Raw genomic sequence first — 267,546 nt, forward strand, 5'->3', positions numbered from 1 at the left:
TTTCAGGGTTTAGGGCAGTGCAGTGGTGTGCGGGCGTTGTATAGGATCGTGCGGGGGTGGTGTTTCAGGGCTTAGGGCAGTGCAGTGTTGTTCGGGCAGTGTAGGGGTTCGTGCTGGGGCTGGTGTTTCAGGGTTTAGGGCAGTGCAGTGGTGTTTGGGCAGTGTAGAGGTACATGCTGGGGCTGGTGTTTCAGGGTTTAGGTCAGTGCAGTGGTTTTCGGGCAGTGTAGGGGGTCGTGATGGGGCTGGTGTTAAAGGGTTTAGTGCAGTTGTGTTCGAGCAGTGTAGGGGGTCTTCCTGGGGGTGGTGTTTCAGGGTTTAGGGCAGTGCAGTGGTGTTGGTGCAGTGTAGGAGTTCTTGCTGGCAATGGTGTTTCAGGGTTTAGGGCAGTGCAGTTGTGTTCGGGCAGTGTAGGGGGTCGTGCTGGGGTGGTGTTTTAGGGTAGTGCAGTGGTGTTCAGGCAGTGTAGAGGGTCGTGCTAGGGGTGGTGTTTCAGGGTTTAGGGCAGTGCAGTGGTGTTCGGGCAGTGTAGGGGTCATGCTGGGGCTGGTGTTTCAGGGTTTAGGGCAGTGCAGTGGTGTTCGGGCAGTGTAGGGGGTCGTGCTGGGACTGGTGTTTCAGAGTTTAGGGCAGTATAGTGGTGTTCGGGCAGTGTAGGGAGTCGTGCTGGGGGTGGTGTTTCAGGGTTTAGGCAAGGTGCAGAGGTGTTCGGGCAGTGTATGGGTCGTACTGGGGGTGGTGTTTCAGGGTTTAGGGCAGTGCAGTGCTGCTCGGGCAGTGTAGCGGGTTGTGCGGGGGTGGTGTTTCAGGGTTTAGGGCAGTGCAGTGGTGTTCGGGCAGTGTAGGGGTCGTGCGGGGTTGGTGTTTCAGGGTTTAGGGCAGTGCAGTGGTATGTGGGAAGTGTAGGGGGTCGTGCAGGGGGCTGATGTTTCAGGGTTTAGGGCAGTGCAGTGGTGTTCGGTCAGTGTAGGGGGTCATGCAGGGTGCTGGTGTTTCAGGGTTTAGGGCAGTTGTGTTCAGCAAGTAAAGGGGGTCTTGCTGGGGGTGGTGTTTCAGGGTTTAGGGCAGTGCAGTGGTGTTTGGGCAGTGTAGAGGGTCATGTGGGGGGTACTGTTTCAGGGTTTAGGGCAGTGCAGTGGTGTTCGGGCAGTGTAGGGGGTCGTACTGGGGGTGGTGTTTCAGGGTTTAGGGCAGTGCAGTGGTGTTCGGGCAGTGTAGGGGGTCTTGCTGGGGGTGGTGTATCAGGGTTTAAGGCACTGGTGTTCAGGTAGTGTAGGGGGTCTTGCTGGGGGGGTGTTTCAGGGTTTAGGGTAGTGGTGTTCGGGCAGTGTAGGGGTCTTGCTGGGGGTGTTGTTTCAAGGTTTAGGGCAGTGTAGTGGTGTTCCGGCAGTGTAGGGGGTCGTGCTGGGTCTGGTGTTTCAGGGTTTAGGGCAGTGCAGTGGTGTCCGGGCAGTGTAGGGGGTCGTGCTTGGGCTGGTGTTTGAGGGTTTAGGGCAATGCAGTGGTGTTTGTGTAGTTAGGGGGTCATGCTAGTGGTAGTGTTTTAGGGTTTAGGGTAGTGCAGTGATTTTTGTGTAGTGTAGGGGTTCGTGCTTGGGGTAGATTTAGGGTTTAGGGTAGTGCAGTGGTGTTCGTGTAATGTAGGGGGTCATGCTGGGGGTAGTGTTTTAGGATTTAGGGTAGTGCAGCGGTATATGTGTAGTGTAGGGGGTCGTGTTTTAGGGTTTAGGGCAGTGGTATTTGGTAGTGTAGGGGGTCGTGCTTGGGTAGTGTTTTAGGGTTTATGGTGGTGCAGTGGTCTTTGGGTAGTCTAGGGGGTCGTGCTGGGGGTAGTGTTTTAGGGTTTAGGGTAGTGCAGTGGTCTTTGGGTTGTGTAGGAGGTCGTACTGGGGTTAGTGTTTTAGGGTTTAGGGTAGTGCAGTGGTGTTTGGGTAGTGTAGGGGGCCGTGCTGGCGGTGGTGTTTCAGGGTTTAGGGCAGTGCAGTGGTGTTTGGGCAGTATAGGGGGCCGTGCTTTGGGTGGTGTTTCAGGGTTCAGGGCAGTGCAGTGGTGTGCGGGCGTTGTATGGGATCGTGCGGGGAGTGGTGTTTCAGGGATTAGGGCAGTGCAGTTTTGTTCGGGCATTGTAGGGGGTCGTGCTAGGGGTGGTGTTTCATGGTTTAGGGCAATGCAGTGGTGTTCGGGCAGTGTAGGGGGTCGTGCTTGGGCTGGAGTTTCAGGGTTTAGGGCAGTGCTGTGTTGTTCAGGCAGTGTAGGGGGTCATGGTGGGGCTAGTGTTTCAGGCTTTAGGGCAGTGCAGTGGTGTTCGGACAGGGTAAAGGGTTGTTTTGGGGCTAGTGTTTCAGGGTTTAGGGCAGTGGAGTAGTATTCGGGCAGTGTAGTGGGTCGGGCTGGGGCTAGTGTTTCAGGGTTTAGGGCAGTGCTGTGGTGTTCGGGCAAAGGAGGGGGACGTGCTGGGCATAGTGTTTCAGGGTTTAGGGCAGAGCAGTGGTGTTCGGGCAGTGTAGGGGTCATGCTGGGTTTAGTGTTTTAGGGTTTAGGGCAGTGCAGTGTTGTTCGGGCAGTGTAGGTGTTCGTGCTGGGGCTGGTGTTTCAGGGTTTAGGGCAGTGCAGTGGTGTTTGGGCAGTGTAGGGGTTCGTGCTGGGGCTGGTGTTTCAGGGTTTAGGGCTGGTGTTTCAGTGTTTAGGGCAGTGCAGTGGTGTTCGGGTAGTGTAGCGGTTTGTGCTGGGGCTGGTGTTTCGGGGTTTAGGTCAGTGCAGTGGTTATCGGGCAGTGTAGGGGGTCGTGCTTGGGCTGGTGTTAAAGGGTTTAGGGCAGTGGTGTTCGAGCAGTGTAGGGGGTCTTGCTGGGGGTGGTGTTTCAGGGTTTAGGGCAGTGCAGTGGTGTTCGTGCAGTGTAGGAGTTCTTGCTGGCAGTGGTGTTTCAGGGTTTAGGGCAGTGCAGTTGTGTTCGGGCAGTGTAGGGGGTCGTGCTGGGGTGGTGTTTTAGGGCAGTGCAGTGGTGTTCGGGCAGTGTAGAGGGTCGTGCTGGGGGTGGTGTTTCAGGGTTTAGGGCAGTGCAGTGGTGTTCGGGCAGTGTAGGGGGTCATGCTGGGGCTGGAGTTTCAGGGTTTAGGGCAGTGCAGTGGTGTTCGGGCAGTGTAGGGGGTCGTGCTGGGGCTGGTGTTAAAGGGTTTAGTGCAGTGGTGTTCGGGCAGTGTAGGGGGCCGTGCTGGGGCTGGTGTTTCAGGGTTTAGGCAAGGTGCAGTGGTGTTCGGGCAGTGTAGGGGGTCGTACTGGGGGTGGTGTTTCAGGGTTTAGGGCAGTGCAGTGGTGTTCGGGCAGTGTAGGAGGTCTTGCAGGGGGCTGGTGTTTCAGGGTTTATGGCGGTGCAGTGGTTTCGGGCAGTGTAGGGGTTCATGCAGGGGGCTGGTGTTTCAGGTTTAGAGCAGTGCAGTGGTGTTCGGGCAGTGTAGGGGGTGGTGCAGGGGGTGGTGTTTCAGGGTTTTGGGCAGTGCAGTGGTGTTTCGGCTGTGTAGGGGGTCATGCAGGGGGTGGTGTTCAGGGTTTAGGGCAGTGCAGTGGTGTTCGGGCAGTGTAGTGGGTCGGGCTGGGGCTAGTGTTTCAGGGTTTAGGGCAGTGCTGTGGTGTTCGGGCAAAGGAGGGGGACGTGCTGTGCATAGTGTTTCAGGGTTTAGGGCAGAGCAGTGGTGTTCGGGCAGTGTAGGTGTCATGCTGGGTTTAGTGTTTTAGGGTTTAGGGCAGTGCAGTGTTGTTCGGGCAGTGTAGGGGTTCGTGCTGGAGCTGGTGTTTCAGGGTTTAGGGCAGTGCAGTGGTGTTTGGGCAGTGTAGGGGTTCGTGCTGGGGCTGGTGTTTCAGGGTTTAGGGCTGGTGTTTCAGTGTTTAGGGCAGTGCAGTGGTGTTCGGGTAGTGTAGCGGTTTGTGCTGGGGCTGGTGTTTCAGGGTTTAGGTCAGTGCAGTGGTTATCGGGCAGTGTAGGGGGTCGTGCTGGGGCTGGTGTTAAAGGGTTTAGTGCAGTGGTGTTCGAGCAGTGTAGGGGGTCTTGCTGGGGGTGGTGTTTCAGGGTTTAGGGCAGTGCAGTGGTGTTGGTGCAGTGTAGGAGTTCTTGCTGGCAGTGGTGTGTCAGGGTTTAGGGCAGTGCAGTTGTGTTCGGGCAGTTTAGGGGGTCGTGCTGGGGTGGTGTTTTAGGGTAGTGCAGTGGTGTTCGGGCAGTGTAGAGGGTCATGCTGGGGGTGGTGTTTCAGGGTTTAGGGCAGTGCAGTGGTGTTCGGGCAGTGTAGGGGTCATGCTGGGGCTGGTGTTTCAGGGTTTAGGGCAGTGCAGTGGTGTTCGGGCAGTGTAGGGGGTCGTGCTGGGGCTGGTGTTTCAGAGTTTAGGGCAGTATAGTGGTGTTCGGGCAGTGTAGGGAGTCGTGCTGGGGGTGGTGTTTCAGGGTTTAGGCAAGGTGCAGAGGTGTTCGGGCAGTGTATGGGTCGTACTGGTGGTGGTGTTTCAGGGTTTAGGGCAGTGCAGTGCTGCTCGGGCAGTGTAGCGGGTTGTGCGGGGGTGGTGTTTCAGGGTTTAGGGCAGTGCAGTGGTGTTCGGGCAGTGTAGGGGTCGTGCGGGGTTGGTGTTTCAGGGTTTAGGGCAGTGCAGTGGTATTTGGGAAGTGTAGGGGGTCGTGCAGGGGGCTGATGTTTCAGGGTTTAGGGCAGTGCAGTGGTGTTCGGTCAGTGTAGGGGGTCATGCAGGGTGCTGGTGTTTCAGGGTTTAGGGCAGTTGTGTTCAGCAAGTAAAGGGGGTCTTGCTGGGGGTGGTGTTTCAGGGTTTAGGGCAGTGCAGTGGTGTTTGGGCAGTGTAGAGGGTCATGTGGGGGGTACTGTTTCAGGGTTTAGGGCAGTGCAGTGGTGTGCGGGCGTTGTATAGGATCGTGCGGGGGTGGTGTTTCAGGGCTTAGGGCAGTGCAGTGTTGTTCGGGCAGTGTAGGGGTTCGTGCTGGGGCTGGTGTTTCAGGGTTTAGGGCAGTGCAGTGGTGTTTGGGCAGTGTAGAGGTACATGCTGGGGCTGGTGTTTCAGGGTTTAGGTCAGTGCAGTGGTTTTCGGGCAGTGTAGGGGGTCGTGATGGGGCTGGTGTTAAAGGGTTTAGTGCAGTTGTGTTCGAGCAGTGTAGGGGGTCTTCCTGGGGGTGGTGTTTCAGGGTTTAGGGCAGTGCAGTGGTGTTGGTGCAGTGTAGGAGTTCTTGCTGGCAATGGTGTTTCAGGGTTTAGGGCAGTGCAGTTGTGTTCGGGCAGTGTAGGGGGTCGTGCTGGGGTGGTGTTTTAGGGTAGTGCAGTGGTGTTCAGGCAGTGTAGAGGGTCGTGCTAGGGGTGGTGTTTCAGGGTTTAGGGCAGTGCAGTGGTGTTCGGGCAGTGTAGGGGTCATGCTGGGGCTGGTGTTTCAGGGTTTAGGGCAGTGCAGTGGTGTTCGGGCAGTGTAGGGGGTCGTGCTGGGACTGGTGTTTCAGAGTTTAGGGCAGTATAGTGGTGTTCGGGCAGTGTAGGGAGTCGTGCTGGGGGTGGTGTTTCAGGGTTTAGGCAAGGTGCAGAGGTGTTCGGGCAGTGTATGGGTCGTACTGGGGGTGGTGTTTCAGGGTTTAGGGCAGTGCAGTGCTGCTCGGGCAGTGTAGCGGGTTGTGCGGGGGTGGTGTTTCAGGGTTTAGGGCAGTGCAGTGGTGTTCGGGCAGTGTAGGGGTCGTGCGGGGTTGGTGTTTCAGGGTTTAGGGCAGTGCAGTGGTATTTGGGAAGTGTAGGGGGTCGTGCAGGGGGCTGATGTTTCAGGGTTTAGGGCAGTGCAGTGGTGTTCGGTCAGTGTAGGGGGTCATGCAGGGTGCTGGTGTTTCAGGGTTTAGGGCAGTTGTGTTCAGCAAGTAAAGGGGGTCTTGCTGGGGGTGGTGTTTCAGGGTTTAGGGCAGTGCAGTGGTGTTTGGGCAGTGTAGAGGGTCATGTGGGGGGTACTGTTTCAGGGTTTAGGGCAGTGCAGTGGTGTTCGGGCAGTGTAGGGGGTCGTACTGGGGGTGGTGTTTCAGGGTTTAGGGCAGTGCAGTGGTGTTCGGGCAGTGTAGGGGGTCTTGCTGGGGGTGGTGTATCAGGGTTTAAGGCACTGGTGTTCAGGTAGTGTAGGGGGTCTTGCTGGGGGGGTGTTTCAGGGTTTAGGGTAGTGGTGTTCGGGCAGTGTAGGGGTCTTGCTGGGGGTGTTGTTTCAAGGTTTAGGGCAGTGTAGTGGTGTTCCGGCAGTGTAGGGGGTCGTGCTGGGTCTGGTGTTTCAGGGTTTAGGGCAGTGCAGTGGTGTCCGGGCAGTGTAGGGGGTCGTGCTTGGGCTGGTGTTTGAGGGTTTAGGGCAATGCAGTGGTGTTTGTGTAGTTAGGGGGTCATGCTAGTGGTAGTGTTTTAGGGTTTAGGGTAGTGCAGTGATTTTTGTGTAGTGTAGGGGTTCGTGCTTGGGGTAGATTTAGGGTTTAGGGTAGTGCAGTGGTGTTCGTGTAATGTAGGGGGTCATGCTGGGGGTAGTGTTTTAGGATTTAGGGTAGTGCAGCGGTATATGTGTAGTGTAGGGGGTCGTGTTTTAGGGTTTAGGGCAGTGGTATTTGGTAGTGTAGGGGGTCGTGCTTGGGTAGTGTTTTAGGGTTTATGGTGGTGCAGTGGTCTTTGGGTAGTCTAGGGGGTCGTGCTGGGGGTAGTGTTTTAGGGTTTAGGGTAGTGCAGTGGTCTTTGGGTTGTGTAGGAGGTCGTACTGGGGGTTAGTGTTTTAGGGTTTAGGGTAGTGCAGTGGTGTTTGGGTAGTGTAGGGGGCCGTGCTGGCGGTGGTGTTTCAGGGTTTAGGGCAGTGCAGTGGTGTTTGGGCAGTATAGGGGGCTGTGCTTTGGGTGGTGTTTCAGGGTTCAGGGCAGTGCAGTGGTGTGCGGGCGTTGTATGGGATCGTGCGGGGAGTGGTGTTTCAGGGATTAGGGCAGTGCAGTTTTGTTCGGGCATTGTAGGGGGTCGTGCTAGGGGTGGTGTTTCATGGTTTAGGGCAATGCAGTGGTGTTCGGGCAGTGTAGGGGGTCGTGCTTGGGCTGGAGTTTCAGGGTTGAGGGCAGTGCTGTGTTGTTCAGGCAGTGTAGGGGGTCATGGTGGGGCTAGTGTTTCAGGCTTTAGGGCAGTGCAGTGGTGTTCGGACAGGGTAAAGGGTTGTTTTGGGGCTAGTGTTTCAGGGTTTAGGGCAGTGGAGTAGTATTCGGGCAGTGTAGTGGGTCGGGCTGGGGCTAGTGTTTCAGGGTTTAGGGCAGTGCTGTGGTGTTCGGGCAAAGGAGGGGGACGTGCTGGGCATAGTGTTTCAGGGTTTAGGGCAGAGCAGTGGTGTTCGGGCAGTGTAGGGGTCATGCTGGGTTTAGTGTTTTAGGGTTTAGGGCAGTGCAGTGTTGTTCGGGCAGTGTAGGTGTTCGTGCTGGGGCTGGTGTTTCAGGGTTTAGGGCAGTGCAGTGGTGTTTGGGCAGTGTAGGGGTTCGTGCTGGGGCTGGTGTTTCAGGGTTTAGGGCTGGTGTTTCAGTGTTTAGGGCAGTGCAGTGGTGTTCGGGTAGTGTAGCGGTTTGTGCTGGGGCTGGTGTTTCGGGGTTTAGGTCAGTGCAGTGGTTATCGGGCAGTGTAGGGGGTCGTGCTTGGGCTGGTGTTAAAGGGTTTAGGGCAGTGGTGTTCGAGCAGTGTAGGGGGTCTTGCTGGGGGTGGTGTTTCAGGGTTTAGGGCAGTGCAGTGGTGTTCGTGCAGTGTAGGAGTTCTTGCTGGCAGTGGTGTTTCAGGGTTTAGGGCAGTGCAGTTGTGTTCGGGCAGTGTAGGGGGTCGTGCTGGGGTGGTGTTTTAGGGCAGTGCAGTGGTGTTCGGGCAGTGTAGAGGGTCGTGCTGGGGGTGGTGTTTCAGGGTTTAGGGCAGTGCAGTGGTGTTCGGGCAGTGTAGGGGGTCATGCTGGGGCTGGAGTTTCAGGGTTTAGGGCAGTGCAGTGGTGTTCGGGCAGTGTAGGGGGTCGTGCTGGGGCTGGTGTTAAAGGGTTTAGTGCAGTGGTGTTCGGGCAGTGTAGGGGGTCGTGCTGGGGCTGGTGTTTCAGGGTTTAGGCAAGGTGCAGTGGTGTTCGGGCAGTGTAGGGGGTCGTGCTGGGGGTGGTGTTTCAGGGTTTAGGGCAGTGCAGTGGTGTTCGGGCAGTGTAGGGGGTCTTGCAGGGGGCTGGTGTTTCAGGGTTTATGGCAGTGCAGTGGTTTTTGGGAAGTGTAGGGGGTCATGCAGGGGGCTGGTGTTTCAGGGTTTAGGGCAGTGCATTGGTGTTCGGGCAGTGTAGGGGGTGGTGCCGGGGGTGGTGTTTCAGGGCTTTGGGCAGTGCAGTGGCGTTCGGGCTGTGTAGGGGGTCATGCAGGGGGTGGTGTTCAGGGTTTAGGGCAGTGCAGTGGTGTTCGGGCAGTGTAGGGGGTCGTGCTGGGGGTGGTATTTCAGGGTTTAGGGCAGTGCAGTGGTGTTCGGGCAGTGTAGGGGTCTTGCTGTGGGTGGTGTTTCAGTTTTTAGGGCAGTGTCGGGGGTCTTGCTGGGATGGTGTTTCAGGGCTTAGGGCAGTGGTGTTCGGGCAGTGTAGGGGGTCTTGCTGAGGGTGGTGTTTCAGGGATTAGGGCAGTGCAGTGGTGTTCGGACAGTGTAGGGGGTCTTGCTGGGGGTGGTGTTTCAGGGTTTAGGGCAGTTTAGGGGTTCTTGCTGGGGATGGTGTTTCAGGGTTTAGGGCAGTGGTGTTCCGGCAGTGTAGGGGGTCGTGCTGGGGCTGATGTTTCAGGGTTTAGGGCAGTGCAGTGGTGTTCGGGCAGTGTAGGGGGTCATGCTGGGGCTGGTGCTTCAGGGTTTAGGGCAGTGCAGTTTTGTTTGTGTAGTGTAGGGCGACGTGCTGGTGCTGGTGTTTTAGGGTTTAGGGTAGTGCAGTGATGTTAGTGTAGTGTAGGGGGTCGTGCTGGGGTAGATTTAGGGTTTAGGGTAGTGCAGTGGTGTTCGTGTAATGTAGGGGGTCATGCTGGGGGTAGTGTTTTAGGATTTAGGGTAGTGCAGCGGTATTTGTGTAGTGTAGGGGGTCGTGTTTTAGGGTTTAGGGTAGTGCAGTGGTATTTGGGTAGTGTAGGGGGTCGTGCATGGGTAGTGTTTTAGGGTTTATGGTGGTGCAGTGGTCTTTGGGTAGTCTAGGGGGTCATGCTGGGGGTAGTGTTTTAGGGTAGTGCAGTGGTCTTTGGGTTGTGTAGGAGGTCGTACTGGGGGTTAGTGTTTTAGGGTTTAGGGTAGTGCAGTGGTGTTTGGGTAGTGTAGGGGGCCGTGCTGGCGGTGGTGTTTCAGGGTTTAGGGCAGTGGAGTGGTCTTTGGGCAGTATAGGGGGCCGTGCTTTGGGTGATGTTTCAGGGTTTAGGGCAGTGCAGTGGTGTGTGGGAATTGTATGGGATTGTGCGGGGGGTGTTGTTTCAGGGATTAGGGCAGTGCAGTTTTGTTCGGGCAGTGTAGGGGGTCGTGCTTGGGCTGGAGTTTCAGGGTTTAGGGCAGTGCTGTGTTGTTCAGGCAGTGTAGGGGGTCATGGTGGGGCTAGTGTTTCAGGCTTTAGGGCAGTGCAGTGGTGTTCGGACAGGGTAGAGGGTTGTTTTGGGGCTAGTGTTTCAGGGTTTAGGGCAGTGGAGTAGTATTCGGGCAGTGTAGTGGATCGGGCTGGGGCTAGTGTTTCAGGGTTTAGGGCAGTGCTGTGGTGTTCGGGCAAAGGAGGGGGACGTGCTGGGCATAGTGTTTCAGGGTTTAGGGCAGAGCAGTGGTGTTCGGGCAGTGTAGGGGTCATGCTGGGTTTAGTGTTTTAGGGTTTAGGGCAGTGCAGTGTTGTTCGGGCAGTGTAGGGGTTCGTGCTGGGGCTGGTGTTTCAGGGTTTAGGGCAGTGCAGTGGTGTTTGGGCAGTGTAGTGGTTTGTGCTGGGGCTGGTGTTTCAGGGTTTAGGTCAGTGCAGTTGTTATCGGGCAGTGTAGGGGGTCGTGCTGGGGCTGGTGTTAAAGGGTTTAGTGCAGTGGTGTTCGAGCAGTGTAGGGGGTCTTGCTGGGGGTGGTGTTTCAGGGTTTAGGGCAGTGAAGTGGTGTTCTTGCAGTGTAGGAGTTCTTGCTGGCAGTGGTGTTTCAGGGTTTAGGGCAGTGCAGTTGTGTTCGGGCAGTGTAGGGGGTTGTGCTGGGGTGGTGTTTTAGGGTAGTGCAGTGGTGTTCGGGCAGTGTACAGGGTAGTGCTGGGGGTGGTGTTTCAGGGTTTAGGGCAGTGCAGTGGTGGTTGGGCAGTGTAGGGGGTCATGCTGGGGCTGGAGTTTCAGGGTTTAGGGCAGTGCAGTGGTGTTTGGGCAGTGTAGGGGGTCGTGCTGGGGCTGGTGTTAAAGGGTTTAGTGCAGTGGTGTTCGGGCAGTGTAGGGGGTCGTGCTGGGGCTGGTGTTTCAGGGTTTAGGCAAGGTGCAGTGGTGTTCAGGCAGTGTAGGGGGTCATGCTGGGGGTGGTGTTTCAGGGTTTAGGGCAGTGCAGTGGTGTTCAGGCAGTGTAGGGGGTCTTGCAGGGGGCTGGTGTTTCAGGGTTTATGGCAGTGCAGTGGTTTTCGGGCAGTGTAGGGGGTCATGCAGGGGGCTGGTGTTTCAGGGTTTAGGGCAGTGCAGTGGTGTTTGGGCAGTGTAGGGGGTGGTGCAGGGGGTGGTGTTTCAGGGTTTTGGGCAGTGCAGTGGTGTTCGGGCTGTGTAGGCGGTCATGCAGGGGGTGGTGTTCAGGGTTTAGGGCAGTGCAGTGGTGTTCGGGCAGGGTAGAGGGTTGTTTTGGGGCTAGTGTTTCAGGGTTTAGGGCAGTGGAGTAGTATTCGGGCAGTGTAGTGTGTCGGGCTGGGGCTAGTGTTTCAGGGTTTAGGGCAGTGCTGTGGTGTTCGGGCAAAGGAGGGGGACGTGCTGGGCATAGTGTTTCAGGGTTTAGGGCAGAGCAGTGGTGTTCGGGCAGTGTAGGGGTCATGCTGGGTTTAGTGTTTTAGGGTTTAGGGCAGTGCAGTGTTGTTCGGGCAGTGTAGGGGTTCGTGCTGGGGCTGGTGTTTCAGGGTTTAGGGCTGGTGTTCCAGTGTTTAGGGCAGTGCAGTGGTGTTCGGGTAGTGTAGCGGTTTGTGCTGGGGCTGGTGTTTCAGGGTTTAGGTCAGTGCAGTGGTTATCGGGCAGTGTAGGGGGTCGTGCTGGGGCTTGTGTTAAAGGGTTTAGTGCAGTGGTGTTCGAGAAGTGTAGGGGGTCTTGCTGGGGGTGGTGTTTCAGGGTTTAGGGCAGTGCAGTGGTGTTCGTGCAGTGTAGGAGTTCTTGCTGGTGGTGGTGTTTCAGGGTTTAGGGCAGTGCAGTTGTGTTCGGGCAGTGTAGGGGGTCGTGCTGGGGTGGTGTTTTACGGTAGTGCAGTGGTGTTCGGGCAGTGTAGAGGGTCGTGCTGGGGGTGGTGTTTCAGGGTTTAGGGCAGTGCAGTGGTGTTCGGGCAGTGTAGGGGGTCATGCTGGGGCTGGAGTTTCAGGGTTTAGGGCAGTGCAGTGGTGTTCGGGCAGTGTAGGGGGTCGTGCTGGGGCTGGTGTTAAAGGGTTTAGTGCAGTGGTGTTCGGGCAGTGTAGGGGGTCGTGCTGGGGCTGGTGTTTCAGGGTTTAGGCAAGGTGCAGTGGTGTTCGGGCAGTGTAGGGGGTCGTGCTGGGGGTGGTGTTTCAGGGTTTAGGGCAGTGCAGTGGTGTTCGGGCAGTGTAGGGGGTCTTGCAGGGGGCTGGTGTTTTAGGGTTTATGGCAGTGCAGTGGTTTTCGGGCAGTGTAGGGGGTCATGCAGGGGGCTGGTGTTTCAGGGTTTAGGGCAGTGCATTGGTGTTCGGGCAGTGTAGGGGGTGGTGCAGGGGGTGGTGTTTCAGGGTTTTGGGCAGTGCAGTGGTGTTTCGGCTGTGTAGGGGGTCATGCAGGGGGTGGTGTTCAGGGTTTAGGGCAGTGCAGTGGTGTTCGGGCAGTGTAGAGGGTTGTTTTGGGGCTAGTGTTTCAGGGTTTAGGGCAGTGGAGTAGTATTCGGGCAGTGTAGTGGTTCAGGCTGGGGCTAGTGTTTCAGGGTTTAGGGCAGTGCTGTGGTGTTCGGGCAAAGGAGGGGGATGTGCTGGGCATAGTGTTTCAGGGTTCAGGGCAGAGCAGTGGTTTTCGGGCAGTGTAGGGGTCATGCTGGGTTTAGTGTTTTAGGGTTTAGGGCAGTCCAGTGTTGTTCGGGCAGTGTAGGGGTTCGTGCTGGGGCTGGTGTTTCAGGGTTTAGGGCTGGTGTTTCAGTGTTTAGGGCAGTGCAGTGGTGTTTGGGCAGTGTAGGGGTTCGTGCTGGGGCTGGTGTTTCAGGGTTTAGGGCTGGTGTTTCAGTGTTTAGGGCAGTGCAGTGGTGTTCGGGTAGTGTAGCGGTTTGTGCTGGGGCTGGTGTTTCAGGGTTTAGGTCAGTGCAGTGGTTATCGGGCAGTGTAGGGGGTCGTGCTGGGGCTGGTGTTAAAGGGTTTAGTGCAGTGGTGTTCGAGCAGTGTAGGGGGTCTTGCTGGGGGTGGTGTTTCAGGGTTTAGGGCAGTGCAGTGGTGTTCGTGCAGTGTAGGAGTTCTTGCTGTCAGTGGTGTTTCAGGGTTTAGGGCAGTGCAGTTGTGTTCGGGCAGTGTAGGGGGTCGTGCTTGGGTGGTGTTTTAGGGTAGTGCAGTGGTGTTCGGGCAGTGTAGAGGGTCGTGCTGGGGGTGGTGTTTCAGGGTTCAGGGCAGTGCATTGGTGTTCGGGCAGTGTAGGGGGTCATGCTGGGGCTGGAGTTTCAGGGTTTAGGGCAGTGCAGTGGTGTTCGGGCAGTGTAGGCGGTTGTGCTGGGGCTGGTGTTAAAGGGTTTAGTGCAGTGGTGTTCGGGCAGTGTAGGGGGTTGTGCTGGGGGTGGTGTTTCAGGGTTTAGGCAAGGTGCAGTGGTGTTCGGGCAGTGTAGGGGGTCGTGCTGGGGGTGGTGTTTCAGGGTTTAGGGCAGTGCAGTGGTGTTCGGGCAGTGTAGGGGGTCTTGCAGGGGGCTGGTGTTTCAGGGTTTATGGCAGTGCAGTGGTTTTTGGGCAGTGTAGGGGGTCATGCAGGGGGCTGGTGTTTCAGGGTTTAGGGCAGTGCAGTGGTGTTCGGGCAGTGTAGGGGGTGGTGCAGGGGGTGGTGTTTCAGGGTTTTGGGCAGTGCAGTGGTGTTCGGGCTGTGTAGGGGGTCATGCAGGGGGTGGTGTTCAGGGTTTAGGGCCGTGCAGTGGTGTTCGGGCAGTGTAGGGGGTCGTGCTGGGGGTGGTGTTTCAGGGTTTAGGGCAGTGCAGTGGTGTTCGGGCAGTGTAGGGGTCTTGCTGGGGGTGGTGTTTCAGTTTTTAGGGCAGTGTCGGGGGTCTTGCTGGGATGGTGTTTCAGGGCTTAGGGCAGTGGTGTTCGGGCAGTGTAGGGGGTCTTGCTGAGGGTGGTGTTTCAGGGTTTAGAGCAGTGCAGTGGTGTTCGGGCAGTGTAGGGGGTTGTGCTGGGGCTGGTGTTTCAGGGTTTAGGGCAGTGCAGTGGTGTTTGTGTAGTTAGGGGGTCATGCTAGTGGTAGTGTTTTAGGGTTTAGGGTAGTGCAGTGATTTTTGTGTAGTGTAGGGGTTCGTGCTTGGGGTAGATTTAGGGTTTAGGGTAGTGCAGTGGTGTTCGTGTAATGTAGGGGGTCATGCTGGGGGTAGTGTTTTAGGATTTAGGGTAGTGCAGTGGTATTTGTGTAGTGTAGGGGGTCGTGTTTTAGGGTTTAGGGTAGTGCAGTGGTATTTGGGTAGTGTAGGGGGTCGTGCGTGGGTAGTGTTTTAGGGTTTATGGTGGTGCAGTGGTCTTTGGGTAGTCTAGGGGGTCGTGCTGGGGGTAGTGTTTTAGGGTAGTGCAGTGTTCTTTGGGTTGTGTAGGAGGTCGAACTGGGGGTTAGTGTTTTAGGGTTTAGGGTAGTGCAGTGGTGTTTGAGTAGTGTAGGGGGCCGTGCTGGCGGTAGTGTTTCAGGGTTTAGGGCAGTGCAGTGGTGGTTGGGCAGTATAGGGGGCCGTGCTTTGGGTGGTGTTTCAGGGTTTAGGGCAGTGCAGTGGTGTGTGGGAATTGTATGGGATCGTGCGAGGGTGGTGTTTCAGGGATTAGGGCAGTGCAGTTTTGTTCGGGCAGTGTAGGGGGTCGTGCTTGGGCTGGAGTTTCAGGGTTTAGGGCTGTGCTGTGTTGTTCAGGCAGTGTAGGGGGTCATGGTGGGGCTAGTGTTTCAGGCTTTAGGGCAGTGCAGTGGTGTTCAGACAGGGTAGAGGGTTGTTTTGGGGCTAGTGTTTCAGGGTTTAGGGCAGTGGAGTAGTATTCGGGCAGTGTAGTGGGTCGGGCTGGGGCTAGTGTTTCAGGGTTTAGGGCAGTGCTGTGGTGTTCAGGCAAAGGAGGGGGACGTGCTGGGCATAGTGTTTCAGGGTTTAGGGCAGAGCAGTGGTGTTCGGGCAGTGTAGGGGTCATGCTGGGTTTAGTGTTTTAGGGTTTAGGGCAGTGCAGTGTTGTTCGGGCAGTGCAGGGGTTCGTGCTGGGGCTGGTGTTTCAGGGTTTAGGGCAGTGCAGTGGTGTTTGGGCAGTGTAGTGGTTTGTGCTGGGGCTGGTGTTTCAGGGTTTAGGTCAGTGCAGTTGTTATCGGGCAGTGTAGGGGGTCGTGCTGGGGCTGGTGTTAAAGGGTTTAGTGCAGTGGTGTTCGAGCAGTGTAGGGGGTCTTGCTGGGGGTGGTGTTTCAGGGTTTAGGGCAGTGAAGTGGTGTTCTTGCAGTGTAGGAGTTCTTGCTGGCAGTGGTGTTTCAGGGTTTAGGGCAGTGCAGTTGTGTTCGGGCAGTGTAGGGGGTCGTGCTGGGGTGGTGTTTTAGGGTAGTGCAGTGGTGTTCGGGCAGTGTAGAGGGTCGTGCTGGGGGTGGTGTTTCAGGGTTTAGGGCAGTGCAGTGGTGTTCGGGCAGTGTAGGGGATCATGCTGGGGCTGGAGTTTCAGGGTTTAGGGCAGTGCAGTGGTGTTCGGGCAGTGTAAGGGGTCGTGCTGGGGCTGGTGTTAAAGGGTTTAGTGCAGTGGTGTTCGGGCAGTGTAGGGGGTTGTGCTGGTGCTGGTGTTTCAGGGTTTAGGCAAGGTGCAGTGGTGTTCGGGCAGTGTAGAGGGTCGTGCTGGGGGTGGTGTTTCAGGGTTTAGGGCAGTGCAGTGGTGTTCAGGCAGTGTAGGGGGTCTTGCAGGGGGCTGGTTTTTCAGGGTTTATGGCAGTGCAGTGGTTTTCGGGCAGTGTAGGGGGTCATGCAGGGGGCTGGTGTTTCAGGGTTTAGGGCAGTGCAGTGGTGTTCGGGCAGTGTAGGGGGTGGTGCAGGGGGTGGTGTTTCAGGGTTTTGGCCAGTGCAGTGGTGTTCAGGCTGTGTAGGGGGTCATGCAGGGGGTGGTGTTCAGGGTTTAGGGCAGTGCAGTGGTGTTTGGGCAGGGTAGAGGGTTGTTTTGGGGCTAGTGTTTCAGGGTTTAGGGCAGTGGAGTAGTATTCGGGCAGTGTAGTGTGTCAGGCTGGGGCTAGTGTTTCAGGGTTTAGGGCAGTGCTGTGGTGTTCGGGCAAAGGAGGGGGACGTGCTGGGCATAGTGTTTCAGGGTTTAGGGCAGAGCTTTGGTGTTCGGGCAGTGTAGGGTTCATGCTGGGTTTAGTGTTTTAGGGTTTAGGGCAGTGCAGTGTTGTTCGGGCAGTGTAGGGGTTCGTGCTGGGGCTGGTGTTTCAGGGTTTAGGGCTGGTGTTTCAGTGTTTAGGGCAGTGCAGTGGTGTTCGGGTAGTGTAGCGGTTTGTGCTGGGGCTGGTGTTTCAGGGTTTAGGTCAGTGCAGTGGTTTTTGGGCAGTGTAGGGGGTCGTGCTGGGGCTTGTGTTAAAGGGTTTAGTGCAGTGTTGTTCGAGAAGTGTAGGGGGTCTTGCTGGGGGTGGTGTTTCAGGGTTTAGGGCAGTGCAGTGGTGTTCGTGCAGTGTAGGAGTTCTTGCTGGTGGTGGTGTTTCAGGGTTTAGGGCAGTGCAGTTGTGTTCGGGCAGTGTAGTGGGTCGTGCTGGGGTGGTGTTTTATGGTAGTGCAGTGGTGTTCGGGCAGTGTAGAGGGTCGTGCTGGGGGTGGTGTTTCAGGGTTTAGGGCAGTGCAATGGTGTTCGGGCAGTGTAGGGGGTCATGCTGGGGCTGGAGTTTCAGGGTTTAGGGCAGTGCAGTGGTGTTCGGGCAGTGTAGGCGGTCGTGCTGGGGCTGGTGTTAAAGGGTTTAGTGCAGTGGTGTTCGGGCAGTGTAGGGGGTCGTGCTGGGGCTGGTGTTTCAGGGTTTAGGCAAGGTGCAGTGGTGTTCGGGCAGTGTAGGGGGTCGTGCTGGGGGTGGTGTTTCAGGGTTTAGGGCAGTGCAGTGGTGTTCGGGCAGTGTAGGGGGTCTTGCAGGGGGCTGGTGTTTCAGGGTTTATGGCAGTGCAGTGGTTTTTGGGAAGTGTAGGGGGTCATGCAGGGGGCTGGTGTTTCAGGGTTTAGGGCAGTGCATTGGTGTTCGGGCAGTGTAGGGGGTGGTGCCGGGGGTGGTGTTTCAGGGCTTTGGGCAGTGCAGTGGCGTTCGGGCTGTGTAGGGGGTCATGCAGGGGGTGGTGTTCAGGGTTTAGGGCAGTGCAGTGGTGTTCGGGCAGTGTAGGGGGTCGTGCTGGGGGTGGTATTTCAGGGTTTAGGGCAGTGCAGTGGTGTTCGGGCAGTGTAGGGGTCTTGCTGGGGGTGGTGTTTCAGTTTTTAGGGCAGTGTCGGGGGTCTTGCTGGGATGGTGTTTCAGGGCTTAGGGCAGTGGTGTTCGGGCAGTGTAGGGGGTCTTGCTGAGGGTGGTGTTTCAGGGTTTAGAGCAGTGCAGTGGTGTTCGGGCAGTGTAGGGGGTTGTGCTGGGGCTGGTGTTTCAGGGTTTAGGGCAGAGCAGTGGTGTTTGTGTAGTTAGGGGGTCATGCTAGTGGTAGTGTTTTAGGGTTTAGGGTAGTGCAGTGATTTTTGTGTAGTGTAGGGGTTCGTGCTTGGGGTTGATTTAGGGTTTAGGGTAGTGCAGTGGTGTTCATGTAATGTAGGGGGTCATGCTGGGGGTAGTGTTTTAGGATTTAGGGTAGTGCAGCGGTATTTGTGTAGTGTAGGGGGTCGTGTTTTAGGGTTTAGGGTAGTGCAGTGGTATTTGGGTAGTGTAGGGGGTCGTGCGTGGGTAGTGTTTTAGGGTTTATGGTGGTGCAGTGGTCTTTGGGTAGTCTAGGGGGTCGTGCTGGGGGTAGTGTTTTAGGGTAGTGCAGTGGTCTTTGGGTTGTGTAGGAGGTCGTACTGGGGGTTAGTGTTTTAGGGTTTAGGGTAGTGCAGTGGTGTTTGGGTAGTGTAGGGGGCCGTGCTGGCGGTGGTGTTTCAGGGTTTAGGGCAGTGCAGTGGTGTTTGGGCAGTATAGGGGGCCGTGCTTTGGGTGGTGTTTCAGGGTTTAGGGCAGTGCAGTGGTGTACGGCAATTGTATGGGATCGTGTGGGGGGTGGTGTTTCAGGGATTAGGGCAGTGCAGTTTTGTTCGGGTATTGTAGGGGGTCGTGCTAGGGGTGGTGTTTCATGGTTTAGGGCAATGCAATGGTGTTCGGGCAGTGTAGGGGGTCGTGCTTGGGCTGGAGTTTCAGGGTTTAGGGCAGTGCTGTGTTGTTCAGGCAGTGTAGGGGGTCATGGTGGGGCTAGTGTTTCAGGCTTTAGGGCAGTGCAGTGGTGTTCGGACAGGGTAGAGGGTTGTTTTGGGGCTAGTGTTTCAGGGTTTAGGGCAGTGGAGTAGTATTCGGGCAGTGTAGTGGGTCGGGCTGGGGCTAGTGTTACAGGGTTTAGGGCAGTGCTGTGGTGTTCAGGCAAAGGAGGGGGACGTGCTGGGCATAGTGTTTCAGGGTTTAGGGCAGAGCAGTGGTGTTCGGGCAGTGTAGGGGTCATGCTGGGTTTAGTGTTTTAGGGTTTAGGGCAGTGCAGTGTTGTTCAGACAGTGTAGGGGTTCGTGCTGGGGCTGGTGTTTCAGGGTTTAGGGCAGAGCAGTGGTGTTTGGGCAGTGTAGGGGTGCGTGCTGGGGCTGGTGTTTCAGGGTTTAGGGCTGGTGTTTCAGTGTTTAGGGCAGTGCAGTGGTGTTCGGGTAGTGTAGCGGTTTGTGCTGGGGCTGGTGTTTCAGGGTTTAGGTCAGTGCAGTGGTTATAGGGCAGTGTAGGGGGTCGTGCTGGGGCTGGTGTTAAAGGGTTTAGTGCAGTGGTGTTCGAGCAGTGTAGGGGGTCTTGCTGGGGGTGGAGTTTCAGGGTTTAGGGCAGTGAAGTGGTGTTCGTGCAGTGTAGGAGTTCTTGCTGGCAGTGGTGTTTCAGGGTTTAGGGCAGTGCAGTTGTGTTCGGGCAGTGTAGGGGGTCGTGCTGGGGTGGTGTTTTAGGGTAGTGCAGTGGTGTTCGGGCAGTGTAGAGGGTCGTGCTGGGGGTGGTGTTTCAGGGTTTAGGGCAGTTCAGTGGTGTTCGGGCAGTGTAGGGGGTCATGCTGGGGCTGGAGTTTCATGGTTTATGGCAGTGCAGTGGTGTTCGGGCAGTGTAGGGGTTCGTGCTGGGGCTGGTGTTTCAGGGTTTAGGGCTGGTGTTTCAGTGTTTAGGGCAGTGCAGTGGTGTTCGGGTAGTGTAGCGGTTTGTGCTAGGGCTGGTGTTTCAGGGTTTAGGTCAGTGCAGTGGTTATCGGGCAGTGTAGGGGGTCGTGCTGGGGCTGGTGTTAAAGGGTTTAGTGCAGTGGTGTTCGAGCAGTGTAGGGGGTCTTGCTGGGGGTGGTGTTTCAGGGTTTAGGGCAGTGCAGTGGTGTTCGTGCAGTGTAGGAGTTCTTGCTGGCAGTGGTGTTTCAGGGTTTAGGGCAGTGCAGTTGTGTTCGGGCAGTGTAGGGGGTCGTGCTGGGGTGGTGTTTTAGGGTAGTGCAGTGGTGTTCGGGCAGTGTAGAGGGTCATGCTGGGGGTGGTGTTTCAGGGTTTAGGGCAGTGCAGTGGTGTTCGGGCAGTGCAGGGGGTCATGCGGGGGCTGGAGTTTCAGGGTTTAGGGCAGTGCAGTGGTGTTCGGGCAGTGTAGGGGGTCGTGCTGGGGCTGGTGTTAAAGGGTTTAGTGCAGTGGTGTTCGGGCAGTGTAGGGGGTCGTGCTGGGGGTGGTGTTTCAGGGTTTAGGCAAGGTGCAGTGGTGTTCGGGCAGTGTAGGGGGTCGTGCTGGGGGTGGTGTTTCAGGGTTTAGGGCAGTGCAGTGGTGTTCGGGCAGTGTAGGGGGTCTTGCATGGGGCTGGTGTTTCAGGGTTTATGGCAGTGCAGTGGTTTTCGGGCAGTGTAGGGGGTCATGCAGGGGGCTGGTGTTTCAGGGTTTAGGGCAGTGCAGTGGTGTTCGGGCAGTGTAGGGGGTGGTGCAGGGGGTGGTGTTTCAGGGTTTTGGGCAGTGCAGTGGTGTTCGGGCTGTGTAGGGGGTCATGCAGGGGGTGGTGTTCAGGGTTTAGGGCAGTGCAGTGGTGTTCGGGCAGTGTAGGGGGTCGTGCTGGGGGTGGTGTTTCAGGGTTTAGGGCAGTGCAGTGGTGTTCGGGCAGTGTAGGGGTCTTGCTGGGGGTGGTGTTTCAGTTTTTAGGGCAGTGTCGGGGGTCTTGCTGGGATGGTGTTTCAGGGCTTAGGGCAGTGGTGTTCGGGCAGTGTAGGGGGTCTTGCTGAGGGTGGTGTTACAGGGATTAGGGCAGTGCAGTGGTGTTCGGACAGTGTAGGGGGTCTTGCTGGGGGTGGTGTTTCAGGGTTTAGGGCAGTTTAGGGGTTCTTGCTGGGGATGGTGTTTCAGGGTTTAGGGCAGTGGTGTTCCGGCAGTGTAGGGGGTCGTGCTGGGGCTGATGTTTCAGGGTTTAGGGCAGTGCAGTGGTGTTCGGGCAGTGTAGGGGGTCATGCTGGGGCTGGTGCTTCAGGGTTTAGGGCAGTGCAGTTTTGTTTGTGTAGTGTAGGGCGACGTGCTGGTGCTGGTGTTTTAGGGTTTAGGGTAGTGCAGTGATGTTAGTGTAGTGTAGGGGGTCGTGCTGGGGTAGATTTAGGGTTTAGGGTAGTGCAGTGGTGTTCGTGTAATGTAGGGGGTCATGCTGGGGGTAGTGTTTTAGGATTTAGGGTAGTGCAGCGGTATTTGTGTAGTGTAGGGGGTCGTGTTTTAGGGTTTAGGGTAGTGCAGTGGTATTTGGGTAGTGTAGGGGGTCGTGCATGGGTAGTGTTTTAGGGTTTATGGTGGTGCAGTGGTCTTTGGGTAGTCTAGGGGGTCATGCTGGGGGTAGTGTTTTAGGGTAGTGCAGTGGTCTTTGGGTTGTGTAGGAGGTCGTACTGGGGGTTAGTGTTTTAGGGTTTAGGGTAGTGCAGTGGTGTTTGGGTAGTGTAGGGGGCCGTGCTGGCAGTGGTGTTTCAGGGTTTAGGGCAGTGGAGTGGTCTTTGGGCAGTATAGGGGGCCGTGCTTTGGGTGATGTTTCAGGGTTTAGGGCAGTGCAGTGGTGTGTGGGAATTGTATGGGATTGTGTGGGGGTGGTGTTTCAGGGATTAGGGCAGTGCAGTTTTGTTCCGGCAGTGTAGGGGGTCGTGCTTGGGCTGGAGTTTCAGGGTTTAGGGCAGTGCTGTGTTGTTCAGGCAGTGTAGGGGGTCATGGTGGGGCTAGTGTTTCAGGCTTTAGGGCAGTGCAGTGGTGTTCGGACAGGGTAGAGGGTTGTTTTGGGGCTAGTGTTTCAGGGTTTAGGGCAGTGGAGTAGTATTCGGGCAGTGTAGTGGATCGGGCTGGGGCTAGTGTTTCAGGGTTTAGGGCAGTGCTGTGGTGTTCGGGCAAAGGAGGGGGACGTGCTGGGCATAGTGTTTCAGGGTTTAGGGCAGAGCAGTGGTGTTCGGGCAGTGTAGGGGTCATGCTGGGTTTAGTGTTTTAGGGTTTAGGGCAGTGCAGTGTTGTTCGGGCAGTGTAGGGGTTCGTGCTGGGGCTGGTGTTTCAGGGTTTAGGGCAGTGCAGTGGTGTTTGGGCAGTGTAGTGGTTTGTGCTGGGGCTGGTGTTTCAGGGTTTAGGTCAGTGCAGTTGTTATCGGGCAGTGTAGGGGGTCGTGCTGGGGCTGGTGTTAAAGGGTTTAGTGCAGTGGTGTTCGAGCAGTGTAGGGGGTCTTGCTGGGGGTGGTGTTTCAGGGTTTAGGGCAGTGAAGTGGTGTTCTTGCAGTGTAGGAGTTCTTGCTGGCAGTGGTGTTTCAGGGTTTAGGGCAGTGCAGTTGTGTTCGGGCAGTGTAGGGGGTTGTGCTGGGGTGGTGTTTTAGGGTAGTGCAGTGGTGTTCGGGCAGTGTACAGGGTAGTGCTGGGGGTGGTGTTTCAGGGTTTAGGGCAGTGCAGTGGTGGTTGGGCAGTGTAGGGGGTCATGCTGGGGCTGGAGTTTCAGGGTTTAGGGCAGTGCAGTGGTGTTTGGGCAGTGTAGGGGGTCGTGCTGGGGCTGGTGTTAAAGGGTTTAGTGCAGTGGTGTTCGGGCAGTGTAGGGGGTCGTGCTGGGGCTGGTGTTTCAGGGTTTAGGCAAGGTGCAGTGGTGTTCAGGCAGTGTAGGGGGTCATGCTGGGGGTGGTGTTTCAGGGTTTAGGGCAGTGCAGTGGTGTTCAGGCAGTGTAGGGGGTCTTGCAGGGGGCTGGTGTTTCAGGGTTTATGGCAGTGCAGTGGTTTTCGGGCAGTGTAGGGGGTCATGCAGGGGGCTGGTGTTTCAGGGTTTAGGGCAGTGCAGTGGTGTTTGGGCAGTGTAGGGGGTGGTGCAGGGGGTGGTGTTTCAGGGTTTTGGGCAGTGCAGTGGTGTTCGGGCTGTGTAGGCGGTCATGCAGGGGGTGGTGTTCAGGGTTTAGGGCAGTGCAGTGGTGTTCGGGCAGGGTAGAGGGTTGTTTTGGGGCTAGTGTTTCAGGGTTTAGGGCAGTGGAGTAGTATTCGGGCAGTGTAGTGTGTCGGGCTGGGGCTAGTGTTTCAGGGTTTAGGGCAGTGCTGTGGTGTTCGGGCAAAGGAGGGGGACGTGCTGGGCATAGTGTTTCAGGGTTTAGGGCAGAGCAGTGGTGTTCGGGCAGTGTAGGGGTCATGCTGGGTTTAGTGTTTTAGGGTTTAGGGCAGTGCAGTGTTGTTCGGGCAGTGTAGGGGTTCGTGCTGGGGCTGGTGTTTCAGGGTTTAGGGCTGGTGTTCCAGTGTTTAGGGCAGTGCAGTGGTGTTCGGGTAGTGTAGCGGTTTGTGCTGGGGCTGGTGTTTCAGGGTTTAGGTCAGTGAAGTGGTTATCGGGCAGTGTAGGGGGTCGTGCTGGGGCTTGTGTTAAAGGGTTTAGTGCAGTGGTGTTCGAGAAGTGTAGGGGGTCTTGCTGGGGGTGGTGTTTCAGGGTTTAGGGCAGTGCAGTGGTGTTCGTGCAGTGTAGGAGTTCTTGCTGGTGGTGGTGTTTCAGGGTTTAGGGCAGTGCAGTTGTGTTCGGGCAGTGTAGGGGGTCGTGCTGGGGTGGTGTTTTACGGTAGTGCAGTGGTGTTCGGGCAGTGTAGAGGGTCGTGCTGGGGGTGGTGTTTCAGGGTTTAGGGCAGTGCAGTGGTGTTCGGGCAGTGTAGGGGGTCATGCTGGGGCTGGAGTTTCAGGGTTTAGGGCAGTGCAGTGGTGTTCGGGCAGTGTAGGGGATCGTGCTGGGGCTGGTGTTAAAGGGTTTAGTGCAGTGCTGTTCGGGCAGTGTAGGGGGTCGTGCTGGGGCTGGTGTTTCAGGGTTTAGGCAAGGTGCAGTGGTGTTCGGGCAGTGTAGGGGGTCGTGCTGGGGGTGGTGTTTCAGGGTTTAGGGCAGTGCAGTGGTGTTCGGGCAGTGTAGGGGGTCTTGCAGGGGGCTGGTGTTTTAGGGTTTATGGCAGTGCAGTGGTTTTCGGGCAGTGTAGGGGGTCATGCAGGGGGCTGGTGTTTCAGGGTTTAGGGCAGTGCATTGGTGTTCGGGCAGTGTAGGGGGTGGTGCAGGGGGTGGTGTTTCAGGGTTTTGGGCAGTGCAGTGGTGTTTCGGCTGTGTAGGGGGTCATGCAGGGGGTGGTGTTCAGGGTTTAGGGCAGTGCAGTGGTGTTCGGGCAGTGTAGAGGGTTGTTTTGGGGCTAGTGTTTCAGGGTTTAGGGCAGTGGAGTAGTATTCGGGCAGTGTAGTGGTTCAGGCTGGGGCTAGTGTTTCAGGGTTTAGGGCAGTGCTGTGGTGTTCGGGCAAAGGAGGGGGATGTGCTGGGCATAGTGTTTCAGGGTTCAGGGCAGAGCAGTGGTGTTCGGGCAGTGTAGGGGTCATGCTGGGTTTAGTGTTTTAGGGTTTAGGGCAGTCCAGTGTTGTTCGGGCAGTGTAGGGGTTCGTGCTGGGGCTGGTGTTTCAGGGTTTAGGGCAGTGCAGTGGTGTTTGGGCAGTGTAGGGGTTCGTGCTGGGGCTGGTGTTTCAGGGTTTAGGGCTGGTGTTTCAGTGTTTAGGGCAGTGCAGTGGTGTTCGGGTAGTGTAGCAGTTTGTGCTGGGGCTGGTGTTTCAGGGTTTAGGTCAGTGCAGTGGTTATCGGGCAGTGTAGGGGGTCGTGCTGGGGCTGGTGTTAAAGGGTTTAGTGCAGTGGTGTTCGAGCAGTGTAGGGGGTCTTGCTGGGGGTGGTGTTTCAGGGTTTAGGGCAGTGCAGTGGTGTTCGTGCAGTGTAGGAGTTCTTGCTGTCAGTGGTGTTTCAGGGTTTAGGGCAGTGCAGTTGTGTTCGGGCAGTGTAGGGGGTCGTGCTGGGGTGGTGTTTTAGGGTAGTGCAGTGGTGTTCGGGCAGTGTAGAGGGTCGTGCTGGGGGTGGTGTTTCAGGGTTCAGGGCAGTGCAGTGGTGTTCGGGCAGTGTAGGGGGTCATGCTGGGGCTGGAGTTTCAGGGTTTAGGGCAGTGCAGTGGTGTTCGGGCAGTGTAGGCGGTTGTGCTGGGGCTGGTGTTAAAGGGTTTAGTGCAGTGGTGTTTGGACAGTGTAGGGGGTTGTGCTGGGGGTGGTGTTTCAGGGTTTAGGCAAGGTGCAGTGGTGTTCGGGCAGTGTAGGGGGTCGTGCTGGGGGTGGTGTTTCAGGGTTTAGGGCAGTGCAGTGGTGTTCGGGCAGTGTAGGGGGTCTTGCAGGGGGCTGGTGTTTCAGCGTTTATGGCAGTGCAGTGGTTTTCGGGCAGTGTAGGGGGTCATGCAGGGGGCTGGTGTTTCAGGGTTTAGGGCAGTGCAGTGGTGTTCGGGCAGTGTAGGGGGTGGTGCAGGGGGTGGTGTTTCAGGGTTTTGGGCAGTGCAGTGGTGTTCGGGCTGTGTAGGGGGTCATGCAGGGGGTGGTGTTCAGGGTTTAGGGAAGTGCAGTGGTGTTCGGGCAGTGTAGGGGGTCGTGCTGGGGGTGGTATTTCAGGGTTTAGGGCAGTGCAGTGGTGTTCGGGCAGTGTAGGGGTCTTGCTGGGGCCGGTGTTTCAGTTTTTAGGGAAGTGTCGGGGGTCTTGCTGGGATGGTGTTTCAGGGCTTAGGGCAGTGGTGTTCGGGCAGTGTAGGGGGTCTTGCTGAGGGTGGTGTTTCAGGGTTTAGAGCAGTGCAGTGGTGTTCGGGCAGTGTAGGGGGTTGTGCTGGGGCTGGTGTTTCAGGGTTTAGGGCAGTGCAGTGGTGTTTGTGTAGTTACGGGGTCATGCTAGTGGTAGTGTTTTAGGGTTTAGGGTAGTGCAGTGATTTTTGTGTAGTGTAGGGGTTCGTGCTTGGGGTTGATTTAGGGTTTAGGGTAGTGCAGTGGTGTTCGTGTAATGTAGGGGGTCATGCTGGGGGTAGTGTTTTAGGATTTAGGGTAGTGCAGCGGTATTTGTGTAGTGTAGGGGGTCGTGTTTTAGGGTTTAGGGTAGTGCAGTGGTATTTAGGTAGTGTAGGGGGTCGTGCGTGGGTAGTGTTTTAGGGCTTATGGTGGTGCAGTGGTCTTTGGGTAGTCTAGGGGGTCGTGCTGGGGGTAGTGTTTTAGGGTAGTGCAGTGGTCTTTGGGTTGTGTAGGAGGTCGTACTGGGGGTTAGTGTTTTAGGGTTTAGGGTAGTGCAGTGGTGTTTGGGTAGTGTAGGGGGCCGTGCTGGCGGTGGTGTTTCAGGGTTTAGGGCAGTGCAGTGGTGTTTGGGCAGTATAGGGGGCCGTGCTTTGGGTGGTGTTTCAGGGTTTAGGGCAGTGCAGTGGTGTGCGGGAATTGTATGGGATCGTGCGGGGGGTGGTGTTTCAGGGATTAGGGCAGTGCAGTTTTGTTCGGGCATTGTAGGGGGTCATGCTAGGGGTGGTGTTTCATGGTTTAGGGCAATGCAATGGTGTTCGGGCAGTGTAGGGGGTCGTGCTTGGGCTGGAGTTTCAGGGTTTAGGGCAGTGCTGTGTTGTTCAGGCAGTGTAGGGGGTCATGGTGGGGCTAGTGTTTCAGGCTTTAGGGCAGTGCAGTGGTGTTCGGACAGGGTAGAGGGTTGTTTTGGGGCTAGTGTTTCAGGGTTTAGTGCAGTGGAGTAGTATTCGGGCAGTGTAGTGGGTCGGGCTGGGGCTAGTGTTACAGGGTTTAGGGCAGTGCTGTGGTGTTCGGGCAAAGGAGGGGGACGTGCTGGGCATAGTGTTTCAGGGTTTAGGGCAGAGCAGTGGTGTTCGGGCAGTGTAGGGGTCATGCTGGGTTTAGTGTTTTAGGGTTTAGGGCAGTGCAGTGTTGTTCGGGCAGTGAAGGGGTTCGTGCTGGGGCTGGTGTTTCAGGGTTTAGGGCAGTGCAGTGGTGTTTGGGCAGTGTAGGGGTGCGTGCTGGGGCTGGTGTTTCAGAGTTTAGGGCTGGTGTTTCAGTGTTTAGGGCAGTGCAGTGGTGTTCGGGTAGTGTAGCGGTTTGTGCTGGGGCTGGTGTTTCAGGGTTTAGGTCAGTGCAGTGGTTATAGGGCAGTGTAGGGGGTCGTGCTGGGGCTGGTGTTAAAGGGTTGAGTGCAGTGGTGTTCGAGCAGTGTAGGGGGTCTTGCTGGGGGTGGAGTTTCAGGGTTTAGGGCAGTGAAGTGGTGTTTGTGCAGTGTAGGAGTTCTTGCTGGCAGTGGTGTTTCAGGGATTAGGTCAGTGCAGTGGTTATCGGGCAGTGTAGGGGGTCGTGCTGGGGCTGGTGTTAAAGGGTTTAGTGCAGTGGTGTTCGAGCAGTGTAGGGGGTCTTGCTGGGGGTGGTGTTTCAGGGTTTAGGGCAGTGCAGTGGTGTTCGTGCAGTGTAGGAGGTCTTGCTGGCAGTGGTGTTTCAGGGTTTAGGGCAGTGCAGTTGTGTTCGGGCAGTGTAGGGGGTCGTGCTGGGGTGGTGTTTTAGGGTAGTGCAGTGGTGTTCGGGCAGTGTAGAGGGTCGTGCTGGGGGTGGTGTTTCAGGGTTCAGGGCAGTGCAGTGGTGTTCGGGCAGTGTAGGGGGTCATGCTGGGGCTGGAGTTTCAGGGTTTAGGGCAGTGCAGTGGTGTTCGGGCAGTGTAGGCGGTTGTGCTGGGGCTGGTGTTAAAGGGTTTAGTGCAGTGGTGTTCGGACAGTGTAGGGGGTTGTGCTGGGGGTGGTGTTTCAGGGTTTAGGCAAGGTGCAGTGGTGTTCGGGCAGTGTAGGGGGTCGTGCTGGGGGTGGTGTTTCAGGGTTTAGGGCAGTGCAGTGGTGTTCGGGCAGTGTAGGGGGTCTTGCAGGGGGCTGGTGTTTCAGCGTTTATGGCAGTGCAGTGGTTTTCGGGCAGTGTAGGGGGTCATGCAGGGGGCTGGTGTTTCAGGGTTTAGGGCAGTGCAGTGGTGTTCGGGCAGTGTAGGGGGTGGTGCAGGGGGTGGTGTTTCAGGGTTTTGGGCAGTGCAGTGGTGTTCGGGCTGTGTAGGGGGTCATGCAGGGGGTGGTGTTCAGGGTTTAGGGAAGTGCAGTGGTGTTCGGGCAGTGTAGGGGGTCGTGCTGGGGGTGGTATTTCAGGGTTTAGGGCAGTGCAGTGGTGTTCGGGCAGTGTAGGGGTCTTGCTGGGGCCGGTGTTTCAGTTTTTAGGGAAGTGTCGGGGGTCTTGCTGGGATGGTGTTTCAGGGCTTAGGGCAGTGGTGTTCGGGCAGTGTAGGGGGTCTTGCTGAGGGTGGTGTTTCAGGGTTTAGAGCAGTGCAGTGGTGTTCGGGCAGTGTAGGGGGTTGTGCTGGGGCTGGTGTTTCAGGGTTTAGGGCAGTGCAGTGGTGTTTGTGTAGTTACGGGGTCATGCTAGTGGTAGTGTTTTAGGGTTTAGGGTAGTGCAGTGATTTTTGTGTAGTGTAGGGGTTCGTGCTTGGGGTTGATTTAGGGTTTAGGGTAGTGCAGTGGTGTTCGTGTAATGTAGGGGGTCATGCTGGGGGTAGTGTTTTAGGATTTAGGGTAGTGCAGCGGTATTTGTGTAGTGTAGGGGGTCGTGTTTTAGGGTTTAGGGTAGTGCAGTGGTAGTTAGGTAGTGTAGGGGGTCGTGCGTGGGTAGTGTTTTAGGGCTTATGGTGGTGCAGTGGTCTTTGGGTAGTCTAGGGGGTCGTGCTGGGGGTAGTGTTTTAGGGTAGTGCAGTGGTCTTTGGGTTGTGTAGGAGGTCGTACTGGGGGTTAGTGTTTTAGGGTTTAGGGTAGTGCAGTGGTGTTTGGGTAGTGTAGGGGGCCGTGCTGGCGGTGGTGTTTCAGGGTTTAGGGCAGTGCAGTGGTGTTTGGGCAGTATAGGGGGCCGTGCTTTGGGTGGTGTTTCAGGGTTTAGGGCAGTGCAGTGGTGTGCGGGAATTGTATGGGATCGTGCGGGGGGTGGTGTTTCAGGGATTAGGGCAGTGCAGTTTTGTTCGGGCATTGTAGGGGGTCATGCTAGGGGTGGTGTTTCATGGTTTAGGGCAATGCAATGGTGTTCGGGCAGTGTAGGGGGTCGTGCTTGGGCTGGAGTTTCAGGGTTTAGGGCAGTGCTGTGTTGTTCAGGCAGTGTAGGGGGTCATGGTGGGGCTAGTGTTTCAGGCTTTAGGGCAGTGCAGTGGTGTTCGGACAGGGTAGAGGGTTGTTTTGGGGCTAGTGTTTCAGGGTTTAGTGCAGTGGAGTAGTATTCGGGCAGTGTAGTGGGTCGGGCTGGGGCTAGTGTTACAGGGTTTAGGGCAGTGCTGTGGTGTTCGGGCAAAGGAGGGGGACGTGCTGGGCATAGTGTTTCAGGGTTTAGGGCAGAGCAGTGGTGTTCGGGCAGTGTAGGGGTCATGCTGGGTTTAGTGTTTTAGGGTTTAGGGCAGTGCAGTGTTGTTCGGGCAGTGAAGGGGTTCGTGCTGGGGCTGGTGTTTCAGGGTTTAGGGCAGTGCAGTGGTGTTTGGGCAGTGTAGGGGTGCGTGCTGGGGCTGGTGTTTCAGAGTTTAGGGCTGGTGTTTCAGTGTTTAGGGCAGTGCAGTGGTGTTCGGGTAGTGTAGCGGTTTGTGCTGGGGCTGGTGTTTCAGGGTTTAGGTCAGTGCAGTGGTTATAGGGCAGTGTAGGGGGTCGTGCTGGGGCTGGTGTTAAAGGGTTGAGTGCAGTGGTGTTCGAGCAGTGTAGGGGGTCTTGCTGGGGGTGGAGTTTCAGGGTTTAGGGCAGTGAAGTGGTGTTTGTGCAGTGTAGGAGTTCTTGCTGGCAGTGGTGTTTCAGGGATTAGGTCAGTGCAGTGGTTATCGGGCAGTGTAGGGGGTCGTGCTGGGGCTGGTGTTAAAGGGTTTAGTGCAGTGGTGTTCGAGCAGTGTAGGGGGTCTTGCTGGGGGTGGTGTTTCAGGGTTTAGGGCAGTGCAGTGGTGTTCGTGCAGTGTAGGAGGTCTTGCTGGCAGTGGTGTTTCAGGGTTTAGGGCAGTGCAGTTGTGTTCGGGCAGTGTAGGGGGTCGTGCTGGGGTGGTGTTTTAGGGTAGTGCAGTGGTGTTCGGGCAGTGTAGAGGGTCGTGCTGGGGGTGGTGTTTCAGGGTTTAGGGCAGTGCAGTGGTGTTCGGGCAGTGTAGGGGTCATGCTGGGGCTGGAGTTTCAGGGTTTAGGGCAGTGCAGTGGTGTTCGGGCAGTGTAGGGGGTCGTGCTGGGGCTGGTGTTAAAGGGTTTAGTGCAGTGGTGTTCGGGCAGTGTAGGGGGTCGTGCTGGGGGTGGTGTTTCAGGGTTTAGGCAAGGTGCAGTGGTGTTCGAGCAGTGTAGGGGTCGTGCTGGGGGTGGTGTTTCAGGGTTTAGGGCAGTGCAGTGGTGTTCGGGCAGTGTAGGGGGTCTTGCAGGGGGCTGGTGTTTCAGGGTTTATGGCAGTGCAGTGGTTTTCGGGCAGTGTAGGGTGTCATGCAGGGGGCTGGTGTTTCAGGGTTTAGGGCAGTGCAGTGGTTTTCGGGCAGTGTAGGGGGTGGTGCAGGGGGTGGTGTTTCAGGATTTTGGGCAGTGCAGTGGTGTTCGGGCTGTGTAGGGGGTCATGCAGGGGGTGATGTTCAGGGTTTAGGGCAGTGCAGTGGTGTTCGGGCAGTGTAGGGGGTCGTGCTGGGGGTGGTATTTCAGGGTTTAGGGCAGTGCAGTGGTGTTCGGGCAGTGTAGGGGTCTTGCTGGGGGTGGTGTTTCAGTTTTTAGGGCAGTGTCGGGGGTCTTGCTGGGATGGTGTTTCAGGGTTTAGAGCAGTGCAGTGGGGTGCGGGCAGTGTAGGGGGTTGTGCTGGGGCTGGTGTTTCAGGGTTTAGGGCAGTGCAGTGGTGTTTGTGTAGTTAGGGGGTCATGCTACTTGTAGTGTTTTAGGGTTTAGGGTAGTGCAGTGATTTTTGTGTAGTGTAGGGGTTCGTGCTTGGGGTTGATTTAGGGTTTAGGGTAGTGCAGTGGTGTTCGTGTAATGTAGGGGGTCATGCTGGGGGTAGTGTTTTTGGATTTAGGGTAGTGCAGCGGTATTTGTGTAGTGTAGGGGGTCATGTTTTAGGGTTTAGGGTAGTGCAGTGGTATTTGGGTAGTGTAGGGGGTCGTGCTTGGATAGTGTTTTAGGGTTTATGGTGGTGCAGTGGTCTTTGGGTAGTCTAGGGGGTCGTGCTGGGGGTAGTGTTTTAGGGTAGTGCAGTGGTCTTTGGGTTGTGTAGGAGGTCGTACTGGGGGTTAGTGTTTTAGGGTTGAGGGTAGTGCAGTGGTGTTTGGGTAGTGTAGGGGGCTGTGCTGGCGGTGGTGTTTCAGGGTTTAGGGCAGTGCAGTGGTGTTTGGGCAGTATAGGGGGCCGTGCTTTGGGTGGTGTTTCAGGGTTTAGGGCAGTGCAGTGGTGTGCGGGAATTGTATGGGATCGTTCGGGGGGTGGTGTTTCAGGGATTAGGGCAGTGCAGTTTTGTTCGGGCATTGTAGGGGGTCGTGCTAGGGGTGGTGTTTCATGGTTTAGGGCAATGCAATGGTGTTCGGGCAGTGTAGGGGGTCGTGCTTGGGCTGGAGTTTCAGGGTTTAGGGCAGTGCTGTGTTGTTCAGGCAGTGTAGAGGGTCATGGTGGGGCTAGTGTTTCAGGCTTTAGGGCAGTGCAGTGGTGTTCGGACAGGGTAGAGGGTTGTTTTGGGGCTAGTGTTTCAGGGTTTAGGGCAGTGGAGTAGTATTCGGGCAGTGTAGTGGGTCGGGCTGGGGCTAGTGTTTCAGGGTTTAGGGCAGTGCTGTGGTGTTCGGGCAAAGGAGGGGGACGTGCTGGGCATAGTGTTTCAGGGTTTAGGGCAGAACAGTGGTGTTCGGGCAGTGTAGGGGTCATGCTGGGTTTAGTGTTTTAGGGTTTAGGGCAGTGCAGTGTTGTTCAGGCAGTGTAGGGGTTCGTGCTGGGGCTGGTATTTCAGGGTTTAGGGCAGTGCAGTGGTGTTTGGGCAGTGTAGGGGTGCGTGCTGGGGCTGGTGTTTCAGGGTTTAGGGCTGGTGTTTCAGTGTTTAGGGCAGTGCAGTGGTGTTCGGGTAGTGTAGCGGTTTGTGCTGGGGCTGGTGTTTCAGGGTTTAGGTCAGTGCAGTGGTTATAGGGCAGTGTAGGGGGTCGTGCTGGGGCTGGTGTTAAAGAGTTTAGTGCAGTGGTGTTCGAGCAGTGTAGGGGGTCTTGCTGGGGGTGGTGTTTCAGGGTTTAGGGCAGTGAAGTGGTGTTCGTGCAGTGTAGGAGTTCTTGCTGGCAGTGGTGTTTCAGGGTTTAGGGCAGTGCAGTTGTGTTCGGGCAGTGTAGGGGGTCGTGCTGGGGTGGTGTTTTAGGGTAGTGCAGTGGTGTTCGGGCAGTGTAGAGGTTCGTGCTGGGTGTGGTGTTTCAGGGTTTAGGGCAGTGCAGTGGTGTTCGGGCAGTGTAGGGGGTCTTGCTGGGGGTGGTGTTTAAGGGTTTAGGGCAGTGCAGTGGTGTTTGTGCAGTGTAGGAGTTCTTGCTGGCAGTTGTGTTTCAGGGTTTAGGGCAGTGCAGTTGTGTTCGGGCAGTGTAGGGGGTCGTGCTGGGGCTGGTGTTTCAGGGTTTAGGGCAGTAAAGTGGTGTTCGGGCAGTGTAGGGAGTCGTGCTGTGGTGGTGTTTCAGGGTTTAGGCAAGGTGCAGTGGTGTTCCGGCAGTGTAGGGGGTCATGTTAGGGGTGGTGTTTTAGGGTTTAGGGCAGTGCAGTCATGTTCGGGCAGTGTAGGTGGCCATGCATGGGATGGTGTTTTAGGGTTTAGGGCAGTGCAGTGGTGTTCGGGCAGTGTAGGGGGTCGTGCTGGAGGTGGTGTTTCAGGGTTTAGTGCAGTGGTGTTCGGGCAGTGTAGGGGGTCGTGCTGGGGCTGGTGTTTCAGGGTTTAGGCAAGGTGCAGTGGTGTTCGGGCAGGGTAGAGGGTTGTTTTGGGGTTAGTGTTTCAGGGTTTAGGGCAGTGCAGTGGTGTTCGGGCAGTGTAGGGGGTCGTGCTGGGGCTGGTGTTAAAGGGTTTAGTGCAGTGGTGTTCGGGCAGTGTAGGGGGTCGTGCTGGGGCTGGTGTTTCAGGGTTTAGGCAAGGTGCAGTGGTGTTCAGGCAGTGTAGGGGGTCGTGCTGGGGGTGGTGTTTCAGGGTTTAGGGCAGTGCAGTGGTGTTCGGGCAGTGTAGGGGGTCTTGCAGGGGGCTGGTGTTTCAGGGTTTATGGCAGTGCAGTGGTTTTCGGGCAGTGTAGGGGATCATGCAGGGGGCTGGTGTTTCAGGCTTTAGGGCAGTGCAGTGGTTTTCTGGCAGAGTAGGGGGTGGTGCAGGGGTGGTGTTTCAGGGTTTTGGGCAGTGCAGTGGTGTTTCAGCTGTGTAGGGGGTCATGCAGGGGGTGGTGTTCAGGGTTTAGGGCAGTGCAGTGGTGTTCGGGCAGGGTAGAGGGTTGTTTTGGGGCTAGTGTTTCAGGGTTTAGGGCAGTGGAGTGGTATTCGGGCAGTGTAGTGGGTCGGGCTGGGGCTAGTGTTTCAGAGTTTAGGGCAGTGCTGTGGTGTTCGGGCAAAGGAGGGGGACGTGCTGGGCATAGTGTTTCAGGGTTCAGGGCAGAGCAGTGGTGTTCGGGCAGTGTAGGGGTCATGCTGGGTTTAGTGTTTTAGGGTTTAGGGCAGTGCAGTGGTGTTTGGGCAGTGTAGGGGTTCGTGCTGGGGCTGGTGTTTCAGGGTTTAGGGCTGGTGTTTCAGTGTTTAGGGCAGTGCAGTGGTTTCGGGTAGTGTAGCAGTTTGTGCTGGGGCTGGTGTTTCAGGGTTTAGGTCAGTGCAGTGGTTAACGGGCAGTGTAGGGGGTCGTGCTGGGGATGGTGTTAAAGGGTTTAGTGCAGTGGTGTTCGAGCAGTGTTGGGGGTCTTGCTGGGGGTGGTGTTTCAGGGTTTAGGGCAGTGCAGTGGTGTTCGTGCAGTGTAGGAGTTCTTGCTGGCAGTGGTGTTTCAGGGTTTAGGGCAGTGCAGTTGTGTTCGGGCAGTGTAGGGGGTCGTGCTGGGGTGGTGTTTTAGGGTAGTGCAGTGGTGTTCGGGCAGTGTAGAGGGTCGTGCTGGGGGTGGTGTTTCAGGGTTTAGGGCAGTGCAGTGGTGTTCGGGCAGTGTAGGGGGTCATGCTGGGGCTGGAGTTTCAGGGTTTAGGGCAGTGCAGTGGTGTTCGGGCAGTGTAGGGGGTCGTGCTGGGGCTGGTGTTAAAGGGTTTAGTGCAGTGGTGTTCGGGCAGTGTAGGGGTCGTGCTGTGGGTGGTGTTTCAAGGTTTGGGCAAGGTGCAGTGGTGTTCGGGCAGTGTAGGGGGTCGTGCTGGGGGTGGAGTTTCAGGGTTTAGGGCAGTGCAGTAGTGTTCGGGCAGTGTAGGGGGTCTTGCAGGGGGCTGGTGTTTCAGGGTCTATGGCAGTGCAGTGGTTTTCGGGCAGTGTAGGGGGTCATGCAGGGGGCTGGTGTTTCAGGGTTTAGGGCAGTGCAGTGGTGTTCGGGCAGTGTAGGGGGTGGTGCAGGGGGTGGTGTTTCAGGGTTTTGGGCAGTGCAGTGGTGTTCGGGCTGTGTAGGGGGTCATGCAGGGGGTGGTGTTCAGGGTTTAGGGTAGTGCAGTGGTGTTTGGGCAGTGTAGGGGGTCGTGCTGGGGGTGGTATTTCATGGTTTAGGGCAGTGCAGTGGTGTTCGGGCAGTGTAGGGGTCTTGCTGGGGGTGCTGTTTCAGTTTTTAGGGCAGTGTCGGGGGTCTTGCTGGGATGGTGTTTCAGGGCTTAGGGCAGTGGTGTTCGGGCAGTGTAGGGGGTCTTGCTGAGGGTGGTGTTTCAGGGTTTAGAGCAGTGCAGTGGTGTTCGGGCAGTGTAGGGGGTTGTGCTGGGGCTGGTGTTTCAGGGTTTAGGGCAGTGCAGTGGTGTTTGTGTAGTTAGGGGGTCATGCTAGTGGTAGTGTTTTAGGGTTTAGGGTAGTGCAGTGATTTTTGTGTAGTGTAGGGGTTCGTGCTTGGGGTTGATTTAGGGTTTAGGGTAGTGCAGTGGTGTTCGTGTAATGTAGGGGGTCATGCTGGGGGTAGTGTTTTAGGATTTAGGGTAGTGCAGCGGTATTTGTGTAGTGTAGGGGGTCATGTTTTAGGGTTTAGGGTAGTGCAGTGGTATTTGGGTAGTGTAGGGGGTCGTGCGTGGGTAGTGTTTTAGGGTTTATGGTGGTGCAGTGGTCTTTGGGTAGTTTAGGGGGTTGAGCTGGGGGTAGTGTTTTAGGGTAGTGCAGTGGTCTTTGGGTTGTGTAGGAGGTCGTGCTGGCGGTGGTGTTTCAGGGTTTAGGGCAGTGCAGTGGTGTTTGGGCAGTATAGGGGGCCGTGCTTTGGGTGGTGTTTCAGGGTTTAGGGCAGTGCAGTGGTGTGCGGGAATTGTATGGGATCGTGCGGGGGGTGGTGTTTCAGGGATTAGGGCAGTGCAGTTTTGTTCGGGCATTGTAGGGGGTCGTGCTAGGGGTGGTGTTTCATGGTTTAGGGCAATGCAATGGTGTTCGGGCAGTGTAGGGGGTCGTGCTTGGGCTGGAGTTTCAGGGTTTAGGGCAGTGCTGTGTTGTTCAGGCAGTGTAGGGGGTCATGGTGGGGCTAGTGTTTCAGGCTTTAGGGCAGTGCAATGGTGTTCGGACAGGTTAGAGGGTTGTTTTGGGACTAGTGTTTCAGGGTTTAGGGCAGTGGAGTAGTATTCGGGCAGTGTAGTGAGTCGGGCTGGGGCTAGTGTTTCAGGGTTTAGGGCAGTGCTGTGGTGTTCGGGCAAAGGAGGGGGACGTGCTGGGCATAGTGTTTTAGGGTTTAGGGCAGAGCAGTGGTGTTCGGGCAGTGTAGGGGTCATGCTGGGTTTAGTGTTTTAGGGTTTAGGGCAGTGCAGTGTTGTTCGGGCAGTGTAGGGGTTCATGCTGGGGCTGGTGTTTCAGGGTTTAGGGCAGTGCAGTGGTGTTTGGGCAGTGTAGGGGTACGTGCTGGGGCTGGTGTTTCAGGGTTTAGGGCTGGTGTTTCAGTGTTTAGGGCAGTGCAGTGGTGTTCGGGTAGTGTAGCGGTTTGTGCTGGGGCTGGTGTTTCAGGGTATAGGTCAGTGCAGTGGTTATAGGGCAGTGTAGGAGGTCGTGCTGGGGCTGGTGTTAAAGGGTTTAGTGCAGTGGTGTTCGAGCAGTGTAGGGGGTCTTGCTGGGGGTGGTGTTTCAGGGTTTGGGGCAGTGAAGTGGTGTTCGTGCAGTGTAGGAGTTCTTGCTGGCAGTGGTGTTTCAGGGTTTAGGGCAGTGCAGTTGTGTTCGGGCAGTGTAGGGGGTCGTGCTGGGGTGGTGTTTTAGGGTAGTGCAGTGGTGTTCGGGCAGTGTAGAGGTTCGGGCTGGGTGTGGTGTTTCAGGGTTTAGGGCAGTGCAGTGGTGTTCGGGCAGTGTAGGGGGTCATGCTTTGGCTGGAGTTTCAGGGTTTAGGGCAGTGCAGTGGTGTTCGGGCAGTGTAGGGGTCGTGCTGGGGCTGGTGTTAAAGGGTTTAGTGTAGTGGTGTTCGGGCAGTGTAGGGGGTCGTGCTGGGGCTGGTGTTTCAGGGTTTAGGCAAGGTGCAGTGGTGTTCGGGCAGTGTAGGGGGTCGTGCTGGGGGTGGTGTTTCAGGGTTTAGGGCAGTGCAGTGGTGTTCAAGCAGTGTAGGGGGTCTTGCAGGGGGCTGGTGTTTCAGGTTTCATGGCAGTGCAGTGGTTTTCGGGCAGTGTAGGGGGTCATGCAGGGGGCTGGTGTTTCAGGGTTTAGGGCAGTACAGTGGTGTTCGGGCAGTGTAGGGGGTGGTGCAGGGGGTGGTGTTTCAGGGTTTTGGGCAGTGCAGTGGTGTTCGGGCTGTGTAGGGGGTCATGCAGGGGGTGGTGTTCAGGGTTTAGGGCAGTGCAGTGGTGTTCGGGCAGTGTAGGGGGTCGTGCTGGGGGTGGTATTTCAGGGTTTAGGGCAGTGCAGTGGTGTTCAGGCAGTGTAGGGGTCTTGCTGGGGGTGGTGTTTCAGTTTTTAGGGCAGTGTCGGGGGTCTTGCTGGGGGTGGTGTTTCAGGGTTTAGGGCAGTGCAGTGGTGTTCGTGCAGTGTAGGAGTTCTTGCTGGCAGTGGTGTTTCAGGGTTTAGGGCAGTGCAGTTGTGTTCGGGCAGTGTAGGGGGTCGTGCTGGGGTGGTGTTTTAGGGTAGTGCAGTGGTGTTCGGGCAGTGTAGAGGTTCGGGCTGGGTGTGGTGTTTCAGGGTTTAGGGCAGTGCAGTGGTGTTCGGGCAGTGTAGGGGGTCATGCTTTGGCTGGAGTTTCAGGGTTTAGGGCAGTGCAGTGGTGTTCGGGCAGTGTAGGGGTCGTGCTGGGGCTGGTGTTAAAGGGTTTAGTGTAGTGGTGTTCGGGCAGTGTAGGGGGTCGTGCTGGGGCTGGTGTTTCAGGGTTTAGGCAAGGTGCAGTGGTGTTCGGGCAGTGTAGGGGGTCGTGCTGGGGGTGGTGTTTCAGGGTTTAGGGCAGTGCAGTGGTGTTCAAGCAGTGTAGGGGGTCTTGCAGGGGGCTGGTGTTTCAGGTTTTGTGGCAGTGCAGTGGTTTTCGGGCAGTGTAGGGGGTCATGCAGGGGGCTGGTGTTTCAGGGTTTAGGGCAGTACAGTGGTGTTCGGGCAGTGTAGGGGGTGGTGCAGGGGGTGGTGTTTCAGGGTTTTGGGCAGTGCAGTGGTGTTCGGGCTGTGTAGGGGGTCATGCAGGGGGTGGTGTTCAGGGTTTAGGGCAGTGCAGTGGTGTTCGGGCAGTGTAGGGGGTCGTGCTGGGGGTGGTATTTCAGGGTTTAGGGCAGTGCAGTGGTGTTCAGGCAGTGTAGGGGTCTTGCTGGGGGTGGTGTTTCAGTTTTTAGGGCAGTGTCGGGGGTCTTGCTGGGATGGTGTTTCAGGGTTTAGAGCAGTGCAGTGGTGTTCGGGCAGTGTAGGGGGTTGTGCTGGGGCTGGTGTTTCAGGGTTTAGGGCAGTGCAGTCGTGTTCAGGCAGTGTAGGGGGTCATGCTGGGGCTGGTGTTTCATGGTTTAGGGCAGTATAGTGGTTTTCGGGCATTGTAGGGGATCGTGCTGGGGGTGGTGTTTCAGGGTTTTGGGCAGTGCAGTGGTGTTCGGGCAGTGTAGGGGGTCTTGCATGGGGCTGGTGTTTCAGGGTTTATGGCAGTGCAGTGGTTTTCGGGCAGTGTAGGGGGTCATGCAGGGGGCTGGTGTTTCAGGGTTTAGGGCAGTGCAGTGGTGTTCGGGCAGTGTAGGGGGTGGTGCAGGGGGTGGTGTTTCAGGGTTTTGGGCAGTGCAGTGGTGTTCGGGCTGTGTAGGGGGTCATGCAGGGGGTGGTGTTCAGGGTTTAGGGCAGTGCAGTGGTGTTCGGGCAGTGTAGGGGGTCGTGCTGGGGGTGGTGTTTCAGGGTTTAGGGCAGTGCAGTGGTGTTCGGGCAGTGTAGGGGTCTTGCTGGGGGTGGTGTTTCAGGTTTTATGGCAGTGCAGTGGTTTTCGGGCAGTGTAGGGGGTCATGCAGGGGGCTGGTGTTTCAGGGTTTAGGGCAGTACAGTGGTGTTCGGGCAGTGTAGGGGGTGGTGCAGGGGGTGGTGTTTCAGGGTTTTGGGCAGTGCAGTGGTGTTCGGGCTGTGTAGGGGGTCATGCAGGGGGTGGTGTTCAGGGTTTAGGGCAGTGCAGTGGTGTTCGGGCAGTGTAGGGGGTCGTGCTGGGGGTGGTATTTCAGGGTTTAGGGCAGTGCAGTGGTGTTCAGGCAGTGTAGGGGTCTTGCTGGGGGTGGTGTTTCAGTTTTTAGGGCAGTGTCGGGGGTCTTGCTGGGATGGTGTTTCAGGGTTTAGAGCAGTGCAGTGGTGTTCGGGCAGTGTAGGGGGTTGTGCTGGGGCTGGTGTTTCAGGGTTTAGGGCAGTGCAGTCGTGTTCGGGCAGTGTAGGGGGTCATGCTGGGGCTGGTGTTTCATGGTTTAGGGCAGTATAGTGGTTTTCGGGCATTGTAGGGGATCGTGCTGGGGGTGGTGTTTCAGGGTTTTGGGCAGTGCAGTGGTGTTTGGGCAGTGTAGGGGGTCATGCTGGGGGTGGTGTTTTAGGGTTTAGGGCAGTGCAGTGGTGTTTTGGCAGTGTAGGGGGTCGTGCTGGGGGTGGTGTTTAGGGTTTAGGGCAGTGCAGTGGTGTTCGGGCAGTGTAGTGGGTCATGCTGGGGGTGGTGTTTCAGGGTTTATGGCAGTGCAGTGGTTTTTGGGCAGTGTAGGGGGTCATGCTTGGGGTGGTGTTTCAGAGTTTAGGGCAGTGCAGTGGTGCTCGGGCAGTGTAGGGGGTCGTGCTGGTGCTGGTGTTTCAGGGTTTAGGGCAGTGCAGTGGTGTTCAGGCAGTGTAGGGGGCCGTGCTGGGGCTGGTGTTTCAGGGTTTAAGGTAGTGCAGTGGTGTTTATGTATTGTAGGGGGTCGTGCTGATGGTAGTGTTTTAGGGTTTAGGGTAGTGCAGTGATTGTGTAGTGTAGGGGGTCGTGCTGGGGGTAGATTTAGGGTTTAGGGTAGTGCAGTGGTGTTTGAGTAGTGTAGGGGGTCATGCTGGGGGTAGTGTTTTAGGGTTTATGGTAGTGCAGTGGTGTTTGGGTAGTGTAGGGGTCGTGCTGGGGGTAGTGTTTTAGGGTTTATGGTAGTGCAGTGGTGTTTGGGTAGTGTAGGGGTCGTGCTGGGGTAGTGTTTTAGGGTTTAGGGTAGTGCAGTGGTATTGGTGTAGTGTAGGGGGTCATGTTGGGGAAGTGTTTTAGGGTTTAAGGTAGTGCAGTGATGTTTGGGTAGTGTAGGGGTCGTGCTGAGGGTGGTGTTTCAGGGTTTAGGGCAGTGCAGTGGTGTTCGGGCAGTGTAGGGAGCCGTGCTGATGGTGGTGTTTCAGAGTTTAGAGCAGTGCAGTGGTTTTCAGGCAGTGTATGGGGTCGTGCTGGGGGTGGTGTTTCAGGGTTTAGGGCAGTGCAGTCACATTCAGGCAGTGTAGGGCACGTGCTGGGGGTGGTGTTTAGGGTTTAGGGCAGTGCAGTGGTGTTCGGGCAGTGTAGCGGGTCATGCTGGGGGTGGTGTTTCAGGGTTTAGGGCAGTGCAGTGGTGTTCGTGCAGTGTAGGAGGTCTTGCTGGCAGTGGTGTTTCAGGGTTTAGGGCAGTGCAGTTGTGTTCGGGCAGTGTAGGGGGTCGTGCTGGGGTGGTGTTTTAGGGTAGTGCAGTGGTGTTCGGGCAGTGTAGAGGGTCGTGCTGGGGGTGGTGTTTCAGGGTTTAGGGCAGTGCAGTGGTGTTCGGGCAGTGTAGGGGTCATGCTGGGGCTGGAGTTTCAGGGTTTAGGGCAGTGCAGTGGTGTTCGGGCAGTGTAGGGGGTCGTGCTGGGGCTGGTGTTAAAGGGTTTAGTGCAGTGGTGTTCGGGCAGTGTAGGGGGTCGTGCTGGGGGTGGTGTTTCAGGGTTTAGGCAAGGTGCAGTGGTGTTCGAGCAGTGTAGGGGTCGTGCTGGGGGTGGTGTTTCAGGGTTTAGGGCAGTGCAGTGGTGTTCGGGCAGTGTAGGGGGTCTTGCAGGGGGCTGGTGTTTCAGGGTTTATGGCAGTGCAGTGGTTTTCGGGCAGTGTAGGGTGTCATGCAGGGGGCTGGTGTTTCAGGGTTTAGAGCAGTGCAGTGGTGTTCGGGCAGTGTAGGGGGTGGTGCAGGGGGTGGTGTTTCAGGATTTTGGGCAGTGCAGTGGTGTTCGGGCTGTGTAGGGGGTCATGCAGGGGGTAATGTTCAGGGTTTAGGGCAGTGCAGTGGTGTTCGGGCAGTGTAGGGGGTCGTGCTGGGGGTGGTATTTCAGGGTTTAGGGCAGTGCAGTGGTGTTCGGGCAGTGTAGGGGTCTTGCTGGGGGTGGTGTTTCAGTTTTTAGGGCAGTGTCGGGGGTCTTGCTGGGATGGTGTTTCAGGGTTTAGAGCAGTGCAGTGGTGTGCGGGCAGTGTAGGGGGTTGTGCTGGGGCTGGTGTTTCAGGGTTTAGGGCAGTGCAGTGGTGTTTGTGTAGTTAGGGGGTCATGCTAGTTGTAGTGTTTTAGGGTTTAGGGTAGTGCAGTGATTTTTGTGTAGTGTAGGGGTTCGTGCTTGGGGTTGATTTAGGGTTTAGGGTAGTGCAGTGGTGTTCGTGTAATGTAGGGGGTCATGCTGGGGGTAGTGTTTTTGGATTTAGGGTAGTGCAGCGGTATTTGTGTAGTGTAGGGGGTCATGTTTTAGGGTTTAGGGTAGTGCAGTGGTATTTGGGTAGTGTAGGGGGTCGTGCTTGGATAGTGTTTTAGGGTTTATGGTGGTGCAGTGGTCTTTGGGTAGTCTAGGGGGTCGTGCTGGGGGTAGTGTTTTAGGGTAGTGCAGTGGTCTTTGGGTTGTGTAGGAGGTCGTACTGGGGGTTAGTGTTTTAGGGTTTAGGGTAGTGCAGTGGTGTTTGGGTAGTGTAGGGGGCTGTGCTGGCGGTGGTGTTTCAGGGTTTAGGGCAGTGCAGTGGTGTTTGGGCAGTATAGGGGGCCGTGCTTTGGGTGGTGTTTCAGGGTTTAGGGCAGTGCAGTGGTGTGCGGGAATTGTATGGGATCGTTCGGGGGGTGGTGTTTCAGGGATTAGGGCAGTGCAGTTTTGTTCGGGCATTGTAGGGGGTCGTGCTAGGGGTGGTGTTTCATGGTTTAGGGCAATGCAATGGTGTTCGGGCAGTGTAGGGGGTCGTGCTTGGGCTGGAGTTTCAGGGTTTAGGGCAGTGCTGTGTTGTTCAGGCAGTGTAGAGGGTCATGGTGGGGCTAGTGTTTCAGGCTTTAGGGCAGTGCAGTGGTGTTCGGACAGGGTAGAGGGTTGTTTTGGGGCTAGTGTTTCAGGGTTTAGGGCAGTGGAGTAGTATTCGGGCAGTGTAGTGGGTCGGGCTGGGGCTAGTGTTTCAGGGTTTAGGGCAGTGCTGTGGTGTTCGGGCAAAGGAGGGGGACGTGCTGGGCATAGTGTTTCAGGGTTTAGGGCAGAACAGTGGTGTTCGGGCAGTGTAGGGGTCATGCTGGGTTTAGTGTTTTAGGGTTTAGGGCAGTGCAGTGTTGTTCAGGCAGTGTAGGGGTTCGTGCTGGGGCTGGTATTTCAGGGTTTAGGGCAGTGCAGTGGTGTTTGGGCAGTGTAGGGGTGCGTGCTGGGGCTGGTGTTTCAGGGTTTAGGGCTGGTGTTTCAGTGTTTAGGGCAGTGCAGTGGTGTTCGGGTAGTGTAGCGGTTTGTGCTGGGGCTGGTGTTTCAGGGTTTAGGTCAGTGCAGTGGTTATAGGGCAGTGTAGGGGGTCGTGCTGGGGCTGGTGTTAAAGAGTTTAGTGCAGTGGTGTTCGAGCAGTGTAGGGGGTCTTGCTGGGGGTGGTGTTTCAGGGTTTAGGGCAGTGAAGTGGTGTTCGTGCAGTGTAGGAGTTCTTGCTGGCAGTGGTGTTTCAGGGTTTAGGGCAGTGCAGTTGTGTTCGGGCAGTGTAGGGGGTCGTGCTGGGGTGGTGTTTTAGGGTAGTGCAGTGGTGTTCGGGCAGTGTAGAGGTTCGTGCTGGGTGTGGTGTTTCAGGGTTTAGGGCAGTGCAGTGGTGTTCGGGCAGTGTAGGGGGTCTTGCTGGGGGTGGTGTTTAAGGGTTTAGGGCAGTGCAGTGGTGTTTGTGCAGTGTAGGAGTTCTTGCTGGCAGTTGTGTTTCAGGGTTTAGGGCAGTGCAGTTGTGTTCGGGCAGTGTAGGGGGTCGTGCTGGGGCTGGTGTTTCAGGGTTTAGGGCAGTAAAGTGGTGTTCGGGCAGTGTAGGGAGTCGTGCTGTGGTGGTGTTTCAGGGTTTAGGCAAGGTGCAGTGGTGTTCCGGCAGTGTAGGGGGTCATGTTAGGGGTGGTGTTTTAGGGTTTAGGGCAGTGCAGTCGTGTTCGGGCAGTGTAGGTGGCCATGCATGGGATGGTGTTTTAGGGTTTAGGGCAGTGCAGTGGTGTTCGGGCAGTGTAGGGGGTCGTGCTGGAGGTGGTGTTTCAGGGTTTAGTGCAGTGGTGTTCGGGCAGTGTAGGGGGTCGTGCTGGGGCTGGTGTTTCAGGGTTTAGGCAAGGTGCAGTGGTGTTCGGGCAGGGTAGAGGGTTGTTTTGGGGTTAGTGTTTCAGGGTTTAGGGCAGTGCAGTGGTGTTCGGGCAGTGTAGGGGGTCGTGCTGGGGCTGGTGTTAAAGGGTTTAGTGCAGTGGTGTTCGGGCAGTGTAGGGGGTCGTGCTGGGGCTGGTGTTTCAGGGTTTAGGCAAGGTGCAGTGGTGTTCAGGCAGTGTAGGGGGTCGTGCTGGGGGTGGTGTTTCAGGGTTTAGGGCAGTGCAGTGGTGTTCGGGCAGTGTAGGGGGTCTTGCAGGGGGCTGGTGTTTCAGGGTTTATGGCAGTGCAGTGGTTTTCGGGCAGTGTAGGGGATCATGCAGGGGGCTGGTGTTTCAGGCTTTAGGGCAGTGCAGTGGTGTTCTGGCAGAGTAGGGGGTGGTGCAGGGGGTGGTGTTTCAGGGTTTTGGGCAGTGCAGTGGTGTTTCAGCTGTGTAGGGGGTCATGCAGGGGGTGGTGTTCAGGGTTTAGGGCAGTGCAGTGGTGTTCGGGCAGGGTAGAGGGTTGTTTTGGGGCTAGTGTTTCAGGGTTTAGGGCAGTGGAGTGGTATTCGGGCAGTGTAGTGGGTCGGGCTGGGGCTAGTGTTTCAGAGTTTAGGGCAGTGCTGTGGTGTTCGGGCAAAGGAGGGGGACGTGCTGGGCATAGTGTTTCAGGGTTCAGGGCAGAGCAGTGGTGTTCGGGCAGTGTAGGGGTCATGCTGGGTTTAGTGTTTTAGGGTTTAGGGCAGTGCAGTGGTGTTTGGGCAGTGTAGGGGTTCGTGCTGGGGCTGGTGTTTCAGGGTTTAGGGCTGGTGTTTCAGTGTTTAGGGCAGTGCAGTGGTTTCGGGTAGTGTAGCAGTTTGTGCTGGGGCTGGTGTTTCAGGGTTTAGGTCAGTGCAGTGGTTAACGGGCAGTGTAGGGGGTCGTGCTGGGGATGGTGTTAAAGGGTTTAGTGCAGTGGTGTTCGAGCAGTGTTGGGGGTCTTGCTGGGGGTGGTGTTTCAGGGTTTAGGGCAGTGCAGTGGTGTTCGTGCAGTGTAGGAGTTCTTGCTGGCAGTGGTGTTTCAGGGTTTAGGGCAGTGCAGTTGTGTTCGGGCAGTGTAGGGGGTCGTGCTGGGGTGGTGTTTTAGGGTAGTGCAGTGGTGTTCGGGCAGTGTAGAGGGTCGTGCTGGGGGTGGTGTTTCAGGGTTTAGGGCAGTGCAGTGGTGTTCGGGCAGTGTAGGGGGTCATGCTGGGGCTGGAGTTTCAGGGTTTAGGGCAGTGCAGTGGTGTTCGGGCAGTGTAGGGGGTCGTGCTGGGGCTGGTGTTAAAGGGTTTAGTGCAGTGGTGTTCGGGCAGTGTAGGGGGTCGTGCTGGGGGTGGTGTTTCAGGGTTTAGGCAAGGTGCAGTGGTGTTCGGGCAGTGTAGGGGGTCGTGCTGGGGGTGGAGTTTCAGGGTTTAGGGCAGTGCAGTAGTGTTCGGGCAGTGTAGGGGGTCTTGCAGGGGGCTGGTGTTTCAGGGTCTATGGCAGTGCAGTGGTTTTCGGGCAGTGTAGGGGGTCATGCAGGGGGCTGGTGTTTCAGGGTTTAGGGCAGTGCAGTGGTGTTCGGGCAGTGTAGGGGGTGGTGCAGGGGGTGGTGTTTCAGGGTTTTGGGCAGTGCAGTGGTGTTCGGGCTGTGTAGGGGGTCATGCAGGGGGTGGTGTTCAGGGTTTAGGGCAGTGCAGTGGTGTTTGGGCAGTGTAGGGGGTCGTGCTGGGGGTGGTATTTCATGGTTTAGGGCAGTGCAGTGGTGTTCGGGCAGTGTAGGGGTCTTGCTGGGGGTGGTGTTTCAGTTTTTAGGGCAGTGTCGGGGGTCTTGCTGGGATGGTGTTTCAGGGCTTAGGGCAGTGGTGTTCGGGCAGTGTAGGGGGTCTTGCTGAGGGTGGTGTTTCAGGGTTTAGAGCAGTGCAGTGGTGTTCGGGCAGTGTAGGGGGTTGTGCTGGGGCTGGTGTTTCAGGGTTTAGGGCAGTGCAGTGGTGTTTGTGTAGTTAGGGGGTCATGCTAGTGGTAGTGTTTTAGGGTTTAGGGTAGTGCAGTGATTTTTGTGTAGTGTAGGGGTTCGTGCTTGGGGTTGATTTAGGGTTTAGGGTAGTGCAGTGGTGTTCGTGTAATGTAGGGGGTCATGCTGGGGGTAGTGTTTTAGGATTTAGGGTAGTGCAGCGGTATTTGTGTAGTGTAGGGGGTCATGTTTTAGGGTTTAGGGTAGTGCAGTGGTATTTGGGTAGTGTAGGGGGTCGTGCGTGGGTAGTGTTTTAGGGTTTATGGTGGTGCAGTGGTCTTTGGGTAGTTTAGGGGGTCGAGCTGGGGGTAGTGTTTTAGGGTAGTGCAGTGGTCTTTGGGTTGTGTAGGAGGTCGTGCTGGCGGTGGTGTTTCAGGGTTTAGGGCAGTGCAGTGGTGTTTGGGCAGTATAGGGGGCCGTGCTTTGGGTGGTGTTTCAGGGTTTAGGGCAGTGCAGTGGTGTGCGGGAATTGTATGGGATCGTGCGGGGGGTGGTGTTTCAGGGATTAGGGCAGTGCAGTTTTGTTCGGGCATTGTAGGGGGTCGTGCTAGGGGTGGTGTTTCATGGTTTAGGGCAATGCAATGGTGTTCGGGCAGTGTAGGGGGTCGTGCTTGGGCTGGAGTTTCAGGGTTTAGGGCAGTGCTGTGTTGTTCAGGCAGTGTAGGGGGTCATGGTGGGGCTAGTGTTTCAGGCTTTAGGGCAGTGCAGTGGTGTTCGGACAGGTTAGAGGGTTGTTTTGGGACTAGTGTTTCAGGGTTTAGGGCAGTGGAGTAGTATTCGGGCAGTGTAGTGAGTCGGGCTGGGGCTAGTGTTTCAGGGTTTAGGGCAGTGCTGTGGTGTTCGGGCAAAGGAGGGGGACGTGCTGGGCATAGTGTTTTAGGGTTTAGGGCAGAGCAGTGGTGTTCGGGCAGTGTAGGGGTCATGCTGGGTTTAGTGTTTTAGGGTTTAGGGCAGTGCAGTGTTGTTCGGGCAGTGTAGGGGTTCATGCTGGGGCTGGTGTTTCAGGGTTTAGGGCAGTGCAGTGGTGTTTGGGCAGTGTAGGGGTACGTGCTGGGGCTGGTGTTTCAGGGTTTAGGGCTGGTGTTTCAGTGTTTAGGGCAGTGCAGTGGTGTTCGGGTAGTGTAGCGGTTTGTGCTGGGGCTGGTGTTTCAGGGTATAGGTCAGTGCAGTGGTTATAGGGCAGTGTAGGAGGTCGTGCTGGGGCTGGTGTTAAAGGGTTTAGTGCAGTGGTGTTCGAGCAGTGTAGGGGGTCTTGCTGGGGGTGGTGTTTCAGGGTTTAGGGCAGTGAAGTGGTGTTCGTGCAGTGTAGGAGTTCTTGCTGGCAGTGGTGTTTCAGGGTTTAGGGCAGTGCAGTTGTGTTCGGGCAGTGTAGGGGGTCGTGCTGGGGTGGTGTTTTAGGGTAGTGCAGTGGTGTTCGGGCAGTGTAGAGGTTCGGGCTGGGTGTGGTGTTTCAGGGTTTAGGGCAGTGCAGTGGTGTTCGGGCAGTGTAGGGGGTCATGCTTTGGCTGGAGTTTCAGGGTTTAGGGCAGTGCAGTGGTGTTCGGGCAGTGTAGGGGTCGTGCTGGGGCTGGTGTTAAAGGGTTTAGTGTAGTGGTGTTCGGGCAGTGTAGGGGGTCGTGCTGGGGCTGGTGTTTCAGGGTTTAGGCAAGGTGCAGTGGTGTTCGGGCAGTGTAGGGGGTCGTGCTGGGGGTGGTGTTTCAGGGTTTAGGGCAGTGCAGTGGTGTTCAAGCAGTGTAGGGGGTCTTGCAGGGGGCTGGTGTTTCAGGTTTTATGGCAGTGCAGTGGTTTTCGGGCAGTGTAGGGGGTCATGCAGGGGGCTGGTGTTTCAGGGTTTAGGGCAGTACAGTGGTGTTCGGGCAGTGTAGGGGGTGGTGCAGGGGGTGGTGTTTCAGGGTTTTGGGCAGTGCAGTGATGTTCGGGCTGTGTAGGGGGTCATGCAGGGGGTGGTGTTCAGGGTTTAGGGCAGTGCAGTGGTGTTCGGGCAGTGTAGGGGGTCGTGCTGGGGGTGGTATTTCAGGGTTTAGGGCAGTGCAGTGGTGTTCAGGCAGTGTAGGGGTCTTGCTGGGGGTGGTGTTTCAGTTTTTAGGGCAGTGTCGGGGGTCTTGCTGGGATGGTGTTTCAGGGTTTAGAGCAGTGCAGTGGTGTTCGGGCAGTGTAGGGGGTTGTGCTGGGGCTGGTGTTTCAGGGTTTAGGGCAGTGCAGTCGTGTTCGGGCAGTGTAGGGGGTCATGCTGGGGCTGGTGTTTCATGGTTTAGGGCAGTATAGTGGTTTTCGGGCATTGTAGGGGATCGTGCTGGGGGTGGTGTTTCAGGGTTTTGGGCAGTGCAGTGGTGTTTGGGCAGTGTAGGGGGTCATGCTGGGGGTGGTGTTTTAGGGTTTAGGGCAGTGCAGTGGTGTTTTGGCAGTGTAGGGGGTCGTGCTGGGGGTGGTGTTTAGGGTTTAGGGCAGTGCAGTGGTGTTCGGGCAGTGTAGTGGGTCATGCTGGGGGTGGTGTTTCAGGGTTTATGGCAGTGCAGTGGTTTTTGGGCAGTGTAGGGGGTCATGCTTGGGGTGGTGTTTCAGAGTTTAGGGCAGTGCAGTGGTGCTCGGGCAGTGTAGGGGGTCGTGCTGGTGCTGGTGTTTCAGGGTTTAGGGCAGTGGTGTTCAGGCAGTGTAGGGGGTCGTGCTGGGGCTGGTGTTTCAGGGTTTAAGGTAGTGCAGTGGTGTTTATGTATTGTAGGGGGTCGTGCTGATGGTAGTGTTTTAGGGTTTAGGGTAGTGCAGTGATTGTGTAGTGTAGGGGGTCGTGCTGGGGGTAGATTTAGGGTTTAGGGTAGTGCAGTGGTGTTTGAGTAGTGTAGGGGGTCATGCTGGGGGTAGTGTTTTAGGGTTTATGGTAGTGCAGTGGTGTTTGGGTAGTGTAGGGGTCGTGCTGGGGGTAGTGTTTTAGGGTTTATGGTAGTGCAGTGGTGTTTGGGTAGTGTAGGGGTCGTGCTGGGGTAGTGTTTTAGGGTTTAGGGTAGTGCAGTGGTATTGGTGTAGTGTAGGGGGTCATGTTGGGGAAGTGTTTTAGGGTTTAAGGTAGTGCAGTGATGTTTGGGTAGTGTAGGGGTCGTGCTGAGGGTGGTGTTTCAGGGTTTAGGGCAGTGCAGTGGTGTTCGGGCAGTGTAGGGAGCCGTGCTGATGGTGGTGTTTCAGAGTTTAGAGCAGTGCAGTGGTTTTCAGGCAGTGTATGGGGTCGTGCTGGGGGTGGTATTTCAGGGTTTAGGGCAGTGCAGGCACGTTCAGGCAGTGTAGGGCACGTGCTGGGGGTGGTGTTTAGGGTTTAGGGCAGTGCAGTGGTGTTCGGGCAGTGTAGCGGGTCATGCTGGGGGTGGTGTTTCAGGGTTTAGAGTAGTGAAGTCGTGTTTGGGCAGTGTAGGGAGTCGCGCTTGGGGTGGTGTTTCAGGGTTTAGGGCAGTGCAGTGGTGCTCGGGCAGTGTAGGGGGTCATGCAGTGGGTGGTGTTTCAGGGATTAGGGCAGTGCAGTGGCGTTCGGGCATTGTAGGGGGTGTTGCTGGGGGTGGTGTTTCAGGGTTTAGGGCAGTGCAGTGGTGTTCAGGCAGTGTAGGGGGTCACGCTGGGGCTAGTGTTTCAGGCTTTAGGGCAGTGCAGTGGTGTTTGGGCAGTGTAGAGGGTCGTGCTGGGGCTAGTGTTTCAGGGTTTAGGGCAGTGTAGTGGTATTCGGGCAGTGTAGTGGGTCCGGCTGGGGCTAGTGTTTCAGGGTTTAGGCAGTGCTGTGGTGTTCGGGCAAGGGAGGGGGACGTGCTGGGCATAGTGTTTCATGGTTTAGGGCAGAGCAGTTTTGTGCGGGCAGTGTAGGGGTTCGTGCTGGGGCTGGTGTTTCAGGGTTTAGGGCAGTGCAGTGGTGTTCGGGTAGTGTAGCGGTTCGTGCTGGGGCTGGTGTTTCAGGGTTTAGGGCAGTGCAGTGGTTTTCGGGCAGTGTAGGGGGTCGTGCTGGGACTGGTGTTTCAGGGTTTAGGGCAGTGCAGTGGTTTTCGGGCAGTGTAGGGGTCTTGCTGGGGGTTTTGTTTCAGGGTTTAGGGCAGTGCAGTGGTGTTCGTGCAGTGTAGGAGGTCTTGCTGGCAGTGGTGTTTCAGGGTTTAGGGCAGTGCAGTTGTGTTCGGGCAGTGTAGGGGGTCGTGCTGGGGCTGGTGTTTCAGGGTTTAAGGCAGTATAGTTGTGTTCGGGGAGTATAGGGGGTCGTGCTGGGGGTGGTGTTTCAGGGTTTAGGCAAGGTGCAGTGGTGTTCGGGCAGTGTAGGGGCTCGTGCTGGGGTGGTGTTTCAGAGTTTAGGGCAGTGCAGTGGTGTTCGGGCAGTGTAGGGGGTTGTGCAGGGGTGGTGTTTCAGGGTTTAGGGCAGTGCAGTGGTGTTCGGGCAGTGTAGGGGGTCGTGCGGGGGTGGTGTTTCAGGGTTTAGGGCAGTGCAGTGGTGTTCGGGCAGTGTAGGGGGTCGTGCAGGGGGCTGATGTTTCAGGGTTTAGGGTAGTGCAGTGGTGTTTGTGCAGTGTAGGGGGTCGTGCCGGGGACTGGTGTTTCAGGGTTTGCAGTACAGTGGTGTTTGGGCATTGTAGGGGGTTGTGCAGGGGGCTGGTGTTTTGAGGGGTTAAGGCAGTGCAGTGGTGTTCGGGCAGTGTAGGGGGTCTTGCAGGAAGCTGGTGTTTCAGGGTTTAGGGCAGTGCAGTGGTGTTCGGGTAGTGTAGAGGGTCTTGCAGGGGGCTGGTGTTTCAGGGTTTACGGCAGTGCACTGGTGTTCGGGCAGTGTAGGGGGTCATGCAGGGGGCTGGTGTTTCAGGGTTTAGGGCAGTGCAGTGGTGTTCGGGCAGTGTAGGGGGTCGTGCAGGGGTAGTGTTTCAGGGTTTAGGACAGTGCAGTTGTGTTCGGGCTGTGTAGGGGGTCATGCAGGGGCTGGTGTTCAGGGTTTAGGGCAGTGCAGTGGTGTTTGGGCAGTGTAGGGGGCCATGCTGGGGGTGATGTTACAGAGTTTTGGGCAGTGCAGTGGCTTTTGGGCCTTGTAGGGGGTCGTGCTGGGGGTGGTGTTTCAGCGTTTAGGGCAGTGCAATGGTGTTCGGCCAGTGTAGGGGGTCGTGCTGGGGTGGTGTTTCAGGGTTTAGGGCAGTGCAGTGGTGTTCGGGCAGTGTCGGGTGTCTTGCTGGGGATGGTGTTTCAGGGTTTAGGGCAGTGGTGTTCGAGCAGTGTAGGGGGTCTTGCTGGGGGTTGTGTTTCAGGGTTTAGAGCAGCGCAGTGGTGCTCGGGCAGTGTAGGGGGTTGTGCTGGGGCTGGTGTTTCAGGGTTTAGGGTAGTGCAGTGGTGTTTGTGTAATGTAGGGGTTCATGTTGGGGTAGTGTTTTAGGCTTCAGCATAGTGCAGTGATGATTTGGTAGTGTAGGGGGTCGTGCTGAGGGTAGATTTAGGGTTTAGGTTAGTGCAATAGTGTTTGGGTAGTGTAGGGGGTCGTGCTGGGGGTGGTGTTTCAGGGTTTATGGCTTTGCAGTGGTTTTTGGGCAATGTAGGGTGTTGTGCGGGGGTGGTGTTTCATGGTTTAGGGTAGTGCAGTGTTGTTCGGGCAGTGTAGGGTATCGTGCAGGGGCCTGGTGTTTCAGGGTTTAGGGCAGTGCAGTGGTATTAGAGCAGTGTAGGGGGTCTTGCAGGAGGCTGGTGTTTCAGGTTTTAGGGCAGTGCAGTGGTGTTTGGGCAGTGTAGGGGGCTGGTGTTTCAGGGCTTAGGGCAGTGCAGTGGTGCTCGGGCAGTGTAGCGGGTCATGCAGGGTGCAGTGTTTCAGGGTTTAGGGGAGTGCAGTGGTGTTCGGGCAGTTTGGGGGGTCTTGCTGGGGGTGGTGTTTCAGGGTTTAGGGCAGTGTAGGAGGTCTTGCTGGGGATAGTGTTTCAGGGTTTAGGGCAGTGGTGTTCGGGCAGTGTAGGGGGTCTTGCTGGGGGTGGTGTTTCGGGGTTTAGAGCAGTGCAGTGGTGATCGGGCAGTGTAGGGGGTCGTGCTGGTGCTGGTGTTTCAGGGTTTAGGGCAGTGCAGTAGTGTTCTGGCAGTGTAGGGGGTCATGCTGGGACTGGTGTTTCAGTGTTTAGGGCAGCACAGTGGAATTCGGGCAGTGTAGGGGGTCGTGCTGGGGATGGTGTTTCATGGTTTAGGGTAGTGCAGTGTTGTTCGGGCAGTGTAGGGTGTCGTGCAGGGGGCTGGTGTTTCAGGGTTTAGGGCAGTGCAGTGTTGTTAGAGCAGTGTAGGGGGTCTTGCAGGAGGCTGGTGTTTCAGGGTTTAGGGCAGTGCAGTGGTGTTTGGGCAGTGTAGGGGGCTGGTGTTTCAGGGTTTAGGGCAGTTCAGTGGTGTTCGGGCAGTGCAGTGGGTCGTGCTGGGGTGGTGTTTAGGGTTTAGAGCAGTGCAGTGGTGTTCGGGCAGTGTAGCGGGTCATGCTGGGGGTGGTGTTTCAGGGTTTATGGCAGTGCAGTGGTGTTTGAGCAGTGTAGGGGGTCGTGCTTGGGGTGGTGTTTCAGGGTTTAGGGCAGTGCAGTGGTGCTCGGGCAGTGTAGCGGGTCATGCAGGGTACAGTGTTTCAGGGTTTAGGGGAGTGCAGCGGTGTTCGGGCAGTTTAGGGGGTCTTGCTGGGGGTGGTGTTTCAGGGTTTAGGGCAGTGTAGGAGGTCATGCTGGGGATAGTGTTTCAGGGTTTAGGGCAGTGGTGTTTGGGCAGTGTAGGGGGTCTTGCTGGGGGTGGTGTTTCGGGGTTTAGAGCAGTGCAGTGGTGTTCGGGCAGTGTAGGGGGTCGTACTGGTGCTGGTGTTTCAGGGTTTAGGGCAGTGCAGTCGTGTTCTGGCAGGGTAGGGGGTCATGCTTGGACTGGTGTTTCAGTGTTTAGGGCAGCGCAGTGGAATTCGGGCAGTGTAGGGGGTCGTGCTGGGGCTGGTGTTTCAGGGTTTAAGGTAGTGCAGTGGTGTTTATGTAGTGTAGGGGGTCGTGCTGATGGTAGTGTTTTAGGGTTTAGGGTAGTGCAGTGATTGTGTAGTGTAGGGGGTCATGCTGGGGGTAGATTTAGGGTTTAGGGTAGTGCAGTGGTGTTTGAGTAGTGTAAGGGGTCATGCTGGGGGTAGTGTTTTAGGGTTTATGGTAGTGCAGTGGTGTTTGGATAGTGTAGGGGTCGTGCTGGGGTAGTGTTTTAGGGTTTAGGGTAGTGCAGTGGTATTGGTGTAGTGTAGGGGGTCATGTTGGGGAAGTGTTTAGGGTTTAGGGTAGTGCAGTGATGTTTGGGTAGTGTATGGGTCGTGCTGAGGGTGGTGTTTCAGGGTTTAGGGCAGTGCAGTGGTGTTCGGGCAGTGTAGGGGGCCGTGCTGATGGTGGTGTTTCAGAGTTTAGGGCAGTGCAGTGGTTTTCAGGCAGTGTATGGGGTCGTGCTGGGGTGGTGTTTCAGGGTTTATGGCAGTGCAGTGATGTTCAGGCAGTGTAGGGGGTTGTGCTGGGGGTGGTGTTTAGGGTTTAGGGCAGTACAGTGGTGTTCGGGCAGTGTAGCGGGTCATGCTGGGGGTGGTGTTTCAGGGTTTAGAGTAGTGCAGTGGTGTTTGGGCAGTGTAGGGAGTCGCACTTGGGGTGGTGTTTCAGGGTTTAGGGCAGTGCAGTGGTGCTCGGGCAGTGTAGGGGGTCATGCAGTGGGTGGTGTTTCAGGGATTAGGGCAGTGCAGTGGCGTTCGGGCATTGTAGGGGGTCTTGCTGGGGGTGGTGTTTCAGGGTTTAGGGCAGTGCAGTGGTGTTCAGGCAGTGTAGGGGGTCACACTGGGGCTAGTGTTTCAGGCTTTAGGGCAGTGCAGTGGTGTTTGGGCAGTGTAGAGGGTCATGCTGGGGCTAGTGTTTCAGGGTTTAGGGCAGTGTAGTGGTATTCGGGCAGTGTAATGGGTCCGGCTGGGGCTAGTGTTTCAGGGTTTAGGCAGTGTTGTGGTGTTCGGGCAAGGGAGGGGGACGTGCTGGGCATAGTGTTTCATGCTTTAGGGCAGAGCAGTGGTGTGCGGGCAGTGTAGGGGTTCGTGCTGGGGCTGGTGTTTCAGGGTTTAGGGCAGTGCAGTGGTGTTCAGGTGGTGTAGCGGTTCGTGCTGGGGCTGGTGTTTCAGGGTTTAGGGCAGTGCAGTGGTTTTCGGGCAGTGTAGGGGGTCGTGCTGTGGGTGGTGTTTTAGGGATTAGGGCAGTGCAGTGGTGTTCGGGCAGTGTAGGGGGTCGTGCTGGGGGTGGTGTTTAGGGTTTAGGGCAGTGCAGTAGTGTTCGGGCAGTCTAGCGGTTCATGCTGGGTGTGGTGTTTCAGGGTTTATGGCAATACAGTGGTGTTTGGGCAGTGTAGGGGTCGTGCTTGGGCTGGTGTTTCAGGGTTTAGGGCAGTGCAATTGTGTTCTGTCAGTGTAGATGGTCGTGCTGGGGCTGGTGTTTCAGGGTTTAGGGCAGTGTAGTCGTGTTCGGGCAGTGTAGGTGGACGTGCTGGGGGTGGTGTCAGGGTTTAGGGCAGTGCAGTGGTGTTCGGGCAGTGTAGGGGGTCGTGCTGGGGGTGGTGTTTAGGGTTTAGGGCAGTGCAGTAGTGTTCGGTCGGTGTAGCGGGTTATGCTGGGGGTGGTGTTTCAGGGTTTGGTGCAGTGGTGTTCGGGCAGTGTAGGGGATCGTGCTGGGGGTGGTGTTTCAGGGTTCAGGGCAGTGTAGTGGTGTTCGGGCAGTGTAGGGGGTCGTGCTGGGAGTGGTGTTTCAGGGTTTAGGGCAGTGCAGTTGTGTTCGGGCAGTGTAGGGGGTCGTGCTGGGGCTGGTGTTTCAGGGTTTAGTTCAGGGCAGTGGTGTTTGGGCAGTGTAGGGGGTCGTGCTGGGGCTGGTGTTTCAGGGTTTAGGGCAGTGTAGTGGTGTTCGAGCAGTGTAGGTGGTCGTGCTGGAGCTGGTGTTTCAGGGTTTAGGGCAGTGCAGTGGTGTTCGGGCAGTGTAGGGGGTTGTGCTGGGGCTGGTGTTTCATGGTTTAGGGCAGTATAGTGGTGTTCAAGCAGTGTAGGGGTCGTGCTGGGGGTGGTGTTTCAGTGTTTAAGACAGTGCAGTGGTGTTCGGGCAGTGTAGAGGGTCGTGCTGGGGGTGGTGTTTTAGGGTTTAGGGCAGTTCAGTGGTGTTTGGACAGTGTAGTGGGTCATGCTGGGGTGGTGTTTAGGGCAGTGCAGTGGTGTTCGGGCAGTGTAGCGGGACATGCTGGGGTGTTGTTTCAGGGTTTATGGCAGTGCAGTGGTGTTTGGGCAGTGTAGGGGGTCGTGCTTGGGGTGGTGTTTCAGGGTTTAGGGCAGTGCAGTGGTGCTCGGACAGTGTAGGGAGTCATGCAGGGGGCAGTGTTTCAGGGTTTAGGGGAGTGCAGTGGTGTTCGGGCAGCTTAGGGGGTCTTGCTGGGGGTGGTGTTTCAGGGTTTAGGGTAGTGTAGGGGGTCTTGCTGGGGATAGTGTTTCAGGGTTTAGGGCAGTGGTGTTCGGGCACTGTAGGGGGTCTTGCTGGGGGTGGTGTTTCCGGGTTTAGAGCAGTGCAGTGGTGTTCGGGCAGTGTAGGGGGTCGTGCTGGTGCTGGTGTTTCAGGGTTTAGGGCAGTGCAGTGGTGTTCTGGCAGTGTAGGGGGTCATGCTGGGACTGGTGTTTCAGTGTTTAGGGCAGCGCAGTGGTATTCGGGCAGTGTAGGGGGTCGTGCTGGGGCTGGTGTTTCAGGGTTTAAGGTAGTGCAGTGGTGTTTGTGTAGTGTAGGGGGTAGTGCTAATGGTAGTGTTTTAGGGTTTAGGGTAGTGCAGTGATTGTGTAGTGTAGGGGGTCGTGCTGGGGATAGATTTAGGGTTTAGGGTAGTGCAGTTGTGTTTAAGTAGTGAAGGGGGTCATGCTGGTGGTAGTGTTTTAGGGTTTATGATAGTGCAGTGGTGTTTGGGTAGTGTAGGGGGTCGTGCTGGGGTAGTGTTTTAGGGTTTAGGGTAGTGCAGTGGTATTGGTGTAGTATAGGGGGTCGTGCTGGGACTGGTGTTTCAGGGTTTAGGGCAGCGCAGTGGTATTCGGGCAGTGTAGGGGGTCGTGCTGGGGCTGGTGTTTCAGGGTTTAAGGTAGTGCAGTGGTGTTTGTGTAGTATAGGGGGTCATGCTGATGGTAGTGTTTTAGGGTTTAGGGTAGTGCAGTGATTGTGTAGTGTAGGGGGTCGTGCTGGGGATAGATTTAGGGTTTAGGGTAGTGCAGTGTTTTTCAGGCAGTGTAGGGGGTCGTGCTGGGGGTGGTGTTTCATGGTTTAGGGCAGTGCAGTGGTATTCGGGCAGTGTAGGGGGTGATGCTGGGGGAGGTGTTTCAGGGTCTAGGTCAGTGCAGTGTTGTTCGGGCAGTATGGGGGTCGTGCTGGGGCTGGTGTTTCAGGGTTTAGGGCAGTGTAGTGGTCATCGGGCAGTGTAGGTGATCGTGCTGGGGCTGGTGTTTCAGGGTTTAGGGCAGTGCAGTCGTGTTCGGGCAGTGTAGGGGGTCATGCTGGGGCTGGTGTTTCATGGTTTAGGGCAGTATAGTGGTTTTCGGGCATTGTAGGGGGTCGTGCTGGGGGTGGTGTTTCAGGGTTTTGGGCAGTGCAGTGGTGTTTGGGCAGTGTAGGGGGTCATGCTGGGGGTGGTGTTTTAGGGTTTAGGGCAGTGCAGTGGTGTTCGGGCAGTGTAGGGGGTCGTGCTGGGGGTGGTGTTTAGGGTTTAGGGCAGTGCAGTGGTGTTCGGGCAGTGTAGTGGGTCATGCTGGGGGTGGTGTTTCAGGGTTTATGGCAGTGCAGTGGTTTTTGGGCAGTGTAGGGGGTCATGCTTGGGGTGGTGTTTCAGAGTTTAGGGCAGTGCAGTGGTGCTCGGGCAGTGTAGGGGGTCGTGCTGGTGCTGGTGTTTCAGGGTTTAGGGCAGTGCAGTGGTGTTCAGGCAGTGTAGTGGGTCGTGCTGGGGCTGGTGTTTCAGGGTTTAAGGTAGTGCAGTGGTGTTTATGTAGTGTAGGGGGTCGTGCTGATGGTAGTGTTTTAGGGTTTAGGGTAGTGCAGTGATTGTGTAGTGTAGGGGGTCGTGCTGGGGGTAGATTTAGGGTTTAGGGTAGTGCAGTGGTGTTTGAGTAGTGTAGGGGGTCATGCTGGGGTAGTGTTTTAGGGTTTATGGTAGTGCAGTGGTGTTTGGGTAGTGTAGGGGTCGTGCTGGGGTAGTGTTTTAGGGATTAGGGTAGTGCAGTGGTATTGGTGTAGTGTAGGGGGTCAAGTTGGGGAAGTGTTTTAGGGTTTAAGGTAGTGCAGTGATGTTTGGGTAGTGTAGGGGTCGTGCTGAGGGTGGTGTTTCAGGGTTTAGGGCAGTGCAGTGGTGTTCGGGCAGTGTAGGGGGCCGTGCTGATGGTGGTGTTTCAGAGTTTAGAGCAGTGCAGTGGTTTTCAGGCAGTGTATGGGGTCGTGCTGGGGGTGGTGTTTCAGGGTTTAGGGCAGTGCAGTGACGTTCAGGCAGTGTAGGGCACGTGCTGGGGGTGGTGTTTAGGGTTTAGGGCAGTGCAGTGGTGTTCGGGCAGTGTAGCGGGTCATGCTGGGGGTGGTGTTTCAGGGTTTAGAGTAGTGCAGTGGTGTTTGGGCAGTGTAGGGAGTCGCGCTTGGGGTGGTGTTTCAGGGTTTAGGGCAGTGCAGTGGTGCTCGGGCAGTGTAGGGGGTCATGCAGTGGGTGGTGTTTCAGGGATTAGGGCAGTGCAGTGGCATTCGGGCATTGTAGGGGGTGTTGCTGGGGGTGGTGTTTCAGGGTTTAGGGCAGTGCAGTGGTGTTCAGGCAGTGTAGGGGGTCACGCTGGGGCTAGTGTTTCAGGCTTTAGGGCAGTGCAGTGGTGTTTGGGCAGTGTAGAGGGTCGTGCTGGGGCTAGTGTTTCAGGGTTTAGGGCAGTGTAGTGGTATTCGGGCAGTGTAGTGGGTCCGGCTGGGGCTAGTGTTTCAGGGTTTAGGCAGTGCTGTGGTGTTCGGGCAAGGGAGGGGGACGTGCTGGGCATAGTGTTTCATAGTTTAGGGCAGTGCAGTGGTTTTCGGGAAGTGTAGGGGTCTGGCTGGGGGTTTTGTTTCAGGGTTTAGGGCAGTGCAGTGGTGTTTGTGCAGTGTAGGAGGTCTTGCTGGCAGTGGTGTTTCAGGGTTTAGGGCAGTGCAGTTGTGTTCGGGCAGTGTAGGGGGTCGTGCTGGGGCTGGTGTTTCAGGGTTTAAGGCAGTATAGTTGTGTTCGGGGAGTATAGGGGGTCGTGCTGGGGGTGGTGTTTCAGGGTTTAGGCAAGGTGCAGTGGTGTTCGGGCAGTGTAGGGGCTCGTGCTGGGGTGGTGTTTCAGAGTTTAGGGCAGTGCAGTGGTGTTCGGGCAGTGTAGGGGGTTGTGCAGGGGTGGTGTTTCAGGGTTTAGGGCAGTGCAGTGGTGTTCGGGCAGTGTAGGGGGTCGTGCGGGGGTGGTGTTTCAGGGTTTAGGGCAGTGCAGTGGTGTTCGGGCAGTGTAGGGGGTCGTGCAGGGGGCTGATGTTTCAGGGTTTAGGGTAGTGCAGTGGTGTTTGTGCAGTGTAGGGGGTCGTGCCGGGGACTGGTGTTTCAGGGTTTGCAGTACAGTGGTGTTTGGGCATTGTAGGGGGTTGTGCAGGGGGCTGGTGTTTTGAGGGGTTAAGGCAGTGCAGTGGTGTTCAGGCAGTGTAGGGGGTCTTGCAGGAAGCTGGTGTTTCAGGGTTTAGGGCAGTGCAGTGGTGTTCGGGCAGTGTAGAGGGTCTTGCAGGGGGCTGGTGTTTCAGGGTTTACGGCAGTGCAGTGGTGTTCGGGCAGTGTAGGGGGTCATGCAGGGGGCTGGTGTTTCAGGGTTCAGGGCAGTGCAGTGGTGTTCGGGCAGTGTAGGGGGTCGTGCAGGGGTAGTGTTTCAGGGTTTAGGACAGTGCAGTTGTGTTCGGGCTGTGTAGGGGGTCATGCAGGGGCTGGTGTTCAGGGTTTAGGGAAGTGCAGTGGTGTTTGGGCAGTGTAGGGGGCCATGCTGGGGGTGATGTTACAGAGTTTTGGGCAGTGCAGTGGTTTTTGGGCCGTGTAGGGGGTCGTGCTGGGGGTGGTGTTTCAGCGTTTAGGGCAGTGCAATGGTGTTCGGCCAGTGTAGGGGGTCGTGCTGGGGTGGTGTTTCAGGGTTTAGGGCAGTGCAGTGGTGTTCGGGCAGTGTCGGGGGTCTTGCTGGGGATGGTGTTTCAGGGTTTAGGGCAGTGGTGTTCGAGCAGTGTAGGGGGTCTTGCTGGGGGTTGTGTTTCAGGGTTTAGAGCAGCGCAGTGGTGCTCGGGCAGTGTAGGGGGTTGTGCTGGGGCTGGTGTTTCAGGGTTTAGGGTAGTGCAGTGGTGTTTGTGTAGTGTAGGGGGTCGTGCTGGTGGTAGTGTTTTACGGTTTAGGGTAGTGCAGTGGTATTGGTGTAATGTAGGGGTTCGTGTTGGGGTAGTGTTTTAGGGTTCAGCATAGTGCAGTGATGATTTGGTAGTGTAGGGGGTCGTGCTGAGGGTAGATTTAGGGTTTAGGTTAGTGCAATAGTGTTTGGGTAGTGTAGGGGGTCGTGCTGGGGGTGGTGTTTCAGGGTTTATGGCTTTGCAGTGGTTTTTGGGCAATGTAGGGTGTTGTGCGGGGGTGGTGTTTCATGGTTTAGGGTATTGCAGTGTTGTTCGGGCAGTGTAGGGTATCGTGCAGGGGCCTGGTGTTTCAGGGTTTAGGGCAGTGCAGTGGTGTTAGAGCAGTGTAGGGGGTCTTGCAGGAGGCTGGTGTTTCAGGGTTTAGGGCAGTGCAGTGGTGTTTGGGCAGTGTAGGGGGCTGGTGTTTCAGGGTTTAGGGCAGTGCAGTGGTGCTCGGGCAGTGTAGCGGGTCATGCAGGGTGCAGTGTTTCAGGGTTTAGGGGAGTGCAGTGGTGTTCGGGCAGTTTGGGGGGTCTTGCTGGGGGTGGTGTTTCAGGGTTTAGGGCAGTGTAGGAGGTCTTGCTGGGGATAGTGTTTCAGGGTTTAGGGCAGTGGTGTTCGGGCAGTGTAGGGGGTCTTGCTGGGGGTGGTGTTTCGGGGTTTAGAGCAGTGCAGTGGTGATCGGGCAGTGTAGGGGGTCGTGCTGGTGCTGGTGTTTCAGGGTTTAGGGCAGTGCAGTGGTGTTCTGGCAGTGTAGGGGGTCATGCTGGGACTGGTGTTTCAGTGTTTAGGGCAGCACAGTGGAATTCGGGCAGTGTAGGGGGTCGTGCTGGGGCTGGTGTTTCATGGTTTAGGGTAGTGCAGTGTTGTTCGGGCAGTGTAGGGTATCGTGCAGGGGGCTGGTGTTTCAGGGTTTAGGGCAGTGCAGTGTTGTTAGAGCAGTGTAGGGGGTCTTGCAGGAGGCTGGTGTTTCAGGGTTTAGGGCAGTGCAGTGGTGTTTGGGCAGTGTAGGGGGCTGGTGTTTCAGGGTTTAGGGCAGTTCAGTGGTGTTCGGGCAGTGCAGTGGGTCGTGCTGGGGTGGTGTTAGGGTTTAGAGCAGTGCAGTGGTGTTCGGGCAGTGTAGCGGGTCATGCTGGGGGTGGTGTTTCAGGGTTTATGGCAGTGCAGTGGTGTTTGAGCATTGTAGGGGGTCTTACTTGGGGTGATGTTTCAGGGTTTAGGGCAGTGCAGTGGTGCTCGGGCAGTGTAGCGGGTCATGCAGGGTGCAGTGTTTCAGGGTTTAGGGGAGTGCAGCGGTGTTCGGGCAGTTTAGGGGGTCTTGCTGGGGGTGGTGTTTCAGGGTTTAGGGTAGTGTAGGAGGTCTTGCTGGGGATAGTGTTTCAGGGTTTAGGGCAGTGGTGTTCGGGCAGTGTAGGGGGTCTTGCTGGGGGTGGTGTTTCGGGGTTTAGAGCAGTGCAGTGGTGTTCGGGCAGTGTAGGGGGTCGTGCTGGTGCTGGTGTTTCAGGGTTTAGGGCAGTGCAGTCGTGTTCTGGCAGGGTAGGGGGTCATGCTTGGACTGGTGTTTCAGTGTTTAGGGCAGCGCAGTGGAATTCGGGCAGTGTAGGGGGTCGTGCTGGGGCTGGTGTTTCAGGGTTTAAGGTAGTGCAGTGGTGTTTATGTAGTGTAGGGGGTCGTGCTGATGGTAGTGTTTTAGGGTTTAGGGTAGTGCAGTGATTGTGTAGTGTAGGGGGTCATGCTGGGGGTAGATTTAGGGTTTAGGGTAGTGCAGTGGTGTTTGAGTAGTGTAAGGGGTCATGCTGGGGGTAGTGTTTTAGGGTTTATGGTAGTGCAGTGGTGTTTGGATAGTGTAGGGGGTCGTGCTGGGGTAGTGTTTTAGGGTTTAGGGTAGTGCAGTGGTATTGGTGTAGTGTAGGGGGTCATGTTGGGGAAGTGTTTAGGGTTTAGGGTAGTGCAGTGATGTTTGGGTAGTGTATGGGTCGTGCTGAGGGTGGTGTTTCAGGGTTTAGGGCAGTGCAGTGGTGTTCGGGCAGTGTAGGGGGCCGTGCTGATGGTGGTGTTTCAGAGTTTAGGGCAGTGCAGTGGTTTTCAGGCAGTGTATGGGGTCGTGCTGGGGTGGTGTTTCAGGGTTTAGGGCAGTGCAGTGATGTTCAGGCAGTGTAGGGGGTCGTGCTGGGGGTGGTGTTTAGGGTTTAGGGCAGTACAGTGGTGTTCGGGCAGTGTAGCGGGTCATGCTGGGGGTGGTGTTTCAGGGTTTAGAGTAGTGCAGTGGTGTTTGGGCAGTGTAGGGAGTCGCACTTGGGGTGGTGTTTCAGGGTTTAGGGCAGTGTAGTGGTGCTCGGGCAGTGTAGGGGGTCATGCAGTGGGTGGTGTTTCAGGGATTTGGGCAGTGCAGTGGCGTTCGGGCATTGTAGGGGGTCTTGCTGGGGGTGGTGTTTCAGGGTTTAGGGCAGTGCAGTGGTGTTCAGGCAGTGTAGGGGGTCACACTGGGGCTAGTGTTTCAGGCTTTAGGGCAGTGCAGTGGTGTTTGGGCAGTGGAGAGGGTCATGCTGGGGCTAGTGTTTCAGGGTTTAGGGCAGTGTAGTGGTATTCGGGCAGTGTAATGGGTCCGGCTGGGGCTAGTGTTTCAGGGTTTAGGCAGTGTTGTGGTGTTCGGGCAAGGGAGGGGGACGTGCTGGGCATAGTGTTTCATGCTTTAGGGCAGAGCAGTGGTGTGCGGGCAGTGTAGGGGTTCGTGCTGGGGCTGGTGTTTCAGGGTTTAGGGCAGTGCAGTGGTGCTCGGGTAGTGTAGCGGTTCGTGCTGGGGCTGGTGTTTCAGGGTTTAGGGCAGTGCAGTGGTTTTCGGGCAGTGTAGGGGGTCGTGCTGGGACTGGTGTTTCAGGGTTCAGGGCAGTGCAGTGGTTTTCGGGCAGTGTAGGGGTCTTGCTGGGGGTTTTGTTTCAGGATTTAGGGCAGTGCAGTGGTGTTTGTGCAGTGTAGGAGGTCTTGCTGGCAGTGGTGTTTCAGGGTTTAGGGCAGTGCAGTTGTGTTCAGGCAGTGTAGGGGGTCGTGCTGTGGCTGGTGTTTCAGGGTTTAAGGCAGTATAGTTGTGTTCGGGCAGTATAGGGGGTCGTGCTGGGGGTGGTGTTTCAGGGTTTAGGCAAGGTGCAGTGGTGTTCGGGCAGTGTAGGGGCTCGTGCTGGGGGTGGGGTTTCAGAGTTTAGGGCAGTGCAGTGGTGTTCGGGCAGTGTAGGGGTTGTGCAGGGGTGGTGTTTCAGGGTTTAGGGCAGTGCAGTGGTGTTTGGGCAGTGTAGGGGGTCGTGCGGGGCTGGTGTTTCAGGGTTTAGGGCAGTGCAGTGGTGTTCGGGCAGTGTAGGGGGTCGTGCAGGGGGCTGATGTTTAAGGGTTTAGGGTAGTGCAGTGGTGTTCGTGCAGTGTAGGGGGTCATGCAGGGGACTGGTGTTTCAGGGTTTGCAGTACAGTGGTGTTCGGGCAATATAGGGGGTTGTGCAGGGGGCTGGTGTTTTGAGGGTTTAAGGCAGTGCAGTGGTGTTCGGGCAGTGTAGGGGGTCTTGCAGGAAGCTGGTGTTTCAGGGTTTAGGGCAATGCAGTTGTGTTCAGGCAGTGTAGGGGGTCGTGCTGTGGCTGGTGTTTCAGGGTTTAAGGCAGTATAGTTGTGTTCGGGCAGTATAGGGGGTCGTGCTGGGGGTGGTGTTTCAGGGTTTAGGCAAGGTGCAGTGGTGTTCGGGCAGTGTAGGGGCTCGTGCTGGGGGTGGGGTTTCAGAGTTTAGGGCAGTGCAGTGGTGTTCGGGCAGTGTAGGGGTTGTGCAGGGGTGGTGTTTCAGGGTTTAGGGCAGTGCAGTGGTGTTTGGGCAGTGTAGGGGGTCGTGCGGGGCTGGTGTTTCAGGGTTTAGGGCAGTGCAGTGGTGTTCGGGCAGTGTAGGGGGTCGTGCAGGGGGCTGATGTTTAAGGGTTTAGGGTAGTGCAGTGGTGTTCGTGCAGTGTAGGGGGTCATGCAGGGGACTGGTGTTTCAGGGTTTGCAGTACAGTGGTGTTCGGGCAATATAGGGGGTTGTGCAGGGGGCTGGTGTTTTGAGGGTTTAAGGCAGTGCAGTGGTGTTCGGGCAGTGTAGGGGGTCTTGCAGGAAGCTGGTGTTTCAGGGTTTAGGGCAATGCAGTGGTGTTCGGGCAGTGTAGAGGGTCTTGCAGGGGGCTGGTGTTTCAGGGTTTACGGCAGTGCAGTGGTGTTCGGGCAGTGTAGGGGTCATGCAGGGGGCTGGTGTTTCAGGGTTTACGGCAGTGCAGTGGTGTTCGGGCAGGGTAGGGGGTCGTGCAGGGGGTAGTTTTTCAGGGTTTACGACAGTGCAGTTGTGTTCGTGCTGTGTAGGGGGTCATGCAGGGGGTGGTGTTCAGGGTTTAGGGCAGTGCAGTAGTGTTTGGGCAGTGTAGGGGGCCATGCTGGGGGTGATGTTACAGAGTTTTGGGCTGTGCAGTGGTTTTCGGGCTGTGTAGGGGGTCGTGCTGGGGGTGGTGTTTCAGCGTTTAGGGCAGTGCAATGGTGTTCGGGCAGTGTAGGGGGTCGTGCTGGGGTGGTGTTTCAGGGTTTAGGGCAGTGCAGTGGTGTTCGGGCAGTGTCGGGGGTCTTGCTGGGGATGGTGTTTCAGGGTTCAGGGCAGTGGTGTTCGGGCAGTGTAGGGGGTCTTGCTGGGGGTTGTGTTTCAGGGTTTAGAGCAGTGCAGTGGTGCTCGGGCAGTGTAGGGGGTTGTGCTGGGGCTGGTTTTTCAGGGTTTAGGGCAGTGCAGTGGTGTTTGGGCAGTGTAGGGGTCGTGCTGTGACTGGTGTTTCAGCATTTAGGGCATTGCAGTGGTATTCGGGCATTGTAGTGGGTCGTGCTGGGGCTGGTGTTTAAGGGTTTAGGGTAGTGCAGTGGTGTTTGTGTAGTGTTGGGGGTCGTGCTGGTGGTAGTGTTTTACGGTTTAGGGTAGTGCAGTGGTATTGGTGTAATGTAGGGGGGTTCGTGTTGGGGTAGTGTTTTAGGGTTCAGGGTAGTGCAGTGATGATTTGGTAGTGTAGGGGGTCGTGCTGAGGGTAGATTTAGGGTTTAAGTGAGTGCAAAAGTGTTTGGGTAGTGTAGGGGTCGTGCTGGGGGTGGTGTTTCAGGGTTTATGGCTTTGCAGTGGTTTTTGGGCAATGTAGGGGGTCGTGCGGGGGTGGTGTTTCAGGTTTTAGGGTAGTGCAGTGTTGTTCGGGAAGTGTAGTGGGTCGAGCTGGGGTGGTGTTTAGGGTTTAGAGCAGTGCAGTGGTGTTCGGGCAGTGTAGCGGGTCATGCTGGGGGTTGTGTTTCAGGGTTTATGGCAGTGCAGTGGTGCTCGGGCAGTGTAGGGGGTCATGCAGGGTGCTGTGTTTCAGGGTTTAGGGGAGTGCAGTGGTGTTCGGGCAGTTTAGGGGGTCTTGCTGGGGGTGGTGTTTCAGGGTTTAGGGCAGTGTAGGAGGTCTTGCTGGGGATAGTGTTTCAGGGTTTAGGGCAGTGGTGTTCGGGCAGTGTAGGGGGTCATGCTGGGACTGGTGTTTCCGTGTTTAGGGCAGCACAGTGGAATTCGGGCAGTGTAGGGGGTCGTGCTGTGCCTGGTGTTTCAGGGTTTAAGGTAGTGCAGTGGTGTTTGTGTAGTGTAGGGGGTCGTGCTGATGGTAGTGTTTTAGGGTTTAGGGTAGTGCAGTGATTGTGTAGTGTAGGGGGTCGTGCTGGGGGTAGATTTAGGGTTTAGGGTAGTGCAGTGGTGTTTGAGTAGTGTAGGGGGAAATGCTGGGGGTAGTGTTTTAGGGTTTATGGTAGTGCAGTGGTGTTTGGGTAGTGTAGGGGGTCGTGCTGGGGTAGTGTTTTAGGGTTTAGGGTAGTGCAGTGGTATTGGTGTAGTATAGGGGGTCGTGCTGGGACTGGTGTTTCAGGGTTTAGGGCAGCACAGTGGTATTCAGGCAGTGTAGGGAGTCGTGCTGGGGCTGGTGTTTCAGGGTTGAAAGTAGTGCAGTGGTGTTTGTGTAGTGTAGGGGGTCATGCTGATGGTAGTGTTTTAGGGTTTAGGGTAGTGCAGTGATTGTGTAGTGTAGGGGGTCGTGCTGGGGGTAGATTTAGGGTTTAGGGTAGTGCATTGGTTTTCGGGCAGTGTAGGGGTCGTGATTGGGGTGGTGTTTCAGGGTTTTGGGCATGCAGTGGTGTTCGGGCAGTGTAGGGGGTCATGCTGGGGGTGGTGTTTCAGGGTTTAGGGCAGTGTAGTGGTGTTCGGGCAGTGTAGGTGGTCGTGCTGGGGCTGGGGTTTCAGGGTTTAGGGCAGTGCAGTCGTGTTCGGGCAGTGTAGGGGGTCATGCTGGGGCTGGTGTTTTATGGTTTAGGGCAGTATAGTGGTTTTCGGGCAGTGTAGGGGGTCGTGCTGGGGGTGGTGTTTCAGGGTTTAGGGCAGTGCAGTGGTGTTTGGGCAGTGTAGGTGGTCATGCTGGGGGTGGTATTTTAGGGTTTAGGGCAGTGCAGTGGTGTTCGGGCAGTGTAGGGGCGTAGGGGTGGGCGGAATTTGCGAAATTAACTTTCGCAAATTATCGCGAAAATGTTTAAAATTATTGCAAACAAGCGGAAATATCGCGAAGATGCGGAAGTTTTTTTCCGGCATGTTCGCCAGATTTTCTGCATGGTTGCGGGTCGCCAACTTACCCAAGTGGTTGCTTGCGGGCGCGGCCATCTTGTTTTGAGTTGTCTCGCGGTGCATGATCTCGAGAAGAAAGACGTGATCGCGCGACGCATGACGTCACTGCGGGCGCGAACTGTCACGAGACAGCGCAAATGGCTAAAAACAATACATCTCATGGAGAACGCGACCGGATCAAGAAAACTTGTCGGCGAACGCAGGGATTCAGGGAAGGCGATCGCTCGCGCGCGAGAATGTATTATTTTACAGCACGAGCAAGAAACAAATTATTGCCAAGCTGCGGAAACCGGAATTTTTGACATTTTCGCGCTCTCCGCGGAATGCGCAAATTTATAATATTATCGCAATTTCCGCGAACGGAACAAAATTTTCACCCAGACCTAGTAGGGGGTCGTGCTGGGGGTGGTGTTTAGGGTTTAGGGCAGTGCAGTGGTGTTCGGGCAGTGTAGTGGGTCATGCTGGGGGTGGTGTTTCAGGGTTTACGGCAGTGCAGTGGTTTTTGGGCAGTGTAGGGGGTCATGCTTGGGGTGGTGTTTCAGAGTTTAGGGCAGTGCAGTGGTGCTCGGGCAGTGTAGGGGGTCGTGCTGGTGCTGGTATTTCAGGGTTTAGGGCAGTGCAGTGGTGTTCTGGCAGTGTAGGGGGTTGTGCTGGGGCTGGTGTTTCAGGGTTTAAGGTAGTGCAGTGGTGTTTGTGTAGTGTAGGGGGTCGTGCTGATGGTAGTGTTTTACGGTTTAGGGTAGTGCAGTGATTGTGTAGTGTAGGGGGTCGTGTTGGGGGTAGATTTAGGGTTTAGGGTAGTGCAGTGGTGTTTGAGTAGTGTAGGGGTCATGCTGGGGGTAGTGTTTTAGGGTTTATGGTAGTGCAGTGGTGTTTGGGTAGTGTAGGGGGTCGTGCTGGGGTAGTGTTTTAGGGATAAGGGTAGTGCAGTGGTATTGGTGTAGTGTAGGGGGTCATGCTGGGGAAGTTTTTCAGGGTTTAGGGCAGTGCAGTGGTGTTCCGGCAGTGTAGGGGGTCATGCTGGGGGTGGTGTTTCAGAGTTTAGGGCAGTGCAGTGGTGCTCGGGCAGTGTAGGGGGTCGTGCTGGTGCTGGTATTTCAGGGTTTAGGGCAGTGCAGTGGTGTTCTGGCAGTGTAGGGGGTTGTGCTGGGGCTGGTGTTTCAGGGTTTAAGGTAGTGCAGTGGTGTTTGTGTAGTGTAGGGGGTCGTGCTGACGGTAGTGTTTTACGGTTTAGGGTAGTGCAGTGATTGTGTAGTGTAGGGGGTCGTGTTGGGGGTAGATTTAGGGTTTAGGGTAGTGCAGTGGTGTTTGAGTAGTGTAGGGGGTCATGCTGGGGGTAGTGTTTTAGGGTTTATGGTAGTGCAGTGGTGTTTGGGTAGTGTAGGGGGTCGTGCTGGGGTAGTGTTTTAGGGATAAGGGTAGTGCAGTGGTATTGGTGTAGTGTAGGGGGTCATGCTGGGGAAGTTTTTCAGGGTTTAGGGCAGTGCAGTGGTGTTCGGGCAGTGTAGGGGGCCGTGCTGATGGTGGTGTTTCAGAGTTTAGGGCAGTGCAGTGGTTTTCAGGCAGTGTATGGGGTCATGCTGGGGGTGGTGTTTCAAGGTTTAGAGTAGTGCTGTGGTGTTTGGGCAGTGTAGGGTGTCGCGCTTGGGGTGGTGTTTCAGGGTTTAGGGCAGTGCAGTGGTGCTCAGGTAGTGTAGGGGGTCATGCAGTGGGTGGTGTTTCAGGGATTAGGGCAGTGCAGTGGCGTTCGGGCATTGTAGGGGGTCTTGCTGGGGGTGGTGTTTCAGGGTTTAGGGCAGTGCAGTGGTGTTCAGGCAGTGTAGGGGGTCACGCTGGGGCTAGTGTTTCAGGCTTTAGGGCAGTGCAGTGGTGTTTGGGCAGTGTAGAGGGTCATGCTGGGGCTAGTGTTTCAGGGTTTAGGGCAGTGTAGTGGTATTCGGGCAGTGTAGTGGGTCCGGCTGGGGCTAGTGTTTCAGGGTTTAGGCAGTGCTGTGGTGTTCGGGCAAGCGAGGGGGACGTGCTGGGCATAGTGTTTCATGGTTTAGGGCAGAGCAATGGTGTGCGGGCAGTGTAGGGGTTCGTGCTGGGGCTGGTGTTTCAGGGTTTAGGGCAGTGCAGTGGTGTTCAGGTAGTGTAGCGGTTCGTGCTGGGGCTGGTGTTTCAGGGTTTAGGGCAGTGCAGTGGTGCTCGGGCAGTGTAGGGGGTCGTGCTGGTGCTGGTATTTCAGGGTTTAGGGCAGTGCAGTGGTGTTCGGGCAGTGTAGGGGGCCGTGCTGATGGTGGTGTTTCAGAGTTTAGGGCAGTGCAGTGGTTTTCAGGCAGTGTATGGGGTCATGCTGGGGGTGGTGTTTCAAGGTTTAGAGTAGTGCTGTGGTGTTTGGGCAGTGTAGGGTGTCGCGCTTGGGGTGGTGTTTCAGGGTTTAGGGCAGTGCAGTGGTGCTCAGGTAGTGTAGGGGGTCATGCAGTGGGTGGTGTTTCAGGGATTAGGGCAGTGCAGTGGCGTTCGGGCATTGTAGGGGGTCTTGCTGGGGGTGGTGTTTCAGGGTTTAGGGCAGTGCAGTGGTGTTCAGGCAGTGTAGGGGGTCACGCTGGGGCTAGTGTTTCAGGCTTTAGGGCAGTGCAGTGGTGTTTGGGCAGTGTAGAGGGTCATGCTGGGGCTAGTGTTTCAGGGTTTAGGGCAGTGTAGTGGTATTCGGGCAGTGTAGTGGGTCCGGCTGGGGCTAGTGTTTCAGGGTTTAGGCAGTGCTGTGGTGTTCGGGCAAGCGAGGGGGACGTGCTGGGCATAGTGTTTCATGGTTTAGGGCAGAGCAATGGTGTGCGGGCAGTGTAGGGGTTCGTGCTGGGGCTGGTGTTTCAGGGTTTAGGGCAGTGCAGTGGTGTTCAGGTAGTGTAGCGGTTCGTGCTGGGGCTGGTGTTTCAGGGTTTAGGGCAGTGCAGTGGTTTTCGGGCAGTGTAGGGGGTCGTGCTGGGACTGGTGTTTCAGGGTTCAGGGCAGTGCAGTGGTTTTCGGGCAGTGTAGGGGTCTTGCTGGGGGTTTTGTTTCAGGATTTAGGGCAGTGCAGTGGTGTTTGTGCAGTGTAGGAGGTCTTGCTGGCAGTGGTGTTTCAGGGTTTAGGGCAGTGCAGTTGTGTTCGGGCAGTGTAGGGGGTCGTGCTGTGGCTGGTGTTTCAGGGTTTAAGGCAGTATAGTTGTGTTCGGGCAGTATAGGGGGTCGTGCTGGGGGTGGTGTTTCAGGGTTTAGGCAAGGTGCAGTGGTGTTCGGGCAGTGTAGGGGCTCGTGCTGGGGGTGGGGTTTCAGAGTTTAGGGCAGTGCAGTGGTGTTCGGGTAGTGTAGGGGTTGTGCAGGGGTGGTGTTTCAGGGTTTAGGGCAGTGCAGTAGTGTTTGGGCAGTGTAGGGGGTCGTGCGGGGCTGGTGTTTCAGGGTTTAGGGCAGTGCAGTGGTGTTCGGGCAGTGTAGGGGGTCGTGCAGGGGGCTGATGTTTCAGGGTTTAGGGTAGTGCAGTGGTGTTCGTGCAGTGTAGGGGGTCATGCAGGGGACTGGTGTTTCAGGGTTTGCAGTACAGTGGTGTTCGGGCAATATAGGGGGTTGTGCAGGGGGCTGGTGTTTTGAGGGTTTAAGGCAGTGCAGTGGTGTTCGGGCAGTGTAGGGGGTCTTGCAGGAAGCTGGTGTTTCAGGGTTTAGGGCAATGCAGTGGTGTTCGGGCAGTGTAGAGGGTCTTGCAGGGGGCTGGTGTTTCAGGGTTTACGGCAGTGCAGTGGTGTTCGGGCAGTGTAGGGGTCATGCAGGGGGCTGGTGTTTCAGGGTTTAGGGCAGTGCAGTGGTGTTCGGGCAGGGTAGGGGGTCGTGCAGGGGGTAGTTTTTCAGGGTTTACGACAGTGCAGTTGTGTTCGTGCTGTGTAGGGGGTCATGCAGGGGGTGGTGTTCAGGGTTTAGGGCAGTGCAGTAGTGTTTGGGCAGTGTAGGGGGCCATGCTGGGGGTGGTGTTTCAGCGTTTAGGGCAGTGCAATGGTGTTCGGGCAGTGTAGGGGGTCGTGCTGGGGTGGTGTTTCAGGGTTTAGGGCAGTGCAGTGGTGTTCGGGCAGTGTCGGGGGTCTTGCTGGGGATGGTGTTTCAGGGTTCAGGGCAGTGGTGTTCGGGCAGTGTAGGGGGTCTTGCTGGGGGTTGTGTTTCAGGGTTTAGAGCAGTGCAGTGGTGCTCGGGCAGTGTAGGGGGTTGTGCTGGGGCTGGTTTTTCAGGGTTTAGGGCAGTGCAGTGGTGTTTGGGCAGTGTAGGGGTCGTGCTGTGACTGGTGTTTCAGCATTTAGGGCATTGCAGTGGTATTCGGGCATTGTAGTGGGTCGTGCTGGGGCTGGTGTTTCAGGGTTTAGGGTAGTGCAGTGGTGTTTGTGTAGTGTTGGGGGTCGTGCTGGTGGTAGTGTTTTACGGTTTAGGGTAGTGCAGTGGTATTGGTGTAATGTAGGGGTTCGTGTTGGGGTAGTGTTTTAGGGTTCAGGGTAGTGCAGTGATGATTTGGTAGTGTAGGAGGTCGTGCTGAGGGTAGATTTAGGGTTTAAGTGAGTGCAAAAGTGTTTGGGTAGTGTAGGGGGTCGTGCTGGGGGTGGTGTTTCAGGGTTTATGGCTTTGCAGTGGTTTTTGGGCAATGTAGGGGGTCGTGCGGGGGTGGTGTTTCAGGTTTTAGGGTAGTGCAGTGTTGTTCGGGAAGTGTAGTGGGTCGAGCTGGGGTGGTGTTTAGGGTTTAGAGCAGTGCAGTGGTGTTCGGGCAGTGTAGCGGGTCATGCTGGGGGTTGTGTTTCAGGGTTTATGGCAGTGCAGTGGTGCTCGGGCAGTGTGGGGGTCATGCAGGGTGCTGTGTTTCAGGGTTTAGGGGAGTGCAGTGGTGTTCGGGCAGTTCAGGGGGTCTTGCTGGGGGTGGTGTTTCAGGGTTTAGGGCAGTGTAGGAGGTCTTGCTGGGGATAGTGTTTCAGGGTTTAGGGCAGTGGTGTTCGGGCAGTGTAGGGGGTCGTCCTGTGCCTGGTGTTTCAGGGTTTAAGGTAGTGCAGTGGTGTTTGTGTAGTGTAGGGGGTCGTGCTGATGGTAGTGTTTTAGGGTTTAGGGTAGTGCAGTGATTGTGTAGTGTAGGGGGTCGTGCTGGGGGTAGATTTAGGGTTTAGGGTAGTGCAGTGGTGTTTGAGTAGTGTAGGGGGAAATGCTGGGGGTAGTGTTTTAGGGTTTATGGTAGTGCAGTGGTGTTTGGGTAGTGTAGGGGGTCATGCTGGGGTAGTGTTTTAGGGTTTAGGGTAGTGCAGTGGTATTGGTGTAGTATAGGGGGTCGTGCTGGGACTGGTGTTTCAGGGTTTAGGGCAGCGCAGTGGTATTCAGGCAGTGTAGGGAGTCGTGCTGGGGCTGGTGTTTCAGGGTTGAAAGTAGTGCAGTGGTGTTTCTGTAGTGTAGCGGTTCGTGCTGGGGCTGGTGTTTCAGGGTTTAGGGCAGTGCAGTGGTTTTCGGGCAGTGTAGGGGGTCGTGCTGGGACTGGTGTTTCAGGGTTCAGGGCAGTGCAGTGGTTTTCGGGCAGTGTAGGGGTCTTGCTGGGGGTTTTGTTTCAGGATTTAGGGCAGTGCAGTGGTGTTTGTGCAGTGTAGGAGGTCTTGCTGGCAGTGGTGTTTCAGGGTTTAGGGCAGTGCAGTTGTGTTCGGGCAGTGTAGGGGGTCGTGCTGTGGCTGGTGTTTCAGGGTTTAAGGCAGTATAGTTGTGTTCGGGCAGTATAGGGGGTCGTGCTGGGGGTGGTGTTTCAGGGTTTAGGCAAGGTGCAGTGGTGTTCGGGCAGTGTAGGGGCTCATGCTGGGGGTGGGGTTTCAGAGTTTAGGGCAGTGCAGTGGTGTTCGGGCAGTGTAGGGGTTGTGCAGGGGTGGTGTTTCAGGGTTTAGGGCAGTGCAGTGGTGTTTGGGCAGTGTAGGGGGTCGTGCGGGGCTGGTGTTTCAGGGTTTAGGGCAGTGCAGTGGTGTTCGGGCAGTGTAGGGGGTCGTGCAGGGGGCTGATGTTTCAGGGTTTAGGGTAGTGCAGTGGTGTTCGTGCAGTGTAGGGGGTCATGCAGGGGACTGGTGTTTCAGGGTTTGCAGTACAGTGGTGTTCGGGCAATATAGGGGGTTGTGCAGGGGGCTGGTGTTTTGAGGGTTTAAGGCAGTGCAGTGGTGTTCGGGCAGTGTAGGGGGTCTTGCAGGAAGCTGGTGTTTCAGGGTTTAGGGCAATGCAGTGGTGTTCGGGCAGTGTAGAGGGTCTTGCAGGGGGCTGGTGTTTCAGGGTTTACGGCAGTGCAGTGGTGTTCGGGCAGTGTAGGGGTCATGCAGGGGGCTGGTGTTTCAGGGTTTAGGGCAGTGCAGTGGTGTTCGGGCAGGGTAGGGGGTCGTGCAGGGGGTAGTTTTTCAGGGTTTACGACAGTGCAGTTGTGTTCGTGCTGTGTAGGGGGTCATGCAGGGGGTGGTGTTCAGGGTTTAGGGCAGTGCAGTAGTGTTTGGGCAGTGTAGGGGGCCATGCTGGGGGTGATGTTACAGAGTTTTGGGCTGTGCAGTGGTTTTCGGGCTGTGTAGGGGGTCGTGCTGGGGGTGGTGTTTCAGCGTTTAGGGCAGTGCAATGGTGTTCGGGCAGTGTAGGGGGTCGTGCTGGGGTGGTGTTTCAGGGTTTAGGGCAGTGCAGTGGTGTTCGGGCAGTGTCGGGGGTCTTGCTGGGGATGGTGTTTCAGGGTTCAGGGCAGTGGTGTTCGGGCAGAGTAGGGGGTCTTGCTGGGGGTTGTGTTTCAGGGTTTAGAGCAGTGCAGTGGTGCTCGGGCAGTGTAGGGGGTTGTGCTGGGGCTGGTTTTTCAGGGTTTAGGGCAGTGCAGTGGTGTTTGGGCAGTGTAGGGGTCGTGCTGTGACTGGTGTTTCAGCATTTAGGGCATTGCAGTGGTATTCGGGCATTGTAGTGGGTCGTGCTGGGGCTGGTGTTTCAGGGTTTAGGGTAGTGCAGTGGTGTTTGTGTAGTGTTGGGGGTCGTGCTGGTGGTAGTGTTTTACGGTTTAGGGTAGTGCAGTGGTATTGGTGTAATGTAGGGGTTCGTGTTGGGGTAGTGTTTTAGGGTTCAGGGTAGTGCAGTGATGATTTGGTAGTGTAGGGGGTCGTGCTGAGGGTAGATTTAGGGTTTAAGTGAGTGCAAAAGTGTTTGGGTAGTGTAGGGGTCGTGCTGGGGGTGGTGTTTCAGGGTTTATGGCTTTGCAGTGGTTTTTGGGCAATGTAGGGGGTCGTGCGGGGGTGGTGTTTCAGGTTTTAGGGTAGTGCAGTGTTGTTAGGGAAGTGTAGTGGGTCGAGCTGGGGTGGTGTTTAGTGTTTAGAGCAGTGCAGTGGTGTTCGGGCAGTGTAGCGGGTCATGCTGGGGGTTGTGTTTCAGGGTTTATGGCAGTGCAGTGGTGCTCGGGCAGTGTAGGGGGTCATGCAGGGTGCTGTGTTTCAGGGTTTAGGGGAGTGCAGTGGTGTTCGGGCAGTTTAGGGGGTCTTGCTGGGGGTGGTGTTTCAGGGTTTAGGGCAGTGTAGGAGGTCTTGCTGGGGATAGTGTTTCAGGGTTTAGGGCAGTGGTGTTCGGGCAGTGTAGGGGGTCATGCTGGGACTGGTGTTTCCGTGTTTAGGGCAGCACAGTGGAATTCGGGCAGTGTAGGGGGTCGTGCTGTGCCTGGTGTTTCAGGGTTTAAGGTAGTGCAGTGGTGTTTGTGTAGTGTAGGGGGTCGTGCTGATGGTAGTGTTTTAGGGTTTAGGGTAGTGCAGTGATTGTGTAGTGTAGGGGGTCGTGCTGGGGGTAGATTTAGGGTTTAGGGTAGTGCAGTGGTGTTTGAGTAGTGTAGGGGGAAATGCTGGGGGTAGTGTTTTAGGGTTTATGGTAGTGCAGTGGTGTTTGGGTAGTGTAGGGGGTCGTGCTGGGGTAGTGTTTTAGGGTTTAGGGTAGTGCAGTGGTATTGGTGTAGTATAGGGGGTCGTGCTGGGACTGGTGTTTCAGGGTTTAGGGCAGCGCAGTGGTATTCAGGCAGTGTAGGGAGTCGTGCTGGGGCTGGTGTTTCAGGGTTGAAAGTAGTGCAGTGGTGTTTGTGTAGTGTAGGGGGTCATGCTGATGGTAGTGTTTTAGGGTTTAGGGTAGTGCAGTGATTGTGTAGTGTAGGGGGTCGTGCTGGGGGTAGATTTAGGGTTTAGGGTAGTGCATTGGTTTTCGGGCAGTGTAGGGGTCGTGATTGGGGTGGTGTTTCAGGGTTTTGGGCATGCAGTGGTGTTCGGGCAGTGTAGGGGGAAATGCTGGGGGTGGTGTTTCAGGGTTTAGGGCAGTGTAGTGGTGTTCGGGCAGTGTAGGTGGTCGTGCTGGGGCTGGTGTTTCAGGGTTTAGGGCAGTGCAGTCGTGTTCGGGCAGTGTAGGGGGTCATGCTGGGGCTGGTGTTTTATGGTTTAGGGCAGTATAGTGGTTTTCGGGCAGTGTAGGGGGTCGTGCTGGGGGTGGTGTTTCAGGGTTTAGGGCAGTGCAGTGGTGTTTGGGCAGTGTAGGTGGTCATGCTGGGGGTGGTATTTTAGGGTTTAGGGCAGTGCAGTGGTGTTCGGGCAGTGTAGGGGCGTAGGGGTGGGCGGAATTTGCGAAATTAACTTTCGCAAATTATCGCGAAAATGTTTAAAATTATTGCAAACAAGCGGAAATATCGCGAAGATGCGGAAGTTTTTTTCCGGCATGTTCGCCAGATTTTCTGCATGGTTGCGGGTCGCCAACTTACCCAAGTGGTTGCTTGCGGGCGCGGCCATCTTGTTTTGAGTTGTCTCGCGGTGCATGATCGCGAGAAGAAAGACGTGATCGCGCGACGCATGACGTCACTGCGGGCGCGAACTGTCACGAAACAGCGCAAATGGCTAAAAACAATACATCTCATGGAGAACGCGACCGGATCAAGAAAACTTGTCGGCGAACGCAGGGATTCAGGGAAGGCGATCGCTCGCGCGCGAGAATGTATTATTTTACAGCACGAGCAAGAAACAAATTATCGCCAAGCTGCGGAAACCGGAATTTTTGACATTTTCGCGCTCTCCGCGGAATGCGCAAATTTATAATATTATCGCAATTTCCGCGAACGGAACAAAATTTTCGCCCAGACCTAGTAGGGGGTCGTGCTGGGGGTGGTGTTTAGGGTTTAGGGCAGTGCAGTGGTGTTCGGGCAGTGTAGTGGGTCATGCTGGGGGTGGTGTTTCAGGGTTTACGGCAGTGCAGTGGTTTTTGGGCAGTGTAGGGGGTCATGCTTGGGGTGGTGTTTCAGAGTTTAGGGCAGTGCAGTGGTGCTCGGGCAGTGTAGGGGGTCGTGCTGGTGCTGGTATTTCAGGGTTTAGGGCAGTGCAGTGGTGTTCTGGCAGTGTAGGGGGTTGTGCTGGGGCTGGTGTTTCAGGGTTTAAGGTAGTGCAGTGGTGTTTGTGTAGTGTAGGGGGTCGTGCTGATGGTAGTGTTTTACGGTTTAGGGTAGTGCAGTGATTGTGTAGTGTAGGGGGTCGTGTTGGGGGTAGATTTAGGGTTTAGGGTAGTGCAATGGTGTTTGAGTAGTGTAGGGGTCATGCTGGGGGTAGTGTTTTAGGGTTTATGGTAGTGCAGTGGTGTTTGGGTAGTGTAGGGGGTCGTGCTGGGGTAGTGTTTTAGGGATAAGGGTAGTGCAGTGGTATTGGTGTAGTGTAGGGGGTCATGCTGGGGAAGTTTTTCAGGGTTTAGGGCAGTGCAGTGGTGTTCCGGCAGTGTAGGGGGTCGAGCTGGGGGTGGTGTTTCAGAGTTTAGGGCAGTGCAGTGGTGCTCGGGCAGTGTAGGGGGTCGTGCTGGTGCTGGTATTTCAGGGTTTAGGGCAGTGCAGTGGTGTTCTGGCAGTGTAGGGGGTTGTGCTGGGGCTGGTGTTTCAGGGTTTAAGGTAGTGCAGTGGTGTTTGTGTAGTGTAGGGGGTCGTGCTGACGGTAGTGTTTTACGGTTTAGGGTAGTGCAGTGATTGTGTAGTGTAGGGGGTCGTGTTGGGGGTAGATTTAGGGTTTAGGGTAGTGCAGTGGTGTTTGAGTAGTGTAGGGGGTCATGCTGGGGGTAGTGTTTTAGGGTTTATGGTAGTGCAGTGGTGTTTGGGTAGTGTAGGGGGTCGTGCTGGGGTAGTGTTTTAGGGATAAGGGTAGTGCAGTGGTATTGGTGTAGTGTAGGGGGTCATGCTGGGGAAGTTTTTCAGGGTTTAGGGCAGTGCAGTGGTGTTCGGGCAGTGTAGGGGGCCGTGCTGATGGTGGTGTTTCAGAGTTTAGGGCAGTGCAGTGGTTTTCAGGCAGTGTATGGGGTCATGCTGGGGGTGGTGTTTCAGGGTTTAGAGTAGTGCTGTGGTGTTTGGGCAGTGTAGGGCGTCGCGCTTGGGGTGGTGTTTCAGGGTTTAGGGCAGTGCAGTGGTGCTCAGGCAGTGTAGGGGGTCATGCAGTGGGTGGTGTTTCAGGGATTAGGGCAGTGCAGTGGCGTTCGGGCATTGTAGGGGGTCTTGCTGGGGGTGGTGTTTCAGGGTTTAGGGCAGTGCAGTGGTGTTCAGGCAGTGTAGGGGGTCACGCTGGGGCTAGTGTTTCAGGCTTTAGGGCAGTGCAGTGGTGTTTGGGCAGTGTAGAGGGTCATGCTGGGGCTAGTGTTTCCGGGTTTAGGGCAGTGTAGTGGTATTCGGGCAGTGTAGTGGGTCCGGCTGGGGCTAGTGTTTCAGGGTTTAGGCAGTGCTGTGGTGTTCGGGCAAGCGAGGGGGACGTGCTGGGCATAGTGTTTCATGGTTTAGGGCAGAGCAATGGTGTGCGGGCAGTGTAGGGGTTCGTGCTGGGGCTGGTGTTTCAGGGTTTAGGGCAGTGCAGTGGTGTTCGGGTAGTGTAGCGGTTCGTGCTGGGGCTGGTGTTTCAGGGTTTAGGGCAGTGCAGTGGTTTTCGGGCAGTGTAGGGGGTCGTGCTGGGACTGGTGTTTCAGGGTTCAGGGCAGTGCAGTGGTTTTCGGGCAGTGTAGGGGTCTTGCTGGGGGTTTTGTTTCAGGATTTAGGGCAGTGCAGTGGTGTTTGTGCAGTGTAGGAGGTCTTGCTGGCAGTGGTGTTTCAGGGTTTAGGGCAGTGCAGTTGTGTTCGGGCAGTGTAGGGGGTCGTACTGTGGCTGGTGTTTCAGGGTTTAAGGCAGTATAGTTGTGTTCGGGCAGTATAGGGGGTCGTGCTGGGGGTGGTGTTTCAGGGTTTAGGCAAGGTGCAGTGGTGTTCGGGCAGTGTAGGGGCTCGTGCTGGGGGTGGGGTTTCAGAGTTTAGGGCAGTGCAGTGGTGTTCGGGCAGTGTAGGGGTTGTGCAGGGGTGGTGTTTCAGGGTTTAGGGCAGTGCAGTAGTGTTTGGGCAGTGTAGGGGGTCGTGCGGGGCTGGTGTTTCAGGGTTTAGGGCAGTGCAGTGGTGTTCGGGCAGTGTAGGGGGTCGTGCAGGGGGCTGATGTTTCAGGGTTTAGGGTAGTGCAGTGGTGTTCGTGCAGTGTAGGGGGTCATGCAGGGGACTGGTGTTTCAGGGTTTGCAGTACAGTGGTGTTCGGGCAATATAGGGGGTTGTGCAGGGGGCTGGTGTTTTGAGGGTTTAAGGCAGTGCAGTGGTGTTCGGGCAGTGTAGGGGGTCTTGCAGGAAGCTGGTGTTTCAGGGTTTAGGGCAATGCAGTGGTGTTCGGGCAGTGTAGAGGGTCTTGCAGGGGGCTGGTGTTTCAGGGTTTACGGCAGTGCAGTGGTGTTCGGGCAGTGTAGGGGTCATGCAGGGGGCTGGTGTTTCAGGGTTTAGGGCAGTGCAGTGGTGTTCGGGCAGGGTAGGGGGTCATGCAGGGGGTAGTTTTTCAGGGTTTACGACAGTGCAGTTGTGTTCGTGCTGTGTAGGGGGTCATGCAGGGGGTGGTGTTCAGGGTTTAGGGCAGTGCAGTAGTGTTTGGGCAGTGTAGGGGGCCATGCTGGGGGTGATGTTACAGAGTTTTGGGCTGTGCAGTGGTTTTCGGGCTGTGTAGGGGGTCGTGCTGGGGGTGGTGTTTCAGCGTTTAGGGCAGTGCAATGGTGTTCGGGCAGTGTAGGGGGTCGTGCTGGGGTGGTGTTTCAGGGTTTAGGGCAGTGCAGTGGTGTTCGGGCAGTGTCGGGGGTCTTGCTGGGGATGGTGTTTCAGGGTTCAGGGCAGTGGTGTTCGGGCAGTGTAGGGGGTCTTGCTGGGGGTTGTGTTTCAGGGTTTAGAGCAGTGCAGTGGTGCTCGGGCAGTGTAGGGGGTTGTGCTGGGGCTGGTTTTTCAGGGTTTAGGGCAGTGCAGTGGTGTTTGGGCAGTGTAGGGGTCGTGCTGTGACTGGTGTTTCAGCATTTAGGGCATTGCAGTGGTATTCGGGCATTGTAGTGGGTCGTGCTGGGGCTGGTGTTTCAGGGTTTAGGGTAGTGCAGTGGTGTTTGTGTAGTGTTGGGGGTCGTGCTGGTGGTAGTGTTTTACGGTTTAGGGTAGTGCAGTGGTATTGGTGTAATGTAGGGGTTCGTGTTGGGGTAGTGTTTTAGGGTTCAGGGTAGTGCAGTGATGATTTGGTAGTGTAGGGGGTCGTGCTGAGGGTAGATTTAGGGTTTAAGTGAGTGCAAAAGTGTTTGGGTAGTGTAGGGGGTCGTGCTGGGGGTGGTGTTTCAGGGTTTATGGCTTTGCAGTGGTTTTTGGGCAATGTAGGGGGTCGTGCGGGGGTGGTGTTTCAGGTTTTAGGGTAGTGCAGTGTTGTTCGGGAAGTGTAGTGGGTCGAGCTGGGGTGGTGTTTAGGGTTTAGAGCAGTGCAGTGGTGTTCGGGCAGTGTAGCGGGTCATGCTGGGGGTTGTGTTTCAGGGTTTATGGCAGTGCAGTGGTGCTCGGGCAGTGTAGGGGGTCATGCAGGGTGCTGTGTTTCAGGGTTTAGGGGAGTGCAGTGGTGTTCGGGCAGTTTAGGGGGTCTTGCTGGGGGTGGTGTTTCAGGGTTTAGGGCAGTGTAGGAGGTCTTGCTGGGGATAGTGTTTCAGGGTTTAGGGCAGTGGTGTTCGGGCAGTGTAGGGGGTCATGCTGGGACTGGTGTTTCCGTGTTTAGGGCAGCACAGTGGAATTCGGGCAGTGTAGGGGGTCGTCCTGTGCCTGGTGTTTCAGGGTTTAAGGTAGTGCAGTGGTGTTTGTGTAGTGTAGGGGGTCGTGCTGGGGGTAGATTTAGGGTTTAGGGTAGTGCAGTGGTGTTTGAGTAGTGTAGGGGGAAATGCTGGGGGTAGTGTTTTAGGGTTTATGGTAGTGCAGTGGTGTTTGGGTAGTGTAGGGGGTCGTGCTGGGGTAGTGTTTTAGGGTTTAGGGTAGTGCAGTGGTATTGGTGTAGTATAGGGGGTCGTGCTGGGACTGGTGTTTCAGGGTTTAGGGCAGCGCAGTGGTATTCAGGCAGTGTAGGGAGTCGTGCTGGGGCTGGTGTTTCAGGGTTGAAAGTAGTGCAGTGGTGTTTCTGTAGTGTAGGGGGTCATGCTGATGGTAGTGTTTTAGGGTTTAGGGTAGTGCAGTGATTGTGTAGTGTAGGGGGTCGTGCTGGGGGTAGATTTAGGGTTTAGGGTAGTGCATTGGTTTTCGGGCAGTGTAGGGGTCGTGATTGGGGTGGTGTTTCAGGGTTTTGGGCATGCAGTGGTGTTCGGGCAGTGTAGGGGGAAATGCTGGGGGTGGTGTTTCAGGGTTTAGGGCAGTGTAGTGGTGTTCGGGCAGTGTAGGTGGTCGTGCTGGGGCTGGTGTTTCAGGGTTTAGGGCAGTGCAGTCGTGTTCGGGCAGTGTAGGGGGTCATGCTGGGGCTGGTGTTTTATGGTTTAGGGCAGTATAGTGGTTTTCGGGCAGTGTAGGGGGTCGTGCTGGGGGTGGTGTTTCAGGGTTTAGGGCAGTGCAGTGGTGTTTGGGCAGTGTAGGTGGTCATGCTGGGGGTGGTATTTTAGGGTTTAGGGCAGTGCAGTGGTGTTCGGGCAGTGTAGGGGCGTAGGGGTGGGCGGAATTTGCGAAATTAACTTTCGCAAATTATCGCGAAAATGTTTAAAATTATTGCAAACAAGCGGAAATATCGCGAAGATGCGGAAGTTTTTTTCCGGCATGTTCGCCAGATTTTCTGCATGGTTGCGGGTCGCCAACTTACCCAAGTGGTTGCTTGCGGGCGCGGCCATCTTGTTTTGAGTTGTCTCGCGGTGCATGATCGCGAGAAGAAAGACGTGATCGCGCGACGCATGACGTCACTGCGGGCGCGAACTGTCACGAAACAGCGCAAATGGCTAAAAACAATACATCTCATGGAGAACGCGACCGGATCAAGAAAACTTGTCGGCGAACGCAGGGATTCAGGGAAGGCGATCGCTCGCGCGCGAGAATGTATTATTTTACAGCACGAGCAAGAAACAAATTATCGCCAAGCTGCGGAAACCGGAATTTTTGACATTTTCGCGCTCTCCGCGGAATGCGCAAATTTATAATATTATCGCAATTTCCGCGAACGGAACAAAATTTTCGCCCAGACCTAGTAGGGGGTCGTGCTGGGGGTGGTGTTTAGGGTTTAGGGCAGTGCAGTGGTGTTCGGGCAGTGTAGTGGGTCATGCTGGGGGTGGTGTTTCAGGGTTTTGGGCATGCAGTGGTGTTCGGGCAGTGTAGGGGGTCATGCTGGGGGTGGTGTTTCAGAGTTTAGGGCAGTGCAGTGGTGTTTGGGCAGTGTAGGGGGTCGTTCTGGGGCTGGTGTTTCAGGGTTTAGGGCAGTGCAGTGTTGTTCGGGCAGTGTGGGGGTCGTTCTGGGGCTGGTGTTTCAGGGTTTAGGGCAGTGTAGTGGTGTTCGGGCAGTGTAGGTGGTCGTGCTGGGGCTGGTGTTTCAGGGTTTAGGGCAGTGCAGTGGTGTTCGGGCAGTGTAGGGGGTCGTGCTGGGGGTATGTTTAGGGTTTAGGGCAGTGCAGTGGTGTTCGGGCAGTGTAGTGGGTCATGCTGGGGTGGTGTTTCAGGGTTTATGGCAGTGCAGTGGTTTTTGGGCAGTGTAGGGGGTCATGCTTGGGGTGGTGTTTCAGAGTTTAGGGCAGTGCAGTGGTGCTCGGGCAGTGTAGGGGGTCGTGCTGGTGCTGGTGTTTCAGGGTTTAGGGCAGTGCAGTGGTGTTCTGGCAGTGTAGGGGGTCGTGCTGGGGCTGGTGTTTCAGGGTTTAAGGTAGTGCAGTGGTCTTTGTGTAGTGTAGGGGGTCGTGCTGATGGTAGTGTTTTACGGTTTAGTGTAGTGCAGTGATTGTGTAGTGTAGGGGGTCGTGCTGGGGTAGATTTAGGGTTTAGGGTAGTGCAGTGGTGTTTGAGTAGTGTAGGGGGTCATTCTGGGGGTAGTGTTTTAGGGTTTATGGTAGTGCAGTGGTGTTTGGGTAGTGTAGGGGGTCGTGCTGGGGTAGTGTTTTAGGGTTTAGGGTAGTGCAGTGGTATTGGTGTAGTGTAGGGGGTCATGTTGGGGAAGGTTTTTAGGGTTTAGGGTAGTGCAGTGATGTTTGGGTAGTGTAGGGGTCGTGCTGAGGGTGGTGTTTCAGGGTTTAGGGCAGTGCAGTGGTGTTCGGGCAGTGTAGGGGGCCGTGCTGATGGTGGTGTTTCAGAGTTTAGGGCAGTGCAGTGGTTTTCAGGCAGTGCATGGGTTCGTGCTGGGTGGTGTTTCAGGGTTTAGGGCAGTGCAGTGATGTTCAGGCAGTGTAGGGGGTCGTGCTGGGGGTGGTGTTTAGGGTTTAGGGTAGTGCAGTGGTGTTCGGGCAGTGTAGCGGGTCATGCTGGGGGTGGTGTTTCAGGGTTTAGAGTAGTGCAGTGGTGTTTGGGCAGTGTAGGGAGTCGCGCTTGGGGTGGTGTTTCACGGTTTAGGGCAGTGCAGTGGTGATTTGGTTGTGTAGGGAGTCGTGCTGAGGGTAGATTTAGGGTTTAGGTTAGTACAATAGTGTTTGGGTAGTGTAAGGGGTCATGCTGGGGGTGGTGTTTCAGGGTTTATGGCTTTGCAGTGGTTTTGGGGCAATGTAGGGGGTCGTGCGGGGGTGGTGTTTCAGGGTTTAGGGTAGTGCAGTGTTGTTCGGGCAGTGTAGGGTATCGTGCAGGGGGCTGGTGTTTCAGGGTTTAGGGCAGTGCAGTGGTGTTAGAGCAGTGTAGGGGGTCTTGCCGGAGGCTGGTGTTTCAGGTTTTAGGGCAGTGCAGTGGTGTTCGGGCAGTGTAGGGGATCGTGCAGGGGGCTGGTGTTTCAGGGTTTAGGGCAGTTCAGTGGTGTTCAGGCAGTGTAGTGGGTCGTGCTGTGGTGGTGTTTAGGGTTTAGGGCAGTGTAGTGGTGTTCGGGCAGTGTAGCGGTTCATGCTGGTGGTGGTGTTTCAGGGTTTATGGCAGTGCAGTGGTGTTTGGGCAGTGTAGGGGGTCGTGCTTGGGGTGGTGTTTCAGGGTTTTGGGCAGTGCAGTGGTGCTCGGGCAGTGTAGGGTGTCATGCAGGGGGCAGTGTTTCAGGGTTAAGGGGAGTGCAGTGTTGTTCGGGCAGTTTATGGGGTCTTGCTGGGGGTGGTGTTTCAGGGTTTAGGGCAGTGTAGGGGGTCTTGCTGGGGATAGTGTTTCAGGGTTTAGGGCAGTGGTGTTCGGGCATTGTAGGGGGTCTTCCTGGGGGTGGTGTTTTGGGGTTTAGAGCAGTGCAGTGGTGTTCGGGCAGTGTAGGGGGTCGTGCTGGGGCTGGTGTTTCAGGGTTTAGGGCAGTGCAGTGGTGTTCTGGCAGTGTAGGGGTCATGCTGGGACTGGTGTTTCAGTGTTTAGGGCAGCGCAGTGGTATTCAGGCAGTGTAGGGGGACGTGCTGGGGCAGGTGTTTCAGGGTTGAAGGTAGTGCAGTGGTGTTTGTGTGGTGTAGGGGGTCGTGCTGATGGTAGTGTTTTAGGTTATAGGGTAGTGCAGTGATTGTGTAGTGGAGGGGGTCGTGCTGGGGGTAGATTTAGGGTTTAGGTAGTGCAGTGGTGTTTGAGTAGTGTAGGGGGTCATGCTGGGGGTAGTGTTTTAGGGTTTATGGTCGTGCAGTGGTGTTTGGGTAGTGTAGGGGGTCGTGCTGGGGTAGTGTTTTAGGGTTTAGGGTAGTGCAGTGGTATTGGTGTAGTATAGGGGGTCGTGCTGGGACTGGTGTTTCAGGGTTTAGGGCAGCACAGTGGTATTCGGGCAGTGTAGGTGGTCGTGCTGGGGCTGGTTTTTCAGGGTTTAAGGTAGTGCAGTGGTGTTTGTGTAGTGTAGGGGGTCATGCTGATGGTAGTGTTTTAGGGTTTAGGGTAGTGCAGTGTTTGTGTAGTGTAGGGGGTCATGCTGTGGGTAGATTTAGGGTTTAAGGTAGTGCAGTGGTTTTCGGGCAGTGTAGGGGGTCGTGCTGGGGGTGGTGATTCAGGGTTTAGGGCAGTGCAGTGGTGATCGGGCAGTGTAGGTGGTCATGCTGGGGGTGGTGTTTCAGGGTTTAGGGCAGTGCAGTGGTGTTTGGGAAGTGTAGGGGGTTGTGCTGGGGCTGGTGTTTCAGGGTTTAGGGCAGTGCAGTGTTGTTCGGGCAGTGTGGGGGTCATTCTGGGGCTGTTGTTTCAGGGTTTAGGGCTTGGGGTGGTGTTTCAGAGTTTAGGGCAGTGCAGTGGTGTTCGGGCAGTGTAGGTGGTCGTGCTGGGGCTGGTGTTTCAGGGTTTAGGGCAGTGCAGTCTTGTTCGGGCAGTGTAGGGGGTCATGCTGGGGCTGGTGTTTCATGGTTTAGGGCAGTATAGAGGTTTTCGGGCAGTGTAGGGGGTCGTGCTGGGGGTGGTGTTCCAGGGTTTAGGGCAGTGCAGTGGTGTTTGGGCAGTGTAGGGGGTCATGCTGGGGGTGGTGTTTTAGGGTTTAGGGCAGTGCAGTGGTGTTCGGGCAGTGTAGGGGGTCGTGCTGGGGGTGGTGTTCAGGGTTTAGGGCAGTGCAGTGGTGTTCGGGCAGTGTAGTGGGTCATGCTGGGGGTGGTGTTTCAGGGTTTATGGCAGTACAGTGGTTTTTGGGCAGTGTAGAGGGTCATGCTTGGGGTGGTGTTTCAGAGTTTAGGGCAGTGCAGTGGTGTTCGGGCAGTGTAGGGGGTCGTGCTGGGGGTGGTGATTCAGGGTTTAGGGCAGTGCAGTGGTGATCGGGCAGTGTAGGTGGTCATGCTGGGGGTGGTGTTTCAGGGTTTAGGGCAGTGCAGTGGTGTTTGGGAAGTGTAGGGGGTTGTGCTGGGGCTGGTGTTTCAGGGTTTAGGGCAGTGCAGTGTTGTTCGGGCAGTGTGGGGGTCATTCTGGGGCTGTTGTTTCAGGGTTTAGGGCTTGGGGTGGTGTTTCAGAGTTTAGGGCAGTGCAGTGGTGTTCGGGCAGTGTAGGTGGTCGTGCTGGGGCTGGTGTTTCAGGGTTTAGGGCAGTGCAGTCTTGTTCGGGCAGTGTAGGGGGTCATGCTGGGGCTGGTGTTTCATGGTTTAGGGCAGTATAGAGGTTTTCGGGCAGTGTAGGGGGTCGTGCTGGGGGTGGTGTTCCAGGGTTTAGGGCAGTGCAGTGGTGTTTGGGCAGTGTAGGGGGTCATGCTGGGGGTGGTGTTTTAGGGTTTAGGGCAGTGCAGTGGTGTTCGGGCAGTGTAGGGGGTCGTGCTGGGGGTGGTGTTTAGGGTTTAGGGCAGTGCAGTGGTGTTCGGGCAGTGTAGTGGGTCATGCTGGGGGTGGTGTTTCAGGGTTTATGGCAGTACAGTGGTTTTTGGGCAGTGTAGAGGGTCATGCTTGGGGTGGTGTTTCAGAGTTTAGGGCAGTGCAGTGGTGTTCTGGCAGTGTAGGGGGTCGTGCTGGGGCTGGTGTTTCAGGGTTTAAGGTAGTGCAGTGGTGTTTGTGTAGTGTAGGGGGTCGTGCTGATGGTAGTGTTTTAGGGTTTAGGGTAGTGCAGTGATTGTGTAGTGTAGGGGGTCGTGCTGGGGGTAGATTTAGGGTTTAGGGTAGTGCAGTGGTGTTTGAGTAGTGTAGGGGGTCATGCTGGGGGTAGTGTTTTAGGGTTTATGGTAGTGCAGTGGTGTTTGGGTTGTGTAGGGGGTCGTGCTGGGGTAGTGTTTTAGGGTTTAGGGTAGTGCAGTGGTATAGGTGTAGTGTAGGGGGTCATGTTGGGGAAGTGTTTTAGGGTTTAGGGTAGTGCAGTGATCTTTGAGTAGTGTAGGGGTCGTGCTGGGGGTGGTGTTTCAGGGTTTAGGGCAGTGCAGTGGTGTTCGGGCAGTGTAGGGGGTCATGCTGGGGGTGGTGTTTTAGGGTTTAGGGCAGTGCAGTGGTGTTCGGGCAGTGTAGGGGGTCGTGCTGGGGGTGGTGTTTAGGGTTTAGGGCAGTGCAGTGGTGTTCGGGCAGTGTAGTGGGTCATGCTGGGGGTGGTGTTTCAGGGTTTATGGCAGTGCAGTGGTTTTTGGGCAGTGTAGGGGGTCATGCTTGGGGTGGTGTTTCAGAGTTTAGGGCAGTGCAGTGGTGCTTGGGCAGTGTAGGGGGTTGTGCTGGTGTTTCAGGGTTTAGGGCAGTGCTGTGGTGTTCTGGCAGTGTAGGGGGTCGTGCTGGGGCTGGTGTTTCAGGGTTTAAGGTAGTGCAGTGGTGTTTGTGTAGTGTAGGGTGTCGTGCTGGTGGTAGTGTTTTAGGGTTTAGGGTAGTGCATTGATTGTGTAGTGTAGGGGGTCGTGCTGGGGGTAGATTTAGGGTTTAGGGTAGTGCAGTGGTGTTTGAGTAGTGTAGGGGATCATGCTGGGGGTAGTGTTTTAGGGTTTATAGTAGTGCAGTGGTGTCTGGGTAGTGTAGGGGGTCGTGCTGGGTTAGTGTTTTAGGGTTTAGGGTAGTGCAGTGGTATTGGTGTAGTGTAGGGGGTCATGTTGGGGAAGTGTTTTAGGGTTTAGGGTAGTGCAGTGATGTTTGGGTAGTGTAGGGGTCGTGCTGAGGGTGGTGTTTCAGGGTTTAGGGCAGTGCAGTGGTGTTCGGGCAGTGTTGGGGGCCGTGCTGATGGTGGTGTTTCAGAGTTTAGGGCAGTGCAGTGGTTTTCAGACAGTGTATGGGGTCGTGCTGGGGGTGGTGTTTCAGGGTTTAGTTCAGTGCAGTGATGTTCAGGCAGTGTAGGGGGTCGTGCTGGGGGTGGTGTTTAGGGTTTAGGGCAGTGCAGTGGTGTTCGGGCAGTGTAGCGGGTCATGCTGGGTGTGGTGTTTCAGGGTTTAGAGTAGTGCAGTGGTGTTTGGGCAGTGTAGGGGGTCATGCAGTGGGTGGTGTTTCAGGGATTAGGGCAGTGCAGTGGCGTTCGGGCATTGTAGGGGGTCTTGCTGGGGGTGGTGTTTCAGGGTTTAGGGCAGTGCAGTGGTGTTCAGGCAGTGTAGGGGGTCATGCTGGGGCTAGTGTTTCAGGCTTTAGGGCAGAGCAGTGGTGTTTGGGCAGTGTAGAGGGTCGTGCTGGGGCTAGTGTTTCAGGGTTTAGGGCAGTGTAGTGGTATTCGGGCAGTGTAGTGGGTCGGGCTGGGGCTAGTGTTTCAGGGTTTAGGCAGTGCTGTGGTATTCGGGCAGTGTAGTGGGTCGGGCTGGGGCTAGTGTTTCAGGGTTTAGGCAGTGCTGTGGTGTTCGGGCAAGGGAGGGGTATGTGCTGGGCATAGTGTTTCATGGTTTATGGCAGAGCAGTGGTGTTCGGGCAGTGTAGGGGTTCGTGCTGGGGCTGGTGTTTCAGGGTTTAGGGCAGTGCAGTGGTGTTCGGGCAGTGTAGGGGTTCGTGCTGGGGCTGGTGTTTCAGGGTTTAGGGCAGTGCAGTGGTGTTCGGGTAGTGTAGCGGTTCGTGCTGGGGCTGGTGTTTCAGGGTTTAGTGCAGTGCAGTGGTTTTCGGGCAGTGTAGGGGGTCGTGCTGGGACTGGTGTTTCAGGGTTGAGGGCAGTGCAGTGGTTTTCGGGCAGTGTAGGGGTTTTGCTGGGGGTGTTGTTTCAGGGTTTAGGGCAGTGCAGTGGTGTTCGTGCAGTGTAGGAGGTCTTGCTGGCAGTGGTGTTTCAGGGTTTAGGGCAGTGCAGTTGTGTTCGGGCAGTGTAGGGGTCGTGCTGGGGCTGGTGTTTCAGGGTTTAAGGCAGTATAGTTGTGTTCGGGCAGTATAGGGGGTCGTGCTGGGGGTAGTGTTTCAGGGTTTAGGCAAGGTGCAGTGGTGTTCGGGCAGTGTAGGGGCTCGTGCTGCGGGTGGTGTTTCAGAGTTTAGGGCAGTGCAGTGGTGTTCGGGCAGTGTAGGGGGTTGTGCAGGGGTGGTGTTTTATTTATTTATTTTATTTATTTCTGACATTTGTTAAGCGCGAACGAATACCCGTAGGCGTCTCGGCGCTAGACCTTAGCAGCTGTCTTTCCCCGAGGTAAGGGAAGCACGGGAGATCATGGGCACTATCACTGGTTAAACAGCCAGGTTTTCAGTTTCTTCCGAAACTGTAGAAATGAAGAGCAGGTTCTAATATGTTGAGGTAAAGTGTTCCATATCTTCGGGGCTGTGACTAAGAAACGGCGGTCACCCCAGGACACTGTTTTGGAGCGCGGAACCACTAGTTGGTGAAGAGTTGTAGATCTAAGCTGTCTAGCCGGTCTGTAAGGTATAAGTTGGTCCTTGAGGGGGCGTGGTCCTTGATCATGAAGTGCTTTGTAGACTATACAAAGTGATTTGAACTTAATCCTGTTTTGGATAGTTAACCAGTGGTATGTCCTTATAGTGTCAGCTATGGGTGCAAACTTAGGTGTTCTGGACAGCAGACGTGCTGCTGCATTTTGTATTGTCTGCAATTTTTTTGTTACCCTGGCTTGGGCATTTAGAAAAAGTGAGTTGCAATAATCTAGTGATGAGAGTACTAGAGAACTGACCAGTGTTTTAGCGGCAGTGTCTGGTAAAAAAGGAATAATTTTCCTTATCATTCTGAGTTTATGATGGGCTGTGGCTGCTACTTTGTTTGCGTGTGCCATGAAATTAAGGTGATCGTCAAAAATTACTCCCAGATTCCTGACCTTAGGGGTCGGGTTGGGGGGAGTACCAAAGGCTGGTGGCCACCAGGATACAGGCCAGATTGGGGAAAGAGATCCAAAGATGACCACCTCCGTTTTATCGGAGTTAAGTTTCAGACAGTTATCTGTCATCCACTCTCCGATTGCCACCATTCCATTTTTAAAGCGCTCTGCCACCTCCGGTCCGTCGCCTTTGATGGCCAACACCAGTTGCGTGTCATCAGCATATGAGGTTAGGCTCATCCCATATGCTTTGATCACACATGCAAGGTCCGACGCATAGATAATAAATAGTGTCGGACTGAGGGAGGAGCCTTGAGGAACACCACGCGGAAGGGTTTAGGGCAGTGCAGTGGTGTTCGAGCAGTGTAGGGGGTCGTGCGGGGGTGGTGTTTCAGGGTTTAGGGCAGTGCAGTGGTGTTCGGGCAGTGTAGGGGGTCGTGCAGGGGGCTGATGTTTCAGGGTTTAGGGTAGTGCAGTGGTGTTCGGGCAGTGTAGGGGGTCGTGCAGGGGACTGGTGTTTCAGGGTTTAGGGCAGTACAGTGGTGTTCGGGCAATGTAGGGGGTTGTGCAGGAGGCTGGTGTTTTGAGGGTTTAAGGCAGTGCAGTGGTGTTCGGGCAGTGTAGGGGGTCGTGCTGGGGTGGTGTTTCAGGGTTTAGGGCAGCGGTGTTTGGGCAGTGTTGGGGGTCTTGCTGGGGGTGGCGTTTCAGGGTTTAGAGCAGTGCAGTGGTGCTCGGGCAGTGTAGGGGGTTGTGCTGGGGCTGGTTTTTCAGGGTTTAGGGCAGTGCAGTGGTGTTTGGGCAGTGTAGGGGGTCGTGCTGTGACTGGTGTTTCAGCATTTAGGGCAGTGCAGTGATGTTCGGGCATTGTAGTGGGTCGTGCTGGGGCTGGTGTTTCAGGGTTTAGGGTAGTGCAGTGGTGTTTGTGTAGTGTAGGGGGTCGTGCTGGTGGTAGTGCTTTACGGTTTAGGGCAGTGCAGTGGTATTGGTGTAATGTAGGGGTTCGTGTTGGGGTAGTGTTTTAGGGTTCAGGGTAGTGCAGTGATGTTTTGGTAGTGTAGGGGGTCGTGCTGAGGGTAGATTTAGGGTTTAGGTTAGTGCAATAGTGTTTGGGTAGTGTAGGGGGTCGTGCTGGGGGTGGTGTTTCAGGGTTTATGGCTTTGCAGTGGTTTTTTGGCAATGTAGGGGGTCGTGAGGGGATGGTGTTTCAGGGTTTAGGGTAGTGCAGTGTCGTTCGGGCAGTGTAGGGTATTATGCAGGGGGCTGGTGTTTCAGGGTTTAGGGCAGTGCAGTGGTGTTAGAGCAGTGTAGGGGGTCTTGCAGGAGGCTGGTGTTTCAGGGTTTAGGGCAGTGCAGTGATGTTCGGGCAGTGTAGGGGGCCGTGCAGGGGGCTGGTGTTTCAGGGTTTAGGGCAGTACAGTGGTGTTTGGGCAGTGTAGGGGGTCATACTGGGGTTGGTGTTTCAGGGTTTAGGGCAGTGCAGTGGTGTTTGGGCAGTGTAGGGGGCCGTGCTGATGGTGGTGTTTCAGAGTTTAGGGCAGTGCAGTGGTTTTCAGGCAGTGTAGGAGGTTGTGCTGGGGGTGGTGTTTCAGGGTTTAGGGCAGTGCAGTGGTGTTCGGGCAGTGTAGGGGGTTGTGCTGGGGCTTGTGTTTCATGGTTTAGGGAGTATAGTGGTGTTCTGGCAGTGTAGGGGGTCGTGCTGGTGGTGGTGTTTTAGGGTTTAGGGCAGTGCAGTGGTGTTTGGGCAGTGCAGGGGGTCGTGCTTGGGATGGTGGTTCAAGGTTTAGGGCAGTGCCGTGGTGCTCGGGCAGTGTAGGGGGTCATGCAGGGGGCGGTGTTTCAGGGTTTAGGGCAGTGCAGTGGTGTTCGGGCAGTGTAGGGAGTCTTGCTGGGGGTGGTGTTTCAGGATTTAGGGCAGTGTAGGGGGTCTTGCTGGGGATAGTGTTTCAGGGTTTAGGGCAGTGGTGTTCGGGCAGTGTAGGGGGTCTTGCTGGCAGTGGTGTTCTGGGATTTAGAGAGTTGCAGTGGTGTTCTTGCAGTGTAGGGGGTCGTGCTGGTGCTGGTGTTTCCGGGGTTAGGGCAGTGCAGTGGTGTTCTGGCAGTGTAGGGGGTCGTGCTGGGACTGGTGTTTCAGCGTTTAGGGCAGCGCAGTGGTATTCGGGCAGTGTGGGGTGTCGTGCTGGGGCAGGTGTTTCAGGGTTTAAGGTAGTGCAGTGGTGTTTGTGTAGTGTAGGGGTCGTGCTGATGGTAGTGTGTTAGGGTTTAGGGTAGTGCAGTGATTGTGTAGTGTAGGGGGTCGTGCTGGGGGTAGATTTATGGTTTAGGGTAGTGCAGTGGTGTTTGAGTAGTGTAGGGGGTCATGCTGGGGGTAGTGTTTTAGGGTTTATGGTAGTGCAGTGGTGTTTGGGTAGTATAGGGGGTTGTGCTGGGGTAGTGTTTTAGGGTTTAGGGTAGTGCAGTGGTATTGGTGTACTGTAGGGGGTCATGTTGGGGTAGTGTTTTATGGTTTATGGTAGTGCAGTGATGTTTGGGTAGTGTAGGGGTCATGCTGAGGGTAGATTTAGGGTTTAGGGTAGTGCAGTGGTGTTCAGGCAGTGTAGGGGGTCGTGCTGGGGGCTGTGTTTCAGGGTTTAGGGTAGTGCAGTGATGTTTGGGTAACGTAGGGGTCATGCTGAGGATAGATTTAGAGTTTAGGGCAGTGCAGTGGTTTTCAGGCATTGTACGGGGTCGTGCTGGGGATGGTGTTTCAGGGTTTAGGGTAGTGCAGTGTCGTTCGGGCAGTGTAGGGTATTATGCAGGGGGCTGGTGTTTCAGGGTTTAGGGCAGTGCAGTGGTGTTAGAGCAGTGTAGGGGGTCTTGCAGGAGGCTGGTGTTTCAGGGTTTAGGGCAGTGCAGTGATGTTCGGGCAGTGTAGGGGGCCGTGCAGGGGGCTGGTGTTTCAGGGTTTAGGGCAGTACAGTGGTGTTTGGGCAGTGTAGGGGGTCATACTGGGGGTGGTGTTTCAGGGTTTAGGGCAGTGCAGTGGTGTTTGGGCAGTGTAGGGGGCCGTGCTGATGGTGGTGTTTCAGAGTTTAGGGCAGTGCAGTGGTTTTCAGGCAGTGTAGGAGGTTGTGCTGGGGGTGGTGTTTCAGGGTTTAGGGCAGTACAGTGGTGTTCGGGCAGTGTAGGGGGTTGTGCTGGGGCTTGTGTTTCATGGTTTAGGGAGTATAGTGGTGTTCTGGCAGTGTAGGGGGTCGTGCTGGTGGTGGTGTTTTAGGGTTTAGGGTAGTGCAGTGGTGTTCGGGCAGTGTAGGGGATCATGCTGGGAGAGGTGTTTAGGGTTTAGGGCAGTGCAGTGGTGTTCGGGCAGTATAGCGGGTCATGCTGGGGGTGGTGTTTCAGGGTTTAGGGCAGTGCAGTGGTGTTTGGGCAGTGCAGGGGGTCGTGCTTGGGATGGTGGTTCAAGGTTTAGGGCAGTGCCGTGGTGCTCGGGCAGTGTAGGGGGTCATGCAGGGGGCGGTGTTTCAGGGTTTAGGGCAGTGCAGTGGTGTTCGGGCAGTGTAGGGAGTCTTGCTGGGGGTGGTGTTTCAGGATTTAGGGCAGTGTAGGGGGTCTTGCTGGGGATAGTGTTTCAGGGTTTAGGGCAGTGGTGTTCGGGCAGTGTAGGGGGTCTTGCTGGCAGTGGTGTTCTGGGATTTAGAGAGTTGCAGTGGTGTTCTTGCAGTGTAGGGGGTCGTGCTGGTGCTGGTGTTTCCGGGGTTAGGGCAGTGCAGTGGTGTTCTGGCAGTGTAGGGGGTCGTGCTGGGACTGGTGTTTCAGCGTTTAGGGCAGCGCAGTGGTATTCGGGCAGTGTGGGGTGTCGTGCTGGGGCAGGTGTTTCAGGGTTTAAGGTAGTGCAGTGGTGTTTGTGTAGTGTAGGGGTCGTGCTGATGGTAGTGTGTTAGGGTTTAGGGTAGTGCAGTGATTGTGTAGTGTAGGGGGTCGTGCTGGGGGTAGATTTATGGTTTAGGGTAGTGTAGTGGTGTTTGAGTAGTGTAGGGGGTCATGCTGGGGGTAGTGTTTTAGGGTTTATGGTAGTGCAGTGGTGTTTGGGTAGTATAGGGGGTTGTGCTGGGGTAGTGTTTTAGGGTTTAGGGTAGTGCAGTGGTATTGGTGTACTGTAGGGGGTCATGTTGGGGTAGTGTTTTATGGTTTATGGTAGTGCAGTGATGTTTGGGTAGTGTAGGGGTCGTGCTGAGGGTAGATTTAGGGTTTAGGGTAGTGCAGTGGTGTTCGGGCAGTGTAGGGGGTCGTGCTGGGGGCTGTGTTTCAGGGTTTAGGGTAGTGCAGTGATGTTTGGGTAACGTAGGGGTCATGCTGAGGATAGATTTAGAGTTTAGGGCAGTGCAGTGGTTTTCAGGCATTGTACGGGGTCGTGCTGGGGGTGGTGTTTCAGGGTTTAGGGCAGTGCAGTGGTTTTTGGGCAGTGTAGGGGGTCATGCTTGGGGTGGTGTTTCAGAGTTTAGGGCAGTGCAGTGGTGCTCGGGCAGTGTAGGGGGTTGTGCTGGTGCTGGTGTTTCAGGGTTTAGGGCAGTGCAGTGGTGTTCTGGCAGTGTGGGGGGTCATGCTGGGGCTGGTGTTTCAGGGTTTAAGGTAGTGCAGTGGTGTTTGTGTAGTGTAGGGGGTCGTGCTGATGGTAGTGTTTTAGGGTTTAGGGTAGTGCAGTGATTGTGTAGTGTAGGTGGTCGTGCTGGGGTAGATTTAGGGTTTAGGGTAGTGCAGTGGTGTTTGAGTAGTGTAGGGGGTCATGCTGGGGGTAGTGTTTTAGGGCTTATGGTAGTGCAGTGGTGTTTGGGTAGTGTAGGGGGTCGTGCTGGGGTAGTGTTTTAGGGTTTAGGGTAGTGCAGTGGTATTGGTGTAGTATAGGGGGTCGTGCTGGGACTGGTGTTTCAGGGTTTAGGGCAGCGCAGTGGTATTCGGGCAGTATAGGGAGTCGTGCTGGGGCTGGTGTTTCAGGGTTTAAGGTAGTGCAGTGGTGTTTGTGTAGTGTAGGGGGTCATGCTGATGGTAGTGATTTAGGGTTTAGGGTAGTGCAGTGATTGTGTAGTGTAGGGGGTCGTGCTGGGGGTAGATTTAGGGTTTAGGGTAGTGCATTGGTTTTCGGGCACTGTAGGGGGTCGTGCTTGGGGTGGTGTTTCAGGGTTTAGGGCATGCAGTGGTGTTTGGGCAGTGTAGGGGGTCATGCTGGGGGTGGTGTTTCAGGGTTTAGGGCAGTGCAGTGGTGTTTGGGCAGTGTAGGGGGTCGTGCTGGGGCTTTTGTTTCAGGGTTTAGGGCAGTGCAGTGTTGTTCGGGCTGTGTGGGGGTCGTTCTGGGGCTGGTGTTTCAGGGTTTAGGGCAGTGTAGTGGTGTTCGGGCAGTGTAGGTGGTCGTGCTGGGGCTGGTGTTTCAGGGTTTAGGGCAGTGCAGTCGTGTTCGGGCAGTGTAAGGGGTCATGCTGGGGCTGGTGTTTCATGGTTTAGGGCAGTATAGTGGTTTTCGGGCAGTGTAGGGGGTCATGCTGGGGGTGGTGTTTCAGGGTTTAGGGCAGTGCAGTGGTGTTTGGGCAGTGTAGGGGGTCATGCTGGGGCTGGTGTTTTAGGGTTTAGGGCAGTGCAGTGGTGTTCGGGCAGTGTAGGGGCGTAGGGGTGGGCGGAATTTGCGAAATTAACTTTCGCAAATTATCGCGAAAATGTTTAAAATTATTGCAAACAAGCGGAAATATCGCGAAGATGCGGAAGTTTTTTTCCGGCATGTTCGCCAGATTTTCTGCATGGTTGCGGGTCGCCAATTTACCCAAGTAGTTGCTTGCGGGCGCCGCCATCTTGTTTTGAGTTGTCTCGCGGTGCATGATCGCGAGAAGAAAGACGTGATCGCGCGACGCATGACGTCACTGCGGGCGCGAACTGTCGCGAGACAGCGCAAATGGCTAAAAACAATACAACATCTCATGGAGAACGCAACCGGATCAAGAAAACTTGTCGGCGAACGCAGGGATTCAGGGAAGGCAATCGCACGCGCGCGAGAATGTATTATTTTACAGCACGAGCAAGAAACAAATTATCGCCAAGCTCCGGAAACCGGAATTTTTGACATTTTCGCGCTCTCCGCGGAACGCGAAAATGTAAAATTATCGCAACTTCCGCGAACGGAACGAAATTTTCGCCCAGACCTAGTAGGGGGTCGTGCTGGGGGTGGTGTTTAGGGTTTAGGGCAGTGCAGTGGTGTTCGGGCAGTGTAGTGGGTCATGCTGGGGGTGGTGTTTCAGGGTTTACGGCAGTGCAGTGGTTTTTGGGCAGTGTAGGGGGTCATGCTTGGGGTGGTGTTTCAGAGTTTAGGGCAGTGCAGTGGTGCTCGGGCAGTGTAGGGGGTCGTGCTGGTGCTGGTATTTCAGGGTTTAGGGCAGTGCAGTGGTGTTCTGGCAGTGTAGGGGGTTGTGCTGGGGCTGGTGTTTCAGGGTTTAAGGTAGTGCAGTGGTGTTTGTGTAGTGTAGGAGGTCGTGCTGATGGTAGTGTTTTACGGTTTAGGGTAGTGCAGTGATTGTGTAGTGTAGGGGGTCGTGTTGGGGGTAGATTTAGGGTTTAGGGTAGTGCAGTGGTGTTTGAGTAGTGTAGGGGGTCATGCTGGGGGTAGTGTTTTAGGGTTTATGGTAGTGCAGTGGTGTTTGGGTAGTGTAGGGGGTCGTGCTGGGGTAGTGTTTTAGGGTTTAGGGTAGTGCAGTGGTATTGGTGTAGTGTAGGGGGTCATGCTGGGGAAGTTTTTCAGGGTTTAGGGCAGTGCAGTGGTGTTCGGGCAGTGTAGGGGGCCGTGCTGATGGTGATGTTTCAGAGTTTAGGGCAGTGCAGTGGTTTTCAGGCAGTGTATGGGGTCGTGCTGGGGGTGGTGTTTCAGGGTTTAGGCCAGTGCAGTGATGTTCAGGCAGTGTAGGGGGTCGTGCTGGGGGTGGTGTTTAGGGTTTAGGGCAGTGCAGTGGTGTTCGGGCAGTGACGGGTCATGCTGGGGGTGGTGTTTCAGGGTTTAGAGTAGTGCAGTGGTGTTTGGGCAGTGTAGGGCGTCGCGCTTGGGGTGGTGTTTCAGGGTTTAGGGCAGTGCAGTGGTGCTCGGGCAGTTTAGGGGGTCATGCAGTGGGTGGTGTTTCAGGGATTAGGGCAGTGCAGTGGCGTTCGGGCATTGTAGGGGGTCTTGCTGGGGGTGGTGTTTCAGGGTTTAGGGCAGTGCAGTGGTGTTCAGGCAGTGTAGGGGGTCACGCTGGGGCTAGTGTTTCAGGCTTTAGGGCAGTGCAGTGGTGTTTGGGCAGTGTAGAGGGTCATGCTGGGGCTAGTGTTTCAGGGTTTAGGGCAGTGTAGTGGTATTCGGGCAGTGTAGTGGGTCCGGCTGGGGCTAGTGTTTCAGGGTTTAGGCAGTGCTGTGGTGTTCGGGCAAGCGAGGGGGACGTGCTGGGCATAGTGTTTCATGTTTTAGGGCAGAGCAGTGGTGTGCGGGCAGTGTAGGGGTTCGTGCTGGGGCTGGTGTTTCAGGGTTTAGGGCAGTGCAGTGGTGTTCAGGTAGTGTAGCGGTTCATGCTGGGGCTGGTGATTCAGGGTTTAGGGCAGTGCAGTGGTTTTCGGGCAGTGTAGGGGGTCGTGCTGGGACTGGTGTTTCAGGGTTCAGGGCAGTGCAGTGGTTTTCGGGCAGTGTAGGGGTCTTGCTGGGGGTTTTGTTTCAGGGTTTAGGCAAGGTGCAGTGGTGTTCGGGCAGTGTAGGGGCTCGTGCTGGGGGTGGGGTTTCAGAGTTTAGGGCAGTGCAGTGGTGTTTGGGCAGTGTAGGGATTGTGCAGGGGTGGTGTTTCAGGGTTTAGGGCAGTGCAGTGGTGTTCGGGCAGTGTAGGGGGTCGTGCGGGGGTGGTGTTTCAGGGTTTAGGGCAGTGCAGTGGTGTTCGGGCAGTGTAGGGGGTCGTGCAGGGGGCTGATGTTTCAGGGTTTAGGGTAGTGCAGTGGTGTTCCTGCAGTGTAGGGGGTCATGCAGGGGACTGGTGTTTCAGGGTTTGCAGTACATGGGTGTTCGGGCAATATAGGGGGTTGTGCAGGGGGCTGGTGTTTTGAGGGTTTAAGGCAGTGCAGTGGTGTTCGGGCAGTGTAGGGGGTCTTGCAGGAAGCTGGTGTTTCAGGGTTTAGGGCAATGCAGTGGTGTTTGGGCAGTGTAGAGGGTCTTGCAGGGGGCTGGTGTTTCAGGGTTTACGGCAGTGCAGTGGTGTTCGGGCAGTGTAGGGGGTCGTGCAGGGGGCTGGTGTTTCAGGGTTTAGGGCAGTGCAGTGGTGTTCGGGCAGGGTAGGGGGTCGTGCAGGGGGTAGTTTTTCAGGGTTTAGGACAGTGCAGTTGTGTTCGGGCTGTGTAGGGGGTCATGCAGGGGGTGGTGTTCAGGGTTTAGGGCAGTGCAGTAGTGTTTGGGCAGTGTAGGGGGCCATGCTGGGGGTGATGTTACAGAGTTTTGGGCAGTGCAGTGGTTTTCGGGCCGTGTAGGGGGTCGTGCTGGGGGTGGTGTTTCAGCGTTTAGGGCAGTGCAATGGTGTTCGGGCAGTTGAGGGGGTCGTGCTGGGGTGGTGTTTCAGGGTTTAGGACAGTGCAGTGGTGTTCGGGCAGTGTCGGGGGTCTTGCTGGGGATGGTGTTTCAGGGTTCAGGGCAGTGGTGTTCGGGCAGTGTAGGGGGTCTTGCTGGGGGTTGTGTTTCAGGGTTTAGAGCAGTGCAGTGGTGCTCGGGCAGTGTAGGGGGTTGTGCTGGGGCTGGTTTTTCAGGGTTTAGGGCAGTGCAGTGGTGTTTGGGCAGTGTAGGGGTCGTGCTGTGACTGGTGTTTCGGCATTTAGGGCATTGCAGTGGTATTCGGGCATTGTAGTGGGTCGTGCTGGGGCTGGTGTTTCAGGGTTTAGGGTAGTGCAGTGGTGTTTGTGTAGTGTTGGGGGTCGTGCTGGTGGTAGTGTTTTACGGTTTAGGGTAGTGCAGTGGTATTGGTGTAATGTAGGGGTTCGTGTTGGGGTAGTGTTTTAGGGTTCAGGGTAGTGCAGTGATGATTTGGTAGTGTAGGGGGTCGTGCTGAGGGTAGATTTAGGGTTTAGGTGAGTGCAAAAGTGTTTGGGTAGTGTAGGGGGTCGTGCTGGGGGTGGTGTTTCAGGGTTTATGGCTTTGCAGTGGTTTTTGGGCAATGTAGGGGGTCGTGCGGGGGTGGTGTTTCAGGGTTTAGGGTAGTGCAGTGTTGTTCGGGAAGTGTAGTGGGTCGAGCTGGGGTGGTGTTTAGGGTTTAGAGCAGTGCAGTGGTGTTCGTGCAGTGTAGCCGGTCATGCTGGGGGTTGTGTTTCAGGGTTTATGGCAGTGCAGTGGTCCTCGGGCAGTGTAGGGGGTCATGCAGGGTGCTGTGTTTCAGGGTTTAGGGGAGTGCAGTGGTGTTCATGCAGTTTAGGGGGTCTTGCTGGGGGTGGTGTTTCCGTGTTTAGGGCAGCGCAGTGGAATTCGGGCAGTGTAGGGGGTCGTCCTGTGCCTGGTGTTTCAGGGTTTAAGGTAGTGCAGTGGTGTTTGTGTAGTGTAGGGGGTCGTGCTGATGGTAGTGTTTTAGGGTTTAGGGTAGTGCAGTGATTGTGTAGTGTAGGGGGTCGTGCTGGGGGTAGATTTAGGGTTTAGGGTAGTGCAGTGGTGTTTGAGTAGTGTAGGGGGTCATGCTGGGGGTAGTGTTTTAGGGTTTATGGTAGTGCAGTGGTGTTTGGGTAGTGTAGGGGGTTGTGCTGGGGTAGTGTTTTAGGGTTTAGGGTAGTGCAGTGGTATTGGTGTAGTATAGGGGGTCGTGCTGGGACTGGTGTTTCAGGGTTTAGGGCAGCGCAGTGGTATTCAGGCAGTGTAGGGAGTCGTGCTGGGGCTGGTGTTTCAGGATTTAAAGTAGTGCAGTGGTGTTTGTGTAGTGTAGGGGGTCATGCTGATGGTAGTGTTTTAGGGTTTAGGGTAGTGCAGTGATTGTGTAGTGTAGGGGGTCGTGCTGGGGGTAGATTTAGGGTTTAGGGTAGTGCATTGGTTTTCGGGCAGTGTAGGGGGTCGTGCTTGGGGTGGTGTTTCAGGGTTTAGGGCATGCAGTGGTGTTCGGGCAGTGTAGGGGGTCATGCTGGGGGTGGTGTTTCAGAGTTTAGGGCATGCAGTGGTGTTTGGGCAGTGTAGGGGGTCATGCTGGGGGTGGTGTTTCAGGGTTTAGGGCAGTGCAGTCGTGTTCGGGCAGTGTAGGGGGTCATGCTGGGGCTGGTGTTTCATGGTTTAGGGCAGTATATTGGTTTTCGGGCAGTGTAGGGGGTCGTGCTGGGGGTGGTGTTTCAGGGTTTAGGGCAGTGCAGTGGTGTTTGGGCAGTGTAGGGGGTCATGCTGGGGCTGGTGTTTTAGGGTTTAGGGCAGTGCAGTGGTGTTCGGGCAGTGTAGGGGCGTAGGGGTGGGCGGAATTTGCAAAATTAACTTTCGTAAATTATCGCAAAAATGTTTAAAATTATTGCAAACAAGCGGAAATATCGCGAAGATGCGGAAGTTTTTTTCCGGCATGTTCGCCAGATTTTCTGCATGGTTGCGGGTCGCCAATTTACCCAAGTGGTTGCTTGCGGGTGCGGCCATCTTGTTTTGACTTGTCTCGCGGTGCATGATCGCGAGAAGAAAGACGTGATCGTGCGACGCATGACGTCACTGCGGGCGCGAACTGTCGCGAGACAGCGCAAATGGCTAAAAACAATACAACATCTCATGGAGAACGCGACCGGATCAGGAAAACTTGTCGGCGAACGCAGGGATTCAGGGAAGGCGATCGCGCGCGCGCGAGAATGTATTATTTTACAGCACGAGCAAGAAACAAATTATCGCCAAGCCGCAAAACCGGAATTTTTGACATTTTCGCGCTCTCCGCGGAACGCGAAAATGTACAATTATCGCAATTTCCGCGAACGGAACGAAATTTTCGCCCAGACCTAGTAGGGGGTCGTGCTGGGGGTGGTGTTTAGGGTTTAGGGCAGTGCAGTGGTATTCGGGCAGTGTAGTGGGTCATGCTGGGGGTGGTGTTTCAGGGTTTACGGCAGTGCAGTGGTTTTTGGGCAGTGTAGGGGGTCATGCTTGGGGTGGTGTTTCAGAGTTTAGGGCAGTGCAGTGGTGCTCGGGCAGTGTAGGGGGTCGTGCTGGTGCTGGTATTTCAGGGTTTAGGGCAGTGCAGTGGTATTCTGGCAGTGTAGGGGGTTGTGCTGGGGCTGGTGTTTCAGGGTTTAAGGTAGTGCAGTGGTGTTTGTGTAGTGTAGGAGGTCGTGCTGATGGTAGTGTTTTACGGTTTAGGGTAGTGCAGTGATTGTGTAGCGTAGGGGGTCGTGTTGGGGTAGATTTAGGGTTTAGGGTAGTGCAGTGGTGTTTGAGTAGTGTAGGGGGTCATGCTGGGGGTAGTGTTTTAGGGTTTATGGTAGTGCGCTGGTGTTTGGGTAGTGTAGGGGGTCGTGCTGGGGTAGTGTTTTAGGGTTTAGGGTAGTGCAGTGGTATTGGTGTAGTGTAGGGGGTCATGCTGGGGAAGTTTTTCAGGGTTTAGGGTAGTGCAGTGGTGTTCGGGTAGTGTAGGGGGCCGTGCTGATGGTGGTGTTTCAGAGTTTAGGGCAGTGCAGTGGTTTTCAGGCAGTGTATGGGGTCGTGCTGGGGGTGGTGTTTCAGGGTTTAGGGCAGTGCAGTGATGTTCAGGCAGTGTAGGGGGTCGTGCTGGGAATGGTGTTTAGGGTTTAGGGCAGTGCAGTGGTGTTCGGGCAGTGTAGCGGGTCATGCTGGGGGTGGTGTTTCAGGGTTTAGAGTAGTGCAGTGGTGTTTGGGCAGTGTAGGGCGTCGCGCTTGGGGTGGTGTTTCAGGGTTTAGGGCAGTGCAGTGGTGCTCGGGCAGTGTAGGGGGTCATGCAGTGGGTGGTGTTTCAGGGATTAGGGCAGTGCAGTGGCGTTCGGGCATTGTAGGGGGTCTTGCTGGGGGTGGTGTTTCAGGGTTTAGGGCAGTGCAGTGGTGTTCAGGCAGTGTAGGGGTCACGCTGGGGCTAGTGTTTCAGGGTTTAGGGCAGTGTAGTGGTATTCGGGCAGTGTAGTGGGTCGGGCTGGGGCTAGTGTTTCAGGGTTTAGGCAGTGCTGTGGTGTTCGGGCAAGCGAGGGGGACGTGCTGGGCATAGTGTTTCATGGTTTAGGGCAGAGCAGTGGTGTGCGGGCAGTGTAGGGGTTCGTGCTGGGGCTGGTGTTTCAGGGTTTAGGGCAGTGCAGTGGTGTTCGGGTAGTGTAGCGGTTCGTGCTGGGGCTGGTGTTTCAGGGTTTAGGGCAGTGCAGTGGTTTTCGGGCAGTGTAGGGGGTCGTGCTGGGACTGGTGTTTCAGGGTTCAGGGCAGTGCAGTGGTTTTCGGGCAGTGTAGGGGTCTTGCTGGGGGTTTTGTTTCAGGATTTAGGGCAGTGCAGTGGTGTTTGTGCAGTGTAGGAGGTCTTGCTGGCAGTGGTGTTTCAGGGTTTAGGGCAGTGCAGTTGTGTTCGGGCAGTGTAGTGGGTCGTGCTGGGGCTGGTGTTTCAGGGTTTAAGGCAGTATAGTTGTGTTCGGGCAGTATAGGGGGTCGTGCTGGGGGTGGTGTTTCAGGGTTTAGGCAAGGTGCAGTGGTGTTCGGGCAGTGTAGGGGCTCGTGCTGGGGGTGGGGTTTCAGAGTTTAGGGCAGTGCAGTGGTGTTCGGGCAGTGTAGGGGTTGTGCAGGGGTGGTGTTTCAGGGTTTAGGGCAGTGCAGTGGTGTTCGGGCAGTGTAGGGGGTCGTGCGGGGGTGGTGTTTCAGGGTTTAGGGCAGTGCAGTGGTGTTCGGGCAGTGTAGGGGGTCGTGCAGGGGGCTGAAGTTTCAGGGTTTAGGGTAGTGCAGTGGTGTTCGTGCAGTGTAGGGGGTCATGCAGGGGACTGGTGTTTCAGGGTTTGCAGTACAGTGGTGTTCGGGCAATATAGGGGGTTGTGCAGGGGGCTGGTGTTTTGAGGGTTTAAGGCAGTGCCGTGGTGTTCGGGCAGTGTAGGGGGTCTTGCAGGAAGCTGGTGTTTCAGGGTTTAGGGCAATGCAGTGGTGTTCGGGCAGTGTAGAGGGTCTTGCAGGGGGCTGGTGTTTCAGGGTTTACGGCAGTGCAGTGGTGTTCGGGCAGTGTAGGGGGTCATGCAGGGGGCTGGTGTTTCAGGGTTTAGGGCAGTGCAGTGGTGTTCGGGCAGGGTAGGGGGTCGTGCAGGGGGTAGTTTTTCAGGGTTTAGGACAGTGCAGTTGTGTTCGGGCTGTGTAGGGGGTCATGCAGGGGGTGGTGTTCAGGGTTTAGGGCAGTGCAGTAGTGTTTGGGCAGTGTAGGGGGCCATGCTGGGGGTGATGTTACAGAGTTTTGGGCAGTGCAGTGGTTTTCAGGCCGTGTAGGGGGTCGTGCTGGGGGTGGTGTTTCAGCGTTTAGGGCAGTGCAATGGTGTTCGGGCAGTGTAGGGGGTCGTGCTGGGGTGGTGTTTCAGGGTTTAGGGCAGTGCAGTGGTGTTCGGGCAGTGTCGGGGGTCTTGCTGGGGATGGTGTTTCAGGGTTCAGGGCAGTGGTGTTCGGGCAGTGTAGGGGGTCTTGCTGGGGGTTGTGTTTCAGGGTTTAGAGCAGTGCAGTGGTGCTCAGGCAGTGTAGGGGGTTGTGCTGGGGCTGGTTTTTCAGGGTTTAGGGCAGTGCAGTGGTGTTTGGGCAGTGTAGGGGTCGTGCTGTGACTTGTGTTTCAGCATTTAGGGCATTGCAGTGGTATTCGGGCATTGTAGTGGGTCGTGCTGGGGCTGGTGTTTCAGGGTTTAGGGTAGTGCAGTGGTGTTTGTGTAGTGTTGGGGGTCGTGCTGGTGGTAGTGTTTTACGGTTTAGGGTAGTGCAGTGGTATTGGTGTAATGTAGGGGTTCGTGTTGGGGTAGTGTTTTAGGGTTCAGGGTAGTGCAGTGATGATTTGGTAGTGTAGGGGGTCGTGCTGAGGGTAGATTTAGGGTTTAGGTAAGTGCAAAAGTGTTTGGGTAGTGTAGGGGGTCGTGCTGGGGGTGGTGTTTCAGGGTTTATGGCTTTGCAGTGGTTTTTGGGCAATGTAGGGGGTCATGCGGGGGTGGTGTTTCAGGGTTTAGGGTAGTGCAGTGTTGTTCGGGAAGTGTAGTGGGTCGAGCTGGGGTGGTGTTTAGGGTTTAGAGCAGTGCAGTGGTGTTCGGGCAGTGTAGCGGGTCATGCTGGGGGTTGTGTTTCAGGGTTTATGGCAGTGCAGTGGTGCTCGGGCACTGTAGGGGGTCATGCAGGGTGCTGTGTTTCAGGGTTTAGGGGAGTGCAGTGGTGTTCGGGCAGTTTAGGGGGTCTTGCTGGGGGTGGTGTTTCAGGGTTTAGGGCAGTGTAGGAGGTCTTGCTGGGGATAGTGTTTCAGGGTTTAGGGCAGTGGTGTTCGGGCAGTGTAGGGGGTCATGCTGGGACTGGTGTTTCCGTGTTTAGGGCAGCGCAGTGGAATTCGGGCAGTGTAGGGGGTCGTGCTGTGCCTGGTGTTTCAGGGTTTAAGGTAGTGCAGTGGTGTTTGTGTGGTGTAGGGGGTCGTGCTGATGGTAGTGTTTTAGGGTTTAGGGTAGTGCAGTGATTGTGTAGTGTAGGGGGTCGTGCTGGGGGTAGATTTAGGGTTTAGGGTAGTGCAGTGGTGTTTGAGTAGTGTAGGGGGTCATGCTGGGGGTAGTGTTTTAGGGTTTATGGTAGTGCAGTGGTGTTTGGGTAGTGTAGGGGGTTGTGCTGGGGTAGTGTTTTAGGGTTTAGGGTAGTGCAGTGGTATTGGTGTAGTATAGGGGGTCGTGCTGGGACTGGTGTTTCAGGGTTTAGGGCAGCGCAGTGGTATTCAGGCAGTGTAGGGAGTCGTGCTGGGGCTGGTGTTTCAGGATTTAAAGTAGTGCAGTGGTGTTTGTGTAGTGTAGGGGGTCATGCTGATGGTAGTGTTTTAGGGTTTAGGGTAGTGCAGTGATTGTGTAGTGTAGGGGGTCGTGCTGGGGGTAGATTTAGGGTTTAGGGTAGTGCATTGGTTTTCGGGCAGTGTAGGGGGTCGTGCTTGGGGTGGTGTTTCAGGGTTTAGGGCATGCAGTGGTGTTCGGGCAGTGTAGGGGGTCATGCTGGGGGTGGTGTTTCAGAGTTTAGGGCAGTGCAGTGGTGTTTGGGCAGTGTAGGGGGTCGTTCTGGGGCTGGTGTTTCAGGGTTTAGGGCAGTGCAGTGTTGTTCGGGCAGTGTGGGGGTCGTTCTGGGGCTGGTGTTTCAGGGTTTAGGGCAGTGTAGTGGTGTTTGGGCAGTGTAGGTGGTCGTGCTGGGGCTGGTGTTTCAGGGTTTAGGGCAGTGCAGTGGTGTTCGGGCAGTGTAGGGGGTCGTGCTGGGGGTATGTTTAGGGTTTAGGGCAGTGCAGTGGTGTTCGGGCAGTGTAGTGGGTCATGCTGGGGTGGTGTTTCAGGGTTTATGGCAGTGCAGTGGTTTTTGGGCAGTGTAGGGGGTCATGCTTGGGGTGGTGTTTCAGAGTTTAGGGCAGTGCAGTGGTGCTCGGGCAGTGTAGGGGGTCGTGCTGGTGCTGGTGTTTCAGGGTTTAGGGCGGTGCAGTGGTGTTCTGGCAGTGTAGGGGGTCGTGCTGGGGCTGGTGTTTCAGGGTTTAAGGTAGTGCAGTGGTCTTTGTGTAGTGTAGGGGGTCGTGCTGATGGTAGTGTTTTACGGTTTAGGGTAGTGCAGTGATTGTGTAGTGTAGGGGGTCGTGCTGGGGTAGATTTAGGGTTTAGGGTAGTGCAGTGGTGTTTGAGTAGTGTAGGGGGTCATGCTGGGGGTAGTGTTTTAGGGTTTATGGTAGCGCAGTGGTGTTTGGGTAGTGTAGGGGGTCGTGCTGGGGTAGTGTTTTAGGGTTTAGGGTAGTGCAGTGGTATTGGTGTAGTGTAGGTGTCATGTTGGGGAAGGTTTTTAGGGTTTAGGGTAGTGCAGTGATGTTTGGGTAGTGTAGGGGTCGTCCTGAGGGTGGTGTTTCAGGGTTTAGGGCAGTGCAGTGGTGTTCGGGCAGTGTAGGGGGCCGTGCTGATGGTGGTGTTTCAGAGTTTAGGGCAGTGCAGTGGTTTTCAGGCAGTGCATGGGGTCGTGCTGGGTGGTGTTTCAGGGTTTAGGGCAGTGCAATGATGTTCAGGCAGTGTAGTGGGTCGTGCTGGGGTGGTGTTTAGGGTTTAGGGCAGTGTAGTGGTGTTCGGGCAGTGTAGCGGGTCATGCTGGGGGTGGTGTTTCAGGGTTTATGGCAGTGCAGTGGTGTTTGGGCAGTGTAGGGGGTCGTTCTTGGGGTGGTGTTTCAGGGTTTAGGGCAGTGCAGTGGTGCTCGGGCAATGTAGGGGGTCATGCAGGGGGCAGTGTTTCAGGGTTAAGGGGAGTGCAGTGTTGTTCGGGCAGTTTATGGGGTCTTACTGGGGGTGGTGTTTCAGGGTTTAGGGCAGTGTAGGGGGTCTTGCTGGGGATAGTGTTTCAGGGTTTAGGGCAGTGGTGTTCGGGCATTGTAGGGGGTCTTGCTGGGGGTGGTGTTTTGGGGTTTAGAGCAGTGCAGTGGTGTTCGGGCAGTGTAGGGGGTCGTGCTGGTGCTGGTGTTTCAGGGTTTAGGGCAGTGCAGTGGTGTTCTGGCAGTGTAGGGGGTCATGCTGGGACTGGTGTTTCAGTGTTTAGGGCAGCGCAGTGGTATTCAGGCAGTGTAGGGGGTCGTGCTGGGGCTGGTGTTTCAGGGTTTAGGGCAGCGCAGTGGTATTCGGGCAGTGTAGGGGGTCGTGCTGGGGCTGGTGTTTCAGGGTTTAAGGTAGTGCAGTGGTTTTTGTGTAGTGTAGGGGGTCATGCTGATGGTAGTGTTTTAGGGTTTAGGGTAGTGCAGTGATTGTGTAGTGTAGGGGGTTATGCTGGGGGTAGATTTAGGGTTTAGGGTAGTGCAGTGGTTTTCGGGCAGTGTAGGAGGTCGTGCTGGGGGTGGTGATTCAGGGTTTAGGGCAGTGCAGTGGTGTTTGGGCAGTGTAGGGGGTTGTGCTGGGGCTGGTGTTTCAGGGTTTAGGGCAGTGCAGTGTTGTTTGGGCAGTGTGGGGGTCGTTCTGGGGCTGTTGTTTCAGGGTTTAGGGCTTGGGGTGGTGTTTCAGAGTTTAGGGCAGTGCAGTGGTGTTCGGGCAGTGTAGGTGGTCGTGCTGGGGCTGGTGTTTCAGGGTTTAGGGCATTGCAGTCTTGTTCGGGCAGTGTAGGGGGTCATGCTGGGGCTGGTGTTTCATGGTTTAGGGCAGTATAGAGGTTTTCGGGCAGTGTAGGGGGTCGTGCTGGGGGTGGTGTTTCAGGGTTTAGGGCAGTGCAGTGGTGTTCGGGCAGTGTAGGGGGTCATGCTGGGGGTAGTGTTTTAGGGTTTAGGGCAGTGCAGTGGTGTTCGGGCAGTGTAGGGGGTGATGCTGGGGGTGGTGTTTAGGGCAGTGCAGTGGTGTTCGGGCAGTGTAGTGGGTCATGCTGGGGGTGGTGTTTCAGGGTTTATGGCAGTACAGTGGTTTTTGGGCAGTGTAGGGGGTCATGCTTGGGGTGGTGTTTCAGAGTTTAGGGCAGTGCAGTGGTGCTCGGGCAGTTTAGGGGGTTGTGCTGGTGCTGGTGTTTCAGGGTTTAGGGCAGTGCAGTGGTGTTCTGGCAGTGTAGGGGGTCGTGCTGGGGCTGGTGTTTCAGGGTTTAAGGTAGTGCAGTGGTGTTTGTGTAGTGTAGGGGGTCGTGCTGATGGTAGTGTTTTAGGGTTTAGCGTAGTGCAGTGATTGTGTAGTGTAGGGGGTCGTGCTGGGGGTAGATTTAGGGTTTAGGGTAGTGCAGTGGTGTTTGAGTAGTGTAGGGGGTCATGCTGGGGGTAGTGTTTTAGGGTTTATGGTAGTGCAGGGGTGTTTGGGTAGTGTAGGGGGTCGTGCTGGGGTAGTGTTTTAGGGTTTAGGGTAGTGCAGTGGTATTGGTGTAGTGTAGGGGGTCATGTTGGGGAAGTGTTTTAGGGTTTAGGGTAGTGCAGTGATCTTTGGGTAGTGTAGGGGTCATGCTGAGGGTGGTGTTTCAGGGTTTAGGGCAGTGCAGTGGTGTTCGGGCAGTGTAGGGGGCCGTGCTGATGGTGGTGTTTCAGAGTTTAGGGCAGTGCAGTGGTTTTCAGACAGTGTATGGGGTCGTGCTGGGGGTGGTGTTTCAGGGTTTAGGGCAGTGCAGTGATGTTCAGGCAGTGTAGGGGGTCGTGCTGGGGGTGGTGTTAAGGGTTTAGGCAAGGTGCAGTGGTGTTCGGGCAGTGTAGGGGCTCGTGCTGGGGGTGGTGTTTCAGAGTTTAGGGCAGTGCAGTGGTGTTCAGGCAGTGTAGTGGGTTGTGCTGGGGTGGTGTTTAGGGTTTAGGGCAGTGTAGTGGTGTTCGGGCAGTGTAGCGGGTCATGCTGGGGGTGGTGTTTCAGGGTTTATGGCAGTGCAGTGGTGTTTGGGCAGTGTAGGGGGTCGTGCTTGGGGTGGTGTTTCAGGGTTTAGGGCAGTGCAGTGGTGCTTGGGCAGTGTAGGGGGTCATGCAGGGGGCAGTGTTTCAGAGTTAAGGGGAGTGCAGTGGTGTTCGGGCAGTTTAGGGGGTCTTGCTTGGGGTGGTGTTTCAGGGTTTAGGGCAGTGTAGGGGGTCTTGCTGGGGATAGTGTTTCAGGGTTGAGGACAGTGGTGTTCGGGCAGTGTAGGGGGTCTTGCTGGGGGTGGTGTTTTGGGGTTTAGAGCAGTGCAGTGGTGTTCGGGCAGTGTAGGGGGTCGTGCTGGTGCTGGTGTTTCAGTGTTTAGGGCAGCGCAGTGGTATTCAGGCAGTGTAGGGGGTCGTGCTGGGGCTGGTGTTTCAGGGTTTAAGGTAGTGCAGTGGTGTTTGTGTGGTGTAGGGGGTCGTGCTGATGGTAGTGTTTTAGGGTATAAGGTAGTGCAGTGATTGTGTAGTGTAGGGGGTCATGCTGGGGGTAGATTTAGGGTTTATGGTAGTGCAGTGGTGTTTGGGTAGTGTAGCGGGTCGTGCTGGGGTAGTGTTTTAGGGTTTAGGGTAGTGCAGTGGTATTGGTGTAGTATAGGGGGTCGTGCTGGGACTGGTGTTTCAGGGTTTAGGGCAGCGCAGTGGTATTCGGGCAGTGTAGGGGGTCGTGCTGGGGCTGGTGTTTCAGGGTTTAAGGTAGTGCAGTGGTGTTTGTGTAGTGTAGGGGGTCATGCTGAAGGTAGTGTTTTAGGGTTTAGGGTAGTGCAGTGATTGTGTAGTGTAGGGGGTCATGCTGGGGGTAGAGTTAGGGTTTAGGGTAGTGCAGTGGTTTTCGGGCAGTGTAGGGGGTCGTGCTGGGGGTGGTGTTTCAGGGTTTAGGGCAGTGCAGTGGTGTCGGGCAGTTTAGGTGGTCATGCTGGGGGTGGTGTTTCAGGGATTAGGGCAGTGCAGTGGTGTTTGGGCAGTGTAGGGGGTCGTGCTGGGGCTGGTGTTTTAGGGTTTAGGGCAGTGCAGTGTTGTTCGGGCAGTGTGGGGGTCGTTCTGGGGCTGTTGTTTCAGGGTTTAAGGCTTGGGGTAGTGTTTCAGAGTTTAGGGCAGTGCAGTGGTGTTCGGGCAGTGTAGGTGGTCGTGCTGGGGCTGGTGTTTCAGGGTTTAGGGCAGTGCAGTCTTGTTCGGGCAGTGTAGGGGGTCATGCTGGGGCTGGTGTTTCATGGTTTAGGGCAGTATAGAGGTTTTCGAGCAGTGTAGGGGGTCGTGCTGGGGGTGGTGTTTCAGGGTTTAGGGCAGTGCAGTGGTGTTCGGGCAGTGTAGGGGGTCATGCTGGGGGTGGTGTTTTAGGGTTTAGGGCAGTGCAGTGGTGTTCGGGCAGTGTAGGGGGTCGTGCTGGGGGTGGTGTTTAGGGTTTAGGGCAGTGTAGTGGTGTTCGGGCAGTGTAGTGGGTCATGCTGGGGGTGGTGTTTCAGGGTTTATGGCAGTGCAGTGGTTTTTGGGCAGTGTAGGGGGTCATGCTTGGGGTAGTGTTTCAGAGTTTAGGGCAGTGCAGTGGTGCTCGGGCAGTGTAGGGGGTTGTGCTGGTGTTTCAGGGTTTAGGGCAGTGCTGTGGTGTTCTGGCAGTGTAGGGGGTCGTGCTGGGGCTGGTGTTTCAGGGTTTAAGGTATTGCAGTGGTGTTTGTGTAGTGTAGGGGGTCGTGCTGATGGTAGTGTTTTAGGGTTTAGGGTAGTGCATTGATTGTGTAGTGTAGGGGATCGTGCTGGGGGTAGATTTAGGGTTTAGGGTAGTGCAGTGGTGTTTGAGTAGTGTAGGGGATCATGCTGGGGGTAGTGTTTTAGGGTTTATGGTAGTGCAGTGGTGTTCGGGTAGTGTAGGGGGTCGTGCTGGGTTAGTGTTTTAGGGTTTAGGGTAGTGCAGTGGTATTGGTGTAGTGTAGGGGGTCATGTTGGGGAAGTGTTTTAGGGTTTAGGGTAGTGCAGTGATGTTTGGGTAGTGTAGGGGTCGTGCTGAGGGTGGTGTTTCAGGGTTTAGGGCAGTGCAGTGGTGTTCGGGCAGTGTAGGGTGCCGTGCTGATGGTGGTGTTTCAGAGTTTAGGGCAGTGCAGTGGTTTTCAGACAGTGTATGGGGTCGTGCTGGGGGTGGTGTTTCAGGGTTTAGTTCAGTGCAGTGATGTTCAGGCAGTGTAGGGGGTCGTGCTGGGGGTGGTGTTTAGGGTTTAGGGCAGTGCAGTGGTGTTCGGGCAGTGTAGCGGGTCATGCTGGGGGTGGTGTTTCAGGGTTTAGAGTAGTGCAGTGGTGTTTGGGCAGTGTAGGGGGTCATGCAGTGGGTGGTGTTTCAGGGATTAGGGCAGTGCAGTGGCGTTCGGGCATTGTAGGGGGTCTTGCTGGAGGTGGTGTTTCAGGGTTTAGGGCAGTGCAGTGGTGTTCAGGCAGTGTAGGGGGTCATGCTGGGGCTAGTGTTTCAGGCTTTAGGGCAGTGCAGTGGTGTTTGGGCAGTGTAGAGGGTCGTGCTGGGGCTAGTGTTTCAGGGTTTAGGGCAGTATAGTGGTATTCGGGCAGTGTAGTGGGTCGGGCTGGGGCTAGTGTTTCAGGGTTTAGGCAGTGCTGTGGTATTCGGGCAGTGTAGTGGGTCGGGCTGGGGCTAGTGTTTCAGGGTTTAGGCAGTGCTGTGGTGTTCGGGCAAGGGAGGGGGATGTGCTGGGCATAGTGTTTCATGGTTTAGGGCAGAGCAGTGGTGTTCGGGCAGTGTAGGGGTTCGTGCTGGGGCTGGTGTTTCAGGGTTTAGGGCAGTGCAGTGGTGTTCGGGTAGTGTAGCGGTTCGTGCTGGGGCTGGTGTTTCAGGGCTTAGGGCAGTGCAGTGGTTTTCGGGCAGTGTAGGGGGTCGTGCTGGGACTGGTGTTTCAGGGTTTAGGGCAGTGCAGTGGTTTTCGGGCAGTGTAGGGGTTTTGCTGGGGGTGTTTTTCAGGGTTTAGGGCAGTGCAGTGGTGTTCGTGCAGTGTAGGAGGTCTTGCTGGCAGTGGTGTTTCAGGGTTTAGGGCAGTGCAGTTGTGTTCGGGCAGTGTAGGGGGTCGTGCTGGGGCTGGTGTTTAAGGGTTTAAGGCAGTATAGTTGTGTTCGGGCAGTATAGGGGGTCGTGCTGGGGGTGGTGTTTCAGGGATTAGGCAAGGTGCAGTGGTGTTCGGGCAGTGTAGGGGCTCATGCTGCGGGTGGTGTTTCAGAGTTTAGGGCAGTGCAGTGGTGTTCGGGCAGTGTAGGGGGTTGTGCAGGGGTGGTGTTTTATTTATTTATTTTATTTATTTCTGACATTTGTTAAGCGCGAACGAATACCCGTAGGCGTCTCGGCGCTAGACCTTAGCAGCTGTCTTTCCCCGAGGTAAGGGAAGCACGGGAGATCATGGGCACTATCACTGGTTAAACAGCCAGGTTTTCAGTTTCTTACGAAACTGTAGAAATGAAGAGCAGGTTCTAATATGTTGAGGTAAAGTGTTCCATATCTTCGGGGCTGCGACTAAGAAACGGCGGTCACCCCAGGACACTGTTTTGGAGCGCGGAACCACTAGTTGGTGAAGCGTTGTAGATCTAAGCTGTCTAGCCGGTCTGTAAGGTATAAGTTGGTCCTTGAGGGGGCGTGGTCCTTGATCATGAAGTGCTTTGTAGACTATACAAAGTGATTTGAACTTAATCCTGTTTTGGATAGTTAACCAGTGGTATGTCCTTATAGTGTCAGCTATGGGTGCAAACTTAGGTGTTCTGGACAGCAGACGTGCTGCTGCATTTTGTATTGTCTGCAATTTTTTTGTTACCCTGGCTTGGGCATTTAGAAAAAGTGAGTTGCAATAATCTAGTGATGAGAGTACTAGAGAACTGACCAGTGTTTTAGCGGCAGTGTCTGGTAAAAAAGGAATAATTTTCCTTATCATTCTGAGTTTATGATGGGCTGTGGCTTCTACTTTGTTTGCGTGTGCCATGAAATTAAGGTGATCGTCAAAAATTACTCCCAGATTCCTGACCTTAGGGGTCGGGTTGGGGGGAGTACCAAAGGCTGGTGGCCACCAGGATACAGGCCAGATTGGGGAAAGAGATCCAAAGATGACCACCTCCGTTTTATCGGAGTTAAGTTTCAGACAGTTATCTGTCATCCACTCTCCGATTGCCACCATTCCATTTTTAAAGCGCTCTGCCACCTCCGGTCCGTCGCCTTTGATGGCCAACACCAGTTGCGTGTCATCAGCATATGAGGTTAGGCTCATCCCATATGCTTTGATCACACATGCAAGGTCCGACGCATAGATATTAAATAGTGTCGGACTGAGGGAGGAGCCTTGAGGAACACCACGCGGAAGGGTTTAGGGCAGTGCAGTGGTGTTCGGGCAGTGTAGGGGGTCGTGCGGGGGTGGTGTTTCAGGGTTTAGGGCAGTGCAGTGGTGTTCGGGCAGTGTAGGGGGTCATGCAGGGGGCTGATGTTTCAGGGTTTAGGGTAGTGCAGTGGTGTTCGGGCAGTGTAGGGGGTCGTGCAGGGGACTGGTGTTTCAGGGTTTAGGGCAGTAAAGTGGTGTTCGGGCAATGTAGGGGGTTGTGCAGGAGGCTGGTGTTTTGAGGGTTTAAGGCAGTGCAGTGGTGTTCGAGCAGTGTAAGGGGTCTTGCAGGAAGCTGGTGTTAAAGGGTTTAGGGCAGTGCAGTGATGTTCGGGAAGTGTAGAGGGTCTTGCAGGGGGCTGGTGTTTCAGGGTTTACGGCAGTGCAGTGGTGTTCGGGCAGTGTAAGGGGGTCATGCAGGGGGCTGGTGTTTCAGGGTTTAGGGCAGTGCAGTGGTGTTCGGGCAGTGTAGGAAGTCGTGCAGGGGGTAGTGTTTCAGGGTTTAGGACAGTGCAGTTGTGTTCGGGCTGTGTAGGGGGTCATGCAGGGGGTGGTGTTCAGGGTTTAGGGCAGTGCAGTTGTGTTTGGGCAGTGTAGGGGGCCATGCTGGGGGTCATGTTACAGAGTTTTGGGCAGTGCAGTGGTTTTCGGGCAGTGTAGGGGGTCGTGCTGGGGTGTTGTTTCAGGGTTTAGGGCAGCGGTGTTTGGGCAGTGTAGGGGGTCTTGCTGGGGGTGGCGTTTCAGGGTTTAGAGCAGTGCAGTGGTGCTCAGGCAGTGTAGGGGGTTGTGCTGGGGCTGGTTTTTCAGGGTTTAGGGCAGTGCAGTGGTGTTTGGGCAGTGTAGGGGGTCGTGCTGTGACTGGTGTTTCAGCATTTAGGGCAGTGCAGTGGTGTTCGGGCATTGTAGTGGGTCGTGCTGGGGCTGGTGTTTCAGGGTTTAGGGTAGTGCAGTGGTGTTTGTGTAGTGTAGGGGGTCGTGCTGGTGGTAGTGTTTTACGGTTTAGGGTAGTGCAGTGGTATTGGTGTAATGTAGGGGTTCGTGTTGGGGTAGTGTTTTAGGGTTCAGGGTAGTGCAGTGATGTTTTGGTAGTGTAGGGGGTCGTGCTGAGGGTAGATTTAGGGTTTAGGTTAGTGCAATAGTGTTTGGGTAGTGTAGGGGGTCGTGCTGGGGGTGGTGTTTCAGGGTTTATGGCTTTGCAGTGGTTTTTGGGCAATGTAGGGGGTCGTGAGGGGATGGTGTTTCAGGGTTTAGGGTAGTGCAGTGTCGTTCGGACAGTGTAGGGTATCATGCAGGGGGCTGGTGTTTCAGGGTTTAGAGCAGTCCAGTGGTGTTAGAGCAGTGTAGGGGGTCTTGCAGGAGGCTGGTGTTTCAGGGTTTAGGGCAGTGCAGTGATGTTCGGGCAGTGTAGGGGGTCATACTGGGGGTGGTGTTTCAGGGTTTAGGGCAGTGCAGTGGTGTTTGGGCAGTGTAGGGGGCTGTGCTGACGGTGGTGTTTCAGAGTTTAGGGCAGTGCAGTGGTTTTCAGGCAGTGTAGGAGGTTGTGCTGGGGGTGGTGTTTCAGGGTTTAGGGCAGTGCAGTGGTGTTCGGGCAGTGTAGGGGGTTGTGCTGGGGCTTGTGTTTCATGGTTTAGGGAGTATAGTGGTGTTCTGGCAGTGTAGGGGGTCGTGCTGGGGGTGGTGTTTTAGGGTTTAGGGTAGTGCAGTGGTGTTCGGGCAGTGTAGGGGATCGTGCTGGGAGAGGTGTTTAGGGTTTAGGGCAGTGCAGTGGTGTTCGGGCAGTATAGCGGGTCATGCTGGGGGTGGTGTTTCAGGGTTTAGGGCAGTGCAGTGGTGTTTGGGCAGTGCAGGGGGTCGTGCTTGGGATGGTGGTTCAGGGTTTAGGGCAGTGCAGTGGTGCTCGGGCAGTGTAGGGAGTCTTGCTGGGGGTGGTGTTTCAGGATTTAGGGCAGTGTAGGGGGTCTTGCTGGGGATAGTGTTTCAGGGTTTAGGGCAGTGGTGTTCGGGCAGTGTAGGGGGTCTTGCTGGCAGTGGTGTTTCGGGATTGAGAGAGTTGCAGTGGTGTTCTTGCAGTGTAGGGGGTCGTGCTGGTGTTTCCGGGGTTAGGGCAGTGCAGTGGTGTTCTGGCAGTGTAGGGGGTCGTGCTGGGACTGGTGTTTCAGCGTTTAGGGCAGCGCAGTGGTATTCGGGCAGTGTGGGGTGTCGTGCTGAGGCAGGTGTTTCAGGGTTTAAGGTAGTGCAGTGGTGTTTGTGTAGTGTAGGGGTCGTGCTGATGGTAGTGTGTTAGGGTTTAGGGTAGTGCAGTGATTGTGTAGTGTAGGGGGTCGTGCTGGGGTAGATTTAGGGTTTAGGGTAGTGCAGTGGTGTTTGAGTAGTGTAGGGGGTCATGCTGGGGGTAGTGTTTTAGGGTTTATGGTAGTGCAGTGGTGTTTGGGTAGTATAGGGGGTCGTGCTGGGGTAGTGTTTTAGGGGTTAGGGTAGTGCAGTGGTATTGGTGTAGTGTAGGGGGTCATGTTGGGGTAGTGTTTTATGGTTTATGGTAGTGCAGTGATGCTTGGGTAGTGTTGGGGTCATGCTGAGGGTAGATTTAGGGTTTAGGGTAGTGCAGTGGTGTTCGGGCAGTGTAGGGGGTCGTGCTGGGGGCTGTGTTTCAGGGTTTAGGGTAGTGCAGTGATGTTTGGGTAATGTAGGGGTCATGCTGAGGATAGATTTAGAGTTTAGGGCAGTGCAGTGGTTTTCAGGCATTGTAGGGGGTCGTGCTGGGGGTGGTGTTTCAGGGTTTAGGGCAGTGCAGTGGTGTTCGGGCAGTGTAGGGGGTCATACTGGGGGTGGTGTTTCAGGGTTTAGGGCAGTGCAGTGCTGTTTGGGCAGTGTAGGGGTCCATTCTGATGGTGGTGTTTCAGAGTTTAGGGCAGTGCAGTGGTGTTTGGGCAGTGCAGGGGGTCGTGCTTGGGATGGTGGTTCAGGGTTTAGGGCAGTGCAGTGGTGCTCGGGCAGTGTAGGGAGTCTTGCTGGGGGTGGTGTTTCAGGATTTAGGGCAGTGTAGGGGGTCTTGCTGGGGATAGTGTTTCAGGGTTTAGGGCAGTGGTGTTCGGGCAGTGTAGGGGGTCTTGCTGGCAGTGGTGTTTCGGGATTGAGAGAGTTGCAGTGGTGTTCTTGCAGTGTAGGGGGTCGTGCTGGTGTTTCCGGGGTTAGGGCAGTGCAGTGGTGTTCTGGCAGTGTAGGGGGTCGTGCTGGGACTGGTGTTTCAGCGTTTAGGGCAGCGCAGTGGTATTCGGGCAGTGTGGGGTGTCGTGCTGAGGCAGGTGTTTCAGGGTTTAAGGTAGTGCAGTGGTGTTTGTGTAGTGTAGGGGTCGTGCTGATGGTAGTGTGTTAGGGTTTAGGGTAGTGCAGTGATGGTGTAGTGTAGGGGGTCGTGCTGGGGTAGATTTAGGGTTTAGGGTAGTGCAGTGGTGTTTGAGTAGTGTAGGGGGTCATGCTGGGGGTAGTGTTTTAGGGTTTATGGTAGTGCAGTGGTGTTTGGGTAGTATAGGGGGTCGTGCTGGGGTAGTGTTTTAGGGGTTAGGGTAGTGCAGTGGTATTGGTGTAGTGTAGGGGGTCATGTTGGGGTAGTGTTTTATGGTTTATGGTAGTGCAGTGATGCTTGGGTAGTGTTGGGGTCATGCTGAGGGTAGATTTAGGGTTTAGGGTAGTGCAGTGGTGTTCGGGCAGTGTAGGGGGTCGTGCTGGGGGCTGTGTTTCAGGGTTTAGGGTAGTGCAGTGATGTTTGGGTAATGTAGGGGTCATGCTGAGGATAGATTTAGAGTTTAGGGCAGTGCAGTGGTTTTCAGGCATTGTAGGGGGTCGTGCTGGGGGTGGTGTTTCAGGGTTTAGGGCAGTGCAGTGGTGTTCGGGCAGTGTAGGGGGTCATACTGGGGGTGGTGTTTCAGGGTTTAGGGCAGTGCAGTGCTGTTTGGGCAGTGTAGGGGTCCATTCTGATGGTGGTGTTTCAGAGTTTAGGGCAGTGCAGTGGTTTTCAGGCAGTGTAGGGGGTCCTGCTGGGGGTGGTGTTTCAGGGTTTAGGGCAGTGCAGTCGTGTTTGGGCAGTGTAGGGGGTCGTGTTTCAGGGTTTAGGGCAGTGCAGTGGTGTTCGGGCAGTGTAGGGGGTCGTGCTGGGGCTGGTGTTTCAGGGTTTAGGGCAGTGCAATGGTGTTCGGGCAGTGTAAGGGGTCATGCTGGGGCTAGTGCCCCAGGGTTTAGGGCAGTGCAGTGGTGTTCGTGCAGTGTAGGGGGTCATGCTGGGGCTGGTGTTTCAGGGTTTAGGGCAGTATAGTGGTGTTCGGGCAGTGTAGGGGGTCATGCTGGTTGTGGTGTTTCAGGGTTTAGGGCAGTGCAGTGGTGTTCGGGAAGTGTAGGGGGTTGTGCTGGGGGTGGTGTTTCAGGGTTTAGGGCAGTGCAGTGGTGTTTGGGCAGTGTAGGGGTCATGCAGGGGGCGGTGTTTCAGGGTTTAGGGCAGGGCAGTGGTGTCCGGACAGTGTAGGGGGTCTTGCTGGGGGTGGTGTTTCAGGGTTTAGGGCAGTGTAGGGGGTCTTGCTGGGGATGGTGTTTCAGGGTTTAGGGCAGTGGTGTTCGGGCAGTGTAGGGGGTCTTGCTGGGGGTTGTGTTTCAGGGTTTAGACCAGTGCAGTGGTTTTAGGGCAGTTTAGGGGGTCTTGCTGGGGCTGGTATTTCAGGGTTTAGGACAGTGCAGTGGTGTTCGGGCAGAGTAGGGGGTCGGGCTGGGACTGGTGTTTCAGCGTTTAGGGCAGTGCAGTGGTGTTCGGGCAGTGTAGGGGGTCTTGCTCGGGGCTGGTGTTTTAGGGTTTAGGGCTTTGCAGTGGTGTTTCGGCAGTGTAGGGGACCAGGCTGATGGTGGTGTTTCAGAGTTTAGGGCAGTGCAGTGGTTTTCAGGCAGTGTAGGGGGTCGTGCTGTGGGTGGGCTATCAGGGTTTAGGGCAGTGCAGTGGTGTTCGGGCAGTGTAGGGGGTTGTACTGGAGGTGGTGTTTCAGAGTTTAGGGGAGTGCAGTGGTGTTCGGGCAGTGTAGGGGGTCGTGCTGGGGGTGGTGTTTCAGGGTTTAGGGCAGTGCAGTGGTTTTCGTGTAGTGTAGGGGGTCGTGCTGGTTGTGGTGGTTTAGGGTTTAGGGCAGTGCAGAGGTGTTCGGGCAGTGTAGGGGGTCATGCTGGTTGTGGTGTTTCAGGGTGTAGGCAGTGCAGTGGTGTTCGGGCAGTGTAGGAGGTCATGCTGGGGGTGCTGTTTTAGGGTTTAGGGCAGTGCAGTGGTTTTCGGGCAGTGTAGGGGGTCGTGCTGGGGGTGGTGTTTTAGGGTTGAGGGCAGTGCAGTGGTGTTCGGGCAGTGTAATGGGTCATGCTGGGGGTGGTGTTTTAGGGTTTAGGGCAGTGCAGTGGTGTTCGGGCAGTGTAGGGGGTCATGCTGGGGGTGGTGTTTCAGGGTTTAGGGCAGTGCAGTGGTGTTTGGGCAGTGTAGGGGGTCGTGCAGGGGGGCTGATGTTTCAGGGTTTAGGGTAGTGCAGTGGTGTTAGGGCAGTGTAGGGGGTCGTGCAGGGGACTGGTGTTTCAGGGTTTAAGGGAGTGCAGTGGTGTTCGGGCAGTGTAGGGGGTCATGCAGGGGGCTGGTGTTTCAGGGTTTAGGGCAGTGCAGTGGTGTTCGGGCAGTGTAGGGGGTCGTGCAGGGGGTAGTGTTTCAGGGTTTAGGACAGTGCAGTTGTGTTCGGGCTGTGTAGGGGGTCGCGCTGTGACTGGTGTTTCAGCATTTAGGGCAGTGCAGTGGTGTTCGGGCAGTGTAGGGGGTCGTGCAGGGGGTAGTGTTTCAGGGTTTAGGACAGTGCAGTTGTGTTCGGGCTGTGTAGGGGGTCATGCAGGGGGTGGTGTTCAGGGTTTAGGGCAGTGCAGTGGTGTTTGGGCAGTGTAGGGGGCCATGCTGGGGGTGATGTTACAGAGTTTTGGGCAGTGCAGTGGTTTTTGGGCAGTGTAGGGGGTCGTGCTGGGGTGGTGTTTCAGGGTTTAGGGCAGTGCAGTGGTGTTCGGGCAGTGCCGGGGTTCTTGCTGGGGATGGTGTTTCACGGTTTAGGGCAGTGGTGTTCGGGCAGTGTAGGGGGTCTTGCTGGGGGTGGTGTTTCAGGGTTTAGAGCAGTGCAGTGGTTCTCGAGCAGTGTAGGGGGTAGTGCTGGGGCTGGTTTTTCAGGGTTTAGGGCAGTGCAGTGGTGTTTGGGCAGTGTAGGGGGGTCGTACTGTGACTGGTGTTTCAGCATTTAGGGCAGTGCAGTGGTGTTCGGGCATTGTAGCGGGTCGTGCTGGGGCTGGTGTTTCAGGGTTTAGGGTAGTGCAGTGGTGTTTGTGTAGTGTAGGGGGTTGTGCTGGTGGTAGTGTTTTATGGTTTAGGGTAGTGCAGTGGTATTGGTGTAATGTAGGGGTTCGTGTTGGGGTAGTGTTTTAGGGTTCAGGGTAGTGCAGTGATGTTTTGGTAGTGTAGGGGGTTGTGCTGAGGGTAGATTTAGGGTTTAGGTTAGTGCAATAGTGTTTGGGTAGTGTAGGGGGTCGTGCTGGGGGTGGTGTTTCAGGGTTTATGGCTTTGCAGTGGTTTTTGGGCAATGTAGGGGGTCGTGAGGGGATGGTGTTTCAGGGTTTAGTGTAGTGCAGTGTTGTTCGGGCAGTGTAGGGTATCGTGCAGGGGGCTGGTGTTTCAGGGTTTAGGGCAGTGCAGTGGTGTTAGAGCAGTGTAGGGGGTCTTGCAGGAGGCTGGTGTTTCAGGGTTTAGGGCAGTGCAGTGGTGTTCAGGCAGTGTAGGGGGTCGTGCAGGGGGCTGGTGTTTCAGGGTTTAGGGCAGTACAGTGGTGTTCGGGCAGTGTAGGGGGTCATACTGGGGGTGGTGTTTCAGGGTTTAGGGAAGTGCAGTGGTGTTTGGGCAGTGTAGGGGGCCGTGCTGATGGCGGTGTTTCAGAGTTTAGGGCAGTGCAGTGGTTTTCAGGCAGTGTAGGGGGTTGTGCTGGGGGTGGTGTTTCAGGGTTTAGGGCAGTGCAGTGGTGTTCGGGCAGTGTAGGGGGTTGTGCTGGGGCTTGTGTTTCATGGTTTAGGGCAGTATAGTGGTGTTCGGTCAGTGTAGGGGGTCGTGCTGGGGGTGGTGTTTTAGGGTTTAGGGTAGTGCAGTGGTGTTCGGGCAGTGTAGGGGGTCGTGCTGGAAGAGGTATTTAGGGTTTAGGGCAGTGCAGTGGTGTTCGGGCAGTATAGCGGGTCATGCTGGGGTGGTGTTTCAGGGTTTAGGGCAGTGCAGTGGGGTTTGGGCAGTGTAGGGGGTCGTGCTTGGGGTGGTATTTCAGGGTTTAGGGCAGTGCAGTGGTGCTCGGGCAGTGTAGGGGGTCATGCAGGGGGCGGTGTTTCAGGGTTTAGGGCAGTGCAGTGGTGTTCGGGCAGTGTAGGGTGTCTTGCTGGGGGTGGTGTTTCAGGATTTAGGGCAGTGTAGGGGGTCTTGCTGGGGATAGTGTTTCAGGGTTTAGGGCAGTGGTGTTCGGGCAGTGTAGGGGGTCTTGCTGGCAGTGGTGTTTCGGGATTTAGAGCGTTGCAGTGGTGTTCTTGCAGTGTAGGGGGTCGTGCTGGTGCTGGTGTTTCCGGGGTTAGGGCACTGCAGTGGTGTTCTGGCAGTGTAGGGGGTCGTGCTGGGACTGGTGTTTCAGCGTTTAGGGTAGCGCAGTGGTATTCGGGCAGTGTAGGGTGTCGTGCTGGGGCAGGGGTTTCAGGGTTTAAGGTAGTGCAGTGGTGTTTGTGTAGTGTAGGGGTCGTGTTGATGGTAGTGTGTTAGGGTTTAGGGTAGTGCAGTGATTGTGTAGTGTAGGGGGTGGTGCTGGGGGTAGATTTAGGGTTTAGGGTAGTGCAGTGGTGTTTGAGTAGTGTAGGGGGTCATGCTGGGGGTAGTGTTTTAGGGTTTATGGTAGTGCAGTGGTGTTTGGGTAGTAGAGGGGGTCGTGCTGGGGTAGTGGTTTAGGGTTTAGGGTAGTGCAGTGGTATTGGTGTAGTGTAGGGGGTCATGTTGGGGTAGTGTTTTAGGGTTTAGGGTAGTGCAGTGATGTTTGGGTAGTGTAGGGGTCATGCTGACGGTAGATTTAGGGTTTAGGGTAGTGCAGTGGTGTTTGGGCAGTGTAGGGGGTTGTGCTGGGGGTGGTGTTTCAGGGTTTAGGGTAGTGCAGTGATGTTTGGGTAGTGTAGGGGACATGCTGAGAGTCGATTTAGAGTTTAGGGCAGTGCAGTGGTTTTCAGGCATTGTAGGGGGTCGTGCTGGGGGTGGTGTCTCAGGGTTTAGGGCAGTGCAGTGGTGCTCGGGCAGTGTAGGGGGTCATACTGGGGGTGGTGTTTCAGGGTTTAGGGCAGTGCAGTGCTGTTTGGGCAGTGTAGGGGGCCGTGCTGATGGTGGTGTTTCAGAGTTTAGGGCAGTGCAGTGGTTTTCAGGCAGTGTAGGGGGTCCTGCTGGGGGTGGTGTTTCAGGGTTTAGGGCAGTGCAGTCGTGTTTGGGCAGTGTAGGGGGTCGTGTTTCAGGGTTTAGGGCAGTGCAGTGGTGTTCGGGCAGTGTAGGGGGTCGTGCTGGGGCTGGTGTTTCAGGGTTTAGGGCAGTGCAGTGGTGTTCGGGCAGTGTAAGGGGTCATGCTTGGGCTAGTGCCCCAGGGTTTAGGGCAGTATAGTGGTGTTCGGGCAGTGTAGGGGGTCATGCTGGTTGTGGTGTTTCAGGGTTTAGGGCAGTGCAGTGGTGTTCGGGAAGTGTAGGGGGTTGTGCTGGGGGTGGTGTTTCAGGGTTTAGGGCAGTGCAGTGGTGTTTGGGCAGTGTAGGGGTCATGCAGGGGGCGGTGTTTCAGGGTTTAGGGCAGGGCAGTGGTGTCCGGACAGTGTAGGGGGTCTTGCTGGGGGTGGTGTTTCAGGGTTTAGGGCAGTGTAGGGGGTCTTGCTGGGGATGGTGTTTCAGGGTTTAGGGCAGTGGTGTTCGGGCAGTGTAGGGGGTCTTGCTGGGGGTTGTGTTTCAGGCTTTAGAGCAGTGCAGTGGTTTTAGGGCAGTTTAGGGGGTCTTGCTGGGGCTGGTGTTTCAGGGTTTAGGACAGTGCAGTGGTGTTCGGGCAGAGTAGGGGGTCGGGCTGGGACTGGTGTTTCAGTGTTTAGGGCAGTGCAGTGGTGTTCGGGCAGTGTAGGGGGTCTTGCTGGGGCTGGTGTTTTAGGGTTTAGGGCAGTGCAGTGGTGTTTCGGCAGTGTAGGGGACCAGGCTGATGGTGGTGTTTCAGAGTTTAGGGCAGTGCAGTGGTTTTCAGGCAGTGTAGGGGGTCGTGCTGTGGGTGGGCTTTCAGGGTTTAGGGCAGTGCAGTGGTGTTCGGGCAGTGTAGGGGGTCGTACTGGAGGTGGTGTTTCAGAGTTTAGGGGAGTGCAGTGGTGTTCGGGCAGTGTAGGGGGTCGTGCTGGGGGTGGTGTTTCAGGGTTTAGGGCAGTGCAGTGGTGTTCGGGCAGTGTAGGGGGTCGTGCTGGGGCTGGTGTTAAAGGGTTTAGGGCAGTGCAGTGATGTTCGGGCAGTGTAGAGGGGCGTGCTGGTTGTGGTGTTTCAGGGTTTAGGGCAGTGCAGTGGTTTTCGTGTAGTGTAGGGGGTCGTGCTGGTTGTGGTGGTTTAGGGTTTAGGGCAGTGCAGGGGTGTTCGGGCAGTGTAGGGGGTCATGCTGGTTGTGGTGTTTCAGGGTTTAGGGCAGTGCAGTGGTGTTCGGGCAGTGTAGGAGGTCATGCTGGGGGTGGTGTTTTAGGGTTTAGGGCAGTGCAGTGGTTTTCGGGCAGTGTAAGGGGTCGTGCTGGGGGTGGTGTTTTAGGGTTGAGGGCAGTGCAGTGGTGTTCGGGCAGTGTAGTGGGTCATGCTGGGGGTGGTGTTTTAGGGTTTATGGCAGTGCAGTGGTGTTCGGGCAGTGTAGGGGGTCATGCTGGGGGTGGTGTTTCAGGGTTTAGGGCAGTGCAGTGGTGTTTGGGCAGTGTAGGGGGTCGTGCAGGGGGGCTGATGTTTCAGGGTTTAGGGTAGTGCAGTGGTGTTAGGGCAGTGTAGGGGGTCGTGCAGGGGACTGGTGTTTCAGGGTTTAAGGCAGTGCAGTGGTGTTCGGGCAGTGTAGGGGGTCATACAGGGGGCTGGTGTTTCAGGGTTTAGGGCAGTGCAGTGGTGTTCGGGCAGTGTAGGGGGTCGTGCAGGGGGTAGTGTTTCAGGGTTTAGGACAGTGCAGTTGTGTTCGGGCTGTGTAGGGGGTCGTGCTGTGACTGGTGTTTCAGCATTTAGGGCAGTGCAGTGGTGTTCGGGCAGTGTAGGGGGTCGTGCAGGGGGTAGTGTTTCAGGGTTTAGGACAGTGCAGTTGTGTTCGGGCTGTGTAGGGGGTCATGCAGGTTTTGGTGTTCAGGGTTTAGGGCAGTGCAGTGGTGTTTGGGCAGTGTAGGGGGCCATGCTGTGGGTGATGTTACAGAGTTTTGGGCAGTGCAGTGGTTTTCGGGCAGTGTAGGGGGTCGTGCTGGGGTGGTGTTTCAGGGTTTAGGGCAGTGCAGTGGTGTTCGGGCAGTGCCGGGGTTCTTGCTGGGGATGGTGTTTCAGGGTTTAGGGCAGTGGTGTTCGGGCAGTGTAGGGGGTCTTGCTGGGGGTGGTGTTTCAGGGTTTAGAGCAGTGCAGTGGTTCTCGGGCAGTGTAGGGGGTAGTGCTGGGGCTGGTTTTTCAGGGTTTAGGGCAGTGCAGTGGTGTTTGGGCAGTGTAGGGGGTCGTGCTGTGACTGGTGTTTCAGCATTTAGGGCAGTGCAGTGGTGTTCGGGCATTGTAGCGGGTCGTGCTGGGGCTGGTGTTTCAGGGTTTAGGGTAGTGCAGTGGTGTTTGTGTAGTGTAGGGGGTTGTGCTGGTGGTAGTGTTTTATGGTTTAGGGTAGTGCAGTGGTATTGGTGTAATGTAGGGGTTCGTGTTGGGGTAGTGTTTTAGGGTTCAGGGTAGTTCAGTGATGTTTTGGTAGTGTAGGGGGTCGTGCTGAGGGTAGATTTAGGGTTTAGGTTAGTGCAATAGTGTTTGGGTAGTGTAGGGGGTCGTGCTGGGGGTGGTGTTTCAGGGTTTATGGCTTTGCAGTGGTTTTTGGGCAATGTAGGGGGTCGTGAGGGGATGGTGTTTCAGGGTTTAGTGTAGTGCAGTGTTGTTCGGGCAGTGTAGGGTATCGTGCAGGGGGCTGGTGTTTCAGGGTTTAGGGCACTGCAGTGGTGTTAGAGCAGTGTAGGGGGTCTTGCAGGAGGCTGGTGTTTCAGGGTTTAGGGCAGTGCAGTGGTGTTCGGGCAGTGTAGGGGGTCGTGCAGGGGGCTGGTGTTTCAGGGTTTAGGGCAGTACAGTGGTGTTCGGGCAGTGTAGGGGGTCATACTGGGGGTGGTGTTTCAGGGTTTAGGGAAGTGCAGTGGTGTTTGGGCAGTGTAGGGGGCCGTGCTGATGGCGGTGTTTCAGAGTTTAGGGCAGTGCAGTGGTTTTCAGGCAGTGTAGGGGGTTGTGCTGGGGGTGGTGTTTCAGGGTTTAGGGCAGTGCAGTGGTGTTCGGGCAGTGTAGGGGGTTGTGCTGGGGCTTGTGTTTCATGGTTTAGGGCAGTATAGTGGTGTTCGGGCAGTGTAGGGGGTCGTGCTGGGGGTGGTGTTTTAGGGTTTAGGGTAGTGCAGTGGTGTTCGGGCAGTGTAGGGGGTCGTGCTGGAAGAGGTATTTAGGGTTTAGGGCAGTGCAGTGGTGTTCGGGCAGTATAGCGGGTCATGCTGGGGTGGTGTTTCAGGGTTTAGGGCAGTGCAGTGGGGTTTGGGCAGTGTAGGGGGTCGTGCTTGGGGTGGTATTTCAGGGTTTAGGGCAGTGCAGTGGTGCACGGGCAGTGTAGGGGGTCATGCAGGGGGCGGTGTTTCAGGGTTTAGGGCAGTGCAGTGGTGTTCGGGCAGTGTAGGGTGTCTTGCTGGGGGTGGTGTTTCAGGATTTAGGGCAGTGTAGGGGGTCTTGCTGGGGATAGTGTTTCAGGGTTTAGGGCAGTGGTGTTCGGGCAGTGTAGGGGGTCTTGCTGGCAGTGGTGTTTCGGGATTTAGAGCGTTGCAGTGGTGTTCTTGCAGTGTAGGGGGTCGTGCTGGTGCTGGTGTTTCCGGGGTTAGGGCAGTGCAGTGGTGTTCTGGCAGTGTAGGGGGTCGTGCTGGGACTGGTGTTTCAGCGTTTAGGGTAGCGCAGTGGTATTCGGGCAGTGTAGGGTGTCGTGCTGGGGCAGGGGTTTCAGGGTTTAAGGTAGTGCAGTGGTGTTTGTGTAGTGTAGGGGTCGTGCTGATGGTAGTGTGTTAGGGTTTAGGGTAGTGCAGTGATTGTGTAGTGTAGGGGGTGGTGCTGGGGGTAGATTTAGGGTTTAGGGTAGTGCAGTGGTGTTTGAGTAGTGTAGGGGGTCATGCTGGGGGTAGTGTTTTAGGGTTTATGGTAGTGCAGTGGTGTTTGGGTAGTAGAGGGGGTCGTGCTGGGGTAGTGTTTTAGGGTTTAGGGTAGAGCAGTGTTATTGGTGTAGTGTAGGGGGTCATGTTGGTGTAGTGTTTTAGGGTTTAGGGTAGTGCAGTGATGTTTGGGTAGTGTAGGGGTCGTGCTGACGGTAGATTTAGGGTTTAGGGTAGTGCAGTGGTGTTCGGGCAGTGTAGGGGGTTGTGCTGGGGGTGGTGTTTCAGGGTTTAGGGTAGTGCAGTGATGTTTGGGTAGTGTAGGGGACATGCTGAGAGTAGATTTAGAGTTTAGGGCAGTGCAGTGGTTTTCAGGCATTGTAGGGGGTCGTGCTGGGGGTGGTGTCTCAGGGTTTAGGGCAGTGCAGTGGTGTTCGGGCAGTGTAGGGGGTCATACTGGGGGTGGTGTTTCAGGGTTTAGGGCAGTGCAGTGCTGTTTGGGCAGTGTAGGGGGCCGTGCTGATGGTGATGTTACAGAGTTTTGGGCAGTGCAGTGGTTTTCGGGCAGTGTAGGGGGTCGTGCTGGGGTGGTGTTTCAGGGTTTAGGGCAGTGCAGTGGTGTTCGGGCAGTGTCGGGGGTCTTGCTGGGGATGGTGTTTCAGGGTTTAGGGCAGTGGTGTTTGGGCAGTGTAGGGGGTCTTGCTGGGGGTGGTGTTTCAGGGTTTAGAGCAGTGCAGTGGTGCTCGGGCAGTGTAGGGGGTTGTGCTGGGGCTGGTTTTTCAGGGTTTAGGGCAGTGCAGTGGTGTTTGGGCAGTGTAGGGGGTCATGCTGTGACTGGTGTTTCAGCATTTAGGGCAGTGCAGTGGTGTTCGGGCATTGTAGCGGGTCGTGCTGGGGCTGGTGTTTCAGGGTTTAGGGTAGTGCAGTGGTGTTTGTGTAGTGTAGGGGGTTGTGCTGGTGGTAGTGTTTTATGGTTTAGGGTAGTGCAGTGGTATTGGTGTAATATAGGGGTTCGTGTTGGGGTAGTGTTTTAGGGTTCAGGGTAGTGCAGTGATGTTTTGGTAGTGTAGGGGGTCGTGCTGAGGGTAGATTTAGGGTTTAGGTTAGTGCAATAGTGTTTGGGTAGTGTAGGGGGTCGTGCTGGGGGTGGTGTTTCAGGGTTTATGGCTTTGCAGTGGTTTTTGGGCAATGTAGGGGGTCGTGAGGGGATGGTGTTTCAGGGTTTAGTGTAGTGCAGTGTTGTTCGGGCAGTGTAGGGTATCATGCAGGGGGCTGGTGTTTCAGGGTTTAGGGCAGTGCAGTGGTATTAGAGCAGTGTAGGGGGTCTTGCAGGAGGCTGGTGTTTCAGGGTTTAGGGCAGTGCAGTGGTGTTCGGGCAGTGTGGGGGGTCGTGCAGGGGGCTGGTGTTTCAGGGTTTAGGGCAGTACAGTGGTGTTCGGGCAGTGTAGGGGGTCATACTGGGGGTGGTGTTTCAGGGTTTAGGGAAGTGCAGTGGTGTTTGGGCAGTGTAGGGGGCTGTGCTGATGGCGGTGTTTCAGAGTTTAGGGCAGTGCAGTGGTTTTCACTCAGGCAGTGTAGGGGGTTGTGCTGGGGGTGGTGTTTCAGGGTTTAGGGCAGTGCAGTGGTGTTCGGGCAGTGTAGGGGGGTGTGCTGGGGCTTGTGTTTCATGGTTTAGGGCAGTATAGTGGTGTTCGGGCAGTGTAGGGGGTCGTGCTGGGGGTGGTGTTTTAGGGTTTAGGGTAGTGCAGTGGTGTTCAGGCAGTGTAGGGGGTCATGCTGGAAGAGGTATTTAGGGTTTAGGGCAGTGCAGTGGTGTTCGGGCAGTATAGCGGGTCATGCTGGGGTGGTGTTTCAGGGTTTAGGGCAGTGCAGTGGGGTTTGGGCAGTGTAGGGGGTCGTGCTTGGGGTGGTGTTTCAGGGTTTAGGGCAGTGCAGTGGTGCTCGGGCAGTGTAGGGGGTCATGCAGGGGGTGGTGTTTCAGGGTTTAGGGCAGTGCAGTGGTGTTCGGGCAGTGTAGGGTGTCTTGCTGAGGGTGGTGTTTCAGGATTTAGGGCAGTGTAGGGGTTCTTGCTGGGGATAGTGTTTCAGGGTTTAGGGCAGTGGTGTTCGGGCAGTGTAGGGGGTCTTGCTGGCAGTGGTGTTTCGGGATTTAGAGCGTTGCAGTGGTGTTCTTGCAGTGTAAGGGGTCGTGCTGGTGCTGGTGTTTCCGTGGTTAGGGTAGCGCAGTGGTATTCGGGCAGTGTAGGGTGTCGTGCTGGGGCAGGGGTTTCAGGGTTTAAGGTAGTGCAGTGGTGTTTGTGTAGTGTAGGGGTCGTGCTGATGGTAGTGTGTTAGGGTTTAGGGTAGTGCAGTGATTGTGTAGTGTAGGGGGTGGTGCTGGGGGTAGATTTAGGGTTTAGGGTAGTGCAGTGGTGTTTGAGTAGTGTAGGGGGTCATGCTGGGGGTAGTGTTTTAGGGTTTATGGTAGTGCAGTGGTGTTTGGGTAGTATAGGGGGTCGTGCTGGGGTAGTGTTTTAGGGTTTAGGGTAGTGCAGTGGTATTGGTGTAGTGTAGGGGGTCATGTTGGGGTAGTGTTTTAGGGTTTAGGGTAGTGCAGTGATGTTTGGGTAGTGTAGGGGTCGTGCTGACGGTAGATTTAGGGTTTAGGGTAGTGCAGTGGTGTTCGGGCAGTGTAGGGGGTTGTGCTGTGGGTGGTGTTTCAGGGTTTAGGGTAGTGCAGTGATGTTTGGGTAGTGTAGGGGACATGCTGAGAGTAGATTTAGAGTTTAGGGCAGTGCAGTCGTTTTCAGGCATTGTAGGGGGTCGTGCTGGGGGTGGTGTCTCAGGGTTTAGGGCAGTGCAGTAGTGTTCGGACAGTGTAGGGGGTCATACTGGGGATGGTGTTTCAGGGTTTAGGGCAGTGCAGTGCTGTTTGGGCAGTGTAGGGGGCCGTGCTGATGGTGGTGTTTTAGAGTTTAGGGTAGTGCAGTGGTTTTCAGGCAGTGTAGGGGGTCGTGTTTCAGGGTTTAGGGCAGTGCAGTGGTGTTCGGGCAGTGTAGGGGTCGTGCTGGGGCTGGTGTTTCAGGGTTTAGGGCAGTGCAGTGGTGTTTGAGCAGTGTAGGGGGTCATGCTGGGGCTGGTGCTTCAGGGTTTAGGGCAGTGCAGTGGTGTTCGGGCAGTGTAGGGGGTCGTGCTGGGGCTGGTGTTTCAGGGTTTAGGGCAGTATAGTGGTGTTCGGGCAGTGTAGGGGGTCGTGCTGGTTGTGGTGTTTCAGGGTTTAGGGCAGTGCAGTGGTGTTCGGGCAGTGTAGGGGGTTGTGCTGGGGGTGGTGTTTCAGGGTTTAGGGAAGTGCAGTGGTGTTTGGGCAGTGTAGGGGTCATGCAGGGGGCGGTGTTTCAGGGTTTTGGGCAGGGCAGTGGTGTTCGGACAGTGTAGGGGGTCTTGCTGGGGGTGGTGTTTCAGGGTTTAGGGCAGTGTAGGGGGTCTTGCTGGGGATGGTGTTTCAGGGTTTAGGGCAGTGGTGTTCGGGCAGTGTAGGGGGTCTTGCTGGGGGTTGTGTTTCAGGCTTTAGAGCAGTGCAGTGGTGTTAGGGCAGTTTATGGGGTCTTGCTGGGGCTGGTGTTTCAGGGTTTAGGACAGTGCAGTGGTGTTCGGGCAGTGTAGGGGGTCGGGCTGGGACTGGTGTTTCAGCGTTTAGGGCAGTGCAGTGGTGTTCGGTCAGTGTAGGGGGTCTTGCAGGGGCTGGTGTTTTAGGGTTTAGGGCAGTGCAGTGGTGTTTCGGCAGTGTAGGGGGCCATGCTGATGGTGGTGTTGAAGAGTTTAGGGCAGTGCAGTGGTTTTCAGGCAGTGTAGGGGGCCGTGCTGGGGTGGTCTTTCAGGGTTTAGGGCAGTGCAGTGGTGTTCGGGCAGTGTAGGGGGTCGTACTGGAGGTGGTGTTTCAGGGTTTAGGGGAGTGCAATGGTGTTCGGGCAGTGTAGGAGGTCATGCTGGGGGTGGTGTTTTAGGGTTTAGGGCAGTGCAGTGGTGTTCAGACAGTGTAGGGGGTCATGCTTGGGGTGGTGTTTCAGGGTTCAGGGCAGTGCAGTGGTGTTCGGGCAGTGTAGTGGGTCATGCTGGGGATGGTGTTTCAGGGTTTAGGGCAGTGCAGTGGTGCTCGGGCAGTGTTGGGGGTCATGCAGGGGGAGGTGTTTCAGGGTTTTGGGCAGTGCAGTGGTGTTCGGACAGTGTAGGGGGTCTTGTTGGGGGTGGTGTTTCAGGGTTTAGGGCAGTCCAGTGGTGTTCGGGCAGTGTAGGGGGTCGTGCTGGGGCTGGTTGTTGGACTTGGCCCTTTTTGCAGGGTCATCCCTAAACTTTTTGCCTTCCTCCTGCATTTTTTCTGACCTCCTGTTGGCTGTTTTATGACTCTGGGCACTTTACCACTGCTTATCAGTGCTAAAGTGCATATGCTCTCCCCATTGTAAATGAATATGTTGGTTGGATTCCATGATTGGAATATTTGGTTTACTGTCAGACCCCAGTAAAGTCCACCAGGAGTGCCAGGGCGTGTAAATACAAAAGCCGCTGGTGGGCTTGCAGCACTGATTGTGCCACCCACAGAAGCGGCCTAGTAAAATGTGTCTAGGGTCTGCCATTTCAGAACCCGCGTGCAGTCTGGTACTGACATGCTGACTGGCAAGTGCCCACACTTGCCAGTCCCTGAACCTTCCCTTAACTTCATGTTAGTCACCCTCCGGTAGGCCCAAGGGCAGGGTGCGTTGTAAGCCTAAGGTAGGACAAGCCCTGATGTGCGTGGCATGTCCTAATAGTGAATGACCGCCATTTTCGTTGTTCACTATTGTAAGGCTACCCTGTTCTCAAAGGCCAAGATGGGCGGTTAGGATTGTTCCATCCTATGATCCTATCCGACCCAGGCAACATGGTAGGAGATCGAGTTTAGTATGCCTGAACTCAGAATAATAAGGCACATCTTTTCGTAAGGTTTATTTTAATATTCTGCGTTTGCAAATGCCACTTTTAGAAAGTTGGCCTTTGCTTGCCTAACCATTTCAGCCCGCCTCTGCGTGATGTGTATCTGCTGTCTGGCTTGTGTGAGTGACAGGGCTGGGGAAACCCAGATGGGCAGGGCTAGGTAGCCTGGTGGTGAATAGAAAGATTGACAGGTAGATGGGTGGGAGGAGTACACCTGGACTCTGAATAGGACTGTGCTCTGCCACCACAATGCCGGCTCCGCCCCCTGTGGAGCGTCTGATCTCCCTGCCCTGCACTCTGGAAGAAGAAGCCTGCATCGCGTCAACAAAGTGCTCCAGAACTGGACTGAACTAGGCAAGGGCCCCACTGGCCTGGGAGAACAAATGATATGCAGTGTAAATGTTGGAGCACTGCTCCTAAGAGATCAGATCCGCTTTTGATCCAAGAAGAATCTCTGCCTGAGGAGGAGGCACCGGGAAAGCTGTAAGGAGGAAGACTGTCCCTATCCTGGGGGACTGGCCTGCAGTGGTGACCTTGCTGACAAAGGAGAGAAGAGGTACCTTTTGCTGAAGACTTTGCTTTGTTTTTACTTTCAAGAAACTTGTGCTTTTCAAAACGATCTCCAAGGGCTTGGAAGAGAGCTTGCCCCCGTGAACTGAGCCCCAGGACCGTTGGGCTCAACCTGACCTTCACTCGCCCGCCGCTGGACTGTGGTGTTCCTTCCTTCGCCGGAGCCGTGACTCTCGTGTCCCCCAGCCCCTCCTTGAGCCGTGACCGGACTGCCTTGGGAAGAGCCTCGCTCGATCTGAGCCGCTCTCCCTACGGCGTGCTGGGCTGCCCCCTTCACCTCGCTCGCCGGAGGCCCCCTGCGTACCTTCACCCCTCCTGCGGGAATCGGCGTTGTGAGCATCTTCAAGCCTCGGACGGCCCAGACGTGGAAAGCGTGCCCGGCTGCCCTGCCTTGCTCACTGCCAACCTGAACCACCCCGCTTGCTGTGAGCCTGAAGGACCAGACCCCCCTCGTGAAGCGTGGGAGCCCCGGACGCCGCCTCGCCCTTCTGAAAGGGCCGCTGAGTGTCCCGCACCCACCTTCACGAAAAGAAACAAGGTACTGTACTTACGAACTCGACCACGAGCTTGCATCGGATCCAGGGTCCGCAACGGTCTGTTTTCCCTGCCATCTGACGCGTGTCTCCCGGTTGCCGCTTCAGCGCGAAGTGCGCTGAGGCCCACAGTTCACCTTGTTACCCGCATAAGAACCTTCCGTATAAAGAGAACTTTCCGTATTCATAGAGATCGTGGCCCCACCGTTTCACCGTTACTGGGCCTTGTACTAAATCTGCTGAAAATAAATAAAAGCCGTATTTTTGTATACAACCTGATTGGTGTCCGTTTGTGGTGCATGCAAGGGATTTACTGTGTGTATAATTGCAAGTGCTTAACCGTGTACGCCCTGAAGTTTATCCTTGACTGCTCGCGCCACGCACCTAGAGGGTGAGCAGGGGTTATTCTAAGGAGTCATCCTTCGCCCTGACTAGAAGTAAAGGGTCCCTGCTTGTCGCTGGTACTTGTCTGCGCCAACCAGAGTCCCCTCATTTCTAACATTGGAGGCAGCGGTGAGGATTTTCGAATTTGCATTTGTAGTTTGTATACAGTAAATCATTGATCGCCACATAGTGAGTGCAGACCAGTAACGCAGCCACAATACTATTGATTTTTTTTTGTTTTGCCAAGAATCTCCATTTTTGAGAAATCATGCCTGGTTCAGTTGTTGTGGAAAGGGCAGAGAGCATCGCTCGCTTGGGCAGAGGCCTGTCGCCAGAGGAGTTGGCCGACAGGAAGGAAACCAGAGCTCATGAGATAGAGATGGCGAAACTAAATGGACAACTGGAGCTGGAAAGCAAAAAGCTGGCTCTGGAAGAAAAGAAATTGCAAATGGAGCATAACTTGATAATGAGGAAGTTTGATATGGAGCTCGAGAGGCTTGAGGCCGTGAGTGTCTCAGCCCAGCAACAAGAAAGGTGTGTAGATCAGAGATTGAGCTTTGCTGAGTGGGAGGAGGAATCCAGCTCAGATGGTGGCAGCAATATTGTATTTTTTAGTGCTGAGAGAGTAGTACACACACACAGAGACTTGGCACCTGACTTGAAGGAGGGGGTTAACATACACCAGATGGTTCAAGGACATGAGGTAGCTCCAGTAGTGCGCAGTGTCCCTGAGAGGAATAGGGTAACTGGTGCAGGGGTTCATGGTCCTAGTGGTGGGAGGGACACTCTACTGACTCTAGATGAGAGGTGCAGGGAGAGGGGTTCCCCCATAATTGAAGTCCTGGTATGTGAGTGTGAAGACCGCCCAGAAGAGTGTGGGTTGTGTGACAGAGACAGTCAGATACTGTCTTGCCAGTCTCAGGGGAGGGGTGTGGAGTACGTGTGTGAGGCACTGGATGGTGAGGTGAAGGATAGTTTGGTTAACCCTGCTAGGGGGCTGTGTGATCCAATTGTGGGAGAGCATATTGTAAGTCCCTGTTTTCCAGAGCTATGCCAACACCTATGGGAGAGTGAGTTCTCTGACAGCAGGGAGCTCACATTGGAGGCAGACCTTTTGGTGGAGTCCAGAGGGTCTGGAAAGGCATTAGGGAGTGATCCCAAGAGGAGTGGTTCAGGTATCTTCACACCCAGTGTGGTGAAAGTGGCTCAGAGTAGCCCAACTAGGTCCTCTAGTAGTGAGAGGGGTATAGGGCCTCACGTCCTGTCTTTAAGGGGAAGGAGTGAGAATGGGTTATGTCCCGGTAGTGCCCAACCTCAGTCTCATAACTTGGATGGTTCTTTAAGGGAACACCAGGTGGGGAGCCTAGTCTGTTCTGAGGGGCTGCCCGTTGTGCGGGATCCCCTAGTGTCTGGTGAACGGGGAGTGTCTGTAAGCAGCCCTCCCTCAGTTCTGGTGTCTGGCAGTACCGCTCCAGTTGGGAGGGTGCAGAAGTCCAGATTGAGGGGTGAGAGGGGGGAAAGAGTCCCCAGTGGAAGAACCAGTCTGTCAGGGGCCAGCCAGAAGGGCTGCGGCACCAGTGAATGACCATGGTGACACCACTTCTGTCCTGGGGGATCATCGTGCACTGTCAGATGGACAGGGGTCGGGAGACCTGCGCCAGGCAGACTGTCACACGACACATGAGTTATGTGTCACCCTCAGGGGGGGCATGCGTGCTCCCCGGGAATTCCTGGTGCGCCAGGCGAGCGTTCAACCGCATGGGTTGGTCCCAGGGTTGGGAAGCCAGGTTCAGGTGTTATCTGACCTGGAGGGTGGGACAACTGTAATCAGTGTCCTGGCCCATGTTGCTTCTTGGTGTACCACTCCAGTTGGGAGGGTACAGCCATCTGGAAGGGGGTGCAGAGGGAGAGAGTCCTCGCCTCTGACCCCGGCTCAACTGAAGGGTTTAAACCCTAGGTTGGAGGGCCAGGTTCAGGGTGTCCACCCTGACCTGGACGCCCAGTTGCAGGATAGAACCCCTGAACTGGTGGGCGAATTGCACAGGACACCTGCCACAGGTGCCCTGGCAATTCTGGAAGGGGGTACCACTCCAAGTGGGAGGGTACAGAGCCCCAAGGAAGAGGACCAGGTGTGGGAGAGGCCACCCCAGTCTTTGGTCCAGCCGCCGGGAACAGGCCTGGGGCTGGTGGGTCAGTGCCAGGATGTCATACCTGACCTAGCAGGAGGGAGAATGGACAAAGGTTGCCAAGCACCTGGGGCTACTGTCCCCCGCTCCCTGGCGCCACAGAGGTTTGAGAGCCCTGAGAGGCATAAGGCCTGGGTCTCATCACTGACTACTGTCAGTGGCCACTGTGGCCTTTTGCTGTCTGTCTGTTGGGACACACCTGTGAGCCAGTTAAGGTTAGGTGCTGCACAGGTGGTGTCCACAGGTGAAGAGAAGGGTTCCCCATGGATTGGCTTGGTGGGCCCTGAGAGTATGGACAGAGGGATTCCAATAGGTTCAGATTGGCGTAGAACTGGAGTCTGCCCCTGCAGTTGCAGGCCAGGTCCTTGTTCTATCGCCCCAAGCAGGGAAGACCATCATGGTGGTGATTGGTCTGCCCTGCGTTTTGGCTGGAAGGGGGTAGTGTTGGACTTGGCCCTTTTTGCAGGGTCATCCCTAAACTTTTTGCCTTCCTCCTGCATTTTTTCTGACCTCCTTTTGGCTGTTTTATGACTCTGGGCACTTTACCACTGCTGATCAGTGCTAAAGTGCATATGCTCTCCCCATTGTAAATTGATATGTTGGTTGGATTCCATGATTGGATTATTTGGTTTACTGTCAGACCCCAGTAAAGTGCACCAGGAGTGCCAGGGTGTGTAAATACAAATTCCGCTGGTGGGCTTGCAGCACTGATTGTGCCACCCACAGAAGCGGCCTAGTAAAATGTGTCTAGGGTCTGCCATTGCAAAACCCGCGTGCAGTCTGGTACTGACATGCTGACTGGCAAGTGCCCACACTTGCCAGTCCCTGAACCTTCCCTTAACTTCATGTTAGTCACCCCCCTGGTAGGCCCAAGGGCAGGGTGCGTTGTAAGCCTAAGGTAGGACAAGCCCTGATGTGCATGGTATGTCCTAATAGTGAATGACCGCCATTTTCGTTGTTCACTATTGTAAGGCTACCCTGTTCTCATAGGCCAAGATGGGCGGTTAGGATTGTTTCATCCTATGATCCTAACCGACCCAAGGGAACATGGTAGGAGATCGAGTTTAGTATGCCTGAACTCAGAATAATAAGGTACATCTTTTCGTAAGGTTTATTTTAATATTCTGCGTTTGCAAATGCCACTTTTAGAAAGTTGGCCTTTGCTTGCATAACCATTTCAGCCCGCCTCTGCGTGATGTGTATCTGCTGTCTGGCTTGTGTGAGTGACAGGGCTGGGGAAACCCAGATGGGCAGGGCTAGGTAGCCTGGTGGTGAATAGAAAGATTGACAGGTAGATGGGTGGGAGGAGTACACCTGGACTCTGAATAGGACTGTGCTCTGCCATCACAATGCCGGCTCTGCCCCCTGTGGAGCGTCTGATCACCCTGCCCTGCACTCTGAAAGAAGAAGCCTGCATCGCGTCAACAAAGTGCTCCAGAACTGGACTGAACTAGGAAAGGGCCCCCTGGCCTGGGAGAACAAAAGAAATGCAGTATAAATGTAGGAGCCCTGCTCCTAAGAGATCAGATCCGCTTTTGACCCAAGAAAAATCTCTGCCTGAGGAGGAGGCACCGGGAAAGCTGTAAGGAGGAAGACTGTCCCTATCCTGGGGGACTGGCCTGCAGTGGTGACCTTGCTGCCAAAGGAGAGAAGAGGAACCTTTTGCTGAAGACTTTGCTTTGTTTTTACTTTCAAGAAACTTGTGCTTTTCAAAACGATCTCCAAGGGCTTGGAAGCGAGCTTGCCCCCTGAACTGAGCCCCAGGACCATTGGGCTCAACCTGACTTTCTCTCGCCTGCCGCTGGACTGTGGTGTTTCTTCCCTCGCCGGAGCCGTGACTCTCGTGTCCCCCAGCCCCTCCTTGAGCCGTGACTGGACTGCTTAGCCGCCCCTGCTTTGGGAAGAGCCTCGCTCGATCTGAGCCAATCTCCCTACGCCATGCTGGGCTGCCCCCGTCACCTCGCTCGCCGGAGGCCCGCTTCGCACCTTCAACCCTCCCGCCGGAATCGGCGTTGTGAGCATCTTCAAGCCTCGGACGGCCCGGACGTGGAAAGCGTGCCCGGCTGCCCCGCCTTGCTCACTGCCAACCCGAAACACCCCGCTCCCCGCACCCTCCTTCACGAAAAGAAACAAGGTACTGTACTTACGTACTCGACCGCGAGCTCGCATCGGATCCAGGGTCCGCAACGTTCTGTTTTCCCTGCCATCTGACGCGTGCCTCCCGGTTGCCGCTTCAGCGCGAAGTGTGCTGGGGCCCACAGTTCACCTTGTTACCCGCATAAGAACTTTCCGCATAAAGAGAACTTTCCGTATTCATAGAGATCGTGGCCCCACCGTTTTACCGTTACTGGGCCTTGTACTAAATCTGCTGAAAATATATAAAAGCCGTATTTTGTATTCAACCTGATTGGTGTCCGTTTGTGGTGCATGCAAGGGATTTACTGTGTGTATAATTGCAAGTGCTTAACCGTGTACGCCCTGAAGTTTAGCCTTGACTGCTCGCGCCACGCACCTAGAGGGTGAGCAGGGGTTATTCTAAGGAGTCATCCTTCACCCTGACTAGAAGTAAAGGGTCCCTGCTTGTGGCTGGTACTTGCCTGCGCCAACCAGAGTCCCCTCATTTCTAACACTGGTGCTTCAGGGTTTAGGGCAGTGCAGTGGTGCTCGGGCAGTGTAGGGGGTCATGCAGGTGGCAGTGTTTCAGGGTTTAGGGCAGTGCAGTGGTGTTTGGGCAGTGTAGGGGTCTTGCTGTGGGTGGTGTTTCAGGTTTTAGGGCAGTGTCGGGGGTCTTGCTTGGGATGGTGTTTCAGGGTTTAGGGCAGTGGTGTTCGGGCAGTGTAGGGGGTCTTTCTGGGGGTGGTGTTTCAGGGTTTAGAACAGTGCAGTGGTGTTCGGGCAGTGTAGGGGGTTGTGCTGGGGCTGGTGTTTCAGGGATAAGAGCAGTGGTGTTTGGGCAGTGTAGGGGGTCGTGCTGTGACTGGTGTTTCAGTGTTAAGGGCAGTGCAGTGGTGTTCGGGCATTGTAGTGGGTCGTGCTGGGACTGGTGTTTCTGGGTTTAGGGTAGTGCAGTGGTGTTTGTGTAGTGTAGGGGTTCGTGCTGGTGGTAGTGTTTTAGGGTTTAGGGCAGTGCAGTGCTATTGGTGTAGTGTAGGGGGTCATGTTGGGGTAGTGTTTTAGGGTTCAGGGTAGTGCAGTGATGTTTCAGTAGTGTAGGGGGTCATGCTGAAGGTAGATTTAGGGTTTAGGGTAGTGCAAGGGTGTTTGGGTAGTGTAGGGGGTCGTGCTGAGGGTGGTGTTTCAGGGTTTAGGGCAGTGCAGTAGTGTTAGGGCAGTGTAGGGGGTCTTGCAGGAGGCTGGTGTTTCAGGGTTTAGGGCAGTGAAGTGGTGTTCGGGCAGTGTAGGGGGTCATGCAGGGGGCTGGTGTTTAAGGGTTTAGGGCAGTGCAGTGGTGTTCGGGCAGTGTAGGAGGTCTTGCAGGGGGCTGGTGTTTAAGGGTTTAGGGCAGTGCAGTGGTGTTTGGGCAGTGTAGGGGGTCTTGCAGGGGGCTGGTGTTTCAGGGTTTAGGGCAGTGCAGTGGTGTTTGGGCAGTGTAGGGGTCATGCAGGGGGCTGGTGTTTCAGGGTTTAGGGCAGTACAGTGGTGTTCGGGCAGTGTAGGGGGTTGTGCAGGGGGTTGTGTTTCAGGGTTTAGGGCAGTGCAGGGGTTTTCGGGCAGGTTAGGGGTTCGTGCTGGGGTGGTGTTTCAGGGTTTAGGGCAGTGCAGTGGTGTTCGGGCAGTGTAGGGGGTAGTGCTGGGGTGGTGTTTCAGGGTTTAGGGCAGTGCAGTGGTGTTCGGGCAGTGTGGGGGGTCATGCTGGGGCTGGTGTTTCAGGATTTAGGGCAGTGCAGTGGTGTTCGGGCAGTGTAGGGGGTCGTGCTGGGGATAATGTTTCAGGGTTTAGGGCAGTGCAGTGGTGTTCGGGCAGTGTAGGTGGTCGTGCTGGGGCTGGTGTTTCAGGGTTTAGGGCAGTGCAGTGGTGTTCGGGCAGTGTAGGGGGTCGTGCTGGGGCTGGTGTTTCATGGTTTAGGGCAGTATAGTGGTGTTCGGGTAGTATAGGGGTTCGTGCAGGGGGGTGGTGTTTCCGGGTTTAGGGCAGTGCAGTGGTGTTTGGGCAGTGAAGGGGGTCGTGCTGGGGATGGTGTTTAGGGTTTAGGGCAGTGCAGTGATGTTCGGGCAGTGTAGCGGGTCATGCTGGGGGTGGTGTTTCAGGGTTTAGGCAGTGCAGTGGTGTTCGGGCAGTGTAGGGGATCGTGCTTAGGGTGGTGTTTCAGGGTTTAGGGCAGTGCAGTGGTGCTCGGGCAGTGTAGGGGGTCATGCAGGGGGCGGTGTTTCAGGGTTTAGGGCAGTGCAGTGGTGTTCGGGCAATGTAGGGGTCTCTTGCTGGGGGTGGTGTTTCAGGGTTTAGGGCATTGTAGGGGGTCTTGCTGGGGATGGTGTTTCAGGGTTTAGGGCAGTTGTGTTCGGGCAGTGTAGGGGGTCTTGCTTGGGGAGGTGTTTCGGGGTTTAGAGCAGTGCAGTGGTGTTCGGGCAGTGTAGGGGGTTGTGCTGGTGCTGGTGTTTCAGGTTTTAGGGCAGTGCAGTGGTGTTCTGGCAGTGTAGGGGGTCGTGCTGGGACTGGTGTTTCAGCGTTTAGGACAGCCCAGTGGTATTCGGGCAGTGTAGAGGGTCGTGCTGTGGCTGGTGTTTCAGGGTTTAAGGAAGTGCAGTGGTCTTTGTGTAGTGTAGGTGGTCGTGCTGATGGTAGTGTTTTAGGGTTTAGGGTAGTGCAGTGATTGTGTAGTGTAGGTGGTCGTGCTGGGGTAGATTTAAGGTTTAGAGTAGTGCAGTGGTGTTTGAGAAGTGTAGGGGGTCATGCTGGGGGTAGTGTTTTAGGGTTTAGGGTAGTGCAGTGGTGTTTGGGTAGTGTAGGGGGTCGTGCTGGGGTAGTGTTTTAGGGTTTAGGGTAGTGCAGTGGTATTGGTGTAGTGTAGGGTGTCATGTTGGGGTAGTGTTTTAGGGTTTAGGGTAGTGCAGTGATGTTGGGTAGTGTAGGGGTCGTGCTGAGGGTAGATTTAGGGTTTAGGGTAGTGCAGTGGTGTTCGGGCAGTGTAGGTGGTCGTGCTGGTTGTGGTGTTTTAGGGTTTATAGCTGTGCAGTGGTGTTCGGGCAGTGTAGGGGGTCGTGCTGGGGGTGGTGTTTCAGGGTTGAGGGCAGTGCAGTGGTGCTCGGGCAGTGTAGGGGGTCGTGCTGGGGATGGTGTTTTAGGGTTTAGGGCAGGGCAGGGGTGTTCGGGCAATGTAGGGGGTCGTGCTGGGGGTGGTGTTTTAGGGTTTAGGGCAGTGCAGTGGTGTTCGGGCAGTGTAGGGGGTCGTGCTGGGGGTGGTGTTTCAGGGTTGAGGGCAGTGCAGTGGTGCTCGGGCAGTGTAGGGTGTCATGCTGGGGGTTGTGCTTTAAGGTTTAGGGCAGTGCAGTGGTGTTTGGGCAGTGTAGGAGGTCGTGCTGGGGGTGGTGTTTAGGGTTTAGGGCAGTGCAGTGGTGTTCGGGCAGTGTAGCGGGTCATGCTGGGGGTATTGTTTCAGGGTTTAGGCAGTGTAGTGGTGTTCAGACAGTGTAGGGGGTCGTGCTTAGGGTGGTGTTTCATGGTTTAGGGCAGTGCATTGGTGCTTGGGCAGTGTAGGGGGTCATGCAGGGGGGCGGTGTTTCAGGGTTTAGGGCAGTGCAGTGGTGTTCGGCCAGTGTAGGGGTCTCTTGCTGGGGGTGGTGTTTCAGGGTTTAGGGCAGTGTAGGGGGTCTTGCTGGGGATGGCGTTTCAGGGTTTAGGGCAGTGGTGTTCGGGCAGTATAGGGGGTCTTGCTGGGGGAGGTGTTTCAGGGTTTAGGGCAGTGCAGTGGTGTTCGGGCAGTGTAGGGGGTCGTGCTGGGGCTGGTGTTTCAGGGTTTAGGGCAGTGCAGTGGTGTTCGGGCAGTGTGGGGGTCGTGCTGGGGCTGGTGTTTCAGGGGTTAGGGTAGTGCAGTGGTGTTTGTGTAGTTAGGGGGTCGTGCTGGTAGTAGTGTTTTAGGGTTTAGGGTAGTTCAGTGATGGTTGTGTAGTGTAGGGGTTCGTGCTTGGGGTAGATTTAGGGTTTAGGGTAGTGCAGTGGTGTTTGCGTAGTGTAGGGGGTCATGCTGGGGGTAATGTTTTAGGGTTAGGGCAGTGCAGTGGTGTTTGTGTAGTGTAGAGGGCTGTGCTGGGGGCAGTTTTAGGGTTTAGGGTAGTGCAGTGGTGTTTGGGTAGTGTAGGGGGTCGTGCAGGGGGCAGTGTTGTAGGATTTATGGTTGTGCAGTGGTGTTGGTGTTTTGTAGGGGTCCTCCCGGGGGTAGTGGTTTATGGTTTAGGGTAGTGCAGTGGTGTTTGGGTAGTGAGGGGTCGTGCTGAGGGTAGATTTAGGGTTTAGGGTAGTGCAGTGGTGTTTGGGTAGTGTAGGGGGTTGTGCTGGGGGTATATTTAGGGTTTAGGGTAGTGCAGTGGTGTTTGGAAAGTATAGGGGGTCGTGCCGGGGGGTAGATTTAGAGTTTAGGGTAGTGCAGTGGTGTTTGGGTAGTGTAGGGAGTCGTGCTGGGGGTATTGGTTAAGGGTTTAGGGGAGTGCAGTTGTCTTTGGATAGTGTAGGGGGGACTGCTGGGGGTAGTGTTTTAGGGTTCAGGGTAGTGCAATGGTGTTTGGGTAGTGTAGGAGGTACTGTTGGGTGTAGTGTTTTAGGGTTTAGGGTAGTGCAGTGGTGTTTGGGTAGTGTAGGGGGTACTGCTGGGGGTAGTGTTTTAGGGTTTAGGGTAGTGCAGTGGTGTTTGGGTAGTGTAGGGGGAGATGCTGGGGTAGTGTTTTAGGGTTTAGTGTAGTGCAGTGGTGTTTGTGTAGTGTAGGGGGTCGTGCTAGGGATAGTGTTTTATGATTTAGGGTAGTGCAGCGGTATTTGCGTTGTGTAGGGGGTCGTGCTTTAGGGTTTAGGGTAGTGCAGTGTTATTTGGGTAGTGAGGGGGTCGTGCGTGGGTTGTGTTTTAGGGTTTATGGTAGTGCAGTGGTCTTTGGGTAGTGTAGGGGGTCGTGCTGGGGGTAGTGTTTTACGGTTTAGGGTAGTGCAGTGGTCTTTGGGATTGTAGGGGTTCGTGCTGGGGGTTAGTGTTTTAGGGTTTAAGGTAGTGCAGTGGTGTTTGTGTAGTGTAGGGGGTCGTGCTGGGGGTGGTGTTTTAGGGTTTAGGGTAGTGCAGTGGTTGTGTAGTGTAGGGGGTCATGCTGGGGGTGGTGTTTTAGGGTTTAGGGCAGTGCAGTGGTGTTCGGGCAGTGTAGGGGGTCGTGCTGGGGGTGGTGTTTCAGGGTTTAGGGCATTAGTGTTCGGGCAGTGTAGGGGTCTTGCTGGGGGTGTTGTTTCAAGGTTTAGGGCAGTGCAGTGGCGTTCCGGCAGTGTAGGGGGTCGTGCTGGGGCTGGTGTTTCAGGGTTTAGGGTAGTGCAGTTGTGTTTGGGCAGTGTAGGGGGTCGTGCTGGGGCTGGTGTTTCAGGGTTTAGGGCAGTGCAGTGGTGTTCGGGCAGTGTAGGGGTCGATCTGGGGCTGGTGTTTCAGGTGTTAGGGTAGTGCAGTGGTGTTTGTGTAGTTAGGGGGTCGTGCTGGTGGTAGTGTTTTAGGGTTTAGGGTAGTACAGTGATGTTTGTGTAGTGTAGGGGTTCGTGCTTGGGGTTGATTTAGGGTTTAGGGTAGTGCAGTGGTGTTTGTGTAGTGTAGGGGGTCATGCTGGGGGTAATGTTTTTGGGTTAGGGCAGTGCAGTGGTGTTTGTGTAGTGTAGGGGGTCATGTTGGGCGTAGTGTCTTAGGGTTTAGGGTAGTGCAGTGGTGTTTGGGTAGTGTAGGGGGACGAGCAGGGGGCAGTGTTGTAGGGTTTAGGGTAGTGCAGTGGTGTTTGGGTAGTGTAGGGGTCGTGCTGAGGGTAGATTTAGGGTTTAGGGTAGGGCAGTGGTGTTTGGGTAGTGTAGGGGTCGTGCTGGGTGTATATTTAGGGTTTAGGGTAGTGCAGTGGTGTTTGGGTAGTATAGGGGGTCGTGCTGGGGGTAGATTTAGGATTTAGGGTAGTGCAGTGGTGTTGGGGCAGTGTAGGGAGTCATGCTGGGGGTAGTGGTTAAGGGTTTAGGGGAGTGCAGTGGTGTTTGGGTAGTGTAGGGGGTACTGTTGGGTGTAGTGTTTTAAGGTTTAGGGTAATGCAGTGGTGTTTGCGTAGTGAAGGGGGTACTGCTGGGGGTAGTGTTTTAGGGTTTAGTGTAGTGCAGTGGTGATTGTGTAGTGTAGGGGGTAGTTTTTTAGGGTTTAGGGTAGTGCAGTGGTGTTTGTGTAGTGTAGGGGGTCGGGCTAGGGGTAGTGTTTTAAGATTTAGGGTAGTGCAGCGGTATTTGTGTAGTGTAGGGGGTCGTGCGTGGGTTGTGTTTTAGGGATTAGGGCAGTGCAGTGGTCTTTGGGTAGTCTAGGGGGTCGTGCTGGGGGTAGTGTTTTAGGGTTTAGGGTAGTGCAGTGGTCTTTGGGTAGTGTAGGGGGTCGTGCTGGGGGTGGTGTTTTAGGGTTTAGGGTATTGCAGTGGTTGTGTAGTGTAGGGGGTCATGCTGGGGGTGGTATTTTAGGGTTTAGGGCAGTGCAGTGGTGTTTGGGCAGTGTAGGGGGTCGTGCTGGGGTGGTGTTTTAGGGTTTATGGCAGTGCAGTGGTGTTCGGACAGTGTAGGGTGTTGTGCTGGGGGTGGTGTTTCAGGGTTTAGGGCAGTGCAGTGGTGTTCGGGCGTTGTATGGGGTCGTGCGGGGGCTGGTGTTTCAGGGATTAGGACAGTGCAGTTTTATTCAGGCATTGTAGGGGTTCGTGCTAGGGGTGGTATTTCAGGGTTTAGGGCAGTGCGGTGGTGTTCGGGCAGTGTAGGGGGTCGTGCTTGGGTTGGTGTTTCACAGTTTAGGGCAGTGCAGTGGTGTTCAGGCAGTGTAGGGGTCATGCTGGGGCTAGTCTTTCAGGCTTTAGGGCAGTGCAGTGGTGTTCGGGCAGTGTAGGGGGTCGTGCTGGGGTGGTGTTTTAGGGTTTATGGCAGTGCAGTGGTGTTCGGACAGTGTAGGGTGTTGTGCTGGGGGTGGTGTGTCAGGGTTTAGGGCAGTGCAGTGGTGTTCGGGCGTTGTATGGGGTCGTGCGGGGGCTGGTGTTTCAGGGATTAGGACAGTGCAGTTTTATTCAGGCATTGTAGGGGTTCGTGCTAGGGGTGGTATTTCAGGGTTTAGGGCAGTACAGTGGAGTTTGTGCAGTGTAGTGGGTCGTGCTGGGGGTGGTGTTTCAGGGTTTAGGGTAGTGCAGTGGTTGTGTAGTGTAGGGGGTCATGCTGGGGGTGGTGTTTTAGGGTTTAGGGCTGTGCAGTGGTGTTCGGGCAGTGTAGGGGGTCGTGCTGGGGGTGGTGTTTCAGGGTTTAGGGCATTAGTGTTGGTGAAGTGTAGGGGTCTTGCTGGGGGTGTTGTTTCAAGGTTTAGGGCAGTGCAGTGGTGTTCCGGCAGTGTAGGGGGTCATGCTGGGGCTGGTGTTTCAGGGTTTAGGGCAGTGCAGTGGTGTTCGGGCAGTGTAGGGGTCGATCTGGGGCTGTTGTTTCAGGTGTTAGGGTAGTGCAGTGGTGTTTGTGTAGTTAGGGGGTCGTGCTGGTGGTAGTGTTTTAGGGTTTAGGGTAGTGCAGTGATGTTTGTGTAGTGTAGGGGTTCGTGCTTGGGGTAGATTTAGGGTTTAGGGTAGTGCAGTGGTGTTTGTGTAGTGTAGGGGGTCATGCTGGGGGTAATGTTTTTGGGTTAGGGCAGTGCAGTGGTGTTTGTGTAGTGTAGGGGGTCATGTTGGGCATAGTGTTTTAGGGTTTAGGGTAGTGCAGTGGTGTTTGGGTAGTGTAGGGGGCCGTGCAGGGGGCAGTGTTGTAGGGTTTAGGGTAGTGCAGTGGTGTTTGGGTAGTCTAGGGGTCGTGCTGAGGGTAGATTTAGGGTTTAGGGTAGGGCAGTGGTGTTTGGGTAGTGTAGGGGTCGTGCTGGGGGTATATTTAGGGTTTAGGGTAGTGCAGTGGTGTTTGGGTAGTATAGGGGGTCGTGCTGGGGGTAGATTTAGGATTTAGGGTAGTGCAGTGGTGTTGGGGCAGTGTAGGGGGTCGTGCTGGGGGTGGTGTTTTAGGGTTTATGGCAGTGCAGTGGTGTTCGGGCAGTGTAGGGTGTTGTGCTGGGGGTGGTGTTTCAGGGTTTAGGGCAGTGCAGTGGTGTTCGGGCGTTGTATGGGGTCGTGCGGGGGCTGGTGTTTCAGGGATTAGGGCAGTGCAGTTTTATTCGGGCATTGTAGGGGTTCGTGCTAGTGGTGGTATTTCAGGGTTTAGGGCAGTGCGGTGGTGTTCGGGCAGTGTAGGGGGTCGTGCTTGGGTTGGTGTTTCACGGTTTAGGGCAGTGCAGTGGTGTTCAGGCAGTCTAGGGGTCATGCTGGGGCTAGTCTTTCAGGCTTTAGGGCAGTGCAGTGGTGTTCGGGCAGTGTAGAGGGCCGTGCTGGGGCTAGTGTTTCAGGATTTAGGGCAGTGGAGTGGTGCTCGGGCAGTGTAGTGGGTTGTGCTGGGGCTAGTGTTTCAGGGTTTAGGGCAGTGCAGTGGTGTTCGGGCAGTGTAGGGGGACGTGCTGGGCATAGAGTTTCAGGGTTTAGGGCAGAGCAGTGGTGTTCGGGCAGTGTAGGGGTGATGCTGGGTTTAGTGTTTTAGGGTTTAAGCAGTGCAGTGGTGTTCTGGCAGTGTAGGGAGTGGTGTTTCAGGGTTTAGGGCAGTGCAGTGGTGTTCGGGCTGTTTAGGGGGTCTTGCTGTGATTGGTATTTCAGGGTTTAGGGCAGTGGTGTTCGGGCACTGTAGGGGGTCTTGCTGGGGGTGGTGTTTCAGGGTTTAGGGCAGTGCAGTGGTGTTCGGGCTGTGTACGGGGTCGTGCTGGGAGTGGTGTTTCAGGGTTTAGGGCAGTGCAGTGGTGTTTCGGCAGTGTAAGGGGTCGTGCAGGGGGTGGTGCTTCAGGGTTTAGGGCAGTGCAGTGGTGTTAGGGCAGTGTAGGGGGTCTTGCTGGGGTGGTGTTTCAGGGTTTAGGGCAGTGGTGTTCGGGCAGTGTAGACGGTGTTGCTGGGGCTGGTGTTTCAGGGTTTAGGGCAGGGCAGTGGTGTTCGGGCAGTGTAGGGGGTCTTGCTGGGGCTGGTGTTTCAGGGTTTAGGGCAGTGCACTGGTGTTCGGGCATTGTAGGGGGTTGTGCTGGGGCTGGTGTTTCAGGGTTTAGGGCAGTACAGTGATGTTTGTGCAGTGTAGTGGGTCGTGCTGGGGGTGGTGTTTCAGGGTTTAGGGTAGTGCAGTGGTTGTGTAGTGTAGGGGGTCATGCTGGGGGTGGTGTTTTAGGGTTTAGGGCTGTGCAGTGGTGTTCGGGCAGTGTAGGGGGTCGTGCTGGGGGTGGTGTTTCAGGGTTTAGGGCATTAGTGTTCGTGAAGTGTAGGGGTCTTGCTGGGGGTGTTGTTTCAAGGTTTAGGGCAGTGCAGTGGTGTTCCGGCAGTGTAGGGGGTCATGCTGGGGCTGGTGTTTCAGGGTTTAGGGCAGTGCAGTGGTGTTCGGGCAGTGTAGGGGTCGATCTGGGGCTGGTGTTTCAGGTGTTAGGGTAGTGCAGTGGTGTTTGTGTAGTTAGGGGGTGGTGCTGGTGGTAGTGTTTTAGGGTTTAGGGTAGTGCAGTGATGTTTGTGTAGTGTAGGGGTTCGTGCTTGGGGTAGATTTAGGGTTTAGGGTAGTGCAGTGGTGTTTGTGTAGTGTAGGGGGTCATGCTGGGGGTAATGTTTTTGGGTTAGGGCAGTGCAGTGGTGTTTGTGTAGTGTAGGGGGTCATGTTTGGCATAGTGTTTGAGGGTTTAGGGTAGTGCAGTGGTGTTTGGGTAGTGTAGGGGGCCGTGCAGGGGGCAGTGTTGTAGGGTTTAGGGTAGTGCAGTGGTGTTTGGGTAGTCTAGGGGTCGTGCTGAGGGTAGATTTAGGGTTTAGGGTAGGGCAGTGGTGTTTGGGTAGTGTAGGGGTCGTGCTGGGGGTATATTTAGGGTTTAGGGTAGTGCAGTGGTGTTTGGGTAGTATAGGGGGTCGTGCTGGGGGTAGACTTAGGATTTAGGGTAGTGCAGTGGTGTTGGGGCAGTGTAGGGGGTCGTGCTGGGGGTGGTGTTTTAGGGTTTATGGCAGTGCAGTGGTGTTTGGGCAGTGTAGGGTGTTGTGCTGGGGGTGGTATTTCAGGGTTTAGGGCAGTGCAGTGGTGTTCGGGCGTTGTATGGGGTCGTGCGGGGGCTGGTGTTTCAGGGATTAGGGCAGTGCAGTTTTATTCGGGCATTGTAGGGGTTCGTGCTAGTGGTGGTATTTCAGGGTTTAGGGCAGTGCGGTGGTGTTCGGGCAGTGTAGGGGGTCGTGCTTGGGTTGGTGTTTCACGGTTTAGGGCAGTGCAGTGGTGTTCAGGCAGTCTAGGGGTCATGCTGGGGCTAGTCTTTCAGGCTTTAGGGCAGTGCAGTGGTGTTCGGGCAGTGTAGAGGGCCGTGCTGGGGCTAGTGTTTCAGGATTTAGGGCAGTGGAGGGGTGCTCGGGCAGTGTAGTGGGTTGTGCTGGGGCTAGTGTTTCAGGGTTTAGGGCAGTGCAGTGGTGTTCGGGCAGTGTAGGGGGACGTGCTGGGCATAGAGTTTCAGGGTTTAGGGCAGAGCAGTGGTGTTCGGGCAGTGTAGGGGTGATGCTGGGTTTAGTGTTTTAGGGTTTAAGCAGTGCAGTGGTGTTCTGGCAGTGTAGGGAGTGGTGTTTCAGGGTTTAGGGCAGTGCAGTGGTGTTTGGGCTGTTTAGGGGGTCTTGCTGTGATTGGTATTTCAGGGTTTAGGGCAGTGGTGTTCGGGCACTGTAGGGGGTCTTGCTGGGGGTGGTGTTTCATGGTTTAGGGCAGTGCAGTGGTGTTCGGGCTGTGTACGGGGTCGTGCTGGGAGTGGTGTTTCAGGGTTTAGGGCAGTGCAGTGGTGTTTCGGCAGTGTAAGGGGTCGTGCAGGGGGTGGTGCTTCAGGGTTTAGGGCAGTGCAGTGGTGTTAGGGCAGTGTAGGGGGTCTTGCTGGGGTGGTGTTTCAGGGTTTAGGGCAGTGGTGTTCGGGCAGTGTAGACGGTGTTGCTGGGGCTGGTGTTTCAGGGTTTAGGGCAGGGCAGTGGTGTTCGGGCAGTGTAGGGGGTCTTGCTGGGGCTGGTGTTTCAGGGTTTAGGGCAGTGCACTGGTGTTCGGGCATTGTAGGGGGTTGTGCTGGGGCTGGTGTTTCAGGGTTTAGGGCAGTACAGTGGTGTTTGTGCAGTGTAGTGGGTCGTGCTGGGGGTGGTGTTTCAGGGTTTAGGGTAGTGCAGTGGTTGTGTAGTGTAGGGGGTCATGCTGGGGGTGGTGTTTTAGGGTTTAGGGCTGTGCAGTGGTGTTCGGGCAGTGTAGGGGGTCGTGCTGGGGGTGGTGTTTCAGGGTTTAGGGCATTAGTGTTCGTGAAGTGTAGGGGTCTTGCTGGGGGTGTTGTTTCAAGGTTTAGGGCAGTGCAGTGGTGTTCCGGCAGTGTAGGGGGTCGTGCTGGGGCTGGTGTTTCAGGGTTTAGGGCAGTGCAGTGGTGTTCGGGCAGTGTAGGGGTCGATCTGGGGCTGGTGTTTCAGGTGTTAGGGTAGTGCAGTGGTGTTTGTGTAGTTAGGGGGTCGTGCTGGTGGTAGTGTTTTAGGGTTTAGGGTAGTGCATTGATGTTTGTGTAGTGTAGGGGTTCGTGCTTGGGGTAGAGTTAGGGTTTAGGGTAGTGCAGTGGTGTTTGTGTAGTGTAGGGGGTCATGCTGGGGGTAATGTTTTTGGGTTAGGGCAGTGCAGTGGTGTTTGTGTAGTGTAGGGGGTCATGTTGGGCATAGTGTTTTAGGGTTTAGGGTAGTGCAGTGGTGTTTGGGTAGTGTAGGGGGCCGTGCAGGGGGCAGTGTTGTAGGGTTTAGGGTAGTGCAGTGGTGTTTGGGTAGTCTAGGGGTCGTGCTGAGGGTAGATTTAGGGTTTAGGGTAGGGCAGTGGTGTTTGGGTAGTGTAGGGGTCGTGCTGGGGGTATATTTAGGGTTTAGGGTAGTGCAGTCGTGTTTGGGTAGTATAGGGGGTCGTGCTGGGGGTAGATTTAGGATTTAGGGTAGTGCAGTGGTGTTGGGGCAGTGTAGGGAGTCGTGCTGGGGGTAGTGGTTAAGGGTTTAGGGGAGTGCAGTGGTGTTTGGGTAGTGTAGGGGGTACTGTTGGGTGTAGTGTTTTAAGGTTTAGGGTAGTGCAGTGGTGTTTGGGTAGTGAAGGGGGTACTGCTTGGGTAGTGTTTTAGGGTTTAATGTAGTGCAGTGGTTATTGTGTAGTATAGGGGGTAGTGTTTTAGGGTTTAGGGTAGTGCAGTGGTGTTTGTGTAGTGTAGGGGGTCGGGCTAGGGGTAGTGTTTTAAGATTTAGGGTAGTGCAGCGGTATTTGTGTATTGTAGGGGGTCGTGCGTGGGTTGTGTTTTAGGGATTAGGGCAGTGCAGTGGTCTTTGGGTAGTCTAGGGGGTCGTGCTGGGGTAGTGTTTTAGGGTTTAGGGTAGTGCAGTGGTCTTTGGGTAGTGTAGGGGGCCGTGCAGGGGGCAGTGTTTTAGGGTTTAGGGTAGTGCAGTGGTGTTTGGGTAGTGTAGGGGTCGTGCTGAGGGTAGATTTAGGGTTTAGTGTAGGGCAGTGGTGTTTGGGTAGTATAGGGGGTCGTGCTGGGGGTAGATTTAGGATTTAGGGTAGTGCAGTGGTGTTGGGGAAGTGTAGGGAGTCGTGCTGGGGTAGTGGTTAAGGGTTTAGGGGAGTGCAGTGGTGTTTGGGTAGTGTAGGGGGTACTGTTGGGTGTAGTGTTTTAAGGTTTAGGGTAGTGCAGTGGTGTTTGGGTAGTGAAGGGGGTACTGCTGGGGGTAGTGTTTTAGGGTTTAGTGTAGTGCAGTGGTGATTGTGTAGTGTAGGGGTAGTGTTTTAGGGTTTAGGGTAGTGCAGTGGTGTTTGTGTAGTGTAGGGGGTCGGGCTAGGGATAGTGTTTTAAGATTTTGGGTAGTGCAGCAGTATTTGTGTATTGTAGGGGGTCATGCGTGGGTTGTGTTTTAGGGATTAGGGCAGTGCAGTGGTCTTTGGGTAGTCTAGGGGGTCGTGCTGGGGGTAGTGTTTTAGGGTTTAGGGTAGTGCAGTGGTCTTTGGGTAGTGTAGGGGGTCGTGCTGGGGGTGGTGTTTTAGGGTTAGGGTATTGCAGTGGTTGTGTAGTGTACGGGGTCATGCTGGGGGTGATGTTTTAGGGTTTAGGGCAGTGCAGTGGTGTTTGGGCAGTGTAGGGGGTCGTGCTGGGGGTGGTGTGTTAGGGTTTATGGCAGTGCAGTGGTGTTCGGGCAGTGTAGGGTGTTGTGCTGGGGGTGGTGTTTCAGGGTTTAGGGCAGTGCAGTGGTGTTCGGGCATTGTATGGGGTCGTGCGGGGGGTGGTGTTTCAGGGATTAGGACAGTGCAGTTTTATTCGGGCACTGTAGGGGTTCGTGCTAGGGGTGGTGTTTCAGGGTTTAGGGCAGTGCGGTGGTATTCGGGCAGTGTAGGGGGTCGTGCTTGGGTTGGTGTTTCACGGTTTAGGGCAGTGCAGTGGTGTTCAGGCAGTGTAGGGGTCATGCTGGGGCTAGTCTTTCAGGCTTTAGGGCAGTGCAGTGGTGTTCGGGCAGTGTAGAGGGCCGTGCTGGGGCTAGTGTTTCAGGATTTAGGGCAGTGGAGTGGTTCTCGGGCAGTGTAGTGGGTCGTGCTGGGGCTAGTGTTTCAGGGTTTAGGGCAGTGCAGTGGTGTTCGGGCAGTGTAGGGCAGAGGTCTTCAAACTTTTGGATGCCGAGACCCCCCTGTCAACATTTTGAGGCGTAAGGACCCCCTCCTGACAAAAATGTCTAAACCTGTTGACTAAATTGCGTGGGATGAAAATGTAAATGAGGTTATGTGATGTCGGGTATTTTGGGATAGCATTGCTTCATTATTTTGATATTTGTTACACACAGTAACGCTGAGGAAAGATTTCACCCAATCAGTACCCATTTATAACCAAAATACAGCAATTATCATCAGAAAGATTTCAAGTCAACCTTTGTGAAGGGCCTTCCACTCTGCAGCAATACGTGCTGCCACATTAGAAGCTCACCTGGCCCTGACCGGAAGAAGCAGGGGTCCCTTAAAACCCTGGCGGTTTTGTGTAGAGTTAAGCCGTTTACCCATGCAGCTTTCCTCTCACCCCCTCCCTTCCATCCCTCTCTCCTCTCCTAACCCCGGATCCCTCTCTCACTTTGCAGGTCATTTTCTTTCACCCCTTTTTACAACTTCTGAACTCTCCCCATTCAACCTCTCACTTCACCTTTAATCACCTCTTGCCATTCTGTCCTTTCACTGCCCTCATCTCTAACAGTCTCTCACATTTATCTCATGGCCTCTCTGGCCCTGTCACCTCCCGTGCCCCTCAGCACTTCTCATTCACCTCGTCTCTTCATTCAAATTTTTGTCTATTTGTATCTTACACCTCTCCAGTCCCCCCATTCCTCTTTCACATCTCCCCTTTGTTCTAACAGAAGCCCTCACCTTTGGATCACACTCACTTCTTGCGTGTCCACACTTCTCTTCGGCAATTCACATTTCTCCTCATCCCTGACCTCTTCAATCAAATTCTCTCACTCCCTTGCTGTCCTCTCTCATTTTGGGTGCGGATGCAAGTTCAGAATGGGATGAATGAATGTATGATTACTGATGGGCTTGTTTGAGTGAGTTGCATATTGAGTAGTGAGGGGGACAGGTGAGTGAAGTGTCACATGAGTGCAGGATGAGTAGTGTACTCGTGTGACTGCAGGTTGAGGTATAGTGTGAGCAGGACAAGTGCATTTTGAGTGCAGAGTGATCACTGTGAGTGCAAGGTGAGCGGGTGAATGGTGCAAGTGCATGGTGATCAGTGTGAGTGCATTGTGATCACTGTGAGTGCAAGGTGAGCGTGACAATAAAGGGCGAGAATGAGGAATGAGTTGTCTGAATGCAGGGTGCATTCCCAGACCCATGAAGTAACTCAGCATGTTATTGACGGGGGCGTAGACTTTAAGATCTAAGTTAAACTATTGCGGCATTAATCGGGGATCGAGGGTGAAGGAAATAAATAATGTGCTGATCCTGCAACAAACTTCCAGTCCTATGGTTAGGGTTACCAGCAGATTATTTTGATGGCCCAGTCGGTACAAAAAAAAGCAGTCACCTAAAGCGGTATTTTCAGCGCTTATCTGTGCATACTTCCCAGGGCCGGCTTTAGTGCTGGTGGTGCCCTGTGCGACAATGTTTGTTGGTGCCCCCCCAATGACCACCCCCACCACGGATTCTCTCACTAGCACCCTTTAACAGTGACCAAGTCTCCATAACCCCACACTCTCAGATGCATTGAATTAGTTATATAGTGCCACTCATACCAGTGTAGGGTGTCCGAGCACTTTGCATCACACACACATTACACAGAGACAATCAATCATAAGTGTGTAAATCAGTGTATAGGAAATGTTACATAAGCCAAAGGACTAAAAGTATAGGAGTCACATGTCATCCATACTGGTAGGCAGTATAGTTCAAGAGTGCTTGGTGTGGAGAAGCACAAACTCGGAGTCGAAAAAGAAACAGCATAGTTGGGAGTTTCCTTTAATAATAAGAATTGATTTCTAGCCAAATTAACCCTTTTTGCAACATTAATCAATGGTCTAATAATGTATTCTTTGTAGTGTGCATGCTGTTCTAGGATGAAAGTTAATAGCTCACTATTCTATATTAGGACTTTAAGTTATAAATTGCAAGTAACAAAAGGATGTCTCTTTTGAAAGCAGTAACCTGCTGATCTCTTCACATCATACACACTCTGTAATCTACTTGGTACACGTTCTTTGCAGCAGGCATATTAACCCTCTGCACTAACTTCACCTAAGTCAAAACCTCAACTATACAAAATTCTGATCTCTCTCCAGGAAGATAATTAATCACACAAGTTATCTTGACATTTATGTGAGGCCTGGTAATTGCCGGGGAAAGAAACACTGCAGCAGGTGCTTCAAAAGCACAATAAACTTTCACACACGGCGCCCCCAGGAAGCCAACTTTGTATTCCTTTCCATGAAATGCATTCTCACACTACGGCAGTGAATGTAAAATCCAAATGTAAGGAATAGGCACAGTGGGGACCCAGGGGGTACTGGAACCAGCAAAAAAACCTAAGCCTCTGTAACCAGTTTACAAAGGCATGTTAAAATGCAAATGGTCTTTAAAGACCTGTGAAAAAACACGGGGGTGCCGGAGATAGGAATCCAGACACTGCCCAGCTGAGCCCCCAGCAGCTCAAGTTTCACTGCAGCAGCCCGGGCTGAGACACAGGACGGGGGAAGTGTGGGGGGGGGCTGAAGCCCTTGGGCCTGGGCAGAAGTGTGACTGGGAAGGCGCGACCCCCTTTACATCACTCCACGGCCCCCCTGGGGGTCGCGCCCCACAGTTTGAAGACCCCTGGTGTAGGGGGACGTGCTGGGCATAGAGTTTCAGGGTTTAGGGCAGAGCAGTGGTGTTTGGGCAGTGTAGGGGTGATGCTGGGTTTAGTGTTTTAGGGTTTAAGCAGTGCAGTGGTGTTCTGGCAGTGTAGGGAGTCATGCAGGGGGAGGTGTTTCAGGGTTTAGGGCAGTGCAGTGGTGTTCGGGCTGTTTAGGGGGTCTTGCTGTGGTTGGTATTTCAGGGTTTAGGGCAGTGGTGTTCGGACACTGTAGGGGGCCTTGCTGGGGGTGGTGTTTCAGGGTTTAGGGCAGTGCAGTGGTGTTCGGGCAGTGTACGGGGTTGTGCTGGGAGTGGTGTTTCAGGGTTTAGGGCAGTGCAGTGGTGTTTCGGCAGTGTAAGGGGTCGTGCAGGGGGTGGTGCTTCAGGGTTTAGGGCAGTGCAGTGGTGTTAGGGCAGTGTAGGGGGTCTTGCTGGGGTGGTGTTTCAGGGTTTAGGGCAGTGGTGTTTGGGCAGTGTAGACGGTGTTGCTGGGGCTGGTGTTTCAGGGTTTAGGGCAGTGCAGTGGTGTTCGGGCAGTGTAGGGGGTCTTGCTGGGGCTGGTGTTTCAGGGTTTAGGGCAGTGCACTGGTGTTTGGGCAGTGTAGGGGGTTGTGCTGGGGCTGGTGTTTCAGGGTTTAGGGCAGTACAGTGGTGTTTGTGCAGTGTAGGGGGTCGTGCTGGGGCTGGGGTTATAGGGTTTAGGGCAGTGCAGTGGTGTTCGGACAGTGTAGAGGTTCATGCTGGGGCTGTTGTTTTAGGGTTTAGGGCAGTGCAGTGTTGTTCGGGCAGTGTAGTGGTTCGTCCTGGGGCTGGTGTTTTAGGGTTTAGGGCAGTGCAGTGGTGTTCAGGCAGTGTAAGGGGTCATGCTGGGGCTAGTGTTTCAGGCTTTAGGGCAGTGTAGTGGTGTTCAGGCAGTGTAGAGGGTCGTGCTGGGGCTAGTGTTTCAGAGTTTAGGGCAGTGGAGTGGTGTTCGGGCAGTGTAGTGGGTCGGGCTGGGGCTAGTGTTTCAGGGTTTAGGGCAGAGCAGTGGTGTTCTGGCAGTGTAGTGGTCATGCTGGGTTTAGTGTTTTAGGGTTTAAGCAGTGCAGTGGTGTTCTGGCAGTGTAGGGAGTCGTGCAGGGGGGGTGTTTCAGGGTTTAGGGCAGTGCAGTAGTGTTCGGGCAGTTTAGGGGGTCTTGCTGTGGTTGGTGTTTCAGGGTGTAGGGCAGTGGTGTTCAGGCAATGTAGGGGGTCTTGCTGGTGGTGGTGTTTCAGGGTTTAGAGCAGTGCAGAGGTGTTCGGGCAGTGTAAGGGGTCGTGCAGGGGGTGGTGTTTCAGGGTTTAGGGCAGTGCAGTGGTGTTCGGGCAGTGTAGGGCGTCTTGCTCGGGGTGGTGTTTCAGGGTTTAGGGCAGTGGTGTTCGGGCAGTGTAGGGGGTCTTGCTGGGGGTGGTGTTTCAGGGTTTAGGGCAGTGGTGTTCGGGCAGTGTAGACGGTGTTGCTGGGGCTGGTGTTTCAGGGTGTAGGGCAGTGGTGTTCGGGCAGTGTAGAGGGTCTTGCTGGGGCTGGTGTTTCAGGGTTTAGGGCAGTGAAGAGGTGTTCGGGCAGTGTAAGGGGTCGTGCAGGGGTGGTGTTTCAGGGTTTAGGGCAGTGCAGTGGTGTTCGGGCAGTGTAGGGCGTCTTGCTCGGGGTGGTGTTTCAGGGTTTAGGGCAGTGGTGTTCGGGCAGTGTAGGGGGTCTTGCTGGGGGTGGTGTTTCAGGGTTTAGGGCAGTGGTGTTCGGGCAGTGAAGGGGGTCTTGCTGGGGCTGGTGTTTCAGGGTTTAGGGCAGTGCAGTTGTGTTCGGGCAGTGTAGAGGGTCTTGCTGGGGTTGGTGTTTCAGGGTTTAGGGCAGTACAGTGGTGTTCGGACAGTGTAGGGGGTCGTGCTGGGGCTGGTGTTTCAGGGTTTAGGGCAGTGCAGTGGTGTTCGGACAGTGTAGGGGTTCGTTATGGGGCTGGTGTTTCAGGGTTTAGGGCAGTACAGTGGTGTTTGTGCAGTGTAGTGGGTCGTGCTGGGGGTGGTGTTTCAGGGTTTAGGGTAGTGCAGTGGTTGTGTAGTGTAGGGGGTCATGCTGGGGGTGGTGTTTTAGGGTTTAGGGCTGTGCAGTGGTGTTCGGGCAGTGTAGGGGGTCGTGCTGGGGGTGGTGTTTCAGGGTTTGGGCATTACTGTTCGGGAAGTGTAGGGGTCTTGCTGGGGGTGTTGTTTCAAGGTTTAGGGCAGTGCAGTGGTGTTCCGGCAGTGTAGGGGGTCGTGCTGGGGCTGGTGTTTCAGGGTTTAGGGCAGTGCAGTGGTGTTCGGGCAGTGTAGGGGTCGATCTGCGACTGGTGTTTCAGGTGTTAGGGTAGTGCAGTGGTGTTTGTGTAGTTAGGGGGTCGTGCTGGTGGTAGTGTTTTAGGGTTTAGGGTAGTGCAGTGATGTTTGTGTAGTGTAGGGGTTCGTGCTTGGGGTAGATTTAGGGTTTAGGGTAGTGCAGTGGTGTTTGTGTAGTATAGGGGGTCATGCTGGGGGTAATGTTTTTGGGTTAGGGCAGTGCAGTGGTGTTTGTGTAGTGTAGGGGGTCATGTTGGGCATAGTGTTTTAGGGTTTAGGGTAGTGCAGTTGTGTTTGGGTAGTGTAGGGGGCCGTGCAGGGGCAGTGTTGTAGGGTTTAGGGTAGTGCAGTGGTGTTTGGGTAGTCTAGGGGTCGTGCTGAGGGTAGATTTAGGGTTTAGGGTAGGGCAGTGGTGTTTGGGTAGTGTAGGGGTCATGCTGGGGGTATATTTAGGGTTTAGGGTAGTGCAGTGGTGTTTGGGTAGTATAGGGGGTCGTGCTGGGGGTAGATTTAGGATTTAGGGTAGTGCAGTGGTGTTGGGGCAGTGTAGGGAGTCGTGCTGGGGGTAGTGGTTAAGGGTTTAGGGGAGTGCAGTGGTGTTTGGGTAGTGTAGGGGGTACTGTTGGGTGTAGTGTTTTAAGGTTTAGGGTAGTGCAGTGGTGTTTGGGTAGTGAAGGGGGTACTGCTGGGGGTAGTGTTTTAGGGTTTAGTGTAGTGCAGTGGTTATTGTGTAGTGTAGGGGGTAGTGTTTTAGGGTTTAGGGTAGTGCAGTGGTGTTTGTGTAGTGTAGGGGGTCGGGCTAGGGGTAGTGTTTTAAGATTTAGGGTAGTGCAGCGGTATTTGTGTATTGTAGGGGGTCGTGCGTGGGTTGTGTTTTAGGGATTAGGGCAGTGCAGTGGTCTTTGGGTAGTCTAGGGGGTCGTGCTGGGGTAGTGTTTTAGGGTTTAGGGTCGTGCAGTGGTCTTTGGGTAGTGTAGGGGGCCGTGCAGGTGGCAGTGTTGTAGGGTTTAGGGTAGTGCAGTGGTGTTTGGGTAGTGTAGGGGTCGTGCTGAGGGTAGATTTAGGGTTTAGGGTAGGGCAGTGGTGTTTGGGTAGTATAGGGGGTCGTGCTGGGGGTAGATTTAGGATTTAGGGTAGTGCAGTGGTGTTGGGGCAGTGTAGGGGGTCGTGCGTGGGTTGTGTTTTAGGGATTAGGGCAGTGCAGTGGTCTTTGGGAAGTCTAGGGGGTCGTGCTGGGGGTAGTGTTTTAGGGTTTAGGGTAGTGCAGTGGTCTTTGGGTAGTGTAGGGGGTCGTGCTGGGGGTGGTGTTTTAGGGTTAGGGTATTGCAGTGGTTGTGTAGTGTAGGGGGTCATGCTGGGGGTGATGTTTTGGGGTTTAAGGCAGTGCAGTGGTGTTTGGGCAGTGTAGGGGGTCGTGCTGGGGGTGGTGTTTTAGGGTTTATGGCAGAGCAGTGGTGTTCGGGCAGTGTAGGGTGTTGTGCTGGGGGTGGTGTTTCAGGGTTTAGGGCAGTGCAGTGGTGTTTGGGCATTGTATGGGGTCGTGCGGGGGGTGGTGTTTCAGGGATTAGGACAGTGCAGTTTTATTCGGGCACTGTAGGGGTTCGTGCTAGGGGTGGTGTTTCAGGGTTTAGGGCAGTGCGGTGGTATTCGGGCAGTGTAGGGGGTCGTGCTTGGGTAGGTGTTTCACGGTTTAGGGCAGTGCAGTGGTGTTCAGGCAGTGTAGGGGTCATGCTGGGGCTAGTCTTTCAGGCTTTAGGGCAGTGCAGTGGTGTTCGGGCAGTGTAGAGGGCCGTGCTGGGGCTAGTGTTTCAGGATTTAGGGCAGTGGAGTGGTTCTCGGGCAGTGTAGTGGGTCGTGCTGGGGCTAGTGTTTCAGGGTTTAGGGCAGTGCAGTGGTGTTCGGGCAGTGTAGGGGGACGTGCTGGGCATAGAGTTTCAGGGTTTAGGGCAGAGCAGTGGTGTTTGGGCAGTGTAGGGGTGATGCTGGGTTTAGTGTTTTAGGGTTTAAGCAGTGCAGTGGTGTTCTGGCAGTGTAGGGAGTCATGCAGGGGGAGGTGTTTCAGGGTTTAGGGCAGTGCAGTGGTGTTCGGGCTGTTTAGGGGGTCTTGCTGTGGTTGGTATTTCAGGGTTTAGGGCAGTGGTGTTCGGGCACTGTAGGGGGCCTTGCTGGGGGTGGTGTTTCAGGGTTTAGGGCAGTGCAGTGGTGTTTGGGCAGTGTATGGGGTTGTGCTGGGAGTGGTGTTTCAGGGTTTAGGGCAGTGCAGTGGTGTTTCGGCAGTGTAAGGGGTCGTGCAGGGGGTGGTGCTTCAGGGTTTAGGGCAGTGCAGTGGTGTTAGGGCAGTGTAGGGGGTCTTGTTGGGGTGGTGTTTCAGGGTTTAGGGCAGTGGTGTTTGGGCAGTGTAGACGGTGTTGCTGGGGCTGGTGTTTCAGGGTTTAGGGCAGTGCAGTGGTGTTCGGGCAGTGTAGTGGGTCTTGCTGGGGCTGGTGTTTCAGGGTTTAGGGCAGTGCACTGGTGTTTGGGCAGTGTAGGGGGTTGTGCTGGGGCTGGTGTTTCAGGGTTTAGGGCAGTACAGTGGTGTTTGTGCAGTGTAGGGGGTCGTGCTGGGGCTGGGGTTATAGGGTTTAGGGCAGTGCAGTGGTGTTCGGACAGTGTAGAGGTTCGTGCTGGGGCTGTTGTTTCAGGGTTTAGGGCAGTGCAGTGTTGTTCGGGCAGTGTAGTGGTTCGTCCTGGTGCTGGTGTTTCAGGGTTTAGGGCAGTGCAGTGGTGTTCAGGCAGTGTAAGGGGTCATGCTGGGGCTAGTGTTTCAGGCTTTAGGGCAGTGTAGTGGTGTTCAGGCAGTGTAGAGGGTCGTGCTGGGGCTAGTGTTTCAGAGTTTAGGGCAGTGGAGTGGTGTTCGGGCAGTGGAGTGGGTCGGGCTGGGGCTAGTGTTTCAGGGTTTAGGGCAGAGCAGTGGTGTTCGGGCAGTGTAGTGGTCATGCTGGGTTTAGTGTTTTAGGGTTTAAGCAGTGCAGTGGTGTTCTGGCAGTGTAGGGAGTCGTGCAGGGGGGTGTTTCAGGGTTTAGGGCAGTGCAGTAGTGTTCGGGCAGTGTAGGGGGACGTGCTGGGCATAGAGTTTCAGGGTTTAGGGCAGAGCAGTGGTGTTTGGGCAGTGTAGGGGTGATGCTGGGTTTAGTGTTTTAGGGTTTAAGCAGTGCAGTGGTGTTCTGGCAGTGTAGGGAGTCATGCAGGGGGAGGTGTTTCAGGGTTTAGGGCAGTGCAGTGGTGTTCGGGCTGTTTAGGGGGTCTTGCTGTGGTTGGTATTTCAGGGTTTAGGGCAGCGGTGTTCGGGCACTGTAGGGGGCCTTGCTGGGGGTGGTGTTTCAGGGTTTAGGGCAGTGCAGGGTTGTTCGGGCAGTGTACGGGTTTGTGCTGGGAGTGGTGTTTCAGGGTTTAGGGCAGTGCAGTGGTGTTTCGGCAGTGTAAGGGGTCGTGCAGGGGGTGGTGCTTCAGGGTTTAGGGCAGTGCAGTGGTGTTAGGGCAGTGTAGGGGGTCTTGCTGGGGTGGTGTTTCAGGGTTTAGGGCAGTGGTGTTTGGGCAGTGTAGACGGTGTTGCTGGGGCTGGTGTTTCAGGGTTTAGGGCAGTGCAGTGGTGTTTGGGCAGTGTAGGGGTTCATGCTGGGGCTGGTGTTTCAGGGTTTAGGGCAGTGCTGTGGTGTTCGGGTAGTGTAGCGCTTAGTGCTGGGGCTGGTGTTTCAGGGTTTAGAGCAGTGCAGTGATTTTCGGGCAGTGCAGGGGGTCGCGCTGGGGATGGCGTTTCAGGGTTTAGTGCAGTGGTGTTCGGTCAGTGTAGGGGGTCTTGCTGGGGGTGGTGTTTCAGGGTTTAGGGCAGTGCAGTGGTGTTCGTGCAGTGTAGGAGGTCATGCTGGCGGTGGTGTTTCAGGGTTTGGGGCAGTGCAGTTGTGTTCGGGCAGTGTAGGGGGTCGTGCACGGGGTGGTGTTTCAGGGTTTAGGGCAGTGCAGTGGTTTTCGGGCAGTGTAGGGGGTCATGCAGGGGGTGGTGTTCAGGGTTTAGGGCAGTGCAGTGGTGTTCGGGCAGTGTAGGGGGCCGTGCTGGGGGTGATGTTTCAGAGTTTTGGGCAGTGCAGTGGTTTTCGGGCAGTGTAGGGGGTTGTGCTGGGGGTGGTGTTTCAAGGTTTAGGGCAGTGCAGTGGCGATCGGGCAGTGTAGGGGGTCGTGCTGGTGGTGGTGTTTCAGGGTTTAGGGCAGTGCAGTGGTGTTTGGGCAGTGTAGAGGGTCGTGCTGGGGCTGGTGTTTCAGGGTTTAGGGCAGTGCAGTGGTGTTCGGGCAGTGTAGGGGTCATGCTGAGGCTGGTGTTTCAGGGTTTAGGGCAGTGCAGTGGTGTTCGGGCAGTGTAGGGGGTCGTGCTGGGGCTGGTGCTTCAGGGTTTAGGGCAGTGCAGTGGTGCTCGGGAAGTGTAGGGGGTCATGCAGGGGGCAGTGTTTCAGGGTTTAGGGCAGTGCAGTGGTGTTCGGCCAGTGTAGGGGTCTTGCTGGGGGTGGTGTTTCAGGTTTTAGGGCAGTGTCGGGGGTCTTGCCAGGGATGGTGTTTCAGAGTTTAGGGCAGTGGTGTTCGGGCAGTGTAGGGGGTCTTGCTCGGGGTGGTGTTTCAGGGTTTAGAGCAGTGCAGTGGTGTTCGGGCAGTGTAGGGGATTGTGCTGGGGCTGGCGTTCAGGGTTTAGGGCAGTGCAGTGGTGCTTGGGCAGTGTAGGGGGTCGTGCTGTGACTGGTGTTTCAGCGTTTAGGGCATTGCAGTGGTGTTCGGGCATTGTAGTGGGTCATACTGGGGCTGGTGTTTCAGGGTTTAGGGTAGTGCAGTGGTGTTTGGGTAGTGTAGGGGGTCGTGCTAGGGGTAGTGTTTTAAGATTTAGGGTAGTGCAGCCGTATTTGTGAAGTGTAGGGGGTCGTGCGTGGGTTGTGTTTCAGGGATTAGGGCAGTGCAGTGGTCTTTGGGTAGTCTAGGGGGTCGTGCTGGGGGTAGTGTTTTAGGGTTTAGGGTAGTGCAGTGGTCTTTGGGTAGTGTAGGGGGTCGTGCTGGGGGTGGTGTTTTAGGGTTTAGGGTATTGCAGTGATTGTGTAGTGTAGGGGGTCATGCTGGGGGTGGTGTTTTAGGGTTTAGGGCAGTGCAGTGTTGTTTGGGCAGTGTAGGGGGTCGTGCTGGGGGTTGTGTTTTAGGGTTTATGGCAGTGCAGTGGTGTTCGGGCAGTGTAGGGTGTTGTGCTGGGGGTGGTGTTTCAGGGTTTAGGGCAGTGCAGTGGTGTTCGGGCGCTGTATGGGGTCGTTTGGGGGGGTGGTGTTTCAGGGTTTAGGGCAGTGCAGTGGTGTTCAGGCAGTGAAGGGGTCATGCTGGGGCTAGTCTTTCAGGATTTAGGGCAGTGCAGTGCTGTTCGGGCAGTGTAGAGGGCCGTTCTGGGGCTAGTGTTTCAGGGTTTAGGGCAGTGGAGTGGTGCTCGGGCAGTGTAGTAGGTCGTGCTGGGGCTAGTGTTTCAGGATTTAGGGCAGTGCAGTGGTGTTCGGGCAGTGTAGGGGCACGTGCTGGGCATAGAGTTTCAGGGTTTAGGGCAGAGCAGTGGTGTTCGGCCAGTGTAGGGGTGATGCTGGGTTTAGTGTTTTTGGGTTTAAGCAGTGCAGTGGTGTTCTGGCAGTGTAGGGAGTCATGCAGGGGGTGGTGTTTCAGGGTTTAGGGCAGTGCAGTGGTGTTCGGGCTGTTTAGGGGGTCTTGCTGTGGTTGGTATTTCAGGGTTTAGGGCAGTGGTGTTCGGGCACTGTAGGGGGTCTTGCTGGGGGTGGTGTTTCAGGGTTTTGGGCAGTGCAGTGGTGTTCGGGCAGTGTACGGGGTCGTGCTGGGAGTGGTGTTTCAGGGTTTAGGGCAGTGCGGTTGTGTTTCGGCAGTGTAAGGGGTCGTGCAGGGGGTGGTGCTTCACGGTTTAGGGCAGTGAAGTGGTGTTAGGGCAGTGTAGGGGGTCTTGCTGGGGTGGTGTTTCAGGGTTTAGGGCAGTGGTGTTCGGGCAGTGTAGACGTTGTTGCTGGGGCTGGTGTTTCAGGGTTTAGGGCAGTGCAGTGGTGTTCGGGCAGTGTAGGGGGTCTTGCTGGGGATGGTGTTTCAGGGTTTAGTGCAGTGCACTGGTGTTAGGGCAGTGTAGGGGGTTGTGCTGGGGCTGGTGTATCAGGGTTTAGGGAAGTACAGTGGTGTTTGTGCAGTGTAGGGGGTCGTGCTGGAGCTGGGGTTATAGGGTTTATGGCAGTGCAGTGGTGTTCGGACAGTGTAGAGGTTCGTGCTGGGGCTGGTGTTTCAGGGTTTAGGGCAGTGCAGTGTTGTTCGGGCAGTGTAGGGGTTCGTCCTTGGGCTGGTGTTTCAGGGTTTAGGGCAGTGCAGTTGTGTTCAGGCAGTGTAGGGGGTCATGCTGGGGCTAGTGTTTCAGGCTTTAGGGCAGTGTAGTGGTGTTCAGGCAGTGTAGAGGGTCGTGCTAGGGCTAGTGTTTCAGAGTTTAGGGCAGTGGAGTGGTGTTTGGGCAGTGTAGTGGGTCGGACTAGGGCTAGTGTTTCAGGGTTTAGGGCAGTGCAGTGGTGTTCAGGCACTGTAGGGGGACATGCTGGGCACAGTGTTTCAGGGATTAGGGCAGAGAAGTGGTGTTCGGGCAGTGTAGCGGTCATGCTGGGTTTAGTGTTTTAGGGTTCAAGCAGTGCAGTGGTGTTCTGGCAGTGTAGGGAGTCGTGCTGTCGTTGGTGTTTCAGGGTGTAGGGCAGTGGTGTTCGGGCACTGTAGGGGGTCTTGCTGGTGGTGGTGTTTCAGGGTTTAGAGCAGTGCAGAGGTGTTCGGGCAGTGTAAGGGGTCGTGCAGGGGGTGGTGTTTCAGGGTTTAGGGCAGTGCAGTGGTGTTCGGTCAGTGTAGGGCGTCTTGCTCTGGGTGGTGTTTCAGGGTTTAGGGCAGTGGTGTTCAGGCAGTGTAGGGGGTCTTGCTGGGGGTGGTGTTTCAGGGTTAAGGGCAGTGGTGTTCGGGCAGTGTAGACGGTGTTGCTGGGGCTGGTGTTTCAGGGTTTAGGGCAGTGCAGTGGTGTTCGGGCAGTGAAGGGGGTCTTGCTGGGGCTGGTATTTCAGGGTTTAGGGCAGTGCAGTTGTGTTCGGGCAGTGTAGAGGGTCTTGCTGGGGTTGGTGTTTCAGGGTTTAGGGCAGTACAGTGGTGTTCGGACAGTGTAGGGGGTCATGCTGGGGCTGGTGTTTCAGGGTTTAGGGCAGTGCAGCGGTGTTTGGACAGTGTAGGGGTTCGTTATGGGGCTGGTGTTTCAGGGTTACGGCAGTGCAGTGGTGTTCGGGCTGTGTAGGGGTTCGTGCTGGGGCTGGTGTTTCAGGGTTTAGGGCAGTGCAGTGGTGTTCGGGCAGTGTAGGGGTCGTGCTGGGGCTGGTGTTTCAGGGTTTAGGGCAGTGCAGTGGTGTTCGGGCAGTGTAGGGGGTCGTGCTGGGGCTGGTGCTTCAGGGTTTAGGGCAGTGCAGTGGTGCTCGGGCAGTGTAGGGGGTCATGCAGGGGGCAGTATTTCAGGGTTTAGGGCAGTGCAGTGTTGTTCGGGCAGTGTAGGGGTTCATCCTGGGGCTGGTGTTTCAGGGTTTAGGGCAGTGCAGTGGCGTTTGGGCAGTGTAGGGGTTCGTGCTGGGGCTGGTGTTTCAGGGTTTCGGGCTGGTGTCTCAGGGTTTAGGGCAGTGCAGTGGTGTTCGGGTAGTGTAGCCCTTCGTGCTGGGGCTGGTGTTTCAGGGTTTAGAGCAGTGCAGTGGTTTTCGGGCAGTGTAGGGGGTCGCGCTGGGGCTGGCGTTTCAGGGTTTAGTGCAGTGGTGTTCGGTCAGTGTAGGGGGTCTTGCTGGGGGTGGTGTTTCAGGGTTTAGGGCAGTGCAGTGGTGTTCGTGCAGTGTAGGAGGTCTTGCTGGTGGTGGTGTTTCAGGGTTTGGTGCAGTGCAGTTGTGTTCGGGCAGTGTAGGGGGTCGTGCACGGGGTGGTGTTTCAGGGTTTAGGGCAGTGCAGTGGTGTTCGGGCAGTGTAGGGGGTCATGCAGGGGGTGGTGTTCAGGGTTTAGGGCAGTGCAGTGGTGTTCGGGCAGTGTAGGGGGTCTTGCTGGGGGTGATGTTTCAGAGTTTTGGGCAGTGCAGTGGTTTTCGGGCAGTGTAGGGTGTCGTGCTGGGGGTGGTGTTTCAAGGTTTAGGGCAGTGCAGTGGCGATCGGGCAGTGTAGGGGGTCGTGCTGGTGGTGGTGTTTCAGGGTTTAGGGCAGTGCAGTAGTGTTTGGGCATTGTAGAGGGTCGTGCTGGGGCTGGTGTTTCAGGGTTTAGGGCAGTGCAGTGGTGATCAGGCAGTGTAGGAGTCGTGCTGGGGCTTGTGTTTCAGGGTTTAGGGCAGTGCAGTGGTGTTCGGGCAGTGTAGGGGGTCGTGCTGGGGCTGGTGCTTCAGGGTTTAGGGCAGTGCAGTGGTGCTCGGGCAGTGTAGGGGGTCATGCAGGGGACAGTGTTTCAGGGTTTAGGACAGTGCAGTGGTGTTCAGGCAGTGTAGGGGTCTTGCTGGGGGTGGTGTTTCAGGTTTTAGGGCAGTGTCGGGGGTCTTGCTGGGGATGGTGTTTCAGGGTTTAGGGCAGTGGTGTTCGGGCAGTGTAGGGGGTCTTGCTCGGGGTGGTATTTCAGGGTTTAGGGCAGTGCAGTGGTGCTTGGGCAGTGTAGGGGGTCGTGCTGTGACTGGTGTTTCAGCGTTTAGGGCATTGCAGTGGTGTTCGGGCATTGTAGTGGGTCATGCTGGGGCTGGTGTTTCAGGGTTTATGGTAGTGCAGTGGTGTTTGTGTAGTGTAGGGGGTCATGCTGATAGTGTTTTAGGGTTTAGGGTAGTGCAGTGATATTAGTGTAGTGTAGGGGGTCGTGTTGGGGTAGTGTTTTAGGGTTCAGGGTAGTGCAGTGATGTTTTAGTAGTGTAGGGCGTCATGGTGAGAGTAGATTTAGGGTTTAGGGTAGTGCAATGGTGTTTGGGTAGTGTAGGGGGTCGTGCTGGGGGTGGTGTTTCAGGGTTTAGGGCAGTGCAGTGGTGTTCGGGCAATGTAGGGGGTCGCGCGTGGTGGTGTTTCAGGGTTTAGAGTAGTGCAGTGTTGTTCGAGCAGTCTAGGGTATCGTGCAGGGGGCTGGTGTTTCAAGGTTTAGGGCAGTGCAGTGGTGTTAGGGCAGTGTAGGGGGCCTTGCAGGAGGCTGGTGTTTCAGGGTTTAGGACAGTGCAGTGGTGTTCGGGCAGTGTAGGGGGTCTTGCAGGGGGCTGGTGTTTCAGGGTTTAGGGCAGTGCAGTGGTGTTCGGGCAGTGTAGGGGGATGTGCAGGGGGTGGTGTTTCAGGGTTTGGGCAGTGCAGTGGTTTTCGGGCAGGGTAGGGGTCATGCTGGGGGTGGTCTTTCAGGGTTAAGGGCAGTGCAGTGGTGTTCCGGCAGTGTAGGGGGTCATGCTGGGGGTGGTGTTTCAGGGTTTAGGGCAGTGCAGTGGTGTTCATGCAGTGTAGGGGGTTGTGCTGGGGCTGGTGTTTCAGGATTTAGGGCAGTGCAGTGGTGTTCGGGCAGTGTAGGGGGTTGTTCTGGGGCTGGTGTTGCAGGGTTTAGGGCAGTGCAGTGGTGTTCGGGCAGTGTAGGTGGTCGTGCTGGGGCTGGTGTTTCAGGGTTTAGGGCAGTGCAGTGGTGTTCGGGCAGTGTAGTGGGTCGTGCTGGGACTGGTGTTTCATGGTTTAGGGCAGTATAGTGGTGTTCAGGCAGTGTAGGGGGTCGTGCTGGTGGTGGTGTTTCAGGGTTTAGGGCAGTGCAGTGGTGTTCGGGCAGTGTAGGGGGTCGTGCTGGGAGTGGTGTTTTAGGGTTTAGGGCAGTGCACTGGTGTTCGGGCAGTGTAGAGGGTCATGCTGGGGGTGGTGTTTAGGGTTTAGGGCAGTGCAGTGGTGTTCAGGCAGTGTAGCGGGTCATGCTGGGGGATGGTGTTTCAGGGTTTAGGGCAGTGCAGTGGTGTTCGGGCAGTGTAGGGGGTCGTGCTTGGGGTGGTGTTTCAGGGTTTTGGGCAGTGCAGTGGTGCTCGGGCAGTGTAGGGGGTCATGCAGGGGGCGGTGTTTCAGGGTTTAGGACAGTGCATTGATGTTCAGGCAGTATAGGGGTCTTGCTGGGGGTGGTGTTAAAGGGTTTAGGGCAGTGTAGGGGGTCTTGCTGGGGATGGTGTTTCAGAGTTTAGGCAGTGGTGTTCAGGCAGTGTAGGGGGTCTTGCTGGGGGTGGTTTTCGGGGTTTAGAGCAGTACAGTGGTGTTCGGGCAGTGTAGGGGGTCGTGCTGGTGCTGGTGTTTCAGGGTTTAGGGCAGTGCAGTGGTATTCGGGCAGTGTAGGGGGTCGTGCTGGGGGTGGTGTTTCAGGGTTTAGGGCAGTGCAGTGGTGTTCGGGCAGTGTAGGGGGTCGTGCTGGGAGTGGTGTTTTAGGGTTTAGGGCCGTGCAGTGGTGTTCGGGCTGTGTAGAGGATCATGCTGGGGGTGGTGTTGTTGCAGGGATTCTGTGTTTGCACAGAACTATGCGCAGGAAACCAGGACCTCAGAGAATTGTGGTGTACCAGAAACTCCCCTCAGAACCAAGAACCCCATATCCGACTAGATTAGTGTCCCATTCGTTAGTCTAGATCTAGCTAGGCAGTCCCAATGTATAGACAAACCAGAACATGCGACTTAGATATTTCTCAGGAGTGGTGTGCATCCGAAATACCAGTTTGTACTTATTTATCAGTCCACAACAGAATAATACAGACACGGTAAAGTTTAAAGAGTTTATTTTATAAACCTCGCGTCCTAAGATGCAATACTTTGGCTAACACTAGCAGATAAATGGTTAAGATCAAAACCATCAGCATTGTTACAATACCATACAGAATAAAAGGAGCAATCATAATAATAATGACAGTGGTATGCAGCCACACTCCTTTCTCTAACAACTAATAAATTATTATTAGACTAATAGAAGGTCTCATGGGCTAACAGGGGGGACCCCATACCGTACAGATCAGCTTAGTAGAATCACATCAAAGGATCAGCTAGCTCTCTCATGCATCAGCTCTTCTGTTCGAATGAATCCTAAAACATTCTGTACTGTAATATTAAAGGCACTTGTCCTTCAGATATTGGCAGCTGCATGTATGATATGTCTAAAAAGTGGTACAATCAATCTGAACACAACACTCTGCACCGTCTAGTGTCCTAGCCTTGTTCTTTACATGATGTACAGACGAAGGTCGCAGCACACTGTTAAGAATGTTTAATAATAAACTGTTATCCTGTAAGGTAAAGCCGAGTAAGCATTTCTAAAATGAATAACATATAACAACAGTGTCGCGTGCAAAGCAGCAGAAACGGCAAGCTGGCTTTCTAACATTTGACTCGGTTATGCTAACTTAGTGTTGTAAATAGGGAACCCATATAACACCCCCCCTTGATCGAATCACTAACCACTAGGGGCGCACTTAGCAAGAACGCAGAGTTCAAGTGATATAGAACAGAACCAAGAGCATGAACTATAAGTCCATATAAGGTAAGTGTAAAGTTCGAGAAAAAAAAGAAAAAATCGTGTTAAAAATAGAAATGATGTACTATAGAAAAAACCATCAAATTTTTTTTTTTTTTTCGATAACAAAAATTTGACATCTATGGATGCATCCTGTCGTGACTATGTGAAACAGTCAATCCATCAAGGTATATGCACCATAAGTTGCAACAGCTTCCAAGAGGAAATCATTGGAGCGTTCCGCAAAAGTATCTGCCATCCAATTTAGTAGTGGAAAAGAACACACGTGTTCCTCAATTATCGGAGCATCCAGCACCATAACAGGACCACTGTCAGTCTCCTCGAGAAAACTTCGTTCAAGGAATTCAATAGCAGCCTCTCCGATATCCCAGTTACCAAGGACTCCTTGTGTAGCACCCAAAGCCATGAACCCAATTCCAGAACAAGCAAACTCATGATCCAGTAACGGACACATCAGTTCATCAAAATCCGGGTCAGGCGACACCAAGTTTGACAGACACAAGTCCAGAGCCCATTGGAAGGGACAATCTAGGCAATGAAAAACAGGCTGCACACAGGTAAAATAAGCAAACCGGAATGACAATCCATACCTGCCGCTTAAGGTCGCCAGCGGTAAAGTGCCATAGTAATCAAGCATCTGGCTACGAAGATGTAGCAGGCGGAGCATTTTGTCTTGTAACCCCAGGCGTGCAGCCATAACGAAAAGCGCAGATCAACAAGAGGATCCCGGCCCCAAGAGCCAGTAGCAAGGGAAACCCTCCGAAGAAACTCGAAAAAATGGAATGTAAAAACGCAGGGATCACACCAAAAATAGTTTGGAAAGAAATCACGAGGCCAGAGCCGACAATTTAAAAAAAATGAACAAGGCCAGTCGTAGACGAAGCATTAAAGATAGTCTGTATCAATGTTCCAAAATGTAGGGGGAGGTCAGTATTTAAAAGAGCTTGTACTTCAGTGCGTGTGTTTGCTATGTGAAGGAGAAATGTTTCACGGGACGAAGTCAAAGAAACTTCTCTTTGAGACAAAAGAGCTCTTATTCTACTCATCCTGTTGAACTCTGCGTTCAAGGTTGGAATCGCCGGCCAGATGGATATATCGAGCCTGCCATGCGGGGGTGGGAAAAGGACGGTATTACAGCAAACCACCCTTTGTGAAACAGTGACTATGTACGGAATACCCACGAGCATCCCATAGCAAGCTTCACTATTTAAAAGCAAATAACTACAGTTTGCAAGCAGCTTAAAAGAAGACGTTATAACTGGCACCGGAATGCCTTTTAGGACGCAAGCTAAATTAGGAGCGTATATATTGCAAGCGCCATGTAATTGTATATGTCTACAAACCACAGAAAGATCAGGAGCTGAAGTACATTCTTCACCTTTCAAGTACACTTCCTTGCCATCTCTCACGCATCTATATGTGAAAGGAAGTGACCAAACTTCGTGCAGGAAGGCATTACCAAGCTGTTCATATCTGCCTATGGCATAATGCTTCATGCACGAACTGAACTTAAATCTACTGAAAGGCAACGTGATCAATCCGTGTACGAGCCACACAGCCGAATTCAACTCAGCAACAGAAAAAGGTAACAGTTCTAGTTTTTCAATGTGCAACAATGCGTAAGTTGCGTTTTTCATGGACATAAACTGCTGTTTATCGGTCAAATTAAAAGGAAGGAATAACAATGACGTATTCATGCAATCCCAAGGAACTTTCTCTGCTTTTAACGTTTGCAAAGTCCATGCAAACTGCATAATTGAACGCAACTGATTTTGACCATGATACAACACAGATACTTCATCTTGCACAATGTCTACGACAGATGAAACAATATTATCTAATGTATAAATTCTAGAAGACAAGGTGTTAATACTATTATCAATAACAGCCAATACTTTCTCCATATTGGCCTGGTCAATAGCACGTAACCTGGAAGCAGCTTCAATTTGCGACAACTTCCAAACTTCATTGTAAACAGCATAAACCCATCTCTTGGACCTGCCACTCGCAGGACCCTTAACAAAATCATTCAAATCTATTTTTTCATTTAATCGTGATAAATGAAGCTTAACTGAAGCTAATGTGGAATGTTGCAACCATGACTGGCATAACTTACCTACCGAGTAGGTAGTTACTGTGTGTGTTGATTGAAAACGAGGGTCTACTCTCAATTGTGTATACCCTGGTGTCAAATTCAGAAACCGACGTTGACAGGAATCTGAACCCGTCTGCCACACCAACCATCCCTCAGGATCAATTGCTGAAATATTGAAGGTAGTGTTGGAGACGAGGGACTGCAACATAGTAAGGGACAGATCTGTGTGATTCGCCCAATTAGGATAAGCACCCAGATCCGGGATTGTGGGGGAATTCAATTTTTTAGATATAGCCAATCCAAAACAGGTGGTCTGAAAAATAGTTGAATTCAAAAATAACATATGATTTGGAATAAGACAGGCACGATGCAAAGCTTCTGTTCCCTGTACCTGCCACGGTTTAGTTCCCCAAACCGATTTAAGATCGATAGTAGCTTTCCAGAGGTCATAACCTCCAATAGCCAATTCATCCATAAAGGATTTGGAATATAATAATTTGGTGTGTGTCAGTCTAACCTTAGAAGCTGTTTCTACCGCTACTTTGAAATAAAAAGAATTAGGGTCAGACACACTAAAATCCGAAAAGTAAGTGAATTTTTTCACTAAAGTGGCAGAACTGCCACTCATAGGAACAGGACAATGTTCCCACTGAGTGAAATTAACAAAATTCCGAAAGGTATTTGCCCGGTGTAGGAAATGTGTGCCATAATGCTGATAGCAAAATTGTTCATCATAATTTGCAGTATTTAAATACAAATCCTCAGCATCAAATGCAGCATAATATTTCAAATCAGAAAACAGTGTTTCTATCGCTTGCACATCCCAATCATCTGATCGGATGTTCTGTTTAACTACATCACCCATAGAAACACGGAAAACAGTTGGCACATTAATCACTTCGGTGGGACCATGAATTTGAAAGTTCACAGCATCCCACGCAATTCCATCACGTACAGGCCAGGCGGTGATGTTCACAAAAGTCTGGTCCCTTTTCATGATGTGTGATGAGAAATGGGGGGCTAAAGTTCCATCAATTAAGCGAATTGTAGATCGTTCATTCAGGTAGTGTCCATTTATCAATTTAAAAAACACCACCACAAAGCCAATGGACATGAACAAAAAAATACTTAATAGCACCAGCCAGATGTAAGTCCAAGGTGCAACCAAAAAATGTCTCTTGAACCAGGCAAAAAATGTAGACATTTTGGAAGGGGCAGTGGAAGTCAATGATTCAGTTTCAAAGGAAGAATGTGACTGGGCAATTGTTGTTGAATGTAATAGAGGCAAAGGTACTTCTGTTGGATAAGCATACTCAGGATCATCAGGTAGACCACCAGCATTAGATGGCACAGAAGGACCAGTAACTGCAAGCTCAATGGAAACTTCAGGCAAGATGTTAGAGGGTGGCACCACAACAGAGTTTCTCAGCATTGAAGGGCAAGAAACTGAAGGTGTCATACTATGGAGAATCGGCCACCCGCTGTAGCTTGACATTGTCAATCGAGATGTACCTGTTATCCTTGCGACCAGGAAGTGGAGGTAAAACAACTGTACGCGTACCCAGGACTCCAAGCACCGGGACCGGTGCACGATAAGAGGGGCTGAACTCCTTCTTGTTCTCCACCTTCTCACGGACCAGGTCACCAACTCGAGGTAGCCAGCCTACTACTGGAATCTGGAGCACAGCTTCTGATGTAGAGGGTACGTGTCCTTTCGCTAGAGTGTCTCTGGCTTCTTGTAGATTCTGCAATACAGCACAGTGGTCATCTAGGTCAAAAGGGGCGGCTGCTGCCACCATGTCTAGACCATCAAGGTCCGGAACAAACATTCTTACTCCAAAGAGCATCATGTACGGGGTCCTCCCACCCAGAGACCTTCTAGGGAGATTATTAAGTGCACGTTGTACGTCATACAAGTGGGAGAGCCAGTTCCGGCCTGTACCTAATACCCTCGCTGTCAAAGATTGCTTTAGGTCACGGTTCATCCGCTCCACAACACTGTTGCCCTCAGGCCGGTATGGAGACGAAAATTTGACTTGGACCCCCAAATCTCTCATGGCCTCCTTGTACGCCCGTGAAGCGAACGCAGGACCCTGATCAGAATGAAGGGTACCACATGCAAAACTCCCTACAAAGACACGCAAATCTTTGATGACAGTTCTGGCATCAGCACTCCTTTGTGGCCATACCCACAGGAAACGTGTGCACGAATCAACTGCAACCAAGATGTATTTGTACGCAGTATCAGAGGTAAAAGGACCGCAGTGATCTAAATAAACCCACGCTAGTGGTTGATTAGATATATGCAACTGTGTTTGTGGTGGACGCGCTGCAGAGGAAGGTTTAATCTGCTGGCAAATGTCACAAGTAAGAACATATGCCGCGCTTGTTTGTACAAACGGTACCACCAGTCACGTTGTTGCAACAGAGATACAGTAGCCGACACTCCGGCATGCGCAGACGCAACACCTTTGTGAGCTGCTGATATCAAAGCCCATCTGCGGTCCGCGTTGGGAATCATCCTGTCACCAACGTCGTTAATCCTCACTAACGGGACGTTATCAGGACTGAAGCGATAATGGTAACGAGATGGGAAGCCTTTCGGAAAAGTCGTCCCTTTCTCGGAAGCAGCAATAGCTGCCAAGATGTCATCATCGATCTTACTTTTGGATCTTGTAACTGCTGCTACTAGATATGTTGCCACTGCTGTTTATGCTGCCTCGTCAGCCAAACTGTTACCGACAGCATGGACACCAACTCGTTGGTGACCAAGAGTGTGAATTACATTCACGAGTGGTAGCGTTTCCTTAAGTGCTGCCACTCGAACCCAAAGCGTTTTATGCTTTATTGTGCTACCTTTGGAATCATGAAAATCATTCTGAATCCAAAAATGTAGATTGTCATTGTAAGATTGAACACAATAGAACGAATCACACACCACAAGAGTGGGGATTCGAAGATTAGCGTACTCGAGTGCAAGCACCAGAGCACGTACTTCAGCCAACTGCGCGGTACAATCACCCAATGTCTGTGTATGCACAGCTTCAGATTGGAACTCTCCATTCACGAAGGTACCCACAACAATTGCGCAGGCAGCTGAATAGGCGTGCTTTGATCCAGTAGCGGGTTGCGCAGACCCATCAGTGTAAATGACACAACGGTACTCCTCAAGTGGGCGCAATGTCGAAGGAGTCGGATGAACGAATTCATAATCCAAGAACTCCTGAGACTGCAACGCCGTGTCAAAGATATATGTGACGTCATGCGAAGCTAAGGAAGTTGCCCATTGTATCCACCTTGGATGCAAAGCCTTAGAATTTGGTACACTAGCTTTAGTAACTGCCTCGAGGGCAGGGTATGGAGTTACCACCAGCATGTGCTTTCCCTGTGATAGCGCTTGTTCTTTCAAGATCGCCATCTGAACTGCTGTCAGTACTTTCTCGACAGCGGAAAAGCGCAGCTCAGCTGATGTGTACAGATGAGATTTGTAAGCAATGGGAACGGTATCGCCCTCATTGAACGTTAAGTACGTGAAACCCACCGCGCCTGGTACAATTCTAATGACCAGGTTAGTGTGGTTATCACGAGTTTGTAAGTATTTAGAAGCAAGAAGATCAGACTGCAAAGTTTGTAATGCAGCTGTATGCTCTGGCAGCCAGCATGATTTGGTAAAAGTAAGTTGTACCAAGGCATAAAGCGTCTTGATACGCTGGGCATAATCAGGAATGTAGGTACGACCGAAATTCAGAAAACCCAGCAATGATTGTAATTTTTTCAGCGTTGTAGGAGTACAAAGGCGTGCGCACTTCTCAAGGAAGTGCGGAGCCAAGCCGCGACCCTCACTGTTGAGTTCGTACCCCAAGAACAGCACTGTGAGCTCGGCAATGTGGCACTTCGCAAAATTGAATTTGTACCCGAAGTCTGCAAACGCAGTAATTATGCCATCCATGCGAGCAAGATGTGGGAGCAACTCGTCGTCAGTTAGATAGATGTCATCGACATACGAGTATGCATCCGGGTCTATATACTCTAGGAGCGAGACCACTCGAGCAGCAAAGACCCCAGGGCTGTTCTTATAGCCCATAGGTAGCCTTTTGAACTTTCTTTGTTTACCGCCCGAGGTAAAAGCCGTCCACTCACTACTCTGAGGGGACAGATTATGGCTGTAAAAGCCATTGGAAATGTCAAGTGTGGTTTTAAACCGTTTTCTCACAAGACTATCGACGAGAGCCGAACTGTGAGTATTCTGTACCACGCACGTCCGGCAGCGAGAGTTTAAGTGCCGGTAATCCAAAACTAGGCGGTACGACCCGTCAGGCTTCGTCACAGTGAATAAAGGGTTATTCATAGGTGACACACAAGTTTCAATTACTCCCTGATATTCCAATTGTTCAAGGATAGTCGTGACGTGAGTTTTAGCCTCGCGACGCATGGGATATTGGGGTTGTGGCTGGGGATCGGACCGCAACGGAATCGTATGGTCGGGAGAAATTTTATCCCAGCCCACCTGATTGCGATACAACGCAGGCGCTTGCACCTGCGCCCACTCCCCGGCCACCCTGTTAGTATGTTCCATAGGCACTGTGTGCCCAAAGGAGGGGAGGATCACCACCTCCCCTCTAGGAGCATCTAAAATGAAAGCCGGAGGCCAATCCTCTTCTGCTAACAGAATGTCATAAGTGGAGGACAAATTATCCCAAAAAACTACTCTAATTCTACGATGTATGTCACCCTCTATTTTAAGGATTATGTCAAACATCCTTTCAGGGGTTTTTTCGCGAGTATCAGCAGTTTCAACACTCACATATGTATCAGTTGCTGTCACCTCCAGATACGGACGCAGTGCTTGCCGCACTACTGTAACTTCCGCCGCGCTGTCTAACACCGTTAGAGCCCATGTCCGGTTCTGAAGCAGTGTCCGTACCATCTGAGGCATATCTCGCAGTTAGGGCAGCAACCTTCTTTTTCTGAAACGGAGGTCTTTGACGCGCAGCGTCGTCCTGCTTGCCTTTTACGTCAGTCTGACGGGGTTGCTCACGACCCTGAGCACCCCTTCCTCTTCCACGATCTCCGCCACCGGATTGTGAAGCCGATGTTTCCTGTGAAGAACAAGGAGAGCGTTCAGAAACCTGAAATCTGTCAGGTGACTTAATATTAGAACGATTGCGCAAATCATATTTGCGTTCAGTAGTCGACTGAACTGGCGAGGCAGAACGTGACCTACGCTTCTGTTGCTGCTTTCCCTGTTTTTTGTTACACCAACTTTCCTTCGGAAACTTGGGCTTTTCGTCTTTTGTAGACGAACTCACCTTAGTCTGCTGTACTACATCAGGAATCTTAACGGTGGGTTTCACGCCTAAGGCGCTACGTCCCACCATTCTGTAGGCTTTTGCAATAATTTTTGCAAATTCCCTGGGCTTGTCGGCAGGAGCCACAAGTTCCAGCATATTGCCTACTTGGAACTGCAGAGCATCTCCTTTTAGGTTCCCCATCACCATGGAAGAAACCACATCGAAGCTGTCGACAAGCCTCATTCCCAATTCAATGGCCGCCTCTGCACCATGATTTTCCTGAACTTTCTTGATGACAGAGGGTAGTACAGACATAGACGGAGTGCCATAGCACTTCGAATAGGTCGCAACAAAGACCGTGCCCCAATTGTTACAATCGACATTATCAGGTACCAGATCTTTCGGTAATGTAATGGTGAGTATCCTGTGTTTATCCACAGGAGAAGTGTTTGGAAACACGGCTTCTAGTTGATCAAACTTTTCAGCAAGCCAGTAAGGAAATTCATCCTTATTTTGGGGGCGCTTGCCCACAACCGCATTAACCATCACAGGACTAATGACCACAGCTCGGTGGTCAGTCGTGTGACCCGCAACAGCAGGTGCCCCCACCTGTACGTTGCGAGACATGTACTGCACTAAAGCCCTATGGACCGTAATCAGGGCAGTGTGCAGTACCCGTAAGTCTGCCACCCCAACCGTCATGTAGTTTGGATGGGGTGTAAAACCGGCCAGCACCGGCCAATCAGCCCCTGCAATTGACAAAGGGACAAGTCTTGGCGGTGCTACCGTATGGGGAAGGGCGCCATTAAACCAAATAGTATGCTGCCAGGCGGAAATAGGTATTTCTAGTGTCCTATACGGAGCATAAGCTGCAGGTACTTGTGTGGCAGTATAGTTGTGGAATGTATCATCTTCATCCACTTCTGGAAAAGTCACCCAAGAGTAAAACAACTCATAAGGGTGTGCTGCGTCAGCAGCTACCACAAAGACCACAGCCAGCCCGTCATCAGGCACCCCATACGTCCGCAAGTGCTGACGTAGAGGAACCCTACTATGTGCGGCTATATTGACCGCCATTAGGACACACTAAAGAATAACGACAAGTCTCACAGTAGCACTTGGGTTCAGTAAAAACTAATCTTTTTAATTGTCAAGCTTGAACGAACCTCTAGTCGAAACTCAGGTAGATTAAGCCGTCACTCCCGTTATCCGGAAACCAGAGTGAGGGCGTTGTGGACTGATAAAAGTACTACTAAGGCGTATCAGAACTTAACCACGTTGGGCGCCATGTTGCAGGGATTCTGTGTTTGCACAGAACTATGCGCAGGAAACCAGGACCTCAGAGAATTGTGGTGTACCAGAAACTCCCCTCAGAACCAAGAACCCCATATCCGACTAGCTTAGTGTCCCATTCGTTAGCCTAGATCTAGCTAGGCGGTCCCAATGTATAGACAAACCAGAACATGCGACTTAGATATTTCTCAGGAGTGGTGTGCATCCAAAATACCAGTTTGTACTTATTTATCAGTCCACAACAGAATAATACAGACACAGTAAAGTTTAAAGAGTTTTTTTTATAAACCTCGCGTCCTAAGATGCAGTACTTTGGCTAACACTAGCAGACAAATGGTTAAGATCCAAACCATCAGCATTGTTACAATACCATACAGAATAAAAGGAGCAATCATAATAATAATGACAGTGGTATGCAGCCACACTCCTTTCTCTAACAACTAATAAATTATTATTAGAGTAATAGAAGGTCTCATAGGCTAACAGGGGGGACCCCATACCGTATAGATCAGCTTAATAGAATCACATCAAAGGATCAGCTAGCTCTCTCATGCATCAGCTCTTCTGTTCGAATGAATCCTAAAACATTCTGTACTGTAATATTAAAGGCACTTGTCCTTCAGATATTGGCAGCTGCATGTATGATATGTCTAAAAAGTGGTACGATCAATCTGAACACAACACTCTGCACCGTCTAGAGTCCTAGCCTTGTTCTTTACATGATGTACAGACGAAGGTCGCAGCACACTGTTAAGAATGTTTAATAATAAACTGTTATCCTGTAAGGCAAAGTCGAGTAAGCATTTCTAAAATGAATAACATATAACAACAGTGTCGCGTGCAAAGCAGCAGAAACGGCAAGCTGGCTTTCTAACATTTGACTTGGTTATGCTAACTTAGTGTTGTAAATAGGGAACCCATATAACAGTGTTTAGTGTTTAGGGCAGTGCAGTGGTGTTCTGCCAGTGTAGGGGGTCGTGCTGGGACTGGTGTTTCAGTGTTTACGGCAGCGCAGTGGTATTCGGGCAGTGTAGGGGGTCGTGCTGGGGCTGGTGTTTCAGGGTTTAAGGTAGTGCAGTGGTGTTTGTGTAGTGTAGGGGGTCGTGCTGATGGTAGTGTGTTAGGGTTTAGGGTAGTGCAGTGATTGTGTAGTGTAGGGGGTCATGCTGGGGGTAGTGTTTTAGGGTTTATGGTAGTGCAGTGGTGTTTAGGTAGTGTAGGGGGTCGTGCTGGGGTAGTGTTTTTGCGGTTTAGGGTATTGCAGTGGTATTGGTGTAGTGTAGGGGGTCATGTTTGGGGTAGTGTTTTAGGGTTTAGGGTAGTGCAGTGATGTTTGGGTAGTGTAGGGGTTGTGCTGAGGGTAGATTTAGGGTTTAGGGTAGTGCAGTGGTGTTCGGGCAGTGTAGGGGGTAGTGCTTGGGCTGGTGTTTCAGGGTTTAGGGCAGTATAGTGGTGTTCGGGCAGTGTAGGGGGTCGTGCTGGTTGTGGTGTTTCACGGTTTAGGGCAGTGCAGTAGTGTTCGGGCATTGTAGGTGGTCGTGCTGGGGGTGGTGTTTTAGGGCAGTGCAGTGGTGTTCGGGCAGTGTAGGGGGTCATGCTGGGGGCGGTGTTTCAGGGTTTAGGGAAGTGTAGTGGTGTTCGAACAGTGTAGGGGGTCTTGCTGGGGGTGGTCTTTCAGGGTTTAGGGCAGTGTAGGGGGTCTTGCTGGGGATGGTGTGTCAGGGTTTAGGGCAGTGGTTTTCAGGCAGTGTAGGAGGTCGTACTGGGGGTGGTGTTTCAGGGTTTAGGGCAGTGCAGTGGTGTTCGGGCAGTGTAGGGGGTCACGCTGGGGCTGGTGCTCCAGGGTTTAGGGCAGTGTAGTGGTGTTCGGTCAGTGTAGGGGGTCTTGCTGGGGCTGGTGTTTCAGGGTTTAGGGCAGTGCAGTGGTGTTCGGGCAGTGTAGGGGATAGTGCTTGGGCTGGTGTTTCAGGGTTTAGGGCAGTATAGTGGTGTTCGGGCAGTGTAGGGGGTCGTGCTGGTTGTGGTGTTTCAGGGTTTAGGGCAGTGCAGTGGTGTTCGGGCAGTGTAGGTGGTCGTGCTGGGGGTGGTGTTTTAGGGTTTAGGGCAGTGCAGTGGTGTTTGGGCAGTGTAGGGGGTCGTGCTGGGGGTGGTGTTTCAGGGTTTAGAGCAGTGCAGTGGTGCTCGGGCAGTGTAGGGGGTCATGCAGGGGTCGGTGTTTCAGGGTTTAGGGCAGTGCAGTGGTTTTCGGACAGTGTAGGGGGTCTTGCTGGGGGTGATGTTTCACGGTTTAGGGCAGTGTAGGGGGTCTTGCTGGGGATGGTGTTTCAGGGTTTAGGGCAGTGGTGTTCGGGCAGTGTAGGGGGTCTTGCTGGGGTGGTGTTTAAGGGTTTAGAGGAGTGCAGTGGTGTTCAGGCAGTGTAGGGGTCGTGCTGGGGCTGGTGTTTCAGGGTTTAGGGCAGTGCAGTGGTGTTCGGGCAGTGTAGGGGGTCATGCTGGGACTGGTGTTTCAGTGTTTAGGGCAGTGCAGTGGAGTTCAGGCAGTGTAGGGGGTCATGCTGGGACTGGCGTTTCAGCGTTTAGGGCAGTGCAGTGATGTTTGTGTAGTGTAGGGGGTCGTGCTAGGGGTAGATTTAGGGTTTAGGGTAGTGCAGTGGTATGGGTGTAGTGTAGGGGGTCTTGTTGGGGTAGAGTTTTAGGGTTTAGGGTAGTGAAGTGGTGTTTGGGTAGTTTAAGGGGTCGTGCTGCAGGTAGATTTAGGGTTTAGGGTAGTGCAGTGGTGTTTGCGCAGGATTTGGGTCGTGTTGGGGTAGTGTTTTAGGGTTTAGGGCAGTGCAGTTGTTTTTGTGCAGTGTAGGGGTACATGCTGGGGGTAGTGTTTTAGAGTTTATGGCAGTGAAGTAGTTTTTGTGCAGTGTAGGGGGTAGTGCTTTGGGAAGATTTAGGGTTTAGGGTAGTGCAATAGTGTTTGGGCAGGGTAGGGGGTTGTGCTGGGGGTAGTGTTTTTGGGTTTAGGGTAGTGCAGTGATGTTTGGGTAGTGTAGGGGGTCATGCTGGAGGCAGTGTTTTAGGGTTTATTGTAGTGCATTGGTGTGTGGATAGTGTAAGGGGTCGTGCTTGGGTAGTATTTTAGGGTTTCGGGTGGTGCAGTCGTATTGGTGTAGTGTAGGGGGTTGTGGCGGAGGTAGTGTTTTAGGGTTTAGGGTAGTGAAGTGATGTTTGGGTAGTGTAGGGGTCGTGCTGAGAGTAGATTTAGGGTTTTGGGTAGTGCAGTGGTGTTTGGGTAGTGTAGGGGGTCATGCTGGGGGTAGATTTAGGGTTTAGGGTAGTGCAGTGGTGTTTGGGTAGTGTAGGGAGTCCTGCTGGGGGAGTGTTTTAGGGTTTAGTGTAGTGCAGTGGTGTTTGTGTAGTGTAGGGGGTCGTGCTGGGGTAGTGTTTTAGGGTTTATGGTAGTGCAGTGGTGTTTGGGTACTGTAGGGGTTCATGCTGGGGGTAGTGGTTTAGCGTTTAGGGGAGTGCAGTGGTGTTTGGGTAGTGTAGGGGGTACTGCCAGGGGTAGTGTGCTAGGGTTTAGTGTAGTGCTGTGAGATGGATTAAGCCACGCCCTATTTACAACACTAAGTTAGCATAAACGAGATCATTGTTAGCAAGCAAGCTTGTCGTTTCTGCTGCGCTGCACACGACACTGTTGTTATGTGTTATTCATTTTAGAAATGCTGACTCGACTTTGCCTTACAGGATAACAAACTGTTGTTTCACATTCTTAACCGTGAAATGTGCCCTTGGTCTGTACATCATGCAAAGAACGCGTCTGGGTCACTAGAAGGTACAGAGTGTTGTGTTTAGATTGATCGTACCACTTGTTAGACATATCATGCATACAGCTGCCAATATCTGAAGGACAAGCGTCTTTAATATTGCAGAACAGTTTGGTTTTACATTCATTCGAACAGAAGAGGTGATGCATGAGAGAGCTGATCCTTTGATGTGATTCTACTAAGCTGATCTATACAGTATGGGTTCCCCCCTGTTAGCCTAAGAGACCTTCTAATAGTCTAATAATAATAATGTATTAGATTCTAGTGAAAGGGGTGTGGCTGTATACCACCGTCATTATTAGTATGATTGCTCCTTTCATTTTGTATGGTATTGTAATAATGCTTATGGTTCTGATCTGTACTGTTAGTCTGCTAGTGTTAGCCAAAGTACTGCATCTTAGGACGCGAGGTTTATAAAATAAACTCTTTAAACTTTACCGTGTCTGTATTATTATGTTGTGGACTAACAAATAGATACGAACAGGTATTTCGGATTCCCACCACTCCTGAGAAATATCTAAGTCGCTTGTTCTGGTTTGTCTATACATTGGGACCACCTAGCTAGATCTAGGTTAACGAATGGGATACTAAGCTAGTCGGATAAGGGGTTCTGGGTTCTGAGGGGAGTTTTCTGGTACACCACAATTCTCTAAGGTCCTGGTCTCCTGCGCATAGTTCTGTGCAAAAGCAGAATCCCTGCAACATGGCGCACCTAACGTTTGGTCTTATGATCTGAGACGCTTTAGTAGTACTTGAGTTTAGTCCACAACTACCCTCACTCTCGTTTCCAGAAAACTAGAGTGACGGTATAACCTACCTAGGTTTAGACTAAAGGTTCAATCAAGCTTGAAAATTAAAAAGGTTATATTTTTTGAGCCCAAGTGCTACTGTAAATATCGTTGTTACTCTTTAGGGTGTCCTTATGGCGGTTAATATTCCCGCTCATAGTAGGGTTCCTCTGCGCGCTCATTTGAGGGCTTATGGGGTACCTGATGACTGGATGGCCGTGGTCTTTGTGGTCAGTGCTGATGCCACCTACCCTTATGAGTTGTTTTACTCATGGGTGACCTTTGAGGAGGTGGATACGGACGATAATTTGTTCCACGAATATACAGCCACGCCTGTGCCTGCGGCTTATGCCCCATATAGGACACTAGAAATTCCTATTTCTGCCTGGCAGCATACAATTTGGTTTAATGGCGCCCTCCCCCATGAGGTCGTATCGGCGAGAATGGGCCCGTTGTCAATTGCAGGGGCCACTTGGCCGGTACTGGCCGGATATACTCCACACCCACGCTAACTGACGGTGGGAGTGGGTGATTTATGAACGCTACACACAGCCCTGATTACGGTCCATAGGGCTTTAGTGCAGTATGTGTCACGCACAGTTCAGGTGGGAGCACCTGCGGTTGCTGGGCACAGGACGGATCACCATCACGCGGTGGTGATTAGCCCAATTATGGTTAATGCGGTTTCGGCAAGCGCCCCCTCAGTAAGGATGAATTTCCTTACTGGCTTGCGGAAAAGTTTGATCAATTAGAAGCCGTGTTACCAAATACTACACCTGTGGATAAACACAGGATACTCACCATTACTTTGCCGAAGGACCTGGTCCCTGAACTTGTTGATTGTGATAATTGGGGCAAGGTCTTTGCTGCGACCTATTCGAAGTGCTACGGCACTCCGTCTATGTCTGTACTACCCTCCGTCATCAAGAAAGTCCAAGAAAGTCATGGTGCGGAGGCAGCAATAGAGTTAGTATTAAGGCTTGTCGACAGTTTCGATGTGGTTTGTTCCATGGTAATGGGCAACCTCAAAGGAGATGCCATGCAGTTCCAAGTTGGTAATATGCTGGAACTTGTGGCTGATGCCGATAAACCAAGGGAGTTCGCAAAAATGATTGCGAAAGCCTATAGGATGGTTGGACGTAGTGCCTTGGGCGTGAAACCCACCATCAAAATTCCTGATGTAGTGCAGCAAACTAAGGTGAGTTCGTCTACAAAAGACGAAAAGCCCAACTTTCCTAAACAAAGTTGGCGAGCCAAAAAACAAGAGAAGCAGCAACAGAAACAGGTTTCTCGTCCTGCCTCACCCGTACAGTCGTATAGTGAGCGCACTTATGATTTGCGCGATCGTACACGTATAAAGTCACCTGATAGATTTCAGGTTTCTGAACAACGCTCTCCTCGTTCTTCACAGGAAACATCGACTTCACACACTGGTGGTGGAGACCGTGGGAGAGGACGGGGTGCTCAAGGTCGAGACCAGCCCCGCCAGACTGACGGTAAAGGCAAGCAGGAAGACGCTGCCAGACCACGTCCACCGTTTCAGAAAAAGAAAGTTGCTGCTATCTCAGCGAGATATGCCTCAGATGGTCAGGACACAGCTTCGGAACCTGACATGGGCACTAACGCTGCTAGACAGCACGGCGGAGGTTACAGTAGTGCGGGAAGCATTGCGTCCATTTCTGGAGGCGACAGCAACTGACATTTATGTGACAGTTGAAACTGCTGATACTCGTGTAGCCCCCCCAGAAAGATTATTTGAAATAGTCCTTAATATTGAGGGTGACATACAACGCAAAATTAAAGTGGTTTTTTGGGATAATCTTACCACCACCTATGATATTCTTTTGGCGGAGAAAGATTGGCCTCCGGCTTTCATTTTGGACGCCCCAAGGGGAGAGGAAGTTATACTTCCTTCCTTTGGGCATGCAGTGCCCACGGAAGAGTCTACTAGGTTAGCCGGGGAGTGGGCACAGGTGCTTGCACCTGCGTTATATCGTAATCAGGTTGGCTGGGATAAATGTTCTCCCAATCACGAGATTCCATTGCGATCCGATCCCCAGCCTCAACCCCAATATCCCATGCGTCGCGAGGCAAGACCTCACGTCGCGTCCATCCTTGAACAATTGGAATATCAAGGAGTGATTGAGACATGTGTGTCACCCATGAATAATTCTTTATTCACTGTAACGAAGCCTGACGGGTCGTATCGCCTAGTTTTGGATTACCGGCATTTAAACTCGCATTGCCGGACGTGTGCGGTACAAAATACTTATAGTTCGGCTCTCGTCGATAGTCTTGTGAGAAAACGTTTCAAAACTACGCTCGACTTATCAAATGGCTTTTATTGCCACAACCTGGCCCCTCTTAGTTATGAGTGGACAGCATTCACCTCGGGTGGCAAACAAAAATTGTTCAAAAGGCTCCCAATGGGCTATAAAAACAGCCCTGGAGTTTTTGCCGCTCGCGTGGTCTCTCTCTTAGAGATGGTAGACCCGGAAGCATACTCGTATGTTGATGACATCTATCTGACTGACGACGAGTTGCTTCCACACCTTGCTCGTGTGGATAACATAGTGACTATGTTTGCAGACTTCGGTTACAAATTTAACTTTAAGAAGTCCCACATTGCTGAGTTTACAGTGTTGTTCTTGGGGTACGAACTCAATAATGAGGGTCGAGGCTTGGCACCGCAATTCCTTGAGAAATGCGCACGCCTTCGTATCCCTACGACACTGAAGAAACTACAATCCCTGCTGGGTTTTCTGAATTTCGGTCGATCCTACATTCCTGATTATGCCCAGCGTATCAAGACGCTTTATGCCTTGATACAACCAACTTTTACCAGATCTTGCTGGCTGCCAGAGCACTCGTTGGCATTGTATACTTTGCAAACTGATCTTCTTACGGCTAAATATCTAAAAACTCGTGACAACCACACCAACCTGGTCATTAGAATTGTTCCAGGCGCGGAAGGTTTCACGTACTTAACGTTCTGAGAGAGGGTAGATTTTGTATCATAGGGGGCCCCTGGCCCTTTCTGGCCACAGCTGAAGTATGAGTCCCTTGTCCTTGCCCTGCCAGCCTAATTTGTAGGCCGTATTAAATTGACCAGTGGGTCCTGTGTTACAGGCCCTTCTATTCGAAATATAGGCCTTTGTTAGACTGACCATACCTCTGCCATTTCAGTGTATTGCAGGCTGATGGCAGGTCTGACCCAACTCTGACCCACCTCAGATTCAGTTCCTCTTTCTGCGAGGCCTTCAGCTCCAGACTAGTAGCCCCCACCCTACCCGAGTGCTCAGTTCACTGTATCAGTTCCCTGAAGCTGTCGACATACAGTAGGCTGCATCCTGGACTGGCACTTGCTTCCTGGGCAGGTTCACGCTTTTGGGGAAGTGGCAACCGCAGACGTGTCAAGTTAGAGAACAGAGGAGATTTTATACATGAATATATCGAATTCCTGTACAATACCCATTATTTTCTGCTTGCTCTATGGAACTTACGATAAGCGATTGGCCTGAGAGGCTGACCTTTTCACCTAGTTCATTGTCAGCATTAAGTGGGTAAATGACGACATGTCTGGTAAATACTGCAGACGAGGCTTTTTTGGGTAGAAGTTGCGTGCGAAGGAGCCCGAAGAAAGATATAAAAGGGGTGCCCCCAGAGACCTCGTTGGACTACCTCGCTGTCTGTATGTGGGTTACAGACTGCGTAGATTTTCCCCAAGAGCAAAGAAGCTCTTGCGTCTGCTTAGCATTATGTTGTATTTTACCCATATGAAATGTCCTGTTATGTTTAATCGTTGTTTTCTTTATTTGTTTCTCCTTATTTGTATTTACATAAAGTATTCAATGTAATTGCAGGAATGCTTGCTCTAGAGTAAACGTGAGAGTTCCTAGGTAACAGAGTTCTTATACTCTGAAACATTTCTCCTTGGTGTAACCTGTTTCTTCAATTGCACTTATAAATGTGTTCTCTTTCTCTCTGACAGTACAATAGTGCAGATACGGAGGGTATCATGATGAGCTCCATGTGATTATCTGAATTCTGTATTTTGTATTTTATGCCTTTGTCTTGCAGTTTCTTTGAAGTTGCATCTTCTCATTAAACTGCCATTGTGTTCAGTTTCCCATTCCATGTCTCATATGTCTATTTTCTTCAATTTTAGAGCAAGCATTCCTAGGCACCCCGGTTCAAATTAAGGTGCCCCTTTTGTCCCTGACTCACTCTCCTGCTCAGTTCTGTGGTGGCTCCCGGGGCTCTAAGTACCGCCCCTAGCTTCCTTGACCCGTAATGAATCCTCCCTCCAACATTTTGGTGCCGTGTGACTCGGAGTAGCAGTGCCAGCAGACGGGGTCAGTAGTAATGGCTGGGTTTGAGGGGACGCAGACTGAGCACTCGTGACTCCTTTCTGGCCGACGCCTTTGAGTACAAGCACTCGGGTGAGTATTAGGCTACCTGACGTGAGGTGACGCTTTGGTGACGGTTTATGAAAGGAGCGCTTGTGAGGCTTCTGTGTTTTTCTCGGCGCTCTCAGTTCTTTCCTGTCTCCTGTCTGGTTGGTCTCGCTATGGACATTCTTTAACTGGGGAGGCTTGTGTGTGCGGCATGGAATTCTGAGCTGGAGAGTTGGTTAGGAAGTTGTTGATTTATTGTATTTCCTTTGCTATATATAGATGTGTGCTATTGTTTTGCTTTGAATGCCGTAGGAAAGGGCTGTGTCTTGCGTCTTTCACGGGCTCATTTAGCTTCATTTTTTCTTTGGTTTATTACATTTATTTTTTGTATGGAAAACAGACATATGGAGAAAAAAAAAATAAGAATAAGAAGTGAATAAGGGATAAGGGAGAGACTGTGTATGTCTGCAGTCTACTTAGTGGTATTATTTTTTGGTATAGCTTGCTGTTGGGTCTCTCTGTATATAGTGAAACAGAGAGCGCCTCTTTATCAGGGGGTCAGCCTGGTAGAAGAGAAGGAAAGGTTCGATTTACTATCGTATTCTTTCAGCAATAAAAAAGTGCTCCTCTGAGTGGATACAGTGGAGGCTCTCCTACATCAATACAAGGTAGGAAAGAGGTTGGATGTTGTCGTTCCAATTAGCTACTGGATAACGGATATCGCCTGATTTATGAGGATTTTAAGAGGTTCCCCGGGATGGTTTATTGGATGTTATGAGTTTTGGGTAGTTTTGTGACAGTTTCCCTTTTGTATGTGCGCCATTGTAAATGTAAATAGGAAGCACGTGGTTTATTTCTGTCCTTCAGAGGGCAAGGTATGCAGTCATTGTCTGAGAAGAGACACTCTGAACGTGCCCGACTTGCTTCTTTCTTGAAACTCATGTAGAATTTCAGGACGGTATGACTTCGGATATTGTTTGATGATGCATACAGAGGTTTATTAAGTGTGACAGTAGCACTTTATTGTGGTTGGTGCTTATATGGGCACTGCAGTAAGGGTCACTGGCTGACACAGAAGTTGATTTTAGTAAGGCCATATTATTTACGTGCACAGTTATTTGTTATTTGAATTTTTGACAATATGTTTAATGATCTGCAGATGTGTATTGGATGTATAAGAATATAACGGTTTTTGTTAAATTGATGTTGACTGGCTATATCGATTCTATTAGGATAAGGCCTGCTAGGTAGGGTTTCCATTGTAACAGAAGATCACTGCCAAATGCAGAAGATTGGTTCATTAGTGAGATTCAATAACTAGGGAGGAATGTAAATGCTTTTTGTACTCCCACATGTATTGATCTGCCACTGATAACTGAAGTGATCTGACTTCTCACTAGAAGGAGTTTATAACGGCCCAGATAAACGGGAGATTAAAGAGGCATTTTATTTAACCATCAAAGAGGCATTAGGGGACAAGCTTATACTTGACCACCCTGCCTCCTCCCTAACTATTGACACATAAGGAGAGCAGTATATATATATATATATAGTACTAAGAGATACAGATGAGCTATAGTGAACAAGAGTCAGTTGGGGTAGTTCTGCACATACTAGATGACAGAATAATAGCGGTACACAATCCTGGCGCACCGACCTTTCATGTATTTAGTAAGACCAATAATAACTAGGATTGTAACTGTTTTTATGTATTAGAGCTGTTGCATTTTGTTTGTGAATAAATAGTATTATATCATTTTCCTTGCCCCCTAGCCCCTGTCTGATCCATGTGGCTCAGCACCACATTTAATTAGCATAGGTCATTTTCAAATGACTGACCACGTAGTGCACAACAATATGTCTCGAATTGTTTAACTATTTCCTCACATTTATATTTTTATGCATGTCCTCGGCAACAGGAGGTTGTGTCTGGCGTCTCTCACTTTGTGCCTCGAAAATTTGTTTATGGGACTGCATCTGGCAGCTCAAATTTGTTCTGAATTTTGATCACTTATTTGGTGTAGATTGTATTGTTTGAACGTTTAACAGTGTCTTTTTTTCAACTGCGAGTTTCCAAAAGCGGAGCTACTTTTCTTCCTTCCTCACGTTGCATTGTGGTTTTCTACCTTAGACCTGGCACTAGCCAACGCCTTTTTGACTTCTTTTTCCATATTTGTAATGGGTGTCCTCTGTTCTTCTCCTTTTTCAGCTACGTGCGGTGTACTTGAATAGATATAATGTCTGTCACCTTCTCTCGATTTGCAATTTAGCATCTCTCCCCTCGCTTACCTGGCTTATAGGCCTTTTTCCCAAAAGTGACCACAAGTACGTCATGTCCTATAGGTCAGAGGCACCTGATAATGTTGTCCTTTTGTGGTCAACTGTGCGTCATTAAAAGAGTATAAAGATCTGCTCCTTAATCCATTCAACGGACTACCCCGCTGCAGTGACCCTTTGGGTCACTGACGCCTGTGTGGTCTCCTTCAGCCCTCTATTTGAGCATCTTTGGCTGAAGCTCTAATTTCTTATTGTGCTTTGAAATTGTCTTTTTCTCTCTCCTCTGCATAGCCCTTATTCTGAAACATTATTGCGAAGCACTAATGGTTGTCCCTCCTAACTTAACATGTGCATTCCTGGCATTGCAGTAAAGTGTATGTTGCATTTTGTAAGTATTTTCATTGATTTAAAATATATTTGCACTATATGAGTTCGTTCTTCGCTTCAGATATGTGTCTTTAAATGCCAAGACTTTGTTAAGACTTCCAGGCTATATATTGAATTTTCCTTAAACAAAGGGGTTCTTCTTTCATACAGATAAGACAGCTATTTTTCCCTATCGTTCACACGTCTATATTGTCATACTTTTGCAGAAGCACCCCCTCAAATTAAACTGCCTTGGTGCAGTGCCCCAGGACCATGTAATTTCACCCTTTCATTGCATTTAAATGTATTTTGAAATTCTAAATCCTTGCACGATTACTTTTCTCATTTAAGGATGCCTTCTAGATAATTGAGCGTGATAAACATCTATTTTTGTGTTACTGTTTTTGGCGGATTACAGATATAGTTTTGAATAGTCTTTCTGGAGTTAACAAACTGATGAATATATTCTCTGCTGGGTTAATGATTTGATGAATAAAAGTGGCACTTCAACGTAAGACCTTTGTTTTTAGAAGGGAAACACTTTCTCTTATTTTGCTTATGGGCCCTCCTCATCTCTTTCTCTCACAGTGGTGCCACAGGAGATGTTATATGTAGGTGTACTTCTCTTGTGCACTACAGTAAGAAGAGATAAGCAGGAACATCTGGGTTCGTGCCAAGCACACCCACTTTAACTGAGACAGGTTCAACTAGAGACCACGCAACTGGTGCGCGGTGCATCCAGTGAATACTGTGTCTAGCTTCCAAGTAGCTGCCTTCACGATTCTTAATTACGTCTTTTTGTGCACAGTTTTGAAAAGACTCCCCTATTTTGACTCATTACACACTCACGCTTCTCATTTCACCTTTCTGGCGTGTTTGCACCCATAGTACAGGATCCTCCCACTTGAATATTCAGTAAAGTGGTAGTAAGAAGGGGAGGAAGGCTTTTTGCATGCACTTTTCGCCACAACACACAGCACCTTTTTGCGTTTTCTGGTTGCTGTTACACCCTAGACTAGGCCCAGCATCAAATGATAGACCAGCCACGCAAAAGAAAGAGTGACATAATAAGATGAGGTTAAGGACTGCCATCCCTTAACACCCAGAGCACAATGATAGAAGTTGTGATGCCAGGTAAAATGGAGCTGTTACTTATGATATTTATGGGTCATGGACTGCAATATTAAAAGACTAACAAAAAGCCATCAATATAAGTAATATAGTCTCCTGGCAGAAAAGGAGATACTTTCAGTTTCAAATGCATATTAATATCTCTCTCTTTGGATGGCCAATTATAATTCACACTGAAGGTTGCACTGAGTACTGTAGTACTGAGCAACCAAGTACAGAATAATTTACTCCTACCTGCGTTCCACATTCAGCAGCAAGTGAAGCAGCCACAAGCAGTAGCCCATCATGCTAGGGCAGATCCAGTAAGTGCTGCCACAAAGAGCACACAGTTGGGGTTAGTTAATAGGGAAAATTCTGAAATTGTGTCTCATGGCCAAGAAAGTTAGTGACACTTTAGAGATAAAATGATGGAGTGGAATGCACGCTAGACATACCCATGGTTTGACTTCATGGGCACACGTCAAGTGCTGCCAGATCTCCTCAGCCTTTCATCTTTCCAAGTTGGATTAAAAATAAGTACCATTGAGTTAGGGGAACAGTAAAGATTTGCTATTTTGCGCCACAATACCATTCTGAGTAAACGTGCGCTTTACAGAAAAGCCACATTATTTTAAACTAAGCTATATTTTACGTACAATTAAAGACAACACGTGTCTGGATGTTACATGGTGTCGAAGGGTTAACAGATTTTTGAGGCTGCCTTCAGAAGTAGCAGTCCTGGCCAACTACAGATTCTGGGCGTTGAGCCAGGCAGGAAAGGTGCTTCCTGTGTTTGGTAGTGAACATAGGATTTAGTAGAAAGGAAAACGTATGTGTAGAAAATACTTGTGTCTGTGGTAGTGAAATGAGGAGAAGGAAGAGTTGCCTAGAATCACACAATTTGGTAACGGGTGAAGCCAAGATTGAAAATAGTGTTTTCAGGTTTCACGTGGAGCAGTTCAGTGAAGGAATATGTATGTGTTTATATACAGATGGGTGAGAGGAAGTGAGGAATAAGTTTTCGGATATGCACAGCTGTGTGCAGCCTTCAAAATATGAGACAACCAGAGATTCGTAGGAATAAGATTACCACAGGTAGCTACCACATGCCCCAGTACTAGGAAAATACAAAAGAATAAATAATACGTGCAGATATAGAGTAGATCTTAATGTTAAAGGACTGTATGCAGTACTCAGTATTGCAGTGTCGTCAGAATAAAAGGTGTGAGTTTGGAGAGGCCTTCTAAAGTTAGAGTTGCAGACTTTAGAGGTGGTTGCATATATTTTGCAGTTCGACCACTACAAGTTTTTGTCTTTCTTGAAAGTTTCTATCTTCTGTTTGGGTTCTTCTTTCGCTTTCTTAGTTAATGAATGAATAGAGGTTATTATCATTAGATTCTTCTCTGCGTCTCCAAGAAGAGTATATTGGATTTTCCGTCTTCGGGATGTTTGCTTACATGGACTCAATGTTATTGTTTTCATCACCTCGTGCCTACAAATAGGAAAATGTATCATTCCACAGGTTCAGGCCTACCACATTTTCCCACACGTTTGGATGACAGCTAGACCATGTGTCCATTATGAAATATAGAAGCAGCAACAACTTTCGGCAATGTTTGAACAGACAGTTTAAGGGTAATGAATTGAGAATTGAGAGAAAGCAAAAATAGGTTATTGCCCATGGATCGCTCAGTATTCCTTCGCAATTATGACAATGTTCTGACAACAACTTAACGCCCCATATACTTCTCCCTAATCAATTAATATATGTATAGGTCACATCAACTGGGTATCAAAGTGGCATTGAAATTATGTAGGAGGCATGTTTTTGTGTAGATTAACACCCGCTGCGAAGTTTCTTTCTACTCAGGTATTTAGGCAGAAGGAGAAGGGTCCGCCCCATCAACCTTGAGTCCAAGGAAGAAGAGGACGGGCGATCGGCTACAACAGAAACAACGCCATCTTCACAAGAATATTTGAGTATTAGAGTAATAGATTACCGTGTAAGGTGATATGTACTAAAATGCATTCTCAGTGCAGTACATTCGCCAGGGACACAGAGGACAGGAGTAAAGAAAAGTAGTAATGTTGTGTTTATATTATGTTTAGGTATTGATCATTTGTAATTACGTGCTTCGTATTATAATGTTTCAAGGATACAATGTGTACAGATTTAATGTGTGTTTTGATATATAGGTGCAATGTTTCAGGGTGTTTGAAAATAGGTTTCTGTAGTCTTATGAATTTACAACAGGTGTATATCTGCAATTAATACAAGGATATGGGTGTACTTTATTTCATGATTTTGCCCCTAATTAGGTCTGGCGTTAACAATGACCTTTCATGTTTAGTAAAATGTTGTCTCTCCCTCCCTCTCTTGGCTAGCTTCACTGTGAGTGACTTCATTCTGTTCTTTCACAAGGAGCATATTCACACACAGTTGTTTTATCCAGTGCCAGGAACTACTGTGCAATGTGTGATTTTTGAGGCCACAACAATTTCTGCTTTTGCCAATGTTTGTTATAAAGATGAGGGCCCAGCAGCACCCACACCAATGAGGTTTCATGAAAATATTGTCAAGACAAGTTGTGCATTGACAAAGCCAAAAGGCTGAACAACAATTTCATTGGCTTTACCAATGCGTGTTTATTTTTATGCTGCAAAGAAATAGTACCTACCTTATTCCAGTACTTTAGCTAAATGTTTTGCATTCTTTTTGTGAAGCAAAGAATTATCAGTCTTGCTTTCAAGCTTCTGCAAAAATTTGCATCTAATTGAAGAGCATTCTGAGAGCAGTATACATAGTCTCATAGTCATACATAGAAGTGTGTACACATTTTCATACTCTAACGACTGTCAGTAGTGCAGTCTGAGCTTACAACATTTACTTAGAGCGCTCACCCTGATAATGAAGCCTTTGCATCAATGAACATTCAGCATTAGCACATGGACACAGATATTGTCCTTTTTGCAAACTGTGCCTTTCACAGATCCTTAGTGTGGTACTGTAAACTGACAGCCAAATGACCTCAAACGGATATGTCCTGGGGCTATAGGAATTACACATCCCTGGGCGCAATTTGACGACTGTGAGTGCTTTGATTACTAAAGGTGTTACTGTGACAGAGGTTTTCATCTGGGTTTTCTGTTGGGTCAAGCTGTAGTACAATGTTTAAATTCCTCTTTTGCTTTTGAAGATAATGAATTTCATTTTAAAGTCTTGTATAGGGATGCCAATATCATTTTTGGGTTCTTTTCTTCATTTGGAGTTCCCTCCTTACCTCAGCTGGACAACACATGCAGCGTGCACCATTAATAACTCAACTATTGCAAGGCCTGTTGCTTCCAGTTCCAATTGTAGAATGTGTTGCACACACCTCCCCCAAGGACTGTGTATCAATTGGTAAAGAATTTGTTGAGGCAGATGTTCAAGAAAGTGTATGACACTAATTATTGAATATATTACAAGGGCTGGGTGGAAGAAAAGGAAGAAGGGAACAGGGGAGGAGGTATGCAAACAGAAAAGGGATATGAATAGGCCCAAATGGAAAGGAATGTTTACCAACCATAATGCTTGCCCCCATGACCTGTCTTTTTTCATGGTTCATCACTTGTACGATGTGATAGGAAGACCAGACTGTTTTCCTAAAGCTGTATTTCCACTGCCTCAGGACACTTCATTTCCCCACATGAAATGGACTTCCTCAACATATCTCCTACTGAAACTACAAGTACGTGTTGGTTATCGTGTGCACGATCAGCAAGTGGACTAAGGCCTGCCAATTCAAGAACAGCAGTGCACAAACTATTGCCAAATGCCTCCTGAAAGAGTTCATACCGCGCTTTTGAGAACCTATGCTTTTGGGTTCTGAAAATGGACCGACGTTCATCTCACATGTGATTGAGGGGTTGTGCAAGGGGCAAGGAGCCACACAGATACTACATGTGTTCCACAGAAACTACAGAGTGGGAATGATATCCCAAGTTCATCCTGAAGGGCTGCACGTGCTGCACAGAGGAGAAAGGACGAGTGTGTAAGCGGGCCCCTAGGATACATCACCTAAAGAACGTCTGGAAACATCGTCGCCCCAACCCCTCAGTCTACAAGTTGTGACAACGAGACATCTTTACCTTTTCTTCACTTTGTTTCTTCATATCGAATGTGCCTAGTAATAAGAAGTGCTTGCAAACCTCTCAAATTACTTGAAGACAGGCACCAACGGTTACTTTTTCTGTTTAAAGGTATCATCTCTGAGGCTCTACATCATTATGCAGCAGACCTTTTTTGGAACATGGTACAAACGCAGCAGAAGACAAGACATTCTTCCAACTAGTCACACTAGCCACACGTACCAACGATTGGAACAATGCCTCATGACTTGCTCAAGACTTTCAGAACAATTAGAGAAAATGATCATGGATACTACTAGCAGCATTGTTGCTATTATAATGACTTTTGTGCCACATTGAATAAATTGCCATTGTTAAACACAGGACAGGGGGACAGTTGACCTGAAAGGTATGCCGTAAGGATTTTGTTCATATTATGAACGAGAGGGGGGAATGAGAGAGGGTAGATTTTGTATCAGAGGGGGCCCCTGGCCCTTTCTGGCCACAGCTGAAGTATGAGTCCCTTGTCCTTGCCCTGCCAGCCTAATTTGTAGGCCGTATTAAATTGACCAGTGGGTCCTGTGTTACAGGCCCTTCTATTCGAAATATAGGCCTTTGTTAGACTGACCATACCTCTGCCATTTCAGTGTATTGCAGGCTGATGGCAGGTCTGACCCAACTCTGACCCACCTCAGATTCAGTTCCTCTTTCTGCGAGGCCTTCAGCTCCAGACTAGTAGCCCCCACCCTACCCGAGTGCTCAGTTCACTGTATCAGTTCCCTGAAGCTGTCGACATACAGTAGGCTGCATCCTGGACTGGCACTTGCTTCCTGGGCAGGTTCACGCTTTTGGGGAAGTGGCAACCGCAGACGTGTCAAGTTAGAGAACAGAGGAGATTTTATACATGAATATATCGAATTCCCGTACAATACCCATTATTTTCTGCTTGCTCTATGGAACTTACGATAAGCGATTGGCCTGAGAGGCTGACCTTTTCACCTAGTTCATTGTCAGCATTAAGTGGGTAAATGACGACATGTCTGGTAAATACTGCAGACGAGGCTTTTTTGGGTAGAAGTTGCGTGCGAAGGAGCCCGAAGAAAGATATAAAAGGGGTGCCCCCAGAGACCTCGTTGGACTACCTCGCTGTCTGTATGTGGGTTACAGACTGCGTAGATTTTCCCCAAGAGCAAAGAAGCTCTTGCGTCTGCTTAGCATTATGTTGTATTTTACCCATATGAAATGTCCTGTTATGTTTAATCGTTGTTTTCTTTATTTGTTTCTCCTTTTTTGTATTTACATAATGTATTCAATGTAATTGCAGGAATGCTTGCTCTAGAGTAAACGTGAGAGTTCCTAGGTAACAGAGTTCTTATACTCTGAAACATTTCTCCTTGGTGTAACCTGTTTCTTCAATTGCACTTATAAATGTGTTCTCTTTCTCTCTGACAGTACAATAGTGCAGATACGGAGGGTATCATGATGAGCTCCATGTGATTATCTGAATTCTGTATTTTGTATTTTATGCCTTTCTCTTGCAGTTTCTTTGAAGTTGCATCTTCTCATTAAACTGCCATTGTGTTCAGTTTCCCATTCCATGTCTCATATGTCTATTTTCTTCAAATTTAGAGCAAGCATTCCTAGGCACCCCGGTTCAAATTAAGGTGCCCCTTTTGTCCCTGACTCACTCTCCTGCTCAGTTCTGTGGTGGCTCCCGGGGCTCTAAGTACCGCCCCTAGCTTCCTTGACCCGTAATGAATCCTCCCTCCAACAGTTCAATGAGGGCGACACAGTCCCCATTGCTTACAAATCTCATCTGTACATTTCGGCTGAGCTGCGATTTTCCACTGTTGAAAAAGTCTTAACAGCAGTTCAGATGGCGATCCTGAAAGAACGAGCGCTATCACAGGGAAAGCGCATGCTGGTGGTCACACCGTTTCCTGCTCTCGAAGCAGTCACTAAAGCTAGTGTACCAAATTCTAAGGCTTTGCATCCACGGTGGATACAATGGGCAACCTCCTTAGCTTCACCTGATGTCGAATACATCTTTGACGCGGCGTTGCAGACTCAAGAGAGTTTGGAGTATGAATTCGTTCATCCGGCTCCTCTGTCATTGCGCCCCATCGAGGAATACCATTGTGTCATATACACTGACGGGTCGGCGCAACCCGCAACTGGATCGAGGCACGCTTATTCAGCGGCTTGCGCAATTGTAGTCGGTACTTTCGTAAATGGAGAGTTCCAATCTGATGCAGTGCATACGCAGTCATTGGGTGATTGTACCGCGCAGTTAGCGGAGCTTCGTGCTCTAGTGCTTGCACTTGAGTTTGCTGATCACAGAATCACTACTCTTATAGTGAGTGATTCTTACCATTGTGTTCAATCTTACAACGACAATTTGCTTTTTTGGATTATGAATGGTTTTCGTGATTCCAAAGGTGGCACAGTGAAGCATAAAACGCTTTGGGCTCGAGTGGCAGAACTTAAAGGAAGTCTGCCACTTGTGAATGTAATTCACACTCTTGGTCACCAACGAGTTGGAGTCCATGCTGTCGGTAACAGTTTGGCTGACGAGGCAGCTAAAACAGCAGTGGCGACATATTTAGTAGCAGCAGTTACAAGATCAAAATCTAAGATAGATGATGACATCTTAGCAGCTATTGCTGCTTCTGAGACAGGGACGAACTTCCCTAGAGGTTTCCCTTCTCGATACCATTATCACTTAAGTCCTGATAACGTCCCGTTAGTGAGGATTAACGACGTTGGTGATAGATTGATTCCCAACGCGGACTGCAGACCAAATTTGATAACAGCTGCCCACGAAGGTGTTGCGTCTGCGCACGCTGGAGTGTCAGCAACTGTGTCTCTTTTACAGCAACGTTATTGGTGGTACGGTTTGTATAAACAAGCGCGGGCTTATGTACTTAGTTGTGACATTTGCCAGCAGATTAAACCTTCTTCTGTTGCGCGTCCACCTCCAACGCAGCTGCATATATCTAATCAGCCACTTGCATGTGTTTATTTAGATCACTGCGGTCCTTTTACCTCTGATACTGCGTACAAGTACATCTTGGTTGCAGTGGATTCATGCACACGTTTTCTGTGGGTGTGGCCACAAAGGAGTGCTGATGCCAGGACTGTCATCAAAGCATTGCGTGTCTTTATAGGGAGTTTTGCGCGTGGTACCCTTCACTCTGATCAGGGCCCGGCGTTCGCCTCTAAGGCGTACAAAGAAGCAATGAGAAGTTTGGGGGTCCAAGTCAAATTTTCGTCTCCATACCGGCCTGAGGGTAATAGTGTTGTGGAACGGATGAACCGTGACCTAAAGCAATCGTTGACAGCCAAGGTGTTAGGTACAGGCCGGAACTGGCTTGCCCACTTCTATGACGTCCAACGTGCACTTAATAACCTCCCTAGAAGGTCTTTGGGTGGGCGGACCCCGTACGTGATGCTCTTTGGAGTGAGAATGTTTGTTCCGGACCTTGATGGTCTAGACATGGCGGCGGCTGCCGCGCCTTTTGACCTAGATGACCACTGTGCTGTATTGCAGAATCTACAAGAAGCAAGAAACACTCTGGCAAAGGAACACGTGCCTTCTACATCTGAAGAAGCGCTCCTGATTCCGGTAGTCGGCTGGCTGCCTCGAGTTGGTGACTTGGTCCGTGAGAAGGTGGAGAACAAGAAGGAGTTTGGCCCCTCTTATCGTGCACCAGTCCCGGTGCTTGGAGTATTGGGTACACGTACAGTTGTTTTACCCCCACTTCCTGGTCGCAAGGAAAACAGGTACATTTCAATTGAAAATGTGAAGCTACACAGGGTGGCCGATTCTCCATAGTATGACACCTTCGGTTTCCTGCCCTTCGATGCTGAGAAACTCTGTTGTGGTGCCACCCTCTATCATCGTGCCTGAGGTTTCCATTGAGATGCTTACAGTTTCAGATCTGCCTGTGCCACCTTCTGCTGGTGGTTTGCCTGGTGATCCGGAGTATGCTTATCCTACAGAAGTCGCTTTGCCCCTATTAAATACAACGACACTTACCCAGTCCCATTCTTCCTTTGAAACTGAATCATTGACTTCCACTGTCCCTTCCAAAATTTCTATATTTTGTGCCTGATTCAAGAGAAATTTTTTGGTTGCACCTTGGACTTACATCTGGTTGGTGCTGATTTGTATTTTTTTATTCATGACAATTGGCTTTGTGGTAGTGTTTTTTAGACTTATCAATGGACACTACCTGAATGAGCGTTCTACAATTCAATTAATTGATGGAACTTTGGCCCCCCATTCCTCCTCACACATCATGAAAAGAGACCAGACGTTTGTGAACATCACCGCCTGGCCTGTACGTGATGGGATTGCATGGGATGCAGTGAACTTTCAAATTCATGGTCCCACCGAAGTTATTAATGTGCCAACTGTTTTTCGTGTTTCTATGGGTGATGTCGTTAAACAAAACATCCGCTCAGATGATTGGGATGTACAAGCAATAGAAGCACTGTTTTCTGATTTGAAATATTATGCTGCATTTGATGCTGAAGATCTGTATTTAAATATTGCAAACTACGATGAGCAATTTTGTTTTCAACATTATGGCACACATTTCCTACACAGAGCAAATACTTTTCGAAATTTTGTTAATTTCACTCAATGGGAACATTGGCAGCTATTGAATTCCTTGAAAGGAGTTATATCGAGGAGACTGACAGTTGTCCTATCATGGTGCTGGATGCTCCGATACTTGATGAACACGTGTGTTCCTTTCCCTTGCTAAATTGGATGGCAGATACTTTTGCGGAAAGCTCCAATGATTTCCTCTTGGAAGCAGTTGCAACTTACGGTTCATATACCTTCATGGATTGACTGATTGACATTGTCACTCCAGGGTGCATCCAGGGTGCATCCAGGATGCATCCAGGATTGTTAATTTTTTACGAAAGTTTTGCTTATTTTTTAACACATCATTTTTCATTTTTTAAACTAATTATTTTTTTTATTCTCGGACTTTACACTTACCTTATATGGACTTATAGTTCATGCCCTTGGTTCCGTTCTGGATCACTTGAACTCTGCGTTCTTGATAAGTGTATTCCTATTGGTTCGTGCTCCGATCATGGGGGGGTGTGAGATGGATTAAGCCACGCCCTATTTACAACACTAAGTTAGCATAAACGAGATCATTGTTAGCAAGCAAGCTTGTCGTTTCTGCTGCGCTGCACACGACACTGTTGTTATGTGTTATTCATTTTAGAAATGCTGACTCGACTTTGCCTTACAGGATAACAAACTGTTGTTTCACATTCTTAACCGTGAAATGTGCCCTTGGTCTGTACATCATGCAAAGAACGCGTTTGGGTCACTAGAAGGTACAGAGTGTTGTGTTTAGATTGATCGTACCACTTGTTAGACATATCATGCATACAGCTGCCAATATCTGAAGGACAAGCGTCTTTAATATTGCAGAACAGTTTGGTTTTACATTCATTCGAAAAGAAGAGCTGATGCATGAGAGAGCTGATCCTTTGATGTGATTCTACTAAGCTGATCTATACGGTATGGGGTCCCCCCTGTTAGCCTAAGAGACCTTCTAATAGTCTAATAATAATAATGTATTAGATTCTAGTGAAAGGAGTGTGGCTGTATACCACCGTCATTATTAGTATGATTGCTCCTTTCATTTTGTATGGTATTGTAATAATGCTTATGATTCTGATCTGTACTGTTAGTCTGCTAGTGTTAGCCAAAGTACTGCATCTTAGGACGCGAGGTTTATAAAATAAACTCTTAAACTTTACCGTGTCTGTATTATTATGTTGTGGACTAACAAATAGATACGAACAGGTATTTCGGATTCCCACCACTCCTGAGAAATATCTAAGTCGCTTGTTCTGGTTTGTCTATACATTGGGACCACCTAGCTAGATCTTGGTTAACGAATGGGATACTAAGCTAGTCGGAAAAGGGGTTCCGGGTTCTGAGGGGAGTTTTCTGGTACACCACAATTCTCTGAGGTCCTGGTCTCCTGCGCATAGTTCTGTGCAAAAGCAGAATCCCTGCAACAGTGCAGTGGTGTTTGCGTAGTGTAGGGGGGTACTGCTGGGGCAGTGTTATAGGGTTTAGAGTAGTGCAGAGGTGTTTGGGTAGTGTATGGGGTATTGCTGGGGGTAGTGTTTTAGGGTTTAGGGTAGTGCAGTGGTGTTTGGGTAGTGTGGGGGTTGGGCTGGGGGTAGTGTTTTAGGGTTTAGGGTAGTGCAGTGGTGTTTGTAGTGTAGGTGTAGTATGGTAGGGTTTAGGGTAGTGCAGTGGTGTTTATGTAGTGTAGGGGGTTGTGCTGGGGGTAGTATTTTAGGTTTTAGGGTAGTGCAGCGTTGTTTGTGTGGTGTAGGGGGTCATGTTTTAGGGTTTAGGGCAGTGCAGTGGTCTGTGGATAGTGTAGGGGTTCATGCGGGGAGTAGTGTTTTAGGGTTTATGGTAGTGCAGTGGTGTTTGGGTAGTGTAAGGGGTTGTGCTGGGGGTAGTGTTTTAGGGTTTAGGGTAGTGCAGTGGTCTTTGGGTAGTGTAGGGGTTGGTGCTAGGGATTATTGTTTTAGGGTTTAGGGTAGTGCAGTGGTGTTTGGGTAGTGTAGGGGGTCGTGCTGGTGGTGGTGTTTTAAGGTAGTGCAGTGGTGTTTGTGTAGTGCAGGGGGTCTTGCTGGGGGTGGTGTTTTAGATGAGTGCAGTGGTGTTCGGGTAGTGCAGGGGGGCGATTCTGGGGGTTAGTGTTTAAGGGTTTAGGGCAGTGCAGTCGTTTACGGGCAGTGTAGGGGGTCGTACTGGGGGTGGTGTTTCAGGGTTTAGGACAGTGCAGTGGTATTCGGGCAGTGTAGGGGGTCATGCTGGGGGTGGTGTTTCATGGTTTAGGGCAGTGCAGTGGTGTTCGGGCACTGTAGGGGGTCGTGCTGGGGGTGATGTTTTAGGGTTTAGTGAAGAGCAGTGGTGTTCGGGCAGAGTAGGAGGTCATGCTGGGGATGGTGATAAGGGTTTAGGGCAGTGCAGTGATGTTTGAGCAGTGTAGGGGGTCATGCTGGGGGTAGTGTTTCAGGGTTTAGGGCAGTGCAGTGGTGTTCAGGCAGTGTAGGGGGTCGTGCAGGGGTGGTGTTTTAGGGTTAGTGCAGTGGTGCTTGTGTAGTGTAGGGGGTCATGCAGGGGGTGGTGGTTTAGGGTTTAGGGCAGTGCATTGGTGTTCGGGCAGTGTAGGGGGTATTGCTGGGGGTGGTGTATCAGGGTTTAAGGCAGTGGTGTTCAGGCAGTGTAGGGGGACATGCAGGGGTGGTGTTTCAGGGTTAGTGCAGTGGTGCTCGTGTAGTGTAGGGGTCGTTAAGGGGGTGGTGTTTATGGTTTAGGGCAGTGCAGTGGTGTTCGGGCAGTGTAGGGGGTCGTGCAGGGGTGGTGTTTCAGGGTTATTGCAGTGGTGCTTGTGTAGTGTAGGAGGTTGTGAAGGGGGTGGTGTTTTATGGTTTAGGGCAGTGCAGTGGTTTTCGGGCAGTGTAGGGGGTCGTGCTGGGGGTGGTGTTTCAGGGTTTAGGACAGTGCAGTGGTATTTGGGCAGTGTAGGGGGTCGTGCTGGGGGTGGTGTTTCATGGTTTAGGCCAGTACAGTGGTGTTCGGGCAGTGTAGGGGCTCGTGCTGGGGTTGGTGTTTTAGGGTTTAGTGAAGAGCAGTGGTGTTCGGGCAGAGTAGGAGGTCTTGCTGGCAGGGGTGTTTCAGGGTTTGGTGCAGTGCAGTTGTGTTCGGGCAGTGTATGGGGTCGTGCACGGAGTGGTGTTTCAGGGTTTAGGGCAGTGCAGTGGTGTTCGGGCAGTGTAGGGAGCCGAGCTGGGGGTGATGTTTCAGAGTTTTGGGCAGTGCAGTGGTTTTCGGGCAGTGTAGGGGGTTGTGCTGGGGGTGGTGTTTTGAGGTTTAGGGCAGTGCAGTGGTGTTCGGGCAGTGTAGGGGGTCTTGCAGGGGGCTGGTGTTTCAGCATTTAGGGCAGTGCAGTGGTGTTCGGGCAGTGTAGGGGGTTGTGCTGGGGCTGATGTTTCAGGGTTTAGGGCAGTGCAGTGGTGCTTGGGCAGTGTAGGAGGTCGTGCTGCGACTGGTGTTTCAGCGTTTGGGGAGAGCAGTGGTATTCGGGCATTGTAGTGGGTTGTGCTGGGGCCTGGTGTTTCAGGGTTTAGGGTAGTACAGTGGTGTTTGTGTAGTGTAGGGCGTCGTGCTGGTGGTAGTGTTTTAGGGTTCAGGTTAGTGCAGTGATGTTTCGGTAGTGTAGGGGGTTGTGCTGAGAGTAGATTTAGGGTTTAGGGTATTGCAATGGTGTTTGGGTAGTGTAGGGGGTCGTGCTGGGGATGGTGTTTCAGGGTTTAGGGCAGTGCAGTGGTGTTTGGGCAATGTAGGAGGTCGTGCAGGGGTGGTGTTTCAGGGTTTAGGGTAGTGCAGTGTTCGGGCAGAATAGGGTATCGTGCAGGGGGCTGGTGTTTCAGTGTTTAGGGCAGTGCAGTGGTGTTGGGGCAGTGTAGGGGGTCTTGCAGGAGGCTGCTGTTTCAGGGTTTAGGGCAGTGCAGTGGTGTTCGGGCAGTGTAGGGGGTCTTGCAGGGGGATGGTGTTTCAGGGTTTAGGGCAGTGCCGTGGTGTTCGGGCAGTGTAGGGGGTCTTGCAGGGGGCTTGTGTTTCAGCGTTTAGGGCAGTGCAGTAGTGTTCGGGCAGTGTTGGGGGCGTGCAGGGGGCTGGTGTTTCAGGGTTTAGGCCAGTGCAGTGGTGTTCGGGCAGTGTAGGTGGTCGTGCAGGGGGTGGTGTTTCAGGGTTTAGGGCAGTGCAGTGGGTTTCAGGCAGTGTAGGGGGTTGTGCTGGGGGTGGTGTTTCAGGGTTTAGGGCAGTGCAGTGGTGTTCGGGCAGTGTAGGGATCTTGCTGGGGGTGGTGTTTCTGGTTTTAGGGCAGTGTCTGGGGTCTTGCTGGGGATGGTGTTTCAGGGTTTAAGGCAGTGCAGTGGTGCTCGGGCAGTGTAGGGGGTCATGCAGGGGGCAGTGTTTCAGGGTTTATGGTAGTGCAGTGGTGTTCGGACAGTGTAGGGGGTCGTGCTGGGGCTGGTGTTTCAGGGTTTAGGGCAGTGCAGTGGTGTTAGGGCAGTGTAGGGGGTCTTGCAGGAGGCTGGTGTTTCAGGGTTTAGGGCAGTGCAGTGGTGTTCAGGCAGTGTAGGGGGTCATGCTGGGGGCTGGTGTTTAAGGGTGTAGGGCAGTGCAGTGGTGTTCGGGCTGTGTAGGAGGTCTTGCAGGGCGCTGGTGTTTAAGGGTTTAGGGCAGTGCAGTGGTGTTCGGGCAGTGTAGGGGGTCTTGCAGGGGGCTGGTGTTTCAGGGTTTAGGGCAGTGCAGTGGTGTTCGGGCAGTGTAGGGGGTCTTGCAGGGGGCTGGTGTTTTAGCGTTTAGGGCAGTGCAGTGGTGTTCGGGCAGTGTTGGGGTCGTGCAGGGGGCTGGTGTTTCAGGGTTTAGGGCAGTGCAGTGGTGTTCGGGCAGTGTAGGTGGTCGTGTAGGGGGTGGTGTTTCAGGGTTTTGGGCAGTGCAGTGGTTTTCTGGCAGTGTAGGGGGTCATGCTGGGGGTGGTGTTTCAGGGTTTAGGGCAGTGCAGTGGTGCTCGGGCAGTGTAGGGGGTCGTGCGGGGGTGGTGTTTCAGGGTTTAGGGTAGTGCAGTGTTTTTCGGGCAGTATAGCGTCTCATGCAGGGGGCTGGTGTTTCAAGGTTTAGGGCAGTGCAGTGGTGTTAGGGCAGTGTAGGGGGTCTTGCAGGAGGCTGGTGTTTCACGGTTTAGGGCAGTGCAGTGGTGTTCGGGCAGTGTAGGGGGTCTTGCAGGGGGCTGGTGTTTCAGGGTTTAGGCAGTGCAGTGGTGTTTGGGCAGTGTAGGGGGTCTTGCAGGGGGCTGGTGTTTCAGTGTTTAGGGCAGTGCAGTGGTGTTCGGGCAGTGTTGGGGGTCGTGCAGTGGGCTGGTGTTTCAGGGTTTAGGGCAGTGCAGTGGTGTTCGGGCAGTGTAGGTGGTTGTGCAGAGGGTGGTGTTTCAGGGTTTTGGGCAGTGCAGTGGTTTTCGGTCAGTGTAGGGGGTCGTGCTGGGGGTGGTGTTTCAGGGTTTAGGGCAGTGCAGTGGTGTTCGGGCAGTGTAGGGGGTCATGCAGGGGGCAGTGTTTCAGGGTTTAGGGCAGTGCAGTGGTGTTCAGGCAGTGTAGGGGTCTTGCTGGGGGTGGTGTTTCAGGTTTTAGGGCAGTGTCGGGGGTCTTGCTGGGGATGGTGTTTCAGGGTTTAGGGCAGTGCAGTGGTGTTCGGGCAGTGTAGGGGGTCATGCAGGGGGCAGTGTTTCAGGGTTTATGGTAGTGCAGTGGTGTTCGTGCAGTGTAGGGGTCTTGCTGGGGGAGGTGTTTCAGGTTCTAGGGCAGTGTAGGGGGTCTTGCTGGGGGTGGTGTTTCAGTGTTTAGGGCAGTGCAGTGGTGTTCCGGCAGTGTAGGGGGTTGTGCTGGGGCCGGTGTTTCAGGGTTTAGGGCAGTGCAGTGGTGTTTGGGCAGTGTAGGGGGTCATGCTGGAGCTGGTGTTTCAGGGTTTAGGGTAGAGCAGTGGTGTTTGTGTAGTGTACGGGGTCGTGTTGGGGTAGTGTTTTAGGGTTCAGGGAAGTGCAGTGATGTTTCAGTAGTGTAGGGGGTCATGCTGAGAGTAGATTTAGGGTTTAGGGTAGTGCAATGGTGTTTGGGTAGTGTAGGGGGTCGTGCTGGGGGTGGTGTTTCAGGGTTTAGGGCAGTGCAGTGGTGTTCGGGCATTGTAGGGGTTAGTGCTTGGGCTGCTGTTTCAGGGTTTAGGGCAGCATAGTGGTGTTCGGGCAGTGTAGGTGGTCGTGAAGGGGGCTGGTGTTTCAGGGTTTAGGGCAGTGCAGTGGTGTTTGGGCAGTGTAGGGGGTCATGCTGGAGCTGGTGTTTCAGGGTTTAGGGTAGAGCAGTGGTGTTTGTGTAGTGTACGGGGTCGTGTTGGGGTAGTGTTTTAGGGTTCAGGGAAGTGCAGTGATGTTTCAGTAGTGTAGGGGGTCATGCTGAGAGTAGATTTAGGGTTTAGGGTAGTGCAATGGTGTTTGGGTAGTGTAGGGGGTCGTGCTGGGGGTGGTGTTTCAGGGTTTAGGGCAGTGCAGTGGTGTTAGGGCAATGTAGAGGGTCGTGCGGGGGTGGTGTTTCAGGGTTTAGGGTAGTGCAGTGTTGTTCGGGCAGTCCAGGGTATCGTGCAGGGGGCTGGTGTTTCAAGGATTAGGGCAGTGCAGTGGTGTTAGGGCAGTTTAGGGGGGTCTTGCAGGAGGCTGGTGTTTCAGGGTTTAGGACAGTGCAGTGGTGTTCGGGCAGTGTAGGGGGTCTTGCAGGGGGCTGGTGTTTCAGGGTTTAGGGCAGTGCAGTGGTGTTCGGGCAGTGTAGGGGTTCTTGCAGGGGGCTGATGTTTCAGGGTTTAGGGCAGTGCAGTGGTGTTCGGGCAGTGTAGGGGGTCATGCAGGGGGCTGGTGTTTCAGGGTTTAGGGCAGTGCTGTTGTGTTCGGGCAGTGTAGGGGGGCGTGCAGGGGGTGGTGTTTCAGGGTTTAGGGCAGTGCAGTGGTTTTCGGGCAGTGTAGGGGGTCATGCTGGTGGTGGTGTTTCAGGGTTAAGGGCAGTGCAGTGGTGTTCGGGCAGTGTAGGGGGACATGCTGGGGGTGGTGTTTCAGGGTTTAGGGCAGTGCAGTGGTGTTCATGCAGTGTAGGGGGTTCTGCTGGGGCTGGTGTTTCAGGATTTAGGGCAGTGCAGTGGTGTTCGGGCAGTGTAGGGGGTCGTTCTGGGGCTGGTGTTTCAGGGTTTAGGGCAGTGCAGTGGTGTTCAGGCAGTGTAGGTGGTCGTACTGGGGCTGGTGTTTCAGGGTTTAGGGCAGTGCAGTGGTGTTTGAGCAGTGTAGGGGATCGTGCTGGGACTGGTGTTTCATGGTTTAGGGCAGTGCAGTGGTGTTCGGGCAGTGTAGGGGGTCGTGCTGGGAGTGGTGTTTTAGGGTTTAGGGCAGTGCAGTGGTGTTCGGGCAGTGTAGAGGGTCATGCTGGGGGTGGTGTTTAGGGTTTAGGGCAGTGCAGTGGTGTTCGGGCAGTGTAGAGGGTCATGCTGGGGGTGGTATTTCAGGGTTTAGTGCAGTGCAGTGGTGTTCGGGCAGTGTAGGGGGTCGTGCTTGGGGTGGTGTTTCAGAGTTTTGGGCAGTGCAGTGGTGTTCGGGCAGTGTAGTGGGTCGTGCTGGGGCTGGTGCTCCAGGGTTTAGGGCAGTGTAGTGGTGTTCGGGCAGTGTAGGGGGTCATGCTGGGGCTGGTGTTTCAGGGTTTAGGGCAGTGCAGTGGTGTTCGGGCATTGTAGGGGTTAGTGCTTGGGCTGCTGTTTCAGGGTTTAGGGCAGTATAGTGGTGTTCGGGCAGTGTAGGGGGTCGTGAAGGGGGCTGGTGTTTCAGCGTTTAGGGCAGTGCTATGGTGCTCGGGCAGTGTAGGGGGTTGTGCTGGGGCTGGTGTTTCAGGATTTAGGGCAGTGCAGTGGTGTTCGGGCAGTGTAGGGGGTCATTCTGGGGCTTGTGTTTCAGGGTTTAGGGCAGTGCAGTGGTGTTCGGGCAGTGTAGGTGGCCGTGCTGGGGCAGGTGTTTCAGGGTTTAGGGCAGTGCAGTGGTGTTCGAGCAGTGTAGGGGATCGTGCTGGGACTGGTGTTTCATGGTTTAGGGCAGTGCAGTGGGGTTCGGGCAGTGTAGGGGCTCGTGCTGGGAGTGGTGTTTTAGGGTTTAGGGCAGTGCAGTGGTGTTCGGGCAGTGTAGAGGGTCATGCTGGGGGTGGTGTTTAGGGTTTAGGGCAGTGCAGTGGTGTTCGGGCAGTGTAGCGGGTCATGCTGGGGGTGGTATTTCAGGGTTTAGGGCAGTGCAGTGGTGTTCGGGCAGTGTAGGGGTTCGTGCTTGGGGTGGTGTTTCAGGGTTTTGGGCAGTGCAGTGGTGTTCGGGCAGTGTAGGGGGTCGTGCTGGGGCTGGTGCTCCAGGGTTTAGGGCAGTGTAGTGGTGTTCGGGCAGTGTAGGGGGTTATACTGGGGCTGGTGTTTCAGGGTTTAGGGCAGTGCAGTGGTGTTCGGGCAGTGTAGGGGTTAGTGCTTGGGCTGGTGTTTCAGGGTTTAGGGCAGTATAGTGGTGTTCGGGCAGTGTAGGGGGTCGTGCTGGGGGTGGTGTTTCAGGGTTTAGAGCAGTGCAGTGGTGCTCGGGCAGTGTACGGGGTCATGCAGGGGGCGGTGTTTCAGGGTTTAGGGCAGTGCAGTGGTTTTCGGACAGTGTAGGAGGTCTTGCTGGGGGTGGTGTTTCAGGGTTTAGGGCAGTGTAGGGGGTCTTGCTGGGGATGGTGTTTCAGGGTTTAGGGCAGTGGTGTTCGGGCAGTGTAGGGGGTCTTGCTGGGGTGGTGTTTAAGGGTTTAGAGCAGTGCCGTGGTGTTCAGGCAGTGTAGGGGGTTGTGCCGGGGGTGGTGTTTCAGGGTTTAGGGCAGTGCAGTGGTGTTCGGGCAGTGTAGGGGGTCATGCTGGGACTGGTGTTTCAGCGTTTAGGGCAGTGCAGTGGAGTTCGGGCAGTGTAGGGGGCGTGCTGGGGCTGGTGTTTCAGGGTTTAAGGTAGTGCAGTGGTGCTTGTGTAGTGTAGGGGGTCGTGCTGGTGCTAGTGTTTTAGGATTTAGGGAAGTGCAGTGATGTTTGTGTAGTGTAGGGGGTCGTGCTGGGGTAGATTTAGGGTTTAGGGTAGTGCAGTGGTATGGGTGTAGTGTAGGGGGTCTTGTTGGGGTAGAGTTCTAGGGTTTAGGGTAGTGCAGTGGTGTTTGGGTACTGTAGGAGGTCGTGCTGGGGGTAGATTTAGGGTTTAGGGTAGTGCAGTGGTGTTTGGGCAGGATATGGGGTCGTGCCGGGGTAGTGTTTTAGGGTTTAGGGCAGTGCAGGAGTTTTTGTGCAGTGTAGGGGTACATGCTGGGGGTAGTGTTTTAGGGTTTATGGCAGTGAAGTAGTTTTTGTACAGTGTAGGGGGTTGTGCTGGGGGTAGATTTAGGGTTTAGGGTAGTGCAGTAGTGTTTTGGCAGGGTAGGGGGTCGTGCTGGGGGTAGTGTTTTTGGGTTTAGGGTAGTGCAGTGATGTTTGGGTAGTGTAGGGGGTCATGCTTGGGTAGTGTTTTAGGGTTTCGGGTGGTGCACTGGTATTGGTGTAGTATAGGAGGTCGTGGTGGGGGTAGTGTTTTAGGGTTGAGTCTAGTGCAGTGATGTTTGGGTAGTGTAGGGGGTCGTGCTGAGAGTAGATTTAGGGTTTTGGGTAGTGCAGTGGTGTTTGGGTAGTGTAGGGGTCATGCTGGGGGTAGATTTAGGGTTTAGGGTAGTGCAGTGGTGTTTGGGTAGTGTAGGGAGTCTTGCTGGGGGATTGTTTTAGGGTTTAGGGTAGTGCAGTGGTGTTTGCGTAGTGTAGGGGGTCGTGCTAAGGGTAGTGTTTTAGGGTTTATGGTAGTGCAGTGGTGTTTGGGTACTGTAGGGGTTCATGCTGGGGGTAGTAGTTTAGCATTTAGGGGAGTGCAGTGGTGTTTGGATAGTGTCGGGGGTACTGCCAGGTGTAGTGTTTTAGAGTTTAGTGTAGTGCAGTGGTGTTTGCGTAGTGTAGGGGGTACTGCTGGGGCAGTGTTATAGGGTTTAGGGTAGTGCAGTGGTGTTTGGGTAGTGTATGGGGTACTGCTGGGGGTAGTGTTTTAGGGTTTAGGGTAGTGCAGTGGTGTTTGGGTAGTGTAGGGGGTTGTGCTGGAGGTAGTGTTTTAGGGTTTAGGGTAGTGCAGTGGTGTTTGTAGTGTAGGTGTAGTATGGTAGGGTTTAGGGTAGTGCAGTGTTGTTTGTGTAGTGTAGGGGGTTGTGCTGGGGGTAGTATTTTAGGTTTTAGGGTAGTGCAGCAGTGTTTGTGTGGTGTAGGGGGTCATGTTTTAGTGTTTCGGGCAGTGCAGTGGTCTATGGATAGTGTAGGGGTTCATGCGGGGGGTAGTGTTTTAAGGTTTATGGTAGTGCAGTGGTGTTTGGGTAGTGTAAGGGGTTGTGCTGGTGGTAGTGTTTTAAGGTAGTGCAGTGGTCTTTGGGTAGTGTAGGGGTTGGTGCTAGGGATTACTGTTTTAGGGTTTAGGGTAGTGCAGTGGTGTTTGTGTAGTGCAGGGGGTCGTGCTGGGGGTGGTGTTTTAGGTCAGTGCAGTGGTGTTCGGGTAGTGCAGGGGGTCTTGCAGGGGGCTGGTGTTTCAGGGTTTAGGGCAGTGCAGTGGTGTTCGGGCAGTGTAGGGGGTCTTTCAGGGGGCTGGTGTTTCAGTGTTTAGGGCAGTGCAGTGGTGTTCGGGCAGTGTAGGGGGTCTTGCAGGGGGCTGGTGTTTCAGCGTTTAGGGCAGTGCAGTGGTGTTCGAGCAGTGTTGGGGGTCGTGCAGTGGGCTGGTGTTTCAGGGTTTAGGGCAGTGCAGTGGTGTTCGGGCAGTGTAGGTTGTTTGTGCAGTGGGTGGTGTTTCAGGGTTTTAGGCAGTGCAGTGGTTTTCGGTCAGTGTAGGGGGTCGTGCTGGGGGTGGTGTTTCAGGGTTTAGTGCAGTGCAGTGGTGTTCGGGCAGTGTAGTGGGTCGTGCAGTGGGCTGGTGTTTCAGGGTTTAGGGCAGTGCAGTGGTGTTCGGGCAGTGTAGGTTGTTTGTGCAGTGGGTGGTGTTTCAGGGTTTTGGGCAGTGCAGTGGTTTTCGGTCAGTGTAGGGGGTCGTGCTGGGGCTAGTGTTTCAGGGTTTAGGGCAGTGCAGTGGTGTTCGGGCAGTGTAGGGGGTCTTGCAGGGTGCTGGTGTTTCAGCGTTTAGGGCAGTGCAGTGGTGTTCGGGCAGTGTAGGGGGTCTTGCAGGGGGCTGGTGTTTCAGCGTTTAGGGCAGTGCAGTGGTGTTCGGGCAGAGTTGGGGGTCGTGCAGTGGGCTGGTGTTTCAGGGTATAGGGCAGTGCAGTGGTGTTCGGGCAGTGTAGGTTGTTTGTGCAGTGGGTGGTGTTTCAGGGTTTTGGGCAGTGCAGTGGTTTTCGGTCAGTGTAGGGGGTCGTGCTGGGGGTGGTGTTTCAGGGTTTAGGGCAGTGCAGTGGTGTTCGGGCAGTGTAGGTTGTTTGTGCAGTGGGTGGTGTTTCAGGGTTTAGGGCAGTGCAGTGGTGCTCAGGCAGTGTAGGGGTCTTGCTGGGGGTGGTGTTTCAGGTTTTAGGGCAGTGTCGGGGTTCTTGCTGGGGATGGTGTTTCAGGGTTTAGGGCAGTGCAGTGGTGTTCGGGCAGTGTAGGGGGTCATGCAGGGGGCAGTGTTTCAGGGTTTATGGTAGTGCAGTGGTGTGCGTGCAGTGTAGGGGTCTTGCTGGCGGAGGTGTTTCAGGTTCTAGGGCAGTGTAGGGGGTCTTGCTGGGGGTGGTATTTCAGTGTTTAGGGCAGTGCAGTGGTGTTCGGGCAGTGTTGGGGGTTGTGCTGGGTCTGGTGTTTCAGGGTTTAGGGCAGTGCAGTGGTGTTTTGGCAGTGTAAGGGGTCATGCTGGGGCTGGTGTTTCAGGGTTTAGGGTAGTGCAGTGGTGTTTGTGTAGTGTAGGGGGTCGTGCTGATAGTGTTTTAGGGTTTAGGGTAGTGCAGTGATATTAGTGTAGTGTACAGGGTCGTGTTGGGGTAGTGTTTTCGGGTTCAGGGTAGTGCAGTTATGTTTCAGTAGTGTAGGGGGTCATGCTGAGAGTAGATTTAGGGTTTAGGGCAGTGCAATGGTGTTTGGGTAGTGTAGGGGGTCGTGCTGGGGGTGGTGTTTTTAGGGTTTAGGGCAGTGCAGTGGTGTTAGGGCAATGTAGAGGGTCATGCGGGGGTGGTGTTTCAGGGTTTAGGGTAGTGCAGTGTTGTTCGGGCAGTCTAGGGTATCGTGCAGGGGGCTGGTGTTTCAAGGATTAGGGCAGTGCAGTGGTGTTAGGGCAGTGTAGGGGGTCTTGCAGGAGGCTGGTGTTTCAGGGTTTAGGACAGTGCAGTGGTGTTCGGGCAGTGTAGGGGGTCTTGCAGGGGGCTGGTGTTTCAGGGTTTAGGGCAGTGCAGTGGTGTTCGGGCAGTGTAGGGGGTCTTGCAGGGGCTGATGTTTCAGGGTTTAGGGCAGTGCAGTGGTGTTCGGGCAGTGTAGGGGGTCGTGCAGGGGGCTGGTGTTTCAGGGTTTTGGGCAGTGCAGTGGTTTTTGGGCAGTGTAGGGGGTCATGCTGGGGGTGGTGTTTCAGGGTTAAGGGCAGTGCAGTGGTGTTCGGGCAGTGTAGGGGGACATGCTGGGGGTGGTGTTTCAGAGTTTAGGGCAGTGCAGTGGTATTCATGCAGTGTAGGGGGTTGTGCTGGGGCTGGTGTTTCAGGATTTAGGGCAGTGCAGTGGTGTTCGGGCAGTGTAGGGGGTCGTTCTGGGGCTGGTGTTTCAGGGTTTAGGGCAGTGCAGTGGTGTTCGAGCAGTGTAGGGGATCGTGCTGGGACCGGTGTTTCATGGTTTAGGGCAGTGCAGTGGTGTTTAGGCAGTGGAGGGGGTCGTGCTGGGAGTCGTGTTTTAGGGTTTAGGGCAGTGCAGTGGTGTTCGGGCAGTGTAGAGGGTCATGCTGGGGGTGGTGTTTAGGGTTTAGGGCAGTGCAGTGGTGTTCGGGCAGTGTAGCAGGTCATGCTGGGGGTGGTATTTCAGGGTTTAGTGCAGTGCAGTGGTGTTCGGGTAGTGTAGGGGGTCGTGCTTGGGGTGGTGTTTCAGGGTTTTGGGCAGTGCAGTGGTGTTCGGGCAGTGTAGGGGGTCGTGCTGGGGCTGGTGCTCCAGGGTTTCGGGCAGTGTAGTGGTGTTCGGGCAGTGTAGGGGGTCATGCTGGGGCTGGTGTTTCAGGGTTTAGGGCAGTGCAGTGGTGTTCGGGTAGTGTAGGGGTTAGTGCTTGGGCTGGTGTTTCAGGGTTTAGGGCAGTATAGGGGTGTTCGGGCAGTGTAGGGGGTCGTGCAGGGGGCTGGTGTTTCAGGGTTTAGGGCAGTGCTGTGGTGCTCGGGCAGTGTAGGGGGTTGTGCTGGGGCTGGTGTTTCAGGGTTTAGGGAAGTGCAGTGGTGTTTGGGCAGTGTAGGTGGTCGTGCTGGGGCAGGTGTTTCAGGGTTTAGGGCAGTGCAATGGTGTTCTAGCAGTGTAGGGGATCGTGCTGGGACTGGTGTTTCATGGTTTAGGGCAGTGCAGTGGTGTTCGGGCAGTGTAGGGGGTCGTGCTGGGAGTGGTGTTTTAGGGTTTAGGGCAGTGCAGTGGTGTTCGGGCAGTGTAGAGGGTCATGCTGGGGGTGGTGTTTAGGGTTTAGGGCAGTGCAGTGGTGTTCGGGCAGTGTAGCGGGTCATGCTGGGGGTGGTATTTCAGGGTTTAGGGCAGTGCAGTGGTGTTCGGGCAGTGTAGGGGTTCGTGCTTGGGGTGGTGTTTCAGGGTTTTGGGCAGTGCAGTGGTGTTCGGGCAGTGTAGGGGGTCGTGCTGGGGCTGGTGCTCCAGGGTTTAGGTCAGTGTAGTGGTGTTCGAGCAGTGTAGGGGGTCATGCTGGGGCTGGTGTTTCAGGGTTTAGGGCAGTGCAGTGGTGTTCGGGCAGTGTAGGGGTTAGTGCTTGGGCTGGTGTTTCAGGGTTTAGGGCAGTATAGTGGTGTTCGGGCAGAGTAGGGGGTCGTGCTGGGGGTGGTGTTTCAGGGTTTAGAGCAGTGCAGTGGAGCTCGGGCAGTGTAGGGGGTCATGCAGGGGGCGATGTTTCAGGGTTTAGGGCAGTGCAGTGGTTTTCGGACAGTGTAGGAGGTCTTGCTGGGGGTGGTGTTTCAGGGTTTAGGGCAGTGTAGGGGGTCTTGCTGGGGATGGTGTTTCAGGGTTTAGGGCAGTGGTGTTCGGGCAGTGTAGGGGGTCTTGCTGGGGTGGTCTTTCAGGGTTTAGAGGAGTGCAGTGGTGTTCAGGCAGTGTAGGGGGTCGTGCTGAGGCTGGTGTTTCAGGGTTTAGGGCAGTGCAGTGGTGTTCGGGCAGTGTAGGGTGTCATGCTGGGACTGGTGTTTCAGCGTTTAGGGCAGTGCAGTGGAGTTCGGGCAGTGTAGGGGGCGTGCTGGGGCTGGTGTTTCAGGGTTTAAGGTAGTGCAGTGGTGCTTGTGTAGTGTAGGGGGTCGTGCTGGTGCTAGTGTTTTAGGGTTTAGGGAAGTGCAGCGATGTTTGTGTAGTGTAGGGGGTCGTGCTGGGGTAGATTTAGGGTTTAGGGTAGTGCAGTGGTATGGGTGTAGTGCAGGGGGTCTTGTTGGGGTAGAGTTTTAGGGTTTAGGGTAGTGCAGTGGTGTTTGGGTACTGTAGGAGGTCGTGCTGGGGGTAGATTTAGGGTTTAGGGTAGTGCAGTGGTGTTTGGGCAGGATATGGGGTCGTGCTGGGGTAGTGTTTTAGGGTTTAGGGCAGTGCAGTAGTTTTTGTGCAGTGTAGGGGTACATGCTGGGGGTAGTGTTTTAGGGTTTATGGCAGTGAAGTAGTTTTTGTACAGTGTAGGGTGTAGTGCTGGGGGTAGATTTAGGGTTTAGGGTAGTGCAGTGATGTTTGGGTAGTGTAGGGGGTCATGCTTGGGTAGTGTTTTAGGGTTTCGGGTGGTGCACTGGTATTGGTGTAGTGTAGGGGGTCGTGGTGGGGGTAGTGTTTTAGGGTTGAGGGTAGTGCAGTGATGTTTGGGAAGTGTAGGGGGTCGTGCTGAGAGTAGATTTAGGGTTTTGGGTAGTGCAGTGGTGTTTGGGTAGTGTAGGGGTCATGCTGGGGGTAGATTTAGGGTTTAGGGTAGTGCAGTGGTGTTTGGGTAGTGTAGGGAGTCTTGCTGGGGGAGTGTTTTAGGGTTTAGGGTAGTGCAGTGGTGTTTGCGTAGTGTAGGGGGTCGTGCTGAGGGTAGTGTTGTAGGGTTTATGGTAGTGCAGTGGTGTTTGGGTACTGTAGGGGTTCATGCTGGGGGTAGTGGTTTAGCATTTAGGGGAGTGCAGTGGTGTTTGGTAGTGTTGGGGGTACTGCCAGGTGTAGTGTTTTAGGGTTTAGTGTAGTGCAGTGGTGTTTGCGTAGTGTAGGGGGTACTGCTGGGGCAGTGTTATAGGGTTTAGGGTAGTGCAGTGGTGTTTGGGTAGTGTATGGGGTACTACTGGGGGTAGTGTTTTAGGGTTTAGGGTAGTGCAGCGGTGTTTGGGTAGTGTAGGGGGTTGTGCTGGAGGTAGTGTTTTAGGGTTTAGGGTAGTGCAGTGGTGTTTGTAGTGTAGGTGTAGTATGGTAGGGTTTAGGGTAGTGCAGTGTTGTTTGTGTAGTGTAGGGGGTTGTGCTGGGGGTAGTATTTTAGGTTTTAGGGTAGTGCAGCAGTGTTTGTGTGGTGTAGGGGGTCATGTTTTAGTGTTTCGGGCAGTGCAGTGGTCTATGGATAGTGTAGGGGTTCATGCGGGGGGTAGTGTTTTAAGGTTTATGGTAGTGCAGTGGTGTTTGGGTAGTGTAAGGGGTTGTGCTGGTGGTAGTGTTTTAAGGTAGTGCAGTGGTCTTTGGGTAGTGTAGGGGTTGGTGCTAGGGATTACTGTTTTAGGGTTTAGGGTAGTGCAGTGGTGTTTGTGTAGTGCAGGGGGTCGTGCTGGGGGTGGTGTTTTAGGTCAGTGCAGTGGTGTTCGGGTAGTGCAGGGGGTCTTGCAGGGGGCTGGTGTTTCAGGGTTTAGGGCAGTGCAGTGGTGTTCGGGCAGTGTAGGGGGTCTTTCAGGGGGCTGGTGTTTCAGTGTTTAGGGCAGTGCAGTGGTGTTCGGGCAGTGTAGGGGGTCTTGCAGGGGGCTGGTGTTTCAGCGTTTAGGGCAGTGCAGTGGTGTTCGAGCAGTGTTGGGGGTCGTGCAGTGGGCTGGTGTTTCAGGGTTTAGGGCAGTGCAGTGGTGTTCGGGCAGTGTAGGTTGTTTGTGCAGTGGGTGGTGTTTCAGGGTTTTGGGCAGTTCAGTGGTTTTCGGTCAGTGTAGGGGGTCGTGCTGGGGGTAGATTTAGGGTTTAGGGTAGTGCAGTGGTATTTGGGTAGTGTAGGGAGTCTTGCTGGGGGAGTGTATTAGGGTTTAGGGTAGTGCAGTGGTGTTTGCGTAGTGTAGGGGGTCGTGCTGAGGGTAGTGTTGTAGGGTTTATGGTAGTGCAGTGGTGTTTGGGTACTGTAGGGGTTCATGCTGGGGGTAGTGGTTTAGCATTTAGGGGAGTGCAGTGGTGTTTGGTAGTGTCGGGGGTACTGCCAGGTGTAGTGTTTTAGGGTTTAGTGTAGTGCAGTGGTGTTTGCGTAGTGTAGGGGGTACTGCTGGGGCAGTGTTATAGGGTTTAGGGTAGTGCAGTGGTGTTTGGGTAGTGTATGGGGTCATGCTGGGGGTAGATTTAGGGTTTAGGGTAGTGCAGTGGTGTTTGGGTAGTGTATGGGGTTGTGCTGGGGGTAGTGTTTTAGGGTTTAGGGTAGTGCAGTGGTGTTTGTAGTGTAGGTGTAGTATGGTAGGGTTTAGGGTAGTGCAGTGGTGTTTGTGTAGTGTAGGGGGTTGTGCTGGGGGTAGTATTTTAGGTTTTAGGGTAGTGCAGCGGTGTTTGTGTGGTGTAGGGGGTCATGTTTTAGTGTTTCGGGTAGTGCAGTGGTCTATGGATAGTGTAGGGGTTCATGCGGGGGGTAGTGTTTTAAGGTTTATGGTAGTGCAGTGGTGTTTGGGTAGTGTAAGGGATTGTGCTGGGGGTAGTGTTTTAGGGTAGTGCAGCGGTCTTTGGGTAGTGTAGGGGTTGGTGCTAGGGATTAGTGTTTTAGGGTTGAGGGTAGTGCAGTGGTGTTTGTGTAGTGCAGGGGGTCGTGCTGGGGGTGGTGTTTTAGGTCAGTGCAGTGGTGTTCGGGTAGTGCAGGGGGTCATTCTGGGGGTTAGTGTTTAAGGGTTTAGGGCAATGCAGTGATTTTCGGGCATTGTAGGGGGTCGTGCTGGGGGTGGTGTTTCAGGGTTTAGGACAGTGCAGTGGTATTCGGGCAGTGTAGGGGGTTGTGCTGGGGGTGGTGTTTTAGGGTTTAGTGAAGAGCAGTGGTGTTCGGGCAGAGTAGGAGGTCATGCTGGGGATGGTGATAAGGGTTTAGGGCTGTGCAGTGATGTTTGAGCAGTGTAGGGGGTCATGCTGGGGGTAGTGTTTCAGGGTTTAGGGCAGTGCAGTGGTGTTCAGGCAGTGTAGGGGGTCGTGCAGGGGTGGTGTTTCAGGGTTAGTGCAGTGGTGCTCGTGTAGTGTAGGGGGTCGTTAAGGGGTAGTGTTTTATGGTTTAGGGCAGTACAGTGGTGTTCGGGCAGTGTAGGGGGTCGTGCAGGGGTGGTGTTTCAGGGTTATTGCAGTGGTGCTTGTGTACTGTAGAGGGTTGTGCAGGGGGTGGTGTTTTATGGTTTAGGGCAGTGCAGTTGTTTTCGGGCAGTGTAGGGGGTCGTGCTGGGGGTGGTGTTTCAGGGTTTAGGACAGTGCAGTGGTGTTCGGGCAGTGTAGGGGGTCGTGCTGGGGTTGGTGTTTTAGGGTTTAGTGAAGAGCAGTGGTGTTCGGGTAGAGTAGGAGGTCTTGCTGGCGGTGGTGTTTCAGGGTTTGGTGCAGTGCAGTTGTGTTCGGGCAGTGTAGGGGGTCGTGCACGGGGTGGTGTTTCAGGGCTTAGGGCAGTGCAGTGGTGTTCGGGCAGTGTAGGGGGCCATGCTGGGGGTGATGTTTCAGAGTTTTGGGCAGTGCAGTGGTTTTCGGGCAGTGTAGGGGGTCGTGCTGGGGGTGGTGTTTCAAGGTTTAGGGCAGTGCAGTGGTGATTGGGCAGTGTAGGGGGTCCTGCTGGTGGTGGTGTTTCAGGGTTTAGGGCAGTGCAGTGGTGTTTGGGCAGTGTAGGGGGTCGTGCTGGGGCTGGTGTTTCAGGGTTTAGGGCAGTGCAGTGGTGCTCGGGCAGTGTAGGGGGTCATGCAGGGGGCAGTGTTTCAGGGTTTAGGGCAGTGCAGTGGTGTTTGGGCAGTGTAGGGGTCTTGCTGGGGGTCGTGTTTCAGGTTTTAGGGCAGTGTCGGGGGTCTTGCTAGGGATGGTGTTTCAGGGTTTAGGACAGTGGTGTTCGGGCAGTGTAGGGGGTCTTGCTCGGGGTGGTGTTTCAGGGTTTAGAGCAGTGCAGTGGTGTTCGGGCAGTGTAGGGGGTTGTGCTGGGGCTGGTGTTTCAGGGTTTAGGGCAGTGCAGTGGTGCTTGGGCAGTGTAGGTGGTCGTGCTGTGACTGGTGTTTCAGCGTTTGGGGCAGTGCAGTGGTGTTCGGGCATTGTAGTGGGTCATGCTGGGGCCTGGTGTTTCAGGGTTTACGGTAGTGCAGTAGTGTTTGTGTAGTGTAGGGGGTCGTGCTGGTGGTAGTGTTTTAGGGTTCAGGTTAGTGCAGTGATGTTTCGGTAGTGTAGGGGGTCGTGTTGAGAGTAGATTTAGGGTTTAGTGTATTGCAATGGTGTTTGGGTAGTGTAGGGGGTCGTGCTGGGGGTGGTGTTTCAGGGTATAGGGCAGTGCTGTGGTGTTCGGGCAGTGTAGGGGGTCCTGCAGGGGGCTGGTGTTTCAGGGTTTAGGGCAGTGCCGTGGTGTTCGGGCAGTGTAGGGGGTCTTGCAGGGGGCTGGTGTTTCAGCGTTTAGGGCAGTGCAGTAGTTTACGGGCAGTGTTGGGGGTCGTGCAGGGGGCTGGTGTTTCAGGGTTTAGGGCAGTGCAGTGGGTTTCGGGCAGTGTAGGGGGTCGTGCTGGGGGTGGTGTTTCAGGGTTTAGGGCAGTGCAGTGGTGTTCGGGCAGTGTAGGGGTCTTGCTGGGGGTGGTGTTTCTGGTTTTAGGGTAGTGTCTGGGGTCTTGCTGGGGATGGTGTTTCAGGGTTTAGTGCAGTGCAGTGGTGTTCGGGCAGTGTAGGGGGTCGTGCTGGGGCTGGTGCTTCAGGGTTTAGGGCAGTGCAGTGGTGCTCAGGCAGTGTAGGGGGTCATGCAGGGGGCAGTGTTTCAGGGTTTATGGTAGTGCAGTGGTGTTCAGGCAGAGTAGGGGTCTTGCTGGGGGTGGTGTTTCAGGTTTTAGGGCAGTGTAGGGGGTCTTGCTGGGGGTGGTGTTTCAGTGTTTAGGGCAGTGCAATGGTGTTCGGGCAGTGTAGGGGGTTGTGCTGTTACTGGTGTTTCAGCGTTTAGGGCAGTGCAGTGGTGTTCGGGCATTGTAGTGGGTCATGCTGGGGCTGGTGTTTCAGGGTTTAGGGTAGTACAGTGGTATTTGTGTAGCGTAGGGGTCGTACTGATAGTGTTTTAGGGTTTAGGGTAGTGCAGTGATATTGGTGTAGTGTAGGGGGTTGTGTTGGGGTAGTGTTTTAGGGTTCAGGGTAGTGCAGTGATGTTTCGGTAGTGTAGGCGGTCATGCTGAGAGTAGATTTAGGGTTTAGGGTAATGCAATGGTGTTTGGGTAGTGTTGGGGGTCGTGCTGGGGGTGGTGTTTCAGGGTTGAGGGCAGTGCAGTGGTGTTCGGGCAATGTAGGGGGTCGTGCGGGGGTGGTGTTTCAGGGTTTAGGGTAGTGCAGTGTTGTTCGGGCCGTATAGGGTATCGTGCAGGGGGCTGGTGTTTCAAGGTTTAGGGCAGTGCAGTGGTGTTAGGGCAGTGTAGGGGGTCTTGCAGGAGGCTGGTGTTTCATGGTTTAGGGCAGTGCAGTGGTGTTCGGGCAGTGTAGGGGTCTTGCAGGGGGCTGGTGTTTCAGGGTTTAGGGCAGTGCAGTGGTGTTCGGGCAGTGTAGGGGGTTGTGCTGGGGCTGGTTTTCAGCGTTTAGGGCAGTGCAGTGGTGTTCGGGCATTGTAGTGGGTCATGCTGGGGCTGGTGTTTCAGGGTTTAGGGTAGTGCAGTGGTGTTTGTGTAGCATAGGGGGTCGTGCTGATAGTGTTTTAGGGTTTAGGGTAGTGCAGTGATATTGGTGCAGTGTAGGGGGTTGTGTTGGGGTAGTGTTTTAGGAATCAGGGTAGTGCAGTGATGTTTCGGTAGTGTAGCCGGTCATGCTGAGAGTAGATTTAGGGTTTAGGGTAGTGCAATGGTGTTTGGGTAGTGTAGGGGGTCGTGCTGGGGGTGGTGTTTCAGGGTTTAGGGCAGTGCAGTGGTGTTCGGGCAGTGTAGAGGGTTGTGCGGGGATGGTGTTGCAGGGTTTAGGGTAGTGCAGTGTTGTTCGGGCAGTATAGGGTATCATGCAGGGGGCTGGTGTTTTAAGGTTTAGGGTAGTGCAGTGGTGTTAGGGCAGTGTAGGGGGTCTTGCAGGAGGCTGGTGTTTCACGGTTTAGAGCAGTGCAGTGGTGTTCGGGCAGTGTAGGGGGTCTTGCAGGGGGCTGGTGTTTCAGGGTTTAGGGCAGTGCAGTGGTGTTCGGGCAGTGTAGGGGTCTTGCAGGGGGCTGGTCTTTCAGTGTTTAGGGCAGTGCAGTGGTGTTCGGGCAGTGTTGGGGGTCGTGCAGGGGGCTGGTGTTTCAGGGTTTAGGGCAGTGCAGTGGTGTTCGGGCAGTGTAGGGGGTCGTGCAGGGGGTGGTGTTTCAGGGTTTTGGGCAGTGCAGTGGTTTTCGGGCAGTGTAGGGGGTCGTGCTGGGGGTGGTGTTTCAGGGTTTAGGGCAGTGCAGTGGTGTTCGGGCAGTGTAGGGGGTCATGCAGGGGGAAGTGTTTCAGGGTTTAGGGCAGTGCAGTGGTGTTCAGGCAGTGTAGGGGTCTTGCTGGGGGTGGTGTTTCAGGTTTGAGGGCAGTGTCGGGGGTCTTGCTGGGGATGGTGTTTCAGGGTTTAGGGCAGTGCAGTGGTGTTCGGGCAGTGTAGGGGGTCATGCTGGGGCTGGTGCTTCAGGGTTTAGGGCAGTGCAGTGGGGTTCGGGCAGTGTAGGGGGTCATGCAGGGGGCAGTGTTTCAGGGTTTATGGTAGTGCAGTGGTGTTCGGGCAGTGTAGGGGTCTTGCTGGGGGTGGTGTTTCAGGTTCTAGGTCAGTGTAGGGGGTCTTGCTGGGGGTGGTGTTTCAGTGTTTAGGGCAGGGCAGTGGTGTTCGGGCAGTGTAGGGGGTTGTGCTGGGGCTGGTGTTTCAGGGTTTAGGGCAGTGCAGTGGTGTTTGGGCAGTGTAGGGGGTTGTGCTGTTACTGGTGTCTCAGCGTTTAGAGCATTGCAGTGGTGTTCGGGCATTGTAGTGGGTCATGCTGGGGCTGGTGTTTCAGGGTTTAGGGTAGTGCAGTGGTGTTTGTGTAGTGTAGGGGGTCGTGCTGATAGTGTTTTAGGGTTTAGGGTAGTGCAGTGATATTGGTGTAGTGTAGGGGGTCGTGTTGGGGTAGTGTTTTAGGGTTCAGTGTAGTGCAGTAATGTTTCAGTAGTGTAGGGGGTCATGCTGAGAGTAGATTTAGGGTTTAGGGTAGTGCATTGGTGTTTGGGTAGTGTAGGGGGTCGTGCTGGGGGTGGTGTTTCAGGGTTTAGGGCAGTGCAGTGGTGTTCGGGCAATGTAGGGGGTCATGCGGGGTGGTGTTTCAGGGTTTAGGGTAGTGCAGTGTTGTTCGGGCAGTCTAGGGTATCGTGCAGGGGGCTGGTGTTTCAAGGTTTAGGGCAGTGCAGTGGTGTTAGGGCAGTGTAGGGGGTCTTGCAGGAGGCTGGTGTTTCAGGGTTTAGGGCAGTGCTGTGGTGTTCAGGCAGTGTAGGGGGTCTTGCAGGGGTCTGGTGTTTCAGGGTTTAGGGCAGTGCAGTGGTGTTCGGGCAGTGTAGGGGGTCTTGCAGGGAGCTGATGTTTCAGGGTTTAGGGCAGTGCAGTGGTGTTCGGGCAGTGTAGGGGGTCGTGCAGGGGGCTGGTGTTTCAGGGTTTAGGGCAGTGCTGTGGTGTTCGGGAAGTGTAGGGGGACATGCAGGGGGTGGTGTTTCAGGGTTTAGGGCAGTGCAGAGGTTTTCGGGCAGTGTAGGGGGTCATGCTGGGGGTGGTGTTTCAGGGTTATGGGCAGTGCAGTGGTGTTCGGCAGTGTAGGGGGTCGTGCTTGGGGTGGTGTTTCAGGGTTTAGGGCAGTGCTGTGGTGTTCGGGAAGTGTAGGGGGACATGCAGGGGGTGGTGTTTCAGGGTTTAGGGCAGTGCAGTGGTGTTCGGGCAGTGTAGGGGGTCATGCTGGGGGTGGTGTTTCAGGGTTATGGGCAGTGCAGTGGTGTTCGGGCAGTGTAGGGGGTCTTGCTGGGGGTGGTGTTTCAGGGTTTAGGGCAGTGCAGTGGTGTTCATGCAGTGTAGGGGGTTGTGCTGGGGCTGGCGTTTCAGGATTTAGGGCAGTGCAGTGGTGTTCGGGCAGTGTAGGGGGTCGTTCTGCGGCTGGTGTTTCAGGGTTTAGGGCATTGCAGTGGTGTTCGGGCAGTGTAGGTGGTCGTGCTGGGGCTGGTGTTTCAGGGTTTAGGACAGTGCAGTGGTGTTCGGGCAGTGTAGGGGGTCGTGCTGGCACTGGTGTTTCATGGTTTAGGGCAGTATAGTGGTGTTCGGGCAGTGTAGGGGGTCGTGCTGGGGGTGGTGTTTCAGGGTTTAGGGCAGTGCAGTGGTGTTCGGGCAGTGTAGGGGGTCGTGCTGGGAGTGGTGTTTTAGGGTTTAGGGCAGTTCAGTGGAGTTCGGGCAGTATAGAGGGTCATGCTGGGGGTGGTGTTTAGGGTTTAGGGCAGTGCAGTGGTGTTCGGGCAGTGTAGGGGGTCGTGCTTGGGGTGTTGTTTCAGGGTTTTGGGCAGTGCAGTGGTGCTCGGGCAGTATAGGGGGTCATGCAGGGGTCGGTGTTTCAGGGTTTAGGGCAGTGCATTGGTGTTCAGGCAGTATAGGGGATCTTGCTGGGGGTGGTGTTTCAGGGTTTAGGGCAGTGTAGGGGGTATTGCTGGGGATGGTTTTTCAGAGTTTAGGCAGTGGTGTTCGGGCAGTGTAGGGGGTCTTGCTGGGGGTGTTGTTTCGGGATTTAGAGCAGTGCAGTGGTGTTCGGGCAGTGTAGGGGGTCATGCTTGTGCTGGTGTTTCAGGGTTTAGGGCAGTGCAGTGGTGTTCTGCCAGTGTAGGGGGCAGTGCTGGGACTGTTGTTTCAGTGTTTGTGGCAGTGCAGTCGTATTCGGGCAGTGTAGGGGGTCTTGCTGGGGCTGGTGTTTCAGGGTTTAAGGTAGTGCAGTGGTGTTTGTGTAGTGTAGGGGGTCGTGCTGATGGTAGTGTGTTAGGGTTTAGGGTAGTGCAGTGATTGTGTAGTGTAGGGGGTCATGCTGGGTGTAGATTTAGGGTTTAGGGTAGTGCAGTGGTGTTTGAGAAGTGTAGGGGGTCATGCTGGGGGTAGTGTTTTAGGGTTTATGGTAGTGCAGTGGTGTTTAGGTAGTGTAGGGGGTCGTGCTGGGGTAGTGTTTTAGTGTTTAGGGTATTGCAGTGGTATTGGTGTAGTGTAGGGGGTCATGTTGGGGTAGTGTTTTAGGGTTTAGGGTACTGCAATGATGTTTGGGTAGTGTAGGGGTCGTGCTGAGGGTAGATTTAGGGTTTAGGGTAGTGCAGTGGTGTTCGGGCAGTGTAGGGGTTGTGCAGGGGTTGGTGTTTCAGGGTTTAGGGCAGTGCAGTGGTGTTTGGACAGTGTAGGGGGTCGTGCTGATGGTGGTGTTTCAGAGTTTAGGGCAGAGCAGTGGTTTTCAGGCAGTGTAGGGGGTCGTACTAGGGGTGGTGTTTCAGGGTTTAGGGCACTGCAGTGGTGTTCGGGCAGTGTAGGGGGTCTTGCTGGGGGTTGTGTTTCAGGGTTTAGGGCAGTGCAGTGGTGTTCGGGCAGTGTAGGGGAGCGCGCTGGTGCTGGTGCTCTAGGGTTTAGGGCAGTGTAGTGGTGTTCGGGCAGTGTAAGGGGTCATGCTGGGGCTGGTGTTTCAGGGTTTAGGGCAGTGCAGTGGTGTTTGGGCAGGTTAGGGGGTAGTGCTTGGGCTGGTGTTTCAGGGTTTAGGGCAGTATAGTGGTGTTCTGGCAGTGTAGGGGGTCGTGCTGGTTGTGGTGTTTCACAGTTTAGGGCAGTGCAGTGGTGTTCGGGCATTGTAGGTGGTCGTTCTGGGGTGGTGTTTTAGGGTTTAGGGCAGTGCAGTCGTGTTCGGGCAGTGTAGGGGGTCATGCTGGTTGTGGTGTTTCAGGGTTTAGGGCAGTGCAGTGGTGTTCAGGCAGTGTAGGGGGTCATTCTGGGGCTGGTGTTTTAGGGTTTAGGGCAGTGCAGTGGTGTTTTGCAGTGTAGGGGGTCATGCTGGGGGTGGTGTTTCAGGGTTTAGGGCAGTGCAGTGGTGTTCGGGCAGTGTAGGGGGTCATGCTGGGGGTGGTGTTTCAGGGTTATGGGCAGTGCAGTGGTGTTCGGGCAGTGTAGGGGGTCATGCTGGGGGTGGTGTTTCAGGGTTTAGGGCAGTGCAGTGGTGTTCATGCAGTGTAGGGGGTTGTGCTGCGGCTGGTGTTTCAGGATTTAGGGCAGTGCAGTGGTGTTCGGGCAGTGTAGGGGGTCGTTCTGCGGCTGGTGTTTCAGGGTTTAGGGCAGTGCAGTGGTGTTCGGGCAGTGTAGGTGGTCGTGCTGGGGCTGGTGTTTCAGGGTTTAGGGCAGTGCAGTGGTGTTCGGGCAGTGTAGGGGGTCATGCTGGGACTGGTGTTTCATGGTTTAGGGCAGTATAGTGGTGTTCGGGCAGTGTAGGGGGTCGTGCTGGGGGTGGTGTTTCAGGGTTTAGGGCAGTGCAGTGGTGTTCGGGCAGTGTAGGGGGTCGTGCTGGGAGTGGTGTTTTAGGGTTTAGGGCAGTTCAGTGGAGTTCGGGCAGTATAGAGGGTCATGCTGGGGGTGGTGTTTAGGGTTTAGGGCAGTGCAGTGGTGTTCGGGCAGTGTAGGGGGTCGTGCTTGGGGTGGTGTTTCAGGGTTTTGGGCAGTGCAGTGGTGCTCGGGCAGTATAGGGGGTCATGCAGGGGTCGGTGTTTCAGGGTTTAGGGCAGTGCATTGGTGTTCAGGCAGTATAGGGGATCTTGCTGGGGGTGGTGTTTCAGGGTTTAGGGCAGTGTAGGGGGTATTGCTGGGGATGGTGTTTCAGAGTTTAGGCAGTGGTGTTCGGGCAGTGTAGGGGGTCTTGCTGGGGGTGTTGTTTCGGGATTTAGAGCAGTGCAGTGGTGTTCGGGCAGTGTAGGGGGTCATGCTGGTGCTGGTGTTTCAGGGTTTAGGGCAGTGCAGTGGTGTTCTGCCAGTGTAGGGGGCAGTGCTGGGACTGGTGTTTCAGTGTTTACGGCAGCGCAGTCGTATTCGGGCAGTGTAGGGGTCTTGCTGGGGCTGGTGTTTCAGGGTTTAAGGTATTGCAGTGGTGTTTGTGTAGTGTAGGGGGTCGTGCTGATGGTAGTGTGTTAGGGTTTAGGGTAGTGCAGTGATTGTGTAGTGTAGGGGGTCGTGCTGGGGGTAGATTTATGGTTTAGCGTAGTGCAGTGGTGTTTGAGAAGTGTAGGGGGTCATGCTGGGGGTAGTGTTTTAGGGTTTATGGTAGTGCAGTGGTGTTTAGGTAGTGTAGGGGGTCGTGCTGGGGTAGTGTTTTAGGGTTTAGGGTATTGCAGTGGTATTGGTGTAGTGTAGGGGGTCATGTTGGGGTAGTGTTTTAGGGTTTAGGGTAGTGCAATGATGTTTGGGTAGTGTAGGGGTTGTGCTGAGGGTAGATTTAGGGTTTAGGGTAGTGCAGTGGTGTTCGGGCAGTGTAGGGGTTGTGCAGGGGGTGGTGTTTCAGGGTTTAGGGCAGTGCAGTGGTGTTTGGACAGTGTAGGGGGCCGTGCTGATGGTGGTGTTTCAGAGTTTAGGGCAGAGCAGTGGTTTTCAGGCAGTGTAGGGGGTCGTACTAGGGGTGGTGTTTCAGGGTTTAGGGCACTGCAGTGGTGTTCGGGCAGTGTAGGGGGTCTTGCTGGGGGTTGTGTTTCAGGGTTTAGGGCAGTGCAGTGGTGTTCGGGCAGTGTAGGGGATCGCGCTGGTGCTGGTGCTCCAGGGTTTAGGGCAGTGTAGTGGTGTTCGGGCAGTGTAGGGGGTCATGCTGGGGCTGGTGTTTCAGGGTTTAGGGCAGTGCAGTGGTGTTTGGGCAAGTTAGGGGGTAGTGCTTGGGCTGGTGTTTCAGGGTTTAGGGCAGTATAGTGGTGTTCGGGCAGTGTAGGGGGTCGTGCTGGTTGTGGTGTTTCAAAGTTTAGGGCAGTGCAGTGGTGTTCGGGCATTGTAGGTGGTCCTGCTGGGGGTGGTGTTTTAGGGTTTAGGGCAGTGCAGTCGTGTTCGGGCAGTGTAGGGGGTCATGCTGGTTGTGGTGTTTCAGGGTTTAGGGCAGTGCAGTGGTGTTCAGGCAGTGTAGGGGGTCATTCTGGGGCTGGTGTTTTAGGGTTTAGGGCAGTGCAGTGGTGTTTTGCAGTGTAGGGGGTCGTGCTGGGGGTGGTGTTTCAGGGTTTAGGGCAGTGCAGTGGTGTTCGGGCAGTGTAGGGGGTTGTGCTGGGGGGGCTGTTTTAGGGTTTAGGGCAGTGCAGTGGTGCTCGGGCAGTGTAGGGGGTCATGCAGGGGGTGGTGTTTCAGGGTTAAGGGCAGTGCAGAGGTTTTCGGGCAGTGTAGGGGGTCATGCTGGGGGTAGTGTTTCAGGGTTAAGGGCAGTGCAGTGGTGTTCAGGCAGTGTAGGGGGTCGTGCTGGGGGTGGTGTTTCAGGGTTTAGGGCAGTGCAGTGTTGTTCGGGCAGTCTAGGGTATCGTGCAGGGGGCTGGTGTTTCAAGGTTTAGGGCAGTGCAGTGGTGTTAGGGCAGTGTAGGGGGTCTTGCAGGAGGCTGGTGTTTGAGGGTTTAGGGCAGTGCTGTGGTGTTCAGGCAGTGTAGGGGGTCTTGCATGGGGCTGGTGTTTCAGGGTTTAGGGCAGTGCAGTGGTGTTCGGGCAGTGTAGGGGGTCTTGCAGGGGGCTGATGTTTCAGGGTTTAGGGCAGTGCAGTGGTGTTCGGGCAGTGTAGGGGGTCGTGCAGGGGGCTGGTGTTTCAGGTTTTAGGGCAGTGCTGTGGTGTTCGGGCAGTGTAGGGGGACATGCAGGGGGTGGTGTTTCAGGGTTTAGGGCAGTGCAGAGGTTTTCAGGCAGTGTAGGGGGTCATGCTGGGGGTGGTGTTTCAGGGTTAAGGGCAGTGCAGTAGTGTTCGGGCAGTGTAGGGGGTCGTGCTGGGGGTGTTGTTTCAGGGTTTAGGGCAGTGCAGTGGTGTTCATGCAGTGTAGGGGGTTGTGTTGGGGCTGGTGTTTCAGGATTTAGGGCAGTGCAGTGGTGTTCGGGCAGTGTAGGGGGTTGTTCTGCGGCTGGTGTTTCAGGGTTTAGGGCAGTGCAGTGGTGTTCGGGCAGTGTAGGTGGTCGTGCTGGGGCTGGTGTTTCAGGGTTTAGTGCAGTGCAGTGGTGTTCGGGCAGTGTAGGGGGTCGTGCTGGGACTGGTGTTTCATGGTTTAGGGTAGTATAGTGGTGTTCGGGCAGTGTAGGGGGTCGTGCTGGGGGTGGTGTTTTAGGGATTAGGGCAGTGCAGTGGTGTTCGGGCAGTGTAGGGGGTCGTGCTGGAAGTGGTGTTTTAGGGTTTAGGGCAGTTCAGTGGGGTTCGGGCAGAATAGAGGGTCATGCTGGGGGTGGTGTTTAGGGTTTAGGGCAGTGCAGTGGTGTTCAGGCAGTGTAGCGGGTCATGCTGGGGGATGGTGTTTCAGGGTTTAGGGCAGTGCAGTGGTGTTCGGGCAGTGTAGGGGGTCGTGCTTGGGGTGGTGTTTCAGGGTTTTGGGCAGTGCAGTGGTGCTCGGGCAGTATAGGGGTCATGCAGGGGTCGGTGTTTCAGGGTTTAGGGCAGTGCATTGGTGTTCAGGCAGTATAGGGGATCTTGCTGTGGGTGGTGTTTCAGGGTTAAGGGCAGTGCAGGGGGTATTGCTGGGGATGGTGTTTCAGAGTTTAGGCAGTGGTGTTCGGGCAGTGTAGGGGGTCGTGCGGGACTGGTGTTTCAGTGTTTACGGCTGCGCAGTCGTATTCAGGCAGTGTAGGGGGTCTTGCTGGGGCTGGTGTTTCAGGGTTTAAGGTAATGCAGTGGTGTTTGTGTAGTTTAGGGGGTCATGCTGATGGTAGTGTGGTAGGGTTTAGGGTAGTGCAGTGATTGTGTAGTGTAGGGGGTCGTGCTGGGGGTAGATTTAGGGTTTAGGGTAGTGCACTGGTGTTTGAGTAGTATAGCGGGTCATGCTGGGGGTAGTGTTTTAGGGTTTATGGTAGTGCAGTGGTGTTTAGGTAGTGTAGGGGGTCGTGCTGGGGTAGTGTTTAGGGTTTAGGGCAGTGCAGTGGTGTTCAGGCAGTGTAGGGGGTCGTGCTTGGTGTAGTGTTTCAGGGTTTATGGTAGTGCAGTGGTGTTTAGGTAGTGTAGGGGGTCGTGCCGGGGTAGTGTTTTAGGGTTTAGGGTATTGCAGTGGTATTGGTGTAGTGTAGGGGGTCATGTTGGGGTAGTGTTTTAAGGTTTAGGGTAGTGCAGTGATGTTTGGGTAGTGTAGGGGTCGTGCTGAGGGTAGATTTAGGGGTTAGGAAAGTGCAGTGGTGTTCGGGCAGTGTAGGGGTTGTGCAGGGGGTGGTGTTTCAGTGTTTAGGGCAGTGTAGTGGTGTTTGGACAGTATAGGGGGTCGTGCTGATGGTGGTGTTTCAGAGTTTAGGGCAGAGCAGTGGTTTTCAGGCAGTGTAGGGGGTCGTACTAGGGGTGGTGTTTCAGGGTTTAGGGCACTGCAGTGGTGTTCTTGAAGTGTAGGGGGTCGTGCTGGGACTGGTGTTTCAGTGTTTACGGCAGCGCAGTCGTATTCGGGCAGTGTAGGGGGTCTTGCTGGGGCTGGTGTTTCAGGGTTTAAGGTAGTGCAGTGGTGTTCTGCCAGTGTAGGGGGTCGTGCGGGACTGGTGTTTCAGTGTTTACGGCTGCGCAGTCGTATTCGGGCAGTGTAGGGGGTCTTGCTGGGGCTGGTGTTTCAGGGTTTAAGGTAGTGCAGTGGTGTTTGTGTAGTGTAGGGGGTCATGCTGATGGTAGTGTGTTAGGGTTTAGGGTAGTGCAGTGATTGTGTAGTGTAGGGGGTCATGCTAGGGGTAGTGTTTTAGGGTTTATGGTAGTGCAGTGGTGTTTAGGTAGTGTAGGGGGTCGTGCTGGGGTAGTGTTTAGGGTTTAGGGCAGTGCAGTGGTGTTCAGGCAGTGTAGCGGGTCATGCTGGGGGATGGTGTTTCAGGGTTTAGGGCAGTGCAGTGGTGTTCGGGCAGTGTAGGGGGTCGTGCTTGGGGTGATGTTTCAGGGTTTATGGTAGTGCAGTGGTGTTTAGGTAGTGTAGGGGGTCGTGCTGGGGTAGTGTTTTAGGGTTTAGGGTATTGCAGTGGTATTGGTGTAGTGTAGGGGGTCATGTTGGGGTAGTGTTTTAGGGTTTAGGATAGTGCAGTGATGTTTGGGTAGTGTAGGGGTCATGCTGAGGGTAGATTTAGGGTTTAGGGTAGTGCAGTGGTGTTCGGGCAGTGTAGGGGTTGTGCAGGGGGTGGTGTTTCAGGGTTTAGGGCAGTGCAGTGGTGTTTGGACGGTATAGGGGGCCGTGCTGATGGTGGTGTTTCAGAGTTTAGGGCAGAGCAGTGGTTTTCAGGCAGTGTAGGGGGTCGTACTAGGGTTGGTGTTTCAGGGTTTAGGGCACTGCAGTGGGGTTCGGGCAGTGTAGGGGGTCTTGCTGGGGGTTGTGTTTCAGGGTTTAGGGCAGTGCAGTGGTGTTCGGGCAGTGTAGGGGATCGCGCTGGTGCTGGTGCTCCAGGGTTTAGGGCAGTGTAGTGGTGTTCGGGCAGTGTAGGGGGTCATGCTGGGGCTGGTGTTTCAGGGTTTAGGACAGTGCAGTGGTGTTCGGGCAGTATAGGGGTCATGCAGGGGTGGTGTTTTAGGGTTTAGGGCTGTGCAGCGGTGCTCGGGCATTGTAGGAGGTCATGCAGGGGGTGGTGTTTCCGGGTTGAGGGCAGTGCAGTGGTGTTCGGGCAGTGTAGTGGTCTTGCGGGGGGGGTGGTGTTTCAGGGTTTAGGGCAGTGGTGTTCGGGCAGTGTAGGGGGTCTTGCTGGGGCTGCTGTTTCAGGGTTTAGGGCAGTGCAGTGGTGTTCGGGCAGTGTAGGGGGTCATGGTGGGGTTAGTGTTTCATGGTTTAGGGCAGAGCCGTGGTGTCCGGGCAGCGTAGGCGGTCGTGCTGGGGGTGGTGTTTCAGCGTTTAGGGCAGTGCTGTGGTGTTCAGGTAGTGTAAAGGGTCGTGCTGGAGTTGGTGTTTTAGGGTTTAGGGCAGTGCAGTGGTGTTCAGGCAGTGTAGGGGGGCGTGCTGGGGGTGGTGTTTTAGGGTTTAGGGCAGAGCAGTGGTGTTCAGGAATATTATGGGGTCGGGCTGGGGGTGGTGTTTTAGAGTTTAGGGCAGTGCAGTGGTGTTCGGGTAGTGTAGGGGGTCGTGCTAGGTGTGGTGTTTTAGGTTTTAGGGCAGAGCAGTGGTGTTCGGGTAGAGTAGGGGGTCGTGCTGTGGGTGGTGTTTTAGGGTTTAGTGCAGTGGTGTTCGGGCACTGCAGGGGGTCGTGCTGGGGTGGTGTTTTAGTGTTTAGAGCAGTGCAGTGGTGTTTGGGCCGTGTAGGGGGTCGTGCTGGGGGTGGTGTTTTAGGGTTTAGGGCAGTGCAGTGGTGTTTGTGTAGTGTAGGGGGTCGTGCAGGGGGCTGGTGTTGCAGGGTTTAGGGCAGTGCAGTGGTGTACGGGCAGTGTAGGGGGTCATGCTGGGGCTGGTGTTTCAGGGTTTAGGGCAGTGCAGTGGTGTTTGGGCAGTGTAGGGGGTCGTGCTGGGGGTGGTGTTTCAGAGTTTAGGGCAGTGCAGTGGTGTTCGGCCAGTGTAGCGGATCGTGCTCTGGGTAGTGTTTTAGGGTAGTGCAGTAGTGTTTGGGCAGTGTAGGGGGTCATGCTGGGGGTGGTGTTTAGGGTTTAGGGCAGTGCAGTGGTGTTCGGGCAGTGTAGGGGGTCGTCCTGGAGGTGGTGTTTCAGGGTTTAGGACAGTGCAGTGGTGTTCGGGCAGTATAGGGGGTCGTGCAGGGGTGGTGTTTTAGGGTTTAGGGCTGTGCAGCGGTGCTCGGGCATTGTAGGGGGTCGCGCAGGGGGTGGTGTTTCCGGGTTGAGGGCAGTGCAGTGGTGTTCGAGCAGTGTAGTGGTCTTGCAGTGGGTGGTGTTTCAGGGTTTAGGGCAGTGGTATTCGGGCAGTGTAGGGGGTCTTGCTGGGGCTGCTGTTTCAGGGTTTAGGGCAGTGCAGTGGTGTTCGGGCAGTGTAGGGGTCATGGTGGGGCTAGTGTTTCATGGTTTAGAGCAGAGCCGTGGTGTCCGGGCCACGTAGCGGGTTGTGCTGGGGGTGGTGTTTCAGCATTTAGGGCAGTGCAGTGGTGTTCATGTAGTGTAAAGGGTCGTGCTGGGGTTGGTGTTTTAGAGTTTAGGGCAGTGCAGTGGTGTTCAGGCAGTGTAGGAGGCGTGCTCGGGGTGGTGTTTTAGGGTTTAGGGCAGAGCAGTGGTGTTCGGGAATAGTATGGGGTCGTGCTGGGGGTGGTGTTTTAGAGTTTAGGGCAGTGCAGTGGTGTTCGGGTCGTGTAGGGGGTCGTGTTGGGGATGGTGTTTTAGGGTTTAGGGCAGAGCAGTGGTGTTCGGGTAGAGTAGGGGGTCGTGCTGTGGGTGGTGTTTTAGGGTTTAGGGCAGTGCAGTAGTGTTCGGGCACTGCAGGGGGTCGTGCTGGGGGTGATGTTTTAGGGATTAGGGCAGTGCAATAGTGTTCGGGCAGTGTAGGGGGTCGTGCTGGGGGTGGTGTTTTAGGGTTTAGGGCAGTGCTGTGGTGTTTGGGCCGTGTAGGGGGTTGTGTTGGGGGTCGTGTTTTAGGGTTTAGGGCAGTGCAGTGGTGTTTGTGTAGTGTAGGGGGTCGTGTGGGGGGGTTGTGTTTCAGGGTTTAGGGCAGTGCAGTGGTGTTCGGGTAGTGTAGGGGGTCGTGCAGGGGGCTGGTGTTTCAGGGTTTAGGGCAGTGCAGTGGTGTTCGGGCAGTGAAGGGGTTCGTGCAGGGGGGTGGTGTTTCAGGGTTTAGGGCAGTGCAGTGGTATTCGGGCAGTGTAGGGGGTCATGCTGGGGCTGGTGTTTCAGGGTTTAGGGCAGTGCAGTGGTGTTTGGGCAGTGTAGGGGGTTGTGCTGGGAGTAGAGATTTAGGGTGTAGGGCAGTGTAGTGGTGTTCGGGCAGTGTAGGGGGTTGTGCTGGGAGTGGTGTTTCAGAGTTTAGACCAGTGCAGTGGTGTTCGGGCAGTGTTGGTGGTCATGCTCGGGTGGTGTTTAAGGGTTTATGGCAGTGCAGTGGTGTTCGGACAGTGTAGGGGTCGTGCTGGGGTGATGTTTCAGAGTTTAGGGCAGTGCAGTGGAGTTCGGGCAGTGTAGGGAGTCGTGCTAGGGATGGTGTTCCAGGGTTTAGGGCAGTGCAGTGATGTTGGGGCAGTGTAGGGGGTCGTGCTGGGGGTTGTGTTTCAGGGTTTAGGGCAGTGCAGTGGTGTTGGGGCAGTGTAGGGGGTCGTGCTGGGAGTGGTGTTTCAGGTTTTAGGGCAGTGCAGTGGTGTTTGGGCAGTGTAGGTGGTCATGCTCTGGCTAGTGTTTTAGGGTAGTGCAGTGGTGTTTGGGCAGTGTAGGGGGTCGTGCTGGGGGTGGTGTTTTAGGGTTTAGGGCAGAGCAGTGGTGTCCAGGCAGTGTAGGGGGTCGTGCTGGGAGTGGTGTTTTAGGGTTTAGGGCAGAGCAGTTGTGTTTGGCAGAGTAAGGGGTAGTGGTGGGGGTGGTGTTTTAGGTTTTAGGGCAGAGCAGTGGTGTTCGGGTAGAGTAGGGGGTCGTGCTGTGGGTGGTGTTTTAGGGTTTAGGGCAGTGCAGTGGTGTTCGGGCACTGCAGGGGGTCGTGCTGGGGGTGGTGTTTTAGTGTTTAGAGCAGTGCAATGGTGTTCGGGCAGTGTAGGGGGTCGTGCTGGGGGTGGTGTTTTAGGGTTTAGGGCAGTGCAGTGGTGTTTGGGCCGTGTAGGGGGTCGTGCTGGGGGTGGTGTTTTAGGGTTTAGGGCAGTGCAGTGGTGTTTGTGTTGTGTAGGGGGTTGTGCAGGGGGCTGGTGTTGCAGGGTTTAGGGCAGTGCAGTGGTGTTCGGGCAGTGTAGGGGGTCATGCTGGGGCTGGTGTTTCAGGGTTTAGGGCAATGCAGTGGTGTTTGGGCAGTGTAGGGGGTCGTGCTGGGGTGGTGTTTCAGAGTTTAAGGCAGTGCAGTGGTGTTCGGGCAGTGTAGCGGATCGTGCTCTGGGTAGTGTTTTAGGGTAGTGCAGTAGTGTTTGGGCAGTGTAGGGGGTCATGCTGGGGGTGGTGTTTAGGGTTTAGGGCAGTGCAGTGGTGTTCGGGCAGTGTAGGGGGTCGTGCAGGGGGGTGGTGTTTCAGGATTTAGAGCAGGGTATAGGGCTGTGCAGCGGTGCTCGGGCATTGTAGGGGGTCACGCAGGGGGTGGTGTTTCCGGGTTGAGGGTAGTGCAGTGGTGTTCGGGCAGTGTAGTGGTCTTGCAGTGGGTGGTGTTTCAGGGGTTAGGGCAGTGGTATTCGGGCAGTGTAGGGGGTCTTGCTGGGGCTGCTGTTTCAGGGTTTAGGGCAGTGCAGTGGTGTTCGGGCAGTGTAGGGGGTCATGGTGGGGCTAGTGTTTCATGGTTTAGAGCAGAGCCGTGGTGTCCGGGCAACGTAGCGGGTTGTGCTGGGGGTGGTGTTTCAGCGTTTAGGGCAGTGCAGTGGTATTCATGTAGTGTAAAGGGTCGTGCTGGGGTTGGTGTTTCAGGGTTTAGGGCAGTGCAGTGGTATTCGGGCAGTGTAGGGGGTCATGCTGGGGCTGGTGTTTCAGGGTTTAGGGCAGTGCAGTGGTGTTTGGGCAGTGTAGGGGGTTGTGCTGGGAGTAGAGATTTAGGGTGTAGGGCAGTGTAGTGGTGTTCGGGCAGTGTAGGGGGTTGTGCTGGGAGTGGTGTTTCAGAGTTTAGGGCAGTGCAGTGGTGTTCGGGCAGTGTAGGTGGTCATGCTCGGGTGGTGTTTAAGGGTTTATGGCAGTGCAGTGGTGTTCGGACAGTGTAGGGGTCGTGCTGGGGTAATGTTTCAGAGTTTAGGGCAGTGCAGTGGAGTTCGGGCAGTGTAGGGGGTCGTGCTAGGGATGGTGTTCCAGGGTTTAGGGCACAACAATGGTGTTCGGGCAGTGTAGTGGGTCGTGCTGGGGTTGGTGTTTCAGGGTTTAGGGCAGTGCAGTGATGTTGGGACAGTGTAGGGGGTCATGCTGGGGGTTGTGTTTCAGGGTTTAGGGCAGTGCAGTGGTGTTGGGGCAGTGTAGGGGGTCATGCTGGGAGTGGTGTTTCAGGTTTTAGGGCAGTGCAGTGGTGTTCGGGCAGTGTAGGTGGTCATGCTCTGGCTAGTGTTTTAGGGTAGTGCAGTGGTGTTTGGGCAGTGTAGGGGGTCGTGCTGGGGGTGGTGTTTTAGGGTTTAGGGCAGAGCAGTGGTGTCCAGGCAGTGTAGGGGGTCGTGCTGGGAGTTGTTTTTTAGGGTTTAGGGCAGAGCAGTTGTGTTTGGGCAGAGTAAGGGGTAGTGGTGGGGGTGGTGTTTTAGGTTTTAGGGCAGAGCAGTGGTGTTCGGGTAGAGTAGGGGGTCGTGCTGTGGGTGGTGTTTTAGGGTTTAGGGCAGTGCAGTGGTGTTCGGGCACTGCAGGGGGTCGTGCTGGGGTGGTGTTTTAGTGTTTAGAGCAGTGCAATGGTGTTCGGGCAGTGTAGGGGGTCGTGCTGGGGGTGGTGTTTTAGGGTTTAGGGCAGAGCAGTGGTGTCCAGGCAGTGTAGGGGGTCGTGCTGGGAGTTGTTTTTTAGGGTTTAGGGCAGAGCAGTTGTGTTTGGGCAGAGTAAGGGGTAGTGGTGGGGGTGGTGTTTTAGGTTTTAGGGCAGAGCAGTGGTGTTCGGGTAGAGTAGGGGGTCGTGCTGTGGGTGGTGTTTTAGGGTTTAGGGCAGTGCAGTGGTGTTCGGGCACTGCAGGGGGTCGTGCTGGGGTGGTGTTTTAGTGTTTAGAGCAGTGCAATGGTGTTCGGGCAGTGTAGGGGGTCGTGCTGGGGGTGGTGTTTTAGGGTTTAGAGCAGTGCAATGGTGTTCGGGCAGTGTAGGGGGTCGTGCTGGGGGTGGTGTTTTAGGGTTTAGGGCAGTGCAGTGGTGTTTGGGCAGTGTAGGGGGTCGTGCTGGGGTGGTGTTTCAGAGTTTAGGGCAGTGCAGTGGTGTTCGGGCAGTGTAGCGGATCGTGCTCTGGGTAGTGTTTTAGGGTAGTGCAGTAGTGTTTGGGCAGTGTAGGGGGTCATGCTGGGGGTGGTGTTTAGGGTTTAGGGCAGTGCAGTGGTATTCGGGCAGTGTAGGGGGTCATGCTGGAGGTGGTGTTTCAGGGTTTAGGACAGTGCAGTGGTGTTCGGGCAGTATAGGGGGTCGTGCAGGGTTGGTGTTTTAGGGTTTAGGGCTGTGCAGCGGTGCTCGGGCATTGTAGGGGGTCACGCAGGGGGTGGTGTTTCCGGGTTGAGGGCAGTGCAGTGGTGTGCGGGCAGTGTAGTGGTCTTGCAGTGGGTGGTGTTTCAGGGTTTAGGGCAGTGGTATTCGGGCAGTGTAGGGGGTCTTGCTGGGGCTGCTGTTTCAGGGTTTAGGGCAGTGCAGTGGTGTTCGGGCAGTGTAGGGGGTCATGGTGGGGCTAGTGTTTCATGGTTTAGAGCAGAGCCGTGGTGTCCAGGCAACGTAGCGGGTTGTGCTGGGGGTGGTGTTTCAGCGTTTAGGGCAGTGCAGTGGTATTCATGTAGTGTAAAGGGTCGTGCTGGGGTTGGTGTTTTAGGGTTTAGGGCAGTGCAGTAGTGTTCGGGCACTGCAGGGGGTCGTGCTGGGGGTGATGTTTTAGGGATTAGGGCAGTGCAATAGTGTTCGGGCAGTGTAGGGGGTCGTGCTGGGGGTGGTGTTTTAGGGTTTAGGGCAGTGCTGTGGTGTTTGGGCCGTGTAGGGGGTTGTGTTGGGGGTCGTGTTTTAGGGTTTAGGGCAGTGCAGTGGTGTTTGTGTAGTGTAGGGGGTCGTGTGGGGGGGTTGTGTTTCAGGGTTTAGGGCAGTGCAGTGGTGTTCGGGTAGTGTAGGGGGTCGTGCAGGGGGCTGGTGTTTCAGGGTTTAGGGCAGTGCAGTGGTGTTCGGGCAGTGAAGGGGTTCGTGCAGGGGGGTGGTGTTTCAGGGTTTAGGGCAGTGCAGTGGTATTCGGGCAGTGTAGGGGGTCATGCTGGGGCTGGTGTTTCAGGGTTTAGGGCAGTGCAGTGGTGTTTGGGCAGTGTAGGGGGTTGTGCTGGGAGTAGAGATTTAGGGTGTAGGGCAGTGTAGTGGTGTTCGGGCAGTGTAGGGGGTTGTGCTGGGAGTGGTGTTTCAGAGTTTAGACCAGTGCAGTGGTGTTCGGGCAGTGTTGGTGGTCATGCTCGGGTGGTGTTTAAGGGTTTATGGCAGTGCAGTGGTGTTCGGACAGTGTAGGGGTCGTGCTGGGGTGATGTTTCAGAGTTTAGGGCAGTGCAGTGGAGTTCGGGCAGTGTAGGGAGTCGTGCTAGGGATGGTGTTCCAGGGTTTAGGGCAGTGCAGTGATGTTGGGGCAGTGTAGGGGGTCGTGCTGGGGGTTGTGTTTCAGGGTTTAGGGCAGTGCAGTGGTGTTGGGGCAGTGTAGGGGGTCGTGCTGGGAGTGGTGTTTCAGGTTTTAGGGCAGTGCAGTGGTGTTTGGGCAGTGTAGGTGGTCATGCTCTGGCTAGTGTTTTAGGGTAGTGCAGTGGTGTTTGGGCAGTGTAGGGGGTCGTGCTGGGGGTGGTGTTTTAGGGTTTAGGGCAGAGCAGTGGTGTCCAGGCAGTGTAGGGGGTCGTGCTGGGAGTGGTGTTTTAGGGTTTAGGGCAGAGCAGTTGTGTTTGGCAGAGTAAGGGGTAGTGGTGGGGGTGGTGTTTTAGGTTTTAGGGCAGAGCAGTGGTGTTCGGGTAGAGTAGGGGGTCGTGCTGTGGGTGGTGTTTTAGGGTTTAGGGCAGTGCAGTGGTGTTCGGGCACTGCAGGGGGTCGTGCTGGGGGTGGTGTTTTAGTGTTTAGAGCAGTGCAATGGTGTTCGGGCAGTGTAGGGGGTCGTGCTGGGGGTGGTGTTTTAGGGTTTAGGGCAGTGCAGTGGTGTTTGGGCCGTGTAGGGGGTCGTGCTGGGGGTGGTGTTTTAGGGTTTAGGGCAGTGCAGTGGTGTTTGTGTTGTGTAGGGGGTCGTGCAGGGGGCTGGTGTTGCAGGGTTTAGGGCAGTGCAGTGGTGTTCGGGCAGTGTAGGGGGTCATGCTGGGGCTGGTGTTTCAGGGTTTAGGGCAATGCAGTGGTGTTTGGGCAGTGTAGGGGGTCGTGCTGGGGTGGTGTTTCAGAGTTTAAGGCAGTGCAGTGGTGTTCGGGCAGTGTAGCGGATCGTGCTCTGGGTAGTGTTTTAGGGTAGTGCAGTAGTGTTTGGGCAGTGTAGGGGGTCATGCTGGGGGTGGTGTTTAGGGTTTAGGGCAGTGCAGTGGTGTTCGGGCAGTGTAGGGGGTCGTGCAGGGGGGTGGTGTTTCAGGATTTAGAGCAGGGTATAGGGCTGTGCAGCGGTGCTCGGGCATTGTAGGGGGTCACGCAGGGGGTGGTGTTTCCGGGTTGAGGGTAGTGCAGTGGTGTTCGGGCAGTGTAGTGGTCTTGCAGTGGGTGGTGTTTCAGGGGTTAGGGCAGTGGTATTCGGGCAGTGTAGGGGGTCTTGCTGGGGCTGCTGTTTCAGGGTTTAGGGCAGTGCAGTGGTGTTCGGGCAGTGTAGGGGGTCATGGTGGGGCTAGTGTTTCATGGTTTAGAGCAGAGCCGTGGTGTCCGGGCAACGTAGCGGGTTGTGCTGGGGGTGGTGTTTCAGCGTTTAGGGCAGTGCAGTGGTATTCATGTAGTGTAAAGGGTCGTGCTGGGGTTGGTGTTTCAGGGTTTAGGGCAGTGCAGTGGTATTCGGGCAGTGTAGGGGGTCATGCTGGGGCTGGTGTTTCAGGGTTTAGGGCAGTGCAGTGGTGTTTGGGCAGTGTAGGGGGTTGTGCTGGGAGTAGAGATTTAGGGTGTAGGGCAGTGTAGTGGTGTTCGGGCAGTGTAGGGGGTTGTGCTGGGAGTGGTGTTTCAGAGTTTAGGGCAGTGCAGTGGTGTTCGGGCAGTGTAGGTGGTCATGCTCGGGTGGTGTTTAAGGGTTTATGGCAGTGCAGTGGTGTTCGGACAGTGTAGGGGTCGTGCTGGGGTAATGTTTCAGAGTTTAGGGCAGTGCAGTGGAGTTCGGGCAGTGTAGGGGGTCGTGCTAGGGATGGTGTTCCAGGGTTTAGGGCACAACAATGGTGTTCGGGCAGTGTAGTGGGTCGTGCTGGGGTTGGTGTTTCAGGGTTTAGGGCAGTGCAGTGATGTTGGGACAGTGTAGGGGGTCATGCTGGGGGTTGTGTTTCAGGGTTTAGGGCAGTGCAGTGGTGTTGGGGCAGTGTAGGGGGTCATGCTGGGAGTGGTGTTTCAGGTTTTAGGGCAGTGCAGTGGTGTTCGGGCAGTGTAGGTGGTCATGCTCTGGCTAGTGTTTTAGGGTAGTGCAGTGGTGTTTGGGCAGTGTAGGGGGTCGTGCTGGGGGTGGTGTTTTAGGGTTTAGGGCAGAGCAGTGGTGTCCAGGCAGTGTAGGGGGTCGTGCTGGGAGTTGTTTTTTAGGGTTTAGGGCAGAGCAGTTGTGTTTGGGCAGAGTAAGGGGTAGTGGTGGGGGTGGTGTTTTAGGTTTTAGGGCAGAGCAGTGGTGTTCGGGTAGAGTAGGGGGTCGTGCTGTGGGTGGTGTTTTAGGGTTTAGGGCAGTGCAGTGGTGTTCGGGCACTGCAGGGGGTCGTGCTGGGGTGGTGTTTTAGTGTTTAGAGCAGTGCAATGGTGTTCGGGCAGTGTAGGGGGTCGTGCTGGGGGTGGTGTTTTAGGGTTTAGGGCAGAGCAGTGGTGTCCAGGCAGTGTAGGGGGTCGTGCTGGGAGTTGTTTTTTAGGGTTTAGGGCAGAGCAGTTGTGTTTGGGCAGAGTAAGGGGTAGTGATGGGGGTGGTGTTTTAGGTTTTAGGGCAGAGCAGTGGTGTTCGGGTAGAGTAGGGGGTCGTGCTGTGGGTGGTGTTTTAGGGTTTAGGGCAGTGCAGTGGTGTTCGGGCACTGCAGGGGGTCGTGCTGGGGTGGTGTTTTAGTGTTTAGAGCAGTGCAATGGTGTTCGGGCAGTGTAGGGGGTCGTGCTGGGGGTGGTGTTTTAGGGTTTAGAGCAGTGCAATGGTGTTCGGGCAGTGTAGGGGGTCGTGCTGGGGGTGGTGTTTTAGGGTTTAGGGCAGTGCAGTGGTGTTTGGGCAGTGTAGGGGGTCGTGCTGGGGTGGTGTTTCAGAGTTTAGGGCAGTGCAGTGGTGTTCGGGCAGTGTAGCGGATCGTGCTCTGGGTAGTGTTTTAGGGTAGTGCAGTAGTGTTTGGGCAGTGTAGGGGGTCATGCTGGGGGTGGTGTTTAGGGTTTAGGGCAGTGCAGTGGTATTCGGGCAGTGTAGGGGGTCATGCTGGAGGTGGTGTTTCAGGGTTTAGGACAGTGCAGTGGTGTTCGGGCAGTATAGGGGGTCGTGCAGGGTTGGAGTTTTAGGGTTTAGGGCTGTGCAGCGGTGCTCGGGCATTGTAGGGGGTCACGCAGGGGGTGGTGTTTCCGGGTTGAGGGCAGTGCAGTGGTGTGCGGGCAGTGTAGTGGTCTTGCAGTGGGTGGTGTTTCAGGGTTTAGGGCAGTGGTATTCGGGCAGTGTAGGGGGTCTTGCTGGGGCTGCTGTTTCAGGGTTTAGGGCAGTGCAGTGGTGTTCGGGCAGTGTAGGGGGTCATGGTGGGGCTAGTGTTTCATGGTTTAGAGCAGAGCCGTGGTGTCCAGGCAACGTAGCGGGTTGTGCTGGGGGTGGTGTTTCAGCGTTTAGGGCAGTGCAGTGGTATTCATGTAGTGTAAAGGGTCGTGCTGGGGTTGGTGTTTTAGGGTTTACGGCAGTGCAGTGGTGTTCAGGCAGTGTAGGGTGCGTGCTGGGGGTGGTGTTTTAGGGTTTAGGGCAGAGCAGTGGTGTTCGGGAATAGTATGGGGTCGTGCTGGGGGTGGTATTTTAGAGTTTAGGGCAGTGCAGTGGTGTTCGGGTAGTGTAGGGGTCGTGCTGGGGATGGTGTTTTAGGGTTTAGGGCAGAGCAGTGGTGTTCGGGTAGAGTAGGGGGTCGTGCTGTGGGTGGTGTTTTAGGGTTTAGGGCAGTGCAGTGGTGTTCGGGCACTGCAGGGGGTCGTGCTGGGGGTGATGTTTTAGGGTTTAGGGCAGTGCAATAGTGTTCGGGCAGTGTAGGGGGTCGTGCTGGGGGTGGTGTTTTAGGGTAGTGCAGTAGTGTTTGGGCAGTGTAGGGGGTCATGCTGGGGGTGGTGTTTAGGGTTTAGGGCAGTGCAGTGGTGTTCGGGCAGTGTAGGGGGTCGTGCTGGAGGTGGTGTTTCAGGGTTTAGGACAGTGCAGTGGTGTTCGGGCAGTATAGGGGGTCGTGCAGGGGGGTGGTGTTTCAGGATTTAGAGCAGGGTATAGGGCTGTGCAGCGGTGCTCGGGCATTGTAGGGGGTCACGCAGGGGGTGGTGTTTCCGGGTTGAGGGTAGTGCAGTGGTGTTCGGGCAGTGTAGTGGTCTTGCAGTGGGTGGTGTTTCAGGGGTTAGGGCAGTGGTATTCGGGCAGTGTAGGGGGTCTTGCTGGGGCTGCTGTTTCAGGGTTTAGGGCAGTGCAGTGGTGTTCGGGCAGTGTAGGGGGTCATGGTGGGGCTAGTGTTTCATGGTTTAGAGCAGAGCCGTGGTGTCCAGGCAACGTAGTGGGTTGTGCTGGGGGTGGTGTTTCAGCGTTTAGGGCAGTGCAGTGGTATTCATGTATTGTAAAGGGTCGTGCTGGGGTTGGTGTTTTAGGGTTTACGGCAGTGCAGTGGTGTTCAGGCAGTGTAGGGTGCGTGCTGGGGGTGGTGTTTTAGGGTTTAGGGCAGAGCAGTGGTGTTCGGGAATAGTATGGGGTCGTGCTGGGGGTGGTATTTTAGAGTTTAGGGCAGTGCAGTGGTGTTCGGGTAGTGTAGGGGTCGTGCTGGGGATGGTGTTTTAGGGTTTAGGGCAGAGCAGTGGTGTTCGGGTAGAGTAGGGGGTCGTGCTGTGGGTGGTGTTTTAGGGTTTAGGGCAGTGCAGTGGTGTTCGGGCACTGCAGGGGGTCGTGCTGGGGGTGATGTTTTAGGGTTTAGGGCAGTGCAATAGTGTTCGGGCAGTGTAGGGGGTCGTGCTGGGGGTGGTGTTTTAGGGTTTAGGGCAGTGCTGTGGTGTTTGGGCCGTGTAGAGGGTTGTGCTGGGGGTCGTGTTTTAGGGTTAAGGGCAGTGCAGTGGTGTTTGTGTAGTGTAGGGGGTCGTGTGGGGGGGTTGTGTTTCAGGGTTTAGGGCAGTGCAGTGGTGTTTGGGTAGTGTAGGGGGTCGTGCAGGGGGCTGGTGTTTCAGGGTTTAGGGCAGTGCAGTGGTGTTCGGGCAGTGAAGGGGTTCATGCAGGGGGGTGGTGTTTCAGGGTTTAGGGCAGTGCAGTGGTATTCGGGCAGTGTAGGGGGTCATGCTGGGGCTGGTGTTTCAGGGTTTAGGGCAGTGCAGTGGTGTTCGGGCAGTGTAGGGGGTTGTGCTGGAAGTGGTGTTTCAGAGTTTAGGGCAGTGCAGAGGTGTTCGGGCAGTGTAGGTGGTCATGCTTGGGTGGTGTTTAAGGGTTTATGGCAGTGCATTGGTGTTCGGACAATGTAGGGGTCGTGCTGGGGTGATGTTTCAGAGTTTAGGGCAGTGCAGTGGAGTTCGGGCAGTGTAGGGGGTCATGCTAGGGATGGTGTTTCAGGGTTTAGGGCACAACAGTGGTGTTCGGGCAGTGTAGGGGGTCGTGCTGGGGGTGGTGTTTCAGGGTTTAGGGCAGTGCAGTGATGTTGGGGCAGTGTAGGGGGTCGTGCTGGGGGTTGTTTTTCAGGGTTTAGGGCAGTGCAGTGGTGTTGGGGCAGTGTAGGGGGTCGTGCTGGGAGTGGTGTTTCAGGTTTTAGGGCAGTGCAGTGGTGTTCGGGCAGTGTAGGTGGTCATGCTCTGGCTAGTGTTTTAGGGTAGTGCAGTGGTGTTTGGGCAGTGTAGGGGGTCATGCTGGGGGTGGTGTTTTAGGGTTTAGGGCAGAGCAGTGGTGTCCTGGCAGTGTAGGGGGTCGTGCTGGGAGTGGTGTTTTAGGGTTTAGGGCAGAGCAGTTGTGTTTGGGCAGAGTAAGGGGTCATGGTGGGTGTGGTGTTTAGGGTTCAGGGCAGTGCAGTGGTGTTCGGGCTGTGTAGGGTGTCGTGCTGGGGGTGGTGTTTCAGGGTTTAAGGCACTGCAGTGGTGTTCGGGCAGTGTAGGTAGTCGTGCTGGTGGTGGTGTTTCAATGTTTATGGCAGTGCAGTGGTGTTCGGACAGTGTAGGGGGTTGTGCTGGGGGTGGTGTTTCAGGGTTTAGGGCAGTACAGTGGAGTTTGGGCAGTGTAGGGCGTCATGCTGAGGGTGGTGTTTCAGGGTTTATGGCAGTGGTGTTTGGGCAGTGTAGCGGGTCGTGCTGGGGGGGTGGTGTTTCAGGGTTTAGGGTAGTGCAGTGGTGTTCGGGCAGTGTAGGGGGTCATGCTGGGGGTGGTGTTTCATGGTTTCGAACAGTGCAGTGGTGTTCGGGCAGTGTTTGGGGTCATGCTGGGGGTGGTGTTTCAGGGTTTAGGGCAGTGCAGTGGTGTTCGGGCAGTGTAGGGTGTCGTGCTGGGGGTGGTGTTTCAGGGTTTAAGGCACTGCAGTGGTGTTCGGGCAGTGTAGGTAGTCGTGCTGGTGGTGGTGTTTCAGTGTTTATGGCAGTGCAGTGGTGTTCGGACAGTGAAGGGGGTTGTGCTGGGGGTGGTGTTTCAGGGTTTAGGGCAGTACAGTGGAGTTCGGGCAGTGTAGGGGGTCGTGTGGGGGGTGGTGTTTCAGGGTTTATGGCATTGGTGTTTGGGCAGTGTACGGGGGTCGTGCTGGGGGGTGGTGTTTCAGGGTTTAGGGTAGTGCAGTGGTGTTCGGGCAGTGTTTGGGGTCATGCTGGGGGTGGTGTTTCAGAGTTTAGGGCAGTGCAGTGGTGTTCGGGCAGTGTAGCGGGTCGTGCTCTGGCTAGTTTTTTAGGGTAGTGCAGTAGTGTTTGGGCAGTGTAGCTGGTCGTGCTCTGGCTAGTGTTTTAGGGTAGTGCAGTAGTGTTTGGGCAGTGTACGGGGGTCGTGCTGGGGGGTGGTGTTTCAGGGTTTAGGGTAGTGCAGTGGTGTTCGGGCAGTGTAGGGGGTCATGCTGGGGGTGGTGTTTTAGGGTTTAGGGCAGAGCAGTGGTGTCCGGGCAGTGTAGGGGGTCATGCTGGGGGTGCTGTTTTAGGGTTTAGGGCAGAGCAGTTGTGTTCAGGCAGAGTAGGGGTTTGTGGTGGGGGTGTTGTTTAGGGTTTAGGCCAGTGCAGTGGTGTTGGGGCAGTGTAGGGGGTCGTGCAGGGGTGGTGTTTTAGGGTTTAGGGCTGTGCAGCAGTGCTCGGGCATTGTAGGGTGTCGTGCAGGGGGTGGTGTTTCCGGGTTGAGGGCAGTGCAGTGGTGTTCGGGCAGTGTAGTGGTCTTGCGGGGGGTGGTGTTTCAGGGTTTAGGGCAGTGGTGTTCGGGCAGTATAGGGGGTCTTGCTGGGGCTGCTGTTTCAGGGTTTATGGCAGTGCAGTGGTGTTCGGGCAGTGTAGGGGGTCATGGTGGGGCTAGTGTTTCATGGTTTAGGGCAGAGCCGTGGTGTCCGGGCAGCGTAGGGGGTCGTGCTGGGGGTGGTGTTTCAGTGTTTAGGGCAGTGCAGTGGTGTTCGGGCAGTATAGGGGGTCGTGCAGGGGTGGTGTTTCAGGGTTGAGGGCAGTGCAGTGGTGTTCGGGCAGTGTAGGGGGTCTTGCTGGTGGTGGTGTTTCAGAGTTTAGGGCAGTGGTGTTCGGGCAGTGTAGGGGGTCTTGCTGGTGGTGGTGTTTCAGAGTTTAGGGCAGTGGTGTTCGGGCAGTGTAGGGGGTCTTGCTGGGGGTGGTGTTTTAGGGTTTAGGGCAGTGCAGTGGTGTTCGGACAGTGTAGGGGGTCGTGCTAGGCCTGGTGTTTCAGGGTTTATGGCAGTGCAGTGTTGTTCGGGCAGTGGAGGGGGTCATGCGGGGGCTGGTGTTTCAGGGTTTAGGGCAGTGCAGAGGTGTTCGGGCAGTGTAAGGGATCATGATGGGGCTGGTGTTTCAGGGTTTAGGGTAGTGCAGTGGTGTTTGGGTAGTGTAGGGGTCATGCTGGGGATAGGGTTTTTGGGTTTAAGGTAGTGCAGTGGTGTTTGGGTAATGAAGGGGGTCATGCTGGTGTAGTGTTTTAGGGTTAAGGGTAATGCTGTGATGTTGGTGTAGTGTAGGGGGTCATACTGGGGGTAGTGTTTTAGGGTTAAGGGTAGTGCTGTGGTGTTGTAGTGTAGGGGGTCGTGCTGGGGGTAGTGTTGTAGGGTTTAGGGTAGTTCAGTGATGTTCGTGAAGTGTAGGGGGTCATGCTTGGGGCAGAGTTAGGGTTTAGGGTAGTGCAGTTGTGTTTTTGTAGTGTAGGGGGTCGTGCTGGGGCAGTGTTTTAGGGTTTAGGGTAGTGCAGTTGTGCTTGGGAAGTGTAGGGGGTCGTGCTGGGGTAGTGTTTTAGGGTATAGGTTAGTGCAGTGGTGTTGGTGTAGTGTAGGAGGTCATGCTGGGGGTAGCGTTTTAGGTTTTGAGGTAGTGCAGTGGTGTTTGGGTAGTGTAGGGGGTCGTGCTGGGGGTAGATTTATGGTTTACTGTAGTGTGGTGGTGTTTGGGTAGTGTACAGGGTCGTGCTGGGGGTAGTGTTTTAGGGTTTAGGGTCATGCAGTGGTGTTTAGGTAGTGTAGGGGGTACTGTTGGGGCATTGTTTTAGGGTTTAGGGCAGAGCAGTGGTGTCCAGGCAGTGTAGGGGGTCGTGCTGGGAGTGGTGTTTTAGGGTTTAGGGCAGAGCAGTTGTGTTTGGGCAGAGTAAGGGGTCATGGTGGGGGTGGTGTTTAGGGTTTAGGGCAGTGCAGTGGTGTTCGGGCAGTGTAGGGTGTCGTGCTGGGGGTGGTGTTTCAGGGTTTAAGGCACTGCAGGGGTGTTCGGGCAGTGTAGGTAGTCGTGCTGGTGGTGGTGTTTCAGTGTTTATGGCAGTGCAGTGGTGTTCGGACAGTGTAGGGGGTTGTGCTGGGGTGGTGTTTCAGGGTTTAGGGCAGTGCAGTGGAGTGGAGTTCGGGCAGTGTATGGGGTCGTAGTCCTGGGGGTTGTGTTTCAGGGTTTATTGTAGTGGTGTTTGGGCAGTGTACGCGGGTCGTGCTGGGGGTGGTGTTTCACGGTTTAGAACAGTGCAGTGGTGTTCGGGCAGTGTTTGGGGTCATGCTGGGGGTGGTGTTTCAGAGTTTAGGGCAGTGCAGTGGTGTTCGGGCAGTGTAGCGGGTCGTGCTCTGGCTAGTGTTTTAGGGTAGTGCAGTAGTGTTTGGGCAGTGTAGGGGGTCATGCTGGGGGTGGTGTTTTAGGGTTTAGGGCAGAGCAGTGGTGTCCGGGCAGTGTAGTGGGTCATGCTGGGGGTGGTGTTAGTTGTGTCCGGGCAGAGTAGGGGCTTGTGGTGGGGGTGGTGTTTAGGGTTTAGGCCAGTGCAGTGGTGTTCGGGCAGTGTAGGGGGTCGTGCAGGGGTGGTATTTTAGGGGTTAGGGCTGTGCAGCGGTGCTCGGGCATTGTAGGGGGCCGTGCAGGGGGTGGTGTTTCCGGGTTGAGGGCAGTGCAGTGGTGTTCGGGCAGTGGAGTGGTCTTGCGGGGGGTGGTGTTTCAGGGTTTAGGGCAGTGGTTTTCGGGCAGTATAGGGGGTCTTGCTGGGGCTGCTGTTTCAGGGTTTAGGGCAGTGCAGTGGTGTTCGGGCAGTGTAGGGGGTCATGGTGGGGCTAGTGTTTTATGGTTTAGGGCAGAGCCGTGGTGTCCGGGCAGCGTAGGGGGTCGTGCTGGGGGTGGTGTTTCAGCGTTTAGGGCAGTGCAGTGGTGTTCGGGCAGTATAGGGGGTCGTGCAGGGGTGGTGTTTCAGGGTTTTGGGCAGGGAAGTGCTGCTCGGGCAGTGTAGGGGGTCGTTCAGGGGTGGTGTTTCAGGGTTGAGGGCAGTGCAGTGGTGTTCGGGCAGTGTAGGGGGTCTTGCTGGGGGTGGTATTTTAGGGTTTAGGGCAGTGCAGCGGTGTTCGGACAGTGTAGTGGGTCGTGCTAGGCCTGGTGTTTCAGGGTTTAGGGCAGTGCAGTGTTGTTCGGGCAGTGGAGGGGGTCATGCAGGGGCTGGTGTTTCAGGGTTTAGGGCAGTGCAGAGGTGTTCGGGCAGTGTAAGGGATCATGATGGGGCTGGTGTTTCAGGGTTTAGGGTAGTGCAGTGGTGTTTGGGTAGTGTAGGGGTCATGCTGGGGATAGTGTTTTTGGGTTTAAGGTAGTGCAGTGGTGTTTGGGTAATGAAGGGGGTCGTGCTGGTGTAGTGTTTTAGGGTTAAGGGTAATGCTGTGGTGTTGGTGTAGTGTAGGGGGTCATACTGGGGGTAGTGTTTTAGGGTTAAGGGTAGTGCTGTGGTGTTGGTGTAGTGTAGGGGGTCGTGCTGGGGGTAGATTTAGGGTTTAGGGTAGTGCAGTGGTGTTTGTGTAGTGTAGGGGGTCGTGCTGGGGGCAGTGTTTTAGGGTTTAGGGTAGTGCAGTTGTGCTTGGGTAGTGTAGGGGGTCGTGCTGGGGTAGTGTTTTAGGGTATAGGTTAGTGCAGTGGTGTTGGTGTAGTGTAGGAGGTCATGCTGGGGGTAGCGTTTTAGGTTTTGAGGTAGTGCAGTGGTGTTTGGGTAGTGTAGGGGGTCGTGCTGGGGTAGATTTATGGTTTACTGTAGTGTAGTGGTGTTTGGGTAGTATACAGGGTCGTGCTGGGGGTAGTGTTTTAGGGTTTAGGGTCATGCAGTGGTGTTTAGGTAGTGTAGGGGGTACTGCTGGGGCCTTGTTTTAGGGTTTAGGGTAGTGCAGTGGTGTTCGGGTAGTGGAGGGGGTCGTGCTGGGGGTGGTGTTTCAGGGTTTTGGGCAGGCAAGTGCTGCTCGGGCAGTGTAGGGGGTCGTTCAGGGGTGGTGTTTCAGGGTTGAGGGCAGTGCAGTGGTGTTCGGGCAGTGTAGGGGGTCTTGCTGGTGGTGGTGTTTCAGAGTTTAGGACAGTGGTGTTCAGGCAGTGTAGGGGGTCTTGCTGGGGGTGGTGTTTCATGGTTTAGGGCAGTGCAGCGGTGTTCGGACAGTGTAGGTTGGTCGTGCTAGGCCTGGTGTTTCAGGGTTTATGGCAGTGCAGTGTTGTTCGGGCAGTGGAGGGGTCATGCTGGGGATAGTGTTTTGGGGTTTAAGGTAGTGCAGTGGTGTTTGGGTAATGAAGGGAGTCGTGCTGGTGTAGTGTTTTAGGGTTAAGGGTAATGCTGTGGTGTTGGTGTAGTGTAGGGGGTCATACTGGGGTTAGTGTTTTAGGGTTAAGGGTAGTGCTGTTGTGTTGGTGTAGTGTAGGGGGTCGGGCTGGGGGTAGTGTTGTAGGGTTTAGGGTAGTTCAGTGATGTTTGTGAAGTGTAGGGGGTCATGCTTGGGGTAGATTTAGGGTTTAGGGTAGTGCAGTGGTGTTTGTGTAGTGTAGGGGGTCGTGCTGGGGGCAGTGTTTTAGGGTTTAGGGTAGTGCAGTTGTGCTTGGGTAGTGTAGGGGGTCGTGCTGGGGTAGTGTTTTAGGGTATAGGTTAGTGCAGTGGTGTTAGTGTAGTATAGGGGGTCATGCTGGGGGTAGCGTTTTAGGTTTTGAGGTAGTGCAGTGGTGTTTGGGGAGTGTAGGGGGTCGTGCTGATGGTAGATTTATGGTTTACTGTAGTGTAGTGGTGTTTGGGTAGTGTACAGGGTCGTGCTGGGGGTAGTGTTTTAGGGTTTAGGGTCATGCAGTGGTGTTTAGGTAGTGTAGGGGGTACTGCTGGGGCATTGTCTTAGGGTTTAGGGTAGTGCAGTGGTGTTCGGGCAGTGGAGAGGGTCGTGCTGGGGGTGGTGTTTTAGGGTTTAGGGCAGTGCTGGCAGTGGTGTTTCAGGGTTTATTACAGTGCAGTTGTGTTCGGGCAGTGTAGGGGGTCATGCTGGGGGTGGTGTTTAAGGGTTTAGGGCAGTGCAGTGGTGTTCGAGCAGTGTAGGGGGTTGTGTTGGGGTAGAGTTTTAGGCTTTAGGGCAGTGCAGTGGTGTTCGGGTAGTGAAGGGGGTCGTGCTGGTGGTGGTGTTTCAGGGTTTAGGGCAGTGCAGTGGTGTTCGGGTAGTGTAGGCGGTTGTGCTGGGGGTGGTGTTTTGGGTTTAGGGCAGTGCAGTGGTGCTCGGACAGTGTAGTGGGTGGTGTTTTAGGGTTTAGGGCAAAGCAGTGGTGTTTGGGTAGTGTTGGGGTCATACTGGGGATAGTGTTTTGGGGTTTAAGGTAGTGCAGTGGTGTGTGGGTAGTGAAGGGGGTCGTGCTGGTGTAGTGTTTTAGGGTTAAGGGTAGTGCTGTGGTGTTGGTGTAGTGTAGGGGGTCATACTGGGGGTAGTGTTTTAGAGTTAAGGGTAGTGCTGTGGTGTTGGTGTAGTGTAGGGGGTCATGCTGGGGGTAGTGTTGTAGGGTTTAGGGTAGGGCAGTGATGTTTGTGAAGTATAGGGGTCGTGATTGGGGTAGATTTAGGGTTTAGGGTAGTGCAGTGGTGTTTGTGTAGTGTAGGGGGAAGTGCTGGGGGCAGTGTTTTATGGTTTAGGGAAGTGAAGTTGTGCTTGGTTAGTGTAGGGGGTCATGCTGAGGGTAACATTTTAGGTTTTAGGGTAGTGCAGTGGTGTTTGGGTAGTGTAGGGGGTCGTGCTGAGGGTAGATTTAGAGTTTAGGGTAGTGCAGTGGTGTTTAGGTAGTGTAGGGGGTTGTGCTGGGGGTAGATTGAGGGTTTAGGGTAGTGCAGTGTTGTTTGGGTAGTGTATGGGGTCATGCTGGGGGTAGATTTATGGTTTATTGTAGTGCAGTGTTGTTTGGGTAGTGTATGGGGTCGTGCTGGGAGTAGTGTTTTAGGGTTTAGTTGGGGTAGAGTTTTAGGCTTTAGGGCAGTGCAGTGGTGTTCGGGTAGTGTAGGGGGTCGTGCTGGGGGTGGTGTTTTAGGGTTTAGGGCAGTACAGTGGTGTTCGGGCAGTGTAGGGGGGCGTGCTGGAGGTGGTGTTTTAGGGTTTAGGGCAGACCAGTGGTGTTCGGGAAGAGTATGGGGTCATGCTGGGGGTAGTGTTTGTGAGTTTAGGGCAGTGCAGTGGTGTTCGGGTAGTGTAGTCGGTCGTGCTGGGGTGGTGTTTTAGGGTTTAGGGCAGTGCAGTGGTGTTCGGGCAGTGTAGGGGGTCATGCTGGGGTGGTGTTTTAGGGTTTAGGGCAGTGCAGTGGTGTTCGGGCAGTGTAGGGGGTCGTGCTGGGGGTGGTGTTTTAGGGTTTAGGGCAGTGCAGTGGTGTTCAGGCAGTGTAGGGGGTCCTGCTGGGGGTGGTGGGTTAGGGTTTCGGGTAGTGCTGTGGTGTTCGGGCAGTGTCTGGAGTCATGCAGGGCGGTGGTGTTTCAGAGTTTAGGGCAGTGCAGTGGTGTTCGGGCAGTGTAGGGGGTCATGTTGGGGCTGGTGTTTCAGGGTTTAGGGCAGTGCAGTGGTGTTTGGGCAGTGTAGGGTGGCATGCTGGGAGTAGAGTTTTAGTGTGTAGGGGAGTATTGTTGTGTTCGGGCAGTGTAGGGGGCTATGCTGGGCGTGGTGTTTCAGGGTTTATGGCAGTGCAGTGGTGTTCGGACAGTGTAGGGGGTTGTGCTGGGGTGGTGTTTCAGGGTTTAGGGCAGTGCAGTGGAGTTCGGGCAGTGTATGGGGTCGTAGTCCTGGGGGTTGTGTTTCAGGGTTTATTGTAGTGGTGTTTGGGCAGTGTACGCGGGCCGTGCTGGGGGTGGTGTTTCAGGGTTTAGGGTAGTGCAGTGGTGTTCGGGCAGTGAAGGGGGTCATGCTGGGTGTGGTGTTTCACGGTTTAGAACAGTGCAGTGGTGTTCGGGCAGTGTTTGGGGTCATGCTGGGGGTGGTGTTTCAGAGTTTAGGGCAGTGCAGTGGTGTTCGGGCAGTGTAGCGGGTCGTGCTCTGGCTAGTGTTTTAGGGTAGTGCAGTAGTGTTTGGGCAGTGTAGGGGGTCATGCTGGGGGTGGTGTTTTAGGGTTTAGGGCAGAGCAGTGGTGTCCGGGCAGTGTAGTGGGTCATGCTGGGGGTGGTGTTTTAGGGTTTAGGGCAGAGCAGTTGTGTCCGGGCAGAGTAGGGGTTTGTGGTGGGGTGGTGTTTAGGGTTTAGGCCAGTGCAGTGGTGTTCGGGCAGTGTAGGGGGTCATGCAGGGGTGGTATTTTAGGGTTTAGGGCTGTGCAGCGGTGCTCGGGCATTGTAGGGGGCCGTGCAGGGGTGGTGTTTCCGGGTTGAGGGCAGTGCAGTGGTGTTCGGGCAGTGGAGTGGTCTTGCGGGGGGGGTGGTGTTTCAGGGTTTAGGGCAGTGGTTTTCGGGCAGTATAGGGGGTCTTGCTGGGGCTGCTGTTTCAGGGTTTAGGGCAGTGCAGTGGTGTTCGGGCAGTGTAGGGGGTCATGGTGGGGCTAGTGTTTTATGGTTTAGGGCAGAGCCGTGGTGTCCGGGCAGCATAGGGGGTCGTGCTGGGGGTGGTGTTTCAGCGTTTAGGGCAGTGCAGTGGTGTTTGGGCAGTATAGGGGGTCGTGCAGGGGTGGTGTTTCAGGGTTTTGGGCAGGGAAGTGCTGCTCGGGCAGTGTAGGGGGTCGTTCAGGGGTGGTGTTTCAGGGTTGAGGGCAGTGCAGTGGTGTTCGGGCAGTGTAGGGGGTCTTGCTGGTGGTGGTGTTTCAGAGTCTAGGGCAGTGGTGTTCGGGCAGTTTAGGGGGTCTTGCTGGGGGTGGTATTTTAGGGTTTAGGGCAGTGCAGCGGTGTTCGGACAGTGTAGGGGGTCGTGCTAGGCCTGGTGTTTCAGGGTTTAGGGCAGTGCAGTGTTGTTCGGGCAGTGGAGGGGGTCATGCAGGGGCTGGTGTTTCAGGGTTTAGGGCAGTGCAGAGGTGTTCGGGCAGTGTAAGGGATCATGATGGGGCTGGTGTTTCAGGGTTTAGGGTAGTGCAGTGGTGTTTGGGTAGTGTAGGGGTCATGCTGGGGATAGTGTTTTTGGGTTTAAGGTAGTACAGTGGTGTTTGGGTAATGAAGGGGGTCGTGCTGGTGTAGTGTTTTAGGGTGAAGGGTAATGCTGTGGTGTTGGTGTAGTGTAGGGGGTCATACTGGGGGTAGTGTTTTAGGGTTAAGGGTAGTGCTGTGGTGTTGGTGTAGTGTAGGGGGTCGTGCTGGGGGTAGTGTTGTAGGGTTTATGGTAGTTCAGTGATGTTTGTGAAGTGTAGAGGGTCATGCTTGGGGTAGATTTAGGGTTTAGGGTAGTGCAGTGGTGTTTGTGTAGTGTAGGGGGTCATGCTGGGGGCAGTGTTTTAGGGTTTAGGGTAGTGCAGTTGTGCTTGGGTAGTGTAGGGGGTCGTGCTGGGGTAGTGTTTTAGGGTATAGGTTAGTGCAGTGGTGTTGGTGTAGTGTAGGAGGTCATGCTGGGGGTAGCGTTTTAGGTTTTGAGGTAGTGCAGTGGTGTTTGGGTAGTGTAGGGGGTCGTGCTGGGGTAGATTTATGGTTTACTGTAGTGTAGTGGTGTTTGGGTAGTATACAGGGTCGTGCTGGGGGTAGTGTTTTAGGGTTTAGGGTCATGCAGTGGTGTTTAGGTAGTGTAGGGGGTACTGCTGGGGCATTGTTTTGGGGTTTAGGGTAGTGCAGTGGTGTTCGGGTAGTGGAGGGGGTCGTGCTGGGGGTGGTGTTTCAGGGTTTTGGGCAGGCAAGTGCTGCTCGGGCAGTGTATGGGGTCGTTCAGGGGTGGTGTTTCAGGGTTGAGGGCAGTGCAGTGGTGTTCGGGCAGTGTAGGGGGTCTTGCTGGTGGTGGTGTTTCAGAGTTTAGGACAGTGGTGTTCAGGCAGTGTAGGGGGTCTTGCTGGGGGTGGTGTTTCATGGTTTAGGGCAGTGCAGCGGTGTTCGGACAGTGTAGGTTGGTCGTGCTAGGCCTGGTGTTTCAGGGTTTAGGGCAGTGCAGTGTTGTTCGGGCAGTGGAGGGGTCATGCTGGGGATAGTGTTTTGGGGTTTAAGGTAGTGCAGTGGTGTTTGGGTAATGAAGGGAGTCGTGCTGGTGTAGTGTTTTAGGGTTAAGGGTAATTCTGTGGTGTTGGTGTAGTGTAGGGGGTCATACTGGGGTTAGTGTTTTAGGGTTAAGGGTAGTGCTGTTGTGTTGGTGTAGTGCAGGGGGTCGGGCTGGGGGTAGTGTTGTAGGGTTTAGGGTAGTTCAGTGATGTTTGTGAAGTGTAGGGGGTCATGCTTGGGGTAGATTTAGGGTTTAGGGTAGTGCAGTGGTGTTTGTGTAGTGTAGGGGGTCGTGCTGGGGGCAGTGTTTTAGGGTTTAGGGTAGTGCAGTTGTGCTTGGGTAGTGTAGGGGGTCGTGCTGGGGTAGTGTTTTAGGGTATAGGTTAGTGCAGTGGTGTTAGTGTAGTATAGGGGGTCATGCTGGGGGTAGCGTTTTAGGTTTTGAGGTAGTGCAGTGGTGTTTGGGTAGTGTAGGGGGTCGTGCTGAGGGTAGATTTATGGTTTACTGTAGTGTAGTGGTGTTTGGGTAGTGTACACGGTCGTGCTGGGGGTAGTGTTTTAGGGTTTAGGGTCATGCAGTGGTGTTTAGGTAGTGTAGGGGGTACTGCTGGGGCATTGTCTTAGGGTTTAGGGTAGTGCAGTGGTGTTCGGGCAGTGGAGAGGGTCGTGCTGGGGGTGGTGTTTTAGGGTTTAGGGCAGTGCTGGCAGTGGTGTTTCAGGGTTTATTACAGTGCAGTTGTGTTCGGGCAGTGTAGGGGGTCATGCTGGGGGTGGTGTTTAAGGGTTTAGGGCAGTGCAGTGGTGTTCGAGCAGTGTAGGGGGTTGTGTTGGGGTAGAGTTTTAGGCTTTAGGGCAGTGCAGTGGTGTTCGGGTAGTGAAGGGGGTCGTGCTGGTGGTGGTGTTTCAGGGTTTAGGGCAGTGCAGTGGTGTTCGGGTAGTGTAGGCGGTTGTGCTGGGGGTGGTGTTTTGGGTTTAGGGCAGTGCAGTGGTGCTCGGACAGTGTAGTGGGTGGTGTTTTAGGGTTTAGGGCAGAGCAGTGGTGTTTGGGTAGTGTTGGGGTCATACTGGGGATAGTGTTTTGGGGTTTAAGGTAGTGCAGTGGTGTGTGGGTAGTGAAGGGGGTCGTGCTGGTGTAGTGTTTTAGGGTTAAGGGTAGTGCTGTGGTGTTGGTGTAGTGTAGGGGGTCATACTGGGGGTAGTGTTTTAGAGTAAAGGGTAGTGCTGTGGTGTTGGTGTAGTGTAGGGGGTCATGCTGGGGGCAGTGTTGTAGGGTTTAGGGTAGTGCAGTGATGTTTGTGAAGTATAGGGGTCGTGATTGGGGTAGATTTAGGGTTTAGGGTAGTGCAGTGGTGTTTGTGTAGTGTAGGGGGAAGTGCTGGGGGCAGTGTTTTATGGTTTAGGGAAGTGAAGTTGTGCTTGGTTAGTGTAGGGGGTCATGCTGAGGGTAACATTTTAGGTTTTAGGGTAGTGCAGTGGTGTTTGGGTAGTGTAGGGGGTCGTGCTGAGGGTAGATTTAGAGTTTAGGGTAGTGCAGTGGTGTTTAGGTAGTGTAGGGGGTCGTGCTGGGGGTAGATTGAGGGTTTAGGGTAGTGCAGTGTTGTTTGGGTAGTGTATGGGGTCATGCTGGGGGTAGATTTATGGTTTATTGTAGTGCAGTGTTGTTTGGGTAGTGTATGGGGTCGTGCTGGGAGTAGTGTTTTAGGGTTTAGTTGGGGTAGAGGTTTAGGCTTTAGGGCAGTGCAGTGGTGTTCGGGTAGTGTAGGGGGTCGTGCTGGGGGTGGTGTTTTAGGGTTTAGCTTTTTCAGAAAACGGGAGAGGGACCCCAATGACAAAGGAGAGGGGCACCAGAAAAGACCTCAGTCAGGAAAAAACCTCCTTGTCAACAAACCATTCAAACCTATGCACCTTTCATACCAAGGGGATGAGGATGGACAGCAGCAGCATAAAACACAGGTAAGAAGAAATAAATCAGACAAGTTTATTGGACACAATAAAAACAATGTACACAATCAAAAAAGTTAATAGTGCAACAGAAAACAATTTCATTGTATCAGTATATGAGTATTAAAAAAAACATTTAGTACAATCAAAATTTAAAAGACGACCTATACAGTAATGAAAAACACAACATTAAAATTGGGAACAGCATACGAGGAATATATTATACTTGTAATCCTATTAACATAAGGAAAACACCAAATCAAAAAGTTGCATTAATTGTGACCCGAATCAGTGTCCTTTTCAATTATATGTCACACAGACCAATATTACTAGATTTTGAGTGGTTTCCTTTATAAAAGCATCGACGCGTTTCGGTGGGCCAAGATTCACAGCCAGCACCTTCTTCAGGAATAGTATAGTACAGTCCCAACAGTTAAAATCCTATAGAGATACAAAAAAACATTATGTAGTCCCAATAGTAGTAGCCCTATAAGGAGCATAACATTGAAACAATTATTGTTAACATATTCTGTCTCTACCAATAATTATCAGTGTTATTTCTTCTTGAAAAATGCCAGCTGTCCAAAAGCATCCTCCGTATTTCATCCATTCTCACCCTATCCAAACAACAATCAAACTCCATTCATGTCACACCACGAGGTGGAATATTAGTGAAATATCACTTACACACATACTGATAAAAATTCAATAATGTGGTGTGTTTAAAAGACCGATAAACAGGCTACATCATGAATAGTAGTATTAGAAAAGCCTAGTTTAGGGTCGCAATGCTATAGTATATGCGTACCCATAATCACACAACTAATTCACCATATTATAGCGCTGATTCTAGTATGATAAATATCCCAGATATTATATGAAAAGGGGACTTACATGAATCCTTTAGTAGGCAATGTCCTTAAGGATCCTGCCAACAGTTCTGAACTTTAACTTATTTGTATTTTCTTTGAAGATTCTTTGGTTGCAAACACCCTATTTAAAAAAATTGAAATACCGTAACAAACTGCTAGGATTGAATCTGGGCTATGATATCAGATTTAAACAATCTCGAATCTAGATATAGCTTATATATACCTGGTATTTGATCAAATCCGGGTCTTAATGGACCAAAGGATAGCGCTTCTTGCCTGACTCACAGACATGCCAAAGTGTGTATATATTTTGAGCATGGGTTTTCATAAGACCTAAAGGAAAAATATATATAACTGGTTTAAATTCTATTATTAGTAACCCCATATTGCCAGATTTCTTACTATTTTATCAATGATGAAGCCTATTTAAAATATAAGAATATTCTTTTAACAGAGGGCAAAAATTATGATTAGCACAGCTATATAAGCCTTGTTAGAGCAAGCCTATCGCTGGAGAAATACACGCTGAAAGCAGCTCCCGACCAAACGGTTAGGAGGAGCCAACATATCATAAATTGCGAGCCCCAAAAACTAGGCACTGCCAAATTAGCCTAATATGCAACCTATAATGGTCTCATTATACCTAACCATAATGACATCTATATGCCCACAAGAACTCCCACGTGATCATAAAGCAAACCGGAAACGTAACCAAAGTGCTCCTGACAAGGCATCTGGGTACGCGGGTGACAAAGAATGAAAATACCCCGACACGACTTTATGTCGTAACAAACTAAAACTGGCATAAAACTAGCTATGACCGAAAAAAGCGGTCCAAAGGCAAATAGCGATAAACCGGCATATGTTATTGTCAAGAAACCTAACGTCAATCTGGGGCTTAGCTAAGACCGAGCGACACGGTCCAATATTCGTTAAATAAGGTTTCACCCGGTTACTCATAAAGAAAAGACAAATCACAAAGTAAACACAGATTGGCTAATATACCTTGAGTGCTGTCTCTGTAGTCAGTAACCGTGCCAACGTCTGGTGTATTTAAAAACGGATAAGTTGTATCCGGAGACGGTGCCGAAAGATCACTATGGAAAGAATAATCTAATCAAGCCACGTACTTTGAAACTGGTCGAAAATACCACCAGCCCATCGCTAACTATGCTACAACCTTACCTCAGTCTCGACTTGCTTGGATGTACGTGGCACGGTCTTCCTCGTCAGGTAAATATAAAACTCGGACAACGCCGGAATACAATACCGGGCATTAAATAACCCCACAGGTCGGAAGTAGATACATCTCTTCCGGGGTGCCTATACCTAACTAAAGGTCCTATATGTTATGCCAACGAAAGAAAGCGCCATCTTGGAAGAGAGAATTAAAATGAAAACCAGCTGGCATACACATCAATATAGCTAGCATCCAGCCATATATCTCAGATTAGACCCGTGAAGAGTTTAGTAGTATTTAACAACCTATAGGGACGGACACAACGGTGTTGAGATGGTTGACATTAAAGTGTTTTTATACCGTATCCATCAACACTTCTAAAACCGAGTCCATCCAGGCAAAATACATTATGTGGATAAAAATATGCTGAGTTGCGGCAAACCGTGCGATCACGTGGTTACTAATAGATCCCAGCCGGCCATTGAAAGTTTCAGGACGCCATATTGGAAAGGTGCGGCAAATACACAAACTCCCCATAAAAGTTAGGAAAACACGGTGTATATTGGCAACAATCAATGGCGAAAAATATTTTGTAGTAAGGGATATGAAAACAAAAAGCGTTTTATGCTGGACCTACAGGGATACAGTGATAGATGATATACAGCCACTAGCTAATATCATGTACCTAAATGGACCTATACAGAGAATTAAGGTAGCCCCAGTACGATACAGGGGTCTAAATAGGTATTTTTAGAGCACAGAACAGTATATGCCTAAGTCACGTTTGATAGCACTAACTACCTCGCAAAAAAGGTGTAAGTATAGGTGACATAACAACAGATTGGCTCTCCCAGTATATAGGGAATAATGAATCGCGTATTCATCATACTAACTGCCAAACTGGAAACGTGAGAATATAGACTACACGACACTAAAGTATACGCGGCATGGCAATAAAGAGACTCTCCCAGTATATAGGGAAGTATAGAAGCAGACCCTTATTCCTGCCTTAGTCGCGTTTTAATAATACTAACAGCCTATCTGCAAAAGTAAGAATACAGACTACACAACACTAAAGTGATTCTGCCAATCTAGATCATCTTGCAGCCAGCAGATTGTCCCATTCCTCTCTTGAATTTAGACCCTTATAGACAGTATTGAGATGGGAAATGTACCATTGTTCACGAGCTTTGCGTTTGCCGGCAATATTACCACCTCTTCTATCTATTCGGACCTTTTCCAGAATAAACCACACAAAGTCATTCTCGCCATGTCCAGATTCAAGGAAATGAGAAACAAGAGGGGCAGTGAGTTTTTTTGTTTTAATTGCCGATCTATGCTCCTGTAATCTAACTCGTAATTCCCTACCTGTTTCCCCCACGTAGCCTAAACCACATGGGCATCGGAGAAAATATATCACATTTTTACTCCTACAGTTGTTCAGAGTATTAGTTCTCATAGTGCGACCGTTATGGACGATCTCTTTCGTTGGTAGGCATAGAGGGCAGATATTACAAGTGCCGCATCTGTAGTTACCAAAGGCAGGATAGTTGTCAATTGTTCTCTGGCTGTCACCCCTTTCATCCCGATAGGTATGCACTAACATATCTCGTAAGTTGTTGTTCTTTTTGAACGCATATAAGGGTCTTTCTAACTTGACCTCTTCATCGTGGTTGAGAATATGCCAGTTTCTGTTAACAGCATTCTTAATTTGATTACTCAAATTGCAGAATTTGCTCACGAACACCACTTTGTTCAGTGGCTCCTTGGTTATAGCCGGTTTATTAACCAAGGCAGTTCGATCATAAAACCGTGCACGTTTCAAGGAATGAGTAAGAAGTTTTTTGGGATAGCCCCTATCTCTAAACTTGCCTTTGAGAACCTCTGCGTGTTTATAGAAGTCCTGTAGATCCGAACAGTTCCTCCGAAGACGGAGGAACTGGCTGAACGGTATGCTCTCCCTTTGAGATTTAGGGTGAAAGCTTGAGAAGTGTAGTAGAGTGTTTTTAGCCATTGGCTTTGTAAACAACTCCACTTCCAATGCCCCACTTGCCGCTTTGATCGTAATATCTAAAAAATCAACCTTGGTCCTGCTATAGTGCGAAGTAAAACGTAGGTTGGTGTCTCCGAGATTCAGCCAATCCAAGAACAAATCCAAATTGTCAGTGGTGCCCTCCCAGATGAAAAAAATATCGTCAATGTAGCGGTACCAGCCCGCTACATTTTCGAAAAAGGGGGCCACCTCGTTATAAATGTGCTTGACTTCAAATTGGCCAACGTAAAGACAGGCCAGACTGGGAGCACAGGTGGCCCCCATGCTGGTCCCTTTCAACTGTTTAAAGTATTCATCCTTAAACAAAAAGATGTTATTTTTCAGAATCAAGTCCACACAACTAACAATAAAGTCTGCATTGGCTCCTCCAAGATCACGGTCCACCAATATATCTCGAATTACTTCAACCGTGTCACTCTGAGGGATGTTCGTATAAAGAGACTCAATGTCCAAAGTAACTAGACACTGAGTCTCTCCACAAAAAGGCTTCCCTTCAATGAGGGAGATGATATGGGCCGAATCTCTAACATAGGAGCGCAAACCACATACAATGGGCCGTAGAAAGTGATCAACATATTTACTTAAAGGCTCCAAGAGAGAGCCAATACTGCTTACTATGGGTCTCATGGGAGGATCAGTACAGTTTTTGTGAATCTTTGGCAGACCATATAGGGCAGGAGTCCTGGGTTCTAAGTTGTTAAGGAACTTAAACTCATCTTCACATATCCAAGATTTGTCTCTCGCTTCTATGAGCAGGGTAAGACATTCTCTAGATACAGATGCTAGACTTCTTTCATTTGTGCGTATATAATGTTCCTTAACCCCTTCGGTGCTCATGACGGAACGGTTCCGTCATGAGCCACGGTTGAGCTGTGCTCATGACGGAACCGTTCCGTCATGACCACGCCCGCGCAAGATTCCGTCAGCACAGCGGCGGAATTTGCGCAGCATGGAAGGGGTTAACATTCAACATCTCAAGCATCCTATGCTCATAGTCAATGGTATTGAACAGCACTACGCCTCCTCCCTTATCGGCAGGTTTGATGGTTAAATTGACGTCTGCTTTCAAGGAATTGAGAGCCTGTTTCTCTGCCCTACTCATGTTGTTCTGTCCATGAAACTTATTAGACTTATTCAAAATATTCTGAATATCACTTTCCACTGCTCTTTCAAAAACTTCAATATTTTTGCCAACCATAGCCAGACTAGGGGTGAACTGAGATCTTGGTTTAAGGCCTGAATTATTAATGCGTTCTTGTGTATCCCTATTCTCAAAGAATCTCCTTAGTCTAACCTTTCTAAAAAATGAGCGCAAATCCTTCTCTAATTGGAACCTGTCAATGGATGCTGAGGGTACAAAACTAAAACCTTTGCTCAGGATACTGATTTCTGTCTCACTCAAAGGTCTATCAGACAGGTTAATTATTGGTGCTCTGTCTGTCTCCAATAGCGCTGGCTCCGTGTGCGCATATATTCCTGTTGTTGTGGAGGACCCCTGTTCATCTGGCCTCTCCCCGGGTTCCCATTGAACCGAGCTCCTCTCCTCGGACGTGAGTCTAAAAAAGGAACATAGTCTCTGCTGTTATCCCTATTACTAGGCTCGTCCCTAGACATATCGTCATCTTCACTACTGGAGCCAGAGGTGTTAGAGAAGGTAACTTGTTTTCTCCCACCTCTGTTGTATATTTGTCTATTGTACGGTTTTTCCCAGGCCATATCATTCCTTTGTTGGAAGTAGTTCTCCTTCAGGAAAGGATAGACCTTTTCCTGAGAGAAACGCTCCATATCCTTTCTTAATTTATTGGTTTTTTTGTTTAAAAGGTAATCTCTATAACCTTCCACGTCTTTGTTTATTTCATCCAACTTTTTTTTGGCTTCATCTAGCGCTGAGCAGTTGTTAAGTTCAGCCTCCAATTTATCAATTGCTTCTTTTTCAATAATGATCAATTCCTGGGCCGTTTCAATGATTAAAAGCATCCAATCACGGCTGCATCTATTGGATATCATGGCCCAGGTTTCTAGAAATTTTTTATTTTCTATAAATAGCCCAGGTTCATTTCGAACCTGTAGCCCAATTGGGATAGTGCCTGATTTAACATATTCTATTAGAAATTCGGCATGAGCCTCTGTGCGTATTAATTTCTTTTTTAAATTCAATAGCTTACCCCAATTATCACCTCTGCCTGATATGACAGTGATCTTATTGCCATTTTTCGTATTAATAATTGTATTTAATTGATCATCACTGAACCCAAAAGTTCTAAAGTGGTCCATGAGGAAGCCAACGGTCACACTAGGACTCGTCAACAGAGAGGGGATATACCCAGCGACAACTCTCCAGCACAACAGGCTGTACCAAGTATTTCAGAAAACGGGAGAGGGACCCCAATGACAAAGGAGAGGGGCACCAGAAAAGACCTCAGTCAGGAAAAAACCTCCTTGTCAACAAACCATTCAAACCTATGCACCTTTCATACCAAGGGGATGAGGATGGACAGCAGCAGCATAAAACACAGGTAAGAAGAAATAAATCAGACAAGTTTATTGGACACAATAAAAACAATGTACACAATCAAAAAAGTTAATAGTGCAACAGAAAACAATTTCATTGTATCAGTATATGAGTATTAAAAAAAACATTTAGTACAATCAAAATTTAAAAGACGACCTATACAGTAATGAAAAACACAACATTAAAATTGGGAACAGCATACGAGGAATATATTATACTTGTAATCCTATTAACATAAGGAAAACACCAAATCAAAAAGTTGCATTAATTGTGACCCGAATCAGTGTCCTTTTCAATTATATGTCACACAGACCAATATTACTAGATTTTGAGTGGTTTCCTTTATAAAAGCATCGACACGTTTCGGTGGGCCAAGATTCACAGCCAGCACCTTCTTCAGGAATAGTATAGTACAGTCCCAACAGTTAAAATACTATAGAGATACAAAAAAACATTATGTAGTCCCAATAGTAGTAGCCCTATAAGGGCTGTGAATCTTGGCCCACCGAAACGCGTCGATGCTTTTATAAAGGAAACCACTCAAAATCTAGTGATATTGGTCTGTGTGACATATAATTGAAAAGGACACTGATTCGGGTCACAATTAATGCAACTTTTTGATTTGGTGTTTTCCTTATGTTAATAGGATTACAAGTATAATATATTCCTCGTATGCTGTTCCCAATTTTACTGTTGTGTTTTTCATTACTGTATAGGTTGTCTTTTAAATTTTGATTGTACTAAATGTTTTTTTTAATACTCATATACTGATACAATGAAATTGTTTTCTGTTGCACTATTAACTTTTTTGATTGTGTACATTGTTTTTATTGTGTCCAATAAACTTGTCTGATTTATTTCTTCTTACCTGTGTTTTATGCTGCTGCTGTCCATCCTCATCCCCTTGGTATGAAAGGTGCATAGGTTTGAATGGTTTGTTGACAAGGAGGTTTTTTCCTGACTGAGGTTTTAGGGTTTAGGGCAGTACAGTGGTGTTCGGGCAGTGTAGGGGGGCGTGCTGGAGGTGGTGTTTTAGGGTTTAGGGCAGACCAGTGGTGTTCGGGAAGAGTATGGGGTCATGCTGGGGGTAGTGTTTGTGAGTTTCGGGCAGTGCAGTGGTGTTCGGGTAGTGTAGTCGGTCGTGCTGGGGTGGTGTTTTAGGGTTTAGGGCAGTGCAGTGGTGTTCGGGCAGTGTAGGGGGTCGTGCTGGGGTGGTGTTTTAGGGTTTAGGGCAGTGCAGTGGTGTTCGGGCAGTGTAGGGGGTCGTGCTGGGGGTGGTGTTTTAGGGTTTAGGGCAGTGCAGTGGTGTTCAGGCAGTGTAGGGGGTCCTGCTGGGGGTGGTGGGTTAGGGTTTCGGGTAGTGCTGTGGTGTTCGGGCAGTGTCTGGAGTCATGCAGGGCGGTGGTGTTTGAGAGTTTAGGGCAGTGCAGTGGTGTTCGGGCAGTGTAGGGGGTCATGTTGGGGCTGGTGTTTCAGGGTTTAGGGCAGTGCAGTGGTGTTTGGGCAGTGTAGGGTGGCATGCTGGGAGTAGAGTTTTAGTGTGTAGGGGAGTATTGTTGTGTTCGGGCAGTGTAGGGGGCTATGCTGGGCGTGGTGTTTCAGGGTTTATGGCAGTGCAGTGGTGTTCGGACAGTGTAGGGGGTTGTGCTGGGGTGGTGTTTCAGGGTTTAGGGCAGTGCAGTGGAGTTCGGGCAGTGTATGGGGTCGGAGTCCTGGGGGTTGTGTTTCAGGGTTTATTGTAGTGGTGTTTGGGCAGTGTACGCGGGCCGTGCTGGGGGGTGGTGTTTCAGGGTTTAGGGTAGTGCAGTGGTGTTCGGGCAGTGTAGGGGGTCATGCTGGGTGTGGTGTTTCACGGTTTAGAACAGTGCAGTGGTGTTCGGGCAGTGTTTGGGGTCATGCTGGGGGTAGTGTTTCAGAGTTTAGGGCAGTGCAGTGGTGTTCGGGCAGTGTAGCGGGTCGTGCTCTGGCTAGTGTTTTAGGGTAGTGCAGTAGTGTTTGGGCAGTGTAGGGGGTCATGCTGGGGGTGGTGTTTTAGGGTTTAGGGCAGAGCAGTGGTGTCCGGGCAGTGTAGTGGGTCATGCTGGGGGTGGTGTTTTAGGGTTTAGGGCAGAGCAGTTGAGTCCGGGCAGAGTAGGGGTTTGTGGTGGGGTGGTGTTTAGGGTTTAGGCCAGTGCAGTGGTGTTCGGGCAGTGTAGGGGGTCATGCAGGGGTGGTATTTTAGGGTTTAGGGCTGTGCAGCGGTGCTCGGGCATTGTAGGGGGCCGTGCAGGGGTGGTGTTTCCGGGTTGAGGGCAGTGCAGTGGTGTTCGGGCAGTGGAGTGGTCTTGCGGGGGGGGTGGTGTTTCAGGGTTTAGGGCAGTGGTTTTCGGGCAGTATAGGGGGTCTTGCTGGGGCTGCTGTTTCAGGGTTTAGGGCAGTGCAGTGGTGTTCGGGCAGTGTAGGGGGTCATGGTGGGGCTAGTGTTTTATGGTTTAGGGCAGAGCCGTGGTGTCCGGGCAGCGTAGGGGGTTGTGCTGGGGGTGGTGTTTCAGCGTTTAGGGCAGTGCAGTGGTGTTCGGGCAGTATAGGGGGTCGTGCAGGGGTGGTGTTTCAGGGTTTTGGGCAGGGAAGTGCTGCTCGGGCAGTGTAGGGGGTCGTTCAGGGGTGGTGTTTCAGGGTTGAGGGCAGTGCAGTGGTGTTCGGGCAGTGTAGGAGGTCTTGCTGGTGGTGGTGTTTCAGAGTCTAGGGCAGTGGTGTTCGGGCAGTTTAGGGGGTCTTGCTGGGGGTGGTATTTTAGGGTTTAGGGCAGTGCAGCGGTGTTCGGACAGTGTAGGGGGTCGTGCTAGGCCTGGTGTTTCAGGGTTTAGGGCAGTGCAGTGTTGTTCGGGCAGTGGAGGGGGTCATGCAGGGGCTGGTGTTTCAGGGTTTAGGGCAGTGCAGAGGTGTTCGGGCAGTGTAAGGGATCATGATGGGGCTGGTGTTTCAGGGTTTAGGGTAGTGCAGTGGTGTTTGGGTAGTGTAGGGGTCATGCTGGGGATAGTGTTTTTGGGTTTAAGGTAGTACAGTGGTGTTTGGGTAATGAAGGGGGTCGTGCTGGTGTAGGGTTTTAGGGTTAAGGGTAATGCTGTGGTGTTGGTGTAGTGTAGGGGGTCATACTGGGGGTAGTGTTTTAGGGTTAAGGGTAGTGCTGTGGTGTTGGTGTAGTGTAGGGGGTCGTGCTGGGGGTAGTGTTGTAGGGTTTAGGGTAGTTCAGTGATGTTTGTGAAGTGTAGAGGGTCATGCTTGGGGTAGATTTAGGGTTTAGGGTAGTGCAGTGGTGTTTGTGTAGTGTAGGGGGTCATGCTGGGGGCAGTGTTTTAGGGTTTAGGGTAGTGCAGTTGTGCTTGGGTAGTGTAGGGGGTCGTGCTGGGGTAGTGTTTTAGGGTATAGGTTAGTGCAGTGGTGTTGGTGTAGTGTAGGAGGTCATGCTGGGGGTAGCGTTTTAGGTTTTGAGGTAGTGCAGTGGTGTTTGGGTAGTGTAGGGGGTCGTGCTGGGGTAGATTTATGGTTTACTGAAGTGTAGTGGTGTTTGGGTAGTATACAGGGTCGTGCTGGGGGTAGTGTTTTAGGGTTTAGGGTCATGCAGTGGTGTTTAGGTAGTGTAGGGGGTACTGCTGGGGCATTGTTTTAGGGTTTAGGGTAGTGCAGTGGTGTTCGGGTAGTGGAGGGGGTCGTGCTGGGGGTGGTGTTTCAGGGTTTTGGGCAGGCAAGTGCTGCTCGGGCAGTGTATGGGGTCGTTCAGGGGTGGTGTTTCAGGGTTGAGGGCAGTGCAGTGGTGTTCGGGCAGTGTAGGGGGTCTTGCTGGTGGTGGTGTTTCAGAGTTTAGGACAGTGGTGTTCAGGCAGTGTAGGGGGTCTTGCTGGGGGTGGTGTTTCATGGTTTAGGGCAGTGCAGCGGTGTTCGGACAGTGTAGGTTGGTCGTGCTAGGCCTGGTGTTTCAGGGTTTAGGGCAGTGCAGTGTTGTTCGGGCAGTGGAGGGGTCATGCTGGGGATAGTGTTTTGGGGTTTAAGGTAGTGCAGTGGTGTTTGGGTAATGAAGGGAGTCGTGCTGGTGTAGTGTTTTAGGGTTAAGGGTAATGCTGTGGTGTTGGTGTAGTGTAGGGGGTCATACTGGGGTTAGTGTTTTAGGGTTAAGGGTAGTGCTGTTGTGTTGGTGTAGTGTAGGGGGTCGGGCTGGGGGTAGTGTTGTATGGTTTAGGGTAGTTCAGTGATGTTTGTGAAGTGTAGGGGGTCATGCTTGGGGTAGATTTAGGGTTTAGGGTAGTGCAGTGGTGTTTGTGTAGTGTAGGGGGTCGTGCTGGGGGCAGTGTTTTAGGGTTTAGGGTAGTGCAGTTGTGCTTGGGTAGTGTAGGGGGTCGTGCTGGGGTAGTGTTTTAGGGTATAGGTTAGTGCAGTGGTGTTAGTGTAGTATAGGGGGTCATGCTGGGGGTAGCGTTTTAGGTTTTGAGGTAGTGCAGTGGTTTTTGGGTAATGTAGGGGGTCGTGCTGAAGGTAGATTTATGGTTTACTGTAGTGTAGTGGTGTTTGGGTAGTGTACAGGGTCGTGCTGGGGGTAGTGTTTTAGGGTTTAGGGTCATGCAGTGGTGTTTAGGTAGTGTAGGGGGTACTGCTGGGGCATTGTCTTAGGGTTTAGGGTAGTGCAGTGGTGTTCGGGCAGTGGAGAGGGTCGTGCTGGGGGTGGTGTTTTAGGGTTTAGGGCAGTGCTGGCAGTGGTGTTTCAGGGTTTATTACAGTGCAGTTGTGTTCGGGCAGTGTAGGGGGTCATGCTGGGGGTGGTGTTAAGGGTTTAGGGCAGTGCAGTGGTGTTCGAGCAGTGTAGGGGGTTGTGTTGGGGTAGAGTTTTAGGCTTTAGGGCAGTGCAGTGGTGTTCGGGTAGTGAAGGGGGTCGTGCTGGTGGTGGTGTTTCAGGGTTTAGGGCAGTGCAGTGGTGTTCGGGTAGTTTAGGCGGTTGTGCTGGGGGTGGTGTTTTGGGTTTAGGGCAGTGCAGTGGTGCTCGGACAGTGTAGTGGGTGGTGTTTTAGGGTTTAGGGCAGAGCAGTGGTGTTTGGGTAGTGTTGGGGTCATACTGGGGATAGTGTTTTGGGGTTTAAGGTAGTGCAGTGGTGTGTGGGTAGTGAAGGGGGTCGTGCTGGTGTAGTGTTTTAGGGTTAAGGGTAGTGCTGTGGTGTTGGTGTAGTGTAGGGGGTCATACTGGGGGTAGTGTTTTAGAGTTAGGGTAGTGCTGTGGTGTTGGTGTAGTGTAGGGGGTCGTGCTGGGGGTAGTGTTGTAGGGTTTAGGGTAGTGCAGTGATGTTTGTGAAGTATAGGGGTCGTGATTGGGGTAGGTTTAGGGTTTAGGGTAGTGCAGTGGTGTTTGTGTAGTGTAGGGGGAAGTGCTGGGGGCAGTGTTTTATGGTTTAGGGAAGTGAAGTTGTGCTTGGTTAGTGTAGGGGGTCATGCTGAGGGTAACATTTTAGGTTTTAGGGTAGTGCAGTGGTGTTTGGGTAGTGTAGGGGGTCGTGCTGAGGATAGATTTAGAGTTTAGGGTAGTGCAGTGGTGTTTAGGTAGTGTAGGGGGTCGTGCTGGGGGTAGATTGAGGGTTTAGGGTAGTGCAGTGTTGTTTGGGTAGTGTATGGGGTCATGCTGGGGGTAGATTTATGGTTTATTGTAGTGCAGTGTTGTTTGGGTAGTGTATGGGGTCGTGCTGGGAGTAGTGTTTTAGGGTTTAGTTGGGGTAGAGTTTTAGGCTTAAGGGCAGTGCAGTGGTGTTCGGGTAGTGTAGGGGGTCGTGCTGGGGGTGGTGTTTTAGGGTTTAGGGCAGTACAGTGGTGTTCGGGCAGTGTAGGGGGGCGTGCTGGAGGTGGTGTTTTAGGGTTTCGGGCAGACCAGTGGTGTTCGGGAAGAGTATGGGGTCATGCTGGGGGTAGTGTTTGTGAGTTTAGGGCAGTGCAGTGGTGTTCGGGTAGTGTAGTCGGTTGTGCTGGGGTGGTGTTTTAGGGTTTAGGGCAGTGCAGTGGTGTTCGGGCAGTGTAGGGGGTTGTGCTGGGGTGGTGTTTTAGGGTTTAGGGCAGTGCAGTGGTGTTCGGGCAGTGTAGGGGGTCGTGCTGGGGGTGGTGTTTTAGGGTTTAGGGCAGTGCAGTGGTGTTCAGGCAGTGTAGGGGGTCGTGCTGGGGGTGGTGTTGTAGGGTTTCGGGTAGTGCAGTGGTGTTCGGGCAGCGTCTGGAGTCATGCAGGGCGGTGGTGTTTCAGAGTTTAGGGCAGTGCAGTGGTGTTCGGGCAGTGTAGGGGGTCATGTTGGGGCTGGTGTTTCAGGGTTTATGGCAATGCAGTGGTGTTTGGGCAGTGTAGGGGGTCATGCTGGGGGTGGTGTTTTAGGGTTTCGGGTAGTTTAGTTGTGTTTGGGTAGTGTAGGGGGGTCCTGCTGGGGGTAGCGTTTTAGGGTTTAGGGAAGTGCATTGGTGTTTGGGTAGTGAAGGGGGTCGGGCTGCGAGTGGTGTTTTAGGGTTTAGGGCAGTGCAGTGATGTTTGCGAAGTGTAGGGAGTCGTGTGGGGGTGGTGTTTCAGGGTTTAGGGCAGTGTAGTGGTGTTCAGGCAGTGTAGGGGGTTTTGCAGGGGGGTGGTGTTTCAGGGATTAGGGCAGTGCAGTGGTGTTCGGGCAGAGTAGGGGGTCATGCTGTGGGTGGTGTTTCAGGGTTTACGGCAGTGCTGTGGTGTTCAGGCAGTGTAGGGGGTCGTGCTGGGGGTAGTGTTTTAGAGTTAAGGGCAGTGCAGTGGTGTTTGAGCAGTGTAGGGGGTCATACTGGGGATGGTGTTTTAGGGTTTAGGGCAGTGCAGTAGTGTTCGGGCAGTGTAGGGGGTCGTGCTGGGGGTGGTGTTTCATGGTTTATGGCAGTGCAGTGGTGTTTGGGCAGTGTAGGGGGTCGTGCTGGGAGTGGTGTTTCAGAGTTTAGGGCAGTGCAGTGGAGTTCGGGCAGTGTAGGGGGTTGGGCTTTGGGTTGTGTTTCAGGGTTAGGGCAGTGGTGTTTGGGCAGTGTAGGGGGGTCGTGCTGGGGGTGGTGTTTCAGGGTTTAGGGCAGTGCAGTGGTGGTCAGGCAGTGTAGGGGGTCCTGCTGGGGGTGGTGTTTCAGGGTTTAGGGCAGTGCAGTGGTGTTCGGGCAGTGTAGGGGGTCATGCTGGGGGTGGTGTTTCAGGTTTTAGGGCAGTGTAGTGGTGTTCGGGCAGTGTAGGGGGTCGTGCTCTGGCTAGTGTTTTAGAGTAGTGCAGTGGTGTTTGGGCAGTGTGGGGGGTCGTTCTGGGGGTGGTGTGTCAGGGTTTAGGGCACTTCAGTGGTGTTCGGGCAGTGTAGGGGGTTATGCTGGGGGTGGTGTTTCAGGGTTTAGGGCACTGCAGTGGTGTTCGGGCAGTGTAGGGGGTCATGCTGGGTGTGGTGTTTCAGGGTTTAGGGCAGTGCAGTGGAGTTCGGGCAGTGTAGGGGGTCTTGCAGGGGGGTGATGTTTCAGGGTTTAGGGCAGTGCAGTGGTGTTTGGGCAGTGTAGGGGGTCGTGCAGGGCGTGGTGTTTCAGGGTTTACAGCAGTGCAGTGGTGTTCGGGTAGTGTAGGGGGTCGTGCAGGGGGCTGCTGTTTCAGAGTTTAAGGCAGTGCAGTGGTGTTCAGGCAGTGAAGGGGGTTGTGCAGGGGGGTGGTGTTTTAGGATTTAGAGCAGTGCAGTGGTGTTCGGGTAGTGTAGGGGGTCGTGCAGGGGGCTGGTGTTTCAGAGTTTAGGGCGGTGCAGTGGTGTTCTGGCAGTGAAGGTGGTCGTGCAGGGGGTGATGTTTCAAGGTTTAGGGCTGTGCAGTGGTGTTCGGGCAGTGTAGGGGGTCGTGCTGGGAGTAGTGTTGTAGGGCTTAGGGTAGTACAGTGATGTTTGTGATGTGTAGGGGGTCGTGCTTGGGGTAGAATTAGGGTTTAGGGTAGTGCAGTGGTGTTTGTGTAGTGTAGGGGGTGGTGCTGGGGGCAGTGTTTTAGGGGTTAGGGTAGTGCAGTTGTGTTTGGGTAGTGTAGGGGGTCGTGCTGGGGGTAGATTGAGGGTTTAGGGTAGTGCAGTTGTGTTTGGGTAGTGTAGGGGGTTGTGCTGGGGGTAGATTTATGGTTTACTGTACTGTAGTGGTGTTTGGGTAGTGTACATGGTCATGCTGGGGGTAGTGTTTTAGGGTTTAGGGTATTGCAGTGGTGTTTAGGTAGTGTAGGAGGTACTGCTGGGGGCATTGTTTTAGGGTTTAGGGTAGTGCAGTGGTGTTTGGGTAGTGTAGGGGGTACTGCTGGGGGTAGTGTTTTAGGGTTTAGGGTAGTGCCGTGGTGTTTGGGTAGTGTAAGGGGTCGTGCTGGGGGTAGTGTTTTAGGGTTTAGTGTAGTGCAGTGGTGTTTGTGTAGTGTAGGGGGTTGTGCTGGGGTAATGTTTTAGGTTTTTGGGTGGTGCAGCGGTGTTTGGGTAGTGTAGGCGGTAGTGCTGGGGGTAGTGTTTTTTCGGGTTTAGGGTAGTGCAGTGGTCTTTGGGTAGTGTAGGGTGTCATGCTGGGGGTTAGTGTTTTAGGATTTAGGTTAGTGCAGTGGTGTTTGGGTAGTGTAGGGGGTCGTCCGGGGGGTGGTGTTTTAGGGTTTAGGGTTTAGGGTAGTGCAGTGGTGTTTGTGTAGTGTAGGGGGTCGTGCTGGGGGTGGTGTTTTAGGGTTTATGGCAGTGCAGTAGTGTTCGGGCAGTGGAGGGGGTTGTGCTGGGGGTGGAGTTTTAGGGTTTAGGGCAGTGCTGGTGGTGGTGTTTCAGGGTTTAGTGCAGTGCAGTAGTGTTCGGGCAGTGTAGGGGGTCGTGCTGGGGGTGGTGGTTCAGGGTTTAGGGCAGTGCAGTGGTGTTCGAGCAGTGTAGGTGGTTGTGTTGGGGTAGAGTTTTAGGCTTTAGGGCAGTGCAGTCGTGTTCAGGTAGTGTAGGGGGTCGTGCTGGGGGTGGTGTTTTAGGGTTTAGGGCAGTGCAGTGGTGTTCGGGCAGTGTAGGGGGTCATGCTGGGGGTAGTGTTTTAGGGTTTAGGGTATTGCAGTGGTGTTTAGGTAGTGTAGGAGGTACTGCTGGGGGCATTGTTTTAGGGTTTAGGGTAGTGCAGTGGTGTTTGGGTAGTGTAGGGGGTACTGCTGGGGGTAGTGTTTTAGGGTTTAGGGTAGTGCCGTGGTGTTTGGGTAGTGTAAGGGGTCGTGCTGGGGGTAGTGTTTTAGGGTTTAGTGTAGTGCAGTGGTGTTTGTGTAGTGTAGGGGGTTGTGCTGGGGTAATGTTTTAGGTTTTTGGGTGGTGCAGCGGTGTTTGGGTAGTGTAGGCGGTAGTGCTGGGGGTAGTGTTTTTTCGGGTTTAGGGTAGTGCAGTGGTCTTTGGGTAGTGTAGGGTGTCATGCTGGGGGTTAGTGTTTTAGGATTTAGGTTAGTGCAGTGGTGTTTGGGTAGTGTAGGGGGTCGTCCGGGGGGTGGTGTTTTAGGGTTTAGGGTAGTGCAGTGGTGTTTGTGTAGTGTAGGGGGTCGTGCTGGGGGTGGTGTTTTAGGGTTTATGGCAGTGCAGTAGTGTTCGGGCAGTGGAGGGGGTTGTGCTGGGGGTGGTGTTTTAGGGTTTAGGGCAGTGCTGGTGGTGGTGTTTCAGGGTTTAGTGCAGTGCAGTAGTGTTCGGGCAGTGTAGGGGGTCGTGCTGGGGGTGGTGGTTCAGGGTTTAGGGCAGTGCAGTGGTGTTCGAGCAGTGTAGGTGGTTGTGTTGGGGTAGAGTTTCAGGCTTTAGGGCAGTGCAGTCGTGTTCAGGTAGTGTAGGGGGTCGTGCTGGGGGTGGTGTTTTAGGGTTTAGGGCAGTGCAGTGGTGTTCGGGCAGTGTAGGGGGTCGTGCTGGGGGTGGTGTTTTAGGGTTTAGGGCAGTGCTGGGGGTGATGTTTCAGGGTTTAGTGCAGTGCAGTGGTGCTCGGGCAGTGTAGGGGGTTGTGCTGGGGTGGTGTTTCAGGGTTTAGGGCAGTGCAGTCGTGTTCGGCAGTGTAGGGGGTCATGTTGGGGGTGGTGTTTTAGGGTTTAGGGCAGTACAGTGGTGTTCGGGCAGTGTAGGGGGGCGTGCTGGAGGTGGTGTTTTAGGATTTAGGGCAGACCAGTGGTGTTCGGGTAGAGTATGGGGTCATGCTGGGGGTGGTGTTTTAGAGTTTAGGGCAGTGCAGTGGTGTTCGGGCAGTGTAGGGGGTCATGTTGGGGCTGGTGTTTCAGGGTTTAGGGCAGTGCAGTGGTGTTTGGGCAGTGTAGGGTGGCATGCTGGGAGTAGAGTTTTAGTGTGTAGGGGAGTATTGTTGTGTTCGGGCAGTGTAGGGTGCTATGCTGGGCGTGGTGTTTCAGGGTTTATGGCAGTGCAGTGGTGTTCGGACAGTGTAGGGGGTTGTGCTGGGGTGGTGTTTCAGGGTTTAGGGCAGTGCAGTGGAGTTCGGGCAGTGTATGGGGTCGTAGTCCTGGGGGTTGTGTTTCAGGGTTTATTGTAGTGGTGTTTAGGCAGTGTACGCGGGCCGTGCTGGGGGGTGGTGTTTCAGGGTTTAGGGTTGTGCAGTGGTGTTCGGGCAGTGTAGGGGGTCATGCTGGGTGTGGTGTTTCACGGTTTAGAACAGTGCAGTGGTGTTCGGGCAGTGTTTGGGGTCATGCTGGGGGTGGTGTTTCAGAGTTTAGGGCAGTGCAGTGGTGTTCGGGCAGTGTAGCGGGTCGTGCTCTGGCTAGTGTTTTAGGGTAGTGCAGTAGTGTTTGGGCAGTGTAGGGGGTCATGCTGGGGGTGGTGTTTTAGGGTTTAGGGCAGAGCAGTGGTGTCCGGGCAGTGTAGTGGGTCATGCTGGGGGTGGTGTTTTAGGGTTTAGGGCAGAGCAGTTGTGTCCGGGCAGAGTAGGGGTTTGTGGTGGGGTGGTGTTTAGGGTTTAGGCCAGTGCAGTGGTGTTCGGGCAGTGTAGGGGGTCATGCAGGGGTGGTATTTTAGGGTTTAGGGCTGTGCAGCGGTGCTCGGGCATTGTAGGGGGCCGTGCAGGGGTGGTGTTTCCGGGTTGAGGGCAGTGCAGTGGTGTTCGGGCAGTGGAGTGGTCTTGCGGGGGGGTGGTGTTTCAGGGTTTAGGGCAGTGGTTTTCGGGCAGTATAGGGGGTCTTGCTGGGGCTGCTGTTTCAGGGTTTAGGGCAGTGCAGTGGTGTTCGGGCAGTGTAGGGGGTCATGGTGGGGCTAGTGTTTTATGGTTTAGGGCAGAGCCGTGGTGTCCGGGCAGCGTAGGGGGTCGTGCTGGGGGTGGTGTTTCAGCGTTTCGGGCAGTGCAGTGGTGTTCGGGCAGTATAGGGGGTCGTGCAGGGGTGGTGTTTCAGGGTTTTGGGCAGGGAAGTGCTGCTCGGGCAGTGTAGGGGGTCGTTCAGGGGTGGTGTTTCAGGGTTGAGGGCAGTGCAGTGGTGTTCTGGCAGTGTAGGGGGTCTTGCTGGTGGTGGTGTTTCAGAGTCTAGGGCAGTGGTGTTCGGGCAGTTTAGGGGGTCTTGCTGGGGGTGGTATTTTAGGGTTTAGGGCAGTGCAGCGGTGTTCGGACAGTGTAGGGGGTCGTGCTAGGCCTGGTGTTTCAGGGTTTAGGGCAGTGCAGTGTTGTTCGGGCAGTGGAGGGGGTCATGCAGGGGCTGGTGTTTCAGGGTTTAGGGCAGTGCAGAGGTGTTCGGGCAGTGTAAGGGATCATGATGGGGCTGGTGTTTCAGGGTTTAGGGTAGTGCAGTGGTGTTTGGGTAGTGTAGGGGTCATGCTGGGGATAGTGTTTTTGGGTTTAAGGTAGTACAGTGGTGTTTGGGTAATGAAGGGGGTCGTGCTGGTGTAGTGTTTTAGGGTTAAGGGTAATGCTGTGGTGTTGGTTTAGTGTAGGGGGTCATACTGGGGGTAGTGTTTTAGGGTTAAGGGTAGTGCTGTGGTGTTGGTGTAGTGTAGGGGGTCGTGCTGGGGGTAGTGTTGTAGGGTTTAGGGTAGTTCAGTGATGTTTGCGAAGTGTAGAGGGTCATGCTTGGGGTAGATTTAGGGTTTAGGGTAGTGCAGTGGTGTTTGTGTAGTGTAGGGGGTCATGCTGGGGGCAGTGTTTTAGGGTTTAGGGTAGTGCAGTTGTGCTTGGGTAGTGTAGGGGGTCGTGCTGGGGTAGTGTTTTAGGGTATAGGTTAGTGCAGTGGTGTTGGTGTAGTGTAGGAGGTCATGCTGGGGGTAGCGTTTTAGGTTTTGAGGTAGTGCAGTGGTGTTTGCGTAGTGTAGGGGGTCGTGCTGGGGTAGATTTATGGTTTACTGTAGTGTAGTGGTGTTTGGGTAGTATACAGGGTCGTGCTGGGGGTAGTGTTTTAGGGTTTAGGGTCAGGCAGTGGTGTTTAGGTAGTGTAGGGGGTACTGCTGGGGCATTGTTTTAGGGTTTAGGGTAGTGCAGTGGTGTTCGGGTAGTGGAGGGGGTCGTGCTGGGGGTGGTGTTTCAGGGTTTTGGGCAGGCAAGTGCTGCTCGGGCAGTGTATGGGGTCGTTCAGGGGTGGTGTTTCAGGGTTGAGGGCAGTGCAGTGGTGTTCGGGCAGTGTAGGGGGTCTTGCTGGTGGTGGTGTTTCAGAGTTTAGGACAGTGGTGTTCAGGCAGTGTAGGGGGTCTTGCTGGGGGTGGTGTTTCATGGTTTAGGGCAGTGCAGCGGTGTTCGGACAGTGTAGGTTGGTCGTGCTAGGCCTGGTGTTTCAGGGTTTAGGGCAGTGCAGTGTTGTTCGGGCAGTGGAGGGGTCATGCTGGGGATAGTGTTTTGGGGTTTAAGGTAGTGCAGTGGTGTTTGGGTAATGAAGGGAGTCGTGCTGGTGTAGTGTTTTAGGGTTAAGGGTAATGCTGTGGTGTTGGTGTAGTGTAGGGGGTCATACTGGGGTTAGTGTTTTAGGGTTAAGGGTAGTGCTGTTGTGTTGGTGTAGTGTAGGGGGTCGGGCTAGGGGTAGTGTTGTATGGTTTAGGGTAGTTCAGTGATGTTTGTGAAGTGTAGGGGGTCATGCTTGGGGTAGATTTAGGGTTTAGGGTAGTGCAGTGGTGTTTGTGTAGTGTAGGGGGTCGTGCTGGAGGCAGTGTTTTAGGGTTTAGGGTAGTGCAGTTGTGCTTGGGTAGTGTAGGGGGTCGTGCTGGGGTAGTGTTTTAGGGTATAGGTTAGTGCAGTGGTGTTAGTGTAGTATAGGGGGTCATGCTGGGAGTAGCGTTTTAGGTTTTGAGGTAGTGCAGTGGTTTTTGGGTAGTGTAGGGGGTCATGCTGAGGGTAACATTTTAGGTTTTAGGGTAGTGCAGTGGTGTTTGGGTAGTGTAGGGGGTCGTGCTGAGGGTAGATTTAGAGTTTAGGGTAGTGCAGTGGTGTTTAGGTAGTGTAGGGGGTCGTGCTGGGGGTAGATTGAGGGTTTAGGGTAGTGCAGTGTTGTTTGGGTAGTGTATGGGGTCATGCTGGGGGTAGATTTATGGTTTATTGTAGTGCAGTGTTGTTTGGGTCGTGCTGGGAGTAGTGTTTTAGGGTTTAGTTGGGGTAGAGTTTTAGGCTTTAGGGCAGTGCAGTGGTGTTCGGGTAGTGTAGGGGGTCGTGCTGGGGGTGGTGTTTTAGGGTTTAGGGCAGTACAGTGGTGTTCGGGCAGTGTAGGGGGGCGTGCTGGAGGTGGTGTTTTAGGGTTTCGGGCAGACCAGTGGTGTTCGGGAAGAGTATGGAGTCATGCTGGGGGTAGTGTTTGTGAGTTTA

Source organism: Triturus cristatus, chromosome 1_1 (genome assembly GCF_964204655.1).
Source record: "Triturus cristatus chromosome 1_1, aTriCri1.1, whole genome shotgun sequence".
NCBI lineage: Eukaryota > Metazoa > Chordata > Amphibia > Caudata > Salamandridae > Triturus > Triturus cristatus.